Below are 283,982 nucleotides of genomic sequence, written 5' to 3'. Positions count from 1 at the left end.
TAGGGCGAGGGGCATTTCACCTCGTTATAAGTGTGGAGAAATCTGCAGTGCGCTTTAAGTGTTATCGGCAACACGCACATATCCAAAAGCCACACCCACCCGAATCACACCCTCTTCCCGCCCCCGCCACCGAAAAAATGTGACGACGTGGAGGACATTTTCATTTTATGACAACGAGAAAGTGGGAAAAAATTGTTGCCGTAACCACCGAATGCTTCTACGTGTTTGCGGCTGAGTTCAAAGATTTATCAGCATCGAGAATTCGACAAGGCGCTGTTGTCGGATTCGGGCGCTATATATATATCCATATATATATATATATACGTACCTGCTCCCATCAGCACCCCGCTCCTGAAATGTGTGCGGTTATTTGAACAGATTTAATACCCACACAAACGTGTGGGAACTTTAAGTGCTGCCCCTCGTCACAAGGAGTCATCTAATCCGAAAAGCAGGGCGGCAAAAAAGGTAAAGCGACAAAAATTTGCCAAGTTCAAAGGAATTTGACTTTCTTTATGCATACGTAGTGGGTTAGGTGCACATGTGCACGGGGGAAAAAATGTATTTTAAGCTAGGAGCGATAAGTTTTAAAATGTGTCAATGAATTAATTACAGTTTTAAAATCCCTTATAAAGGTGTCAAAAAGTATGCAGCAAGACATTCGATAATATGTTTTACAATATACTTTGGCATTCTTAATTATATTAAAAAATCGGAAAAATAGCAAAAAATCGATACTTCGACAATAGAGTTTTATAGACATATTTCGATTAAAGATTTGAAAGCAGTAAACGAGAAATATAAAAGACCATTTTTAAGGGCGCAACGATTTTCTTCTATGTGTACTCATCAAAAAAGCATCAAAAGTGGCAGAAAGTGGAATTGCCAATTTGCGTTCTTCTCGGTGCAGGAAAATCGGTTGGAGCATGCAACGGATATATGAAGTATGAAGTTGTTGGACCCCAAGCTCAACTTAAAAACTGCTGGCAAACTACCGCAAAAAAAATGCGAGTAGAAAGAAAGTTAACTAGGAAGTCCTTATGACATGCCAACCAGTTACATGTGACTCAATAAGTCAAAAGAAAGTTCACATGGGCATGAGAAAAGTGGCAGTTTGATTATGGGTTTGTGAAATACGAGTATGTCCCCTAAGACTGATAGGCATAAAAAATAATTGCACAGCGTAGAAAAACTAGGAACTAGAGAAATGTGCATTTTCCTTCAGAACACGTCTTAGTCATGAATTTCAAATGGAGAACATGTTTTCCTTCAGGTCATATCTTAGTCACGAAATTGTAATATTTTCTTATGGAGATTTAATTATTCGTTTCAAAATAAAATAGCTCACAAAATCAGCTATTATAGACTTTAGAATTACTTATTTTATCGTATTATTAAGAGTTAATTGGAAAAATTGTTATAAATAAACAAGTTTAGTAATATATGTTATGTGTATTAGTTACCTAAAAATTACGGACATTCATTTTATTAGGCGTAAATTGTTTTAAATACATAGAAAGTTAAAAATCTTTTTAGTAACAGATAAATACTTAAAAATAAATATCGATTTAGTTGAATTGAAAATTAAAATACCTAAATTGGAGACTCAATGCCATTACATTTAGCGCTTTCCACCTCATCCATCCGCTCCTCTGGAAAGTACTTTCCATAGGCCTCATTTAATCTGTTCTCCTTCCGCAAAACCGAAATCAGTTCAAAACACATTCATATCGCATCTGGGCAGACCTGCCAGCGATTTTGCCCCCTCATTTGGCGGCTGGCTTGTAGGCTGCAATTACTTTTATATCGGATTCCTGTTTGCTCTCGGTTTTCTCAAATAGCAATAGCATCCATCGATAGCCTCTCAATGTTTGCCCAACTGGCGCGCTTCCATTCGATTCGATACGATTCGAGCTGAATGCTCGTTCGGTGGCTGCTGATGCTTCTGCGGCCATTGTGCCAATTGCTTTTGGTCGAGTTCTGTTCTGGAATCGCAGTTGAAGTTGGAGTCTGAGTCTGGAGTCATCATCTAGTTCTCCAGCAAAAGCTGCTCTAGTGCTGCCACTTTGGCCTTTTTAAATCTAGCCACCTAAATATAAAAAAAATGTACAAAGCTGGGTTTGAAGTAGTCTTATTATAATTATGAAAAAGTTTCTTAATTTAAATTTATTAAAATCAATTACACTATCTTTTAAAAACACAACTTTTAAGATAACCTCTGAAAACATAATACTTTTCGGAAGTTCCAATTCTTATTATACCCGTTACTCGTAGAGTAAAAGGGTATACTAGATTCGTGCAAAAGTATGTAACAGCTAGAAGGAAGCGTTTCCGACCCCATAAAGTATATATATTCTTGATCAGGGTCACTAGCCGAGTCGATCTAGCCATGTCCGTCTGTCCGTCTGTCCGTCTGTCCGTCTGTCCGTCTGTCCGTCTGTCCGTCTGTATGAACGCTGAGATCTCAGAAACTACAAAAGCTAGAAGGTTGAGATTTCCCACACATATTCTTTGGCTTCCTACGCAGCGCAAGTTTATTTTAGCCGAGCGCCACGCCCCCTCTAACGCCCACAATCGCCCACTAACGATTTTAAAATGGGTCCTGCGCCCACATCTTTAAAGATTTCCGAGAAGTATAAATGCAATTTTGTTGTGTATATTTATACCTATCGAAATGTAGAAGACATTTTTCAAATCGGACCATTCATTAAAAAGTTATACGCTTTATAAATTGTCAACATATATCTATCTCCCTCGCACTCCCTTTATCTGAGTTACGATTATTAGTCGGGACACCAACCCGACACAGCGTTCGCACTCCCTTTAGCTGAGTGACGGGTATTAGATAGTCGGGACACCAACCCGACTATAGCGTTCTCTCTTGTTATACCCTTGCAGAGGGTATTATGATTTCAGTCAGAAGTTTGCAACGCAGTGAAGGAGACATTTCCGACCCCATAAAGTATATATATTCTTGATCAGCATCACAAGACGATTCGATCTAGCCATGTCCGTCTGTCCGTCTGTCCGTCCGTCTGTCCGTCCGTCTGTCCGTCCGTTTCTACGCAAACTAGTCTCTCAGTTTTTGAGCTATCGGGATGAAACTTTCCCAAAAGTCTTCTTTCTATTGCAGGTAGTATATATGTCGGAACCAACCGGATCGGACAACTATATCTTATAGCTCCCATAGGAAGGATAAAAAAAAAAAAACGTGAAAAAATTCTAGCTCCGGTGTTTTTTGAAATTTTACCTTCTACTCTTGGGAATATTTTTTTTTATATATTTCTGAATTTCGGTTTTTTTGTTTTTTAAATCGGATCACTATATCATATAGCTGCCATAGAAACGGTCGAAAAATTAAATGGAAATTAATGGGAAAAAAATTATATCTTTGTTGGTTTTTATTACATTCCCTTCTACTCTGGGATATGACTATTTTGAAATATTTCCGAATTTCAATTATAATTTTTAAAAGATCGAACTACTATATCATATAGCTGTGATAGAAACGATCGAAAAATTAATGTGAAATAATAAGAAATTTAAAATTTTTGCGATTTGTAAATTAATAGAATGATCTGCAAGGGTATATAAGCTTCGGCTTGCCGAAGCTACCTTCCTTTCTTGTTTTTGGATTATAAACAAGTTCTTTAAAAATACAAATTTTAGAATTATAACGATAATTTTTAGAGTCATTTAAAAATAGTTGTATCCTTTGTTTCAATGTTATTTTATTTAATCAGATTTTCAGATAAAAGGTTTGACAGCACTGGTGAACAGGAAAATCGGGAGTATACACTTATATCGATGCCCCCCGCTCACAGCCGCAATGGCAATCGCAATCATTTCATTTCCCTTTTTAATATACGCTGCACAAGCACATTAGAAAGGGGGTTCTAGGGGCTAAGGCAAAATTTTAACCAAACCACGTGCCAGACCAACCAGACAACTTTCACCCCCTAACAGGCTCCTCTTTTCTAGTCCCCAGTGCAGTTTTGGGTTTGTATAAGTAGTCATCGGAGGCGTTTCGCCTACCTACAATTACCCCCCTCTCAACAGCCGCCTCGCTCTTTTCAGTCGTCATGTATGCGAGTTTTGCTTCCGTTTCCGTTTACAGTGTTTGCAATTTTGCCTTTAGTATTAATGGCCTTAAATTGTATTGACGCCCATTCGAAAGGCCGTCTATCAGCTAGAGATGGTATTCAACAAATAAAATGGAGAAACTTAACCTAGATCAGCTCAAAGTATAACAGTTTAGTCGAGTAAGCTATTAGAGCTTTTTAATACTATGATAAACTCCCAAAAACACCTGATATATGTTATTATAAGTTAACTTTATTATAAAATTGTATTTTTTATACTAAAACTTAAACTTTTTTTAGCCCCAACATCTTTTATATTCAATTTATGACTTCTGAAAGATTTGTCACCTTGGCCCAATTAATTTATTAGTTTTCCATTCAACAATACCTCACTTAAAGCTTGAAGGCAATGTTTAACTGAAATATGTAGCTGTAACTAAATGAAGTGTCGCGCTAAACAACCAAACAATCAATCATTAAAAGCACTATTAACTGTGTAAGCTCGAATTCAATTAAAACGGACATGAATCAAATTTGAAGGAATTCTAGACCTTAAGCACCAAATTATTAATTAAAGAGAAAAATTTACAATTTGGAAAAGAGTTTTAAATGGAATGTTTGTCTGCGTCAGAAATATTGTTTAAAGCCTTGTTTAAATATACAGTATTCGGAGAGAAAATTCATTTTTCTTGATAAAAAGTTAAACCAGACCTTGAAGCTTTTTCCAGAATTTTCTTGGACAATCTTTGTCCATCTCTAAGCCGTTTTTCCTGGAAAACCCCCCTTCTTTTACCCACCACTCCCTTATGTTATTCGACACTGTTCGAGGTCGGCCAAAAAATTTTCACGCCGCACACGCGCCTAGGCTAATTTTGCATGCAACTCAGGACAGCTGAACGTCCGTTAGTCCTGCCACCGCCCCTCGAGTGCCCGCCCCCACTTCTATAGCTTTTTATTGAGACCGACCAACAACCATATCGGGGCGAAAAAGAAATAGGATGGGGGCAGTGGACACACCCCGCGGGTGGTAAACGATTTTGCACTCACATTGATTGCCTCGCGTAGTTTTATTTATGCTTTTTTCAGCTAGTGTCGGGGCTGTGCTTTCGTTTTATACGGATATACCGATATTTATATTTATTTGTAGGCCACAAAGTGCATATTAAAAGCAGGCACAAAAACTGTTAAGGGTCAGCAATGGGTTAATTATTGGTTTGGGTCGGGGTATTCGAGTAAATTATTAAAATGAAAATATACCTCTATCTAATAAAACACTTTCTTTGATTGGATGTTATCCAGCTAACAGCTGAAAAACACTAAAGTCCCTTTTAAAAAAAGAAAATACCAATTTAAATATAAAAATAATTGAGTGGAAACATTTGCAATATCATCTAAACACAATAAATAAAAAAAATACTGCGTTTTGTTAATTAAAGTTAAAGCTTTGGCCATTTTCTCAACTGCTGAAAGTTGATTTTCTTGTTATATTCTTTATATCACTTTCATTAAATCGAAATGTAGCCAATTAAAAGCGAATTGGAGCACCATAAAAACTTGTACCAATTTTCTGCTCAATTCTGGTCCCCTTCAGTTAAAGATACTCCCATTACCGCTCCTACTGTTTGCTGCACTTTGCTGATAAACAACAACACAAATTGTTAACAACACAGCAACTACCAGGGCAACATTGAAGTATAACCTATAAATAACAACTCCCAGATGATAAGGGCCAGGGAAAATAAATAAATGAAGTCAGCATCTTGGGTAGTACATAATATTTTTTTTCGATGCTCTTCACCCTCGCTTTGCGGTGGTTCCCTTTTCCCCTTCCATGACAAACAGCGTGGAAATGTAATTTTCCTTGACATTTTCCGGTTGGCAATCATATCGCGCCAATGCACAGTGGTCGGGCTTGTATGGAGCCGCGGCCATAAATACTTCTAGATGTGCTATCGCCATGAAACTTTTACCAAAAATCTAGATAAATATTATAAATTTATGTTACAAAAATTGGCCAGATCGTACCACTATATCCTATATCTTCCATAGGAACGATTTTCTCATTTATATGAGAGGGAAATCAAAAATTAAATTTTTGTAATAATAACAAGTTGGTTTGTTTACCGTACGATATTTACAAACTTAGAACTGCAATATAAAAATGTGGGAGTGATTACTGAACTCCACCAGCACCAAAAAAAATTATAAAAAAACAAAACAAACAATAATAAGATTTAATATCATTTTAAAATTTTTTGATCGAGTAGCGAAATAGTTGACTCTAAATGAGTTGACTTTTGGTTATAACTAAGTTTTTTTGTCCATTAATAAAAGGATCAGAACTTAAAAGCAATATGTTAAATAAATCTATATTTGCAGTTGAATTATTAAATATCCTTAATTTTTGATTCAGCGGCTCCTTTAAAAAGCTTTCCAATCAAAAACCAACCAAAAAGCTACAAAAGAAACAGGAAAAACAAGCTACAACAACAGCACACACATAACAAAAAAGATCTTCCTCCTAAAAAAAGGTTCTAAAATAAATGAGGTTAGGTTGCATTTTTTAATGCCACAAGTGCAGCGGCACCTTTCTGCAGCTGGACAAAACATTTTTATAATCTTTAAATATTAATAAAAAACAGGATATAAACATCATTGTAGGAAAACTGGGGAAAACCACTTAAAACTTTACCTAAAACATTGGAACGCATAACATTTACGAACTAAATAGGACGCACACTTTACCACGTATTTACGCAAAACACAGCACAAGTTATTAATTCATGTATCTGTATAAACAAAGTATATACTGTTATGAACAATGTCCATTATATTTGAATGGGGTTAAACCGTGCTTTATAATTTTTTAGAATTTTTTAAAATCACTTCGTGGCACTGCACTGTTGACAAATTGAAAATAAGTAAGCACGTTCTCGCACTTTGCATCCCAGTGTTGGAAAGTCCCGTTAGAAATTCAAAAAAAAAACTTTTGTATTATAAAGCTTGTACAATTAGCTGATCGTAGAACCGGTTTTCGCTGGAATATCTCAAAATCAATTTTTTGATTTTTGGCCTATGGCAGCGACCACTGTGCAATGCCAGGAAAACTGACCAGACAACTCCGCCAGACTCTTGGGGACATTCGGATCGCTTCGGTTTCGAGGAGAAAAATTAAGCACTGTGGAAAAATATCACGTATGTTTATATTTAATTTAATATAAATATCACATGTTAAAAAACTCACGATTGTATCGAAAATAATTAAAAATAAAAATATAAAAAAACACGGGTTTTTAATGAATATAGGTATACCAAATATTATTATGTAAAACTTCATATTTCAATCAATATTTTGTAACTAAATTAAAATAACTTCAAACTCCCCAATCGCAATAAAAACAGGACACGAGGGATCTGACAAAATATTATTTTTTCCTGGGGAATTATATTGATGTATCGGCTTACATAAAGCCGGGGTAATACTTACAGAATTTTTTTGCGGTGTAAACTTGAATCTCAAGTGTGAAATGAGCTGGCGACGAATGCGGTGGTGGCGGTATCGTTTGATTTAAAGCATCAGCAACATGGACATGGTCGTGGAGGGGAGAAAAACACACCAGTTCGGGCTGCCCTTCCACTTGCCGATGGTACTGCTCTACCCTGTTATGAAATCAGCTTAACGAGATTGGAAATCAGAACAGAGGCCAAAAGATTGAAGGTGTAGCCGGCTGGGGGGAAATGGCTTCTGATGCCGGACAATGCTTATAAGATGGTCCAGTTCAGATAGCCGGGTTCCAAGTACCCTCCATTAGGGCTGTTGCTCTTTGGGGGTTGGGTCCTCAGAGTTCGCCGGGGTCCAGGTCCATCAGCAAGCTAGTCAAACCAATTTGGGGGGATCAAATTAAAGCCACATCAAATGTTACAGGGGCTGATTGCTTTATATAGGGGTGCCGTGGTGCAAAACCCCCCGACAAAAACTTTATGCCATGTTGCATTTTTCAACATAAATCGAAAGCGTCAGCAGCAGAAGTAAAACTTTGCAATCATAGTCCCATTTTAGTTCATATAGGGGAAGTTTTTTACACGAGAAGTGGGGAATTCCAAGTAATATACTAACCAATTGTGCGTAAAATGAAATCGTACTAGTAATAAATATAGAGAATCAATAAATCAAAAGACATTAGAAGGATGTTTAATCTGGTAACGTCAGGGAACATTTTGGGATATTTTTTTCTGAAAGTTATAGATTAATGCCACTTTTATTACTTGAAAACTGTGTTCAGCCCAACCCCTTTTCAATGTTAATAATGCGATTGGTAGTTTAAGTTTATAGAAGTGTATCACACTACATTCTCGTCCGTATTTATTATTTTTATTTACATTTATTTTTCACGATTTAAATAAAGTCCTGCACTTAAAACAAAGAAGAAGTTATTTTCCTCTATTTATTTAAATGTTGGAGTTAATTAGCATTTTGGCTCTATAGAAAATTTCTTTGGGCGTTTAAGTTTTATTCCAAACGTACTCCATTTGAATAAATGTATTCTTAAATCTCATATTTAATCTCCTTAAGCAACGAACTGGCTGCACAACAGCTGATGTTTCAGTTATGCAGGTACTGAGTCTTGTTATTTTAAAAACCCCCCGTCTTAACCCATGCACTTTACACACGTTCCGGCCCCCATGTATAAAGGTTTTTATGTAACAATATACGTGTGTGCGTATATATAGGAAAGTACGCCCGACTGTGGGCATCGATATATTTCGAATGCGATACATGACGTTTCCATTGTTTCCATCAACGCTGATGCTGCTGATGCACGCCAATAATTGATGATGAACAAATAAGATGGCTTCTTTTGGTTTGAAGCGTTTCGCTATGGAATGTGGGAATTTTTCTCGCTCTCACTTTTGCATTGATACGCTGTCTCATTCGCACCTCTTAAAATCTTTACACAGAAAAAAACAATAAATTTGAGTACCAAAAATATTTTCAATATTTAAAAATTCATTTTTCGTTACAAATGTTGATATCAGATCTTTTGAAGGTGAAGGTGCGATGGTCACTAGTTTTTCACCTTGTTAAGAGGTGTTTTTATTTGATTAAACTATATCCCCTTATTTATAGAATTTATTTATTATAACTTAGAATAATAATATATCCAGAAAAATTAAAAAAATATAAAAGAAAATTTGATATTTATTTTCTCTGCAGCACTTTCAATCCCATGGGCTCGACGTTCGATAATGCAATTCCATTCAGGCATACGAGACAGCCAATCTATCCAATTCACAACCACACACATGCACACGCACCTTCATCAGTATGCAGCAGGGAAAAGCTTTCTCCAACTCCCAGCTCCCTCTCTCTTTTTCATCCCCATCTCGTTTCTTTCCTGGTCAGGAGAAATCAAACAAAAGTTATAACTTTTTACAATAACGTCGGTTGGGCTTTGGATATTTTTGGCAGGGAGTGCATTTGACTAGGCTATTATAGAATGGGAATTTTGGTTTTCAAGCCCGCACATGAAAGATCCTTTAGAACAGAAATAGAACATGAGATGTGTAAAAAACAGGGACCGCAACAGTTATGAGTTTATTTTAAAATCCTTAAAAACTAAAAAAAAACTGATAAATATTTTTTTTAAATAACAGTTTAAAGATAGCAGTCCTATATAATTTCTTTTTCGGTTAAAAAATAAATAATTTTTTAGTATCTACATTTGACTGCCTTCTACAAAAATTTTGTGTTTTTCACTTAGTAAAAATCGAATACCACGCTTATGTATACCAAAAATTTTCTTTAATTTTATTTTACCCACAGAATCGCCAAAAAATAAGATTGAGTTTTATTTTTGATCTCAATTAAAAAACTAAACAAAAAAAATTATTTTAAATAAGTAATAAATATTATTTCTCAAGCTATATTATATAACTCAACAAAAAAAGGTAATTTTTTGAGTCAAGGATTCAAAATTCCCTTTTATCATATCATACACAATCTAGAGTATCTCGCGGGCTGTACTATGAAGTCATATTTTCCCCAATTCCTTGCCATTATTTTCAATTATTATATCAAAGTGCATGCCGTCGTTCCATCTTTTTCGTTCATTGTCTGCCGGTTAATTGCCGTTTGCTGATTTTTCGCGAAGTGCGATGCACCATTACCACCGCCGATTCCATACCATCACCATAGCCCCATCATCGTGGGCATCCTCGGGCGATCCTGCCTCATCGCATCATTAGCGCCATCATTTTAAAATATTATTAATACTTAATGGTCTCCGCATGTTCGAGTGTGTGCCTCGTGCATTGAACAATTTATGGCGCGGGCCAAATGAATTTCCTGCTCAGACGCTTGGACGACGACGTCACGTGAAAGAAAAGCGGCAGCGGAAAACGGAAAATTTGCCTCACGCTGCGCTAACAAAACAAAAAAATAATAATGCAAAATGCACGGAAAGCGGAGTTAAGTGTAAAGTGTATTTCCAGACGACGTTCGTCAACGTCAAACGGCGATCGATAAAATATGCTTGCATGTGAATTATTTTAATGAGTTCCGTTTCGTTGGAAGGGAAAAATATGAACGATAAACTAAATACATCTGGATAGGGACCAGCGCAAAAAAATCAAAGAGTATATGCAGAAGCCAAAGCGGAGAACCCCGCTTTTGCACAATGGCAAAAAACGCAGAAGAGAAAGTAAAACAAAACAAAAGCGGTTCCATTCGCAGTGGAGTTGGAGTTTTCCGAGTTGAGTCCAGGATTGGAGCGAGAACACGAAGTCAGGGACCCAGGACCTACATGCACAAAGAAAATTATAACACAATAAAATTTTAATTAAAAAGTTCTTAACTTTAATTTAAGGGTTGCAGATCACAGCACAGCAAAAGCAAATTATTTTAAAATTAATTAAAATTCCGTTAAAATTTAATAAGGCTAAAAACATTTATTTTTAGGATTTTATGACATTTTTTGCAGTGCAAAACTCATTGAAGAAGAGAGGTCTGCCAGCCAGTTGGCAAATAATTATGTGAAGTCAAGCAAAAATCGCACGGGGAAGTGGCAAAGGTGCAGACGATAAGAAGAGGGCAGATTAGCCAAAGATGGAATGAAATTGAAGGTAAGAAGCTTTCAGTTTAAACATTTTTTACGGCTACTTGGCTAATTAAGAGACTAGAAATGGAATGAGGCAAGTGATTATTTTAAAGTGCATCTGCTTAAATTGTGAACAATATGTTAGTGTGATTTCAATAAAATAAAACTTAAAATATGTGCTCTTAAATTGGGATTTATTACATTAAAGGACTCTGGTATAAAAACATGTTGTATATGATAAATAAATATTAAAATTTTTAAGCACGATAAATAAACTAAGGTATTAAGTAAAAACGTTAAAAAATTATATTTAAAAAAAAACACTTACGTGGTTTCCGTTTGAAAACGAATCTTTCTTTGTTTTTAAACTTCTAAAAATCTTTAAAATTTTTTAATAGAACTTACTCTTTTTCCAAAAGCAGAAGACAAATTTACTTGTTTCCTTTGTCCCGCAGAAAAGTAAAGAAGCCATAGATAGCCGCTGACTTTATATCTCTACGCTAGACAATCTCAATTTCTTGCTGGCTGCTAATGGGCTTTATGCCTCTGGATTACCCCCTCATAGATTCACCTCGGGCATAATGGGTTAACTGAAGGGCAGGAAAATTAAGAGGAAGTTTTGCGAAGAACTTAAACCACAGGATATCGGTTAGTTGAGACCCCAGCGAAAGTTATCCCTCGCCTGCTCCCCCATTTTAAGGTTTTTCGGTTTTTATTATACCCGTTACTCGTAGAGTAAAAGGGTATACTAGATTCGTGCAAAAGTATGTAACAGGTAGAAGGAAGCGTTTCCGACCCCATAAAGTATATATATTCTTGATCAGGATCACTAGCCGAGTCGATCTAGCCATGTCCGTCTGTCCGTCTGTCCGTCTGTCTGTCTGTCCGTCTGTCCGTATGAACGCTGAGATCTCGGAAACTATAGAAGCTAGAAGATTGGCATTTTGCATGCAGATTCTAGGAATTCCTACGCAGCGCAAGTTTGTTTCAAAATGGTGCCACGCCCCCTCTAACGCCCACCATCGCTTATATACGATTTTAAAAATTTTAATATTTTGGAAAAGTAAAAATGCAGTTTTATTGTGTTTATCAATACCTATCGAAATGTAGAAGAAATTTTTCAAATCGGACCATTCGTTAAAAAGTTATGCGTGATCAACGTTTTCTATCTCTATCTCCATCTCCCTCGCACTCCCTTTACCTGAGTAACGGGTATCTGATAGTCGGGGCACCCGACTATAACGTTCCCTCTTGTTTTTTCATTCTGTTTTCCCACTTTCGGTGTCTCAATCAGATACCAAAAGGATGGCTTCGGAAAAAATAGAGAGCAGAGTTGGGGGTTAGACAACAAAAGTTGTCAATTGACGCCAGAAGTTGATGCCAAAAGCATCGCCGACAAACTGTGCAATACCGAAAATGTGAAAAATGAAAGGGGAGATGGCTAGAAAAGCGTGAAAAAGCGGAAGCAAAACAGAGGAAGGTGAGAAATGCAATAACTGTTAAGTCATTGCCCTGCAAAAGCCGTCCAAAAAAAGGTACAATGTGAGAAATGTGGAAACAAATTTAGAATGCTGCATTTTAAAAGTTGCCAATTATTTAAAATAAATTAAATGTTTAATTTATCATATTTCATAGTGTACCTACATTTTTGTAAATAAAAAGAAAATATGAAGAAAACAAATTAATCAAAATAAAATCTTTTTTAATATATACCTAATTTATTTTCATTTATTTTAAAGTTGTATTATATTTTTTTTAATATTTTTTGTTTTATAGATTAAAATAAATTAAATTATGCCCTCCTCTACTGGGTTATCTCTTTGTTTAAATTAAACGGTAAATTTAATTTGTTCTCAATGTTTCCCAAAAAAGCAGGAGCACAAACTCAAAAGAAGGTTTTGTAGACGGTTATAAATAACGTTTAATTGCAGCAGAATGCCAATTTGGGAGCTGCTTCCGAAGTGCCTGCTTCGCGAGTTAGGGAGCAAAAGAGGAGCACGCCTTCGTTATTCTGGGGGCATTATGAGTAGTTAATTTACAACAAAGTTGTTAACTGTCGGCGGCCCAGCTGGTGTGCCTCTGTTCTCCTGGGTCGCTCCAGTCATCTTCTAGTTCGCCTGGCCCAAATTGCCCAATTTTAAATTAACAAATTCCATTTCAACATTTTAATTAGGTTTTAAAATTTTCATGCGCTGCCTTATTTTCGCGGCAGTGGCAATGTTGCTGCAGTGCCTGAAATGGAAATGGCAGCAGCAGCGAAACGCTGGCGATTTCCTCTGCCGAGCAGCTTGCGTATTAATATGCGCCATTTCCGTTTCCGATTAGCATAGCAGCTGGTGTACAGAGTCCTCCGCAACAAACAGGAAATGGCGCAAAACTGTGTCTCCAGCTTGGGTCTTGGCGTTTCCCCTTGCCTTTCGGTATCCGAATCCGTATCCGCGGCTGTGTGTATTTCATTTTACTTTAATTTTCATCATCATTGCCCCAAAACTAGCACAGTGGCGAAAGCACCAACAATAGCCAGCGAAAATGTCTCACATTCAAAAATACAAAACGATAAAAATAACAGAAAGTTTCGCTAATGCAAGATAATGCGAATATGGTCTACTCTATAACTAAATATAAATTGAAAAAATAAGTAAAAAGTAAGAACACAAAATAGAATACAAAAGATGTCTTATAATAAACATAAACATATTATAATTTTGTTCAAAATGTGTGTATTATTGATACTAATTGAAATACCAATTTGTATGGTATAAATTGAAATACAAATTTTTTACTAAGTAAAAACTTATTCCTTTCATATTCCAACTTTATTTCATTTTTCAACAGTCACAAAAAGTTAGTCAAAATTTAAGGGCCCTGGGCCTTTTTTAACCAGCTGGCACATACAATACACATATCTACCTTGCAAAAACCTCTTCCGCAGGGTTATAGAGTATTTATAAAGCCTCTCGCGTTTTCTGTTTGTTGCAAAAGCTGCAGTTAATTTGGTGCTTCAAATTTTAATGCCGAGAAGGGGGGCTTACGGAAAAAGTAGAGTTTGGGGCCAAGCAAAAACAAGGCAGTAACAGTAATAGTAACAGTAAGAGGCAAACAAGGACCATGTTCAGAAATGGTGGCCCAGGCCAGGACTCTCGCCGAATCGCTGGGCGCCGTTTTATAGTCCGGCCAAGGCACCCAAGCGACGCCGATGAGTTGTCACACTGAGAATAGTTAAAAAAGTGAATGTCTAGATCCTAAAAATTATTTTCTAAATTTACTACAGAAGGTCAAAATAACTATAGAGAAAAAGATTATGTTATTTTTATTTATCAATATTTAATTTAAAATGTATTTCAATTTATTGTTAAAGAACCAAATGTTATTTACCATAATATTAAAAGTATTTTCAAGCTATTTTTAAATTAAATAGCTTTTAAATTAACTACCTACTAATAAAAGCTAACTGTTTTACCCATTTTTTCTCTCTGCACTTCCCCTCCTCCTTTTGGGGCCCAAAAACTCTCGTCTTTGCGAAAAGCGCTTTTGCATAAAATTCTCACATTACGCATACGCAGCGCTGTATTTACAGTTATACTGAGCATTTTATTTCCGGCAGCCGGGCGGCCCATTTTTGCTTTGGATTTGCATTTCGACATCGCCATCGCCTTGGCCGTTTGCTTGTTTTTCGTTCGGTTTATTGTTATAGATTTTATGGCACTCGCTTTGGTGCTGTTATTATTTAAAGCAACAAATATATTTTCAGCTTAATTAAACTTAAAAATCACCAAACACCCGGAGGCAGATTCCGGGCATCTGCTTTGCTTTGCCTCTTTAACTGCATCACCATAAATTTCTGTGCATAAAACTCAGGTTTAATGCCGCAAAGTATGCAGCGTTTTTATGGTGCGAGTACCTCCTCGTCCTGCTCGGGGATTTTCCATCTCCTTTGCCCGGTGGTCGCCCCATTTATTACTGGCGAATACATCACACAAAAGGCCGTGCCCTCAATTTATGTGCCGTAGGCAACAAAAATTTATTGTCAACTGATAAGCAGGCCAAAGCAAAGTAGCCCGAAGGCGAAAAACACTTGAAAAAGGGGGCAAGTGAAAAGGTTCTGTGTGGATCGGGGTTGCGGGGTGAATGCTCCATCGAGGGGCAAGTTACGATACCCTTTTAGAGATTTTTGGCAGCTGATTGGTCACGGCTAAGATTTCGGGTGGGCCATCAATCAGCGATTGTTGGGATCCAAGGATTTAGCATGCAAAGGCGGTTTATGGGTTGTGATTATAAAGAGCTGTATGTAAATATTTTAATGTGATATAGTATCATTAGAAAAGCATTTTATTTTTAAATTAATTTTTTATTTTAATTTTATAAAGAGTAACATTTGGGTTCAGTATCTTTAACAAGCTTCAGATTTTAATTTCACGTTTTAATGATACAAATTGAATAAAAAACATACTAATTTGATAGGAGAAAATTTAAAGAATATATTTGATAAGATGGGTTGGAAATTATTCTACTTTAAATGATATTTTCTTTGTCACCTCATATCAGAAACCAATTTTCGTTTTCACTTCAAATAGCACACACCTTAAACTTAAAATACCGTTTTCAGTAACGGCCGTCCATTTTAAAACCGTAACCGTTTCATCAGTTTATTGATTTTACGTTTGGCACATAAATTCCAACGACGGAAAAACACCGAATAAAAAAAGTTTCGTCGAGGGAGGTGATTGCGAAGGTTGCCCAACCATTCTTTTTTCGGGCTGCGCATTTTTTTATGCAAATGCATAAAAAGTGTCATGATTGCCGTGTTTGTTTGTCTGGGCGAGGCCTTCGTCCTTAAGCAGGACCTGGACCCTTTTCTGCTTTTTTGCCGCCTGCAGATGTCTGGACGTCGTTTATTTCATTTGTTTAGGCTAGGCAGGGCGTGTGTGTGTGCCGAAAAATGAAAGGACAAACAGTGCTCCATATTTGAGCATATGTTTGCCTGCATGGCGAGTTGTGTTGTGTATTTTTGTCTTGGGTTTTTGCTCCGTGGCCTGATAATTGAAATGTCTCCCCACGGGCAAGTTTGGAAAAGAAAAGCCGAACTGAAAATGTCGCCTACAAGTTATATTTATAACATTTTGTAATGCACAATTATGGAACTTTGTCGGCTGGGTGGAGGATGTATTTAAATTGGTTTATAGTCTTTTTTGGAAATACATTTCCGGCGTTCTAGGACGTGTATTTAAAATTTCCAAAGGCTGTTAATGGTTGACTCTTTTTTGTAAAAATATATTTAGAATTATCGGATTCATAAAAATTATCGAAAATCATCACTTCAAAACAGCTTTATAAATGCAAAAATATTAATGGCAAACAAACAAACGAAGGTATAGGTTTTCCCTAAAATTTCTATTCTAATCTCATATTGATAATACTTTTGGGCATATTAACATTTTTATCCCCCATCAGAAAATTATCAGCGCAAAATCATTTTTCATCTTTGTCCCTGTTTTCTTATTTTCAGTTTAGCGTGCCATAAAATATTCTCACACGCTTCCGAAACTACTCCCAAATGGCTGGAAAAGAGGGTCCGCGAGGGGAAATCAGCTCTGTGATGCCGTGCCTTGTCAACTGGTTTGAAAAATAGATTTTTACGGGCTTAGTTGCGCATCGTCAGCCACGTTGACTACAGCAACAGCAGCAGCAGCCACTATAGGATCTATGGCATCTATAGGAACACCAGCAGCATATTCTTCATGGCATCGCATGGCCACCGGCATCCGCAATTCTCCCCACTCCACTTGCCAAATCCCGCGGGGCGTTCCCTTTTGTGTCTCACTCGCGTCATTTAAAAGACATTTGCCTGTCATTTTATGCCGTGTTTGGCACAGTTTTCTCCCCCATCCCTTACAATGCACTGTGGGATAATAGTATACAGTATTAAGGTGTTAACGATTTAAAGAATACGTTTTTTAAGCTACATAAGTTTAAACATATGTCATATACCATATGCTTAATAATAAGTAAATATATTTATCAAAAATAATAATAAACTTTGCAATAATAATTTCAAAAACAAAGTGTAAAAAACACTTTAAGAATAAAATCTCTAATTTTCGGCTTTAATTTAAGTGAATTAATATAAATCCGGATCTTTTTTCAGTGTATTTTTCGCCTCTCTCATCCATCGCCAAAGTTTTTCGTTTGCCAAACAATGGAGGCGGTGGGTGGGGCAAACCATTAGTTTGACATTGGCAACACATTGCCAATACATTTGTAGCAGATGCAGTTTTGGAAAAAAGCCCTGGGAAAAAGGAAACCCCTGCTAATGATCAATTCGAAATGTAGGAGAAGAAGCCCGAGGCTCGGGTTGGTTCGGTTCTTTTGAATTAGTTTAGTTTTAATTTCAATTGCAGAATGGCGGGGCGAAAATGTATGCAAATTAGAAAGGCAGCCGCCGCTGATGCTGATGCTGCGTTAATTTACCAAATCGAATTGCATTGCATTAAGGTTTAATTAGACTGCTAACAAATCCCATAACCCCGTGGCTCCGCCATTCCACAAACGCATATGCAAATGCAGCTGCCCCTTTTGTTGTTAAACAAACGAATGAAACGCAGTGTGGTGAGGGGTGTAAAAAATAGAAAGTTAAATTTATTAAAACCCATTTGTACAATGCGGCTCTTCCAGGCATAACTTGGGCTTTGCTTTGGTCCCGGTTTTCAGAGCGAGGGGGGGTTACGTATACGTAAGCAGGGGGCTTTTGGGGCTTTTGTTGGCTGCAATGAACGCGAAATGCACGCAGCTAAAACTTCAAAAAGCGCAAACCCTTTTCCCCCTGGAATGGTAGATGGTATATGGTATATGGGTTTGGAATCCATGGCGTAACAGTAAAACTTTTCGCACAAGTTGCATTAACTTGAGTGGCCAAGCACACGGTGGCGTATACGCAATTTTTTATTATATATGTAATGGAAATTTTTCGAAAAATGGGTTTGAGTGGTTGATGCTTATGAAAGGAATGCGAAAAATGTGGCATACGGAAAAAGAAAATGTGGATTTGCTTGTACACTTGTACTTTACTTTAATTGGATTCAATAAGTTACAGTTGTGGTCGTAAAGTTTATGTCAACCAAGGAATGCTAGAGATTTATTAAAAATAATAATAACAAAATAAGCTCATTAGTATATAGGTAATCTAAAACCCCTTCTCATTCGAAAGGAATATTATAATCTCATTTCATTTAGATCCTCTGAACTCTTAACTTCCTTAACCAACTTTAGCCATGGAGGGTGGGGGCTGGAAAGTAAACTTTTCCTGGGAAATTCTTTCCGAGAAGACTCTAGGAAAAATCTCGACTTAGTTACAAAGCTGCCACATATACTTATGACCCTGCTTTGCATGCGATCTGCGAATGTGTGGCAAGTTTTCACTTACGCAACTCTGCAGCGGCCATTAAAATAAGAAAAAGGAATGTACAATGCAATTTTCATGGCATACTATGCTGCTACTGCTGCTGCCACCCCATGATTTTTTATGCATAAATATTTGTGCAAGTTTTTTTTTATTTTTTAAGTGCAAAATGTTTTTTTTTTACTGTTATGACCGTTTAAGCAAAACTTTGCAGAAGAGAACGCAAAAAACGCGGGGGAATAACGTTCGTTGGGTAAGCATAAAATTATTATCAACCCGCGTGAGGAGAATCCCTGGGAAATGGAGACCCCGACGACGAACGAAAATTGCCACGCAATGTTATAGCAAAAAAATATAAAGTTTTCCGCTCCTGTTGTTGTTTTTGTGTATATTTTTTGGTGCTGCTCTTTCGCAGACATTTTTTTTAGTTCGGACACATTTTGCATGGCGACGGCGTTTGCTAAATGAACCGAAGCGGGCAACAAAAAGAAATTATACAAAAAACAACGAAAAAACAAATATAAAAAAGGAAAGTAAAAGCTGACACGCCGGCCTCGAAAAATACTCTATTATTTGCCCCAAAGAAATATGCACATATTCAAATTTACATAATCGTTTTTAATATTTTAGAAAAGGGCAATATATAAATAAATCTGATACACTTTACAGGTTTTAAAATTTTTTCTAATTTCTTCAAGTTTAAATATTGACTTGAAAATGTAGCGTGAGCAAGTGCTGCGAGGCAGCTGTTGCAGCATTTAAATTTACCTTAATACTTTTTAACTTAATAAATAAATATTGAATTATTTAACTGCAAAATTTTAAATGTATATGTGCCAAATAAATAGTGCTTACAGCATTAAAGAAAGCTATGATAAGGATATACTGAAATGAAAATTAAAATATACTTATTCCGGCAGAAATATTAACCAAGGCACTATGGGCAAAAAATTCGAAAGTGAGGCATTTTTACATTTTTTTGTTCTTCAGTATTACATAAATGACCTTCTGTGGTTATTTACAATACTTAAAGGAACCTAAAATCCATTTTCAAAGAATTTTATTTGGCGTTTTTCGCTATTTTTTCCCTTAAGAAATTCGAAAGTTTGAAATAGGGTCACTCGTTTACAAAAAGGGACGAAAAACTTTGTAGTTTTCACACCTCGATTTCTTTGGTTATTGTAAGCCAACCAAAAAAGTTTAAATATGGATACAAAGAGTGAAGGATTGTTAAATAAATTATAAACACTGAATGTTTATTATATGTGCTTTTTGTCCATTTGTTTGATGAGTTGTCGCTTAGTTTTTAGATGACAAATAAGAAATGTATTTTTGCTTTCTGTGGAGTGTAAGATGTGAGTATAGGAGAGTATAGGCAAGGTAAAAATAGGAAGTTATAAACAAAACAATTGCTAATCGAACCCTATCAATACTTTTTGCACGTTTTTGCACGTTATACGTAAAACCTCCATGTTGTAGTTGCATTCGAGTTCTGTCACTACACATTGCTTAATGTTTGTATCGGCAACAACCGGCAACAAACCGCTGTGATGGAATTTGTTTTGCAAACTATGAACGGAATCGAATTAAGCGATAGTCAGCACACAATAGTCAAAAAAAAATTAAGCAGATTGTTGCCTTTTTTAGTCGTAATTTGCCAAAATGTCATAGAATAATAGACCGATTCAAGGAAGAACATTTCCTGCGGCTTTCGTCGAACATGAAAATTTCATTTTTGGAAAAGGGCTTGCCAAGCGACAAACCTGGTCGCAAATGCCTAACTTCTAATGAGGCAGGACCACGATTAAAGCGTAAGGTGGCATCTCAATTGGCGAAAGAAAAAGAAAATTCGATGCCATTAATTTGGCATGGTGCTTCTTTTTGGCAAAAAATATCAAACAAGAAGATACTTCAGTTTTGTTGCGAAAGGCGTTAAATATGAAATATTTATTAACAAATTCATTTTTTTTATATCCTTGCCTTTAAAAGTAAATATGCGGCGTTGGCGGTTGATGGAGACTTGGTCCAATTCAAAATTTAACAAAAACAGAAATTGTATTACAGTTACCAACACAAACAACATTTTCTTTAAATCCTTGCCTTCAAATGTATATCTGCGGCGTGGGCGTAGGATGAAGATGTGGTCCGATTCAAAAAGCAACAAAAACCGAAATTACATCTTAGCCTTAAAAGTATATAACAAAAATTTTAGATTTGTATCTTTAAAACTGGAGTTTATGCCTCAAGGACTGAATATTTGCCCATAGTGCAAGGCTTGGGAGGTCTTAAATATTTTTTCCTTATACGAAGAAAGATACAAATAATAATAATCTCATTTTAGTGGTAATTGTCTTTAAAATTCTGTGGTCTCTTTTTCTCCATAGAGTATTTTCCATTTAAAGCGCAAAGTTTGTAAAGTTTTGTGCGTTAAAAAAATATTTGAGCTCTAGCCGCACATGGTGTCACAACATCAGTGGCGAAAACAACAAAAACACGTGACCCAAGTGAAGGCACAACACTCCAGACCACAAAAATAAAAACCGTTAGCTGGTGTCCTTTTTTTCTCTTTGTATTTTTAAGTGTCGTAGTCCGTGGCGAACATTATCCTTCCCTTTTCAGCATTATTGTTGGGCAGTAATTTTCATAAATTGCGTCTCTGTCGTCGTCCTCGGCTATTAGCGTTAACATCTAAATGTCGCCGTTAAAAGCATTCAACTTCAAATTGTTGGTCAGCAGAAAGACGGCAAAAACAAAGGAACTCCTGAGTCAGTTCGGCGAAACAAAGAGTGTAAAATTCGTCCATGGTCCCCAGTAAAAAACAAATTTATTTATCATGCAAATGTTGCAGGAGTGAGTGGGTAGCGCTTTGGGTGACAGACAATCTGACAGTCAGTCAGTGATTGAAACCGCTTGGCTGTATATGAAAATATTTCGGTTGTTAACTCTCGAATCCTGCTGCAAGTGATGTGCACAGGGCAAAAAATAAACACAGATATGTATTACATTTTTAAATATTTCTAGCCTATTGATACCTGTTCAAAATTTAAAAGGTAATAAATGTTTCCGAGTCTCAATTGCATAAGTTTCATATATTCATTAAAGGCAAAAATAGTTTCAAAAATGCCTTGATTAAATGGCGTGACTAACAATTAAAAATTTTAGTACACATTTCTGAGGTGTTACCTTAAAAATAAAAACGTTAATTTAAAATTCAAAGTACCACGTTATTAAGCATCGGATGTGAATAATAATATTTAGCGACATAATTTATTTTTCCCGTGTGGATATTTCAGGCAACAGGAGACCGAGGACGATTTGTCCCGAGGCCAGCAAACACACAATTGCTGAAAAGTGGAGCAGTTCGTCGCTCCACCTCAAAACCCACTTCTCACTCCCGCTGAAAGTAAAAGCTGCATAAAAATTGCATTGCCCCCAACTAAAATGGTGGGATAGAAAATAAAACATGGGGAAAATGAGGCACACACCATCCACCTCTGAAGTTTCCCCATGGAATTGAAGTTTTTCCAGAAGTCGGGAGATTGGATGGCAGCAGTCGCTTGCCGTTTAAATTGAAACTCGGAATTCAGGAGCAAAAAATGAAATACAAAACTGGAATATTTAATGCGTTATGCAAAAATTGCGTCCGTTGTCTCGTTTTTGTTGGTAAAAAAGATAGTGAAAGAGAGAGGTTAAAGGAGAAAGGGCATGGAGAAAGCTGCCTGGGAAAGGGAGTTTTGCCGTATAAGCGGCAACGGCAGCAATACGTTTAAAATAACAGCAGTTCAGTGTAATTCTGGAGCGGAAAACAAAAAAACAGGTAAGGACTGACGTGCGATTTCAGAGAAAGGAGCGAGTGACACAGTCAAACAAACCAAGAGAGTTGTTTTACTATTTTTAACAAAAATTTAGATGTATAACTTAGATATTTTATGGCAAATATTTTAAAGTTACGCAATCCAGTTATTTTTAAACAATATTGTTGATTATAGAAATTTGCTCAACATTTTATCATTTTCGTGACGTTTTCTAGTCCGCAAGTTTTACTAAAAGCTGCCTGTGAACCTAGTTTTCTACGTGGTTTTAGTAAGGACTTTTTAAAGGTATTTATTTAACTTGAAAATGTGTACCAAATTTAATAAATATTGCAACCTTTAGTGTATATTGTTTTTCATAAACTATTATTTTTTTTAACAAAAAAAATCTATTAAGGGTCTTTATTACGAAAGGAAAAATATAAAAACAATATTTATATTATTTTTTGTACATTTTTTCTTTAAATATCCTTGTGGCCGCCCTCGCTTGTTGTGGCATAAGCTGCCATAGTTTCAGCAGTCCTATCACTCACTCCTGCGCCTTCCGTTGGCTTATCCGCTCTTTCATCCCGTCCCCCGAGAGTTTTCCGCCCCCTCCACTAACCACCCCCATCCCTTATCTGCACTGCCCCTTCTTTCCCAAAAGCTGAGTGGGAAAAATAAGAAAACAAAGATGTGTTGCTGCAGCTTCGTTGCATTTTTATCAGCTACATGCAACTGGCTCTTGCTTTCTCTTTCCCCAAACCATTGCTCTCTCTTTCTCAGCGTTGCATGCATAAATATTGCACATGCAAAATTGGAAATAACTGATGGATGCCGTCAAAAAATGCTGCTGCCACAACCGCTGACTTCCATCTCTACACGCACCCAGTCAACTTTTCACGCCCACTTTCCGCGGCGACATTGCCAAAGAGGCGGAAAAAAATATATTATATAGGCGTGGCAAGAAGTATGTTTGTAAATTCCTCTGACATTAATAAATCGATGAATGAAAAATCCCCCACCTATACACGAGCAGTTGTGGCCAAAACTAAAGTTTTTCACAATATCAGCGGAAGATATAAGAACTTATTATGATTAGCCAAAAAAAAAATATATATTAAAACCACTTTTATAGCTGTAAATTTGTATATATTTTATAGTTTATCAATTCCTATAATTATACCCGTTACTCGTAGAGTAAAAGGGTATATTGTATTCGTGCAAAAGTATGTAACAGGTAGAAGGAAGCGTTTCCGACCCCATAAAGTATATATATTCTTGATCAGGATCACTAGCCGAGTCGATCTAGCCATGTCCGTCTGTCCGTCTGTCCGTCTGTCTGTCTGTCCGTCTGTCCGTATGAACGCTGAGATCTCGGAAACTATAGAAGCTAGAAGATTGGCATTTTGCATGCAGATTCTAGGAATTCCTACGCAGCGCAAGTTTGTTTCAAAATGGTGCCACGCCCCCTCTAACGCCCACCATCGCTTATATACGATTTTAAAAATTTTAATATTTTGGAAAAGTAAAAATGCAGTTTTATTGTGTTTATCAATACCTATCGAAATGTAGAAGAAATTTTTCAAATCGGACCATTCGTTAAAAAGTTATGCGTGATCAACGTTTTCTATCTCTATCTCCATCTCCCTCGCACTCCCTTTACCTGAGTAACGGGTATCTGATAGTCGGGGCATCCGACTATAACGTTCCCTCTTGTTTTATTATTACGACTGCCACTATTGTTTTGACATCAGCTGTATACCATTCCCTGCGGCGAAAGCTGCTACCCTTTTTGCTTTGCAACAGCCTGTGGGGCACTTTAGGCCGCCCATTTGACAAAAGCACCACCCAACCACCCCTCCCCCCTGTCACACATACACACTTGCATTTTTAATTAATTTCATGCAATTTGTTCAACCAGCAACAACAAGAACAGCAGGCTGCAAAAAAACAGGTGTGTAAAAGGGGGCTGAATGGAAACAGGGGTACAAAAAAAGGAGGGGATGCACAGGTGGAAAATGGCACAAAGGGGTGATGAGGTGGGAAGGGGTGTCGCTTTGCCGCTATGCAATTTGCCGGCGTTAAGCCGATAAGTGCATTTTTAATGTGAACCCAATGAATTTTCTATTACATTTTAATTTAAAATAACAAAAACAGGATAAAAGGCAAAGCCAAGGGGGTGGCGAGCACAGACGGAAGCTCAGTGTAATTCGGTTTAACATTTAGATTAATTATATTCATCGATGGAAATTTTAATAGGGGGATAAATCTTTTCCATTTGTAAATCAATCATGACTAGAAAATAATTCTCGCACGTTGCCTTTTTTTTGTACACCCACCACTAGAGAACTATCAATTAGGTTAATGGGAAGCTTATGTCGGGGAAAAGCGGAGAATTGAAGGCCGAAGGCCGCTAATGAATGGAGATTATGGGAGAATAAATTGCATTTTGATAACCCGGACACATTTATGGTAAGGCCACTGCGGGCTTATGATGTTATTTGGCGTCATTAAAGAAGGAATGAGGATTTTTGGTTATATTTATTTAAAATTATTTAGCAATTGCAATTAAAATATATGTAAAATATTATTAGGGTGTTCAATTGCGTTGCAAACTTTGTAAAGTGTAAAAGTGTAAGGTAGTTCCAACAACAATTTCTATACAAAAAAATTTTCAAAAGTAGGCCTTTAAAACTATTTTGTATAGAAATTGTTGTTGGAATTGATATACACTTTTCCGCTTTACAAAGTTTGCAACGCAATTGAACTCCCTATATATATATAAAATATGAAATACATGATTTAATTTAAATTGGAATTTTTCAAATCTTTGACCATTAAATTAACAAATTGGTTAAACTGCCAAGTGATAAATAAAACACACAATTTTCCAAAATAACCGCTCAAAAGTGCCCACTAAAAGCCCTGAATTGGAATGACATTGATGAATCAGCGAGAAAAAAACTTTCAATTTAAATTATAAATAAATACCATGCCCCTTAGATAAGACAGTTATAGTCAATCCATAAAAAGCAAGCCCAGCTGCCGAAAAAAGAGAGATTCATCAAAAGATACGTATGCATGCCAAACTTCATTTACGGTTAAAAACAATTTTTATAACCAATTTTTATGGGGGCGAAACGAACCAAGGGCCATCGCGCATAAAAAATGATGTAAATTTTTTAAAAGTCCCAACTTGTTTACAAATAAATAGCAGCGATGTTAGCGAAGGAATGGGATAGCAAAAACTGGGGCAAAAACAAAAACAAATTTTAATCCCAGCCAAACACTTGACTCTGTAATATTCCACTCTGTCGGGCCCCCGGTAATTCCCCCTTTCCCCGGATTCGTTTTTTCGGGGGAGTACCCCCACAGATTTATCTCGCTTAATTTACCGTTATTTGGGCATCAGCTTTGCAACAATGCAAAAAGAGCGAGACAGGGAAAGATGAAAACAAAATAAAAATAAACCTTCGCATGGCCCATAAAATTTCATTAGCGTCATATTTTCAAATAATTTTCTTCTTATTTTTCCCTGCCCTCCTTTTCGTGCTGTTGCTTTTTTTTCCTTTTTTAGGGGTCCTAGAAGTCCTTTTCTCCTGTCCCCCTCTCAATCGTTGCGCCTGACTGGTCTCTGGAGAAGTTTTCCCACCTAACGAAGGTATAATCATAATTTGAAATTGCTCATTCGAATCTTAGATTGGATTAAGTGCGAATTAGAACATCAATAAGCGGAGGGGGCGTTAAATGTAACGCAACATTGACGACAAATTCCCCCTCCCCAAAGGATCCCCAAACAAAGGGATCAAAGCAGGATTTGCCAAAGGATATGGGCGGGAGTCCCAAGGAGGAGGTGAGACAGTAGGTGCAAATGTGCCAAAAGTGGTTGTCGAGGTGCTCAAGCAGGCAACTTAATGAGCATTGACAGTCGTCGACAAAACTATGGCCGCATTAAATCGTTATAGAGCCACAAAAGCTTCTGGGGTATTATGGGTTAATCAGGGAGTTTGTAATGCACGCGACTACAAGCCTAGCATAGGTAAGCCCAAAATAAATTTTGACCGACAAATAAAAAGAAAAATTTGAATCCATTTAATTTAATTTAAGAAAAGAAGTCTAACTAAAAACCATAAACTATATTCACAATTAAGTGTAGGTACACATAAACGAAAAATATGTGATTATTTTTTGCAAGAATTTGGTTAAAAAATAAGTAACTAATATAATTAAATTTTATACCATATTAAAATATTTTATAATTTCTTATACATTTTTCCATTTTTTTTTTTTAAATTTTACATATTTATTTATAGAAAATTGTATATCACCACGATTTAATAAGGCAAAGCAGGTGAAATTTTTAAATTACTTCCCTATTATTTACAAATTTGAATGCCTTTATTTCGATTATCCAACTTAATTTCTTCCGAGAGCATTCCAACTTCGTTAACCCATTGTTAACCATTCATATAATATCTATGCACAAATTGCCTGAAATCGTTCAACAATGTTACAAGCTTTCGAAGGCAAATCCTGTGTAACTTTTTTAGCTCATCAAGCTGGAAACGTTTGGACAGAAGCCGCTGGCGGTTGGGCCAGAGAAGGGCTTCTATAGGGACCATATACACTAGCCTACAAAACTTTTACTTATTCTGACTTTTAACGGTTTAAATAAAAATTGTATTGATAAATTCTATAATGGAATGATTATGATTAATTAAATTATTAAACAGACGCAAAATAACAATAAAAAAATGTAAATTAAACCTTGAAAATATACAGAAATATGTAGCATATATTTACTGTTCTTCTTTAGTCTATATAATTAATTAGCTCAAATAAAGGATTATCAATTTCTTTTCATTTCAACATTTTCTGCTCAGCTACCCGCCAAATCCCTGTGACTAGTGTTATATCAATGCACCGACTGAGCAAGACAGAGGGAAATGTCGGGCGAAAGGACACGCACATTGGCAGGACCAAGAGGACGAACTCTGGAGGAGATGAGCAAGCCTTCGGGGCTGCAACTAACAAATTATCCCCAGCCAAGTGTGAGAACTGTGCGTGTGCATCACTCAAAATGTGTCGCTACTGCTGGGGAAATGGAAATGGAAGTGGATGTGGATGTGGATGCCATCTCAAGCATGTGGTCATCACCAAGCACAAACAACAAAGCCGAGGTTCTGTTGTCTGGTAAATTAAGAACAATCCCCAGCAATTTCCGGTACGAGAAACTCGAAAAATTTTCAAACTTTCCGTTGGGTTGGGTTCACTGTTAAATAGAGGATAAAAGAGACTTAATTTCGAGTGTAGAATGAGCGGATAAAACTTTGGACTTTCTGCAATCCCCTGCAGGTATATGACATGGAACGGAAGTCGTGTCGTCAGAAAGAAAGTTGCAATATGAAGTGAAGGATAGAGGGACAGCCGGATAGATGGAAAGACACACAGAGCTCTTGGTGAAGGCCTGCCAAAAACCGACTCCAAAGCCAAGAGGAAGTCGAACAGCCCTCAAGGCGTTGTATGGGCACTTTTGTGCATTGTTTCCCAGCAGCATGAAATTCGCAAAAGTTCAATATTTCGAGTATGCCAACGGCTGACTCAAGGCAAAGTTGAGCAATGCTTTAATTGGTTTTAGATGCAAATGGTGGTTTGGGATTTTTTTATTAAAAACAGCGTCGAACGCCTAGAAAATAGAGATATTGGTTTATTATATAGTTTCAAATAATATTTTAATGTGTTTAAAAACATACAGAATTTAATTGTGATTCTGAAATATTATTAAATCGTAATATAAATTTATCAAAATTGCAGATTTAATATTCTTTTTTCTTAGCTCATTCTTAATGTCCTCATGGCCTAACTTTAAATTTCTCCTCAACCTCAATCGCTTCGATGTTTGCATATCTCCCGAAGCTTCTTGCTGATTTATTTTTCATTCAAAGTTAATTTATTAGAAAATAGCCGGACAAGTTATTATCTAACCGAACCAAAGTGTGTGAAGAGGGGGAGACGGGCGGTAGAATGCGACCCAATCTGGATTAGGGCCTAAACTGTATCTAAGGCCGAGTGGCATTTGGGGTGTATATGCTGATGTTCGACTTTAAATGAAGTAGAAATTTTCGGTATCCCCCGGAACACGTCTACGTAAAGTCCGGCCCTGTATCTTTGCCATAAAATTACGCGCATCGTTAGTTGACGATTTGCACCGGACAGAGGACAAAACAGTGTCAAAGATGGGCGGTTAAAGGCATTTCGGGGCGGGGCGTGTGGCCAATGCAAATGAATGGACATTCGGAAAATACGGTTTGGGAAATGGCCTCGATGCTGAGCAAGAAAATTAAGTAAATTTCTCTTCGCAAGTCATTTAATTTATTTAGTGGAAGAGAAGCACACTGAAAAAAATGGTCCAATCTTGTAATTTGTTATTAAATTATTTATTTTGTTTTATATAAGATATATACCCATTATTTTTAAATTATATATACATTAATTGTACATAAACCATTTATAAATAGATTCACTTTATTTGCAATATTTTTTCTCATGTCCTTGATGGGAGGCAACCTCAAGGGCGTGTCCACGAAAGAAGAAACTGGAGCAGAGTCTTAAATTACCAAAACCGCACACACAAACCCCGCTCACTCCTGTTTTCACCCAAAAAGTAATGAATTCAATGATTTTATTGACTTTTGTTTGTAATTTATTAGTGATGAAGATAGAGCAGAAGAGTGTGGGAGCAGACACGCCCCCAAAGGTTGTCGGGGACCGTTTTTCCTCCTCAGTCGTTTTCTTTCCCATTTCGGCAACATTTTTTTTCACCACTGACCTTCCCGCCCATTCCATGACCTTGTCGGCATGTTTGCAAAGGCAAAGAACATGTGTCGGGGTCGAAAGTTTTCACTTTTCTCCGCCACCCCCCGATTGCATCAATCAAAGGCTTCGCTTAGTGCTGAGCCAAAGAAAACTCAATTAAAACAAATAGAAATTAATTGAAAGTCTGCGGCAGGAATGCACATAAACACGCCGATTTAACTGTGGGTGAATCGAGTAAACAACACACTCAAACTGAAAAACGTAATTGGCTCAAGGGTTGAGGAAAACGCATTGTAAAAGGATTTTCCAAGGAAACCTAATCCCCGCGTTATGTAAACAAAACAAATGGCGATTAAATAGCTAGACAGTTGAAGGAGGTGCTCCATTAATTGATATTTATAAATAACGAAGCAGCAGGAATATTAAGAAGAAAGGGTTCAGGATTGAGTGAGCTGTCTGTGGGGAGAAGAGTAACGAAACTAATTGAAAGAACTTTATTTTATGGCGGCTTTTATCTCTAGGTTGCGCAAAGGGTTAAGGGTTGCTTATTTTTGTTCAAATAAAATAATATAATATACCTCCACCTTTTACTGAATGTAATTATTACCACACTGAGATTAAAAAAAGTTATCTGTTGAAAATAATTTTAAAAAGGCTCGTATACATTTATTTTTGAAATAATTGTTAACAAATTGTAAATAAGTGGTTGGTTAAGTATAAGATAATGAACCAATCTCTGTTAACACTTTGGTTTACAATTTGTTAAAAATATTTCAAGAGTTAACCCCGCTTTTAAAATTAAAAAAAATACACACACAAACTTTTTCCAAGAACTTCATATGAAAATAGTACCAAATAAAACCCCTAGCACTTCCTAACCACTTTTACAGTCATTTCCATCCCCAGGCAATCATTTTAAAGTCCATCCATCAATCCCTCCATCAACCTGTGAGTAGGAAACAAAGACCTCAAGCCCTATACCGCGATTTATTTAGCTACTCGAAACCCACTCAGCTTAACCGCAAAAAGTCGCCTCGCATTTTTATCCTCGAACTGCACTCATGTAAATGGATATTGATATGGGGGCCACGCCCTCGCCAAAAAGTGTATCTGGAAACCGAACAGCATTTGACGCTTTGGCACCTTGACAATTTGTATGGCAAACCCAAGGAAACATCGCTGGATAACTAAAGAAAATAGAAATAAAAAACTGAAACGCAAGTTGTAAACAACGGGAAAGAAAGATCAGCAAGTGTAAAAGGTAAATCGCTGACATGCAATGCACATTTTTCAAACAGTCCCAAGCTCGTGGCATTAATATTGGCGAATTGAGATATAGATACTCCCCATAAACCCGTAATTTGAGTGAGACGGCAACAGTCGCAGCAGAGCGAGACGAAGCAAAGCGAACGGTGTACACAAATTGCCATTTGGCGTTAACTGAGAAATGCACTTTTAAGCTATCGCAGTTCCTCCGATTCCAACCCACATCCCTTGACACCGAGTTGAGCTGCTAGTCATTGAATGCAATCTGTCAGGATATTTTGGGTGTGTTTGGAGCGATGGGAGGACACACATTATGCAAGAAGTAGCGGAATATATACACTTATAGGAAGAGAATTTTATAATAAAATACCTTATTAATTAGTTTTTTTTCAGAAGATATAAAAGATACCTTATTACATTTATTATATTAAAAAGTTTATTCACGTTAGAAATATTTATTTCACTCATTCTCTGATAAACATCACAAAATAATAGAATACAATATAAATATAAAATTAAAAAAACGTATTGCTTTGTATGCCTAAAAAAATGTTTACGGTTGTAATGTTAAATATTTTGTTTTATATCCGCACATTTTCCAAGTTAAAGCCATTTAAAAATAAAGTTAAATACTTTTACCCACGATATATACGGAAATTGTTTGAAACCATATACATAAACTAAGCGGAAACTGAAATGCCTTCAGATTAGCATATGTGGCTTGTCAAAGAATCAGAAAAGTTAAGGCACTTTTGCCCTATAGTAGGGCATTAAACACAACCCCAAGGCGAGCCCCTAGTGGCATGCAACATTTTTTTGTTGCTACGAAAGTTGGCAACTTTTGACTGAATTGCATATAGCAGGGGGATCTTTGTGTGTGTTTGACTTATTTCGTTTTTTTTTTCGTTTTTTCTTAGTTGCCTGCTCAACGTTGTGCTCCTCTATAAACAACAGTTACTTAGCATTAGCGTGTAGCGCAACTAAAAGCAAACGCCAGGGCACGTAGTAGAGGTGGAAAATCCCAAAGCACTGGCGAAATTCCATGGCTCAAAGGGGGAAAAGGCGGAAAATGTGAGGGGTAAATCCAGCCTGATGTATGTGTGCTGCCTGCATGTCTAAGTACTAAACCAATTGCAAGAGCAACAACTGGCTGGCATTTCCACCTGTTCGCTGGTTCGCTGGCTCACTGGCTCACTGCTCCATCACCTGGAGCATTCAGTTGACCTCAGCATCGACAGCTGGAGCAACAAGCAGCACTTAACAAATGGTAAAAGCATCAACAAGCTTCCGCATCTTCCGCATCCGCAACGGAACGCCATGTCGAGATCCGAGAAGCGAGATGTAAGGATGCGAGATGCCAAGCGCCGGCGAAGGCAGATAGAATGTCTTAGCTCTTGACGCTCTTGCCAGCTACCAGCTAATACACTAAGGAAAAAAATCTGTTAAGAAATTGAGTTGATATATTTCAATATAATCTCAATAAAATTTAATAAATAAATGTATCGATTATAGTCATAGAAAAGATGTATTATTATCTAAATTAAGTTTCGAATTACACGATTTACCAACTTAATTAGCCATTATAATTTGCAATACCTTTGTAAAATGATATTTTTAAAGTATTAAGTATTTTTGTTGACGGGAAGTATTTAGCTAACAACAATATTAAGATAAAGAACTAAAATCGAAAAAGAATCACTTGTTTGTTTAACAAATTAATAAAAAATAATAATTAACTTCACCTTTTTTTTTAATACTTTTAGCTTTTCTTTCCTTACAAAAAGTTGTAGTAATCGAGCTTTGAATATATACCTATTTGTCAATATCTTATGAAATTCTAATTTAATATTAAGGGTAGAAAAAATAAAATATTTTTAAAATTCGTACAAAATTCTCATTTTTAAAAGTGCTAGAAAAGTGATGTACAGCTGAAATTACTTTTTGTGCACACATTTTTCGTTGTGCAGCTTCCGGCTGTTGTTGTTACAATTGTTGTTGTGGCTGTAGCTGTTGAGCGATTATGCCAAGGAGCCCGGCGATGTCGGTGGCGTTACCTTTACCGTTTTACCTTTCCCGTTCCTTAACTTTAGCCTTTCCTCTACTTCTACCTTTAGCTTTGCCGTTGCCTTTGCCTTTGCAGGCACTTGAATGGCATGGAGCACGTGTAAAGCGTCTGAAGTGTGTCGGCATGGCATTGAATCAAGGGGAATGAGGCTTTCTTTCCCTGGAAGAGTATGTACGATAGTCAGGCGACACAAAGCTAAGTGAAAAGTGTAAAAAGTAAACATTTTTCAAAGTTAAACTTCAGTTGGCAAAGGAATTAGAGAAGAGAGATAGGTGGAAAATTTGAAATTGACATCAATAAATGTTTGGTTTTCGAATTAAGACTGGAAATGGAAAAAGCATCTGATTGCGGCTTAAATAAAAATAATAAAAAACTTGTCCTACCAGACATTTAACTTTCCTACCCCATTTCATTAACGGTGATACCATATAAAGTTCATGGATTTAAGTATTCTTTTTAATAAAAATATATTTCGAATTTGGTTTTTATTGAACTTTAATTTTGCTAGTAATTTTCAAAAGAATTTATAACACATTTCCTAATTGCTTTTAGGAAGACCATTTAGTTTTGTAAATTTCCCTTAACTAAAGACCCGCCTTTCCTGTTATGTTATATCAAACCCCTAAGACGCCTTGGAAATTGCTCTTTCCCCGAATGCAATTTTCCCGCTTTCCAACCCCTTTCAGCCATTCACAATCCTTCAGAAATTGTGCTATTGCGAAATGAACTTTTCATTTAGCATAACAAAAGGGAAAAGCGGCGCCCTGCTGCCACGCCCCCGCTTTTCGCGAAACTCTCTAAAAACTCGTCTAAGTCTTGTGCCAATTTCCCTCCTCAGAGCTTTTGTTTTGTTATGTAATGCATGTTTATGGTTTTTCATCATTAATTTGTCGATGAAACTTATGGCAATATTCCCAGGCAATGTTTGCACAAGCATTACAGCTGAGAGTGTGTGGGTGGAAAGCGGAAAAGTGGGCGGGAAATTGGGCGAACAGTTTGTGTGCGTGTGTGTGTGTGGGTAACTTTTCAGTGGAATTTGACGATTTTCTGGGTTGCGTTCTGTGTTATTGTTTGCCAAGTTTTTGCATATTATCAACGGCAGCAGCAGCAGCCGAAATGCGTTCATAAAATAATGTAATCTGTTTAAAAACAAACATGTCTTGAGCAATTTCGCGCGACTAGGGACATATTAAAATGAGAGGCGGTCCCTTTTGCCCCACCTCCGTTTTGGTCGCCCCCTTCTTACCACAAAATTCTTGCCCCACCTAAAACAACAAGCCAGAAACAAAAACAACAGTCGAAGAGGCTAAAAGTAGCGGTAGCAGCCAAGAGCCGTTTACAAGAATAAGTTGGCAAGAAAATGGTAGGCGTACGGCGAGGGAATTCCACCAACAAACAATCTACAGTAATCACATAGAAGTTTACAGCCTAAATATTTAAATTTTTTAATATTGATTTTTCTTAATATTTATCTTATATGTCATTCAAAAACAATTTGAAAATTTATTTTTATGTAAAGTTTTTTGAATACCTCTAAAAGATACTTTTACTTATAAGTGTTTCTTTTAAGTATCTTCAATTTTTAAAATATAAGATTTACATTAAAATAACGTTTTTTCTGGATCGTCGGTAATAAATGGAAAGTTTCTCCGCTTTTCTATCTTTTTATTGAATTTATATTTTATTTTAGTGTCGGTCGTGTTGTACTATTTTAGCTTTCAGTTTCTCCAGGGACCACTGTAAAACCCCAGCTCCTTTCCTCGTGCTTCTTACTTTAACTCCTCGTTGTGGAAACAAATTTTATGCCAAGATAAGTGAGACGGCGAATGCGTCGGCGACAGCGATAACAACTTTCCCGTTACCAACGTGGCTGCAATTTTAGCGAGTGAAGTTTTTGAAAATTCATGATGAAAACTAAAAGAAGACGCGAGACGACGACGTTCCAGGCAGCCATGGGTTAAGCCATAGAATAGGGGGGAAAGTTTTCCGGCATTTGGAAGCGAGAACCCCAGCGACCAACATTTTATGTATATTGACAAGTTATTAAAGTGATAACTGAGCAGCTTGAAGCTCAATGGCAGTGCCATTAAATCAAAGCAAGCGCCAACAGCGGATAAATCATCATTTCCAGGTGAGCAAACTAAGAGACAAAGATAAATTCATAAATAGCATGCTTTTGACTTTCCCTGGAGAAGTGTTCGTTTACCCGCTAGGATATTTACAAAGTATTATTTGGGCAACACCATGAATTAGAATAAATACCTTGATCATGTTTAAATAGAATTTAATTCACTTAAATAAATCCTCTGTGTATAATCTATATTAATATAATTGTAAACCTATATTTATATACAAAAATCTACTCCATTTTAGATCAACAGATAGGTAACCAAAGAATAACATTTTAGGAATATTATTTATTTTGTCACATACCGTAAACAGCGGAAGTAAGTTTCTTACTATTTTTAACCCACTACTAAAGCACTGATTCAACATTTCCCTGACTTAATTGTCAGACAAAACTATCTAATTTAAATGAAACAATAAAAATGTGTCGTAAATGTAAGTGTAAATTTGGCGTTCGTGAGATATCGATTACAGTTAATGCTCTTGCTACCGTTTACCCTTTTTGTTTTTTGAGTCATAAGAAAGGTATTTCAAATTATTGGTGGTGACACAGAAATCACTTTGCAAATTCGTGAGGAATTTTTATTGATGGACACTATAAGTTCAGCCATACTGATCGCAAAGTAATCTCTTTGTAACCCCCTAATAGGTCCATTTTGGATATAAGTCCCAATAAAATTTTTCTTTTAGGAAAAGGTCGTGAAACATATCATTATATTACCACGTTTGGACTTTTTCTTTTGTGGGAGATTCCTTTGGCTATTATAATAATCTTGACTTGTCTCAAAAAAGTATTAATTACTTATTTCTATATCAAAGTTTTATATATTGTTTTATTTATTTGCAGCGAGTAGTAAAATGCTTAATGCCCTTCGCTTATACTTGCTTTGTCATAAGCACGCTAACCAGCGCCTATATTTTCCTAAACGCTAAAGGCGTAGAAGTTTTAAACTGGGTAGACTTTCCTGATGTAGGCGGACAAAGTGACATGACGTGGGCTTTGTGTCTGTGGGGTGGGTTTTGAAAAATTCTGATAAATATTTCATATGAACTAATCGATTGCTATTTAGTTTCTGCATTAATAGCCCTCTTGGGTCAAGTTTTTTATGGTCTCTATATGAAGGAAAAAATGCAACGACATAGACCTGAATAAATTATTAAAAATGTGAAATAGAAGTAATAGGTACGTAATTCAGTACTAGGTGAAATTAAAAATAAATTGTAAAAAATATATTTAATATTTAATATCGAGTCATTTTAAAATTGATCACCAATATAAAACTTTGGAAATATGTCAATGTATGTAAATTATATATAAGCTTTCCAAGCTAAGCGAAAACCGAAATCCATTCTACGCCACCTAATTGGATTTACTTGAAAATCTGTGGATCCCTATTTTCCCCTTAAAAACTGGAAACAAAAATGCGAAACGTCAAAATTCCCACCAAAACCAACAACAAACACAAGAGAAAAGTGACGCAACGTCTGCAGAATTGTCCCGTTTGTCAAAAAGTTTTAGTTGCTAAAAAAAAATGCTGCTTGCAGTGGAATAAAAGTTGTTTAACAATAACTAAAAACCCTGCCCTCACCCCACGAATTGCGCTTTTGTGTTAAAACATTTTACAAGCGCTGGAACTGGTTGGAAAATTGTTAAAATTGTTAAAATTGCTCTACGATGCCGGCAGCGTTAGATTTTCACAAGTGACCATCCAAAACAAACTAATTGGTCCTTGTTGTTTACTGAAATATGCGCATTATGACAATATTAATAGGTTTGCACTTTTGTACACGTTTTACAGCAACATTTTCCCTAATTATGGCAATTAAATACTAGTTTTTTTTTTTAATTTTTATTACGCGGTGAAAGAAAATTAAAAACTGATTATGCTAAAAAGCAATCGATTACTGATTTTATCGGAGCTATGTTGGCTGCGCTTGCCAATCGAACTTAAATCGAAATTAAATCGAAATTTAAATTTAAATTGAAATGTGCATTAAAGCGAGCTGAACGATATGGAGTAATTTAAATTTTGCAGCCACTTTGCTAATGCAATTACACTTTAACTTGAGAGCAGCATTCCGTTCTCACTCACACACACTCGCACGCACAGCTCTTTGTTGTAAAGCGTACAGTTGCGGTCAGAGAAATAGCACTTAAAGTGGCACACTTCATTCTGATTGTGTGTAGATTAAAAAGTTGATCGAAAAATATTTTCTTAAGTGGACCATTCTTTCCTGAAGGTAATTAAAGTAGCTTAAAAATAAAAGTACAAAATCCTAAAATACCTTTAAGTGTGTTTTTGCACTTAAATAATGTGAAAGTGGTATTAGTAGTGTAACAAAAATATCATGGTTATTATAGAGTTTGATGTTCTACCATGTAAAAATATTAAGATATTTAATAACTCATTCATTTAAAAGATATATAGATTGTTTCAAGGCGTTCCTATCATTTTAAACGTATTTGTAGATCACATATATTTCGGTGTGTTTGTCACCCCTCCCCAGACTGAACTCCTTTTTGCTGTTAAGGGATCTTTGTTGAAGCGGAACAGTAAGCAAGTTTCTCCACAGCCACTACTTAAAATATGAGCACCCATTTCCTCTGGTCAAGCAATTGAAAATGATTTTCGAGTGACAACAGCAGCAAAAGCAGCAGAAAAGCAGCAGTTGCCGAGTCAAAACAGACGAAATTTGTCGAAAATCCTGTGAACAAGCGGAGGACAAAGTGCTAGGACACTGCCGGCCAAAAAGGATTACGTCGAGCATATGTATTCTATGGCTGAGTGAACTTCATCTCCGTCTTTTTCGTCTCCGGCCAAACTTATGCGTTTGACTCGGGCGCACAGATTTCAATTTGCCGATACGAATTCGCTTGTATGCCCGCTTCCTTTTCCTTCTTTTTGCCAATTGTCCTTTTGGCTAAGGGGATTGGCCCGAAATCCGTAAACCATCCCACCCAGCCTAATATGACATTTGAAGTGATTTTTATGGGAAAGTTGCTGATGCTTCCTGAAATCCGGCGTCGATATTTTTTACGACCGCTCCGAATGTCCTGTCTATATCCTGTTTGCGAAACTCATGCCATTTTGGCCAGTGAGACAAAGGACGAGCACACCAAACACACACACACTCACCGCTGGGTAGAAAAAACACCCTTGAAAATTTCTAATCTCTTAATGGATGACAATCTGCGTTTTAAATGGTTTGCACGAGTCCCCGGAAAAGTGGGGAGAACCGGGGGGCAAAGCACACAGCTCCAAATAAAAAAAATAAAACTAATTCCATCAAGCGTCGCGTCCTGCTTTTGTTTGCCTAATGAAAGAACGCTGTTTGGGCAAGTTTTTAAAGGATTTTTTATTCGGTTCTCTTTGGTTTCCGTGCTTGATTCCTTTGTTTGATTTCTGGCTAGCTGGAGAAAATGATTTGGAAAATTGACATACCATGTCAGGGCTAATCACACGGCCCACTGATTGAATGGCTGACTGACTGACAAGACGCCGTAACAAAGGCAGCAATCATAAATCATGTGTCTATAATCAGTAAATAAATCTTTTTTCTGCTGTCGCTTCAAATTTGGCAGCGACTAATCAAATTATGTAAGTTAGGTCCATCAGCTGACGTAAATAAAACACTGATAGATGTGTTCTAACTGTAACTTTTAAGCACATTGTGTTATTTATTATATTTTACTTTATTATATTTATATTTTTTGCATCTAAGAAACTATTGTATTTAAAAATACATTGCATTAAAAATATCTAGTTTACAAAACTAAATATTTTTAAAATGTATTTTAAATTAATTGTTTTGAACTTCTTTATTTAATACCGACTCAAACCTTAAACAGCTAGTTTTAATAAAAGGAACTAAAAATTTTCAAATTATATTTCTTTAAAAAAAAGGATTAGATATGATATTTTCTTTAAAACTTCTGGCTTACAATATTTGAGGTAATACTTCAAGAACCTGACTCTATACCAACTTTTTCTCTGTGAAAGTTTGTGAATCCTTCGCCATGTGGGTGCGTGGAGTAGCCAAGCGTTCTCTAGACGGAAGAGCTTAGCCATTATAGTTGCTCTTGATTTTCGATGGGTGGATGTGGATCTCCATGGGGAAGTGGATGTTCGAGTGGGGATGGTGGGCCAATCTCAGACATGCTGGCGACGCAAACATGTCATCGATGTGTATATGTCGGGGGAGTTCCACGGATTTCGTGGCAGCGAGCAACAGAGCAGCACATCGCGCGGCACTTCAATACCCGCAGGATAATCTTGAATAATAAAGGACCACCCACTATAGCACACACGTAAGCAGTGCGGCCACGAAGGGACTTTCTTATAATACACACTTATATGTGTAAAAGGAGTCTAGGTCGAACTACCTAAAATATATTAAAAACCTAAGTAAATCAAATAAAATAGCGCCGTGCCTGATTAAAAAAATCTAATCATGAACTAATCTGAATAATTGACTGAGCAGGGCCACCCTTACAGAAATCCACTTGTTGGATCGTTGATAAACAAATCGGAACAATTTGTATGCTTTACATGCTTTTGAGGCCCAAACAAGTTGCTTTAAAATGCACAGACACTAAAAGAGATAGCTCACATTCAAACTGGAACGACAAGCACACAAACACACTGCAAACAAATTTAGTAGAGTTTCAAATTAATTTAATATGTATAAAAAAAATCTACTTGATATTTCGAACTTTAATTTTTTATTCAATTTTTTCCAACGTATTTTAGAATTTAATTCAAAATTTTGGAGATCATAAGGATTAGATTACAACTTTTTTCTGTGCAGAAATGAGCCGTGTCGCTTTTACACGATTGTAATGCCATTTTGTGTGTCGACGCATCGCGGGCGCCATTTGAATATTTCACAAAGCAAAGTCCGGGGGATTCCCGTTCAGACCAGGAGTAAATCAAATCCCCGGATTGTCTAGCTTTGGATGCCATCCCCCGCCTTCCCCTCGTCCTAGTTCTATACGTGTTTTTGGTTGCTTTTTAATTATAGCTTTTAAATGCCGAACCATCTAACGTGTATTTTATTTATTTCACAGCTACGGGCTGTGCCCTCATCAGACAATCAGACAATGTGCCGGAAAAACGTGGCATGTTGTGGTGTAGGATATAGAGGGGAAGTCCCCCGGCAAACTTCCGTTCCCCACCCATTTCCCTAGGAGATCCCCACCCATTTTCATCTAGCCATCTGAGAGTCTGTGTGGAAAGCGCTAAAATTACTCGGGCGCTTTTAATTTGATATGCAAATACAGCAAAAAACGAAAGCAAAGGCGGCGCAAAAGGTTGTGATGATGGAAATGTGAAAAGTGAAAAGCAGCTGGGACCGCCAGCCCCCTTTTGGGTGGATCTGCTGTGAAACACGTTTGTCTATTTGCAGTTCAAAGTCTCAAATGAAGTGCGGTGCGAGGATATCAAACGGGAATAGTAGGGGTTAGTGTTGGGTTAAAGGCGGTATAGTTGGGGGCATGGGGATAAAATGGGGTCGGGGGTTAAAGTGGTGGTTCGGAAGGCGTGGGGCTGGCTGGGACATGGCTTTTGGTTACCAAATACACAACGGGAAATCAGTTATGATTTTGTCTATGAAAGATATCTATTTTTCAAAATGTTTAGATATTAATTTTTTAAAAACTACAAATTTTTAAGGAAATGTTAAAAATAGTATTAAATAATTTCTTTTAAATGATAAAAACAAATTAAATGGATTCTCTTACCCCGTACATTTTTATAAAACTGAAAGTTTTTTATATTGTTTTGAAAAATTCAGTCCGCTTTATAGAGACTTTCGCTCCGTATATTCTTGTTTTATGGAGTTTTTATTACAGTGTGGGCATCATAACGGAACTCCTGGTTACGACAGGGCCTGCCAGCACTTTTTATGATGTGGCTAAGTTTTGAGGATAGTTTGGATGGCCCGGATCAAAGTGGGATGCAGGGTGGTAAGCGTGGCAAAAAACCAGGAGCATCGGGAGGACCAAAAGAGCGAACAGGATAACGAGAGATTGGTATGGGATGTCATTGCCATGGCAATTAAAAGTGGCGGGCTTTAACTATCGCATAATCTGTTGATGGTCGCTTAAGACACTAGAAATTGTCACAGGGACATGAAAAATTGCTGGGGAGGTAGGAGGAAACACAGCAAGAAATCCCATAAAAGTGGAAAGCCAAAGCGAGCAAGAAAAATCCGTTTTGGGAGTCTTTTATAAATACAGAATGAATGGCAAATGAGCGTAGACGGTGGGAGCTGATAAGGATGAAAAACTATGTGCAAAAGAAGAGAGAAATCTCTCTTAGAAACATAGTTAACAGTATAATTATGCTAGCAGCATTGTTTTATATGTAAACCTATTTCTGAATTTTATTCTTAAAAAATATACACGAATAAATATAATAAATAACTTACTTATTCTTAATCAAAGCCCAATTTGGAAACCCATGAATTTTCCCGGACATTCAAAGAACCCCCGACAACTGTGCAATCTCTATTTCCCATTCATACTTGAATAAATATCTCACCCTGTCGCATTTTATTGCTTAGCACTGCATCCGTTTGATGTGATTCCTTTGAACTACCCGCAGCCAAAAAAAAAACACCTCCCAAACTGACCAAAACACCCCCAGAATGAGCATTGAATAACCATTCACGCCCGAAAAAAATGTAATTTGATACTTTTTTTATGCTGACGCAGAAGTGAGTGCCTGGCATATCTAAAACCATGCAGCAAATTAATCGGCACACGTTCGAAGACTAATCGCTTTATGAATGCCACTGATGAGGGGCCACCGAAACGCCACATCCCCTGAATTTACCAGCCTCCAAAACAGTGTTGTCATAAACTTGGAGCTTTAGAAAAAATCCGAAAGCTGAATTTCAAAATAATGAATTATAAAGAAGATTAATTATATATAAAGAGTTTATTCGTATACAGACAGAACTGCTCAAAATTAGAAATTAAATATAATATTTATATATTTTTTATTATTTAAAACGGAATTCTTCTTAGCATCTATAAGTTAAGCCATTTTAATATAATATTGGTAAGAACAACAAATTTGAAATTAAATAATAAAATTAACTGTATCATGCTTTTCAACGTACTGTAAAGTCGGAAAAATCTGGCTAGAAAATAGCTGATTCTACAACTCTGCCCCAAACAATTTTCACGTCATCATGCGACGTCATTGCATCCATCCATCGTCGCTCTCAATCGCTGTGCACTCAATCACATGCCGGAAATCAAACGAAGCGGATGTCCGTTGGGTTGCCGATTGCTCGATGGAATACAGGGGGTTATTTGGGCCCCAGAGGATATGGCGAATGTGTGCTGGGCCCATTGCAGTTAACCGCAATCTGAAATCGAAAGTCCGCTGATTAAAACTCCACTCCCCAAATTGTTCGCTAGCTGACAAGTTTCAGGAAATTTATGCAAATCAATCAGTAAACTGATTAAAATCACTAACATTTAACAATAAATAATATTTTTAAAGGTAGTATTACCCAAGCTTATCGATTTAAATAATTTTAGTAAGCTGCTAATAATAATTATTTTTTAAAATATTTATTATTTTTAAATATTTAAAACACCAAGGGCTGTTCAGGCTTGATGGCTGAGAAATAAAAGTTCTTCAATTGCTTACAAATGGCCTGACATTCGGTTTTTTCTACATTTTATTGCCATTTCGCCAGACAAAATTGCTACTAAATCCGGCGCCAGTTTTCACATAATCGCAAAGCTCAAAAAAGGATGAAGTTGAAGAACCAAAGAACCTTTATACTTAGGTTTGGTGATGCTGTGAAAGAGGAAACTTTGTACATTTTTCCATTTACTACGGAATTGATTGTTTTATGACAGTCTGAACGCATTTGGATCAAGGTTCATTATACACATTATAACGAAATATTCGAAACGAAATATTTATTAGGTAGGTATAAAGAAAAACTAAAAAGTTTCCATTAATAAAATTCAATTTTTATAATCAAGATGCTTTTAACAAACCAATAATATACAATATTTATTAAATACATTCTTCAGATGCAAACAACTTAAAAAAAGATAACCGCATTTGTCTAATAAATTATTTAATCTTACATTGTTATCTTTTTTATTCTAACCGTTTTTAGAAATCTTTTTCTATTTCTATTTAGATTTCTTTCCCCTTTTACCAGTTATCACTTCAAGATACAAGTCGAAAATAAAGGCGATAGAAATATTTTGGTGACATCAACTAGGTTTGTATTAGTTTTTTTGAGAAGGGTATGAGGATGGTTAAGGACTTCCATTGAAGGGTTGACACTCGGAGCTCTTCCGAGAGTCAGTCTGGTGTATAGTTTCCTTCTTTTCCAGTTTTTTTTATTGTTTATACGATTTCGATAACGCAGACGGAAATTGCCAAGACCCTCGGCCCTTCCACACCTTTCCCCCCTTGTTCTCTCCTATTGTATTTCCTGCCAAGGGCGAGCAACAAAGAACGAATTAAAAAACTGAAAGGCAGACACTCGGGGACTGGGAAATCGAGACAAACAAAATGCGTGAAATGCTTGTACAGACAGAGGAATACCCGCATGGCAGAGGGATCTGCACATGGGATATAGTTTACGGCTTGTGTTGGTCATTTTTAATTTGAATGCGAAAGAAGAAACATTGAATTAGTTTTTTTTATGGTCTGCGAGGGGAAGGGTTTAGCATTTGATTGAAATCGAGAGGCAAGAAAAACAATTTTGTTTCCAACTTAAAGCAATAAAATGATACAGCAGTTAAACATTGATGTCGGCTGGCATATTCGTAAAAAATATTGGCATAATGGAACACAGTCCTAAAAAAAGGCAAAAATATAAGTGTAAAATACATTTATTATTTATTAAAGAACCAAATAAGGAGAGCTTCGAGTACTACTCAAAAAGGATTAATTCGTAATAATTAGTCTCCTAATACACAATGGAATATAATTAAATCATATCCTTAATTAAATCTTACTCCGTACTTAATAATTCTTCCATGGCCAAAACCCCTTTCGTGCACTTCAATCCACCTTAATGCGCCATAGTTCGCATGCTTAGCAACACCACATTTTCTGCTAACGCCCATTAGACACGCCCCCGTATTTGTGGGAGGACCAAAAGGAAAACAGGAAAATGCCCTGCCATAACGCTAATTACGCATTTTGTAACCATTTCTAAACACGGCACACGGAGATACTGGGAGGAGATAGAGATGGATGGCAGACACATGACTCACCGCAGGAAAATCCCGCCTACCAAACCCACCCAGCTCGCAAAAAGGCTTGCGCCAAAAATGGCCAACCTACAAAAAAAGTTTTGCACAGAAAAAATATAGTGCCAGATATTACATAAACATAAATTAATATTTGGAATCAAAATTATTTATTCATACCTAAACTTGGAAATGTTATTATTTTCTATGCAAATATTGGTAGTCTATATTATAGATTCTTCAATTAATTACAAAATGTTAAGTCACTACATTACATGAAAAAATTATAATGTGGATTTTAGATTTAATGAGTTTCTAAAATAGTTATCATAGGATTGCTTTAAAATTGTAACTGTCTAAAATATTGTGAGTTCTGTAGACCTCGTAATTTATATCCAGTTCCATCCATTTTATTTAATTTTTTTCCGTGCACCTGGAGCAGAGTAAAACTCTTTACACAAAACAGACGACAGGCGACAGACAACGATGACGATGAGCATGGGAATGGGACTGGGAATGGCGATAGCGACTTTGTAACATGAAAATCGCCACGGCAACGGCGACAAACGCAACATCACGTGCCCCAAAATTGGGAGATGGCCACCCAACAACAGCACCGAACAGCACCCGAAACTGAACTCCACTGCCGCCTCTCCCCGGGCACCTGTCGCCCCTGGCTTACCTGACTTTATAGCCTGCGCAACAAATTTCCAGACTGAGAGTCTGGGAATCGGGTTCACTGGCAGGTCGCAGTTTCCACCAGGGCTGAAAAGGCTACTTGCATGGTACCTCACCTTCGATCATAGTTCTACAGATATTCTCAGCCATATCTAATTTATTTATGTATATTTAAATAATTAAATTGTTCTTAGAATCTTTTAAAAATGCTTTAACTCATTTTTTTTATTGTTTAAAATAAACATCTAAATAGTCTTCTCCCAAAAAAAAGTATTTAAGCCCTGTGTTTAAAATAAGAATTAGAAGTAGCTATCAAAATTGTTTTGTACCATATTAATAACAAATAATTAATTGGAAATCATATTGTTATTAATCTTTGTTATTAACTTCCAAATTTTCACCAATATTTTTTGCATTTCGAAAAAGAATCTAAGTCAATTTTATACCAAACTATTTTGTAAGAAATTTTTAAATATAAAATCAACCATATAATTTAACTTTTTGTTTCGATATCTTACTTCCTTCCCTGGTTCAAGTCTTCTGGATAACGTTCTAGTCCGTCTGAGCTGGTGCCACCTTTTGCCATTTTCCAAACGAATGCGAAACCAAATTCCAGTCGAGGCGGCGTGGTACAAAAAACACGCAACGCATCCTGACACGTTCACCCACCACCTCTGTGACTCCTTTCCCCCGCCATCCACCAATCGAAAGTATTTTTAAGATTTAAAAATGTCTCCCAGCTTGCACAGACATTGAGAACTAAAGGAGGACGCGAACGGGGAGGCCACTTTGTGGCACATTGGTGTTACTTTACCAGTCGGTTTTTTACACCATCCTCTAGGACACTTCCTACACCAACAAAAAATATATATTCGGTGAGGTTAACTGAAGTAAGTATTAATTAATTGAGCTTTAAATAGTATCATTGTTACAATCAAAACTAACAGATCAAGCTAATGAATCTAAGTCAATTTTATGCCAAACTATTCTTTTTATAAATCATTTAAGATTACATTTCTCTTACCTGAAATGATGAGTCCAAAAATAATGTTACAAATATTTTGTGAATACATTTTTAAATTTTTAGTGAGTTTTGTTGCTGTAATGGCTTGGGGTTTCTTTAACCACAAAACGCCAACGAATTTGTTCTCTGTAGTCACGCTCCAGAGCGGCGGCCGCACAGTTGAATGTAGTGTAATTGAAAAATTCTACCAAAGTCAAGTCCAAAGTGAGAGTGACAGGCCGAAGGGGGGAGCCTTCTCCAAAAGTTACGCTGCAGAAAATTCGCAAATATATAAAGGAATCGTAGGGAGTGCGTAGGGAGTGCGGTGTGGGAATGAAACCCAAGTTGCAGCTTTGGAGGCAAACAATTTCTATTTCATGGCACATTATTTTGTGGCTTTTGTTTCGTCTCCGAATGGAAGAAGTTGCCAAAAGCGGAAACGAATACGCATATGAGTGGTTTCTTGGATAGCTAAGTTAAGTTTGAGTCTGTATGCACTCAAAAAACATTAACTCTAATTTGTTATCTTAAGCAAGCAAACCAAAAAACAATAAAATTATATAAATTTATTAAAAATGCTCTTACTTTGTTATAGTTTATATTGCTTTTGCCTAATAACATGATATATATCAACAAACAATTCTAATCGACCTTATAGGGAGACAAATAAATTTCTTTTTTATATGAACATATCCACTTTGGAATTCTTTTGTAATTTAAATAGGTGAATAGTTTAAATAACTCAAGGTGTCTTTAAATTTTATGTAGTGTGCTTAATGTGACGCGATCTTAACACAATCTTGTATAAATACCCTCAGAAAGTTTTACAGAAGCTTGACTGCTACCGAAACCTTGAGAATCTTTGCTCTACGGTTTCGCCATTGTCTCCATTGATTGATTGTGGGTCATGTGTGCATGGTGGCCCAGGACTTTTTCGTGGTTTGCTGCATCTTTCAGGACCTTTAAATTTTGCACAGCACTACGAAGAACCATCTCGCAACTCTTCGAGCTCCTCTTGCCCCATCACCCCAAGCAATTCATTTCATTAAAGCAACACAATGGCCGCCTTTTGTAAAATGTTGCCGCAAACCACAAACTGCAAATGAGAGGGGGGAAATCCCAAAGCCAGCAAAGGAGGTAGCTGCACAGAGAAAAAAAAAATCACAGACTTACACAATATTCTTTTATTTAATTTTTCCTGATTTTAAATGTTTATAATTAGATAGCAACAACAAATAATGCAAATATTAAAAGCTAAAATGTATTTTAAGTTATCGTGTTAAATTTGTGATAAATAGAATACCATGGGTAAATAAGTTTAATATTTTTGATAAAGCAGAATAAATAATACTATTACCTAGAATTAAAACTATATAATATATTATTATTTATTTAATAAATATAAATATAAAGATCCTTAAAAACTTTCGTGTAATAGAACTTAGTTATTTTGCAATTAATGTCTTTAAGCCATCACCACATCTCATGAATTTCCTTTTATGATGTATATAAAAAACGTTATATTGACTAATTTACATTCCCATTCGCTCTGTGCATAATCTCCACCTTCAAGCCTATGAGCTCATCCTGGGTCCTTCTTTCTTTCATCGCAGAGAGGAGCTGGAGGCCTTGAAGTGCGCCAATGCTGACGGCGTGATGTGCGTGCGCTCTCTTTATTATGTTTCAAGGGGCTTCCCCGTCAGCTTTTCCCTCGCTTTCCCCCCGCCCTGCGAGCCCAGAGTTTCCCACTCATCATGTGCACTTTTCTGTGAGCTAATATACCCAAGGACCGAGTGAAGCCTGCGATGACTGCAATGCGGCCCAACTTTGTCTACGTAAATCCCTTTTGTCGCATTAACTGCTAACTTTTTCTCCCGTTTTCCAGTTTCCCTTCTCTTTTTTCTCATTTTCCCTGTTAGCGACAAACTTTGTTAACAACTCGAAAAAAGTGCAGAACTCAGGTAGGGCTTTCCAGCCATGATCTCTCTCTCCTTCCTCCACTCGGAGATGAGCTGCGTTGAGATTTCCGCGTGCTCTCAAACATGCATTTTGTCAAATCAAAAATTTTATGGTTTTATCACAATGTTGCCAAGGACGCAAAGGCCAAGAAAGAAATCCGACTGTCTCGAGTGCAGTTTTTATGGTATTAACCGAGTGGCCAGGAAGGGTGTATGAAGTCTTGGTTACAGGATTATAGGTAGACAATAGGAATGCTTAAAAGTACGAATTAATAAAGGAAATGTTAAATAAAACAACTCTGTAATAGATTGTTGGAACTCAAAGAACGTTCTACAAATTCTAATTAAAAAAAAAAACTAGTAATGTAAATTGCCAAAATAATAATTTTATTTGACCTTCATGGGTTAATATAATAAAATCTTTATCCCATCTAATTTTGTATTATATCTTATTTTGTTCGTTCCTTTTTTTCAAATAGTCTTTAATATCTTATAAATTCTTGTTTAATAAACTTTTCTCAATACTATTATTTTGCAACTGAGCGTTAAAAAATTACAGACAGGGTAGCTCAGAAGTCTGCTTAAATCAAATGTGAAAACCCCTATTTTACTCCTTCGGTTTATGGTTGCCGCCATGACAACGTTGGCTCGATGCTTTCTTAAATGGCAACTAATTTGCCAGCGCAATTTGCTTTTTATAACTAAATTCGCATTTGGGCTTTAGCATCCTTGGGATGCTTATGCTTCCTCGAAACGTCTTCGAACCAACTCGACAATGACAGAGCAATTATGCGAGAAACCCGTAAAGCTACCAGAATCCAGCTACCAAAAGTTACGACAGACTTCAAGTGCGATGGGAGTTTGGGTTTCTTCTCATTTAGCCAGCTTTTCACTGCTTATCTGGGAGCATTTATCAAAAATCGTCGTTAGTCGCTCGTCGTTCCTTGTTGTTAATTGCATGGGACAATAGTGCGGCAAATGAATTTGTACAAGGGATAATTGTTGGCTCGCAGAGTTGGCAATGCGTTTAATTTTGTGCAAATAGAGAGAAAAACACTCGCCACCCGTTTTCCTTATTTTACACCCCCTACACCCCGCCCCCTCAGCTGTCTAAACAAATGTCGTGAACTCGTCGTCGTGGAGCTCATATTTCAGAAAAAGGGGCGCATAAATTTATGCGAAATCTATTAGCAAAGAGCAACCCTTTTCAGCGCTCGCCACGGATCCGGCATTTTGGCCACGGCTCCGGGTAAAGAGTCCGGGCAAAAGTCCGGGGATCCCAGACAGCGGATGATGTTTTGCCGGCCTTTTTTGCTGTTTTCGGGCAACCGGCGTGAGAGCACAGATGGATTTCATTTCATTCTGTTTCATTTCCATTTGTAAGTGAAACTTAAATTAACTTTTCATATTTCGCATTCTGTATGAATTTAAATGAAAGACAGCGACTCCCTCTAAAATAAAGGATTCGGGCTCTGGAATCTTGATGGGTGTGTGAGATGGGGTTGAAGTTTTATTAGCTTAGGCACAGTTCTGTAAAGATATTAACAGACGAAAGAAGTTTAAAGGTTCAAAGATTGAGGGAATAGAAAATAGAAAAAACTTGATTGTGTTGAACTTAACTACATGAACTACTCGTGTATTTATAAACAAAATTTTAAAATGCCAAAAAAATCCTAAAAATTAATCCCTTAGGAATAATCAAATAATCTATTTAATTTATTTTCCTTGTAATTTTTTTTAAGCATTGATTTTCAATGCTATACGACACATTAAATTTTTAAAGTTTTCTAAAAATGTTATTACATTTTAATTGTTTAATTTTATAGCAAATAAATATGTATAATGAACGAACTAAAAATCCTTGTAATCCACAGCATATATAAATGTTGACCCATTTTTTTGGAAATTACAAATTTATGACAATTGCCGAGATAACTTGGCTCGCTAACAAAAATATTCGCAAATCATATTAGAGAATATGGCAACATAAATTTTGCGATATGTATCACCTACTCCAAAGTACTTCGTCTCTTTCTGGCTTACGATGCCCCCTGAAAAGCCATCTAATTTCGTGCAAAGGTCATGACAGCACACAGGACCCATATATTATGTCTGGTAATTGAAAAAAATCGGCCTGTGTTTTATTTTGTTTTGGTGCCAAGGTCCCCTCCACTCGTCTTAGCAATTGCCCGAAAGTTGGCAGTGATTTTCCAGTCTGGCCTCCCTTTTGGCCTTCTCGTCGCCAAAGTCCGAGGACGAGGTTGGAAAGCCCCCATCAACCCATCTAAAATACACATATCTACAGTCAGGATTAAATGAAGAGTTCAAGAAAAATTTGTTTGATTTATTTGAATTTTATTACCCCTTTATTTCAATATAAATATATTAATCTAATCCGTATTTTGAACGACCTATAGCTTACATTCTATTTAGATTTAGAACTGCAAAAAGGGATGTATCGCTATTTTCTTGACCACAGCTGTTTACTCTCATCTCATCTGATCGTTACCGCCAACGCGACGCCAAATAACATTTCAATTGTTGTATAATGATGTACACAGTACGGCCATCCAGCATGCGATAATAAAAATTGTTGTTCTTTTCAGACTCTCATTGTTGTTATGGTTGTGGGTGGGCAAACGGGTGGGGATTGGGTGGCAGAAGGCTGAGGGTCAGAGGGTTAGGGAATAGAAAGGTGGGTGGGGCTACACACAATGGCAACGGGACACTCGTAAATAAATCGTGTCAGTGGGTAACAAAAATTCATTCATTTCATATTTGGCTTTATTTTACAACATATCCCGTTGGCCGTTTCGCCTCCTTCCTACTTCACGGTGCGTTCTTATTTCTTACCAGCGAAAATGTTAGTGAGCCACATTTACTGTTATTTTTGTGAGCGTACAAAATATTTTTGGCTCGACAGGAAGCCCAAAAAGAACAACATGTTATACCAGGGAAGAGTTAACTGCCAAATAAAACGTTATTAAAACAGGAAATGCTCTGTAGCATTTTAAATTTCTAGAAATACGTTTTTAAATCTTGGTACAAGGGATAAAATAAATTTTTTATTAAAATACAAACTTGTTTAATATAAAAAAATTTTAGACCTGTAATTGTGAATGATTTTGTGGATAATAAAATGAAGCTTTTATATCCTTTTTTTTATTAAAATCTAAAATAATATATTATATATTATATTTTTTTATCTCTTAGAAAATAAGAAAAGCACCCACCAAAAAAGGGTATTTCCCAAATAGACGCGTGTGCGTGACTGTGTACTTTTTTATATGTGTAAGCGGCGAAAACATAAAAGTCAAAACTAAAGGGCACCGACAGCCAACAGCCGCTCTGCCAGAGTTGCCACAGTGGTCGTGCCAACAGTAAAGCGAGGTCCCAATTAGCATGACAACCCTGGCGCACAGAGTTGCACGCAAAAACAGACTAACCAAAGCAACGAAACTGTACCAGATACAGTCAACATTATATGAAATAAGTTACCGGCCTAAAGGACTCATTTGTTGGGATGACTCCTTCGCCTTCGCTTTGCCCACTGTGCACCATATATTTTTCGGTCGTGTCGGGGCTGGCTATATTTTTTGGATATAAATGTATATACGTGTGTGTGCCTGTTGGTTTCGTTGCTTTTTTGATAAATGGTGCGCTCTTTTATCATGTTGCTCCTGAGCTTTGGTTCGCTTTTCGCGCTCGCCTCTCGCCAGTGGAAAGATAAAATACGTTTTTCATTTCGCTGCAGCTCCTAACTTTCCACCACATTTTCCCTTCTTTCCAATTTTTGTTGGCTTGATTTTGGCGCTGGTTGTGTTGATTTTTTAGCCCGGCTGTGTTTCGCTCCCGCCTGATCTTTTTCTCATTTTCTCCAGCCAAGCGCAACTAAAACAAAAGCAGCACAATAGACTGCTGTAATCCAAAGTCCCGCCAATAAAATACCCGGTATTTAATGATACGGCATGAGTTATGAATTTAGGAATTTCGGTTTTGATACTAAACATTAAAGGGTACCTAGTAAATTTCCAGACCCTGTTTTAAAACCCATATGCATATTAAAATTACGTGGATTTATAATCTCATTTTGTTCATTTAGTCTACCATGATGTTCATCAGAAATTCAAATATTATATTGAAGTAGTTACATAATATGCACGAATACTATATACCATTAGGCCCTCAATGTACTCGGTACTAGAAGTAGAGAAAATATTATTTTCGGTATTTTGTGATTGCCTCCGACCGTTGTTCCTGTTGCTCCTGCCACCCATTCCCCTTCCATTTCGCCCCATTTTATCCTGGCAGACACAAATCCTATGTAGACATTGGACATGACAATCTTTTGCCTCAGTTGCTCCGACCCTGCGCCTCTGGCTTATGGTTTTGTTTTACTACTTAGTTAATCAGCTAATTTAAAGTTTCTTCCCATGTGTGTGTTTTTATTTGCTTTTCTTGTACTTTCCATTTTGTTTTGTGGCTTGTCAGGACTCCAACGGAATAAAGTTAAAAATTGAATAATTTTTGTTCGTCTCTTTTTTGGTTTTCTGCATTACCCACAGATTTTTTTTTTGCACAAATTGAACGGATTTCTTTTGCATTTTGGCTGGCTTTTGATTGGCATTACATACATAATTATGGATCAGATTTCCCTAACATACTCTTTCAACCCCAAATTACATATATTCGAAGTTGCTTTTCGTTGCAAAAAGTTTGCGAATATGTTTGGAGTTGGGTGGTTTACTTTTTCGTTTTCCAAGGTGATTTTATTTACTCAATTTTTGTGAGGTGGAATAAGAATAGCAATTATATTAAAAATATTAATTAGTTAATCACAAATATAAATAATTGTATTTTGGAATGTAAAATCAACATTATGATTTATTTAAGGCCTATTGTTTTGTAATTTCCTAAAGATATTCAAACATTTTTCTTAACTTAGGCTAAACATTTTATTATCTTAAATAAAAAAACGATATGAGGCCAAAAAATTATATAATTAGTTTTTAATTTGTTCACCAATTAGTAACCCCTAGACTCCCTTTACCACAAGATCTCAATCAAAAATACATTACTAAAGTAAAGTCTATCCTCAGCAGTCGGCAAAACAAAAACAGAAGCGATCCTTTTAACCCCCAACCACCTGGAGATAATTTTGAATTATGTTTATTATGTTTGCCTCAAAAGTTGCCTTTTTTCGCCAAGAAAACGACCGAGAAGAGGTGGCGAAAGAGCATTCAACATTCCCACAGTCTAGACAACTTGTTTATGGTTAAGTTGCGTGCAGATCCCGCCCACTATAGAGCCCTATATATCTCTTGAAAGCCCCCACCTCCGGTTCCATCTCATTCAAGGAACAATGCGCTTTGGCTGCGCCCTTGCAACAAATTTATAACTATACCCCTGAATTTTTTTGTATACACATTTTTATTAAAAACGTGGCTGAGGGGAAAAAAATAGAAACAGTCAACCGAATGGCTAAAAGCTAAAAGGCAAAGTAAGCCACAAAGTAGAAAAGTAAAATGCCAACTTCCTCGACTCCTTCTCTGGCAAAAAGAAGTCGTGCAGCGGAGTTTAAGTGGCGAACTGAGCCAGCAACTTACGGCCAAGAACCGAAGAAGCTATATATTTTGCATACGTATTTGCGTTGCGAAATATTTTCATTTTATATTGCTCGCTGGCTTTTCGTTGTGCAATTTATTTAGCATGAATTGTTTTCTTTCCCTGCACGGCTTGGCTCTCAGACTCCAACTCTGGCGATGACTTCTGCGTTTTGTGACAAATTAAGTTGGCAGCAAATAAGATATTTTTATAGGTGCTTGAGGATATTTCTCCAGCTTGGGTATGAAACTTTTGTTAGTGAGTTGGTAACGAACGAAGTTTCTTTAGGGATTTTACTAAGTTTTTGCTTTTTAAACAATATACTACGGTCCGAAAAGTTAATTTAAGAAATTAATTTATTTCTCTTTTCGCTACTTTGATTACATGCAGTAATAAAATAAACAAAATAAATAAATTATTAATTTAATTTAATTTTTAAACATTTCCTAAAAATTACACATTAAAGTATTTTACATTTTGCCTTGCTTATGCTAGATCTTAGAGAGTATTTAAACGACCAGCCAAAGAAAAAATCTTAAGCCCCTCACCCTTTTTCATTTTTTTTCCGTGCCAAAGTTTGCACAAATTAGAAGTAAAATTTTTTCTTTTGAGAAAAATAAAACAAGAACCTGGCGAACATTTTAATCAAATTTGGCAAAAAGTGTTTCTAAATTGGCAGACATATGCGAACAGACATAGAGTCCCCAAGGCCTCCTTCTCAAATTTTCAGCCAGCACCATCTCATATTTTTTTCGCTGCTCACATGTCGTAATTTGCACCAAGCCAATTTGCGTTTGCCTTTGAACTTGGTTCCAAAATTTGTAACCCCTCCGTAGCAGAAGATTCCCCTTCCTGCCGAGACGAGCGAATTTTGTGCTGTCTGCGAGAAAAATGATAAGATGACAGCACCATGAAGAAGGCAAGTGCGAAACGTAAAAAAATATGGCAGCTCATTTTTTAAATATATTTTTTTTGGTATACTTTTTGGGACAGACAGTTGGCAAACACAAGCTGGATAAATAGGGCGATGGAGAGCGGCACCTGTAAAATTTTTTTGCAGCCACCCAAGAGGACTAAATAAAAATTTAGACGTGCCGGCAATTGAGGGACAGTGCGGGGTCTCCGAGTTATATGTGTCTGCGACACGTAGCCTTTGACATTGGCCCCGCTAATGAGCCAGCACTTTGACAAACTGCCACCCGGCATTTGGCACTTGGCACTGAACTTGGGCCAATCGAAGGACTAGCGAAGGGGGAAAATTCCTGCGGAAGAATAATGCAATTATGAAAAGTATGGCTGTATAATCTACCCGATTGCAAACATTTTTAAAACCTTAATTTAACTTTTTTATTTTCTTTAAAATAAAGTTTTTTTACTATAATTATTAATTAAATTATAAATACTAAATAATGATGATGTGAAAAAATTAATTCTTATTTGTATAAACAACAGAAATGTTTGAATGTTTTCGTCACTACATATTTTATAAAATTTTCATTTAACTTTCCACTATGCATTGTCATTAACAACTAAATAATTATAACAAGATATATGCTTCCTATATGTCCGAAAATGGTAGCAAATTTCATCTTAATATTACTCTAGTAATTATAGTATTAATTGTACACCCTGGGATCATCACTTAATATCAGCAAACAAAAAATGGAAGTTGTCATAAGCACTTGAATTTTTTTTTTAAATGGGCGACTTTAAATTTATAAAAACAGTTGGATTTCTAGGTGAATTAAAAAAATTAAACATTGTTCTTGCACACTCAGTTTAAGTCCATGAAAAATGTATAATCACACCTTTTACAAATTTACGAACATGTGCAAAAATCCACCTTTTTGCAGTGGTCCAACCCAACCAATTATTCCTCTCATCAATTGAGCTGAATAGCTAATAAAGCCAAATTTTTTCCTATCAACCCAGAGACGCAATTAAAAAGCACGGCCCAGGCTGTCACGAAATTCCCAAATCGAAACAAAAGCAACCTATCCCAACCACATTTAACTCACTTCGCCGTCGAAATGCATAAATAATTACCGGACAGCTGTCCGCCGAATAAGAGAAATCAAACCGAAAATCGATGCGAAACTTTAGACCAATAAAGTATATAATTGAAGGATTAACGGCAGCCGGAGAGAAAAAAGCCCGAGCTTAACCCATTAGAGAGGTTTGCGGGATTTGTCGATGATGGGCAAAGTAATTCGGAGAGGACATCAAAAATTAATGCAAAAATAAATAATAAAATAATACACCGTTAAATAATCCGAAAACCAACACCATTAATAAACTGAGCGACGGGACAGCGCAGGACGAAGGACGAAGGACTCGAACGCACAGTGAAATATTGGCAAATAAAACGATTTTGACGCTGAATTTTAAAACAAGTGGCACGTAGCACAGAGTCCTGCTTTCAGGACCAGGACCACCAACCAACCACCCCACAAAAACAACGGACGCCAGGACTCAAATTCAAAATCGCATTTATTATACTTACATTCCAAGTTTTCCGCCCTGCGTACGTTTGTCAAATATTTATTCTCTGGATTGGATCGCTGGATTTACTTATTAGCATGCGCATGCCGCAGCCCCAAAAAGGTCCTTTGGTGGTCCTGTGCCGGGTCCTCCCTTCGCTAACGAATGACAACAACAACCAGGCCAGTGGCCAGAAAGGACTCGAGTTCGGATTCGGATTCGGTGCAGGAAACGGGAAATAGGCTAAAGAGCACGTGAAAAGCAGCCAGGACATACCTGAAGTGTCGCGCTGAAGTGTCCTCCAGGCGACTTGTCAATCGTCCTTTGCCGACTCGCACACCAAACCGAAATCAATTGCGGACGGACGGGCTGAAGGAGCTATAGCCGGAATATCTGAACGATGGAAAGTATTTGAGTATCTGAGGGCTGGGGCGGCCGAAGTATCTGATGGGCGGGGCAGCAGAAAGGGAGGAGAAAAATTACCAATTAGGTAAAATGGCAAAATGAGTGAGTGTCAGAGGGAAAGGGAAGGAAATTCGAGACCAGCTGAAGGTCGGGGAAAGTCCTGAAGCGGTAGGAAGACCTCGAGGAAAAGGAACAGGAACAGCCAGGGCAAAATTCCACTTAAATAAAAATCGGACATTGAAATTGTAAGAAAATTACCAAAACTAAAATAGTATAGATTAAACATTTCTTCAAAAATTATTCTTTTTTTTTAATTTTTTAAATAAAAAGATGAAAAATATTTTAAAGTTTTTTTAATTACTCTGTAATATTTCAATAGAAATCTACCCCTATTTAAATGGAAGTGTAATAATCGATTTTTTTATTTCTTTACGCATAAATTTACTAAATTCTTTTTAAACCAATAACGTCACAATAGAATTATTTTAAAAATATTTTAAATCATTTTCAGTGTTTTTTTGGATAGTAGCATGAACATTAGACCCGCAGCTGGATGACTTCAAAAATGGTGTCGGTATTGCCGCCATTTCATCTACCCCGAGGCTACCCCCCCTTCATCGAGCTACAGCCAGTCGATGCTTATTTAATTATGGAACCATCTGTGCGCGTTTGCAGGGCGCTTTGATTTTACGCTTTTTTGAACATTTTTTCTTTGTGCGACGCCTGCTTTTGCCTCCCTACCTCACGCCAATCCCTCTTAACAATCCGCTGCACGCCTTATCCTCCTATTCGACTGGCTATATCTTTGCATTTCTTTAGGGACAAAGCGAGAGAGTTTCTCATCGCGATTTTCTCATTCGTGTTTGGTTCGTTAATTTCATTGTTTTTTGCATAATGTGCGTTGGGGAAATAAAACTGCAAAAAGATAGAGGGGCAAGTTGAAAGGAAAAAATACAAGTTAGCGATAAACTCATATATTTTTATATTTTTTTATCTATTAATAATATTACTATTATTATTAAAATATATTTTTTAACCAATATCAAATATTTTGCATTTGAAAATAGTTAAAGTAGGGGAGAGTGGGGGAATTTCGTCAGCATTTTTTCAAAGCTATTTTTGTCCATTTTGTCCATAAGACCAATATACTGGGGCAATCTCGCCACACAGGGAGTAAAATCACCACACCACCGGGGCAATTTCGTCACCTGAAAAATGTAGGGAGTTTAACGCCTGTAAATATGCTACACTGATCAAGAGTACCATTTTTGTTGACGTCCTATATTTGTTGCTGCTGCTGGTAGTCTGTTCGTTAGCCAGCTCGTCAAATATAAAAATATGTATTTAAAATAGGTGCGAATTTACCCTTAGCGTAGGGTGGCGAAATTTAACCAGACAGTACTTTTTTAGAAATAATTATTTTTCTTCCGAAACTAGGCGCGAAGTTAAAAATCACTGACGCAGAAATGCACATTATAGCACTGTGTATTATATAAAAAATCGTGTATCTTATTCCTTTTGAATTGTGGCATACAGAAAAATTCGTCGAGAACTAAATGTAGCTTTTGAACTGTTAAAACACATTTAATATTATAGCTTAATTATCTTGGCCTTCTGTGCAAAACAAATGCATTGGTTGCGTCTGGCCGTCTTGAAGGATATTGCAAGTAACGAAATTGCCCCTGTGACGAAATTCCCCCACTCTCCCCTACAAGAAACGAATTTAATTTAATTCAAAAATGTAAACGAAATTACAACTCAATAAATTTTTGTGTTTTTATTTAAGGGAATTCGAAATTTTCCCGACATTTCATAAACTTTTTACCATTAACAAAATTACAAGTAAGAATTTGTAGTTTCTCAGAAATGTCGATCCTCGTGAATTTACCTAAAATTCAATATCGACAAATCTAGATCCGACTTTAATTAAAGCTGTAAGCCCGAGCTAAACTCACTTTCAGAGCCGTTCAATTACGCTTTGGCAAACACTCGGCAGACGCCATCTTCTCTTTTATTTATACGGGTATACGGGAGTGTATATAAATAGTACAAAATAACGTTAACGTAGCAACTTTTCAATTTATTTTCCAATCTGAACCCGCACCCCTCCGCGCCATCAGCCACTGTCCATGTCCCATTCATCAATGTCCCCGAAAGAAAACACAGTGAAAAAAATACAAAAACTTCGGCGATTAACGTTTTAAAATTCGCCAAACGGCGAGAAGATGAAGGGAATGAAAATTCGCCAAACGAGAGGCGACAGGCAAATTAAATTTCCCCACTGACACCTCAATTGAATTTTTTCGGGGCTGGTCTTAGGCATATTTTGATATGTGCCAAGACAAATTCGATTTCCCACAACACACCTTGATTGACACAATGGCTAAGGTAATTCTCAATCAAACGTCAATCAACGGCGCTTAAGTCGTTCGTGATTGCCCAAAGAATTCTGACATATCTGCTCTTTCGATTCCCAAAAAAAAAGAAAAAAGGAACCCAAAATTTAACTAACCAAAATTCCTGCTGTGGTAATTTGTTAAAGCGGTTTTCCAGCGGATATCACGTGCGCATCCACATCGTTTCAAGACGATTTGACACGTTGATTGATCCGCTCATTGAGGCAAAAAATGGAAAGCCAAAGCAAAGTCCCTTTGTCCCCCAAAAGCGCCCACCGGCTTTGCCACCCACTTGGCTTTTTGCATGTGAGTACCCAGGAATTCCTTAGACATTAAACAAAGTAACAACTTCATGGGGCGAAGCTGTCATTAGTAGGAAGGAAACGCCCTCCTCGAGGAGCGCCCAAATGTCTGGGGAGGAGTTTCTCGTAACACAAAAAAAATGGAAAAAAATGATTATGAAAATTTCTTCGTAAAAAAGTCGCGTCATGTGCAAAATTATTGGGTAATTAACGTGACACAGACACAACGGCAACGACAACGACACAAGGCAGACGATGACTATAAAAACATTTTCAAGTCGCGGAAGATAAGCCCCGATAAGTTGGTAACGAGGTAGGGGGTATGAGATGCATGTCCGGATAATTTATAGATAAAGAAAATGGAAACTTTGCATGGCAAGTGGCAGTCTCAGCTTGAAAACCATAAATTCTTATGGAGCAACAAAAAATGTTTCATACTTTATGGGGCTTTTGATTTAAGATTATCATATATAATGGTAATTTTACGCATTTTTTTTAAGGAATTCTATATTTTAAACCCGGTAATAAAATAATAATATTGTGGCTCTTAAAAAAGAAAGTCTTTCCCTTTAAATTACATTTTTTTTACTACTCAATAAGGCACATTAAATTAATTTCAGTCCAATTTACAACAGATAATACAGATGAAAAATTAAATCAAGCAATCAAGATGCTCATTTTAAATTCTTTGTCCGCAGCTTTCGAGACTCACACGATTAACACCTTCCTACAATAATATTCGGCGACCGTTCTGATAAATATTTGTACATCTGGCGAAACAAAAAACTATGTTTGCATACTTCGCCGAGTGGCTTTGGCGGCTCATTCAATCATTCAATTTTCGGGATACGTTTTAGGTGGCCACAGGAGAACTTGGCCCCTGCTCATTTGATATGCATGATAAAACTGGCTAAAAACACAACAATAAACGCCTGAATAAATTAATCCACCCAAAACCAGTACACAGCTGCAAAAAGTGAGCAACCTTTTGGAAATGATTTTGACTTTTTGGCGCAATTAAAACGGGCAAAGCACGGAAATTATATTGTATCGGTGTATCGGGAGGAATGGCTCACGTTGTTTGGCACATTAAAACATCGCTTTACATCGTTTGATCCGCGTGCGGTCTGCAGTTTACATTTCAATTAAAGTTACATAACCCCAACATCAAACAATGGCAACCTCTGTGGGTTTGGAATGCGGATGCGGATGCAGATTCGTTAAGGTGGATGGAGGCTCCACTTTGCTGTGATTTTGGCCTGGCACAAAAGTCAACTTCATGCATATTTCATCAAGCTGTTGGGGTCGGGGAAAGGTGTGGGATATGCGTGACACAATGTCTACCCCTCGGCACCACCCCCTCCACTAGATCAACCAAGTCTCTGTGACGGGCTCTTTTCAATATTTCATGAGTATTGGCCGCCATAATCAAGCCAAACCAGCCTCATTCGCATTTTAAACTAGGCAACAGAGTGTAAAATGAATAGAAAAAATTTAGATACTAAGAGACTCAAATTTTATAAATATATATTTAGAATAGGAAAAAAAGTTTATACCATTTGAAAATATGACGACTTAGAAGCTCTTTATAAGCATTTAATATACAATTTATGCTCAAGCAAAAACCATAAAAAATTTTTAAATTAAAGAACTATTATTTATCATATTTTGGAATATTTTAGTTAGAAACCAATTATTTTAATTTCTATATATTTTTTGGTCATTGGAAAAACATTAAATTGTCTAATTAATTTAAATGTAATGTATTAAAACATAATAAGTATAATATGTTAACCTTAAAAATTGGAAACAAAATTTGCAGCTTAGTGTACTCGATGAGCCCGACACACACACATGCAAATACACAACCACCGACGCAAAAGCAATGGCACACAGACACACGTCGAGTTGAAGTTATTTTTGCATATATGTATACATGATTCGGTTTATTAGATTCGTACAAAGGCATACAATATGTCTGTCTGTCGGTGGGTGTATGTGTGTGGAATGCGGGTTGTACTCTGCCCTTGGCCAACAAAGGTCCTCCAATCCCTTCCAATTCCGTAAACCTCCCCGGATCCCTGGATTCCACTTGCTGTGGGTAAATTCAATTATTTGCCGCTGATATCGTCGTTTGTTTTTTGTTCGCCGCTTTTGCATTCATATTTATTGTACAGCATTTTAAATTGCTATATTTACATTGCTAATTTACACACACGAGTCCACAGACAATGCAATTGTACACACAGAATTTACAAAGCACTGAAATTCGGAAAATCAAAGTGTACAAATTAAATAGCTTGTGGAGCTTTATGCCTTAAATTTTAAATTAAAGCTTTTTAATGTTCAATAATAAATTGAATCCAATTTAAAATTGCCAAACCTCTACTCAAATCAAGCTAAAGTTATCACAACTATTTTTTAAGTTTTCTCAAATAAAATATTTTCTATTAAAAATTTGCTATCAAAGTCAAAACTCTTTTATTACTATTTTCTAAAGATATTTTCCCTGAGTGTATTCGTGTTCTGGATTTTGTAAGGCAACATTTTCCAGTCGACATTCGAAAAATTGCAGAGCAATTAATTGACAAAGTTCATTTTAGGCTCCTTTTTTGGTCGAAAGAGATGCAGTTATGTACATATGGAGAGCAGAAGGGGTAGATAAATCATTTCTGGCTGCTAAACGCGGAAATTCAATACTTAAACATTGTTCCTGGCCTGTCCGACGGTTTTGTTTGGTTTTCCACTGTGGTCAGTTGAAGTTTGTCTCACCAAAATAGTTTGGATAATGCGTTCGCATGCGAGTGTGTTATGGCTTGTATGTGGCATGTGACTGTCAATTGTTATGGTTTCTGCCAATTTAAATTGCCAAAGGCCGCTGTCCAATCCCGAAAAATTTAACGCATTTGAAATCAATTTTTGGAATTGTTTTGGCTGCAGCTGTGTGCCTGCAATGTAGTTGTCTGCAATGTGTCAAATATTTCATTTGAATGGCAGCTACAATTTAATGGACATACAAATTAAAGAACATTTTTCAACAAAATTAGTTTAAATGTATTTACAGTAAATTATCAATATATTCGTAGTTAAAATGTATAATAAAAGGTAAATCCAATAGTTAAAAATGGAAAAATAAAATCATAATAATATGTATGTAATACCCAATTTTTATACCCGTTACTCGTAGAGTAAAAGGGTATATTAGATTCGTGCAAAAGTATGTAACAAGTAGAAGGAAGCGTTTCCGACCCTATAAACTATATATATTCTTGATCAGGATCACTAGCCGAGTCGATCTAGCCATGTCCGTCTGTCCGTCTGTCCGTCTGTCCGTCTGTCTGTCCGTCTGTCTGTCTGTATGAACGCTGAGATCTCGGAAACTATAAAAGCTAGAAGATTGACATTTTGCATGCAGATTCTATGAGTTCCTACGCAGCGCAAGTTTGTTTCAAAAGGGTGCCACGCCCCCTCTAACGCCCACAATCGCTTATATACGATTTTAAAAATTTCAATATTTTGGAAAAGTAAAAATGCAGTTTTATTGTATTTATCAATACCTATCGAAATGTAGAAGAAATTTTTTAAATCGGACCATTCGTTAAAAAGTTACGGCGGATCAAAGTTTTTCTCCATCTCCTTCGCACTCCCTTTTGCTGAGTAACGGGTATCTGATAGTCGGGGCATCCGACTATAGCGTTCTCTCTTGTTGTTACTTAATTTCTGGTTTAAATAAAAAAAAAGGAAACATGTATTCAGGACTTTTTGATTTTATTTAAGCTTGAAAAATAATTTATATCACTAAGATTAACCTATTAATCAAACTATTAATATTATATTATAGCTTACAATAACTTTTAAAAGTTTACGACTTTAAAAATTGCCTAAAAATTGGTAGAGCCAAAATATAAAGGAAAAAAAAAAGCAGAACACATTGTATTCATGCCCTACCTAAAAACAAATAAAAATGTATTTTCAGCACACACATTTTGGGGCAAACAAACAAATTCCATTCGTTTAACAAAGAGTATAGAAATTTTGAAATTGGTTGAAAATGGCAAACAATAACAGAAACACAGACCATTAGTAACTTTTCCAGTTAGGCCAAAGCACATAACGCATACGCAGCGTTGTCAAAAAAAGAAAAGGAGAAAGGGCTGCAACTGCAAACTGTACACGTTAAATTTACATAAGGCGAAAGAGTGAAAAGTTTTCAAGCCCATGGACAATGAGATGTTGCCTTCCGCTCGCTGTCGTTGTTGTCCCTTTGTTGTTGTCGTCGCCGCTAGATAATAAATGACCGGCCATTAAATTGCAATTAAAAGCTCATATGTGCGCATAAACTTTACGCCCGACCATGCCTCCGCTGTCTGCCAAAAAATTTGCCTATGGCCAAACGCCCATTAATGTAGCAGACAGGGCCGAAAGCAAAAGCAAAGGCAAGAGCAGCAGCAGCAGCATCAGAAGCCGTTGCATCCAAAGGAGTAAGTGCCATGGCCAGGATAATAGCCCGTATAATAGTAAATTTAACAGTTGGTTGGACATTTTGCGAAGCGTCGAGCTCCAATAGTGGTCGCCTGGTAAACAAATTACGCGACCCACTCTCTACTCTGAAAACACTGTAAGAAAATGTCTGATCCAACTAATTAGACACTAATTGCCTACTTAAAATAATAAAAATTTTTAAATCTTTATTAATACCAACAGTCTTAAAAAAAATATTTTTATCCACGGTAATCTAAGATCATCCCATAGGCTTATTAAAATTTCCTTATTAAATATTTTAAAGATAATAATTATGGAAAAAATGTTTGGAATATATTTTAAATTAAAAAAAGTTATATTTTAAAATATTTTAAATTAAATTGTTAATTTATGAAAAATATTGAATAAAATGATTATTTTCCAGTACTTATTATACACAAGCTTACATTGTTCTCAGTGCTGGCGCAGAAAATTTGCGCACGGCATCGCTCGAAGCGGTAACTTTTCTTACATAATTGACATAACGTATACGTAATATGCAGCTGCCTAGGTAAAACCCAGGCCCACATGCAAAGTGCGCATTGCTCGCTATCTGTCTGCATGGCGGTGTGTGTGTGCAGTCAATTAGAAAATGTGCATTGTACATAATTAAGATTTATATACACTCACACTGAGAAAGAGGAGCGCACTCACAGAACAACAGTCAATATCGAATGGATTTCGCACAGGGAAAGCGGAATAGTGAAGCACTCGAAACCAGTCGTGATTAAATGTTTGGTTCGATCGATCAGGAAATACGCTGCAATAAACCATTTTAAGCATTTGAAGATAAAGAAAAAATAATTCATAACTTAAAAATAAGCAATTTTAATAGATAAAAAAAATTCTGAATATGGTAATTTTAAAAAATAAAATTAAAGAATAATAAGAAAAAACGATAATAAATACATTGAAGACTATCATTGACCTACATTATTTTATTAACATTACAAAGACTTTCTTATTTTTCAAAATTGAAACATGGAAAATTAACCGAGAGGACTTTTAATGAGCAGTTGAAAGTATAATATTTTGGTCCAGCAATCGATAATGATGCAGCTCATTTCTCGACCGCTGCAACTTTAGCCAAAGTTTCATTAGAAGCAGGGGGTTTATTGGGTTGGGTGTGGAAAAAAACGCTTAGCGCGTTTTGTGGAAGCCGCCAACTGGATGCAAATTTCCATTAGCCATGCAAACGCAAAACTAGCCGCCATTTATCTGTCTAACAGAAGCGAGGGGCAGGGGAGAGCGGAGAATGGTAAGGGGATTCCCGGCCTGGCAGTAGTTAAAATTTACTGCCCAGTTACCAAACGCAACAGTAGCAGTTGCAAGTCGGCAATATGCATACGCATTTTATGCGATGCAGCAAATGACGTGGAGCGGGGGGAAAATTGGATGGGAACTAGGGGAACTAGGGGAAAGTCGGGGAAAATGGGGCACACAAGAAGCCGGAAGGGGCGGCGGGTCAATTTAATGGAAATTTTTATTGAAAGCCAACAAAGCGCTCAATGGGCCAGCTAATGGCGTTAGTTGGCCCAAATGGGCCAAGTCGCTGGGGGACTGTGAAGTAGCTTAAAAAAGTTAAATGAAAACCAGCTGCCACACTATCTATCTCGCTCCGGCTCCCTCCATGGCTCTCTGTATTTATTAATAACGCCTTTTGACTTTTCCTGCCTCCCAGCTAAAATGGAGAGCGACCCCTGCGAAAATTCTTATAAATTTATGGTAAGTGCTTTAGTTTCAAACTAGCTTATGAATAATAAATGTACCATTCGATATGCAATCAGTTAAAAGTTTTATATTCAATAGTTGCTTAAGCCCTGCAAATTGGAGGAAAGCTTGCAGAGTCGTACTTAAAACACTATCAGAAAATAACCATGAGTCAAAAACATAGGAAATTAATCACAAAAAGCAAGAGAGCAAAAGCTTGCAAATAAATTATAAACGATAAATGTAAGCACGTAGATTAGTACTTGAAATACTTAAAATAGAAATTACATTCTTAAAAATGTTCTAAGAAATAAGTCGATGTAAAATTTAAAATTTAAAATTTTAAATTTTAAATTCAAACACCTTCTATCCTAAAAAGATTTAATTTCATGTCAAAAAAGCTTTTGAAATTAATTTCTCATTATTTTGTTCGCGTATTTTTATTTATTGTTTTTCGGTTTTATAATTTCTGTTTTAATTTCTCATTATTTTAATGCACATTCTCGGCGCTCTTTTTGCCATTATTCGGCCAGCATGGCGTATACTTAATAAGCTTGCTATCGCCATCTTACTCCGAAGTCTCCACAACCCTATCCTTCTTTTTTTTATCCGCTCCAGTCTGTTTCAAATGCCGCTCATTGTTGCTGCAGTTTATTAAATATGCTTTTAGTTTCGCAACAGCCACGCCCACTTGGCTAAGTGCGGAGGCGGCGGGGACTGGGCGACCGTATGGCAAATACTGCCAAAGGCAGTTTAGTTATTAATTTTTAATGCGTCCGCATTTCGCATAATTACGCCATGGAATGGGTAGGGAAAAAGCTAAAATATTCTTGTGCCCGTTTTTGGCTGTAGCAAGTTATTTATTTGGCCTTTGGCGGCCAAAATTGTGCAAAAATTAAGCGCCAAGTTATTGGCTGCATTCCTTTTTCTGAGCGTTTTCCGAGTCCGCATCTTTTTTACCCCTCCATTATTTTTGCATAGCCAGCGGCGTGGATGCGAAAAAGGACTAAAAGCAAATTTTGTTGTTACAAAGTCAAAGGTTTTTAATAATAAAACGAGGGACAAATGGCGAGGGTATAAAAGAGGGTTAAATGCAAAATATTGCAGAGTACTAAGGGAGTAAGTATGGCCAATGTTTTGGCGGAAATTCTGAATTCACAAATCGAAGCAACTAGAAGATAAGATATACAATTAAAAAATGTCAATCTCGTATTTTCTCTTTAAATTTTACTTAAATTTTTAATGAAATGTTTTTTATAAAAAGAACAACAACATCAAACCCAAAATCTTTTTTAAAAAAACACATTAAAAATGAAACACCAAAATATTTCTAAGCCTAAGACATAAAATAGCAATAGCAAAACATGAAACAAAAATGAAACCCATTTTGCAGGCTTTCCTTATGCAGAAGATAGGCTTTACTGAAATGGCACCGAAAAAATCGTATTGCGCCCAAAAAAATTTAGAGCACAATTTCCATAAATCGAGCAGCAGCTATAACCACCCACTTTTCCCAATTTTCCCGCCAGCCCTCCTCCATTTTTCACCCACCCAAAGGCGGTAAATGCAGCTGAAGAAGAAGAGAACAGCGGAGGAGCAAAGCCAAAAGCCTCACCAATAACAAAAGGCAGGCAAACTGCTGTTAAACTGTTGTTTAAACGCATTGGCAGTGGGTGTGGGCGAAAGAAATGCGGTGGGTGGTGGGTGGCTGGGTAGTTCCATTGTGCGAACCGCAAGCTGAACCACACGTACACACAGACATACAGGGTAGCGATCTGCTGCCGCATGAATGTATTGGTATTGAAAATCCCTTTGATTTTTTGCCGCACCGTTGCAAACAGCAATTTGGCAAATCCTTTCACAATCAAAATCAACCACAGATGAAATTTTGCCCAGAAAATTCCACAGAAACAGCATTCGCTATCCATGGTCCAAAAAAAAAAACTTTTTAACTTATAGCAGAAAATTTCCCGACCGTGTGTGCATGTGTGTGGGCATGTAACTTTCGTATGCTCAAAAATCATTCGACGGTAAAACGCCAAATTAGCGTTAAGTGTACACTTGAAAAAAATACTTGCAGTTCTTTTTAACATTTTTTCTACTTGATTTAAAAATTAAAAAAAAAATAATTGTATTATTTCCTTTTAAATGACGTGTACCAAAGCGTTACTATACATATTTTGCAGAAAAGGACTTAAAAATTTTTTTGTAAGTATCTGAAGCATATTTTGAAAACAATTGTTTCTTTTTTTTTGAAAATTAGAAAAGAGTTTATTCGATATAAAGGCATACATTTTTATAAAATCCTGATTTTTTCCAGTGAGGTCCTTGCTGAAGTCCTTGTGCTGTCCCCTTTTCAGCTGCTGTTGCTGTAATTGTTGTTGCTGTTGCTGTGTGCAGGTGCTTAAGCATTTTACGAGCAACTGTATTCAATTTGACTGCCAGCCTCTCGCTTTCTCGCTCTGCCGGCACATTACGCATACGCCGTGTGTTAAATGCGCTTAAAAGTCAGGCCAATAAGTTGTTGTTGTTGTTGTTGCTGCTGCTGCTCTTGTTGCCGGTAAATTGTAGTTGCTGCCACTGCTGCTGTTTGTGTAATGAAAACTTTTACAACGCCATATGCAGGCTATTAAAAAACAGCTCGCACACACAGACGCACAAGGGAAAGTACGCGAGCGCCTTGGAATATGCAATCAAGCTCATTTATACTCATTAAGCGCTTATGTGCAGCGGTATACGTGGAGCGAGGGAGATAGAAGCGGAGCAAGTGAGACGGGTGCTGTGGGCTCAGGGGCTTAATAAGGAACCCGGCTGATGGGACGGTTTATTTTGGGCCGCCCAAATTGGCAAGGATTCCTTAGCTTGCTGCAGAATAATGCAGAGACTTAAATTAAAAACCAATCATTGATAAGTTCAAATGTGCAAAAAAAAATACTTTCAGGTTTTTAATTTAAATTATGTAGTATTAACTTGAGAATACTTTTAAAACTTTTTTAAAGTCTACACTCATAAAAATTTCATTCTAAAATATAGAGATCTTTGACATTTTTTTTTTTAGTAAACTTACTTAAAACTTACTTAAACTTAAATAAAGAAAATTTATAAAAGCAAAATTAAAAAAAAAAAATATTGTAAAATGGCCGATAAATACAAAACATTTACAGAAGAAAATGTTTTGTCGTTACCAAGGCTAGCGATTTAATGGTCAGATTTCTTAATTTTAGAAAGACATTTTTATGAGTTTAATATTTTATAATCTTTAAAATAGGATATTTAAAAAAAAAAGTTCACAAAGTTCTTCAATTTTCCCATTTTTGAAAATGACGAAAAACATCACCAATTGGGACCTCTGCATTTTTATTAGGAGAAAAACGGAGACAAAAAACGGATAAATTTTGAAACAATACAAAATAAACAGGAATTTAAAAATTATCGTCATCATTGGGTGGTAATGGACATGCGCTGGCCTCCAGTAGGTTCCTTTCCGCTTCCAAGCGCATTTCCTCGGTAAAACTCACTTCCGGAGGTTTCAAGGCGGGGGACACAGTCAATTCCAATTGGGGATCACCGACTAGCTGACGTAGCAAGTAGACAAATGGCCTCTCATAATTGTAGTTGGACTTGGCCGACATTTCAATGTAATGAAGATTATTCTTCCGGTGGAATGTAACTTGTTTAGCCTTAATCTTTCTATATCTGATGTCAGCCTTGTTACCACACAACACAATCGGAATATTTCCGCAAACTCTTAACAAGTCGCGGTACCAATTACCCACGTTCTTGTAGGTGATCTTCGAAGCCAGATCAAACATAATAATGGCACACTGGCCCTGGACGTAATATCCATCGCGAAGACCACCTAGCTTCTCCTGACCAGCGGTATCCCAAACATCGAAGCGAAACATTCCTCGGCTTGTGCTGAACAAAAGTGGGTGCACTTCCACGCCCATCGTCGCCAGATATCTCTTCTGATACTCTCCGGTCAGGTGACGCTTGACAAAGGTCGTCTTTCCAGTTCCCCCATCTCCTAGAAGTACCAGTTTGAAAGCGGCCACCACTTCGTTTTGTGAATTCATCATCGAAAAAAAATAAATGTTGAAATTTCTGTGTCTTAATTTTAGCTTCTCTAGAGTAGTAAGTGTTTAGCACTGAAAATACTAGCTATTTGAAGTGAACTTTTAATCTATGCCTACTTTGTACATGTAAAACGAAACCAAATAACGTGGTACCTTTGATCAATTTCTTTTTTAATTTTGTTTGTACATACACAAAATTAAGGTCGTTTTAGTTTTTAAATATTAAATATTCACAATAATTTAATATTATATATTTTTTTGAATTCCCTTACTATTAAAGTCTTATTATAATGATAAAATAAATAATTTAATTTTAATGAACAACAAAATTATTAATTAAAATTGAATTTATAGTTATAGTTTTATTACAATATTGTTTTTATTTTCTTCTTACTTGGAACCGCTCCTGTCTTATGGTATATATGCGTATGCCTACGATTAGTTTTTACTTTGGTCTTAGGATTCTTCTTAAGTTCAGTGCCTGCTAATATGTTTCTGATTTCTTCGGTGTGCCCTGATCCCAAAAGGGGAAATTATTCATTTTTTGGCGAGGGAAGCGAGACTAGTCGGGACCTAAATTGGAGTACCAAGGTTCAGGAGCCGACGACCCCGGTTGTATATATAGATATCTGTATGCTGCTATTCAGTGCATGAATTTATTACCCCATCCTCATTCTCCAACAAGGCAGCTAAGTAATTAACAAATTAAAATATGTGAGTGGGTTTGGGCGGTAGGAAAACGGATGGATATAACGATTCGGTGGAGTAAAAGCATTGCAAGATGCTGCAGGGGCTAGAGGTCAAACTGTAAAACAAATTTGGGGGCATTTCGAAAGACCAATAAATTATCTAAAGATATAATATTGTTTAAAGTGCTATATGCAGAACTATAAATTATTAGAAATATAAAAAATATTACAAAAACATTTAAAATATTTCAAATATCAATAAATTTTTAAATTAATTGCCTAGCCTTGATTTACCTAATATACATAAATTGTGCCATAATTCGCCTAAAATAAATTCCATTGATATCCATATGATATCTGCAAACTGATCAACTTTAAGGACTTCATTTATACTCCAAAGCAACACCCTTTGAGGACATCCGCTTGGCCTACTCTACGCACCCATATTCAACACACAGGTCGTGTTGGCCAAAAGCTGTCGCATCAAATGAGCATCATAAATAATTTCATTTTCATTTCGGTTTCAATCCAACCCCAAAAACCCCCTCGACCAATGATTTTGGGTTTTAAAAGTGACACCCACCCCTCCGCCCCGAAAAACGTAAACCTATAATTTACGAGAGGCAACTGTTACACGCACAATTTTATATATACATATGTACTTACATATATAAATATGTACAATCGCAAACAAAAGGAAATTGCATTCAACAATAGTTACAATTGCTGTGAGAGCCGAGAATGCCATAAATCATACGCCCAGTTGTACACGAAAGCATTTGCTGGGGCGTTAATTGTAAATAAATAACATATTAAAATTTCCAGTCAATAGGTTTAAGCCGTAATTAAAAGTAATAATGCGAAGGCAAGTGTTTGTCCTTCGCCGTAGCCGTAGCCGTTGCCGTTGCCATTGCCATTGCCATTTCCATCGTCTTTGCCCATTTCGTCCTGAAACGCCAACAGCAGACGGTGCAAAACTTTTGGCCCCCGAAAAGGTCAATTAAACTGCATTAAGTTTAATAACTTTCAGTGCCCGAAACAGTTGTGAAGCCCAGTCGATGGGAGTGGGTGAACGGGGGTCTCCTTGCCAGGACCAAACAGGATCAGCCTTGGCGAGCGGATTATGTAGAAAACAGACATACGAACAGAACAGATTGTGCGGCAGGCCACATGCAGCGTCAACAACAAACAACACCTGTTTATGGTTTTTCGTTAGCAGAAATTTTACAACTGCCAGGACGAAAAGGACGAAGGATGTGATAGAGCACACACACTCTCGCCTCACGGGGAAGTCACGTTTGTGTATGTGCGACGGCGAGGCCAAAAGTTTTCGTAGCCAACTAATTTTTCCTGTCAAATGCACAGACGACAACAAGGAACCCCGAATAAAAGAAGGACATAAGCGAAGTCCTATCTGCGATGGCCGACATTTTAAATATCCTTGCTGGCCCTGTGGCCCCCATAAATATTAAATAAATGCTGCTTTTTATGTATAATTTACTTGCTTATAAATGTAAATCCCATATATTGTAGGCCAAATAAATAGTTGAATTACTTTTAAGAAAATAAATGTCTCAATAAATCCTACAATGTACATATATTTATATTCTCATTAACATTTGTTCTAGAGAAAAAATGAATTTTTTTATACGTAATATTATCTTTATGTAATTGGTTTGAAGTTCATGCTATAATAAATGTTAAATTATATTATTTTTATTTTTTATTTAGTTATATTATTTCTAAAGAGTAAATATATATGTTTAAAAATACATTTCGTGGAAAAAAAGGTTTGATCCGAATTTATTCTTTTTAATTTACTTTTTTGGTTATGAAAGGCAATAAAAACTCAACGGTGATTTTAAATCTCTAGGATTTTTTTTTAGATATTAAAAATATATTTGAAACAATAAATATAAATGTAAACCTTATTGGAATTAATTCAAATGCAGATATGCGCATCTTTTCCTTAAAAATGATTCAAACAAATATTTTTTTCAGATACAAATTGATAAAAATAATTGTTTTTAAGTTTCCGGAAAATCGAATAAAACCCTGTTTCAGGGTGTGTGCCACCCAAAAGGAAAGGAACATTATAAAGCGGCGGAAGAGCAGGAAAAGGCTGGCTGGTTCGGATAGCTGGTTGGCTGGCAGGCGACGCGACGTCTTGGCGGTTCGGATTCGGTGGCTGAAGGTGAAATTAAATGTAAGCAGGATAAGGATGCGGGATAACGGGAATGGGATGCGTATTCCCCGTACGTACTATACAGTATACACATACATATATCTGCGTGCCGGGACTGAATTTTTACCAAGGATGGGATGTCTGTTCTTCACGCTTGATTATGCGTTTGCATGCACATAAAGGCAGAAGTCAAACACGGGACAAACCTCGACCTTTTTTATTATTATTTTTTTAAACACGGATATTTACATGGTTGACTTTGACGGCAGGTGTCGGCTGGCAGTTGAGGCATTTGATGGCATTTCGGGCTGCAGATCGACGAGAATAAAACTGCGTGCGTGCCATAAAAGTTATGGCTTTTCTGGGGTCAAACTAAGGGGGCGTCTGGGAGGTTGGCATTAAAAACCACAATGTGTGCGTTATTTTTGTAACATTTATGCACAGCCCGTTTTCGCTTTTAATTGCTTAGCTGACCTTGCTCGCCGAGTGGGTTAATGGGTTAGCCTTTTGTCGGGGCTATCGGTTTTAATTTATCGAATGGCCGATGTAGATAATGCATAATTGCAATTTCAATTTGCCCGTTTTAATATTCAGCTAAAGATGCGGGCGCTTTAACGGTATAATTGAATGTTGGAACCTTTTTGGTAATTAGTGCATTCAAATAAATGTAATCGGGCCTTTTAATGCTACAATTAAACGAAAATTGTGGTGAATAAATAAAAAAGTGGCTATTTTAGTTACAAGAATATGTTAATACAATTAATGTATATTAAAATCTATTTATGTTTTCAAATTGTTAAAATAATTAGAAATAATTAGAATTAATAGATAATTAGAAAATAAAATAATAATAAACAATAATAATAATTTCTTTCTTTTTTATTTCAGTTAAACTTGATCCACAGATATTTAAATTATGGATTTATAAAAATTTGCTTTTGTTTTTTTATCTTGAATAATTTTAAACCACTTTCCCAACTATAAACTATACTTTTTCTATCTTTCCCCTATGTTTCACCCGTCTTTCTCTTGGGCCCTTGAACCCCGAGACTTAAAGGTGAGCCATATCAACAGGCTCTCTATGGGTGCAATCTCTTGCCAACGGTTGCCAAGCTCTTATTTGGCTATTATTCCTTTGTTTTCGCCTCGTCTTTCTTTAATTATAAAGCTACATGAACCCGGCTCACACTCCGTTCCATACATATAAATATATATAGGTTTTTACGGCACTACAGCCAAAAAACGAGAAAAAAAACTGCAAAATAGCAAGGGAGATGTAGAGGGAAAACTCATATTCCCATTGGCATCAAATTGTCTGCACGACAAGGTAACCGAGTATTAAAAATTTCAGCACCAGCAACAGAATTTTCTGACCAGCGTTCGTCCGAGATATTTTCCCGCCCCGTTTCCCTTGCTTTCCCAGAATTTCCCTAGCAACGCAAGCCGCTTAACGCAGCCAACTGCCAAATGTAAATATACTCCAACCCCAAACCGACAAAAAAATATAAAACTTTCTTAATAATACAACGAGCAGAAAAAAAAAGGCCCAGAAGGAGGAGAAAACTCGGTCCAAGGCGACGGCAGACCCGCGAGGAAAATTCGCATTGTTTTCAGCTTTTCAGCGCCCAAACAACAACCGAAAGCGGAAAGCCGGGGCTGGGAAATAAGTGGGCGTGGCGTTGGGACTGGGGTTTTCCAGAACCGGGGGACAGGCAATGGGAACTTAAAAACTTTGGCCATATCCCGCAGCTATGAACAACAGCAATCAATTTTCACATGCCGGCGAACAAATGTGCCGCACCAGGATGTCCCCCAGCTAAAAAGGGGGCAGGGCAGGGGGAAAGGCCGGAAAAGCGGCGGGAAAAGGGGTAGCGGACTGCCCAAAAGAAGTAGTTTAAAATTATAATGCCGCTTCGCGTGGGACCATCATCAATCCGTGCAAACACAGAAGAGCTCATGGCAGCGATGGCTCCGGAAATCACGGCATTCCAAATGGAAGTCTAATACTAATTAACCCTTTCAAGTGTAAATGAAGTCTTCTTTGAAACGATTTTTATGATATAAAAGTAAACAAAAGTTTAACTTAATCAATAATATGAAAAGCTGCATCAAAATATTTGAATTCCACCCGAAAATATTATAACTTTTAAATACTTTGTATCTTTTTGGCATCATAGCTAAAGCAAAATAAATAGCAAAATTTAATTTAAAAAAATATTTATTTATTTCATTAGACCATTTATTATCATCATAATATTTGTGAGGAGACAAACAAATAATAATGGTAACTAATTTTAAAAAAGCTTGTCTGAGACTTTTGCTATTATTGTTAAAATAGTCTTTGTTTAATTAAACGAAAAAAATTAATTTGCTAGATAAAAATTAATATGGAATCTGTTGGCGAAACTGAAATAAATAAGTAAAAAAATCCTAACATTTTTACATCTTGCTTACCTTTTAATATGAACTGGAAAAGTTAAATGGTTACATAGTTTTCGCAATACTTTTATTCTAATATTAATATTTCATTTAACCATATATTTATTATTATATAATTAAATTATTCTGAGTTTATTGCCATGTGAGTCACGCTCTCATCTCCATTTCAAAGAGTAGTTACTCGACATTTTGTCCCTTTGCAATAGTTTAGCGATGATGCGCGCTGTCATATTTGCCAAGCGCTTCACATCGAATCGCAATCAGACTGGATGGATGGATGGAACACGAATATATATACCTATATCGAGTGGCGAAGGGCAGGGCGCCAAACGTTGATTAATTTCTCGTTTTTACGCCATTTTCTATTTGTCTTGTGCGGTAATTACGACAAGTCCTTGGTGGAGGATGGATACCAGATACCCAGATAGCCAGCCAACTTCCTGCCGCGTGTCCAAGACAAACACGAAAATTCCCGAGGAGCGGCGGAGTCCGGCGGTTCCCTTAAATTCCGTTCCGCTCCGCTCCGCCGGACGGACGGACGGACTGCTTCCGGTAATTGAATCAAATGAAGCAGCATTAGTATTAGCTTCTTATGGTCGGTATCGTTCGAGAGATGCTTCCTCTGGCATAACTCTGTTTATTTTTGTAAATTAATTTTTAATTTAATGTACGTGTGGTGGGCGACGCGCTAGTTTCACGCCACGATGACTGGAGCGACAGGAAGTGGGCGGGGCCGAGGACCCAACGCCCACTACCCACCACCCAGTCAAGGCAAACAGCGAAAGCAAAACAAAACAAGAGTGGAAAGCCAAACACGAATGGCCATTGGAAGTGGAAGTTTGTATTCCCTAACGAGGAAATTGTTATACGGATCGGCGATTATACTTCTATACTTTTATATGTATTTGTAGGCGATTCCTAATTCCTAAAAGGCTTAGCCAATTCTTTTATTTTAATGTGAAATTAAGAACATAAAACAAAAAAGACATTTTAGGACAAAAATAATATTACGTTAAAAATAAAATATAAATACATGAGATATTAAAATGTGGGTGTCTTTTTTTAATGAATTTATAGCTATCCAAGGTTATTAAAATTTTTAAAATCAGTGAATTCTTTGTTATATTATATATTATATTTTTTTACTTAAAAATTTACGATTTGAATTTATTTCCCAAACAAATTCTTCTTCCACTTGCATCATCATCCGCAGATACCCTTAATTTCAAACAGGACCCACAAAGCACCCAAAAAAATCTGCTCTGGACCAGTAGATGAAGTAAATAGTCCCTGGCCCCAGCTCCACACTCAAATATAAAGTAGGAAAAGCAGTTTTCAGCTGGTCAGCAGGCTGTCGAAAAATAAAAGTAAAACAAAGTGGGACCGCGTTGAAGGGGCGTGGTGGACTACGGTATAAAGCGAAAAGACGACGAAATACTTTTTCAAGATAAACGGAAACAAGCCAAGATGGAATTAATTTTCCGCTTTGAACAAACAAGCGGATGTAAATAAAAAAAAAATGAACCAGGAACCAGCAGCAACCTAGAGAATCCAGCGAAGACGTCGACGTCAAAGTCAAAGGAGTGGGGAAACGGACCTTCCGAGGGGGCCCAAAGGAAGCGGACGCAAGGGGAGTTTCGGGGTTAGACGAGGGCTCAGAGGGGCGGTTAAACAGGAGCTACGATGTCTGCCAAGTTTAGCAAGTTCAGTCTGGACACGGCTGGCCCAACGTTATGTGCTGTTAATGACTGTACAAGAAGTTTAATTGTGCTACTGCCTACACGGAAAACAAATTGAAGGCTTTCAAAGCTTAATAATATACCAGGAAAAATATTTTTCTGCACTTTAAGTTTGTAATCCTAATTATTTATACATTATAATCTGAAGAATATGTAAGATTTTTAAATGTATTTTAATTTTTCTTCGATTTATTGAAGTTTTAATGGTAAATAAAGATATAAATGTTTAATAAAAATTCCTTGATTATTTATTTAATATCATAGCATTTTATTATACAACTAATCCTACATCTTAACTCAAATTTATCCCAGTGTAAATATAAAACTGTGGGGAAAAACAAGGATGCGGAGTGGGGTGGATGGATGAGGCTCCCAGATGGGCGTGTGGTAATACTACACACACGCATATTGACAAATTGCAATTTAAATAGACAGCAATAAGTTAAACAGACGCACACACTCAACGCATTAACATTGGGCGGATATTGGGTAGTGAGGTGGTGGGCGGCAGCCAAAAACACGCCACGTCTAATTAGTTTAGCATGGTGCTCGGGGAGGTCAGGGGGCATCAATCGGCCGAGATGCTAGAGATGAGCAATAATTAGACAAAAAGTTAATGCGATGAGGGAATTACAATGCATTTAGCCATGGCTTGTCAGCAAAAACATGCGACACAAATTAGGGAGCCATGTCCAGGATAAATTATGAATTATAATAAAGAAAGAGTAATATTTGAAGAATAAATATTGGTACTAGATTAAAGTAACATCACTATGGACGGCAGTCCATGTAGTGACGAAGCGCACCAGGAGAGTGTGCGAAGGCGACTACTATATATCAAATAAAAACACCTCTTAACGAGGTAAAAAAACTAGTGACGATCGCGCCTTCAACATACAAAAGTTCTGATATCAACATTTGTGACGAAAAATTATTACACTCGTCATTAAATAGACTTTCTAATATTTTCTCATTCGGCCCGCCCTAGCAAACTATTCCAGCCTTTTTCCCTTTACAGGCATTTTCTATTGCAGCGTGCCGAATGAGAAAATATTAGAAAGTCTATTTAATGACGAGTGTAATAATTTTTCGTCACAAATGTTGATATCAGAACTTTTGTATGTTGAAGGCGCGATCGTCACTAGTTTTTTTACCTCGTTAAGAGGTGTTTTTATTTGATATCAGAAGTTTTTGTTTGTTTACATTTGCTCTCATAGGAGCTAATATATACATTTAAATTTAAATTGGTAAGCCATTGTATTTAACGAATTAAGTTAAAAAGGCGATGAAGTATATCAAAATACCTTTTAAACGAGTTATAGCACATGTCTGTACCTGTAGTAGTTTAGAACTTACAAACTAACGAAATTTAGCTATTTTTAGCTTTTTTCCCGCTAAAGTAGCGGCTTTTTCCAAAAGTCGTAGAACAAAAGATTCCTATATGGAACTCTTAAGTGCAAATTTACAGATTCCATGACCCTAAAATACAGTTCGGATACCCTCCCACAAAATTCAATACTCAGGGAGCGTTAATTGTTCGAGCTGGCAAAAGTGGCTATTTTCGTATAAAAATAACTTTTAAACGTGACTTTTTACAGTAATGTGTTATATACCAAAATTTAAGGAATCTCAAGGGCTATACAGTTTAAGGTTTTAAAGAAAATCGTTAGAGCCGTTTTTGAGAAAAATAAAAAAAAGCTAAAAAAAAAGTTTAAAAAAATTGTCCTTTGTTCATATCTTTTTAATTATTACATTTACACAAATTGCATATAGAAGGCGTTTATAGCATTTAAAAATACCTTTCAAACAAGATGCAGCACAAGTCTGTAGCTTTAGTAGTATAGAAGTTACGGTTTTCCGAATTTTAGCTATTTATAGCTGTTTTCCCGCTAAACTAGCGAGTTTTTCCAAAAGTGGTAGAACAAAAGTTTTTTATATCGATGGGATGAACGTCATATTAAATTTTCAAAACTTAAGAAACATGTTTTGGACATTATTTTTATATTTTTAAATGCTATAAACGCCTTCTATATGCAATTTGTGTAAATGTAATACTTAAAAAAATATGAACAAAAGACAATTTTTTAAAACTTTTTTTTTAGCTTTTTTTTATTTTTCTCAAAAACGGCTCTAACGATTTTCTTTAAAACCTTAAACTGTATAGCCCTTGAGATTCCTTAAATTTTGGTATATAACACATTACTGTAAAAAGTCACGTTTAAAAGTTATTTTTATTCGAAAATAGCCACTTTTGCCAGCTCGAACAATTAACGCTCCCTGAGTATTGAATTTTGTGGGAGGGTATCCGAACTGTACTTTAGGGTCATGGAATCAGTAAATTTGCACTTAAGAGTTCCATATAGGAATCTTTTGTTCTACGACTTTTGGAAAAAGCCGCTACTTTAGCGGGAAAAAGCTAAAAATAGCTAAATTTCGTTAGTTTGCAAGTTCTACACTACTAAAGGTACAGACATGTACTATACCTCGTTTAAAAGGTATTTTCAAATACTTCAACGCCTTTTTAACTTAATTTGTTAAAATACAATAGTTTAAAAATTATGATTGACCAATTTAAATTTAAATGTATATATTAGCTCCTATGAGAGCAAATGTATACAAACAAAAACTTCTGATATCAAATAAAAACACCTCTTAACGAGGTAAAAAACTAGTGACGACCGCACCTTCAACATACAAAAGTTCTGATATCAACATTTGTGACGAAAAATTATTACACTCGTCATTAAATAGACTTTCTAATCTTTTCTAATTCGTCACGCTGCAATAGAAAATGCCTGTAAAGGGAAAAAGGCTGGAATAGTTTGCTAGGGCGGGCCGAATGAGAAAAGATTAGAAAGTCTATTTAATGACGAGTGTAATAATTTTTCGTCACAAATGTTGATATCAGAACTTTTGTATGTTGAAGGTGCGGTCGTCACTAGTTTTTTACCTCGTTAAGAGGTGTTTTTATTTGATCAGCTATTATTGCAAAGTATTTATTATATTTTGCGTCAAAACAATCCATAAAAAAATAACAAAAAGCAGTGTAACCTTTTAATTAAAGATTTATGTATTTTAAATAAATTGAAATTTAATAATATTAGAACATTTTTTTAAAACCGGTATTAACAAAAATGTTTTAAAAATAATATGAAGTTTAATTGATTAAGAGCATACTTTTAGGTTTAACTTGAGAAAACTTTGGCATCCCTTAATAACTCCCATCTTTGGATCATATCTCATCCCCTCCATCATCCATTAAACCCCGCCCAAAAGCCGACAGTACCTCCACCGACTAAATACATTTTTACGGCTAGCCCACCATTTCCCTTCGTTTTTGGCACAATAGTTGCCATTTTGTCGAACTAGGATATCTGAAATATTGTGTAGCAAATATTGATGGAAACATTTACGCACACACGCACACAATTAAACACGTTTACACACGCTGATAAACACCAGGCACACACATACACTCAAATAGAGATGAATAGAGGGTAAGTAGTAATTGATGAGTTTCCGTTTATGGGAACATCAATCATACGCACTGTATGCCAACGCTTTGCAACCAGGTTAAGCAAATACATAACTCTATAGCAACCATCTAGTCGGACTTTTCACGACTGCCTTTATTTTCCAAAGCATTGTCAAAATCTATCTAAGACTATATACATGGTAATCCTCTCATGTTTCGGAATTCCTTATGGAAGATACAGTTTTTGTAGTTTCGATTGCATTTACTTTCGCGTCCACTGATAGACTTTGTCTCTTGGTCCAGCAGAGAATGTTCACCCAAATCAGACCGCAAACACCCATATAGATAACTCGGAATCGGGGCGCCACCAGGGAAAAGTTCAAGGCCTGGGCGGGCAACCAGAAAATGCAGGAGCGCACAAAAGTCGGCACAAACTTCTCGCGCAATTCCAGGAAAGTATCCTCACTGCCCTCCATCATAGACATCCCTGGAAAGATAACAATTAACTTTACTTTTACTGATTGGACTTTTTGCTATGGACTCTAAAAATATAAATATTTAATGGTTCATAAGAAAAATGTAATACTTATGCATTTGTAACAAGTTTTGTTTTAACGATATTTATTTTGAAAATGTATTTTAATTTTGAAAAGCGTAGCAAATTGTAACGATTTTAAAATACTTTTAAGTATTTATATAAATCGCTCTTTAAGATATATAAAATCAAAATCATTTATAACTCAAAAAAATGATACCCAAACTTACCTGCATAAAAAACAGTCAGTAGATAAGGCGTTAATACAAACTGATCCAGTACCAATTTTTTAACTATGACGACTTTTGTAGTGCCGGGAAAAGTACGATCTAGCCATTTATACCTTGGAAATTTATTAAATAAATTATTGTATATTATATGTTTATAAATATTTGTGTTTATACAAAAAATGCAGAAGCAGGCAGGTTGGGCAGGAATGTTTAGAGTAAATAGGGTGCTTTGGGACTTAAATATGGTGTTTTCAAATGTTCTCGTGTGTTTGTGTTAAATTTATTGTGTATATTTTTGTGCTTTAATGTTAAATATATATGTTTTCCTGGTGATTTGCTGTACATAGGTATATTCATGTGTGTTTTCGGTGTAATTGTGTTATATTTCCATGTGTTCTTCCTGTTTTCTTTTGTTTGTGCTTGAAATCGTGATCCTTTTTAGTTGACTTCCATCATTCTTCAGCATTCTAAACTTACATTGCATATTATTTGTTATGGTCGTGCAATTTCTCAGTGCTTTTCTCGATAGCTTTCCCTCACAGAGGAAAAGCTTTGTGCTCTGGTGGCGTAGGTGCTTCTAAAGAGAAAGTGTTAAGAGAAAGTGAGTGGCGAAGAGATGCTCTTGAAGTTGCGACACGTGCTCATGGAGCTTTTACGGAATCGTAAACAAATTGATAAAAGTCAAAAACAACAACAGAAGCGTACGGCGAAGCAAATTGAGGAAATAAATAGAATGGTTAAATGGTGAGCATGTAAGTGTGAGTAAATTGACTGGTCCACTGATATGTGAGTGTGCATACACAGCTGTGGTCAAGAAATTAGCTCCAATAGTGTTTCCCCTAGATCTTAAATCAATTGCCTTAACGTAACAATAGTCTTATTAACAAAGTCAAATTTTTGTACAATTTTCTTAAACGATTGTTTATTTAATTATTTGTTGTAATAAAATACGTATTACAAATAATACAAAAATATAAATAAATAATAACAAACCTAGTTTGCAAAAAAAATTACCAACATTTACTATTTCTAAAAATGCCTTAATAAACTATGAAATTATTTTAAAGTATTTTTTTCTATTTTGATAAATTTTTTTTTGCAATGGATCACTAGATCAGATTAATGGAAACAAATTCAGAGCTTTCATATTGACCACGACTGTTTTTAAATACAAATAAAAGAAAATATGTAGTTATGTACAGATTTATTATCTGGTGGGCACGAACCAAAAGTAAAGTGTTGGGGCATATACCGCGGTGCCCATCACAGCATATCTTCCTATTGTTGCATAATCGATATCCTCTCGCTCGGCCTCCGGCTACAGGGCACATAAATCTGATTAGAAATCGCCGATATATACCCCTCGGATATTTGTATGAATCCCTTCCAATGTTCCATACTATATTTAATAATAAAACTTACGGCCAGCCAGCGTTTGGATACGAATTGCTGGGAATATTCGGCGCCCACATACAGACTCCCGTAGATGGCGCTATTGGTCACGAACGGATATCGACGGAATAAAGTTCGTACTCCCGAAACTAAACGAGCCATTATCTTCCTTAAATTTGATTATATTTTTTTGTAAAAAATTTCTATAAATATTTTTTTGGAAGCGGCCAGCCGCCAACGTTGACGGAGCTTTACTGAGGAAAAATTCCAAACTAAGGCTCAGCTGTTACAAAAGACAATCAGTGAGCAACAGAGAGCCGGGCAGAGATAAAAGAGAAAAAGGTTTTTCTAAGAGAAATATAAAAGTTTACCTTTCTGGATTGCAGGCAGAATCTTTTTGTTTAAAAAAAGCTTTAAATGCAACTATCTTTTAAGCGATATCTCTAGTGGGTTTATCAACCTATTCAGATAAGACTCGCTGTAGCAATGATTACTAAGAAAAGTAAAATAGCCAATTAAATCTATTAAAAGATAAGACTAGTTTACAGTCAAAATACACTAAGAATGATGATGATAGTTCGTGGTAGAGTTACCCCCTAGATCACCAAAAATATATAAAAATATTTTTTTTAAGGATACATTTTAATTATTTTAAAAAATTTATCCGTGTTTCATGTATATCTGGAGTTGCGCTATATCAATTTAGGTGATATTTGTTTTAAATTAAAGCTATAATGTCACCCTTTAACTTTGCTGAAAAAAATTAATAGGATATACTATATAGTGAGCTAAAGGTCGGCAAGTACACAATATACACAATGTATCGTATCATACTGCATTACTTATATTTCTTTGTTGTCTGTAGCTAAGTAAATATTTCCAGGAAACTCTTCTTATTAGTTTGTTAAGAGTATCATTAATAAACAAAGGTTTTATAAAAAAGCAGTGCAGTTCCAAAGAGTATAAAACACCACAATTTACGGTGCTTTCCATCAGTAATAGTAAAATGTGGTTTTATTACACTGGACTCGGAGTGATATTGGCCATCAGTTCACTAGCTGGAGCTTATCAAGTGATACCAACTATTGGAGATGGTAATCTAATTTAAATAGATAGCTTAATAATATTTCAAATTAACTAATTTTTTTAATAGGAATACCGGATCAGCTGAACATTACTACAGGTCCATTTGTTAAAATCGGCCACGGTTATTATTACATTGAAACTCAGAAGCAAAAGAGCTGGTTTGATGCCTTCGAATCTTGTCGTCGAATAGCCTCTAACCTAATAGCTTTTGAGACTATTGAAGAATGGGATTTGATTAACCAGTATCTGTATACGAATGGGATAGATGATTTGTACTGGACATCGGGTGCGGACTTTGCGCAGAAGGTAAAGCATGATTGGTTTTCAACAGGTGAACCCATATCATTAGATATTTGGGCTCCGGGGGAACCAAATAATGGCGGTGGAGTGGAGCATTGCGACGAGTTGGGGTACAAAGCCACACCAACAAATTACAATGGTTTGAATGACAGAATTTGCGAAGTTAAAAGACGTTACATATGTGAAAGATTATATCCAAAAACAGCCTCATTTGTTATCTGGGAATAAATAATACAAAAAATTATGAACAAAAATAACAGCAGTGTATTCTTATACTCCTAAGGTATTATTAATAAGGGGCATACTTTATGTTTTTTTTATGTTTTTTTTTTTGTTATTTTATGTTGAGTACCCAATAAACCCAATAAACTCGCGATGAAAATTATTTATTTTTAAAAACTTATCGGCTTACCTATTAAAAAACATTGATATCCCTTTAACATTTACTCAAGGCATAAAATAAAACCAAGTCCAGAAACTCTTCGCTACCAGTTACAAAATTAACCTAACCAAATTTAAAATCAAGCTCCTCAGTCCGCAAGCTTCATCAAGGATACATGCAATCCTCTATGTCAGAATAAAAATAAGAAAAACTGAGGAAAAAACAACAAAACTTTAGGCCATAAAAATGCAATAAGTGTATCAAGTCTTGGAAACCCTTTTTGGCTAATGGCAATTTACGCACGACTAACAAACACCAGAGGAAACCTGGGAAAAGGGCTGGGGAAAGTCGGGAAAGCCTGCCAACCATATGCGAAGTAACGAAATCGGAGGCGGAGAAACGACAACTTTGATTGAGTGCCGGGGAAACTGAAGGCAAAGGTGTTAAAACTGAAACCAATTTAAAAAGTTGTACGAAACCATATGGAAAGTGAGCCTGGGAAGAGGCAACTTTTAGATAGCTGTGTGTGTACTCGAAAAAATCACAGAACATTTTTTGTGTTATAAAAGAAAAATTTAATGGATTTTAAATATATGAAAAGTTTTAAAAATTCAAAGTTAAAATTCTAAAAAATATATATGGTTATTATAGATGATAAATTAAAATGATTGAATTAATAATACAATTATTTTAGAAATATCTACATTTTATTTGAACACCACAGTTTTTATTTAACCTTTTCTTTTAGTGTAGACACAAGTAGGCAGTCAATTACTGACAAACAACCAACCCAAGCACACAGCGCTGCACACACCTGAATATTTTCAGTGCCAGGTGACAAGACATCGACGAAGACAGCGACACGAACTGGGAAAGGACCAAGGATGAACCTGAGTTCCATCCTGAGGAGTGTGAGCAAAGGTCTAGGCCTCGGGGTAGCCGCAAAGAAAAAGGACTCGGATCGTCCACTATCCACTTCCCATCAGGATTCCAACTCGGTCGCCACATCCTCTTCGAGTTGCCTTTCCAAGAACTCTGACTTAGATCCTGTTTCCAGTCTTCTGATTCCCTCGGAGGACGAAGAGGACCCCACTCCCGGCGAAAATCGTTTGGCTTCGGCTGCGGCAAACCTGAGTAAAAATCAGAATCCCTACCAACAGACCATTCAACAGATCCTGCAACTGGTGAACGAGCTGGAGCACACAATTTACGAGGATCGGCAGCAGGAGTTCAAGCTACGAATGGCCCTGGATCGGCAAACGGAACGGGTTCAGGAATTGGTATTCTCCCTCGATAAGGAGAAGAAGCGAAACGGGCGACTGGCCCAGCTGCTCCGGGGAATCGATACTTCCAGTGACGCGGAAAGCGATCCGGAGGAGAAGGTCATCAGCGGATCCCACAGGAATGTAAAATCTATCGGGGACTTGTACGATTCCATCAGTCCCCTGCTCATGCAACAGCGGTAAGTTTTGGGCGTAGTAGAACTTATTAATAATTGAAATATAAATAAAATATTTTGTAATGAATAATTTGGGTGAATGCAATAACGCCCGGTGAAATAACGCCCATGTTACTTTTACATTTGTTAAATAACCCAATATTTAAATTAGAGTTATGGATAAGATTTTACTTATCCTCTCTAAAAAAACGTCTGTTTGCAATCCAATCTGTTTTGCCGAAATATTTTGATATTTAAACAATAATGTAATAATGATGATGAAATTATTTTCATAAATCTTTTAATATTGTAATATTTTCGATTTTTAATACAAGTATTTTTTACTTTATTCCAACTATATCCTGCAGCTACGATGAGCTCTCGATATCCCATCGTCAGAGTCGCCGGCAGTTGGCAAAGAAGGAAAAAGCTCTTAAGGTCCTGAAATGCGAAACGGAACAGTTGCACTCCAAATACGATGAGCTATTCGATGAATATCGAGGTGAACAGCGTCGTTTTGAGGTACTGTGTGCTCGATATATCCAGATGCAGTTGAAGAGGAAGCAGCAAATCTTCAATCTGAAGAATACACTCGGTCAAGCCAGTGAGTGTATTTACCACGCCCAGGTGGCCATCGATGAGTGTTGTCAACGGGAGAAGTCGCCCATTTCGCCAGAGAATCTGCTCAACTTCCACAAAAATCTAGAGTGCTTCATGGATGCCCTTAGAAACTGCTGCTGCCTGCGAAAAGTCCACGAGCTTCAGCAACAACAGCTCGAGAAAGAAAATGGGGAAAAGAACCAAACCGATGATGTAGTGACCCCAAAGGCCAAGGAACCCTCCATCGCCAGTAGCGAAACCTACGTTCGGAATTCCCGTTCCTCCAGTCGAAACGCCACATCCGTCGTTACAGACATTCAATTCGTTAAACCTTTACTTGTAGTTACTCCTTAGCATTTGGTTAATTGTGAAATTATTTTTCCCATTGAAAATTGCTTCATTTAGCAAATGAAAAGTGTAAAAAAAGCCAAAAATATGTTATCACAAAAATAAAATCTAAATAAAACCCTTTGATTTTTTATTCAACCTGCGGGAAAACTAATTGTAATGTGTATAATTATTATGCAAATGCATTAATCTGTTGATTGATCTGTTAATGGAAAAAACATATTGAAAAATGTATTTCTTAAGGAATGTTATATTAAAAATTATTATTTAAAACTGTTGCCAATGGATCTTATGAGAGTTATTACAAAAATTCTCAGATTCTGCGGTCAAAGTAATAGTAGTTCCACCTCCCTTCACCTTTGTTGTTGCAATTTATCTTATCCAATTCGTCCAACCGTAAAAGTAAAATCAACTATTACAAACGACTTGAAATATTATTCATGTTTTTCAGACACCAGTTGCCCAGAACATTTCTGTCCAATCTGATGTTTGGATTTAGCTTTGTCTCAGTAACGTATTCCTTGGACTGGATCGATACTCTGATATTTATGTATCTTTAAAATGTCGACACAAAGGAATAGAAGCTTGTCAGCGGGTAAAGACGCGCCTCGAGTATCCGCGATCAGCGGAGATAGCCGATCCGAAGGAGCCGATAGTGAGTCCGAAGATGAACTCGAGCCTGGTAACGAAGTAAAGCCGGCGGCAGATGTTACCATCTATAACTCGTATAATATGGGACCGGCTTTTGGCAAGAAGTTCCCATTGCCGTACATTCGCTTTATGATGTCCCAAGTGGTCCGCGAGAAGCTGGGCAACAAGAACTACAATCAATCGGAAGCCTTGAAGTGGACCCGCGATGTCGCCGACGAAATAAACCTAAGGATGAAGGGCCGTGGATCCTGTCCGAGATTCAAGCACGTGGTGAACGTAATGCTATATCAGCAGACCGGAGCAGGGTGTTTCTACGGGGCCCGTGCCATTTGGGATGAGCTATCCGATGATTATGTGAGCTATACCTACGATGGTGGCAGTTTTATTTGCATTTCCGCCGTTTTCGGTTGCTATCAGTATTGAGTTAAATAACTGATCAATAAAGAAATTTTACAGTCTATTTTTATTCGCTACCATTAACAAGGGAACTAACTAAAGAGAACTGTCGTCGTATAGAAATTTAATATCGTTATAGTTACGATTTTGGCTTACTCTTTAGTCGGAAGTCAACCCAAGAGAGTTTATTCTTTTTGATACATATATGTTTAAGTACCATACAGATACTAGTTTAATTGTAGGTACTATAAAAGGGAAATAAATAAAGAGAACTATAATTCTTCCTGAATTTATTACTTTAAGAATAATAGGTAATCATTAGATAAGTGTATGCAAATATGGACTTGATTGTTTTTATCTTTACAGCGTAAAATAAACCCTTTCTTAGATAACTTTTTAAATCGTATGGGGTATAAAACGCAGCAAGTCAGTGGTGCTAAAATCAGTAATCGCAAAATGTTCGTTCATTGCACTTTACTATGGGCAATACTGGCGCTCATTTCGCTCGCAGGAGCGACACCAATTGAAGATGGTAATACTGTTTATATTAATAAAAAATAATAATGATAATAATATAAAATTCCTGCATTTATTTATTTTTTAGAAATAATAGAACCCGTGCAACTTTCATCAGTTCCATTTGTTAAAATTGGCCAAGGTTATTACTACATTGAAACCAACACGAAAAAGAATTGGTATGATGCATCCGAATCGTGTCGTCGAATAGACTCCCATCTTATATCTTTTGAGACCCTTGAGGAATGGGATTTGGTAAATCAATATCTTTATAAGAAGGGAATAGATGACGTATACTGGACCTCTGGTTCCGATTTGGGTCATCAGAGAAGGCATCATTGGTTTTCTACCGGTGAGCCCTTAGCGTTGAATATTTGGTATCCAGGAGAGCCAAATAATTATAATGGAATTGAGCATTGTGACTTGTTGGGCGATCGCAGGACTCGCACGAACTACAATGTTTTGAATGATCAGGACTGCGAGTATCAAGTCCTTTACATTTGCGAAAAACCTATTCCCCAGATTATCTGTTAAACATTAAAAACAATAATCATACAAAATATATTGATATCTATAAAAGAATATTTTAACCTCTTGTTCAATAAAAACAATTTTATTTAAACCGTTGTCTTTATTTATAGTAACTTTTAGGACTTACTTGCAGTCCCTGCTACAGTTTAAAATTTTTATAAACGCTTAAAAATAATACAATTAGTGAAGTAGTATATTTATAATCCACAAAAAATTACAAGGAGAAAATAAGTTACAACAGTAAACTTTTAATAACGAGCGGTATGATGTATGTAATGTTTTGTTGCTCTATTTATATCTTAATATTATTTTAAAATGCTTTGACAGCAAAAGTAACAAAGAATCCGTTTGCCCGTAATACCCTCCAAAAAAGTGAATATCACTGCATTTTTCCAGTTATGAGGTCCTTTTTCAACTGTTTCAGTTGGGTATTTGAAGCGAATACAATTTTATTGCTTCCTTCGAGGTAATTAAGAAATGAATTAATTTTGTACCACAGTGCTATATAAAACTCATTCCCATTTCAATGGCCATTTCTAACGGTTCTCTTTTTGCCGCATAAATTTTGAATTTCAGTGCTGCCAGAAAGTTATAAGAACAGTGTAACCACACGCAAAACGTGTAGCAATCAGCTGACGGCCGTTGGTATGGCAACGCTGCAAGTGCACATGTTGTTTATGTTCTTATTCCACGCATAATTTTTATTTTACGCCGCAAGAAAGTTCAATAAATGCTGCCAGGATGAAGGTGAAAATGATCAGTCGCAATCCGGATAACTATGTGCGGGAGACCAAGCTGCAGCAGCACAAAAGTGAGTAAACAAAAGTTCGAAGATGGCGATTTAAATGGAACTCTCTTTTCAGTGCCCCGTAACTACGATCCTTCGCTGCATCCTTTGGAGGGTCCTCGGGAATATGTGCGTGCCCTGAATGCCACCAAATTGGACCGTGTGTTTGCCAAGCCCTTTGTCTGCAATTTAAGCGGTCACCGCGACGGAGTCTCGTGCTTCGGGAAGCATCCCAAGCAGCTTTCCAGTTTGGCCACCGGCGCCTACGACGGCGAGGTGCGCATTTGGGACCTGGCCAATCGCACCAGTTCCCGGAACTTTGTGGCCCACGATGGCTATGTGAGGGGCATCGCGTACACCCAGGACGGCAGTCGCCTCTTCACCGTGGGCGATGACAAGACCATCAAGGTGTGGCGCGCCGAGGCCCCGGAAGTGGGCGAGGATGAGGAGCCCATTAACACCATTCTAAGCAAATTTGGCCTCCACGGCATCTCGCACAATCGCAAGGATAACAAGTTCGCCACCTGCGGCGAGGTGTGCGCCATTTGGGACGAGAAGCACAACGATCCGCTAAAGACTCTCAAGTGGGGCGTCGATACCCTGCACACCATTTCCTACAATCCCGTGGAGACGAGCATCCTGGCCTGCTGTGCCAGCGATCGCAGCATTATCCTCTATGACCAGAGGGAGGCGCAGCCGCTCAGGAAGGTCGTCCTCACCATGAAGAGCAACAAGTTGGCCTGGAATCCCATGGAGGCGTTCAATTTCACAGTGGCCAACGAGGATTGCAAGTGAGTAAAGGGGAGCTTTAAAGGATTTAGGGTGCATTTTAAGATATACACCTGACTGGGATTTGTATTCAGGGTTTTGCCAGTGTTGCTTTAAGCTGAAAATGAAAAGAAATAGTTTTTATTTTATAATTTATAGAGCCCTGCGTTAATCATTCAATTTCATATTTCTGAATTGTTTAATTCAATTTTATGTGAAATAAATTGAATGTTTTTCTAATTCATTTCAAATTGAATAAATCAGTGAATAATTTTTATGAATTGTTTAAATTTGCGCTTTCTTTTGAGATCAAAAAGTGGAACATTTTTACAAATCAATGTTAACTGCTTAGTAAATAAAATTCAGGCATATTTAATTGCAAAATTATGGCCCTTTCTTCTTTAAAATAAATTGTCGTTCGAATTATTCCGGAATTCATGCCATTCATTCATTCAATTCTATTAAACTCAAAATTCAAATTCATTAAATTCTATTAAACTCAAAGTTCTAATTAATCCATTCATGTAAAACAAAAAATTCAAAATAATTCATTGAATCTATAATTTTAGGGTTTTCGGTTATTTAAAGCCCCAATAAGATTATTAAATCTTTTAAAAAACAAATAAAATTAATCATAGCACTGACATCTGTATAGTATTTTATATCAATTTTTCATTGTTAATCTTATTTTACTTTGCCTTAATCCTCATTATCAATTCCAGCCTCTACACCTTCGACACCCGCAAGCTGGATACGCCCCTGAAGGTTCACTTTGACCACGTTTCCGCCGTCACCGATGTGGACTACTCGCCCACGGGCAAGGAATTCGTCTCGGCCAGCTACGACAAGACTGTCCGCATTTACAACGCCCACCATAGCCACTCGCGGGACATTTACCACACCAAGCGAATGCAGCACGTGGTCTGTGTGGCCTGGTCGCTGGATAATCGATACGTCTTCTCCGGCTCCGATGAGATGAACGTGCGCATGTGGAAGGCAAAGGCCTCCGAAAAGCTGGGCGTCATTCGTCCCCGTGAGCGGGTCAACTTCAATTACCAGGAGGCACTGAAGCAAAAGTATGCCGCTCATCCGCAGATCAAGCGAATTGCACGCCATCGCCAGGTGCCGCGTCACGTGATGAATGCACAGAAAAAGATGCGCACGGTCAAGGAGAAGGAGCAGGTCAAGGAGGCCAATGTGCGCAAGCACTCCAAGAAGGGCAAGGTGCCGTTTGTCAGCGAGAAAAAGAAGCATGTGCTGAAGGAGGAGGTCTAGAGGCGATTGTTTGCGACACTAGTTGGATAAGTTTGAATAAAATTGATTTTTGTAAGGCCATAAGATGTAAATGCATTGTTTTTCAAGGAGCAATCTGTTGAGGTGTAAAAGATGTAGAAAATGTTTGGAGGTATTCGATGAATTTTAAGAACGACTTTTCTAATATTAATATTAATATTATTGAAAATATTTTGCATTAATCTTTATTTGAGATTTTTATTTTAAAAGACCTACTGAGATTTGTACAAGTTTTAAATAACAATTTAACTAGTTTTTATGCACTTTATAGATATCAGAAAATACCAGTTCACTTGCTTTCCAGATTTGTTAAAATGGACAAGAGTAAAAAGAACGTTATTTTTGACATTTAAAACAAAATATCACAGAAGTCTTTTTAAAATAAAAATCTCAAATAACGATTATAATATTTTAAAAATAAAACATAAATCTTATTTAACAGGGCTTCTATTCTTTAAAAATATTATAATGCCTGTTAAATTAGAAATGGTTTGCATTTTAGCATTAAAATTAAAGTTTCTCCAAACATTGGTCTCACTTAACAGTGCTTCTAATTTTTAAAATTATTATTTATTAGTTATAATTTACACTGCTGATAATTTTAGAAGAGAGCAAAGGCCCTAGGCAAATTCTTTAAACATGCTTTATATGCTGACAAGCAAAGTGACCCAGCAAATAGATAGAAACCGCACTTGTTTGCCCTGCTGTAAAGTTTCACAGAAGTTCGAAATATGATTCGGATCCGATAAGCCCCCGCCAAGCGATAACGATGGGGAAAATCGGTGCGACGTGTACATTTCTAGGCGATTTTCGATTATAAAAGGTTGCCAGCCCCACAGTTGGGGCTCAGTATTTGTTCGTGTTGTTTGGCAGCCGCCAGTCGGTCGTTAGTTTTTGTTTTCGTTGTTCATTTGTTTATACTCTCGCGGCACTCGGCCCCTCCCGTCCCCACAGAACCCGTTTGAAAAGGCAAATTCGACCTATAGAAATTATGGAGGCACTGGGAGATATATTGGCGCCTTACAGCGAACTAATCGCCAAGGTAGCCGGCACAATTACTACCCTGCAATTTCTGTCCGGAGTGGCGCTGATGAACGACATCCGGAAGAAGGGTAGCAGCGATGTCTATCCCGTGGGTCCATTTCTCGGCGGAGTGGTGCTGTAAGTTCTCATTTCTCAGTGGAGATTCCGATTCCGTGATGCTCCACTGCATATGGGTGGCGGAATAAAAAAGTGAAAAAGTGAACGCATCTGTGTGGGAATTGATTAAATTTTTGAACTGTCGCCATGACACTACAGAATCGGCTCTTTTCAAGGCCGCCACTAAATCGGTTTTGCACTCGATTCAATAAGATAGCAAATAACAATGGAATCGGTTACATCACTCGATGGTGAAAAAGAAACCCACTTCGATCATCTTCGGCCGTTACAATTCGAAATATGTAGTTGGGATTTCGTTAACCTTGTCGTCACGTCAATCTTTTGGCTTTCTTATCGATGCGAGGCCTCGACAAACACGTAGTTCTTATCTGGAGTGTATTTTTTAGAGCCTCGTATTACAAATGCTGATCCGGTATGGTATTGTATAGTATATCTGTCCAAATGTGGGGGAGCCGCTAATCGTTTATGAGACAAACGAAAGATAGGCGCCTTGCCTTCTCCACGTGCTCGGAATAATGGGGGTGTCCCATTCCTCGGACGCTTCCCAGTGATGGGAAATCTAGGTAGCTGTACCTAAGTATAAACTATAATCTTCTATAATTATCATTTTACAATGTCTGAATTTTACTTAGTGTAATAACAGGCTTTGAATAATATAATTTACAAAGAAAATTTTAACTTTAACCAATTATATAGGATGTTTAATATATATATACAAAAAAATAGAAATATATATCATTAGTCAGGAACATAAATACATATCTTAGCAATAATATTAATGAGAATTTACTACTTGCCTTTGATAATATTTATTAATGATAATTTTCCACTAGTCATGAGTAATATTTATTTTTGTTTGTTCATATTTTACTTTTTCTGATCAAAATGTTAAAACATTTCACTCATGATTTACCACTGATGATTTTATTTTTAAAGTCTCAACTCATTTAGCTATTTGCAACTGCATACATATGTTTTAAAAGGAAAAATTTCCATTGCTTACTTAAAAAGCTAAGAATTACATACGTTTTAAAGGGAAAAATTTCCATTGTTTACTTAAAAAGCTAAAAATTACATACGTTTTAAGGGGTAAAATTTCCATTGTTTACTCAAAAAGCTAAAAATATAAAAATAATATTGGAAATAATAAATTTCCTTTTGTGTCCTGGCAGGCTAAATCAAATAGTACCTGTGCCATCACTGATGGGCATTTAGGGGGTGGTTTCCGGAAGGTGTTAACTTGGACTGTGTCAAGTGTAAGGACCCGCAGTCATGCAAGAGAAGCAACAGTTGTATGCTAAATGAATTCCATTCCAAACAAGGTGTAGGTCAAGGTCAATTTCGCGGGCAGTTTGCGTTTAATTTCACACAACACGAATGTATTTCACCATTGTAGTGGGCTTGTGATAAGTTGATCGATGGTATCGCTGATTATTTGTTTTCCTGCGTGCTTAACTCCTTATCAATAAGTACGTGTACCTCGATTTGCAAATCACTATTATGTTTATATATCTATATCTAGGGAGCATTACACATTGATAACGTAGTAATAAGTATAAACTGGTTTTTCCAATGACCCGGTAGAAGAAAATGTTAATTTTAATGGGGTCTGTTGCGCACTCAAAATGAAAACTTGTTCCATTTCTTTTTACAGAAACTTTCTGAAATTATTTCTTAGATGAAAAACTGGTTTCCTCCTTCAGGAATGTGAATAAATTACCCATTTTTATGGAAAAGTTCTAGTTTACAAATGCATTGGAATTTAACAGAGTAAAGTCAGTTTTGAATCAGTTTGTCAGTTTGTTAAATCTAAAGTACGCTTTAAACTCAGTGTTTAAGCCTGTTTAAAATTTAACATAATGTTGAAAACGGGCCTATATAGAAAAAAATTATTAACAAAATTTACAACTTTTAGGAAATGCACTTAAAACTAGAAAATACATTTTCAGTTCTGTGAAAATTTGCACTTGCCTGAAAGAAAGTATTTTTTACAAATTGATGACTAGACATCGGATTATATGTTTTTCTTCATTTTTGCTTCAAATACCGCCAAATTTTGGATTTAGGCACTATATTAAATTGGTATTCGAATGACGACGACATATCGCAAATATGCATTTTTTTATGCAATGGAATATGCAAAATATGTCGAGAATATGCAAAATATGTCGAGAATATGTAAAATATGTCGAGAATATGCAAAATATGTCGAATATGTTTCTGTCTCTTACAGGCACATATATTTCGAGCTTAATGGTAAAAATGTTTAAAATGTATTTCTGTAGCTGACAGAAGGGGTATACATAAAAATAGCTACAATTGCACCACCGTATCTTAAGAAAATCGGTTTCAAAAATAGTGTTAGTTTGTGAACATTTTCATCAAACTACTGCTTATTTCTATAATTTAAAAAGTTGGACCAATCAATATAATTTTTGAAAACTGTACCCGCCACATTAGCCGATCCACAGGGAAATTAAAAGTGCAAAGCCCCAATTCGGCTGGAATTGGCTTTAAACAAAAAAAAAATTGTTGAAACCACACGCAACAAATTTATATATTCGCCATTACACCAAAAAAATCAGAAAAAATACGTATTTAATATGAGTGTATTTAGTGCTTTGGGGATCACGCTAGTCAATAGTTAGGATGTCAAAGTACATTTTAGTTGTAATTTTGTTTACAATATGTGACCAAAATTTTTTCTATATTTTCAACAGTTAATTTTGTTCTTTTGTCTGTGAGTAAAAGCTTGAATGCGGAAAAGCTTCTTTCAACATCGCACGACGTCAATGGAGCATATTTATATTTATAGACTTTTTCCATGTTTAAATCGTCAATCGAATTCATTCCATCTATGCTGTTAATTGAGTCATTCAGTTTTTCAATCGTTTTAATGTCCGGGCTTTTCAATAGTACATCCTTTAATTTTTTCTTTAATATATCTCCCAAGCTTTCTGGAACGTCATTTATCATTTCTTGAGCTTTGCTCAGCAGAACCATATTTTGCTTCAGAGAATTGGACCCTTTTTCTAAATTTTCAATTATTGACGGCATGGTGCAAAAGTAATTCTGAATAGTTAGGAGTTCCCTTTTTACAGTTAAGTCCTTTAGTTGCTCCTAAACATTTTGAATAGCTTGAGCATCGTCGCTTCCTAGAGAATTTACAACCTATAAATATATTTAGTAAATAGTTACTGTCAATAAATAAGAATAACCTACACGATTGATTCCATTAAAATTTGTAGCATGAAAGCATGCAGCCTCAATCCAAGTTCCCCATCTCGTTATTATTGGCTCCGGCGGTAATTCAATATCTAGCATCAATTTGTATTGGGCGCAACGGTGGGGAGATTTCAGAAATATTTTTTTAACGTCCGATATGTATTTGTTGACTTTTGGGAAATGTCCTCGAATAGTTTCTGCGACCCGATGCAATCCGTGGGCCAAGCAAGTCACATGTATCATGTTGGGATAAAATACCTTCAAGTTTTGACCAGCCTTTATCATATAAGCAGCTGCGTCTGTAACCATGAGCAGTACATTTTCTTCATTTAGGTCTGGCCATAGAGATCTCAATCCATTGTTTACAAATCTAGAAATTGTACTGTTGTTGACTTTTTCTATTTGACGACAAGAAATCAAATATGGACGCGTTGACTTCTTCTCATCCAGTGATCCAGTTATTAAATTTGCTATATAACGTCCATTCCTGTCGGTTGTCTCGTCTACTGATATCCAAATTGAAATGATTTTTTGAATACTTAAACATTCTGACAAAAGCCTGCTTTGATAATATGTCGTAAAATATGTTGGATATGTTCTTGATATGCAAGATATGTCGAATATGCAAAAACAACATGGCCTTAATCTTATTATTTTAACGTGAAACGAATTTCAGTCCAATCGAAATTTGATTTCGACAAGCCGTTAAAAATATGATTTTGCATATAATCCGATGTCTATTGATGACAGTGAATTATTTTTAATTTAAATTTATATTTAAATAATACCTAAAATTAAATAATTTTCCTATTCCAGGACCGTGCTCAGCTTAAAGCTGGCCAACATTATGAACGATGCTGCCATGATCAACACCAATTTAATTGGCCTGGTCATCAACTTCGCCTTCCTGTTCGGATTTTACTACTACGCCTCGAGCGGCAGCAGGAGCAAGATCTGGAAGCAGGTCGGCTACTCCTCGGTCTTCCTGTTGGTCGTCACGGCGTATGCCAACTTTGAGGATCCCACCAAGATCGAGTTCCGCCTGGGAATGCTGATCACCGGCATCCTGGTTTACTTGGTGGGTTCTCCACTCCTGCATCTGCCGAAAATCATTGAGAAGAAGAGCACCGAGGGTATGCCGTTCCCAATTATCTTCGCTGGTAATCTGGTGGCCGCTTCCTGGATGTTGTACGCAATCTCCATCAAAAATACTGTGATGGTGGTAAGTTGAGAACTAATCAATTATTTAAATTCCTTATTTTCACTATTGTAATCTTGAATTTCAGCTCCAGAATCTTTTGCTGCTGGTCTTGGGTGGCATTCAGCTCTCCATGTTCGCCATTTATCCCAACAAGCCAGCTGCTAAGAAGCCGAAGGACAGCAAGAAGGACAAATAATTGAAATCGATCGCTTTACCTAGAAAAATGGACAAATAATGGGTTGTTGCAACAACATTACCAATTAACATGTAGTTAGGCTCGAGGAATAATCAAATTATTGCTTGAATTTACACTAAATCGCCACAAACAAACTAAATTTGAGCTAGACAAATTATTTTTCTATATAAGAAATATTTTCTTAGAACAAATCCAGCTAACTAAGTTGCTAGCTAACCTAGAGTTGTTATTATATTGACTATTATTGTATATAACTATTACATACTTGCAATTTTTGACAATAATTCAAATCTTCCAAAATGCATACGTATTTATAAAGTCAACATAAAGTGTAATAACAAAAAAATGTTACAAAATCGAGCGAGTTTCGGTTGTCATTGGGTTTAGATTCCCTTTTTAGGCTACTGGCACTGTGGAGTTGTAGTGGGCGCCCAGTTGGTAAATGTGTCGGTGGTAGCAGATGACCAGCGGCGATCCACCGAATTCCTCCTGTCCCAAAAGCGTAGGCGCTCCCTCCGCTTGGACAACTTCAATGGGCACCCGGAGGAGCGATGATATGGCCTTTAGTTCAATGTGGCCGCCCCAGGCGTGAGTTTTGGCTATATCCTGGCAGTACTTTTCGAACTGCTGGTCGTTGAGGAGATCCCCTGTTTCCGGGTGAACCATGTAGCAGATGAGCGAGTCCTTGTGGGCGCGCACATAGTTGGCCGTCTCCTCACGCAATTCCTGAACACTGTGGCCTGAAAGATGATAGTTAAGATTAGATATTAGAGATATTAGATAGGTGAATAATGTTTAACCTGGCAGCGAATTTACAAGGAGTTGGTGCCTGATGGACTGATACAAACAGTCGCCATCGGAGGCTATATTGTGTAGGGATAGCTGGCGTTGGGATAGCTTCGCTGTGATCTGCTGGAGTTCGATTAATTTGGGAGACGGCTGATTGGCCGCATTTTGGAGCTCCGTTTTGATCTCAGCCTCGCGGGCACGGGCCTCCTTGGCTTTCTTGTCCCGTCGTTTCTGCGCCTTGGACACGCGCTGATTGGAGGACACCTGGTCCTCCTCCTCCTCATCCTTTTCCTCGCCTTCCTCCTCTTTTGGCACTGCGTTTTCTGGCTTTTCCGCTGGCTTCTTGACTTCCGTTTCCTCTGGAGCGTCCTTGGCCTCCGCCGCCTGCAATTCCGCCTTGTGACGCTGCTCCAGTTCCCCTTCTAAGCGGGCCATCTCCTCCAGAAACTCTTTCCTCTTGTTCTTGTTGTTTTTCGGGGCGTTCTTCTTCAATGACTGCAGTTTCGCCTGCAGCTCCTTGCGCTCACGGCGATGCCGGGCGCCTATGTCCTCTAGAGTTGCGTCCTCCAGACGGGATTCCAGCTCCCCAATTCCCTCATCTTCGCTTGCCATTTCAATTTATTTAATAATTTACAAAAAAACAATGCTCAGACAAAAAATTAGCCCTATTTTCTTCTCTTTTAGTATTTAGTATTTTTAGTATATAAACATCGAAGAACGATAGGTTTGATAAATACCGATTCTTGAAATCGATTAAATTTTAAAAATACCAATGACAGTGTGGCCGCATCACGACCGTTATATATACCATCCACTTTTTAAATTTATTTTACAATTCATTAAACAAATAAAAACATTAAATCAGTCGAATTTTTCCAGCTATTTACAGAGCAAAAGCTTCGTTTTTAGTTACCCAAGCTGGTTCTTATTTTTTATTTGTAGATAATTACAAAACAGATATTGTCAATGCTTATTACTACCCATACAAACGCTTTTTTATGAATATTATTTTACAACTTAAATAGTCCATGAGTAAGATCGAAATCAAAAGCCATGACAAAATCATCTGATAATAATAAAACTATTTACAGCTAGTGCTCCCAATTAAACATAAATGATCTGCAACATGCTAAATTTTTTATTTATGCTAAACATAAAACGATCTAGAATGAGAAACTAAATACATGCAATGCCATTGGTGAGAAATCGGATCAACCAATTCCTACGTCGGATATTCCTAAGTCTTAACTAGAGTTCACAAAATAAAATCCAATTTTTTGTTTCATTATATATACAGGCAATTATTTTGAATTAATTAGCAATTACGAAAACAAAGTGAAACCAAAATAGATTGCTAAATTTCATGTCAATTTGCACCTCATCGTTTTATACAATTCACAAGAGTGTTGATTTTAAAAACTGGCAAGCAGGCCAGATAATATTTTTCTTACAACTCTATAACACATGCTTAAGTGCAAATCAGAAATCGTAGTATTTACATTGGCCAACGTCGGCGACTCTCAATTTACTTCATTTACACACTTGCGAAACAAGAAGAAACTAAGCCAAGACTTCCTAACCACTAACATCCAAAGTGATATTTACTTAGGCACTAACCGAAAACTACACAAGAGTCTCGTCGTCTCCTCTACAGATATTTGCATCTATCTAGTGTGATTCTGCCCATGTCCAGTCGAACGTACAAGTACAAAAGGAAGCACTGGCTAGCTAGGAATTTCCAAAGGACATTTTTTTCCGACCCTTCTTAGAGGCTCTTGGTGATGTTCTGGAAAAGGCGACGGCCCCACCACGACTCCAGGTCGAAGGGCTTGAAGTCCTGCAGCGCCGGACTCGCCGGCTCCACCCAAACGGTGGCTGTCGAGGATGCGGGCACCGGTGTGTTGGCCATGATGCTCTCCACGGGACTGGCGGCGCTGTTGTTATTCGCATCTGCCTGCGGTTTCTCGGCGGGCTTGGCGGATGAGCTTGAATCGTAGGGATTCTGCGCCACTAGCATGTTCCAGGCTGTTTAAATAAGAATATATAACTAAGTTAGAAACAAATAAACCAAGAATTTTTTAAATCATATTCTTCATAACTCGATAGAAAGTAAGTTTATTTAAAAATATAATTTCTTTAGTATAAAATTTCAACAAAGTGTTAATTGTGAGAAATATTTATTAATAATATATAACTCGATAGGAAGTAAATTTATTTATTTTTATATTTATTTATTTAGTCTCTTTAAGTAGTATAAAATGTCAACAAAGTGTTGATTGTAAGAAATGTTTATAATTACTCGGAAACTACAATTTTTTAGCAAACATATTAGTGTAATATTTTATTTTATATTCTTATCTTTCGAGTTAGAGATTTAAAATGATAATGCTCAGACTTACAGTCATTTATGTAACGTATAATTTCCTCATGCTGCGGCGTTATCACCTCATCCTCGATCAGTTTGGTCGGCGTTATCCGTTTGGATGCGAAGCTCTGTTGAAACACCGGTCGCGGTATGCTGTTTTCAAAATATATAAAAGGGATATCAGATTTTAGAAACAATGCCCCTGAATTTTAACGACAGCGCACTTATGCAAACCACACAGCTCTCCTCAAACATGTGGACTTTGAAAATAAATCACTTGAGGAAAGTGAGGCGGAGGTGGGGGAATCTGGGTTCGACAACTTGTTACTCAGTTCGAGGAACGTTAAATGCATTTAAATTCGAAAAAGGTGGCAGTGCATTACATTCCGTGAAAGAATTACGGAAATATATGATTTCGTCAAGGAAATAGCTAGTCAATGTAATGCAAGATAAATGTTTTTATTTGTTATACTAGTCGTAATATTTTTAATAAAAAAAAATTTTATATTTATAAAAGCTATAGATTGTAATATATTTTTAGAAATAAATGAACAACACTGTTATTGAAAGTGGAATGGCTTTGAGTACTGATAAGCTATCTAAGGGGAGATAATTAATAGTACCCATCTATTGGTTGACAACAATTTTGATGTAAAATTTTGGAAAAGTATTCGCTCATAGGGTATTTATACCCTAGCATGGCCCTAAAGATCTGCTCATCTTCAATAAAAGATGTGATGTAATTCTTGAGGAAAAATTAAGATTAAGCATATTATAAAAAGCAAAAACTACAACACTGTTTAGTAGAACAGATGACTTAAGAGCCATAAAAGTTACATTTAATATTTTTTATAAACTGCTTTTAATTAAAACAATAATGCCGGGGTAAAAAATGTATCTATAAATCTGAATACAAATAGACAACGTTTTAGTGATTGTTTTTACATAGCCCCTTTAGTTGAGAATACCCGAGAAGTTTCGTTGAAGTCGTGACGTAACGGACGTGGAAAAGTCAATGCCTCCGGGGCATTTAAATTAAAATGGAGCCGATAACCGACGCCTGACCCACGTGTTCCCCCGGTCTCCTAGGGAGAATAGGAATATTTGCTTGGGAGCAATTAGCATTACAGTGCTAGGTCGCCACGGATTCTTTTCTTGCGATAAAATGTCAGCGATAAGACGAGGGTTTCGAACCCCCATCCACTCACTTTTCCCGCTTTCCACATTTTCACCATGTGCTGTCTGTTTGCATAAGCACCCAAGATTCAAGATTCTCACTTTTTGTGCTCCTCGGGACTGTTCAGATCGAAACTGGCGTTCTTCCGGCCGCTTTCCTTGATGCTTTCGAATTTTTCAAAATTTTGTGCCAGGCCTGTGATGAAAAGAAGATGATGAAACGCTATAAAAAATGTATTTACAGTGGAAAACGCCGGCAAAACAAAAAGTTAACAGCGAAAGAGAGGGCGACGGAGAGTGGGGGCGGCGGAAGAGAGAGTGAATAAGAGTATGTTGTGACATAACAGCTGGGCGAAAAGTGCTCTCTCTTCGAAGGGTTTTGTGCCATTATTAACCATTATTATTATTATTTTGCACTCACCGCGACGCGTTTTGGCCACGATTTTGCTGGGTCCCTTGTTGATTGTGTACATGGTGGTGGAGATGGAGAATACCAGGGCAAAATATACCTTGTCCTTCCGATTTTCGTAATGTTGTTTTCGTTTCTGGCAACGAAATGTCTGGCGATGTGTGCTATGTTTTTATATTTTTTTTCCCCTCTGTGCAATCATATGATCATTGGCACACCTCCCTTCCCCGCATCACCTCCTTGCGGTCTATTGTCATCGTCTTGAAAGGTTACACAATACACTTTAGTTGGGGCAATGATTCCGAATTCCGATTCCGCGCTCTTTGATTCCCGGCAGCCGCAGCCCGTCGTATCAATTAATTTCGATTTAAATCACCGACAATTGCTCCTGGAAAGGCGAGTGTTTTATAACGTTCTGTGCGGCGGACGAAGCTCCAATGCAAGAGCTCCATTCAAATCGCATAACGAAATGTTAAGAGAAACACCCGCTAAGCGCCATATGTTAACGCGTTCATGCGGGCAAGTTCGCGAAGTTCAAAAGGTGGAGAATTAACAATGCTTAATATTGTATGCAGAACTTTTTTTTGAAAGGTATTCGTTTCTGTTACACTTTTCACATAAACATAAATATAATTCTTAACGAAATTACCAAAGATTATGCCTTTACTGATACTCAGCCATCAAACATCACGAAATCGATTTACGTATAAACTGTCCAACAGATACACGTGTATAGTCACCATCTGATTGCGACAGTGTGTACACACGCTGCAAAAGGAAAAACTATTTCCACCTGGGCGCGGAATTTCAAAGCTCTTAAAAATGATTGGAGACTACATTTAAACGATGAAGGGTTAATATGATGGATCTTTAACTTTTTTGTTTATTTGAACTGAATAATGCGATTTTTGCGTTAGACAAAATGCTGTACAAAAGTCCCTATATTACCTTCTGATGAAGTTAAAAAAAATATTAATAGGTTTTCGTTTGATTTTATTTAAAGTTATGAGTTTTAAAGGTATCTGTCTGCTTATATTGCAACCTAATATATAGAAACTTCAAAGACGTCAGAATTTTCCTGACAAATATGGAAATCATACTTCCATTTGGGGAGTTTTCACGAATCGAATCCGTGTCTATCTTACGGTCAATGTTTTAGGAGGCACTTTATGGTGGTAGACTCAGACTAAAACCCATTATCCGAAAAGTAAAAGTTTTTGCTACCTGCGCGCGTAATTTCGAACGCATTAAAAAGGGATTAGCGAGACTTTTCAGTGGAAAATTAAATTACGCGCAGGTAGAGCCATAAAAGTGACAGATGCGGAAAACGGATAAGGAGTATTTTCCGCACAGATATTTATGACAGTTCTGAAATTGCACACACATCGACTGGATATAAAGAGGGTCGGGGGGCAAAAGGAAATCAGTAGCAAGCCAGCCACGTCAAGCTTCACATTAACTTCCTGATCAACTCAGCCAGCAATCATGTCGATGATCAACGAAACCAACCAAATGTTGCAGCGCCTGAACAGCCTGAAAATTGTGGAAACCCCCAAGGAGCAACGCGAATTGGGCAGTCGGGAGTGTTACTCTCTGGACAGCAAGAAGTATGCCCTGGTACCAGCCACCCCGAGCACCGGAGGACCCGGAAAGTTCCAAACCGAACTGAAGAAACGTCGCAAAAACAAACTCAATCGAATGTACACCTACGAGGCGGACAAACACTTTATCAAGGCTCGCAAGTCTTTGAATTTCTAATCACAACACGAACCGATGTAATCACTTTAGTCATAAGCAGCATTGATTTCAAATCGTACAAGTCACATTTTTTTTCACGCTCTAATACAATAAAGATTTATAAAAAAATTTTGAATACAAAACCGTTGCGCGCCTTTTACTGGTCTACCGATATGTGGGCAACCAATTTGATTGTGGTCACACTGCTGCTGCTGCAGCTGGCAACCCTGGCGATCAGCTGTTCTTGCGGAGAGAATTTGGAGTGCGGATGCACAAAACGGCACTAAAACCCAAATAAATAGAGAATATTACACAAATTAATGTAAATACCTTTAAAATGACTGACATTACGGCAACCAGCGAGGGAAATTCGAACAGCAGCGAAGCTTTAGTGGAGCCTCAGCAGCCAACTCCAGAGTTTTTACAGCGTAAAATATATTTTTTAGTGGACCAATTGCGTACTTACCATTCCGAACTTCCTGAGTAAGTCCTCTAGCTTCTCTACTATTTAGGATTTACTGATCTTTCCTCCTTATAGAAACCTGCAGACACGTATATCCTACGATTTACTCACCGAACTCGCCAATTGCGTCCTGAATGATGGGATTTTCGTTATAGTTAAGGCACTTATGGAATTGCAACACGAAACCGAAAGGCATTTGATTAAAATGCGAATGCAGGTGGAAAATGAGTATGAAATCGAGGTGGCCGAGTGGAGGAGCAAAATCAAGGATCCCGAGGAGCTGCACCACATTTTGGGCCTGATGAAAATCAAACATACCAAAAAACTACTGGAATCGGACAAGAAGATTATTGAGATACTAGATCAGAAGGTAAAAACTCGATCTCGATATTTGTTTTACGATTGCATTCAATGGCTGAATGTTATGGTCCAATATAGATAGTAATAGATCGTAATAATATTTTATATCACGATCAAATAGCATGTTTATTGGGCTGTTCCCAAACAATAAAGTAATCCCTTTTAAATTGTATATTTCTGATAATCCGCATGTGGCAAAGCAATAATCCAAAGATAGGCTCAATTATAGTACCCATGTGTACTTTTCATATAATGTAGTGTTTATGGAACGGTGACTTTCAGTTGGCTTAGAATGGTAGGGAAATCATATACAATTTATAAGGTCATTGTGCCATAATTAGAAAGAAAATATTTACCAAAAATCCACACAATAACTTATCAACATTTCACGATATTTATACACTTATTTTTAACAAACTTCAAAAACCTGATGCCACTCAATCTTTATTACAAGTTTACTGTATATTTAAACTCTTAAATAATATCGTTTTTTGTTTACCCAGGTTAACGATCAACAATCCACACTGCAAAAGGCCGGCGTTCCCGGTTTTTATGTCACCGAGAATCCCAAGGAGATCAAAATACAAATGTTCCTGCTGGACTTCATTTTGCGTCTGAGCCGGCTGAAATACGAGCCCAACAAATAACAACTAATTATTAATCCGGAGCCCACAAAAGACTGCACTTGACTTGTTTAAATTAGAATATTTAAGGCAATTAAATTATTAACCCTGATCAAATGTCCCAGCTGTACGATCCATTGTGGGTCCAAGAAACCTGTAGCGCTGCGCAGTTTTAATCAGCGAAGAATCGTGAGAGGGAGAAAGAGACGGGGCCCCCAGAAGACGGAAGAGCGGGAGAATTGATAAAGATAGCGCTGCTCTCTCTTTTCGCGTAGAAAGCGGGAGAGGCGGCGGTATAAATTGGACCGACCTTTCTGCAGATGCATCAGTTCAGCTTTATAAATTAAAAGCGACACATTTAATAAAAAAAACTAGTGAAAACATGTCTCTGACTATTACTCCAACTGCTTCGCATCCTGAGCTCAAGGATCTGGTGAGTACATCATCTGAGGATCTGTGATCGGTGCCTCATCCTGTGACTAGTGAATTTTTTTTAATATCCTGCTGAAAAGAATTTTTTTTAGTGTTTAATAAATTATTAAATATTTCCTTCTTTAAATTTTTGAAAAAGTGTCTGCCCAAGCACATTAAAATATGTTCAACGTGCTTCCATTACTTTACTATTAAATTTTAAAAATTTTAATTCGAACTGAATTACTTGGATTCACCAAATTATTAACGCAAAACGCTTAAAGTTTCTTGAACCCTCACAAGGTCGAGTGGCCAATTTCGATGTGCTTAGTCATAAAAGCGAGTTTCCGTCATCTAATGTTCAGAATAATTAAAGCTTATGTGAGCACCTTTTTGTTGGCTAGAGGAATTTGGTTTGTTTTGGCCAGGTTCAGTTGTTCAGTTGCTTCCCAACAGTTGAGCAGTTTACACATAATGTTTTCGCGACTGTTTCGTAATTTCAAGGCAAGTTTTAACAGCATACAAAGATGTATCTGAATAATTTAAACAGTGATTTAATCCGTGGCTTTTGTCAGTTATTTGTTAGACAAATATAACCCCCCTCAGGCAACGACTTTTACTTTCCTTTAAACAGTTTTTCCCATTGACCTTGATTTTGAAATTGATTTTGCAATTGCAAAGTGTGTGGGAGAAAGAGAGTCTGTTAAGTCAGCTGTTCAACAGCTGCAATTGCAATTCGAAGAGAGCCAACCCACTGAGAGATACAGAGAGAGAGTTATAAAAAGAGCGCAATGTGCATTCATTTGCTGACGACATCAGACGCGAACAAAGCCCCAAAAAATAATTCTTTAAAAAACCAAAATTCCGTCGAATAGTAAAGTTTTTAAATATATTTTTTTAAAATAAAATGCGCTGCTTGCCGGGCTACGGTTATGGCCTCACATTCTTGTTTTTGGTGTGAATGGAAGAACATAAACCCCAAAGATATTAAAAACCAGTGAACTGTTGCTCATACTCCCCTTCTGCTTCTTCTTCTTCCAGAGCACCGTTCGCAATGAACAAAAGGAACTGAGCATTTCGCCGGTTCACGATGTTAATATTACCAAAGCCACGGCCACTTTTGGTATGGGCTGCTTCTGGGGCGCTGAATCGCTATATGGAGCCACCCGAGGGGTCCTGAGAACCACCGTGGGATATGCCGGCGGCAGCTCGGATTTGCCAACGTACCGTAAAATGTAAGATTGCCGATGAAGAGCATTAATCATTCGAATCCTTTCCTTCATGTTCCATCCCCTATTATCCTTTCGGATCCCGGTACTAACCCACGACTCTCAACAGGGGCGATCATACGGAGGTCCTGGAAATCGACTATGATCCCACGGTCGTTAGCTTCAAGGAGCTGCTGGATCTGTTCTGGAACAACCATGAGTATGGTCTGACCACGCCCATCAAGAGGCAGTATGCCTCCTTGATTTTGTTCCACGACGAGGAGCAGAGGCAGGTGGCGGAGGCCTCCAAGTTGGAGGAGCAGGAGCGCCGGGCACCGGAGATCATAACCACTGAGATCGCCTCCAAGGAGAACTTTTACCCAGCCGAGGCGTACCATCAGAAGTACCGATTGCAGGGCCACAAGGACCTCGCCTCCTCGCTGAATCTCAGCCCCAAACTGCTGCAGACCAGCTACGTGGCCACCAAACTGAATGGCTATCTGGCCGGAGTCGGCGGCATCGAGCAGTTCAAGGCCGAGGTGGAGTCCATGGGTCTGACGCCCACCCAGCGGCAGTACTGCAACTACCACGTGGAGCAAAACGAGGGCCAGGGTCTCTACTGCTGACATGGTCGAATGTGCATAGACGTTAAGCGTAGATCGTACACCTAGGGGGGTAATTTAATCAATAGTTTGCTTGTTCAAAACAGATTGTGTATTATGTAGACTTAGGAAGGTATAAAATATATTTGAAAAGCGTATATATTTTATTATAATAATAAAAAATATCTCAAAGTAATGCTTATGGACTTGTTACTGTTTGTACTGGGTATTGTCGGCAAAAAGGCAATGAACTTAATTTTGGAGGAATTTTAATTCGCATAAAGATTCTGCAAATACAGAAGTGCGTCTACCTGCTAATACCTACGAGTATTACTCAACTTGATCCTCGTCATGTGCGAAAACAACAGCTGTGATAACTGGCTAAATAATCTGGGGTGATAAACAGCTTGCAAGTCATATTAAGTTCCTGTCCAGGATCCTGCCTTATCTGCCGTAAACACCCCGATAACGAATTCGCTGGCTCATCTGTTTATTCAACTTTAATGAGTTTGCATTGCTGTCAAGATCTGATCGAAGTTCTGGTGAAATTTGGATTCGTGTCTATTATAGAGTTCCAATGAATTTTTATATAATTAAAAAAGGGTCTGTTTATAATTAAAAATGTAGAAATATTAAGAAACCTTCGGGTTATTAACAGATTAAGAGAGCGAAAAATGTTTCCTCTTTTAATAAATGGCAAAACACTAAATATCTTTTATTCAAGGACATTAATGTGACTGACCTCAAGACATTCGCAATACAAATAAAGCATACGAATTTAGAATTTCATAAGTATCTGAATGAACCGTTCGAGTCCATAAATTGTTAGAACTATCAGTAGCTTAGTCTTATCTTAAACGGTGGGTAGTTTACACTTAATTTGAGGGTCTATAAATTAATGGCGGAGTGACTAGCACTAATCGATTGAAAATAGAAAGAAATGCACCTAGTCATAGGCGAAGATCTGATTAGGGGAAATGCCTCAAGAGGTTTATATATTTAGTTCATTTTATTAGATCAGCAAAGGGTAGTGCAATTTATATGCCATATAAGAACTATTTTAATTTTGAAGTTTTGAAAAATAAATTATTATGGTGAATAAATTTGATTGACTCATAGTAAGGCAAGAAACTTATTGATATTGAAAAAAAAATGATGAAAAATATAAGAACATTGAAAACACTATTTAGCTTTAAATGAATAGTTAAATAAAAAGAATGCGGGTATTTCCTTTCTTTTTTAAGCAAAGTAACTAAACTCAAAATTGGGAAGTGTTTGATATTATACCATCAGACCTTCAACCCGAATTTCGGTTTAAACGCTTTATATCACTTCTTATTAGACGAGCGCACGCATCCACTATAGATATAATAGTTCAAAGATAGAATAGAAGATACATATGGGCGGTTCTTTTACAAACCGAACACCTTTTATTGGCTCACATTTTTGATTTGCCTGAAACTTTTTTTACACGTACTATTCGGAAAATAAGTAAACACGTGTATCAGGATTTGACCGAAAAAAAATTATTTTCCTAGTTAGAATTTTTTTAAGTGTGCCAAAAATTGTCAAATTTGAAAAAGTACCCTCTCATTGAAAATCTGTATCTCCGGTTATATGAATCCAATTGACTTCATGTCTTTTGCATTAATTCCTCTGAAACCTCTCCTTTCAAAATAAAATTACTTAAAAAAAATTTTTTTTTAATTTCTTAAAAATAAAAACAAAATAAGATTTAAAAAAATTTTTTAACTATTGCCCCCACAAAAAAAAAAAATTTTTTTTATTTTAATACTTGCGTCATATTGTTAGTTACAATCGGTTTTTGTAAAAAGTTGGAGCCACTTTTAGTTTTTAAAATATCGAATTTGTTTTAGCAAGGCCTCGGCTTTTTTCTATGAAAAAACGTCGCAGCAAGTAGATCTACTCTCTCACTCTTATCGGATCCTAATGGAATTTATGTTTTCTCATTGTTTACTAGTCCTTTAACAATTGTTAATGATTAAAAGTTAAGTTTTAAGTTTTTTGACAATTTCTGAATGACAAAAAGTAAAAAGTCATTTTTTAATCAATTAAAAACTTACAACTATTTATTTAACCGTCTATTTAATAAACAATAATTTTAAATTTATTTTATTTATTATTTTTTTATATTATGTAATTTATTAAACATTTTTAAATATTTATTTTTAAATTTAAAAAAAAAATTAATTAAATTTTATAATTTTTTATTTTTATTAAATAAATTTTTTTAAAAACTTAAAAAAAAATATTTAAAAATGTTTAATAAATTACATAATATAAAAAAATAATAAATAAAATAAATTTAAAATTATTGTTTATTAAATAGACGGTTAAATAAATAGTTGTAAGTTTTTAATTGATTAAAAAATTACTTTTTACTTTTTGTCATTCAGAAATTGTCAAAAAACTTAAAACTTAACTTTTAATCATTAACAATTGTTAAAGGACTAGTAAACAATGAGAAAACATAAATTCCATTAGGATCCGATAAGAGTGAGAGAGTAGAACTACTTGCTGCGACGTTTTTTCATAGAAAAAAGCCGAGGCCTTGCTAAAACAAATTCGATATTTTAAAAACTAAAAGTGGCTCCAACTTTTTACAAAAACCGATTGTAACTAACAATATGACGCAAGTATTAAAATAAAAAAAATTTTTTTTTTTTGTGGGGGCAATAGTTAAAAAATTTTTTTAAATCTTATTTTGTTTTTATTTTTAAGAAATTAAAAAAAAATTTTTTTTAAGTAATTTTATTTTGAAAGGAGAGGTTTCAGAGGAATTAATGCAAAAGACATGAAGTCAATTGGATTCATATAACCGGAGATACAGATTTTCAATGAGAGGGTACTTTTTCAAATTTGACAATTTTTGGCACACTTAAAAAAATTCTAACTAGGAAAATAATTTTTTTTCGGTCAAATCCTGATACACGTGTTTACTTATTTTCCGAATAGTACGTGTAAAAAAAGTTTCAGGCAAATCAAAAATGTGAAATTTTTTTTTTAGCCAAATCTGTTCGGTTTGTAAAAGAACGGCCCATATATCTTTAACAGATAGCACAACTCTCACCATTATAAAACAAGAAAGGAAGCTAGCTTCGGCCAGCCGAAGCTTAAATACCCTTGCAGATCATTCCTATTAATTAACAAATCGCAAAAATGTTCAATTAATTTCATTAATCTCAGTAATTTTCCGATCGTTCCTATGGCAGCTATATGATATAGTCGTCCGATTTTGATCAAATTAAAATTGAAATTCGGAAATATTTAAAAAGAGTCATATCCTAGAGTAGAAGATAATACAATAAAAACCAAGGAAGCTAAAATTTATTTCCTATTACTTTTCCATTAATTTTCCGATCGTTCCTATGGCAGCTACATGACATATTAGTCCGATTTTTTAAATATTTAATTCGAAATTCAGAAATATTTAAAAAATAACATCCCCAAAAGTAGAAGGTAATATTTCAAAAAACACAAAAGCTAGAATTTTTTTAACGTTTTCTTTTCCGATCCTTCCTATGGGAGCTATAAGATATAGTTGTCCGATCCGGTCGGTTCCGACATATATACTACCTGCAATAGAAAGAAGACTTTTGGGAAAGTTTTATCCCGATAGCTCAAAAACTGAGAGACTAGTTTGCGTAGAAACAGACAGACGGACAGACGGACATGGCTAAATCGACTCGTCTAGTGATGCTGATCAAGAATATATATACTTTATGGGGTCGGAAATGTCTCCTTCACTGCGTTGCAAACTTCTGACTGAAATCATAATACCCTCTGCAAGGGTATAAATATCTGGAAGTTTTCACCCTTCTTGGATACACTATTTTGGTGATATCCCCATAGGAAAAGTGTAAGATATATCCAGGCCTTCAACCCAAATTTCGACAGATTTGACCGCTCTTTGTTGTTTTCGATTAGAGGAGAGAGCACATGTTGTCCCCAATCTCTCTTTCCCTCTCTTCCCCCACTTCCTCTTTCCCTAAAAGCAAAAACAACTATCACACAAATGGAGCTCTCTTGCCATAATCTCTCTCGCTCTCGTTGGCCCCCCTTGAGCCCCACTCGCCCCTTCTCTTACCCTCCAATGCAAGCCGGTTCACCGCGTGTTTGGCGATAAGTCAAATTAAACGGGCAAATATAGCGAAGCACTTTTTGTTTACAGCGAATGAAAGATTTAAATTGTTTTTTGTTAAATCTTTTCTATATGAAAGAGTGTATCAAATGGGGCTAAATTAGGACAGTCGGTAGCCCTCGAACTGAAGTATCTGATTCTTCAAAAATCATAAAAATCGAAGCATTTCCTGGGGAGTGACAAAAATGGTCGGTTTAAGGGTCTCCTAAAAGGGGAATTAGGATAATTTTCGGTATGCATGTAGCTTAGACCCATCCCCATCAACTGTAAAAATTTGAAGTGAAATTCTTCAATACTTTGGCTATGGCCAATTTTACAAGATTTAACGTTATACGCTCGCCTCGTGAAGAAGAAGAGCTGCCTTCAGTAGACGCGCTATAGACGTAACAACAACAAATACACAACTACAAATCATCCAAAGTTGTTGACGGCGACGATCTAGCTTTCTTTGTATTGGTCGCACGAGTTGATAATAGTTTATTTTATTGGATGGGTGAAAAGGGAAACGGGAGGTGTACCAATCGATCAATGAGTCGAAAAAAAATAGTTGCACAAGATTTTGCGATCCCACGGGAAACGGGAAAGGTCATTGGGGCTTCCTTTGAATGTAATCGTTGTGATTTGCAAAATTCAGAGCGTATAAAAGGAAACCAGCATATTTGCAAATCATTTTGTTTAGAATACTAAATTCGTTCTTTATAAATTAATTTAAAACTGTGATTAGGAAGATTTCACAAATTGAAAGTCATGGTTTCAGATAACGTTCAATTTTTAAGGTATATTTCAAAAAAGACTCTTTATGAAGGAAGAAATATTCAAAGGTCAGTTACAAGATAGTACTATGCTAAGGCCATTGGAAGTAATTTCATTAGACCAACGGAAATTTTTCATTTTGTTGCTTTAAATTTGAGTGCATAGTAACTCCCATCGATCGATGAATTAGTGGTGAAAATCCTTGCTGGCTTCCAATGGTGAAAAAGGCATGCACCCTGTGTGTGTTCGCATAACTGAAGTGCTTATAAGTTGTCCTTACATAATAATGAATACTCATTTTAAGGGCATGAGGTAATCCTTTTCCGGATTATACGCAAAACTCAAGTGGCTTGCGGTTAATTATTAATTTTAATCGTTGCCAACCGACTTAAGCCTGCCAAGGGTAAAACAGTATAGATAGGGTTGAAGGCTAAACTCACTTAATCTTTAAGTTGAAAAAAGTCGTTAAAGAAAGCCATAGATTTGTAATTTTTTAAGATCATTAACCTGCTTAAAATGAAAAAAAAAGTTTAAAGAAGTTTGTTTTTTTAAGGTAATTTAACTTTTTGACCCCAACTTTTTCCCACCGTTGTGAATTTCTTTAATAGTTTCTTCATTTGGTATTAGTTTAATAAGATTTGTACGAAAAAAATTATGCGAAGATGCTTTTAAGCAACGTAAACTTGTATTTAAACATAAAAATACATTTTCTACTTCTTTAAATTCAATTCTAATTTTACAATTTAATTTTGAAATTTCATACATGCTTTTTTTTAAATTTGTTTTTATTAGTTATTTTACACAAACTTTACACGAAATTAAAATATTTTACGTGAGTTTACAAACACATTTTCTACAAGTCAGTTTGTGCATTAGCTAAAGAGTAAGATAATTAATTTTTTTACTTTTGACATTTTCTACAGCATTTGTAATGTACGATCGTTTACAGCTAAACATGTGTTTTTATTTTACTTAGAAATAATTTACAAATTTTTATTCGAATTGGAATTCCGTTGGATCTATTACCCACATCAATACAATTTACACCAGATAGTCAACCCGATTTCCAGTGCACCGGCAGGCCATAGACACTATTATTATTTTGTCATTCTTTTGTCAATATTTCCGTTAAAAAAAAACTTTAAATTATTTGGCACCAAATAATCGACTAACTTTGCGATTTGCAATTTCGATTCAAGACTTGGTCATACATTTGCCACTCTGTGGATCAACAGTTTTGAATATTGAGGAGGAATTTCACATTTTAGATAAATTTCTCATGAGATTAATTGAGCAGTATTGCACCAATTTGCAAAGCATCAGTATTGGGATAAACGAAGCAACTGCTACAGAGTCGATAACTTTTTAGCCAACCTAAAATCCTTGAGGTCAGTAAGATTATGGATAGAGTGTGCTGCTAAAATTTTCAAGGTGTTAAAGAAAATAAAATATTTGAAAGGGTTGGAATTTCCTCGCTACGTTGGACGTGAAGGTAAGTTTAAAAAAGTCGCGATTACAAAAAAGTTGATATGTTTTACAATGTTCCAGAAAGGCAAATTTCCAACTTCGCTCACCTAGAAAGCTTATCCATTGCTATCAATCCAATTAAGACAAAAGTCGATGTTTTGGTTTGGTGCCCTGCACTAAAAAAACTACGATGTTTGAAACTTGTTGGCTTCAACGTTTGGCAATCGATTTATGGACCCGACGAAAATATCGAATTGGAGGAGCTTGTAATAAATGATTGTTGTGTCACTTCACAATGGCCAATTTTTCATCAGAAGGCTTCCTTATCGGATTGGATACGTTCACACCATCAATTTGTTTTAAAGCATGCAAAGACCCTGAAGAACCAACGTTGAGCTTCGTATTATCCGGAAATGAGTTCTTTGAAATATTAATTTGCTGCAAGAATCTGCGCTACCTCGAAATAAAAATTCTCAAAAAGCAAATTGATAAAGAAAATCTAGTCACAATGCTAAACATTTTGAAAAAGAATGGTATTACCCGGCAAAAACCTTTTGAAATAGAACTTGACCCAATTACGAATTATCTTAAAAATTTGGTGAGTTCTTTTAGCATAATCAAATTTAAGTCGCATGGATTTTCATGTAATGTTCTTTATCTTACAGCTTGTGGATATTCCCGGTTCAGAAATTATTCGTTTTAATAGTAATAAAGGACAAAGATACTAAATAGGGTTTTTGAAAATATTGATAAGCTTATTTTTCTTATGGGAATTTTACGTTAAATGAGAACGAAACGTAAATACTCTTGGAAATAGTAAAAATATTTAAAACCAGAAAAAATTTCTTTAAAATGTTTAAATTAACGCAAATTTTTATAAGAAAATAATATTTGGAAAATTGTTGTTCTCTTAGATCACCTAAAATTGTCCGAACGTACAACATTGGTTTTATAAATAATATATAATAGTATAATACTAATCCTAAAATAATTGCATAAAATTAAATCTTTAAAGATATTCCAGTCACATTATAAGATATTACAATTTCCCTAGATAGCTTAGTCCTTATATTACCGAGAATTTTGATTATGTTATGTATGTAGGGAATGAATAAGATGAAAGATTAAAGTAGAACAGATTCATTATATGAACAAAATAATAACATGATTCATTGCTTAGAATTCGACTAATATATTATTTAATTTTTATTATTGAGAGTATAGTAAACAGTTCTGAAGTACTCTCCGTACCAAACAGTTCGAACTGGGGAATTTTAAAAACTTTTGAATATATAAAAAAAAGATTTTAATATATTCGAATAAAAGTCATCTAATCTTTGGTATGTATAATACTAAAAATGTAATTTTTTTTTATTTTCCATTTTACATACCACATTTTTTTCAAAATTTTTCCCTTTCAATATACGTTGCAGCATTGCTTTTCAAAATGGAACCACACAGAAAACTAGTGGATTTACCAATGAATATTTTAATACAAATATTGGACAGTCTTGAAGAATTGGATCGGTGTCGACTAGCCCAAGCTCATTTCGTTCTTAAAAAGGCATTTATTTGTCATTCTGAAAATAAGTACGAAAAAATGTATCTCTCTAATTCTTTCTTACCCTACTTGTCAGAGATTTTACCAGTTTGTGGAGGATTAGTACAATGTATTGATAATTTAGATAACAATTTGGATGATATGATAATGTCATTAGTTGAACAACATTGCACAAACTTAAAAAGCATTTGTCTCCGAGTAAACGAAAACAATTGCGATAAGGCTAACATTTTCATCGAAAACCTAAAATCACTTAATTCAGTGGAAATCTTGATAACTTGTGTCGCCATTGAAAAAATCCTTAGTATGCTAAAAAATATAGAAAATCTTAAAAGTTTGGATTTTCTTCACTATGTTGGGCACGAAGGCAAGTATGCAAAAACATGTTTTTAAAATTATAAAGATACATTTTTTGTTTGTTCTAGGACGAGAAATTTGCAAATTGGTTCATCTGGAAAATCTGACGCTTATTGCACAAACCAAGACCACAAGAGTTGATGTTTTTGAATTGTGTTCTCCTTTGAAAAAACTTCGATCTTTGTCACTGGTTGGTTTTCGAGATTGTCAACCGAATGAAGGACCCCAAAACATCTCTTTGGAGGAGCTTAATATAGGTAGTGGTTGTTCTGTTGATGCAAAATGGACGCGTTTTCCTCGTGTGAAAAAGATAATAGCAAGGTTTTCTGGCTATACGCTGACTCCCGGTCGCGAGGAATGGATTTTAAAGCATTCAGAATCTTTAGAAAAACTGGTCCTAAGTTCCGGGATAACTAGAAAACAGTTTGCTAAAATATTAAGTTCCTGCAAAAATCTAAGCTATTTTGAAATAGAATTGTTTGGAATGATAATAGACATAACCTTTGTGATTGAAGTTCTTAACATTTTAAAAGAAAACGGATTCTCACAAACCAAACCTTTTAAAATGTACCTATACGACCAAACGAATCAGTTTAAAGATTTGGTGAGTTTCCTTAACACATGTCAATATAAAAAAAAAAAAAATTGTGAAATTTTTATTACAGTTGGTGGATATTCCAGACTCCAAAATTATCAGCTTTCCAAGTTCTAAAGAAATATGTTTCTTTTCGTCTTAAAAATTTGGAAAAAAATCTTGTGAATTTTGTAAAGCAATTTTTATTAATGGCACACAGAAAATGAAACTGTAAATTACAAAACCGTATTTGTCAACGGTCTGCAAGTATAGCATACTTTCAATAACTTAAAAATAAATCTTAAACTAAAGCATACAACAGGGAAGCACTTCGATTGGACAACAAAGTAAAAGGGTCGATCGGTTAAGTTAAATCCTCAAGGTGAGACGTCTCTGAGGCTTCAGGCGCTCTTTTTCCGCTCGATCCTTGCGCATCCGCAGGACCTCCTCACCACGAAGCTCCCGTAGCCTACCGGGCGATATATTCACTTTCAGATTGAGTTTAGATTCAATCCTCGGGGATCGGCGACTTATTACAAAACTACTGGTGTCATTCGCGAACAACTTTTGCTGTCGTAATCGCACACAGCGCTTCGGAGTTTCAGATGCCCCTTCGTTCTCAGGAACCTCGTCCTCGCCGTCTATTGTTAACACTTCCTTGAACATATCCTCGACGGCGGTGAAGTATAGCGTGGAATCGGAGGAGGTCATTGTGAACCTGATGCTGGCGAGCAACTGAGCCTAAAATTGATTGAAGCCAGTCAGGGGACGAGTTTGAAATGCATTTGCACGGACCACCAGACTTTGGGCACTTTTCAACCCTCGACGAGGTTCCTGGCTACCTGATCCTAAACAATGGTATACACAAAACTAGGAAAACAGCTGGAGAGTCGACAAATTTTAGACTGAAGTAATGAGGGGTTTCCCTGCTGGTAAACCCTCATCTTACAACCATCCAGGGTTCTTTGAACTGCCCTAACTCAAAGGTTCATTAGGGAATTTTTTAAACTTTAATGAATAGATTTTCCAGTTTCTACAATAAATTTGCAAAATAATTTTTAAGTCCAAAGTTTGGACTCCAAACAAAGCGTGTTTAAGTTGTTTTAAAAATGTAAAATACTTTTCAAGGGGAATATATATATTTATTGTTTAATTTAAAAAGAAATTGTTAAACAATACTCAAGGCTTAAACTTTACAATAAAAAATGTTTTGCATTTTTATGGTTCGAGTTTAATGAACAGTACAATGAGTTCTTTGTCACACCGGAAAAAGTAAGCTAAAAGCGTACAGTGAATCACATTTTACGCCACAATAATATTATCAACCGGCAAATACCCAACCTTTTTAAAAACTCGCAAATTGCTCATTGAGTTGAGACCCAAACTATCTATAGATAAGAAAAAAAATCCCATTACGAGCATCCGACTCGATTAGATTAAATAACGATTGGACACTTTTGGTTTTTGGTTCGTTTCGATTTAACGGAGTTATTATTAACATAGCCTAAAGTATAAATTCATGTGCTCAGATCAGTATTCCTTGTTAAAGTAGTCGCGTATGCTGCGCTTTACAATTGGCGCCATTTTAGCGACCTGATTCCGCACCTCGTCAGTGGCCTTATCCTTGTGATAGTAGACGGTGAAGTAGACAATCAATCCGATGACCACGACCATAAGAAGCGCAGAAAACACGATGCTCAAAAGCATCTTGCAGGCGCAGGAGCAGCAGCTGTAAGGATATGGAATTTGGATTAGAAAAGTTTTAACTTGGTGTAATCGAAAATATCCTAATCCTAGGAGGCCTAATTAAATTAGATTGTTTAGAAGCCAATTTCATATCAAAAAGACATTATGCATGATATTATCACAGGTGTTCTTCCGGTCAATGAATCCCATAAAAGGTTTATATCCACAATTCTGGCAATCAATGAGTCAGGAACCAACGGAAACTCACCAGCAAACCACTTTGCCGGGGCATTTGAGGCATTCACAGAGAGCGTTGCACATGGTGATGACAGTCGTGGGTTATTATATGATAAGTCGTTAGAGGTATTTTCCAGGTTCTCGATGCGTTGTTGACCAACACAAATTATCAACTGAAGGGGTATAACAGCCATCGACCGCATTTTGGGTCGTCGTCAGGTATTGAAAGCTTTAATCATATCGGGCGAGAAAAAACAATAAACTGATAACGAGTCGGCTATAATTAACACGACGCCAGTGGCAAAAGTGTGAGAGAGATATTGGAAAATAGAGCTTACACTCTGTCGCCGCCAACTAGAAGTCATTATCCATCACTGGGATCTGGTTATTTTCCCATCCTGACGTCTCAGGACGAAATTAAGAATAACGATCAACTTCACAACCAATATCAAAACACAAAAAAGTATAGCTTTACGAAAACCAAGGCACATCTTTCCGAGCAATTTGGAAATCGATTATATTACACGTCTCCGGTGAAAGTATGATTTACGGAAATACGTAGAATATATATGAAATACTATAAAACTTATTATATCTATAACTATAATTATCCATCGAAGCACATAATTTTCTACATTTTATTTTATTTTATTTACGACTATTTTCTCAAAAACAAAGAATTTGATTAAGGTGGCTAAGGTACATGAATCATAATAAACTGAAAAAATGGGACAGACAGTCTGTGACAAAGACAAATGATTTTGGCCGGGAACTGATACGGGGCATACGTTCCAGATTGATTAAAGACAAAAATCAACATTGTAGCTATAAGGGGTAGGGGTTTTTCCCACCCTTTAACTTTCTATTTTTAAATTATTACTGAGCAGGAAGTAATATAACTGTTATCATTGAAACACCATGGCAGAAACTCTTTTGGATTGCTCCTCAACTCGAAAACTAAAGATATGCTTTGAGGATTTAGTAATCTCTACCGAAAAGACCTATTAGCTGATAATAGAAAGCTGTCAACTAAGCTCCAAATTCCTAGAAGAGCGATTAAAATACTTGGAAACTAGGGCTATTGGGGAATTTTTTTTTCAATCTCATCTATATCATGGAACCCTAACATTTGACAAAATAATAACGATAAAAAAAAATTTATAAAGTTACATTAGAAGATTCTATTCTGTTTTTACTTATACTTTACAAAGAAAGAAATCGATCTCTGTTTTACTATTTCAGGCCTCGTTCTACTAAATCCTTCAGATAATTATTTATCCGGTAAATCCTTCAGCTATGGAATGGACAACTTACCAGCAAATTACTTTGCCAGGACATTTCAGGCATTCACAAAGAGCGTTGCACATGATGATCGCAGTCGTGGGTTAAACTTCTTCCGGATTTCGACGTATTCTAGCCCAACTCAGATGGATAACTGGCACATTCAGTGCCATTTTCCACATTCTGGGGCGAAAAGCTTTCATCATATTGATGGAAAAAGAGAGAAACTGATATAGATTCGGTCACAATTAACACAATCAGAAGATAAGTATTGGAAAATAAAGCTTATATTTTTTTATCAGGGGTGTTAGAGGATCGATGTTTATGGGGACGGTTGTTTTGGAAAGATAGATTTCCCTTAGAGTTTTGGAGAAAAATTGGACATTTTTCTCTAGACCAAATTATAGATTATTTTCATTTCTTATTAAAATGACTCTAAAAAATTATCTTTATAGATTTTTAAAGATTTTTTTATAATGATCTTCCGATCTTATCCCAACAATAAAATAAAACCCCCTTGTAAATTTTAATTTTTGCAAAAGATTAAAACGGTAACCGTCATAATAGATTAAACCAATTGCACCTAAAATCAAAAGCTAATCAATGATTGAACTGAAATTCATCGGGGGTTTACACTTCCATATTGGCTATTAGCAATCGTCATACGTACCAGCCAGAAAGCTGCAAAGCTCCGATACAATTTTATTGTTTTTTCAGGTAAGGAAAAACTTGGCATTTTAAATAAACACTTAAGGTAGGTTCAGTTCGCAAGAACCTTATCGATATTATTAAAGTATAGCATACGTCTAAAAATTTAATATGATTTAAAGAAAACTTAAACAGACAAAATATTTGTAAAATTTAAAATAATATTGTATTGACTTATTTTAAGCTCTAGATAAACCAAAGTTTTTATTAAACTAAACTAAACTAAAATGAGTCATGGAACATTTTCTGTTTGAATTTGGCATCAATGGCAAGCTTTTTTCGCTGGGGCCGTAGGTAAATAGAGGAAAACTCACAGCGTTGGTCCCCATTAATGCAGGTCGCCGATATTCGGGTTTTTTAACGACACCCGATGCCAACTGCTGATGTAGACAATTTGATGGACTTCTTGGAGCAGCTACAACGTAAGCAGACCTCTGGCTCTAAGCTCAGTGACAGTTCTCGTTTAAAGATGGTCATACAAGTCGGGTTGGGTTTTCTCCTGGTTGGTTTGGCTTTGCCCACAGAAGCCTGGCTGTTGTCCCAATCCGGCCTAAACGAATCCAGTTACCACGTCCGTCACTTGTCGATGCACTTCTCGCGAGTTTTTCTTAGCGTTAATGTGGAAAATAGTGATTCCCCCACTCTGATCGAAGCCCAATGGCCAGTTTCGTATTTTCCAATGCCCACTGTGGTCTTTCCTCACATCGATGTTCATGCAAAGGGAAACCACGACGATTGCTCCTTGCTGCAGCAGGCCCACTGGTCCCAGGTGGATGCACTGAGTCGACTGTGGGTCATGGACATTGGACTCCCGGGCGGCGGCAGGTGCTCGCCCCGATTGTTTGTCTTCGATCTGCTGCGTAACAATGCGGAGCTACTGAGAATCGATTGCGGACATCATATAAAGGCCAACGACACCGAATCTCTGGTGGTGCAAATGGGACCCAAGGGTCCGGGTTGCGAGCACGAACGGCACATCTACTTCATCCTGGGCAAAGTAGCGGAAATCATAGCCTACGACATCCTGGAGCAGACGTGGTCCATTCGATCCCTCGAGAGTCACAAGTACGAGAACATGAACCAGTCGTTTCCCATCAAGCCAGTGGACTTTACTTTCGGCATCCAAGGCGAACTCATCCTCGCCGATCAGGATGGAGATCTATACAGCTCGGTGGATAGACTGGAAAAGAACGAATTAGCCACCAATTCAATTAGCAACTCCATTAAACTCACCCATTTGGGCAGCCTCCTGGGCAGCAGTCGCAGCATGATCATCGATAATTTCGGCACCTTGTACTATGTAATCCCCAAATTTGGAGCTGTAGTGCGTTGTGCTAAGCTGGCCAACATTACAGCAGAGGGCAATGAAATCATCTATCTCACATCGAAGAACATCCAGCAGATATTTTTCACCTCCAACGATGCTTTATGGGTGCTAAGTGATCGGGTCTTGAATGCCAAGGACATGTGCTTCCCTAGCTTATGATATAATTTATTAAATTAACTTAAACATAATTCTTGTGTATATGTTTCGTTTATTATTCGTTTCGTCTGGCGTGGTGATGTAGTTCGTTTGGTTTGATAATAATGCTATGAATAGTTAATGGACCAAAAACAATTAGATTAATGGCTAACAGTTTGCTTATTCAGATAACCCATTAAGGCCTGCAGCCGCTTCTTGATGTTCTTCTGATCATCCAGAGTGCAGCCGAGCAGAACGCTCTCGAACTTCTTGTCGATGGGGCCCACGTCGGCCTCGGGCAGTGTGTCCATGTGTCCGGACGGATCCATCGAGCTGCTGCAGCAGGCATTTAAGTACAGCTGGCAACGTTGACGCGCTATCACGGGATCACCCATCTTGATCATGGTGTCGATCAGCGCGTTTATCTGGCTGAGCGAATCCTCCTGCGAGTTGTCGCGCACAGTGCGCACATTTAGCTCCACGGTGCCCAAGCGGGAGCTCACTCGCTGTATGTACAACATGATCTCTTCTCGTTCGGCTGTAAAAGAAAATTGATATACGGTTAGATTAGGGAACATGAAATAGGTTACTGGGTAAATTACAGTATCACATTTAATATATAATATGTTTAATATCAATTTATCTTAAAATACATTTAATTATCTTTGTAAAATGTATGTTGCCTTTTCTTTAATTCATATAATATTAATTTATCTAAAAATACTTTGCATCATCTTTATTATTGTTTATTTCAGTAATATTTTAAACGATTATCGACTGATATAAATGAAAAATGTATTTTTCCTTTTCTTTAATTCGTAAAATATGGCAATCCAAAAATCTTAAAGAATCTCGTTTGATTTTACGTGCACTTCATTAATTTTTTAGGTTTAGAATAGGACAATAACGTATTTTAAAAAGATGATGAAAAGAATCCAACATTTATTGAACAAGTATTCTAATTTGTCCAGCTATAAGACGAACTTTCCCCTACACTCAAATTTGCTTCACTAGCGATGTTTTTTCTTTAAAATACAAAACTTTTCTACTGGTAAAGAAAACTTTCTTCAAATTAATCAAAATTTATAAAATATAAGAAACTTTCTTGAAATATAGAAAAAAATCGCCAGTGAAGCAAATTTACTAAAATTCAAGGGGGAATACTTTTTTGAATGTATTATCGCCTGTATTTTATATCATTTTGAGCTATAAAGGGCTACTAACAATATGCCATTCTCACCCTCGCTCATGTTCTGCATCATTTCGTTGCTCTTGATCAGATCCATGGACATCAGTAGGTAGTCTTTCTTCTCCTGCAGGTTGAGTGCATCCTTGCGCAGCTTCTCCACACGGGCATCCAGCTGGTCCAGTATGTTGACGAATCTGCAAGTCAGCAGAGGATTAGTCTTTGGCTCATTCAAGAGATCAACTAAAGATTTACCTCTCGCTGGTGTTATATGGTCTGTCACATGTTTTATAAGTGTGGTTTGCGGTTCGGTGGTTAGGTCATGAAAAGAGACAAGCAACGTTAGACGGTTAGATCGACCGACCACTTATGGAGCTATGAAATTGTAACCAGAATAGGTCTACAAAAGAGGCGCTCGCACACACATAGCTCTTTTTGGAGTTGTGTGGGCGGCGTTCGCGGCAGATACTTTAAGCTATCACCATTATTGTTTTAGAACAAAAGAATCGAATGAAGCTGCTAGCTGGTAGTGCGAAGAAATGATAGATAAGAAACTCATAAGTTTTGTTTCGCTACGAGGTTGTGTTTTTGTTTTGGTTTCGTGTCTGATTTGGTTTTAGTTAGGATGGAATAACAACCTGTCCAGGGCTCTACTGTCGTCGACGAGTCCGTAGGAGCTGTTCCCGCCACTGCCACCACCTCCTGCGGATCCTGCCGTGGATGAGGAGGCCCTCAAATCTTGCAAGTAATCGAAATTCATGGATGACTCCGAGTGGGGATACAGATGATGATGCTGGTAGTGAATTTGGTTCTGGAGATGATTGTCGCTGGTTTGCTGCGCTGCTGGCGCATCAACTTCCATATCCTGCGGCTGATCCAGATTTGATTTGAACCTGCCGCCCTTCCGAAAATCCGGTCAAGTGTTTATAACCCAAAATGGCCAAGCTGCCTACTGTTTTTCTTTTGTTTCTTTTTTTGGAATGTCTTAAGCTTTTTGCGAGTGGGTGTCGAAGTGTTTGATGCTGTTGCTTATTTAGCTTAATTTTATTCGTTTTCTGAGGCTGCAAACAGAGAGAAAGAGGAAGCGTGAATGCGAAGAATTCAATTACCTATCTGATTGAGGACTGTGAAAAGAAGCCTCCGACCAGGAGACCTCATAGCCATCACTGTACTCGGGGGAGTCGACGTCTATATCCTCCGGATATCGGGGTATTATCTCCGGCAACTTGCTGACCGGGGGCGTGGCTGCCGGCGGGGGCGTGTCTGTCTCGCAGCGACGTCGTTTCCGAAAAATACCGCGCAAGTTCTCCAACATCTTCACACGAATTCTCTAGAAGATTCCCCTCGATTCTCGGCTGCTTTCTAGAAGAATCTCTGGTTTCTGTTTTGGATTTGCATAGATTACCTGCCGCCCGGGCTTCAAGTTCCGACTTTAGTGCGCCTCTTGCCCGATACAAATATATATATTTGATTTTCTGAGTATGGGAGTTCGAGTTCGATGACGGCAAAATTCGTGTTTTGTGAGGTTTTTCCCAGGCTCCGTTTGTTCATATCCTCAGTTTCATTTTAGAGCACCTTCGTTGTTTACTTCTAGGGCCAATCAAACATTTCGCTTTGCTTATATTTAGATAAGTATAAAAATGATTAATTTAACAATATATAGTGGGATTTGTAAGACCGTTAGAGGGTAGCCGAAAAATAACAGACGCAAAATCGATACGCGATATCGATAGCGCTGTCGATAGCGATACTCCAAGGCCAGTGTGTACACACGGGATGTGATTTCATTTTGTTATCGGCGGGTAATTTGAAAAAAGGCAGCGCAAAATACAAATCGTATATATTAATTTATTTTCTAGTATTAATAGTCTTAAATTCGGTCGAAAAAATATATTTATGAAATCATATCGCCAAAAACCAGTGTGCAAAAATAAGCAAAACAATTTTTTTTGTGTTTTTAAAGTTTTTTAAAATTTAAATCAATTGACGTTTAGTGAAACGGTTCAATTTATCAAGTAAAACCAATCATTCCAAAATACCTTAGCTACAAAGAAGTATGTACAACTTTTCAAAACAAAGTTTTCACTTTATTTGTGGCGCCAGATTCAAATCGCGCACACAGAGAGCCGTTCGTGACCACTGGCAACTTTTGGTGGAAATATCAAAGAAATAATAGAAAGGACACTGCTGAAGGCTGGCGTGTCCTTTGACACAATAGATGAAGAATTCGCAGCGCTCCATGTGGGGATACAAATGCTGTCCGTAGGCCGGACAGTGAATGAGATCACTGGAAATGGATCCACCCGGCTGAAAATTGGAATTGCCATTCGCTGGCGCCTCCGCCTGGCCACCCAGGGTGCACTGAGCTCTCTCCGGAATATCGCACTTGCCCGTCATGGCATTCCAATGCAATTGGGAACTGCACTCCTGCAATATCGCCTGTCCATAGTAGCAAATGTAAAAATGACTGCAGCTGCTGGAACTTCCGACATAGACAATTCTTTCGCTGGACTGCTGTGTCACTATGGTGGCACAATATGTGGCGGCATCCGTCACCATGTTGTTGGGATCATCATTATCATCACCGTCGAAAGGCGGAATTTCCATGGCATCTGTGCCATTTCTGCATTTCACATTTCCCGCCGCATCGCAAAGTCGGCTCTCCGAATTGAAGAGCATGGTTGGTGGACAGGAGGCCAGGACAGCGTCGCCATTCTCCACGCAGAGGTAGAACATGTGGCAATCCTCTGCATGCTCCACAAACTCACCAACCAAGTGATTGCTACAAAAGCTTCCGCCACTCTGTCGAATGGTCACCGAATTCGTAGGCTTCGATGGCCTCCAAGTTATCTGCGCCGAAGCAAGCAAACAGCTCATCATCACATAGATCCCTAAAACCATAGAATTTATTAATATTTATTTATTTTTACCAATCAATCTTACTAACCCGTATTAAGCATCATCTCTTATTCCTTCGTCAGACTCCAGTAAAGCGCAGTTTTATTCTAATTTCGTAATGCCCGGAGAACTTGACATATATGCCATGGAAACGGCGCCTCAGCCTCAGTATCAGAAAATTAACATTTTCAATTGCTTGTAGAAGGAGTTGATAACGCGGCTGGAGCAACCAAACTTTAGTATTTTGTTTTGCCAAAATATGTGATATGATATCGCCGTTTGGCACCGAGATACATCTTTAATGCTAGCTGGATTTTTTAATTTCAAAACCCGGTGAAAAGGGAGCCCAGATTAGCTCAGTTAGATTGCAGGTGACAGTTCCAAGGAAATTGCTTAGTTGATATCGCAACACATGTTGTCCTTGTAAAGAAAATTGTATCATATCGGTCAATGAGAAACATTTCCCATCGAACTGGAAGGTTGGCCTATTTCTGTCAACAATTTGAGCAAAAGTTCTGACTCAAGGTTTACATTTCGCAAAGATATGAAATTGTAGTCACGAATCACTGGAAAGTAGATAAATTTTGGGAACTATTCAAGGTCGACTACTTTTATGACAGATGGTATAGAAGTTTTAAATTAATTAAAAATAAATATAGTTCACATAAACTTAAAAATAAATAATAAAAATTAAGAAATTTGTATTCAATATATTTTTAATCCAACCCCATGTTTTTTTTAATCACTCATAAGTAAATTTAAAAAAACCTAGTTAGGTTCTATCAGCTTTTATCATATTTTCATTTGCATTTGAATTTTGTTATAGCATATATTTTTAATCCAACCCCATGTTTTTTTTGCAATATCCCATTAGAAAATTTTCGGATTTAAATTTCTTCCTCAGCAAATTTAATTATTTTCTTCAATCATCAAGGTCGAAATAAAATTATGGTAAGAAATATTATATTTCTTTTAAGTTGGGAATTAAAATTAATACATTTTTGGGACTTCTGGGATCAGATTTTTTATATTTTTAATCCAATCCTATATTTGTTTGTAATCTCCCAGAAGTAAATTTCTAAAACGTAGTTAAGTTCTATCGGTTTTTATTATATTTTCATTTGCATTTGAATTTTGTTATAGCATTTTGCCTGACTTAGAGCCACGCAGGATCGCTTCTCGTAATCCCATCCGTAGAAGAACGGGCACTGTTGCACCATCAAGTAACCAGAACGACATTGGTAAAAGTAGTTGCAATTGTCGGAATGCGGATAAACATCGATTACATGTCGTTTGCACTGCTCTCGAGGATTGTACGTCATTGCCTGTAGGGAATATTTCAATTATGAGGGGTTTTAACAGCAACTATGATTAACCCACCAAACATCTGACATTTTCCGGATGATCACATTTTCCTGTCCGCGAATTGAAATGCAAACTGGCGGCACAGCTGAGGGGCAGAGCTTCGCCACGATAGCAAATGTAATAATCCGAGCAGGAGTTTTGATTTGGCAGCAAGGCGATGCGGCTTTGATTATCCATTTGTGGGCACACGTTGGTCACAATAACCTCTATGCCGGGAGATATGGGAGTAGGATTGGTACTCCCGTTTTGATTGACTGACGGGCGGAGGGTAACAATCACCGATGGACGCGCTGTGGTATTCACTGCAATCGTTGTGGGCTCCTCAACCTCAGATGGTTCCGAACTACTAATCTCCGTTGAGCTATCCGTCTGAACCGCCAATCCCGTGCGGCAATCAATATCGCCCATGGGCTCACACATTTCCATATCGGGACTGAAGTATTCGCCCTCCTCGCATTCACCATCGTATGACTCATCGCCGTTGCAGAAAATATAGTGTGCGCAACTCTTGGGTGAGTTAACAAACGACAAGCTATTGCCGTCATTACACTCAGCGAAAACATCCGCCAGGCAGGGTCCCAGCAAAAGTAGCGATACCAAGATGGTTGCAAAGACTCGATACATCTTCTCTGCTTGATTTCGAAAAGTAAACTGATCAAACTCTCGCATTTTCCCCAGCCACCTCAACTCTAAGATCCTCTATCAGAAACTAATTTGCCTAAGAACACGGTTTTGATAATAGCTTTATTACACAGACTCACAGATGAATCTTACGAATGTAAAACCGATGAACGATTGGGTTTTGTGTAGATACACTGTCCTTGCGCAGCGTCGAAATGAAAATTCTGTGGGCATTGCTGGAGGAGAAGATAACCGGAGATACACTGATAGTAGTAATTGCTATTCGCCGGATAGGGATAGACTCCATTTCTTCCACTCGTCTTGCAGATCACGCGGATATCGTTGCTTGGAATCGGAGTGGTACTAGAAGTTGGTGCAATCGATGGGGTTTTAGTTGTAGAGGTTGAGTTTTCCGGTGGAGGGGGTTCTTCTTCGGTAGTTGTAAATGCGGGTCTAGGGGTGGTAATTGGTGGTGCAGGTGCCTTGGTGGTCACTTCTTGGTTATAACACTCGACGGCCTCGCGACAATCGCCATTGCAGTAATACGAATCATCACCATCGCAGTGGACAAACTCGCTGCACTCCTGATTTTCGTTAGTCACCTTGTTGATAATCACACCTTTGCATTCCTCAAGGAAAACCGACTGGTGGCCAGGCAAAAGGCAGGCCAAGACTATCAAAAATTGCCACATATCTGGAAATAATAGGCCTTCAACTAACTCATCGCGCAGATCAGAGCCTTCTTTATAGGTGGGAAATACGGTTCGTTTAGCTTGTTCAGAGATAAGACGGTAAATTCATTTTATTTTCTAGCTATAATGATTTTATTTTTGACACGACAAGAGGCTTAATTAATTTTACTTCAGCGTACAATCGTTGGAGTTTCTTATGCGACCACCGCAAGCTCCAGTTTGAGAATCGAAGGCATAGCCGATAGGACATTGCTCCACCAGCAGAAAGCCATCGACGCAGTAGTAGAAATAGTTGCAGTTCTGTGGGTAACTAAATCTTTTGGTTACCCCCTGACGACACTGACGTCGAATGTCGGAGGGTGAGACGGTTGACGAGGGTGCTGTTGTTGTAACAACTGGAGTTGTTCTGATGGGCGAGGCAGTGGAATTATTCACTGGTAAATCCATATCGGCACAGGTGAAGTTGGCACTACAGGTCCTGTTGTCCGTGCAAAACATCGAATCCTGGGCGGAGCAATTGATGAAGGAGTAGCTGCAATTGACTCGCGTGTTGTTAATGAAGCCATTCTGACCACTGCACTCGGGAATGTTTAGACCGTTAATTCCCCAGACAACGAGAATAATGCCGTAGGCGATCAATAGAAGTTCTTGGCGCAAAGATTGCTGCATTCTCGATCTCTTTGTGGAGTTCGCAGCGATGTGCTAAGCTTTTTATAGCCGCTCAGCCCGAGGCAATCGAAATCAAGGTCTTTCTTTCCTAATAAGTTATATTTAATTAAACGTCTCATGTTGCCACAATCTTGTAACTTGTCAATAAATAGAGCTCTTATCGGCTAAGGGTAGGTAGACAACTCCACCCAGATATAATGAGTGATTTTCGGGAGGTGGGAGTTTCCTACACTCGTCGGGAGTTTCCGTAGCATTTCGCCACACTTATCTGCACACAACTCCGGCGCTCGATGTCCCAGCCGTAATAGAAGGGGCACTGCTGGAGCGTGAGGAAGCCCTTGATGCAGTAGTAGAAGTAGTTGCAGTTTTCCGGATGTGGAAAGAACTCGGTCATGTGAGGCAGGCATTTGTGCGATCGCGGATCTTCCAGCTGAAAAAGTATTTAGAGTTTAGAGCTTTGAAATCTTCGATTCGATTGAAACCAGGGTTCGGAAAATAACACACACTGTAAAAAACATGTGTTATTAACATGTTAAATGTCACAGTTTTAAGTTCAAAAAAGTTATTGACTTGTGTGTTAAAAATTGTAGCCTACATATGTTAGAAACATAAATAACACACACAGTTCATTTGTGTTATTTACACGACTTGTTTTTTACACAACGTGTTTTTCACACAGTGAGTTTTTGACACAATGAGTTTTTGACACAATGAGTTTTTCAATTACCCTTCGACTCGTTAATGTTATTAAAATGTAATTTTCATTTGTGCTCAAAACACAGTGGGTAAAAAACACTTCGTGTTAATAACACATTGTGTAAAAAACACATGTTAAAAATTTTGCTTACACTGTAAAATACAATTTTTCATGTTCCTAACATGTGTGTCAATAACCGAACCCTGGTTAAAAACCTACCGAACACTGGACCTTATCCGGGTAATCGCACTGTCCGGTGAGCGAATTGAAGTACAGCTCATTGGTGCAGTGCATTTCCATGGCATGTCCATGATAGCACAGATAGTAATTCGTGCACGATTCATTGCTGGCCATTAAGATAACCTGACTGGGATCATCGCTAATCGGGCATTTGGGCAGCACCACGGGAGCAATATTTAGGATATCCACTTCGGTTGGCGGAGGATCGGTTGGCCTCGGTGTGGCTGGTATTACCTCCTCCTCTTCCTCGACTTCCGGTTCCGGTTCCGCAGGTTCGGCAGGTTCATCGACTTCGTCCAGAAAGCATTGTACATTGGCCGCCACATCGCATGCTCCCGTCTCGGAATCGAAGTATTCACCCTCATCGCACTCGCCCTTCAGGGAATCCTCACCCTGGCAATACACATAGGATCGACAGCTCTCCCAACTTTGGACAAACGACTCGTCATCGGCCCCCTCGCATTCGTCGAAGTGATCGGCGTTTATTTGGCAACTCCAGAACAGCAGCAGCCCCAGGCACAGGTATACCGAAAATCTGGACATTCTATTGGCTTCGTCTTTGGTTCTTCTGAATCTACTGAAAGAAGTCGACGGCTTCCCCATTATATTTATGGACCTGTTGCGATGAGTTTCCCCCCCCCCCCCCCCCCCCCAGAAATACCTGCCGACACGCATTTCTTTTTAGTCTAATTGAATATCATTTTATCGAGAAGGCCTTCGAGATAACTCTAGACGAGGTTCATTGTATTACAAAATATTCTGGTCTCCGTGAATCACCGCAGCATACAGCTTCCAACTACCTTTCATTATGTCATCACCTGCTTGCAGAATCGACATTACAGCGGTCGATGGTTCCACTTATTTCGCTGAATATGTTTACACAAGCCGAAAAACTTAAAAATTAATATTCAATATGCTCGCACATACCTTTGTACATACCTACCGACATACCGACGAAAAAAGCGTCAAAAGCGTGAAAGAGACAACGCAACAGAAATCATTGACCTCAACAAACGCCGCATTGGCCGTATTTTGTTTATGGATAGCTAAAAACCAAGACGTCAAGCTGAAAAATACTTTGGATAAACGAACGCGACTGGAAGTTACCCTGTCGCCAAAAACGTTTCATTAGCGTTCATTTGAAATTCAGAACATTCTGGCTTTATCGGCCAAAATGCAGATACGAAATTATCTCTAAGCATGCTCCAGTTCGCTTTAAGTACCCCGACTTTATACAGAACAGGGTTCCTGGTAAACTATCTTAAAATTGCAGTTTTCTCGCATAAATATATCGTATGTTCCTTTAGGCATAAAAGACACGTACTTTATTTTCCACTTTATTTTAAAAACTGTAAAAAATAAATTGAACTTCCATAAATCGAAAAACTAACTGTTATTAATATAAATACATTAATTAGAATTGTGGAGCCTTAACTGTACTTAAACTGTATTTATCCTCCCTATTGCCTTTAAAATTTGTTAAAACTAAACAATAAATATTATTAAAAATATAATGATAACAGTTTTTAGTTTTAACTGCATCTGAGCTTTACTCTATAGATTAAACCGTCATTAAAATATTTTAATTTTTCCGTTAGCCTTAATAGTATTAAAATTTACATCTATAGGCCTTCCTCGATAGTACAATGATTTGTATTTAGTGGCTGAAGAGTACCCAATCTTCGAACTCGCATTTCTCTCCGCCCCTCCACCCTTTGTTATGATATAAATCACACGAACCTGCGATTTGCCTCAGGTATATTTCTTCTTCGGTATTCCTTTCCATTATTTGCACCATCATGGCGGACGGACACCATCGAGTGGATCGATCGGACGGTAGAATTTGCACAAAATCTAATTTATTGTCAAGCATTTCCAATGACGATAAGACAGAAATAAGCGCTGCCGGTCGTCTATGCTGGCCAACTTTATCGTGCACCTGTAAGAGGGGAAAAATTAAAAATATAAATATAAATAAAATCAACAGGGGCAGGTAGTGAGCTGAAGTTCTTTATGAAATTGTTTAAACAAGTGCAGACGCAACCAATCTTTTGTTGTTGTACTCGTACTTTATTATAGCCCATTTCTTATGGGCGATATTTGCTTTAAATGCAATTGACAGATGGACAGAACGGATGACGGGAAACATCGATCGAGCTGGAACAAAAGAGCGCTCAATGCGCTGACGATATGTGGATTCAGTTGTAAAGACAACGACGGCAAAATGTCTGCTGCGTTGCCTATGTTTACACGACAAAATATACATTATACACCCCCCGATCGTCTCCGATCGCCGAGTTGTGTATTTAATTTACAATCCACATGTACATTTATTTACAATCGTGTGTTAATATCATTCGCCACCGTTTAAAGATACTTTTTCATGGGGCCAGAACAAGTGGCTGGAAATATGACGACGACGATGACACGATCGTTCCCAAAATGTCCTGAGGGAATGATCAACAATGAGATCATTTATTATTTTTAGACAAAATGAAATGCGTATCGCATCTCTAAAAGGCAGGTACGATATAGGCAACTGCGTGCGATCTCAACTCTGTTTTTTTGACAAAGTGATAATGATGAAACTAGGTCAGAATGTATTGTTCGGCTTATTTTGCTGTCGCTTTCAGCCAGAATATTTCCTCAATAGCACAAAGCAAACTGGAAGCTGACTAAGTGAGGAATGTCTAAGGCAATTAACAACTCCTGAAAGAGATCAATGTCCTGCTAAACACTTTGCTTTGTACCCACCGTTTATTGAGATACCCAAACACGAGCACATATTTTTAGATGGCATGGCATATGTTTTTATGCATTTTCTTAGTACTTTTCCGAGGAACACACAAAAGCCACAGGCACAGCTGCTTTTTCATGTATGTCGCTAATAATAGCATATCATTAAACAAGAGAATTTTGTTTAATGTGCAGAATAAACGAAACTTATCAACTTGAACGCGAAATAAAATTCAAAGTTTATGTTTTTCTGATTGTGTCGGGGATTTGGCATGGCTGCATAAATATCTTTTTCAGCATTGGTTCCAAGAATCCAAACCAGAATTTATGCTGAAAATAATTAGCGATAAGAAAACATTGTGACCCGCTGGGAATGGAAAGAGACCCTAATAGCTGATAGGGAGTGACTCATATTACCAACGTGATAAGCAGTCCTTTGTGTCCTGCAAGGGAAATCCTTATCTGCAGAGTATCCACAGAAAAACTTATCTCTAAAAAGAAACTAGAATTCTAGGTTGAGAAACATAGTGCGTTCAACTTTAAGCATAAATCATTTAAAACTTTGTAATTTCAAAAACTCGGTAGAAAATATTTATTGTGTTTGTGTTCGTTGTGGGCGAATCTAAAATGATAACAGGTATCCGCAATAACAAAAATTCATTCATACGGGGAAGTTATTAAATTATCAAGCCCAAAGGCATGACAGCGGAGGAATCTAATCAGAAGCTTCTGGCATAACGCTAAATTATATTCTAAAAGAAATCTCAAGTGCAGATTAAAATATTACTGCAGATAAACAGGAAGGGGTAAAGCTGACTAACAGACACCTACATCGTACATACAACGTCCGTCTTTCATCTCCCAACAGCAACTGAATTTGTATCTTTATTTTTCCAGTGAACACTCCGCCTAACTCACACCCATATATCCACAACCTTCTTTTTTTTTTATGTGATGTGATTGTGATTCACAAATCAAATAAAATACATATAATATTAAAAGAGAAAAAGGAAAATATACGAATAAGCGTCGTCGGTGGCGAAAAATATTTGTGCCAGCCATAAGATACAATATATCTCTTTCTCTATATATACTATATAACTGTAAAAACCACTTGAAGCGTCGCCAGCAGAGTGCGATCGGATTTGTCAAGAGAAGCCAGAAGAGAGGCGTAGCCCCGTAGATCTCGGGCTAAGAGAATCCGGCGGGTATTGTATTTTCTGCCTCGCAAATTAGGGGCGGTGTTGGGGTACGAAAAATATTGGGAATGGCCCGGCTCGGCTCGGCTTTGCCCGCCAGAGAAGCAGACTGCGGCAGCGAGCTATGCGGGTTCAAATGCGGCCAGCATGACGAATTATTACACACAGTCTCGCGACTGGCAAATGAAATTTAATGTGCACCGCAAGAAAAAGAGTCTGCATGTGTGAAAGTTGCGAATAATTAGTGGAACAATAAAAACGGAAGTAACAGCCACTATTAGTTTGATAACTAGATTTTTAATATTACTTTGACATTTTAAATCGAGTTCAATTCTAAATTTATTTGCATACAAGGCTAGAGCGAGGTAAGTGTGATAGAAAACGACCGGTTTCAAATTGATTTAACTGATTAAAATATTTAACAAATTTTTTTAATCATCCTATTTATGTTCTGGTAATAAATAAAAGCATAAATTTATTTATAAATATATAAAAAATAAAAAATACAATTTTAAACACATTTATTACAAGATTATTTAAAGATTAGCAACAAGTAGCACACTACCTACAAAAGTCCGAGTTCAAATACCTCCCGTAAAAAAATAATTTTTTAATTGTTAATGCCAATTTTAAATGCCTTTCTTTATTAGAAAATGTTTTTTTTCAATGTAAAATACAAAGCACTCACACATTTAGTCGATTCATGTGGCTGTTTATACACTCACAATGCACATTGATGATGTTGTTGATGGGATTGTGATTCAAGTGTGCACGAGTATATACATAAAATATTGAAACAAGAAGGGAAAGGCTACCCTTGCAAATTTACCATAAAGCGCTTAAATTGACACCGACAGTCAATTGATGTGGAGCCATGAAATCGATCAAGCTGTAGGTACAAGATCATCTTAACCTTTTCCCAATTAGAAAGTGTAACGAAATTTTTGGGAATGCGAACAAGCCGATCTTCGAACAAATTTCTATTTTCCATAATTCGGAGAAATTCTCAATGACCAAAATGTTTGGAAAAATCAATGTACCCCAAAGCCTAAAAATAAAGGGCACCCAATAATCCGATCCCTCTCAGTGGCGTCTCAGCTATCGGAGCTCATTGATCTGGGAGTCTCAGTGGCGGGAGCTTGTCTATGGGGATTTTCAATGCGATAATCAAGCGAACGGGGCGAACTATGTAAGCCATTGGGGATATTGGGGATTTTCAAATTTTTAAATACAATACAATAAAATCACGGCAACAAATAAGAAATTAGTGGCCGAGAGCCGAGTGCCGTGTGTGTATATTTTCTGTGGGATACATGACATGCACGGAGCTATGCCTCTCCATATGTATTACACAAGCGTTTTTGTGAAAACATCGCCGTTGTCATCGTCGTCTGCGCTGTATCTGTATCTGTTGCCCGGGCAGCTTTAAACCGGATCTTTGGTTTGAAAGTACATTCACTTTGCGCCGTCGACGCTGACGCAGCGTTGCAGCAGCAGCAGCCCCAGCAACCCCAGCAGCCAAAGTGGCAGAAGTCCAGGCCGGGCCCCAAAGATCCATATCCATATCCATGCCCCAAGACCATAGACCATAGACTCCAAGCCAAACTCCTAACTACGGCAAACAGCCTTCAAATGACTGAGCAAAACGACTTGGCTTGGCTCTCCTCTCGGTTTGGTCTGCACATGTGCATAGTTCAAATAACTTGGTCAAGTTGACAAGATCAACGGAGCGAGTGTTACCAAGCGGCAGCGGCAGCTAAGTCGGGTCTGGTTGCAGAGCGGGGAACCCCTCTGCAGTCGCAGTTCCCCCCTCCTTTTTTCCAAATCAAATACTCGTACCAACAAAAAATCTATAATAAAAAACAGGTTAACAAATGTTGCCGCAACGCTGACGTCGACGCAGCTCGGAGCGTCGGAAGAAACTTGTTTTCCTTTCCTATGCGGCTCCGGGTCTCGAATCTCAAATCTCAGGCCTCTCGGGTCCCCGGTCTCCGGACTCAAAGACGTCGTCAAAGCCGGCTTACGACAATCAACTTACATTCACTTCTCAAAGCCCCGAAGAGCGTGAAAGTTTCACTAAGAGCACGGTTTTCGGGAGAGAGTCGGACCCCATGGAAGTCGAAGCCGGCTACCCGCATGTTACACAGTATCAGGGGTAGATCTGTGGTAGCAAGAACTGTGGGAATACTTAAAAAGTAAGGAGTAGATACAACAACCCCAAAACATGTTTAGTAATATCGGGAACGAATGACTTCAATTAATAAACTATGTGATTAGATGGCCTTGGGTGTGTGGTAATGAGACCCTAATAACTTCAAATAAGAGATGGGCTATAACATTAGGTATATGATTAAATGACCGAGTTCAACAACTTAAAATATTTTAACTACACATGCTTCACTGCACTACACATGCTAACGGACTAAAAATATAATAATCCTACGGAATTCATTATTGCTGATTAAACCAAGTAATAATAATTCCAAAGCTTATTCTACAAAAAATGTTTTTTATGAAGGTGCAATTGTAAAACCTTTTGCTAGTATCTAGTGGATTCTATCTATTTAACCCTATTTGAAAAAAAAAAAAAAAAAAAAAAAAAAAAATAAAAAAAAAAAAATAAAATAAAAAATAATAAATAAAAAAATAAATAAAAAATACATTTTGTTATAAAAATGTTTCCATTTAGTCATCTTCAAGATACATTTCCAATCCAGAGGAAGTATCACCTGTTCGAGCTTTACCATCTGGAATTCTGAGTTGCCGGCAATTTAAACGCGAGAGGAGAGAGTAACAGAGATAGGCAGAAAGGGAGGGCTATAGGCGAACGAAAGAGATGGAGAGTCGCAGAGAGAAAGAGAGAGACGGCGGGCAGCGACGTCGGCAGAGGGCTGACGTTTCGATTCGTTCGTTCGCATTCACAAGAATTTCACCGACATTTAGTTTAGTACCGTTTTTGGCTGCAGTCGCACTACGGACAGTTTATTCTAATTGTGTGCTACCATCCCATATACATCCAAACATACAAATATTATTGCTAAAGTTAACGATATTAACTACACATATTAAATGCTATTATACACGGGCCGAGCAAAGCCATTTTAAAAGCGGTTTACTGCCCCATCCACACACAAAACACATCAAAATTTCAATTATATCAATTGAAATCGTAATCAAGTCCAAAACACACAGCGAAAAAAATCAAATAAACTAAATTATATGGTTATCATCGTTGAAATCTAAATATATAATAACTATTTTCTATGAAAATCGAGTGTTTCGTTTCCGAATCGGGAAAAAGTTAATAATTCAATTAATGTTAACGCCAAATATAATCCGACAAGAAAAAGCGCATGCAACAAGTTAAATCCAGCCGACAGTTGTAAACCAAGTTAGATCCGTACACAGATACGCCCCAAATACCACTACCAACACGAATGAATGCCCGGTAAACGCATACAATCGCAAAAATCACACACACACACGCAGACTATAACAATGTCAAGTGAAAACATTCTCTGGAAGCAACAGGTTTCCCCCTAATAAGTGTTATAAAGAAGCAACCAACAGTCATCACCCAGAACTGTTCGTTTTGAAAAATAAAAAAAAAAGAGAAAGAGAGGTAGAAAGAGAGCACGAGGAATAAAGAAGATAGAGTATAAAGAAAGAGAAAGAGCGGAGAAAGAGCCACCTTTTCAGTCAGTAAAATTGTATGAAAATAATAGAATAAACTAAAAGAAGACAGTTTTTAAGTGGGTTAAAATAGAAAAAAAATCAACAACAAATTAGTGTGACTGCAACCAAGTGGAACCGAATCTAACCAAAACCAAATCAAAACCATCCCCGAACCGCAAGATCAACTAAAAGAGTTCTTAGAGCGCATCTGAAAGCGCTAACCTCAAAGAACCATGGAATTCTACGATGGCGACCTCAAAGATATATGGGACTCCGACTTAGATCCGGTAAGTGTTCAAATTACCGCTCGAAAGCAAAAAGGCGAATAGCAACTTGTACTTTATATCAGGCAGAACCATTGATACTTGAGAGCTTTTATTACAGCAGGTATGCTTGATATGGGCTATATGTGAAAGTTAAAGCCGACAACTTGAACGAAACGATAAGAAAATGTTCGAGATATAGGTAGCTCTTATAGGTTATAAGTTATAACACACCGAAAATATATGTAGCTATTTCCCAACTAAGGCTAGGCCATTCGACTAAACTTGGTGAACTCCTCGAACTCCTTGAACTCCGATCTCTGGCCAGAGACATCTTCAACACACGATTATTAAGTCATTTCGGTATACATTTTACACATGTAAGAGTCGTACTTCCACGAAACGAAATTGCATTTAAAAATCCAAAGAAAAACATTTTAATGACCCACATTAAGCTTATCAGTTGGTTGGAAAAACGTGAACTTATTCATGAGCTGAATTCTAAGTATGATGATCGATTTGAAGGGGAAAAAAGAAACAAATTAAGGGTAAAGGGTCCCACGGAATTTAGCTAGTTTTCTTTTCTTTCTCTGCATATTAAGTGGTTCGCATTTATATGTATGCGATCACCTGAGAGAACGCCGATCACCACCAAAACTGGCCTACGATCAAACCTGTCCCAAGCAACCTCATAAAAATGTCCGCTCACCAAATCACCAAAAACTCCAAAAAAGAAAAAAAAAACCGTATAGTGAAAAAGAAACCAAAATCTAATCGAATTGCCCGGACATCAGACACCCGTAATATACAACACACCCAGAATCACAGTTTTGCTTTCATGTTTGTGGAGGACGTTCTCGGAGTGCCGAGCCCAAAGGCATTACCCAACCGAAAAAAACTTTGCCAAATAGATATGATACGGCTGAAACGAACAAACCCTATCCTATGGTGCCGAAAAGAAAAGGCAGTTCGGTTCTCAAGGCCTTTATCTTGGCAGCTACGTTCCCGCTGTGAGAGAAAATACAATTTTTAGTGACTTTTTGTGTTCGAATATATCAATTTACATGGTTTTTGATAAGAGACAGCGACTATATCACGCTGCCAGGAAACATTTCTGTTCATAACTTAGAAGTTTCGCTGTCCTACAAAGTTATTTTGTGTTTAGCGATAATGATAATTGGAGTTTTCCAAGAAATTAAAAGAAATTTATCATTAGCGAACGATTTCTGTTTTGTTTTGGTTGTTTTTTGTACTCCAAGTTATTTTTCTCTATCACACCCCACCAACTCGAGCAATCGTGAAATGTTTCAATATAATGAAATGAGTGTGTGCCGGGCTGAGCTTCATTTGCGGAGTACTCATAGATGTAGATGCCGTCGTCTACTGCTTATCGCTGCGGAAACAGTAATGAATACATGTCGTCCGCCCGTCCATCCAGCTCCAGTCCGTCCGTTTCACTTGTTCTTGCTGCTTTACACAGAGAAAAAGCAGATCTAAATAGAATCAAAAAGGTATCTTAGTTATTAAGTTTGTAGGAAGGGTCCGAGTTCGATCCCCTTTTGATATGTGAATAATTTATAATCCAGATGCATTCAAGATTTGATAAGGAATGCTATTTTGATGGCCTAGAGTATGCGTCTCCGAAAACAAAGGTCCGGGTTCAAGTCCTATGAATTTTGATGTTTTTTTCTTGCCGTGTAGAGGAAGCTCTGCTGGGCGAGCACAAAAGAAAAGAATCTATTACGGAGGAGGACACATGTGGAGTTGATAAGAGGCCCGCTATCAGCTGGTCTAAATGCAAAGTAATGACTTTTTTTTTCGCCTGCCGCTGCTTCTGCTGTTGCTGCACTTTGCAGCTAGTCAAATAGAGTATGGCTCGTCAGTGTCATTACTATTAGGAGATAATAATGCGCGCCGGCGACTACTCGACTTGTAGACAATGTAGACGGAGGGACAGAGGGACAGCCCAATGCCCGGGAAAATGCGCGTGCAGTTTTTATAGGTTTTGTTGTGTTGCGTTTTTTCCCGCCGTAAGCGGTACAATGTACCCGTACCCGGGGCGTGCGCTCAATTACCTCATAAGTATCTCAAATGCCCATGTGTGCCCATAACAAGAAATTATCGGTTTCTGCGGCAAGTCGCCCTGCTAATACCCTCCGACGATCAAGATCAGGTCAAGATATCATCCAGGGCTAGATAACGAAATTCCCTTGAAAGATCTTAGCCTTTTGTTTTGTTAGCTCAACCCTATCAGTTTCCTATTTTGGCATTATTTTAATAATATAAACTATCATTCTAAAGTCTCTTCGGGCATATCAACAATCTTATCTCAAAGTATTTTGTAACCAAAAAATAAAGCAAAAAAAAAACTTGCGCCCAGATAAGGCCTGAAATGCCCAATTTTGATTAGCTTAGCGCACCATTTTCCACTTAAATGGGTGACAAAAATAAAAAATAAATAATAATTATGATGCCATGGGATTTTTTTGTTTGAACCAAAACAAAAAACTAAAAATAATGACTTGACTTGGCGTGCCGATAATCAATTTTTATTAAATTGGGAAGGCGCTTTCATAAGGGTATGAAGTTGGAAAGTCCCAATAGGGGTTAGCAGGTCTTCAGAGAGCTGCGATAATGTCACGTGCTCCGCATTGCCGAGATTCCGATCATCGCTATCAAGAAATCCCCTGCCTTTTCATTCAGAGATCTCGGAGTGGTTCCCCGCTCTATCAGTTGAGAGCAACGAAGAGTTGACACAGCAAAATCTTTAATAAATAAATATAAAGTAAACTTACGTGTACATTGGCGATCGGGGGAATTCTGTGAAAATCCATAGCCGGGGAAAAACAAACAAACAACAATATTGATCAGTAATCATCGGGTCATATATTTTACCAAGAATACACTTTGTGAAGAAAACAATTTCCAGTGCAAATATAAATATGAAAGTTTAAACTTAACGACTTTCGATTCTGGTCCAGCCTTGATAAGAAAATACATAATAAAATTGTTTCTGTTGAAAGCTAAAATTACTGCTGAAATTTTCACATTTCGTTGATAAGGAGCACATGGAAACAGAATGCCTAATTAAGCGGATTTAGAACTGAGCTTATCTTCTGAATAGCTAAGTAGATTTCGAATGCTTATATAGTGAAATATATAAAAGGGTTGGGTGTGGAAAGAAAGCGAAATCCGGGGCTACGACCAAACTTCAAAACAAAGCTAGGCTTTCAGCCAAATGTCACCAAGATCGTCGTTTCGATCTTACCTCGGAGAAGAAACTCTTTAGTCGAAATATACCAGTGAACTGCCGGAAGAGATTACCTTGGGCCAAGGAAAAAACCAAAAAAAAACAAACTGCATTTGCCTTCACAGAAGAATGCTGACCAAAGTCAAAACCCCGGCGACTTTCCTAAATTATTTTATTGGCCAGAACGGCGAGAGGTTGAGAGTTAAAGACCAAAGAAGGGGAAAACTGCAGCATTAACAAGAAGTCAAAAAGTCAGCAACTTTTCTTCGCTTCCATTGAGATACAAGCAAAGAAAAGAAAAAATTTGTATATTTCTGACATTTATAGAGCTCTTTGTTCTTTTGTGGGTTAACTTTCGCTTATATAAGCAGAATATGGAGACGGGCCAAACGGAGGGGGGCGTGCATAATGGTATTAGCAATTTCTTTTCGGCCAATTCGATACCCTCTATGGTCCATACAGCCCGTTTGCCTCGATGAATGCAAATGTGCATTTCGTTGAGGTTAGGCCGAGATTTTCTAACGGCCAAATGCAAGGCCCGCTACTTGAAATGCACACGAGAATACAACTTACTATCCCAACAAGAAGCGGAAAACAGAAAAACGTGCTTGACAACAGACTTCGATTCGACTTGCGAGACTTGGAGCTAAAAGTCTTGACTCGAAACTCTCGAGAGTCTCGAGAGCATATTTGAATAACTAGTTCGAGCTGTGCACGATACTTTCAATATGGTCTATCAACGTCTATATATCTATTATACCCGTACGATTTCGGTATTGGTGTATCGTGTGTATTGCTTAACTTTGACATTTCCAATGAGCCAAGTCAAAGCGTTGCAATCTGCAAAACAGGTTAAAGCACAAAGCGAATGCAAAGAAACCCAGCGACTATTGCAAATTTAGCTCGCTCCAGCGACACAATTTCTATGCCAAAAGTCCAAACATATGGCGAGGTAGCAGCAAAAGCAAAGAAAAAGGCAAAAAAGCGCGCATAATTAAATTTGTGCCCCCACATAGTATTGGTTTACATGTGCGCCAGTCTCGCTGGCTCCTCTCTCTCTATATATATATTTTCCCATTCATGTCGGCCATTCATGCGGATTTACACGCGCTGCGCGTTGCAGGATGCGCAGCTATATAGTGTCCACGCGGAAAACCCTCTCTCTTTTGGCTTACTCTTTTTTGGCCCGATTGCTAGTAGCTCTCTTAGCCAAAAGAGTGGGCGGCCTTTGGGCCATTTGGCCAGCTGTTCGCGTTTTGTTTTTGACGTCAATGTCAGGACGTCGGAGGAGTTGTTGTGGCCAGAGCCCCGAAGAGTGTGAATTATTCATGGAACCGCTCGGAATCTACAATATGTTACAGCCTCCTTTTCATCCACAAGGGGGGAGGTTTTGGGCGTGGGCGTAGCAACATATTGCCAGTGCTAATGAAGTGTTATACGATAAGTGTAACAGCAGGCAACAAGCAAAAGTAGGAAGCAACAGTTGGAGGCTTTTCCGGAGGCGGAGAAACAACGCGAAAGGAAGTGGCCTTTTAGTCAAAGGGATGGGGTTTCGAAAGGACCACCCACTGATAAAACACGTTATTGGTCATATACGATCTGATAAACCCTTTCAGACCTCAAGGATTAAAAGCAATGGGAAGGGGTTTGATTTGATGACTTTCGACTTTCGACCCTAAGTCTTTAATATTTAATATCTCCGAATTTATTTCTATATCATTTATAGATTTAAAGAACATTGTGTTACTTCCTCTTCTTATAATCTGCATTCCTTTTTGAGGATGTTAATAGAGAGTTTTTGAAAAAACCACCCCTTACTATGTAATACCATAATTTTGAAGGCCATATGGAGCTTCGAGTAACTTTGTAAAAGTTAAGGGAGTGTTAGGACCTCCTTTTTTCAAGAAGATATATATTATAAGCAATGAGAAATAGTTAATCATTTTTAGAATTTATTATTATTTTATTCTCTTGTAGTTTTTTTTATAATTTTTCAAAAGTAAAATAAAATAAAGATAACCCCGAAAATATCCTCTAATCAGATTCCTCGGAAGCCCAAATCTTCGATCAATACATCAAAATCCATTAGAGAGTCATAAGTTAAGGCCTAGAATTCCGTAATTACCCGCTGACAGCGAATTTTTCAAGCATTATCTTTCCGAGAAACCTTGAAAGTGAATTCATTATGGGTTCTCCAATAAGGTCGCCCAGCTCTCTGACTCATCCGCGCATTGCCAAATTGGTTATGTCTGCTTTGCATATATGCAGATGTGCGTTTTTCGCTTTTCGGCCGCTCTTCAGCGATTTTGTGAAAGGCATTAGACGGTCTGCGTCAAAACTTGAGACCTCACGGATCTCAGTTGAGCACCCACTGCTACTATCTCAACACCCAGGCCGAACCGCAAAAAGATACGATCTCTGGCGGATTAGGATAACTGAAGACTGAAGATTGTGGGGGCTTTACGATGGGGGAGTCTTTCTCTCCCTGGGCACCACCTTTTCGCATTTTTCCTTGATTATTTTCATTTTTATTTTCTGGTTACTTTCACAATGATTTCCGTTTGGCAAATCGCTGGTGAGTGTACGTCAGACGTGCTGCTTACGTACTTTCCTCGCACAAAAAGGCGCACAAACATATGTTGGCGATAAGCTAAGCCCGCATTTGACTTCCACCCACCCGTTCTCGTCTTTCTCCAGCTATTTTTATACATATTAGGTTATATTTATACCGAACGTACTACGGCCAATACGTCATGGAATTCTCAGAGAATTTGCATTGGCGGCTGCAACATGTCGTATGCGTAATATTTCAGCTAATTTCACGTTCTGATTGAGATTTTGCTGGAATCTCTGGCCAATTCGCACTTTCTTTTCAAGGCAAAAGGCATTTGACGATGGCCATTTACATCGTAGCCCCATTACCATTTACCACGCTCACGAAAAACGAAACCGTAGCAATTTTTCAAGTTAAAAGGCAGTTCAGTTTCTGTGTTTTTTTTTTGTGTTTTATTTTTTGTATTTTTGGTTTCTGCTCTTTTTGAATTGTGGGAGCACCTTTCACTTTACCAACACACCAGCGGCGAATGATGCAGCCTGGGCATAAAAATTGGAAAGAAATAAAGACTCGGCTAAAAAATGCTGTGCACAACACAAAGAAAACGATACATACATAATGATCCGCACGCACACGGCTGCAGTTTTATAAATGTGAAAGGTTTTCGCTTGCTGCAACATTATTTAATCAATCCAAATTGTGGAGCAAGCGAAAAAAAAGCAAAATCGAAAAAATGTATAGACAAAACAGCCAAAAAAAAAGAGCCCAAAGGAGATACAGAGGTATAAAAGAAAGAAGAAAGAGGAGAAACCAAACCGAACGAAAAAAAACTATAACCAGTTTAATTATTTTTTATGAAATTGTATGTTTGTGGCTCTTTTTTACCCTTTCTTGTTTCGTTTTGTTTTTTATATTTCGGGAAGAGAGACCTGAAGACTGGAAATTTGAATAAAATTGTATAATGGGTAAACCGGGGGACCCGGCAACACCAACACCCATATGTGTATGTTAATTTAATGCCGTAAGATAAAGAAAACCCCTCTGGCGGCTATTTTGATTTTTGTTTTTTTTTTATTTTCAATTCCACCTTTATCGGCTCCAAAGTAGCTGCTTGATTGGGTTCCCAAGTGACGAGTGCGAGGCACCGGGAAGAAAAGGCAGAACAATTCTCTGCACGTGACATTCAAACGGAGCAACAGGTTTTTGTGAATCGGCAACGTGAAATGAGGTCAAACGATTGCATTTCACAGGCTCCGTCTCCGATGGTTAGGCAATCGATCGCCAAGCCAAGTCAAGTCGGGCTTAGCCGCGTTCAAGCGGTTTTTGTGGCCCAAGAGGCACTCCATCTCCATCTCAATCTCCTTCTCCAGTTCCAAGTCGAGCACCGCACCGCACTGCTTTCCACTTGAGAAGGCGCCCTTAGCCATTTCACCGGTGCCGCGCTTTCATTGGAACACACAAATCGGAGAAGTGGCAGCGGAGAGGCAAGTTGAGGCAAAACCCACCTGAAACGTGCAACAAACGGTGCTACAGGTGCACCCGGAAAAATATTTACAATATCACAAATGGTCATCTATTCGATGGGATTGCATAATAATAATTCATAATATCACGTGAAGAATCGAATCCAAGTCCGGTTGTTACGTTTAAAATTCCAAAAAAGCTGCATGAATATTTCATTAGATTTAAAATAGTTAATGCCCTAGTACGTCATTTAGAGTTTGACGTCTAGAATAATTTGCAACTATGCTAAACTTTATTTTTACATTTTCTATGGAAATTTTAAGTATAAAGTTAGAAATCTATAAAATTCACTATTTGATCTTTGCGTTTAATATAAAAATGTAATATAACTTAATGGATTGTCCCTAAGTTTTTAGCACTGTAATCCAAACAATGGGCTATTAACATATTCGATTATTATTATAGATTATCATCCAATTACTTATTTTAACATACTTTAATGGAGTTAGCAAACTAATACAACTAATGTCAATATTTATGTTATGACTTACACTATTTTTCAACAAGGTCGCTTTCGTACTTAATATGATTTTCGAGTACGTTCTCTGTCAAGAATTTCAGTTTGAAATTGATAAGATTTGCGATCCAATAAATATAAATAGAATTGAAAATAAACAATAGTTATCTTAGCACTACGATATTGGGGTTTGTTTGTTATTATAAGATATGATTTGGGATTAAATAAGTACAGCGAAATCTGAGATAAGATATGAGGACTGAGAATTGCAATTGGGAAGTGGTGTGCGGATTTTCGCTCTGTGTATTGCCCCACCTCCCGAACACGATGCCCCCACCTGATCCGCAGCAGCTAACAAAAGAGGTAGCAAATGCCTGCGAGCATTTTTGCCGTCTTTTTTTGTTGTATTTTTTCTCCTGGCTTTCTTCTTTCTTTCATCATCGGCAGGCAGCATACATATTTGTATACAGACCCCGATGGGTATATATTTGTACGACTGCCTGGGTATCTGTATCTGTGTCTGTGTATCCGTATCCGAGTGTGTGTATCTGTGTTGCCCGTTTTGGTAGCATTTTTCAAGAATTGCTAATTCTCAACAATTCCCGAGGTTCGTTGAACTCATCATAAACACACACCACACACTGGGCACGCACACTCACATTTTATTTACGCTTCTCGGTGCTTATAAGTAGTATGCCGTATACTGTATACTGTGTAGTATACTGCTTGCTGATTCTTGGCCCGATGTATGGCGACGGCTAAAATGCGGAGAAAGCACTTGTGTATTTGTGTTTTAATGCACTGTCCATCGAAACGAAAAAATGCGAGGGCCGGCCCACGAGTATTAGCATAATGGGCGGATCATTAATTCTCGGTTATTCCATACTTTCGTTGGCTTTCAGAATTTATGAATTACTGTAAACATCGAATGGCAGTAGTCGGTTTGGTCAGGAGAAACTGCCAATGCCGCCTATTATCGCACTTTCTTTGGCCATTTGCCATTTTTTTTTAATTACAGTAAAAGTCATTAACACTTCACCATATATTTTTGAAGAAACTCCATCCTAGGCTATAAAAAAAATAAATAAGTAAATGGTATTACAAGCTTTAACTAATTAATGGTTTTAAAGTAATTAAGTTTAAATACTTCCACTAATCAGTTATTATCTGTTTTACATTTATTTTTAAAGGCTACCACAATTACTCCCGATTTTATTCATGATCATATTTAGATTTAGCCTAGTCACCCATAATAATAAAACACAAGCTATTGTTATTGTTTATTAGTTAATAGGTATACTAAAATTCTATGTGAGCGCAGAAAAACAGTTAAAACGAATTTAGTACGAGTTTTATGTAACGTTTTGACTTACTAAAATGGAAACTTTGCAAAGTAAAAACTCGTTTTAGTTTTAAAAAATATAAAGCTTTCAAGTTTATTTGTGGTTACACCTTGGTTCATCTTTTCTTTTATTTATACGATTTAATATGGCAACTCAACAATTTGTAAATTTAATATGATTAGAGAGTTTTTGATTTGTGGAAATTAATAAATTTAAAAAGTAGGCCGACTATATTAGAAATCGAAGTAGTGTAATATTTAATATCAGGAGTTAGGTGATCTCGACATTCTTCAGAGATTAAACCTTTTAAGCCACCTTCGTTTGGGACTGCCAGTACCGCATAAACATATAACACGCGTGCAAACGGTAATCAATGTTTAGGCTTACGGGTATGGTAAGTACCTTGCTGGACGGATTGCGTGGAGGAACCCGAAGAATCCGAGGAACCACAGACCCACAAAGAATCGGGAAGAATCGTACCTGCTTACATATCTACATACCGTCGTCGTCGACGTTCCCTTTTTTTTATGGCCAAAACTGGATTCCATTTGGTTTGGCTTAGAATGTGAACTTTGAAGAGGTGGGGCTCGGCTGGGTTTTTACATACAAATGTGTTTTTAAAGCGTAATTACATGCACTTCTTTATCGCAGACAGACAGACAGAAAGACAGACAGTCACTCACTCGAATATATAGTTATATCCAAGTGCATATTTGCCACAGAATGCCGCCTTTAAATGGGTCAGCAATTTATTGCCGTAGATTGCCAGGGGACAATTAAGCGAATCCAGTCCAAAAATCTGGCACATTTGGGATTACATCATCGGCGGGGCTTTAGCGTTAAAATAAATATATTCTGGAGCTGTTTGTTTTCACCATTCCATTCGGCTCTTCGGTTTTTAGGCGGCAAATAATAGAATAGAACACGTTTGAGTTATTTGTGCTGCACTCCGATTGTGATTGTGAGTGATTTCCAAGGTTGGTTTTTGCGCTCATCTCGAAAGCATCGAAACACTTAACACTGGGCCAGTTCATTATAATTAATTACACTCTTGCACACTCCGCTCCATACGACTTTTAATTTGCCAACAACTTGCGTTAAAACTCGGTAAACAACTTTAATGGAACCAGAGGCAATGACCGATAAATGATTTTAATAGATCCTTCAGGATATTCCTAAAGAATCATTAAACTTTATTATTTAAGATAAAATTTTATTTTTAAAACTTCATATTTTCCATCCATTTTTGCAATCTAAACTTCTGAAACTAAATTACCATCACCTTTAATAATCGAAAAATACCTTTTGCCCCAACCCAATAAAATTCGAGTACCAATTACCCAACCTACATGGAAGCATTTCCTGGCCCACCTAGGCTAGAAAAATTCCCACCACTGATTTGCTGGTCCCCAAAAATAATGACTTAACGAACGATTGATAACTTCAAAATGGTTCTCTCTGCTGATTGCCCGGCTAAAATAACAACAATTTTTTCAAGGGTACGTCCGAATCGCCGAGCGTGGTCGATGGTAAAAAAATGTCTTCTGATAAGATTGACAACAGAAATATATTGCATAGCCACCATATGCATGGGGCAGTCGGGATCTGCGCCATATATGTACTGTACTTCTAAAATCAAATCAAATCAGTTTTCTATATATACCTTATAATTTTATTTTATTTTTTTTGAGCTATCTGCATGGCCCGTGTTGCGTTTTGGGTGTGCGATTCTCGTGTGATTTTGCCATAGGTCGTATATATGTATATAGAGGTACGGGCAATTGTACTTTTGTTTTTCGCATTCAGTTTTTGTGTTTAATTATATAACCGTGCTATCGCTGTGCAACACGACTATGAATGACTTTTGTACATTTACTAATTGCAAACCATTTGTTTGTTTCCATTTCTGTGCCCTGTTACAGGAATCCTTGAAAATCAGCCCCGATCACGATATGCACGACTGGCTGTTCGATCGCGACGTCAAAGATCCCACCGTCATACTCAACGACAAGCTCATCTCGGATGCCCTGCTCAATGGCACACAGCCGATCAAGACGGAGCACTCCTACAGCCTCAGCAGCGACGTTGACTCCCTGCCCGATTCACCAAAAAGCCTGCAGGCCAAGATCGAGGGTAAGTGTGGAAATTACAAAAAAATCCATACCTATATCATATTTATCAAAATTTTATTATCGATACTATGAAGTTTTTCGTCCTATTTCTTCAAACAAATTCATTGAAATCCAGTGGAAAAACTATTAATTTAAAATTATATTAATTAATTAATAATATGATATTATTTTTAATATGAATCATGAATCAAAACATGAATTTGTTGAGATATGTAAATATCTGGATTTCGAGTTCTTTAAATTATTCGTTTAATATTCTAAATTCAAGCCTAATAATATAGTAAAAGTAGTAAAATATTATCTATATAAGAAGGGGTAAACCACGTAATTGCATTCAGACGTAGACCCACTTTTTTGGGGGGCTGTCTGTAAACCCCAAAAAGCAATCCAAACACAGTTGGCAGTTGGTTAATTTAGGCCATGTACATAGTGAAAACAACGCCGACAAGAATAACAGTTGAAAAACAGTTTCAGATCCGCTCTGTTCTTTTTCTAGTGTCGCGGTAGCATTTAGCAATTTAACGCAGTACTCGTGCATGAAGTTTTGTACTTTGACGCGATATCAGTTGTTCGTATGTACGGCAGCAAACTGTGTATAATTACCCTGGCCGAGCTCTGGGCTTCTCTTTTTTTCATTTTTTCATTTTTTCGAGCTGTTATTATTTGTAATTTTATGGAAACTGTACGACAACTGTGTAAATAAAATTAAAACGAAATATTTCGTAGTTGTGGGGGTGGCGACGTGGGGGCAAAGTTTTGCCAGAAAAATATAAAAACTGAAACAACAGAATATCAAATGCAAACACAAGTGCAACTCGGGGAATTGACGCGTGCTCTGGCAAAGGAAAGTGATCCGGTGTTTGCTCAGTTACAGACTAGAACTCCAATTCTTGCATAATAAATGTGGGTTAGTCGCAATAATATTTGGCCAGCATATTTGCGCACATATTGCTCTATTTGATTCTGGTGCTTGTCTACCAAAAAAAAATGAAATAAAGGGGCGAGAGCAAATACGACTGTGAGCTAATTATTTTTGGGGAAAAATAACAATTAACTAAGACCAACTGGAACCGATTTTAACTGACGCAAACCAAAGCAAGCAATTAAAGGCAATCATAAAGGAAGTGATCTGATTAAATCGGGTGTAGGCTTTAGTTTATAAATTTATAAAAACGTATTATTAAATTAAATCAAATAGTCCTCGTAAAATCTCTGAATTTATTTAAAAGTTCAAAAAACTTTTAATAAATTAATAAAAAGTGTTTAAGGGTTCATAGCTTACAAATAAAAATTATATTTACAATCTGTTGGCAGTTTATTCGGATGACGTGTCGCTTTTAAGCTTTCAAGTCTTTTAAAAGTAGGTACAGTACTTATAGCTGATATTTAAAAATTAAAACATTAATATGGTAAATACAAATTGACGTTCGACTAAGATATCTAATTGTTATCTCACTTTCTCCTCCCAGACATGGATGACGAGTGCTTTCCCGCCATTTCACCGAAGACGGCGACCAGTGGGCGTGTGACCATCGACCCGAAGTGCCTGACCTTCCACACCCCGCCCACGCATGCCACGCCCATCAGCCGGCTGAGCAGCAATCCCGCCCTAAACACCTCCGTCGCGGATCTGACACGATCCTCCGGCCTGCAGGGTCTGCAGGCGCACCAGCCACACCACGGATCCGGGTCCAACCACGTGGTCAATGTGGTCAACCTGGAGCACTTTCAACTACCTCAGCACCTGTACGACAACGACTGCAGCTCCTCGGTGTCGTCGTTGCGCAGCATGTCGCCGGACATATGCTCCGACATCGAGATCGACGAGTCGGCCATCAAGGATGAGCCCATGTCGCCGGACTCCAGCTGCCCCGCCAGTCCCACATCGCAAGCGAGCAGCTCGCAGCACCAGCTCAGCCTAAGTCTGGCCCACCTGCAGTCGGAGTTGCTATTCGAGCCGAAGGTAAGGGCACTCCGCATTCCACATTCGAACTAGCTTCTGAAGAATTCGCTAAAAATACTAAAAATAACGAAGATACTAAACATTTATTATTCATTATTTTGAAATTATTTGAGTTTCTAATTGTAAATTATTTATTTTCCCAATATATAATATAAAACTATAAATAACTCCGCATTTCGTATTCGAACTAGCTCCTGAAGAATTCGCTAAAAAGACTAAATATACCAAAAATACTAAACCTTTAGTATTTATATTATTCATTATTGTGAAATTATTTGAGTTTCTTATTGAAAATTATTTAATTCCCAATAAATAATATATAACTATAAATAACTGCGCATTCCACATTCGAACTAGCCCCTGAAGAATTCGCTAAAAATACTAAATATACCGAAAAGACTAAACATTTAGTATTTATATTATTTATTATTGTGAAATTATTTGTTATTATATGAAATAACTCTTACTTTTCAAATTATTCATAATGCTATTATTAGTTATTCAGATTTATCCCAACTTTACTGACTGTTTTTTATTTTCTTCTTTCTTCCTCAGCACGGTGGCCTCCTGCTAGCCACCAGCAGCAACAGCAACAACAGCCTCATCAAGTCCCAGCAGCGCCAACAGCAAATCCTTGGCCAGGACAATCTGCTGATGGCCAAAATGGAGATCAAGAGCGAGAAACAGAACGCCGGCAATAGTGGGGGCAAAACGCACGCCCATGGCTATGGAATCCCGCTAACGCCACCATCCTCCCTGCCCAGCGACGATTCCGAAGGTAACTTAACACCGGAACACTTGTTTTCGCCCCTGTCGCCCAACGCTTCCGTTTCTATCTCCGTGGCCAATCCAGCCGGCGGCGAGTCAACCGTACGGGTCAGCCGCACCGCTTCCGGTATCACGCGCTCGTCCTCCGGATCCACTTCCGGTTCCAGTTCCAGCACAACGGCCACCACGACACGGCAGCCGATCCACACGCCGCTAATTAGCTCGCAGCCGGTAAGTTTAAACTAAAATAAAATTATTTAAAAATTAAAAAATAAAATGAGTTGTTGGCTTTTCTATGAAATTTATTTTAAAAAATCCCTAAGATTAATTACCATATTTTAATAGAATATTTTCCCATAAACTTTTATTTAATAGATTTGTTTATGAACGGTATAAAAATAAAAAATGTATTATGTTTTTTTAATCGTAACTAAACTTCTGATTACTCATAGGAAGTGAAAAATGTATGTTTAAGTTTTGGGAATTCTAAATGAATCATTTAGGCAATTTCGCAAGACATTCGTCACTCTGTTGTTAACAAATCTTTGCTCATTGCGTAATTTCTATAATTTTGCAGAAGGGCTCCACTGGGACTCTGTTGCTGACGGAGGAGGAGAAACGCACTTTGCTGGCCGAAGGCTATCCGATACCGCAGAAGCTTCCCCTAACCAAAGCCGAGGAGAAATCGCTCAAGAAGATTCGACGCAAAATCAAGAATAAAGTAAGTTATAGGAAAACGTTGGTTAAAAAAAAGCAAGAGTCTAATTTTCATTTGATTACTTTACAGATCTCTGCTCAGGAAAGCCGCCGCAAGAAGAAGGAGTACATGGACCAGCTGGAGAGGCGCGTCGAGATCCTGGTCACCGAGAACCACGACTACAAGAAGCGCCTCGAGGGGCTGGAGGAGACCAATGCCAATCTACTTAGTCAGCTGCACAAACTGCAGGCCCTAGTTAGCAAGCACAATGTGAAAAAGTCCTAAAGCCCCGGTTTGAAGAGCTCTGAAATCCAGGGATTTCTAAAACCGAAACCGTTTCTTGTTTGCCCGCCTTCCCGAGTTATATTGTAGATCTTTATATGTGTAATGTCTTCAGCTAATTTGTTTCGATTTAATCAGTCTGGGAGTTTTTCAAGAATTTATGCGACGAGGAAATTTTGATGAATTTTTTGTTCGGCTTTTGGTTAGCACAAAGCGGTAAACATTCCCCTCCCTCCTGCTCCACCGCACCCACAATATATATTCCACAAGGCCCAGATGCCTAGATGCCCATAACTAATACCGTATAATTAATGTGTATGTAATCCTAGCTACTTGTAGGACCTATATTATATAGCTATGTATATTAGTCATGCATTCCTGTTATATAAACTTGATCTAGAGCTTAGGCAAATGACCAGCTGCAACAACAACCACAATTACAATTACAATTACAATAACAATCGAGAAGCTCAAAAGCAGAAGCCAATCCAGAAAGCGTCTAAAGAGAAGCTAAATAATAATATTGTAATTAAACGAAATCAACAGACCAAAAACAAAAACATAAAAAAACAGCAAAGTAATGAAAAGGTTTAAAAACAACAAAAAAACGAAGAAGAAGAAACGAATATAGCTGATCGCAAAATGAGCTCTAAATAAATAAGAGCAGCGACATGTACATTATGTTTTAATAATGATTGAATGAATGAACGAAAGACTCCCGGAGCCCAATCTCTGTGCTGTCTTTGGCATGACTCTTGTTCCTTTAAACGATATTTCTCAAAAAAACAAAAAACGAAAGCTGAGACGAGCTGAGACGAAATAAATACCTAAACAATTCCATAATGTAGCTAAGTAGAAGGATTATATAACGAACTATGTCTATATGCAGCATTTAAGTTTCTCTTCATCATCTGTTTGCCAGCAGCCGTCAAGTTGGAGTTACAATAGATGGAATATATACGAATTTATAATGGGTACCCCCGTGTATCCATATCCATATCCGTATCCGTATCCCCGATTCGGTTCCGTTCTCCACCTGCCGCGTTGCCTGGTCGATTTAAACAATTTCCGAGCCAATTATGAAAATGAATTATTGTTTGTTAAGTTTTATATTATAAGACGGCGGCTGCACTGACCGAAGGGATAGAGAGCAAAACCCAATTCAATCAAATTTCGCAGCAATTATTTTGTTTTTTATGTTTACAATTTGAGTTTTACGTTTTTAGTGCAATTTTTTGGCATAAATATTTATACCGATATTTTTGTATTCTTTCCGCAGCGTTCTGAATGAGTCATTCTAGTTTAAATTAGTTGAATTTATATAAACAAAATTACTTAAAGAAAATTTTAAGCGTAACCCGATGATTTCTTATCAAATCGATAATATCTATACAAAATAATTTAGCTATTTTAATGTATGTCTGTGCATGTGTGTATAAATCAAGCGGACGAAGTTGTGCAATTGTTAGTAAAATTTTTAAAGAAGAATTTTTAGTAAAAATACAAAAATTGAAAATCGAAGTTGAAAAACAAAACGATCGTGCAATGACAAAAATTTTTATTAAAACGCGTTAAACAAGCAAATTGAAACAACATGAAAAATACATTATGATATATTTATATATATACAACTATGAAAAAAAATAATGTACGACTATATACTATTTTTCGGCTATAGCATTTTAAACGCATATATTGTATGTTTAACGTTGAAAAGGAAAAAACAAAACAGAAAATACATCCAAAAAAATTGTAAAACTTTTATGATTGGTTGCTGTAATTTGGCAAAAGTAAAAGTGCAATTCCAAATAAAATTCATACAACCATAACAACAGCAGCAATGTTCGAGTTTTATTTACACCTTTTATTCACAACAATTTGTTATCCTTTTTCAGGAGCTGAAATATATTTTTGGTCCCATACTTTTTCCCTGTGCTGGAATCAGTTCGTTTATATTTTTATTTATTTAAAGTTTTAAATGAATCTGAAAAAAATAACTTTTTTAGTGGTCTAAGAGAAGACCTAGGACCAAATATTTGGTTCTGTTTAAAATAACTAAAAAATAAATATACATGAATTTTAGAACGGGACACTTAGCACACTTAGGTTCGTTTAAAAGCAGTAAAGAAAGCCTTCCATCACTATGAATTTGAGTTTTAAATTTAAAACACTCAGTAACCATTGGAAATATATTCAATCAGAATCCCAAAATTTTAATATTTAAAATTGGTTCATGACGACTGAACTCCAGAAGGGCTAAAATATTATTTAAAGGCAACGTTAAATAAGTAAAGTGGTTTTACTATTGGTATACGCCTTCAAAAGGCTTTCCCCAGTGACTCCTGATATTACATCAAAATCAAGTTTTTGATGAAGTGAAAATATAAACTGAAGCTTAAGAATTAATCGACGTATGTAATTAGATAGTAAAACTTATAGTAAATAAATATTTCGCGCCTATTCGATAGCTAAAATTCGATAAGCGACTAGAAAAAGATAACATTTCCATAACAGCTGTCCGGCTCGATAAGTAATCGCTCAGCCTCCGGAGTCCGGGTCTCCCATCACTAAGTGAGACCTTAAACAAAGTGCAACACGCAAAAAGATTCGGAGATTTTCTGAAGGAAAATTAATCAAATTTCTTAAAAGTTCAAGATGGGGAAGAAGAATAGTGAGTTTCCCGACATGTACCCTTTGTATATATTAAATTTAAATGACTAATTACCACCCCAGAGTACAAGCAAGAAGAGGAAAAGGCGCCTGCAGCTCCTGCACCAGCGCAACAACAACAGCAGCAACCACAAAGTAAGTTTATTTACTGCAATTTGTCAGCGTTGGCAAAAAATGTTCTCGATTTCTATATATGTATATAGATGTACATTTACTGTGCAGTCGGGGGAAAAAATAATCTAGTTTTAGGGGTGATCAGATATAATGCTCCAGAAGTTTTCTATTTTACGGGGAATCACCACATTCAATGCACCCATGATGAAATAAGGTGAGCGTGCCTGTATTGGTGGAAATCGGTTTCCTGATTATAGCATTTACAGTGCCCTCTCGATAGTTAGAACTAACAGTCAGCAAAAGATTGCTATTTAATTTTTTTTCTATATTTTAAAAAATTTATATTTTATATTTTAATTATTAAGAATTGTTGAATAGTTAAATTCTTAACTTTTTATCAGCTGTTAAACAAGTTAAAATTTAATTTGAAGAAATTTAAGCAATTCAGCTGTCAAAAAGGAATTGAAAAAAAAAATAAATTTGAATTTCTGGCAAAGAATTTACTGTTTTTCGACTTAACCTTTAACATTTAATTCTTAGAATAAGTCAAAATGAAAATATTTTAAAATTCTAACTTCAAGCAGTAGCTTTTAAAATGCTCAATATTTGACAAACAATTTGAAAAATAATTGGTTAATTACTTTTTGAATGTCCACGTACTTTCATTAAAAACGTGAAAAGCCCAGAAGAACATAATTTTCAAACTGGTTTCTCGTTATGTATAGACAACTCTACATTTAAATTTTTTTCATGGAATCCTTTGGAAAAGCAAACCTTTGCGGCCGTTTCGCAAGGCCAAAAACTCAAACCAAACAAATATAGTGTTAAAATTATTTTTTTTGCAAACCAACATGTGAATAAGATTTGATTTTTTGGACCCCCAAATGTACGTAATGCAGGCTTTCTATTGGTTGTATGTAATAATGACCAATAGAATAACTATAGACTATAGCAAACATGTAAATACCAAAGTTCTAGAATTTTTAAAATTGTTGTTTAAAATATCATCAAAGACACATACTTAAAATATTTGATTTAAAATATTTGTATTACAGCTGCGGTACGTCAGGCGGCCCCCCAGGCATCCACCAGTTCCGGAGCATCTGGCTCTGGTGGGCAGCAGAGCGGCGGAGGATGGCAGAAGCAGGGCGGCGGCGGACAGGCAGGCCAAGGATGGGGCGGACAGCAAAAACAATCGCAGGGACAGCAGGGCCGTGCGCCTTTTCAGCAACCCAGAGCTTCACAGCAGGATCAGGGACATCAAGGTGGCTACCAGCAGCGCCAGCAGGGGCAGGGGGGATACCAAGCCCAGGGCCAGCAGGCGAGAGCTCCGCAGCAGGATCAGGGACCACAAGGTGGCTACCAGCAGCGCCAGCCAGGACAACAGGCTCAGGGCAGATACCCGCAGCACCAGCAGGGCCAGGGGGGATACCAGGGCCAGCAAGGGAGAGCTCCACAGCAGGATCAACAAGGTGGCTACCAGCAGCGCCAGCAGGGACAACAGGCTCAGGGCAGATACCCGCAGCACCAGCAGGGCCAGGGGGGATACCAGGCCCAGGGCCAGCAACCCAGAGCTCCACAGCAGGATCAGGGCCAACAAGGTGGCTACCAGCAGCGCCAGCAGGGACAACAATACCAATCCCGTGGACCGCCACAGAGAGGAGCGCAAGCAGCCCCAATGCTACCGCAGCCGGCGGGCAGCATCAAGCGAGGAACGATCGGCAAACCCGGCCAGGTGGCCGTTAACTATCTGGACATTGACATGTCGAAAATGCCACCCATGGCCTATCACTACGATGTGAAGATCATGCCTGAGCGCCCGAAGAAGTTCTACAGGCAGGCCTTCGAACAGTTTCGCATCAATCAATTGGGCGGTGCTGTCGCCGCCTATGATGGCAGAGCCTCCTGCTACTCGGTCGATAAGCTGCCGGTGAAGACCCAAAACTCGGAAGTCACTGTAAGTTGTGCTTGTCTTTTGTATGCAAATGTGTAATAATAACCGGGTTCGGAAATTGACACACATGTTAAAAACATGCAAAATCGTATTTTACAGTGTGAACAAAAATGTTGACATGTGTGTCAAATACAAAGGTGTTAAAATGTGAAAATAATTGTTAACACACACACAGCTTACTTGTGTTTTTTACACAATGTGTTTTTAACACGACGTGTTTTTTAACACAAATAAAAATTACTGACATTAACAAGTCGAAGGGAAAATCATGATATCTTATAAGTTACTTTAAACCATTTCAAAGCATATATGAATTCTTATACTATAGAAAGCCGTGTATTTTTCAGTTCAACATACAATTCTGACACTTTAATGTCAAAAACTCATTGTGTCAATAACACGTCGTGTAAATTACACAAATGCCATGTGTGTGTTATTTATGTTTCTAACATATGTAGTATACAATTTTTTACACACAAGTCAATAACTTTTTTGAACTTAACACTTTGAAATTTAACATGTTAATAACACAAGTTTTGTATAGTGTTTGTTATTTTCCGAACCCTGAATAATAACTTTACTTTCTCTCTGCAATGGCCAGGTGACAGATAGTAATGGTCGCACTCTACGCTACACGGTGGAAATAAAGGAGACCGGTGATTCGGAGATCGATTTGAAGTCGCTAAACAAGTAAAAAGCATAGAGTTTTGAAGATATAACATTTTTAACACGCCTGCTTGCAGCTACATGACTGAGAGGATCTTCGACAAGCCAATGCGAGCCATGCAGTGCATGGAGGTGGTGATGGCTGCACCCTGCCACAACAAGGCAATTCGAGCCGGTCGCTCCTTCTTCAAGATGTCCGATCCCGGTAAACGTTGGGAACTGGACGATGGATACGAGGCCCTGGTCGGTCTATATCAAGCCGTCATACTGGGCGATAAGCCATTCCTAAACGTAGACATTTCGCATAAATCCTTTCCCATTGCCATGCCGGTTATCGAATATCTGGAGCGATACGGTCTAAAGACGAGAATTAACAACACTACTGATCTGGGTTATTCGCGACGCCACATCGAGCCGTTCCTAAGAGGCATCAATGTGGTGTACACACCACCTAAGTCGTTTGCCACCGCTCCAAGGGTCTACAAAGTAAATGGGTTATCTCAAAGCCCGGCAAGCAGTCAGACCTTCGAGCAGGATGGCAAGAAAATCACAATTGCGGACTACTTCAAGAGTCGCAACTACAAACTGCAGTATCCCCATCTTCATTGCTTGCACGTTGGGCCGGCGGTGAAAAATATTTTACTGCCCATCGAACTCTGCACCATCGAGGCAGGTCAGGCGTTAAATGTGAGTATACCAATTGGAGTTTTTATACCCTTGCGGAGAATATTATGATTTCAGTCAGAATTTTGCAACGCAGTAAAGGAGACGTTCCCGACCACATAAAGTATATATATTCTTGATCAGCATCACTAGAATCGATTTAGCCATGTCCGTCCGTCTGTCCGTCCGTCCGTCCGTTTCTACGCAAACTAGTCTCTCAATTTTTAAGCTATCGGGATGAAATTTTCCCAGAAGTCTTATTTCTATTGCAGGTAGTATATAAGCCGTAACCGGCTAAATCGGACAAATATATCTTATAGCTCCCATAGGAAGAATCGGAAAAAAACGTAAAAAAAAATCTAGCTTCTGTGGTTTTTAAAATATTACCTTCTACTTTTGGGAACATTATTATTTAAATATTTTTAAATTTCAAATTATAATTAATTTTTTAAAATATAGGATCATTATATCGTTTAGCTGCCTTGGGAACGGTCAGAAAATTAAATGGAAATTAATGGAACAAAATTATATTTTTGTTTTCCTTAACATTTTCAAATTTCAAATTAAATTTAACAAAATTTGGACGGCTGTATTATATAGCTGCCATCGGAAGGATCAAAAATTTAATGCCAAAATTATACGAAAGCAGCTAAAATTTAGATTGTTGTAACATATACGCAAGTATATCTATATTTTATGTTTTTTTTAAGTTAATAGTAAAATAATAATGTTCTGCAATGGTAAATTCCTTTCTTGTTATAAATATTTTATATCAATTCCGTTGGTTAACCCTTTTGAAATATTCCTAAATATGTATTTATTTTGCAGCGCAAGGATGGAGCCACTCAGGTGGCCAACATGATAAAGTTTGCTGCCACATCGACGAACGTGCGAAAGGGCAAGATTATGGATTTGCTGAAATTCTTCCAGCACAACGCTGATCCGACCATCAGTCGCTTCGGGATTCGCATTGCCAATGATTTTATTGTGGTCAGCACCCGGACCCTCAACCCACCGCAGGTTGAGTATCAAGGAAACAAGTGGTGTCCAGTGAGGAACGGATCGTGGCGCATGGACAGCATGCGGTTCCTGGAGCCCAAGCCCAAGGCCCACAAGTGGGCCATAGTTTACTTCGATCCGCCGCAAGGTCGTAAGATGCACTTCAACCAGGTGGGCGACTTCGAGCGCCAAGTGCTTAACCAAAGCAAGTCGGTAAGCATGAGCCTGGCCGCAAAGGCGGAGTTTAGGACGTTCAAGGACGAGCGCAGCCTGGACGAGGTCTTCGGGGATCTTAAGCGCAACCAGTTCGATCTGGCCTTCGTAATTATTCCCCAGTTCGGGGCATCGTATGACACCATCAAGCAAAAGGCCGAGCTGCAGCATGGCATTTTGACGCAGTGCATCAAGCAGTTTACGGTCGAGCGAAAACTTAATCCCCAGACCATCGGAAATATCCTACTCAAGGTGAACTCCAAGTTAAATGGCATAAACCACAAGCTCAAGGATGATCCCCGAATGCCGATGCTTAAGAACGCCATGTTCCTGGGCGCCGATGTGACCCATCCCTCGCCCGATCAGCGCGAGATTCCCAGCGTGGTGGGCGTGGCAGCCTCGCACGATCCCTACGGAGCCGCCTACAATATGCAATATCGTCTACAGCGTTCGGCTCTGGAGGAGATCGAGGACATGCAGTCGATCACGTTGGAGCACTTGCGCGTATATCAGCAGTACCGCAAATCCTATCCGGAGCATATTCTATACTATCGAGATGGTGTGAGCGACGGCCAGTTCCCTAAGATCAAGAACGAGGAGCTTAGGGGCATTAATGCAGCCTGTGCCAAGGTGAGTCTAGTTTTATACAGGGTTCGGAAAATAACACACACTGTAAATAACTTGTGTTATTAACAGGTTAAATGTCACAGTGTTAGGTTCAAAAAAAAGTTATTGACATGTGTGTTAATTAATGTAGCCTACATATGTTAAAAACATAAATAACACACACATGTCATTTGTGTTATTTACACAACGTGTTTTTTACACAGCGTGTTTTTTACACAGCGCAATGAGTTTTTGACATTTAAGTGACAGCTCACAATATATGTAAATAAATTGATTCTGCCTACCGTTACTAATATAATGTGTCTATTTTATAAAAAATTTATATGTTTTTGGTTATGGAAAATTTTTTCCAAATATTTATCGAATTAAAAAATTGTTTTTCACATTTTAAACTTTTGTATTTGACACACATGACAACAACTTTGCTCACATTGTAAAATAAAATTTTTCATGTTTTTAACATGTGTGTCAAATTCCGATCCCTGGTTTTATAAACTATCTAAGATTGTTATTTGTATTTGTATTTTATTATTACGTGTCATCCTAACGCTACAAGTTTGGAACTTATAAATTAATAATAATAATAATAATTAATAATTAATATAAATTAATTACTTGCCAACATCCAGGTGGGAATCAAGCCCAAGATTTGCTGCGTGATCGTGGTGAAGCGTCATCACACTCGCTTTTTCCCCAACGGGGAACCATCGCAGTACAACAAGTTTAACAACGTGGACCCCGGAACCGTGGTCGATCGCACCATCGTGCATCCCAACGAGATGCAGTTCTTCATGGTCAGCCACCAGTCCATCCAGGGAACGGCCAAGCCTACGCGCTACAATGTGATTGAGAACACGGGCAATTTGGACATCGACCTGTTGCAGCAGTTGACCTACAATCTGTGCCACATGTTTCCCCGCTGCAATCGCTCGGTTTCGTACCCGGCTCCGGCCTACTTGGCCCATTTGGTGGCGGCACGCGGTCGTGTTTACCTCACTGGGTAAGTCAATGTTTTCTCCTTCAGCTTTCCTTCAATCACCTCTAATCGCAATTTTATTTTACAGAGCCACTAGGTTCCTGGATTTGAAGAAGGAATACGAGAAGCGCAAGATTGTGCCCGAATTTATGAAGACTAACCCCATGTACTTCGTTTAAGAAACGAGTATTACGTGTTAATTGTAATCTTTTTATATTTATCACATTTCTTAAACCATATACATATATATCAGATGAAAGGGACTCACTCTGTTGATTGCATTATGAGCTTGTTTTTGAAGTGATGTCTTGATTGATTTACATTTTTATTCTTACAATTTGCGGCAATCCAAGGCGTCAATGAGATGGAAAAGCTCATAATGAAATCCACAGGTGCGGTCCTTAATTTGGGCATATTGATAAACGTTAAATAATCATACAATAATAAACTCAACTGACTTTTGGTTGAAACAAAACGGGTTACTTAGTTTACATCGCATCGAAATGGAATCTGTGGGACTCCTGCAGGCGCTCCTGTTTGTCCTCGCGCTTCTCTTTGATGTACAGCACCAGGATGATAAAGACGATAACCAGGCAGGTGCCGCCCAGCGCAACGACGCTCATCAGGATGAGTTTGCTGGGCGTGACGAATAGCTGGGCCTTCCAGTGGGACGGATCGTTCAGCGGTTTGGGCACCACAATAATTTGTGAATTGGGTATGAGCTGCGTCCAATTGCGCAGCTTGCTGCCCAGTCCCACGGTCAGTTGATCCACGAAATTCGGCGTTCGGCCCAGGCCAAAGCAAGTGTACGGGAGTTGTAGAGCGAAGTACGAGGCCTGCGGCAGTTGAACGCTGCTGCCGAATTGCTGATCCCCATCCTGGGTGGTGGTGGTGTAGGTGATGCGGGGTCCTGGCAAATTGGTGCCATACGTGCGCTTTTTCCTGCCCAAGGGAGTGCGACGCTCCGGATTCTGCTTGTTATCCAAACCGGTGAGCACAATCACCTTAACAAAATTCGCATCGTAGTCGAGGGTGTTGCGGAAGGCGAGGGGCTGGTATTTACCCTTTGCGTCCTTTCTGATCAAGATCACATCGAGCACGCCGTCCTGGTAGAAGTCGTAGAACGCCCCGGCCACCGTATTGTTGCCCATCGGGGAGAGGGCATTCCAGCGAACCTCGAAAGTGCGCTTCAACGGCTTATTGCACGTCGTGCAGGCCACATTCTCCAGCAGGAAAGTCTGCATCACCGAATTGCCCACATTCAGGGGCTGCAGCGTGACCAGAAGATCCGGATAGCCATCCAAATTGAAGTCACCGCTTCGCGCCGTAATGGTCCGCAGGTAAACATCATCCGACTCGGGCGGCACAAAGGCCCACGTGATGCCCTGCGGATCGCGGAAGTTGACATGGAGATTCCGGAAGTCCGAGCCATCGTACACCATGATCGAGGAGTTGCGGCAGTTCGCATGGATGCAGAAGGGCACCACAATATTCTGCACGCCCTTCAGCTCGAAATCCATGAACACCGCCTGCCCGATGTGGTAGTCATGGCCTCCGATCGGCTGGAACTTGATCTCGTACTGGTAGCTGAAGTCCTCCTTCTTGTCCCGCTCGTCGATGCCGTGCCACACCTCGTAGGAGTTCTCCGTCTGCAGGAACAGATCAGCCAGAAAGTCCCCGTCAATATCGACATAGGCATTTGCATTCGGTATGCTCAGCAAGTTGCCCTTGACCTCTGTGGGCTCTGCCTGATGGAAATGCTCCGGAGGCAGCCGACTGCTGTTGAATATCCAGAAGGTGCGCACTCCCATGGCATCCAGTCCGTACAAATCGATAATCATGTCGCGATTAAAGTCCAAAGCCATCACCTCTCCCTTGCTGGTGAAGAGCGCCTCCTTGGAGCACTTCAGTTCGGTGGTGTTGCCCCAGTTCACATGCACTTCGTAGATGTCCTTGTCCCCCGTCTTCAGGTTAACCATGACGTCCATCAGAGCGTCGCCATCGAAATCCCCGGGAATGACGCTCACAATGGTCTTATCTCCGTACTGGCAGTAGGGCCCCAGTTTCAGCAGGGGCTCCGTGTAGTGGCCTGTGTGCAAATGGAGGGGAAATTAATAAGGGGCACTTTTCTGGATACCATTACATACCATAGAGAATCTGCAATGTCTTCTGGTCGTCGCGGATCACAAAGACATCCGTGAGTTCGTCTGAATCAAAGTCCCCGAAGGCAGCAACAATGCCCTCTTTAATGTCCGCAAACACCTTGTCCGTGATATCGCTGGCATGGATCAGGCTTCCCAGGGCCAGGAGGAGCCCCAGTACCAAGGTTTTTCGGATCATTTCCGTTTTTGAATTTCCACAGATTGCGTTATTTTGTCTTTTGTTATTTTACTCCAGAAAATCAATAGTGAATCAGATGTGGGCCGAGTGATGAGCGTTTCCACTGTCGCGTCACACATTTATCGATAACTCTGAAGTGTGTTTCCACTGCGTCCGAAAACATCAAACCCATTTAGCAGATTTTATGAAAATAATTTCCAGAAATGTAGATATTTTTAAACACAACATATTAAGTATTTGAAAAAACAAAAGTAATAGAGTTACCGATAGAGTTGCAAAACTTATAACAAAAAATATTAAAATAAAAATAAAAAAATATATTTGAAATTAAGGAATATTTCAAAAATTATTAATTTCCAAACATCTTTTTTAATTATCCTCAACTACTTTGTAATTTTTTTATACCGTTGCAGAGGAAATCATTTTCCGAGTTCCGTGCCGTGGCCAAGGTCGTTGGTTGCACACATTTCTACTCGTAATAATATAACTTAATAACTTGATTTGTAAAAAAGTTTTAGCAATTTGTAGCAATTTTTTTATTAAATCTAGCCACTTTTTTATTCAAGTCTACCCACTTTTTGCTTCGGAAATTCTGCCAGCAGTGCACCGTTGGTCCACTACTAGAATTCCCATTCATTAACAATTTGCTAATAACAATAAACAAATCATGGATCGAGCATCGATGGTTTCTGGGGGGGTCGAGTTGCACAACATATGCTGGGTATTGTTGAATTTCAGTCAGCTGTTCCATACAAAGTTAACCTTCAGAAATTTCAGCAATTCAACAGCCTGTGTTTGCAATGCCAAAGTAAGTATATTGTGAAAAATATATATAAATATTTGAAAAAATGTAATTACTTATTATAACAATAATAATTAATATTGCTTTAAAAGCATAACTAAAAGACAGCTTAGGAAGCTTATTTTGTTATATAATTTTTTTTTTATACCCGTTACTCGTAGAGTAAAAGGGTATATTGTATTCGTGCAAAAGTATGTAACAGCTAGAAGGAAGCGTTTCCGACCCCATAAAGTATATATATTCTTGATCAGGGTCACTAGCCACGTCGATATAGCCATGTCCGTCTGTCTGTCCGTCCGTATGAACGCTGAGATCTCGGAAACTATAAAAGCTAGAGGATTGACATTTTGCATGCAGATTCTAGGAGTTCCTACGCAGCGCAAGTTTGTTTCAAAACACGACCCCTCTAACGCCCACAATCGCTTATATACGATTTTAAAAATTTCAATATTTCGGAAAAGTAAAAATGCAGTTTTATTGTGTTTATCAATACCTATCGAAATGTAGAAAAAAATTTTTAAATCGGACCATTCGTTAAAAAGTTACGGCAGATCAAAGTTTTTATCTCGGGTATCTGATAGTCGGGGCACCCGACTATAGCGTTCTCTCTTGTTATTGTTTTTGATTCTGGAGCATTTTGCGATTGGCATTTTGTTAAGCAACTAAAATGAGCATGTAACGGAATGAGCAAGTAAAATGAAGATGTAACAAAATAAGCAAGTAAAATGATCATGTAACAAAATGAGCAAGTAAAATGAGCGAATAATGAGCATGTAACAAAATGCATTTTTCAATTGGAGCATTTTGCGACTGGAGCATTCCGTGACTGGAGCATTTTGCGATTGGAGCAATTAGTGACTGGAGCATTCTGCGACTGGAGTATTCTGCGACTGGAGCATTCTGTGACTGGAGCATTCTGTGACTGGAGCATTCCGTGACTGGAGCATTCTGTGACTGGAGCATTCTGCGACTGGAGCCTTTTGCGACTGGAGCATTCTGCAACAATTATACTCATGCATAATACACTTGCATTATTATTAATAGTATTATAAGAAAAAAATCGCGGTAAATTTTTTTAATTTCCGGTTCTTATTATTAAAATAAAATTGGCTAAGCTCTTTGAGACTAGAGGATCCTCCTCTTAAGAACTCGTGGTTGATTTATTTCTAATCATTGAGTTGAGTTACTTCATATGTCTAGAAGTACTCCAATTCTTAGTCAAAGATATGAATTCACGGATTTTTTTTTTTTTTTTAATAACCAAATTCTTATATAACATAATTGACCAAACTTTTGTTCCATACCATTTTTTGCCACCAAAGAAGAACAAATTCCTCCTCTTCTGAAGAATTTGATTTTTTTTTCGATCCTTCGCCCAAATTGCTCAAACGTTTGTTGTTGGTACTAAAAGAACGAAAGTTCCTCCTTGTCCCAAGAAATTTCGTTTCTTTTATTTTCCATTTTATGCCACAACCTATGTTAATTTTCCTATACTCTAATTGATACCATTTCATCAAGAAGAAAAAATTCCTCCTCTTCTGAAGAATTCGCGATCGTTTTTTTTATCCTTGAGTCCAAATCGCTTAAACGATCTTTGAAAAGCGACAAATTCTTATCCAAGGCTATGAATTCGCGGTTTCTTGAGGTTATTTCCCTTTCCCCAAGAATTCGCGGTTCTTTTATTTTCCATTTTATGTCATAACCTATGGTTTTTTTCCGCCTTCTTTTAAGTATTTCATACCATTCGTGGTACCAAAGATGAATAATACACCATGAACTCGCGGTTCTTTTATGGTACTTTGTCCCTACTTTAAGTGATTTTGTGTTTATTTTGGTCCTCAAAATTAAAGAGGCAATTCTGTTTGTTTCTCTCTAGTAAAACATCAGAAAAACATAGATGTATCAGAAAAACATCGATGTTTGAAAAATATCTATAATATCGATACTGTGTGGGTGTTTTGGGGTGGCCGCTGACGTTAATTCGACGTAAATGCGATTCTCTATGTGAACACGATTCCGCTGAAAATTGCAACAGCGACGCTGACCCTGCCCAGCACTGGTGCGTTTCGCGAATTTCATACATACATATATATACATACATAACTTATTTTTAACATTTTTTCGACCGTGATGTGCATTTTCTCTCATAGTTTTGTGCTTAACCATGTAAAATATAATTAGCCCGTAGTGTATAAACAATAAGAACTAGTGCAAGTAAAGGTAATGGAGCAAGGAGAGAGTGTGGAAGTCAGCGAAAAACCGAAATGGACGATAAATTGTCCAGCAAAGTTGCAGCTGGACCGCTGATTTCCGAATGTAGCGCTGGAAAAGTGCAACGCTGTCGGCTGCTGAGCACGCAAAACGATTAACGAACCGCAGAAATAACTGACTAATCAGATAAAAGTGCAATGCGGTCATTTGCATGTATTGTGCTCATATAAGTTGCCGTTTTCATATGGCAAAATCATCGTGCAGTTTTGGACCAGTGTTGTAAGTGGGCGTTCGGTACTGGAAAAGGCCCGCAGCCGATACTCGTGTTTTGTTTTGTGGCACTTCGTTGGCAATGTATAAGTAAATAAAATATCTAAATAACAATATTATAATCCTGTAAAAACTGTGATGAATATTTTGACAAAAAACGCAGAAATAAAATTCGAGCCCTCATTAATTGCCACATGCGATACTCGGCAGAAAGTGGCTAGGGATGTCAAAAATTTTTAAAATATCGTATCGCTAATATATTTTTCTTGAGAAAAAATCGGTATATTAGATACTTTTGATATTTTTTTTTCAGTTGAATTTCCAAATTTAAGCCGCGTAAATAAGCTAATGTAAAAGCACTAGAAGAGTATAAACAATATAATACGTTTTATTAAATTTCTTATATTATTAGTTCCACACATAAAATTGTTTGTTTTTCAAGTGGGATAACATATTTGATGTATTCCCACTTGTTTTAATAGTTTTCAAACAAAGTTGCACTTTGTTTTTATTAATTTCACCGAAATAAATTTTAACACGCTTCATTTTTTTGTGCACAGATGAGAGAAAGATATGCAAATATCAAATAATATGGAAAAATAAAATATCGATGTTGTGATATTTGGCTAAATAAATATCACGATATAAATATATTTTTTTGCAAAAAATATCGATATATTGATATTTTGATATATTTTTGACATCCCTAGTCTGCTGTTTTCAGCACGTAAAAAGAAAAATGGTAAAATAAATCCTCCTCAGTTCTCGGAAAATGTAAAAATTAACCAATAAATACGCGCAACCAATGGCCAACAGTATAAACCATGGAATAACCAAGGAAAAACCAAGAAATGTGTTTTTATTGAGCCTGCAAACAGCTGAAAAGGCAACGCCAGGCCAAGAAAATCCGACCATGTATATAAAAAAGCGAAGAAAAGACAACATTAACTAATAGTACGGTTTAATTCAACGCATTTGCAGTTGCTAACAATCTGCATTCGCCATTTATTGTAAATAATACCCATTTATTGCCGCATATAAATAAAAACCGCACAACAAAACACACACATACACGCAACAAAAAAAAGTAGCAGGCAAAAAAGAGAGCAAGCACCTCCAAATAAAAAAAAATGGAAATAAGAAAAAGAAGCAACTCGAAAATTACTTTTTATTATGCTTGCAAATTCGCGTTCTCTGCAAGTGTTTTCCCCATTTCCCCCCTGGTTTTCCCGCCCCCTCTGAATTTTCCGCCCCCCTTTGTGCCGGTGCGAGTGTGAAAATTGCTCTTATGAAATTTTGCGTAACCGAATTAGAATGAAAATTGTGTAAATCGAAAAATAAAGACGGCCAAAGGAGCACTTTGGATTTGGATTGTTTATCACACTCGTAGTCGCAGGCGGGCTCTATAAATCCGTCTGTATATACTATACACCCAATTGTTTGGGATGCGATAAGAGCCGAGCAGAAGCTATTGCCCAGATATAAACAATTTCTGTTTTGGTCCAAACAACTCGGCTTCGTCACACAATTGGAATTGCATTTGACCGAAAATATGGGTTTACTATTTATTGCTTGACTATTTTTAATAAAAAAAAATATATTAAATGTAAAAGGATATCAAAATGTTTATTTCATAAAATATACAATTTTGTCTAAAATGTGAGGAAAGAAATTCCTTAGTTCGAATAGCATATTACTAATTTTTTTTTATTAAAAATAGCATTTATAAAAATATTTGCGTAAAATTAAACAGACAAAACCAATATTAAAAACAAAACTTTTGTTCATAACTCGTTAAATTAAACAATATTAAAATATAGATAAACGAATTAAATTCGTTAACAAATAATAATAATTTACTGTCATAAAAAATAAATAAAAAACTTAAACACGATATAAAATTATACATCAAAATATAGAAAACAAACACGCCGTATAAAAATAAAATAAACATTGGATTAAAAAAAATCCAAATCTCTGGTATACAAATACAAAATAGGTATTTCAATATAATTTTCACATCTAAAATCACAAATTTCTTTATTTGCAGTAAACATAATGCCCGCAAAGTATCTAAACCATTAATGTAAAAACGATAATCGATTTCTTAATATTAACCACCCAAAACTGTTAAATTATGTGAGTATTACTTCCCAAACAGTAAACCCTAATTGATTATTAAATTCCATTCTAAACAGAATCACCATAGAAATTAGACGAGCGATCAAGACACGGACCTGTAGAAGCCACACATGCATGAGTGACCACAAACCGTAGGAGACCCCCAAAAAAACCAACCAGCAAACGATGGCCGCCGAGAAGGAGATGCAGGCCCACGACATGGTTCGCCGTCGCAGTTGGGCCCGTGCCGTGGCTCTGTACGACCAGCTGATTGCCCCCAATCCCGGCCAGGGTGGTGGAGGATCGAGGGCCCAGAAGGACCAGCAGATCGCCTGCCTCCTGGGCCGCTGCGAGTGCCTCCTAGAGCTGGGAAAGTTCGAGGGCTGCCTGGCGGATGCCTACAAGGTGCTCACGCTGCTCTCCGAGCAAACCGAGTGCCTGGCCAGCGTTTCCAGGGCACGCCGATGGCTCGTCCACGCCCTCTTCAAGATGCACAAGTACGGGGTGAGTAAAAACGGGGATTTAACCCTTTATGTAATGAATTTACAATAGAGCCCTGCGTGAATCATTCAATTTTTGTTTTATCATAGTATGCCGTGAAATGTCTAATTTGTTTAATTTAATTCTATGTGAAATAAATTGAATGTTTTTTTAAATTTATTTCGAATTGAATGAATGAATGAATAAATAATTTTTATGAATTTACCAGATTTTATTTGTGCTTTCTTTTGAGAACAAAAAGTGGAAACTTTTTAACAAATCATTAAGTTAACTGCTTAGTAAATAAAATTCTGGCAGAATTAATCACAAAATTATGGCCCTTTCTTCTTCAAAAGAAATTGTCGTTAGAATTATTTCGGAATTCATGCCATTCATTAATTCAATTCTATTAAATTCAAAATTCTAATTAATTCATTCATATAAAACAAAAAACATTCAAAATAATTCATTGAATCCATTCAGCAGGGCTCTAATTTTCAAGCTACATTTTAATAAACCTAATCCTCAATTTTCTAATAATTTCTATAACTAATTTAGGATGCTGAGATCTTTCTGAGCAAGTGGATCAACGAGCTGAGCGGCCAGCAGATATACTCGGACATATCCAAGACCCTCGAGCGTTACAAGTCCATCATCCAGATGATAATGAATGGGCAACACAAGGCGCAGGCTTTGAAGATCCCGCATGCCCGACTCGAGGACGAGATGGCCATACTGGACACCAAGTTGGATCATTGGGCCACAAACAACCTGCCGCTGGACAAGTACAGCAAGCTGCTCAGCAACAAGGGCTTGAAGAAGCGCGAGCAGCAACAGCAACAGCAGCAGCAGCAACAACAGCAACAGCAGCAGCAGCAACAGAATGGCAATGGAATCGGCAGCTATGCAAGCAGCAGCAGTAGCTCCTCCACCGGCAGCAGCAGCACGATGTCCAGCTCAAGCACAAGTCTCCACAAGACCAACGATCTGCTGGCGGCCATGAAGCTCACAGCCGGCAAGCACCAGACGGGATCAGCGGACGGTTCAGGCTCGGATCAAGGCGATCAGACGGCCCCGTCGACAACCTGTAGCTACTGCACCATCACCTTCCAGACGCGGAACGAGCTGCGACAGCACTGCCAGACGGAGGCCCACCAGAAGGTGATCATGAGCGATGAGGGTGAGTTTCGTGGAAAGGAGATAATGCGGGAATATCGAGTGGTCACTTGGAATTTTGGATTGCTAAATTTACCGTAAATGAAACAATAGAGTACAGACTTTTCTGAATGTTTGTTGTATGATCTTTAAGCAATTTCTATGTTTATAGACTGTTTTTCATTAACCTGCGTCTGAAAGTTTATTTCAGTTTCTAAATACCATAGCTCGCAAATAACTGTTGACCGATTCGTGCGGTCCCCAAATAACTGTTTTTCTCTGAGACTTTGAGCAAACAATCAGAGAGCAACCGATTGAATTGTTCGTACAGAAATTTTGCTCGCACTCAGCCGACGAGCAGTTTTTTCGGCTTTCTTTTGCTCGGCTCGCTTACAGACTGATTGCTCCTGAACGACGTTTCAAAAAGTCTTTTGCGCATGTGTTAACGTTAACGTGCTTGGGCGATATTGCTCTCCCTTTCACTCGCAAGTACTTTCAAAGGGAATACATTGTATAGTTGTATTAGTGAAAAGACTTTTTGCGATGACTTTTTCAGTCAATCGGTCTTTTAATAAGTCTCCCTGTGCGAGCGACATTCGTAACTCTCATTGAACGAGGTTCGTAACAGAGCGTCTCACGAACAGCTCAACGTAAAAGGCTCAACCGAAAACCAAAACGAAAGGAAACGAAGTGTGCTGCGCAGAGAGAGAACGAGGGGCATGCTATTTTTCGGTTGTTCTCGGGAGTAGAGCGTAAGGAAAAAAACTGTTAACAGTTATTTGCATGCTTTGCTAAATACTATATTTAAAAATCGGATCTTTCTAGTTATTGTCAGAATTATGATGCATTGGGTGTTCTATAATTAGATGGCCTATTGTAAAGGTTTATTTTTTGTTTTATAAAAATTTTTGAAAAGTCTGAAGTCTTGTTTATAGGACAATCTTCATTTAAAGTGCACTTTTAATTGAGAATATATTGGAAAGCCGTTGGATAAATTAGATAAAACTAAATAATCATATTTCGAAAATAAGATATTGTTTTTCCTTTTAGAATTTATGTAGTACATTTGTCATAATCTCCTCATGGGGTATCTACGCATAAATACACAGGGGATAAATCATTTTCTTAAGATTTGCAAATTAACATAAAGAAAACAATAGAATACAGACTCTTCTGAACGTTTGTTATAGAATCTTGAAGCAAATTCTGTTAATAGACTATTTTTAATTAACTTTCAGTCGTTAAGTTTATTCCAGTTTCTTAATACTATATGTTAAAATCAGATCTTTCTAGTTATTGTCAGAATTATGATGCATTGGGTGTTCTATAATTAGATGGCCTATTGTAAATGTTTATTTTTTGTTTTATGAAATTTTTTGAACAGATTGAAGTCATGTTTATAGGCCAATCTTGCACAAATCTTCATATAAAGTGCACTTTTAATTGTAAACGTATTGGAATATAATCATTATTGTATTCAACATTATAAATTGTTCTTTCTGTTAGAAAATATGTAATATATTTGTCATCATCAGGAGATTAATTATAAAGAGTAAATAACAAATGAAAAATAGCTTTCTTAACAACATAAATAAAATGATTCCACACGATAGACTTTTCAAAAAGCACTCAAAAACATGAACTTCCAGTCATTCGAGATAAATAATGTTTTTACTTTCCGTTTAGGCCGCGACTGGAAGTGGCGTCCGCCGCCCAGGGGCTACACGCTGGACACCTACTCCCTGTGCGAGACGTTCAGCGAGGCGCACACCTGCCACTACGGCGCCCAGTGCGTGGAGGCCCATGGCCAGGATGAGCTGAACGAGTGGAAGGAGCGCTTCGAGTACCGGCGGATGCGGATGCAGAAGGCCTGCGAGAAGGAGCTCTACGGCAAGTCGTACACGGAGCAAGTGCTGGAGCGATGGATCCAGGCCACGGCACCCGAGCGAATCATGTGCGAACGGGTGCCGGAGATGGAGGCGCGTTGCGAGCAGCAGTTGGTCACCAGCATCGCCTCGAAGACCTCCAAGCGGGAGTGGCTCTTTCAGCTGGAGACGAAAAGGCCCTTGAAAGCAGTGGCCCTTCTTCAGGATGCCCATCGCAATCACTTTGCACTCAAGTCTATAAAGATGTGCAAGCCAACGGAGTCCGGGATGGAGCTCAAATCGGATCAGGAGTGGGTAGCAGCTCAAACGGAGAGCACCGGCGAGGAAGCGGCCACCTGGAACCACGAAATCACAGTAGAGTTTCACACCGAAATCTATGGAACCTTTCGCCAAGCCATCTGCTTCGATGTGGGCCAGGAACCTTTGCTCGTGCGGCATCTCTGCGTAGATGTGTTGCCCGTGAACGATGCGGAGAAGATCGAGGAGATCAAAAGGGACATAATCAACAGTTCTGCCACCCGATGGGATGTGGCCAATACGCAGCTGACACGTTTTGAAACCACAATAGGCACCCATCTGAAGACGGAGGCGTATCTCAGCGATCTGGAGCACGAGCGGGAGCTGCTGGAGAGGTATCCATGCCCCAGGGCGGCCACCTTTACGCTGACCCAGTCGACGATTGTGGAGAAGCGGCTGACGCAGAACAACTACCGATCGCGCATCCATGAGCTGCTGTCCGTGGAGGAGATTGCCCGCTACGAGCAGATAGCCAGGTATAATGTGAGAACTCGGCTCACAGTGGCATCGAATTATATTCTCACCCCAGCGGGAATGGCCACCAGTACGGCGAAATATTCCCTGGCCGGTGAACTGTTTGCTCTAATGCGTTTGGGCAAGGATATCTCGGAGGACACATCCCCAGGACGTTTGATACTCTCCAACTGCAGCAGTGTGTATATCTCGAAGCCAGAGGAACCGGATGCCAAAGCGGATCCATCGAATCGCGCCGTTTACGAGGCGCTGATCGAGGACAAGGGCAAAAATGTGATTTACTTGAAGCTATCAGCGAAATGCGTGGAGGCAATGGCTCTGCAGGCGGACACCGAACTGGAGGTGGATATACAATTCCAGCTGAATCGAATGCCCTACTGCGAGTGGCACAATGCAGTGGATAAGATCACCGATTTCCGGCTCATCTTTCCGGCCACCGAACTGGAACCGAGTATTCCCTGGACACCCAAGAAGCAGTGGGCCGATGCCTGTGAGCCCAAGTTGAATGCCAAGCAAAGGGAGGCGGTGAATGCCATCACCACGGCGCTAAGCATTAAGTTGCCGCCCATTCTGCTGATTGGACCCTTTGGCACGGGAAAGACCTACACACTGGCGCAGGCCATCAAGCAACTGTTGGCGCAACCGGAGGCCAAGATCCTGATCTGCACGCACTCGAATTCGGCCGCCGATCTGTACATCAAGGAGTACCTGCATCCGTGGATCGAGGAGGGCCTGGAGGAGGCCACACCGCTGCGTGTTTACTACCACAAAAGGTGGTCGGCCACCGTGAATAGTGTGGTGCAAAAGTACTGCATCACCGATGGCGTGGGCAACTTCAAGCGGCCCACGGTGGAGGACATCATGCGGCATAGAATAGTCGTCGTTACCCTGAGCATCAGCATGGAATTGGCCACTTTGGGCCTGCCCAAGGGTTTATTTACCCACATCTTCCTGGACGAGGCGGCTCAGGCCATGGAATGCGAGGCCATTATGCCGCTCGCGCTGGCAAATGATTCTACAAGGATCGTTTTGGCCGGAGATCACATGCAGATGAGTCCGGAGCTCTTCTCCGCCTTTGCCAAGGAACGCAAGCTGCATATTTCGCTTCTGGAACGGCTGTACGATCACTATCCCTCCAACTTTCCCTGCAAGATTCTGCTGTGCGAGAATTATCGAGCACACGAGGCCATCATCCGTTTCACCTCGGAGCTTTTCTACGAACAAAAGCTGGTGGCTTCTGGGAAACAACCAAGGCACGAGCGGTTTTATCCTCTGACCTTCTTTACCACGCGAGGAGAGGATGTTCAGGATAAAAACTCAACTGCTTTTTACAATAATGCCGAGGTTTACGAGGTGGTGGAAAGGGTTTCCGAGCTGCGGAAGCGCTGGCCAAGTGCCTGGGGTAAACTGAACGATACGAGCATCGGGATAATGACTCCCTACGCGGATCAGGTGTTTCGCATACGTTCGGAGCTGAGGAAACGCCGCATGGGCGGAATATCGGTGGAGCGAGTGCTCAATGTGCAGGGCAAACAGTTTCGAGCGGTGTTCCTTTCGACGGTGCGAACTAGGCGCACCTGCATGCCCCAAGGAAGCGCGCCGGGAGCAGCCTCCTCGGCCAGCATTGGCGATGCCGATACGGACTATGGGTTCCTGAGCAACTCGAAGCTCCTCAACACTGCAATTACGAGAGCTCAATCGCTGGTCGCTGTGGTGGGTGATCCCGTGGCCCTGTGCTCCATTGGCCGCTGCCGAAAGGTGTGGGAGCGCTTCATCGAGATCTGCGACGAGCACAAGTCTCTGTTTGGCCTGACCTGGTCCAATCTGCGCTCGCAATTGGATGGCGTGGAGCTGAAGCGTGGCTATGTGCTGAATCCCCTGGCGCCGGAATTTGTGCCACGTTCCCTGCAACCGGAGGCGTATCTGCGGGAGCAGGCTGCTTTGTATCTAAATGGACCACAGCATGGTGGCCATGGTGGTCATGGGCCACCTGGTCCTCCTCCCCATTTCGCCACTGCAGCTGGGATGCTGGGTCCCGGACCGGCGGCGGCCACTGCCCACCAGATGAATCAAATGGCCGCCGCCATGGCCAATCAGCAGATCATCAATAGCTCCATCAACATGTACTCCACCCAATGGGCGGCGATGATGGCCGCTGCAGCAGCCGTGGGTGGCAAGTCTGGAAATGGTCCTGGACCAGGAAGTGGAGGAGGAGGAGGACCCGGTCCTGGGCCAGGACCACCTCCACACTTTGGAGGCGGCGGCGGTAATGGACACATGGGAATGCGAGGACCACCGGCGCCGCATTTGCGGGGAATGCCACCCGGTGGACCGCCGCCACCCGCACAGCCGCCAGGCGGAGGAGGAGGAGGAGGAGGTGGTCCACCACCACCCTATGGACAATATCCAGCCATGCAGCACTGGCGGCCGCCGCAGCAGGGACAAAATCAACAGCAGCAACAGAATCCGAATGCCAGTCTGTGGGGCCCGCCGCCGCAAACGAATCCCTGGAGTGTGCTGCCGCCCAGCAAGCAGCCACAGCCGCCGCAGCCGCCGCCGGTGAGTGCACCTGGACGCGGACCAGGTCCCTTGCCACCGCCGCCACTCAATGCCAATCCTTCGCTGCCCCTGAGAGGTGGCAGTGTGCCGCCACCGCCGCCAAACGGTGGAGCCGCCGCGCAGCTACTGAGGAATCCCAGCGAACTGGGCTATCTGGCCAAGAAGACTTTGTACAACCATGGCCAGGCGCCGCCGCATCATCAGCTCTATGGGCCAGGACCACCGCCGCCGCCATCGCAGCAGCAGCAGCAGCAACCACAACCACCGATGGGAATGCAGCGGGGCAGCAGTGTGCCGAATGGACCCATGTCGCCCATGGAGAACGGACCACCGCCGCCTCCTTATCTGCGGCACAATGGAAGTGGCTACAATCCTGGAGCACCGCCACCGCCGCCGCAGCAGCAGCAGCAACAGCAGCAGCCACCGCCACCCAATCCTTTTATGTATGCCGGCAAGCAACCCTCGCCGAGTTCCATGCGTTTTGGTCCACTGACCCACGAGCTGCTGCCGCCCAATGTGAGCATCTATGAAATGGCTTTCAATCCCAAGGAAGAGCAGTACAAGTGGTACCTTAAGCTACTCGAAACTGTGGGTCAGGAGGGAGCCAACAAGTTTGCGGACATGCTGCGCCAGGTGATGGCCACGCTGCAGCAACAGCAGCAGCACAAGCCGCCGCAGCAGCAGATGGTCAACAATCCGATGCTCAACAATCCGCATGTGCAACGACCGCAGTATCCCATGATGTATCCACAGAATCAACAGCAGCAGCAGCAGCAGCCGCCGCAGCAATCAGTGGACGCCTCACCGCCGCTAGAAAACTTCAATCAGCAGATCGACTTGGTCTTCAACTCGATTATGAACGGAGCCAATGACATAGCACAGCCCATACTGCGAGATGTTCTGGGAATGGTGGCTGGCACGGGAAATCCTGCTGGTCCACCACTTAGCAATGGTTTGAACGGAGCGGATCTACAGCAGCAACAGCAACAGCAGAGCCGTCTGTTTGCCATGATGCAGCAGCAGCAACAGCAGCAGCAGCAACAACAGCAGCAACAACAGCAGGCGAAGCCTCCTCCAGGTCCCGGGCCACTGTATCCCAATCATTTGGGACCTGGTCTGCATCAGGCGCCGCCCAATGGCGGTGGGAATAACCTAGGCGGCATTGGAAACACCAACTTTATGGGAAATGGTAAGAGGAGATTTGCAATACCTTTTGAGAGAATTTAATGATAAGATTCCTTCAACCAACATTTTATTTATTATACCCGTTACTCGCAAAGTAAAAGGGTATATTGTATTCGTGTCCGTCTGTCTGTCTGTCCGTCCGTCCGTCCGTCCGTATGAACGCTGAGATATCGAAAACTACAAAAGCTAGAAGGTTGAGATTTTCTACACATATTCTTGGGCTTCATACGCAGTGCAAGTTTATTTCAGCCGAGCGCCCGAGCGCCCACTCACGATTTTAAAATGTGTCTGGCGCCCACATCTTTAAAGATTTTCGAAAAGTATAAATGCAATTTTGTTGTGTATATTTATACATATCGAAATGTAGAAAACATTTTTCAAATCGGACCATTCATTAAAAAGTTATGCGCAATAAAAAAATGTTATATATCCATCTCCCTCGCACTCCCTTTACCCGAGTGACGGGTATTAGATAGTCGGGACACCAACCCGACTATAGCGTTTTCTCTTGTTTCCTATTCTAATTAAATTATTTTCATACAGCTGGCAATGCTCTGCTGAATGACAAGCCCTACAACAACCTGAACATGCACAACAACGTGGGCGTGAACAACGCAGGCATCGGCGGTCACAACAACAATAACAACAACAACAATGGAATGCTGAGCAATGGCAACAACTCGGTGCCGCTGTATAGAAGACAAGCGCTCGCAGGGAATGGAATTGGAGGCGGAAACGGCGGCTACAACAACATGCATGGAATGGACGCTGGGGCCAATTTGATAGAGGCACTCTTTCAGGCCAACAACTCGGTGGTGGATCACTCGGTCAAGTCATCGGATCACATGCACGGCCTGCTGTACAACAATTTTAATACGCTGAAGGGCGGCGGCCACGACGTGGATCTGTTTCAGGCCATGGCGCCCAGTGTGCCGCACTCGGAGGCGGCCAATCATCACCAGCAGTCCTCCGGCTCGTCGGCGGCAACCACATATGCGGCTGTGCTGAGCCAGGGACCCCAGGCGGTGGTTGGCGGAGGAGGCGGACCTCCCTCGGGACAGTCGCAGGCGCAGGTGGGCGTGGCAGGAGCGGGGGCGGGCGGAGGAGGAAAAGGCGCGCAAGCCGGAAGCGATCTCCTCGAGAAGGATCCGTTTGCGGCCATCCGGGAATTGGGACAGGCCACGACCGGATTCTACAACTACTTTCAGTGAGATGCACATCTCCTGCTGTGGCATCAAAGGGTCTTAATCTAAAAACGAAAAGCAAAAAAACAAAAAAAACAACAAACAAAAAAAAAAACAGAAAATTAACAACAAAAAAAAAATTGCAAAATTCTTAGCTGAACAAAAAAAAACGTAAAAAATGCCCCAGACAATGGGAAAAACGGAAGAGAAAAACGAAAAAGAACTGCTTCTTAATTATAGTTGCCCCTATCCTTATTTTTGCTTTCATTTAAATTGCAAATTATTTAATTACGGTAGCCTTAAGTTGAACGTGTGAATTATTATAATTAATTAATAATATACATACATACCTATTTAGTTAATGTTTAGTGGTTACTAAAGCTCGCCCAAATGCCGCAGCAGGAACTGGTTGAAGTTCACCCCCCTGACCTCCCGCCCCGCCCCTTTGTTACGCCCCTCAAAAGCCCAAGGACGTCTCAGGCGCCTCCATCGGTTCGCAGCATCCAACGGGTTGCTCTGAGCAGCCCCGAAAAAATAAATATAAACGCCTACACAAGAAAACCTTATCGATAGACTCTTGAAACATACAAAAAAAAAAAGTAAGAAAAAAGTTAAAAAAAAAACAAACAAACACATTTAAAACCCACAAAAAAATGAAATTATTATGTAATAACTATAAACTGCAAAATGCATAGTTAGCTTTAGATGTAAGATTATTCAAAAAAAAAAACAAAAAATTGTATTGTACATTTTTTCTATTTTTAGTGCGTAGCCTATATGCTACGTAAACCCTCGGTTCGTTTCTACCTTTAATTTCTCAGTTATAAATTTCGATTTTGTACAGGAGTTGACTATTTAAAACAAAACAAAAAAAAAACAACAAATATTAACAAAACCCATTAAAACTGAAAATTTGTCACGCACTCAAATACATAAATTATTATCCTTATTAACTGTAACTTCAGATTATATACCTATTATATATATTTAATGGCTATAAGGGATATGAACATTTTTGTGTGCGAATTAAACATACTTACCTACATACGAACATATATATAATATGCATATAAATATTTAAATTTGTGCACGAGTTATTTGTTCCTTTGCCCATCAAAAATTGTCGATGCGTGTGTAAATTATATTACTATTGTTGGCCGCCCCCGAATTTGCAGCAATCGCCCCGAAATCCCCGAATCCCCAAAAAATCCCCACCCCCCACTCATCGTTTAGTCCGTTCTGACGACTGGTAAATGTAAAACATACAAAAGAGAAATGCAAACAAAAAATATAAGAATTTTTCGATAAGAGTATTTAACCGATCTTTGAGTTTTATCGTAGTATTTTGGCTAGCGACTTGGATAGCATAAACATATTAACTTTATATAACTGTAATTATTTAACCAATGTATCGCGTAACAAACTAAAAAGCGGAAAGAAAAAAGAACGAAAATTACATTTAATAAACAAGAAATTGTACTTTTAATAACCCCCCTCCACTCATGTCATTTGTTAAACGATCTTCTAGGAAATACATTGCATACCTACACGAACACATTTAGTGTTAAATTATATGTAAATTTAGACACCACACATACAGCAACTAACTAACAACAATAATAGCAGACACCACACATCGAGCACCAGAAGAACAGAAACCAGAAGCCTAACGAAATTCCTCCATTTCAACTGTATTGTATATGTAAAACAATTTATATGAAACCAGCTATGCTGAAAATACTTATAAAAAAAATTACAAAAAAAAAAGAGAAAACAAAAAAGATCCCCAAGGGACGGCAAAAAAAACTTGCAATTTTGGTTTCCTTTACCGGCAGCAAACTGAGTTTTTTCATCTTAACTGGGTTCGAAATTAATGAAAATCTAAATTATTAATTTTCGTATTAACAAAGCTAATTTTTCAGTTTAAAGTATGTTTTCAATAACCTTATTAACATTTTTTAGCTTGCTAAATAGAATTGCTAGAAAATTATTTTTTTCAATTCAAAATAATTAGAGAAACTTATTTTGAAAATATATTTTTATAGCTGGTCATAGCGCGAAAAAAAGGGTTTAATTTATATAATTAAGTTTTTAAACTTTGCTTCTCCAGACCTTACAGTTTTTTTTGAATTAAATGCATTGAAATTGAAAACAATTTTTGCGAGCCTTTCTTCCAGTAGAATATTTTGGAATGAATATACAATTTAAGAAGTAGGTTATAATTATTATGAGTTAAGAAACATTTTTCGGTAAGAGTTTCTGTATTAAATTTCTTTTGTTGAACCTTATTGCCAGTATATGTAACTTACCTTAAGCTACATTTCCTTGAAATGAAACTTCAAAAATGAATTTAGGAATTTAGTACTTTTTAAACTAGATCTTTCCGGACTTCTACACAGTACCATCATAAAAAATAGTAAATCCAATACATTCTTGGTGCCAAAAAATCGGCATTTCCTGGCGTTTATTAGGATTTTTTTTAACTTAACTAGGTACTTAATTAGCAGGCGAAACTAATCCTACAGGTAATTCAATCCTAGACAGGAATATTCAGTCCGGAGAGCTCCTCCTTGACCTCATCGTACAGATCCTTGTACTCCTCGTTCTGGCGGATCAAGAGGGCGACTGTACCGCGCTTCACGCCCATGGCAGCTCCCAGATCCGCCCGACTCGGGGTGTAGGTGTACGGGATGCCCTTCTCCTCGCAAACGGCGGGCAAGTGGCACATGATGTCCACAGGAGTCACATCGCCAGCAAAGATGCAAATTCTGGGGGATATGTTGTATTAGTTTCCGGTTTCGTGGGGGGTGAACTAACCATTACTCACCCAGTTTCTCCTTTACGCAGTCGAGTCTGCACATCCTTTAATCCATTTCGCAGGAAGGTCTTGTGCTTCATTGCCTTCTTCACCAGTTTGTAGCACTTTTTGGCCAGTTTTTTACCTGCCATCGGCTTGGCAATGGCGTTCACGAAGATCATCTTGTCGTCGTAGGACTCCTCCTCCTTGATGGTAACATCGCCGCTGGCCACCACGGAGGCATCGGCATCCTCGGAGCGTTCTACTTTCACTTTAACCATTGTTTTTCTCTTAAAAACGTGGATATTTTCGGTATAAACTGCGGTTCTTCTGTTTCAAACACGTGTTCAGTGTGACTGCGGCTGGGATTTTGAAATATACCAGGTGGCTCTAAAAAATATACTAAACTAAATACCGTATAGAGACAAGCCTTTGCTAATTAGTAAAGTTATTCACCATGGTTGGTGACTATAATATTGCTCTTATTAGAATCTATACACTGAACAAAATTTTGGGTTAAAAATTTTAATAAACATAATAAATTTTGTACAGAAATCATTTGGTTTATTTTTTCTCTAAATTTAAGTTAGAAGTTATTATATTTAAGATATTTTTTTCTTAATTTTTCAGAGATTTCTTAAATATATTTCTCACTCTCCATTTAAATTCCTTTTCCTAAGACCACATTAAACATTTATTAAAATCTCACATACATATTAAAAAATTTCACATGACATAAAACATTAAAAAATTATAGTAACTTCAGGGGAGATACACAAATCAAAATAATTGCTTGGCCATTTGGATGATGTTCATGGCCAATCTTATCTCCCGAGCGCCACGGACGCCCAGCGCCACCAAATCCTCCAGGGTCATTTGGATCAGCACCTCGATGTCAATCTCCTGGCGGGTGAAAAGCTCAGTAAGATGATCATTCCCAGTGCCATTGAGTAGGGACTTAACACGGGGACTCAATGTGGGGTGCTCCACCGGGGAGCTGGGTCTATAGCGTGGGTGAATGATACTCGGTGTGGGACTCCTGGAGTCTTCCATTTTAATCTTGGAGCTCTCCCTTTTCAACTTGGATGCCTCCAGCTTCAGCCGCGTTTCCTGCTGCAGTCGGATATCCGGTTTCGGCCTAGTCGCGCTCGATAGAGTGGTTCCTCCATTTAGCAGGGTACTTTGACTAGTTGGCGAAAACACAGATCGTGTGCGCATGAATTTTTGGGAATAACGCCGAGGCGGCAAACTAGCCTCTGATGAGCGTTGCGAGGCTGAGGATGGTCGACATGATGGGACCGTAAGATTATTGGCCTTCGGGATCCCGAACAGTCCACATTTGGCCTGACCCTTCCTACCGCCGCCGCAGTTGGTGGGCGTGACGTGGTCAAATGTAAAAGCTTCGGTGGTAAGGGGAGTTAAAGGCGCCAGTGGGGATGCGGGATCTGTTTAAAAATTACGATGATTTTATAGGTCTTTCTTGTTTTTAATAAGTTTGGGTCATTACCTCTATAGACGCGATTGTAGCGTTCCATTATGTTATTTAAAAAACAATTTTTCACGAGCACAAAGAGACGACAAAGAACGTGCAGAAAGTATGGCGAAAAACAAGTAACTGTAAGTTACAGCTTTGATAATGCGACCGCATGAAGAGCGCCAAGAATTACCAAATATGTGACGATCAGGCAATTCCTAATTAATAGCTAGAAAAAATATATCGGATAGATAAGAAGTGATTTAAAATATTTATTTTATTTTAATAAATATGTTACTATAGTTTCATACTCAACCAAATATGATTCACTCTTTTTACAAAAAAATAAATATAAATAAAAATAAACATCAACAACCTTTCATTTTTAATTAATTAATTTCTTTTTAACTGACACATTAGAATATTCATAAGCAAAACCTAATCTATTATTGAATCTCTGATGTTATCCACGTGATTTGGTTGAAATAAATAAATTAGAACGAAAGTTCAAAGAACTTGCTACGCATTAATATTTACCATCTGACATGTCTAAGTACCAAATTTCGTTTTTATACCGTCTACATAATATTATTTTGCTTCTAATTAAATCGAGTTTGGCCAGTTTTTGTTGTCGTTACTTTTGGGATGCGATTCAATTTGAATTGATTCGATTTTTGCGACGAAGTTTTTGCGACGAACTTTTTTGGGAATTAGCAATCAACAGATGAACCGATAAAAGGTAAACAATTGTTGCACAAAACGACACACAGCGTGCAAGTAAAGCGAATCAAAATAATCAATTAAATTAATTTAATGACGCCAGAAAATTCACAATTTTTGTGTGCAATAATGGGTAATATTCATAAAGCTGGATAAAACACATGGAGAAAAAAATTGTTACTTTAGATGAAATATGTGTGCAAAAATGTTAGCGACACAAAAAAGAATAACAAAAGGAAATTATTTTAAACTTATGTTATTAAACTATAGAACTGCTGTTTACCCATTACTTTATATGCCCAAATTTTGTAATATTTTCAATATCATTAAAATTTACCACAGTTTTAAGTTAGGTAAATAATATTCTTACTATTTCCAATTTTTGAAATTTTGAAATCCAATGCCTCCTTATTAGATTAAAATATTTATATTTATATTTAATATTTGTAGATAAACATTTTTTTCAACGGGACAAAAATTAAATATCAACCGAGAAAATCAAAAAAAGGTTTAAGTTATCCGATGCAATATTTTATACTAAAATTTAGAAAAATTGAAAATTGTTTTGCCTGCTGCAAAATCATGACATTGCCACCTGTTAAAGCCCCATAGGTATTATTGATGTTGCTGCTGTTTGTGTTTCGAGCGCTTACCTTGCTTTATTTGGTTTTTCGTGGGCAAGAACAACATGGAATTGTTGTCTTTGCGCAGTCGGCATTGCCGAAGCTTTAACCCTCCCTCTCTCCGGATGAAATGCCCCCCTTTAGCTCGGCCACATGTGGGGCTTGTTGTTGCCGGCTTTTGGCCAAAAAACAGCTGAGCTCAGACCAGCTGCTTTGTGTTTATATTTTTTCCAAGAGCTGCGTAGCGCCTGCGCACAAGCTACTTGGCCCCCCTGGTCCCCAATTAAGTCGACCGAAAAGCCGAAGCGGAAAGCCGAGCTTTTTACGACTCGAGAACAGACGTATAAAATTGCGATGCCTGGCCAGCAAGAGATTCAGTCGTCTAACGGAGTTCAAACCAAGCTGAGCTGGAAAGGTTCTGGTGCTAAGATCGTGGAAAATCCATCGAAGAGTCTGTCGTAAAAATTTAGAAAAAAAAGGAAAAATCCCAAGTCATATTGTTTGTGCGTTCGAATAAAAAAAAGAGATAATTTACGAGTGCCGTGCTGTGAGCGCATAATTGTATGCAAGTGCATAAAATAGCCAACAGAATATATCGCAATCAATTGGGGTGAGCCGAATAAATACACCCATCGATTGTTTAACCACTTGGGCAGTGTTCTTGAGACATGCAAAAGTAGCCAGTGGAGTGTTAAATAAAACAAAAAGTACGAAAAAAAAGTCACTACAACAACTACAACTAAAAACGACAACTTGCGAAACGTATTTTTTCGAGTGTTTTTCTGTTTGTTTGCCGCCGACGACGACGAAGCCGCCTCAACAAAAGAACTTTGGTAGGTTTTTCGGTTTTCCACTGGAGCTTTGCCTTTGTTTGCCTTGCTGTGGATTTCATGCAAATTAAATTAAGCAATTAAACGAAACACACAAAAATTGTATTTGCCAAGCTCAGTTCTTTAGATTTTTTGTTTTGTTTTGGCGATTGGATTACCTCATATAAGAGCTCCCTAGGTGATTGCAAAAGTTTCGTTATTAATCTTTTTTTTCTTGCTTTTCTGGGTATTGGCAATAATTACAAAATTTACCCAATCGGTCAGTTATTATCGCTTTGTCGGGTTGTGCTTGTTTTTTCGCTGCACTAGTTTTCGCTAGGAGTATGAATACAATTTTCATCTGTTTTATTTTATTTTTCACTTTTACCCGGTGCTCCTCTCATGGAAATTCAAATAAAAACTCAAAAAACTTTTTTAATAACAACAAACGGAGAGAGAGGGGCTAGGGGGTTTGGGGATGCACTGGAATATATTTAATTGAACAACAAAAAGAAAGCCAAACAATCGTAGGCAGCGCAGAAAAGTGGATTGTTGTTGCTCTTTTGCCGCTCAAACGATACACAATGGACAACGTACAGCTGCCACCTAGAACAAGTGGCATAATAAATATTTAAAAAAGAAATAATGACAGAAAAACCTAGAATGAAATTAAATATTTAAAAGTCTTCTTAATATATTGGGGCTAAAGCGTGTCGCTCAAAAAATAAATTCAAATGGGAAAACATTTGGTCATGCAAAGTTGGCAAAATAACAAAGGATTAAAGTGTATAAACACACAGGAAAAACTATTAAAAAAAATTCAAAAATTTATTTGAGCAAAATAAAATATTCAAATAAATAAGAGCAGAATCCTAGAACGAAAAAACATATTGAAAAGCTTTATTTAAATCTTTGCGTTAGGAATGATCATAATTGAAAACAGTTAACTAGGTAAATATAGGAACATTTTTAATAATTTTATTTGCTGAAACACAGGAAAAAATGGAACCTTGATCTTTCATCTAAAACAAATAAAATCTGGGTACAAATTTATTATAAAGCCTAGAGCTTATGAACCCCATTTAAAATATATATGTATTAAGCACCCTCATTCTATCAAAAAAAAGTACAAAGGCATAAAAGCAAATTTGGAAATGTGCAAACAAAAAATTCGCTTTGGCAAACAGATTTGAAAATAGACCAAAACAAACCGAAAGCAATAAAAGAGCACGGGAAAGTACGAGGCAAATTGTTGAAAAATGTAACAAGTCAAAGGAATTTTTTCTACGTCAAATTCGGTTTCCCCCATTTCCCCATTCATTCTCTATAGCGTGCCCACATTTTTGCGATAATTTAAATAGAACAAGAGAGAACGCTATAGTCGGGTGCCCCGACTATCAGATACCCGTTACTCAGCTAAAGGGAGTGCGAAGGATTATACATGGAGATAAAAACTTTGATCCACCGTAACTTTTTAACGAATGGTCCGATTTAAAAAATTTCTTCTACATTTCGATAGGTATTGATAAACACAATAAAACTGCATTTTTACTTTTCCAAAATATTGAAATTTTCAATATCGTATATATGCGATTGTGGGCGTTAGAGGGGCCGTGGCACCCTTTTGAAACAAACTTGCGCTGCGTAGAAACTCCTAGAATCTACATGCAAAATGTCAGTCTTCTAGCTTTTATAGTTTCCGAGATCTCAGCGTTCATACGGACAGACAGACAGACAGACAGACAGACGGACAGACAGACGGACAGACGGACATGGCTAGATCGACTCGGCTAGTGACCCTGATCAATAATATATATACTTTATGGGGTCGGAAACGCTTCCTTCTATCTGTTACATACTTTTGCACGAATACAATATACCCTTTTACTCTACGAGTAACGGGTATAAAAAGTTAAAAAATGAAAATCAAATGTTGTTTGCTCTGGCTGAAAACGTAAATAGAACGTGAATATTTGGAAAAAGAGTTTGGCTGCGATATAGTGGAGTGCATTTTGTGAATCTCTCTAAATTCAAATTTAATGGAATTTTTAAGAAGCATCTAGGAGAGAGAAATATTTTAAGGAGCTTAAAACATACTTTGACTTGATCGATAATAAGAATTTTAAAATAAAGTCAAATCATATATTCCGTTTAAGTTCAACCAAAAACCCCACTCCAGAGCCACTTTCTTCTCAAAGTTCACAGACTCGAAAAGATTAAAACAAATGCCAAGGAACTTTCTGGCTTTTTGATTTGGCTGATTTTCAACTTTTCTTTTAATGCCCCCCCCCGCTCACTTTACCCAGTCAAATATGCAAATGGAATGCGTTCAAGTATTTGTTGAAAATTAAACGGAAATAATTGAATTATGCTTAAATCGAATGAGAAGCATTCAATTCAATTCCAACGAAAGGCAACAATCGCGTTGAATAAATAAATATTTGTCCGCAGCGGAAACTAACCTATGGCGAGGAAAATAATGTAAATATTTGCGTAATCCAACATCATTTGCATAAAGCACCAAGGAAAAACCATTTGAAATGAAAAACTCAACTCTCTCTCTTGGAATCCTACATTTTTTTTGTTGTACTTTGGTTTTATCTGCAAGGATGTTTGACAGGCTGCCGGAAGTCTGCCAATTAGAGCAGGATTTCCAGGCCAGGACTTAGTCACACACACACCCAAACACATAACTGAAAATCTTTTAAATAAATTAAAAACTATTCTGTGTGCAACTCGAGTTGAGCAAATAAAGGCCTAAGCATTTTAAAAGTTTTCGAAAAATAAAATCCATAATTAATGGCCAGCATAAAAACAACTAAATCGAAAGAAAAGCTGCAGAAATGTGTGAAATTTTAAATTAAAGGATAAACTCACTTTCATGTGTTAGACGACTTTATTCTCGTCTAATGCCCAAAGGATCTGTTTCCACCCTAAGAACCAGAATGAATATGAATGTGCATCGTATGTTTCGGTAGCTTGAGTCGCCTGCATTGGGGATTTACCAGACCTACAAAAAAATGAAACAAAATTGTCCAACCAAAATTTATTCTGTTGTCGCTTTAGAATAGAGCAGCCACCAAGGACCAGCCGAATAAAAAAACTGAGAATAAAACACATAAAAGTACAGATACAATTTGCCAGTAAAAAATGTTTGTTCAAGAACTGCAGTCACTGTGGGCAGAGTGCTAGAAATGGTCCTTAAAATGGTGATATATTAAATGGTATAGGCAATACAAGATATAAATAGTACTGAAAAAAAATTTTTTATATGAATTAGAGTAATTTCTACCGTAGCCGATCAATGTCATATTTATAATTCAAACATATCAACTTGATATTTTATCATTTAATAAAAGTTATAAAAATACTGTTTTAAAATACATAATTCAGCATTTTTTTGAACAAAAATTTAAAAATAAGATAAACATAATCTTTATTCATATCAAAATGATATGAATAACTTGTCCTTTAAAAAATTTTAAATTAGCCTGCACAAATCAATCTGATCTTTTTTGATTTTCGTTGTATAAAATAAAATTATTAGATATAATTCGTTAGAAAATTAGTGGAAAATATAAAAATATTCCCACAACTTAGCTCATTCAATGAGCCCAATAAATTGGGCTTGCCCCTTTGAAAACCTATTAAATGATATGAAAAAGACCTTCGTTTTGACAGTTTCCAGCTCGTTGTGTGCCCATTGTATTGGGCGAGTGGAGACGAGCGTCGAGTGACGGAGCCAAAGTCACATGAGTGCAATTTTAAAACAGTGAAAGATATATAAAGCGAAAGCAAACAACTGATCAAATCTCGGCGCTATTGCAATGGGCGTCGTTTTCCAAAATGACGGCTTAGATGTACGCCCATAAAAAAAATATAGACGATAGAACCTGAAAGTTGAGAAAGAGCTGGTGGGGCCAGGCACCGAGATGGCAAACAACTGAGGTTGCAATAAATCCCCGGCAAGACAAGCAAAAGGAGCTGCAATTGAACCGCCTGCTCCTTGGTCCTTCGTCCTCCATCCACTACTACCATCTACTGGTCGTCCTGGGTTCGAATAGCGCAACAGAATGTCAATTACTTGAATGTGAGGTTAGGTCAAAGCCATCTAGCCGAGCTTGATTTTCATTTGAAAATTCCCTGCCCGGCAAAATGGGAAAAACTATTGGGAGCCCTGCTGATTGCCTCTCAGTTACTTTGACTAATTTCGGTAAATCGCCTTGCGGAAAGCAATAAATTTTTGTTCAAAATCAGGAAATTTAATGGATTAGGGGATGCGAGAAATTTACCCTTGATTTGAGGTTTGAATTTTCATATTCCGGTTGCATTTATTACCTTTCGACCGCATTGCATTTGTGCACTAGCACTCAGCGAAAAAATGCAAGCTAACAGTTAATATTAGATAAAAATATTATTTTTAATTTAGGTTTAAAACTAAAAAAATTCCCATTGTTTTTATTTTGGTCCTGTGATTTTGAAAAATGATTTTAAATGAAAATTGCCCAATTTTCTTCAAGTGCTGCATCGAAAAGTGAGCAGAGTCAGAGTCTTGGCCCAAGTCGAAGCGTTTTTTGTGGGTTTCATTTATCGATGGCCAGCTTGCATGTTTGTCTGTCAATTGGATTTCGTCCTGGAAGTGAGCTTTGAGTTCTGGGTTTCCGTTTGCAATCCAGATCCAGAATCACAGGCACTTGGCCGCCTTTGAGCTGTGAGCATGCAAGGGGCTGGCTGGTCAAATGTTCAAATGCCTGGGCTCGTTTGCAGGTTTCCTTTGTGCCTCTGGGCTTGGAATTCCTGCTCAGAGTTGAAGTTCGAAGATTGTCCGCATGCCTTCAATCGCTTACTCCGTTGAATAGCTGAAATATAATCATTGGGAAAAAACCCTAAAACAATTGAATGCAAGCTGGCAAATAAGTCGTATTTAATCTGTAATTTAAATCAGCAAAGGGCCACGATTAGTATGAGCATGTTAATAAGTTAACAAAGGGTGAATGTGACAGGCTCGTTAATTGCTGTTAATGGCTGGTGATCGGTTATCACCATTTTCTGTAGAAATTTTCCTACACTCGTTCATAAATATTTATGCTTGATCGATTTGAATGAGATATAGGGATCAGATTTATAAACAGCTTCACAGCTTATTAAATTAATTATTTTAACGGAAGGAAAATATTAAAATTCTCATCAAATATTTGAAGCTACACTTCCTTACTTTGTAATTTACCGTCCGAAAACAGTTAAAAAAGTTTCTGCTTTGGTAAATCTGTGCTCAAGTTGATAAACAACATCAAAGAGACATAAACACAAAAAGAGCAAAACTGAGACCCAGACTATGACTATTGCGGGATATACTCCGCGAAAGTCCTCTATAGTTACACTTAAGTAAATATTTATTTGAATATTTAAGTGAATATAAATAATTTTAAATAACTAATAATTGAGATATATTGATTTCATTTTATTGCTTGGTCGAAATATAAAAACAAAAATATTTTATATCTATCTATATCTATTATAAAAGTCTAAGCTTTTAATAGTTCTTTACCATTACTTGAGTCACGTTATTAAAAAACCGTTTTATGAATATTAAAACATTTATTTTAATTTATATAAAATAATCTGATTTAATGACTTAGCAATTTAATCGTTCGTCGAGAATGAGGGCGTTACGTTACTTTCTCAAGTTAACGCTCCTTTTAAAACATTTTCAAATATCATTTTTCAAAAACTTTTTCTAAGTGCCAAGTGTACGCGAGATAAAGCGAGTGACGAATACGTTGACGTCTCCTGGCTGTGATGGAAGTAGTCGCAGGGCCGTCGCATCAAAATAAATGGATATAGTTTAAGTGTAGGAAAAACATGGCCGAAACGGAAGAACTAATGGATGGATGTATGGCTGGCTGGTTGGCTAAAAGATGGGCTGTGACAGGAGGCCGAGATGTAACCAGAACTGTCAGATCTGATGCCGTTGTTGCTGTTTTATTCTATGAACTCAGAACGCGTCGCGTCATTCGCAATTTTTCTATTGTTTGCGCAGTTTTTTTTTCTCCCCGCTTTTTCTACTATGTTTTGTTGCCGTCTTTTTTTGCACGTTACGTCTGTTTGTCTGACAGCTGAGCACTGTTTATATGCCAGACATATAGCTACCCCCGGATATATACGTATACGTATCTGAATCTGTATCTGTATCTGTGTGTGCCCAGACGACTGCCTGTCGACGGAGTTCGCTCGTATTACCCTGTCAATCTTTACTTTCATGTGCTCGTTTGTAACGTTTTCGCACTGCAAGTGAGAGGGAAATTGCGGAGGTGTTTTCGGCCATTCCGATATGGAGTGGCGTTCTGGGGAATGGCTATAGCATGGAGCATTGATTTGGGCTCGTATCGGGAAATACGCATTGATCTATTTTTGGTCTTTTGGAGGCGGAAGTTCTCCTTTGTCGTCCTTATTTTGGTAAATATTTATTAAAGAATTGTTATGTCTGGAAAATTTCTTCGTTTTATATATTACTGCTACTTAACTTAATTTAATATTGATTTGCGTCTCAATAACTAATTTTTTCTTTGTTAAAAAATATATTGAAAAATCTTAAGGGCACGACAAATTTCCTAAGAAGTTCTTAATTTTTCTTTAAAATATATAAAAAACCCAACAAAAATGGAAATGTTATTCAATTCTTAAAAATTAATACATTGCAAAATTATAAACTGTACAAGAGATAAATACGTATATCTTTAACGTGTTCTGTAGTTCTCAAAAATATACTTATTTTTTTAGGACAAAATCCCTCAGTACCAAAATATCCTTTTTCATCAAATAGAGTTTGCCAAAGAAGTCTGCAGGATCTGTAACATAGTAACGCAGTGCAAAACTGAATGCAACCCCTTAATAGTTTTCATCCATATGAACGTATTAAAATCTTAAAAAAAAACAGCCCGCCAAAAAAGAGAGTAAACTGCGGTGGCAGGGGAGAAAATGCGATGAAGGCTTTGTCCGTGTTCGCTGCTAGAGAAATGAGCAAAAATTCCACCAAAATGGCAAAAGCAGCGGGAGAAAGGGGGTGTGGAGCCGAAACACAGAGTGCCTTGTGTGACACAAGTGACACTATTTTCTGGCGCTGCCAGTGCCACAAGTAGAAATTCGCTAATGCCCGCTGTTGCAGGCGGCGGCAACAGCAAGAGCAACAACAGGCGCACTGGGGATGCAGCGCCATGTTGCAATTATTAATTCCGGCTGGAAGCGAAAAATAAAGTTGGATATGCAATGAGCAGGAAGCAGCACACGCCAAAAGCACAGGCGTGGCGTGCAAAAAAATGAGGCCTCACTCCAGCCAAATAACACTCATCCGCCGCGTTGCCCAACCTCAGATCCTATTCGAGATGCGAGCGTGAAATTATAAGAAATTAAAAGAAGACGGACATTTTAACCCAAATTGCAGATATAATATCAGCTTCATGACAAGACATTTTAAAATAAGATAAAATTAAATTTTCTTTCGTCATAAAATTCATCTAAAATTATACCTTTGATGCCTGTTATAAAAATAATAAAAATTATTTATGAGTTTAATAACTAAATATATTTATTATTTGTCAACAATGTCTTATTTTTTTATAAAGTTATATAACCACTTATATTAAATTATTAATAATTCGGTATTTATTTCGATGTCTTAGTGTACGAGCCCAATATATTAATCATTTTTTTATGCACGAACCTTGGGTTTTTTGTTTGCCCTAGATATATCTTTATCGCGAGCCTTCACTGTCTTTTATTCTCAGCCCGCTAAATTCCAGCCCATCATCAGGGGCAGCGAAAAAAATAACCGTGGATAGCAGAGCCTGCGACGCCGTTTCCTCTTTTGTTTGTGTGCAGCGCATAATTTGCGAGACAAACATGCAAAAATGCCCCAGAAGTGAAAAAAATATCCCAACCTACATCCAGATCCATGCATATACATGCAAACATATATGCAACGGTACATACGGAGCCGAAAAGGGAGAACAATTCCCCAGCAAGTTGAAGTGCAAAATGGCGGGAGCAAAGGACCCCAAAAGAGGGGGCCTAAAAGGGGGCTTACGAAGGGGTTGTAAAAAGGGGCTCTAAAAGGGGGGGCTTAGGGCAGGGACCGTGCGGTTGCGGGTTGAAGATTTTGAAGTTTTTGCGGTGGCCGCTGTTCGTTTCGTTTCGCTTCAAGACGCAAAGTTTATCTTGCGCTTAGGCGCAACGGCCGCGAGTTGCAACCAACGGCTTCATCTCAAAGGCTCTCTACTTCTTTATGTTTGTAAGTGTAGTGCACTTGAAAAATAGTCTATTTAATATTTTAAACAATTGCTAGTCGACAGTTAATACCTTATAAATGAATGGGAAGATTTAACTTGCTCTAGGTATTTAATTACCTTTCTTAGCAAAAGTTTTATAATAATTGTTTTAAAAAATAAATAAATTGAAAAAATAAATTAAATATTTTTTTTTTGCATTTTAAGCTAAAGTAAATTTTTATTAAAATTTATTTATTTATATTAAAGTTAACGAATACCTGCTTCCAGCTTTTCTCAGTGTTTTTGGTGTGGCAGCTTTTGTGGGCCTTTTTGACTTGTTTATGGCCATAAGTTGATTTCCGAAATGGAATTCTCAAAAAGGGATTTGGCTGCCGGCTCGGCCCGAAACCTCATTATTGGACTTCAAAGCGAATGGCAAATCCCGCGGCCAAAAACCCGGTCAAAAATGGCCTCCGTTTATTTAAAGGAAATGTACCGACAGATGCAGGACCACTATCCGAACCACCCACCATTATCTCCACACACACAAACACACTTCCAAATATACAACCAAAAAAATGAATCAATTTTTTTATGTACGCCCCACTTCATTGTCTCGAATCCAAAATGGAGGAAGGATATTATTGACTAATGGCTGCAGCCGAGGGAAATTTATGGTGCTCGAAGGATGTGGCTCTGTATGTGTGTGCATGAGTTAATGAACATTTTTGATGGTAATTGAATGCGACGCTGGGGTTTGCCACTGTAGTTATGTCTGATGTATTGCCCGTCCCCGGGGGAAAAATATATAATTTATACACACGATTGATAAGCGAAATGAATTTGTCATGTCTCAGACTTTGATTCTCAGCTGCTGATTGCCAGTTGAGCCAAGCAAATAAATACTAGTAGGAAAATAAATAATTATTAATAATTTTTTCTCGGCGAGCGTTTGGTGCCAGTCACTGAAAAATTGTAAAACTTTGCATTTGCCTGGCCGACAAATAAATGCGAGTCCGCACTGAGGTTCTGGAAAAGCACAAACGAAATGGAATCGTAAAAATGGAAACAAGTTGCAAATAAACAAAAAGCCAAATCCCTTGTAGCCATAACAAAAAAAAGGGAGTGTAAGGGGAGGGAAAAGGGTAAAAGCAACTGAAGGAAAACAAAAGGAAAACATTTGTTTAGCACTTGAAAAATGTGCTCCACTGCACAGGGCAACAGCGAAAATTCTGCGGCCCCTGATCATGTGGTTCTCCGCTTTTCCGAAAACCCCCTCCCCTGCCTCTTTATACTTGTCAACCTTTATATGAAAATGTTTGAGCTCGTTTTTTTCTCCTAGTTAGACTTTGTGAACCCGAAAGGGCCTGCGTGTGCCTGCACTTGTCGCTTTTCTATATGGTTCGAACAGTGGGCTGGAATAAATTTAGTTTATACTATAGTATATGAAAATAGCTTAACAAATAATTTAAATCCTGTTACTGATATTAATAATAATTTTACCTAATGGTTTAAATCAATATAATCCTAGTCTATAACAAAACAAAATAGATTTTTTTTATAAGAGGAAGATGAAAAGGTAAAATGGAAATTAAAGTTTTAAATTGCCGCACGCATTATTACGATTTAAGAAAATCTTCTGTGTTAATAAAGTTAAGTAAAGATTCTTAAAAAAAATATTAAGCTTTGAAACTAGCCAAAAACTCTGCTCTTAATTTATATTTTCCAGAATTGCTTATGTAGATTTTAAATTGATATGATAACTCTGAATAACCACTGTATCTGTAATTTTTTTTCGTTTTGTTTTTGTCACTGTGGTCACGCCGCTGTCATCAAGCCAGATGCTCCTCCGTCTCAAAATTTCTCCCCCTCTTCATTCATCGGGCAAACACTGTGGCAAAATAAGGGGGCAACAGAGTGGGAAACTGGGAAAAACTTTGGGGAAAACCGAGGAATACAACATAATTGCAATTTGCGTAATTGTGCCCCTAAAGCTGAATGAGAAATGAGCGGCAACGAGTCGTGCTCTGAGTAACTGAGAAGAGAGTTGGGCTTATGCTTAGCGGGCGCGGATGACAACGCGGACGGACGGACAGACTGGCGGACAATACGGACAACGGATTGTGGACGGACTGGAGCACGGCTAAAATATGAATATCCGAATGTACTTAATAAACAAAAACACAAAAGAAAAGCAGCCAGAGTAAACAGCATGTAGTATGCATGGAGAAAGCGCACAATGCCAGCCCTTCCTCCCTTAAAAATCCACACACCCCCTCCCCTCCCCTTGTTATTCGCCAAGGGGTTTTCCGGCAGTTTTGGGAAGTTTGGGGCTTCCGTGTGACACCCATGGAAAACTGCACTGAAGTTTATTTTGTTTTATTTTTTTGTTAGGGGTTTGTCGGTTGGGAATATTTTTAATTTTAATATGCATGCTGGACGTTGCCGGCGGGCGGTTTCTGTGGCAGGGGGCGTGGTTTTTGGTTTGGGGTACATCAGCTGGAATTTTCATGGCTTTTGTATCTGCTGATAGAATGTGTTTTATTTTCAGTTTGCATTGTTGTACATAAAAATACGAATTTTGCGAAAGGATTGTATTTGGATTGAACTTTCAATTGAAAAATATTCTATCAGGTTGCCATAGATAAAGTGAATTAGAAAATCATGTTAAATGGAATTTGTTCAATTTTCCTTATGCCACGTAGCGGGGATTATAAATGTAAATTTCGGAATTATTTCAACGGGAGGAAGGATTATTGGGTTTTAAAATACAAAATATTAAACCATTATAGAATTATTATTGGACTTTACAGCGACAGCTTTATAATATTTCCCCTAACGTTTATTTATTATCTTCAAATATTTTAACTTAATAAAACATGAAATTATTTTTTGACATACATATAAATCGGATGACGCATTTTTCAATACAATAATTATACGCGACATAAGTCAAGCAAAAACATAGCTCAAAAGTTAATTACTAAACATGAGCTTTTCCACATTTTTCACATTTAATGTGACAGTTCATAACTTGGCCGCTAACAATGTTTGGACCGATTACACCTGCCGCATGAATCAGCCTTGATTTGGGGCCCTCTTAGCCGCCAATTTGCCCTCGTCTTTTTTTTTGTTGCAGCCATGTGTTTATTTGTCGGCCAGCACTTTGTGAGCCACTTCGCGGCAAATAGCAACTTGAGACTAGCGGGAAAAAAAGTTGGCAACAAAAAAAATATAAAATTACTCAACGCCCCCGCAACAGCTGGCCAAAAACTCGTTGGCAAGCTTATTGTCAACTATTTAAATGCTGCAATTTCGGTCTTTTGTGCAGCCGGAATGTGTGAGGCCCGAGCAGCCATTACACTTGTGGCCATTGTTTGCCTTTATAGCCTTTTGTTGCATAAATCGTTTACTACAATAAAAAAGGAGAAAAAGTTACTGCCGCTATCGCCACTCGTACTTCTTCTTGTTCTTGTTCTGCTGGTTGCCGTGTGTAATTTGTCATTCACACCACGTGCTCGGCTGAGAATTCAGCGGGCGAAGGCAGGAAGAGCCACTGCAGTCTGCAGTTCTTCACCCTCACTCTCTGTCCCCCATTTCCCAGCACTTTTCCAAGACCCCTTTTTTTCGCAACCCACTTTTCCGCAATCCAGCCCCCAACATCCAGCATTTTTAATGGCAGCGAATACACGCGTAAGACGCGACCATTTCCATAATGCAGCACAAGAGCCACCAGCATCTTCAGCTCGGATTGGTTGCACGTTGCGGCGCACAGTGGTTTGGGTATGCACATATCTTTGAAGTACTCAGAAAAACATTCATCCGACAAACATTCTGCAAATATTAATTTGGACAAGGATTGCTAAAAATTGGATAATCCTAAAAAATTAATATAAAATCGAGTTTTTAAGAAACGAAAAACTTGCGTATTTTTTTCTATTATATATTTTATATTTGTAACTTTTTATTTTATAATTTTAATTTATTTTGAAGTCATAACATTTATTATTATCCATTGGAATGCTTTAATTATTTTTAATTTTTAAATATTTTCTTTTTCCGAACACATTCCAAATAAACTTAACCCACTGTGCTCCGTACCAAAGCGCAAAACTGTATGCACTCGAGCTGTATTTAAATGGTGTGTGAGCATTCGGAACCCTTCTCCTCTTGTCGCAGCATCTTAGTGCTCTTTCTCTCAACTTGGCGCACTTTTGTTCTTAAAATTCTGCGTACGTGATCGAAATGTTTGGCAATGTAATACATTCAGTACTTTCAGTGCTTATATCCCCTGCATCGCTTGAATATAAATTTAGCTTAATTTTTTGTTTTATTTTTTTTTTGTTGGAATATGTTTGGCGATTTATGTGAATTCATGTAAATTATTCAGTGCATTTGGTAAATTTGATGGGGTGGAAATGGTAGCTCGGGGATACTTTGCGAGTATTGGATTAAATTTCAATATTTTCCATTTATTCAATTTTACTGTGGAAAGTGTTTTTAGGGGTAAAAATGTCAATAAATATTCAAAGTCATCGGTTGGCAAAATATTCAAAATAAATTTTATTATTTTCAATCAATTATAAAAACATCACTCACTTTTCTGCCTTGTTTGGAGCTCTAAGCAAAAACTCGTACCAAATATCACGTATACGACACGGTGGTGTACCTAATGCTGTTTATTTAAATGTTCATGTTTAGCCCGTGTTAAAGATGATTAATATGCTTAATGGGTATTATTTGGGCATGGGGGTCTGAATGGGCACCAGGTGGATGGCCCTCCATCCCCATCGAAAGACGGTGGGCTCTCGGCGACCTTTTGTCTTAATTACACACACATAGACCCGAAGCCCAGACGACCCATTTCAAGGCAAAATGCCACCGAAAGCGTCTCCCATGCAAAGAAATATTAATGAGCTGCTGCCGACTTGGAGTGTTGTCTAAACAAAACAACAACGGCTAGGGCAAACAACATTTTGTCTGCTCATAGATTTTTGATTCAAATTTAATTACTTAAAGGAAATTATACTTAAATTGGCTTTCAGCTTTGGCGCACGCAACTGGAAAATATTTTCATCTTCATCAAGATATTTTTGTGTATGCTTGAGTGGGGATAAAGTGGAGTGAAGTTGCTTTTTTGGATGGAGGGACGATTGTTTGGGGGTGCCCTTTTTGTGTGTTTAATGCTATTAGAAAGGCTTTCAACGGAATATTTTTGGGTTATTTTAGAATCAATTAATCTATTAAATTGTATATATTTAATTGCACAAAATGGTTGTGGCTCTCTAGCTGGCCGTTTTGGGTTTCTTTAAAGCAATTTTGGGGTTTTCTCGAGGCAAATTGAAATGGATTCTATAATGATGAATGAAATTGGTTGCTTCAATGCACCGAAATAAAATATTATAAGCAGGCTCGTTTAATTTTGAATAGAACAGATGGACAGTAAATTAATTTTTGCTAAGCTCTTTGGTAATAATGTAAACTGTAAACATATTAAATTATGCTAGACAGCAATATAAAAATTCTCATTAAAATTTAAATTATTAAAAACCAAACTTTTTATGTATTTGTAATAAGCGCATATCAGCTGCAAGTAATATTTTCCCGATTGTATCGCAACCATTTATTGAAATATTGACATGGATATTGTGGTAAACCGAGGCAATCGAAAAGCCAATTTAGCAAACCGAAATCAAACAGAAGATTTCAATCAGAAGAAAAGTGTCAACCGAACAGAAAATTTGCCAAATTATAATTGTGCCAAGAAATAGCAAACACAAAGAAGCCAACACGATATATATTCCATATGTTTGTGTGCAAAGTAAATCATAGTTCAAGGCTGGATTTAATGCATTTGCAGCCGGAGATGGCTTAGTACAAGGGCGAAAACCACTTGCGCCTGCCAGAACTGGAATAAAAATGCAATGTTTTATATACCCACATATACATAAGTGCATCCACAAACAAATGTATATAAAATGCGCATATATAACACACAGAGGACCGCAGCCAGCATTTAATACAAAAATAAATAAAACGGAACTGGGTTGCCCCCAGCTTAGTGAAAAAAGGCGGCGAGGGGGCTGCAAAGTGTTACATCAGTGGAAAAGAGCTTTGCCTGACCTTGACTTATAAACACTTTTATAACAATTATATTTTGCATTTTTCTCGCCGCTGCTTATTATTATTTCCACTCGCAAACATAGAACAGAAATCATTAAAAATAAGAAAAAACTTTATAATAAAGAAGCAAAACCCACTCGACTTGATGCAAATAAGCAAAGCAGCAGCAGAGTGATGCCTACGAAGCTAAGCCAACTGAGTGGGTCAGTCGAGCCAGGAACATGCAATCACAGTGAGCACTGTCTAAACGGAACTTAATATTCATAAAATCAAAAAAAATGTGTGAATATTTGGTAATGAAAGACTTAACTGAGTTGTAAACATTTAATATGTTTAATATGTTCTTAACTTACTTATTTTTAAAATTTTTCTTGTATTTACTTCTTTCTCTTTGAGGTATATTTCAAAATTATTTTGTATTCCAAACTTTTTGGAGAATTCGGTTACTTTAAATGACATCTTTATAATTATAATGATAGCTAGTCCGGGAGAAAATATTTTCTTTATTTTTCATCCTCTAAAAAACTTATGTACATTTATTCAATAAAACATTTTTCCATAACAATGAGTACCTTCTGTTGTAGACCCCTTATAATTGCACACAATCAGGTGACTCTCAGCTAGTTAAAGATTTGCCCATGTGGGTAGGGCCCCCCACCCCAAACACCCCATTCCCTTCCCCCTGACCTACAGCACCACCCATCTAGTTGAATTCCACAATAACAATAACTATGCATGAGCTGTACGAAAGTCAAATAATAATGATTGGAACGAACCACAAAAACCGACTGCGCCACAAAATCAATAATTAAAATCGCTGCAAGGTGCTTCTCTTGATTACACGAAAAGATACGAAAATCATTTTTAACTTGAATCGAGAAAAAGTAAATGTTAACTCAAAAGGCAGCAACAGAAATCAGCAATTTAAGAGACAAAAAACGAAACTGAAGACAGATAGGCAAAAACAACAGCAGCAAAGCGATGAGCAGTAAGCGATAGACAGAAAATAAGAGAATAGCGATATAGCACCATAGTTAGAACGAAAAAAAAACAAAGCTTAAACCGCAAAAAATAGCATCGTTAGATGCCCCTCAAGGTCAGGCGAGCATTTTTATCGTATTGAATTCACGGCGTTGAAAATGAGATAAAGAAAAATATAAAAACTAATCAAAATAATAACTCAGAGCAATTAAAGTCGCTTAGAAACAAAGTAGATGGGACTTGGCACTTTTGAATACCCTATTAATCAAGGAATGAATAGCTCGACAAATTATTCTATAGGGTAATAAATAAAATGTGATATTTTTCCAGTAACGCAACAAATCTGTTAAAATAATGAATAATTTATTTTTTATTTTTAATAATTAATCAATTACAATTCAACAGTTAAAGAGTAAGTTAAAACTAGAAATAATAAATTCAATAGTAAATGTTGAGCCTTTGGGGATGTTTTCAAGTCTGAAAGAAATAAAATCTTATTGCTTTAACTCGTGCTAATTGCTTTAATTTAAACTAATATGCAGCTTTCGGCATTGCATGTTTTAATGTCTTTAAAGTGCATGTGACCTAGTAATAAAATGAAATGGTAATTATAAAGCTGTCATTTAAAGTAAAAATATCTCTGCTACAAATAGAGATGTTTAGTTGTATTCACAAAAATTTAGAATAAGTTTTTAAAAACTAATTTATATATCAAAAATCTACTGATTGTAATTATAAGGACATACATATTCAAAATATCTTATATAGTTCGAGCTTTGGACTCAAAAGATTGATAATTGCTTTGTTTTTATAGGTTCGACATGTGTAAGCCAAAGGGCTTACAAGCTCGTCGGTTGATTTCGACTCAAGCTTTGTGTTCTCACATCTTGCCCAAGAAGTTATAACCCCTTAATCTGTTGTTGTTTTGCTCTGCTCTCGGTGGGTTTATCTGCCAACTTTGACAAACATCAGAAATGGATGCCATGCGAGGGGTGACAAAAAGTGTGACAGCATTCTCAAAACTATTTTGCTGGGCCGAACCCCAGAGGCGTTCTCGAATCTGTCAGAGTGCCAAGTGAAGAAGATATTGCAACATTTTTCGCACTCCAAGCGAACGGAGCACAAACGTTATTGACACAAGCTGGATAAGCTGACAAAGGTGCTAAAAAATGTGAGAAGATTGAACGCTTCACTGACTCACCTGCCCAACTGACTGGCTGAATGACTGACTTACTGGTTGACTGACAGACAGTTTATCAAATGATGGACGGGCGTGTATGTATCTCTCGACTCCCAGTCACTTGTGTAGCTAAGCTGCTAAGTAACTGAATCTGGAATTAACTGAAGCCATATTTAGTGACAATTAGTGAGACAACAACAGCAGCAGCAGCCGTCGAGCTAAACAATTTTGAATCTGAAAATGTGTAATGCGACACAGTTTGTGAAATGCGAAACTCAGCGAAAAAGTTGACAACTTTGGCTGGGGGAACGTGTCGTGACACTTGGCACTCAGTAATGCAAATTTCTATGTTGACTCCCTCGAACTGATGGGCTAAAACATCAAGCTAAATCCAACTGTTTGAACCATGTAAATATGATTTAGGAGCATACCTCCCATTGAAATATTAAATAACAATTTTTAAAATAACTGAAGGGTGGCTAAAAGCCATTAAATTAGCTTGGTTGGTTTTTGGTTTAGCTTAACCCATAAAAACGAACCCATAAAATTAGAGTAACATAAAATACGCTTGTGATTTAATGCTTACGTTCACTCGATTGACTGATTGAATACATCTGTTGAGTTCAATCAAGTTTACAAAATTTAAAATCAATATTTAGGGCACATATCGAATGTAGGACTTACAAAATATAGTAGATCTATGATTTAAAAATGAAAAAATAAACCTCACTATTTTTACAAAAAACAGTGATCGTAGCTACAGTAGAATTATGATCGATAAGATAATATTTTTTGTTTTTATACAAAATATATTTTTTTCTTATTTAACATTAAACATTTATTTTAGGTCTCCTAAACACTGGTTGAGTTCTTATCCGAAGAAGTTGATCCGCTAGCCGTAATTCGTACAGCATTTGTATTAATACTGATGACACTCCTCGCTTGATTCAGGGTCATTCTAAGAAAAAATTCATTATAAAATATATTCCCGAGAAATTCATAGTATGACAATTAAATTACGCTAGTAAACACTTCGATTAATAAGAGGTTCCTTTATAGGGATATTTAAGTAACATTTCGAACACCCCCTTATGGTAATCCGAAAAAACTATAGACCTACTTACTGATTCCTGATAAGTTTGAACGTGCTCGGCTTCAGAATAAACAGCACAAATAAATTGATACCCTGGGACCAATTTAGGTAATCAGCCATTAGAAAAAAGTCAGACCAGAATTCTGTGAATTGCACCAAGTAGAAAATTATCTCGAAGCTCCAGGATATTCCCATGATAATTACGAGCCTCAGAAAGAAAATGTAACTGTAACGTAATTAAAGGTTGAAGTAAAAATACATTAACCTACATATTTAAATTATAATTGACTTACGTTTGATTATCCGAGTTGCTCCTTTGCGTTATGTTCCTTAACTCCCTCTTCACCATCATTACTCGGTAAGCAGTAAGGATGAACATGGTTATTTATGTTGAAGGCAATAAGAATTATCATCGGCCCATAGAAGTAGAAAACGGCAGACCATAAGCTGTGGGTGAAATAAGAAGGTACATGAGGTTAGAAAAATTGGAATAAATTCGTATTTTATAACTCAATCGCTCGCTCGATAAGTCCCACAAGTCGAGTACTAGGAAAGGTAGGCTATGAAAAGGCATACTATGTAGCAGATGAAGCACTTGCCGTGCAAGTTCCTCAGTTTCTTAACCATGAGGTACACGCTGATCGTAAGAATCATGCATATCAGTGATATTAACATTACTACGAGAAAATACCATTTTATGTTAGGAAGCACGTAAAATTTTAGTTAATATTAGCTTACCAACAGTCTGCCATATTTTTGATGGTTTAGTAGAATTTGGATCCTCAGAGATCTAAAAATGCTGCTCGCACTATTCCAGTTTATTAATTGAAAAGTTAACCAAGAGCAAGACAAGTATTTAAGAAAATCGTTAAACAGCCATAACTGAACTTTTCCAGTTAAACCGCCCAGCTGGCCTAATGATTTATTAGCCAAGCACTTAGTATTCTGGTGTTGACAGGGCCGCAGACCAGAAAAAATCTGTACCACGTCCATCTCTAATGACAACTGACAACTTATAAGCGAGTGGCATTGAAACATTTAACGCGTTTATATTTAAAATGTATGACTACGCATATGGTGTCTGGCTAAGTACATAAATGTATGGCTATGGCTAAATGTGTATGCATATGTTGTTGGTCTTGAAATCGTGGCTGCTTCTGCTTTTGGCCAACATAGCGCACACACTCGCAGTGCATACATAATTAATTTATAAATTGTTAAGACAACGAACGATACAACACTTGGCCGTACATTTCTTTTGATGCTTTATCAACTGACTGGAATTTTCGGGGTGGGGCGTTTGGGGGTTGGGTCTGGGGCTGTACGGTGGGTGGTTTTTTTGGGGTGGGGCTGGGTGGCAGGCTGTCAGCCAACGAAACGCTTCGTTTGGTTTTGCCTTGACAGCTGCCTACTGGTGCGGGCCTTTGGGGTGGGGATCCGTTCGGGTTGGGCCGTACAGTCAGCCTGTCTCAATTAAGCGCAAATTGAATTAAATACTTTCACATGCGAAAACAAAGCTGGCCAAACACGCACTCCAGGGGCAGGAGACTGAAGACGTGTTTTTCCTATTAAAAAGAAAAATGTGAACACAGAGAGGACTTGAAAGGCAGGCTCCAAAGGGAAACGGCCATGAATCTGTGGGAGATGAAACAATAGCATGGAAAAGCCCGGGATTCAATGATAACAAATTGAACGTATGCTGGGAGAATATATAGAGCTTATGATCCATCACTCCGAAAGGTCTGCCATATCATAGCCTTTCGTTGGTCAAACTTAAATTGAATTTTTTTAATCCTGATTTTTCATTACTGATAAATTACAGGATGGCAACGAGAAGACAATTTAAAAATACTTTTTACCAACGAAAGTCGCTCTTATTTTATAAATATAAAATTTTTTTTGGGATTATTTAAATAGTTTTGTAAAATAATTTATTTTAATTTGTATTTTTCTTTGTAGGAGCAATTTAGCTGTTTTCAGTTTTAATTAAAGCTTATTACCCCTGAAGTAATTAAATACAAAACTTGCGTTTTCCATTTCCAAACATCTAAAAGTATTATAAGGTGGTCTTAAAATATTTGTAAATTAAAAAAAGTTTTCAAGGAACCCTGTTTAAAGTGTCAGGTTTGCCCACTGTTACTCAAATTGCTTTATTTAAACCTAATTGATATTTCATAAGAACAATCTGCAAAGTTAAGGTTCTTTAAATTTTAAAACATTCCCAGGGCGTTCAAGTTAGAAAGAGGCTTTAAGAGGCTTATAATATCAACTGCGACTGGGTCGTTAGGAGCTGGGACATACCTTTATTCCCCACTCGAACCCAAATTGGTTTAATTATATGGATGCCTAAGACCTCTGTGCTCGCTCTGGGCCCACTGTGCTAAGCCCTCTGACTGCTGCCGTAAATCCGCAGAGCCGCCGAGACTATTACGTGGTTAAACGCACCATGTCCACATAGGTCTCAGATGGCCGATCTGCCCGGCCAGTTATTCGCTCAGGCACACACAATCAGTTGACCCAGTCGTGGGAATGGGCAATGGCTGGTGGCCAGATACATGGACATAGATACAAATTCAATCTTTTACTGCCTGTGTTTTTTTTCAATGGCATCGCTTCACTTTTGTTCCTACAATTTTGCACTTGCTTTTCCAGCACCATGATGTCCTTTTCCTAAGTTTTTTTTCACTTGTTTGCTTGGCTTTGCTTTGCTTTCGGTTTTGTTTTCGGTGTGGCACACGTTTTGCTTCAATCTTCTGGCTCTCAGTTCTACTTGTGAATTTTCCACGTAGAAAAAATATTTAATACTCTTAATATTTCAAGCTCTGATCTGAAATATCATAATAAAATTAAAAATAATTTAGTTAAATTCTCCTTTTAAACTTAAATAAATTTGTATTATTAAAACTTTAATGGTTATAAAATCGAGAAAAGTGTGTGATACTTTTATGTTTTAGATATTTTTTCCAGTGCACAACACCTACATATCGTTCGCCGAGCAGATTTTTCTGCGTTGATTTGTCTTGGATTTCTCCGTCCGTGTGTGTTGGTTCAGCCTTTAATTCATTAGACCACAATCGTATTAAGTCTGTAGTTGGGGATGTGTGCCTGCAATTTCATTTCATTTCGGCTCGGCTCAGTCCGGTTCAGATTTTTTTTCTCTCCTTTCGCTCGTGACACTTTTTTCCCAGGGCATCGCTTACAATATCCCCATACACACACTCAAACACACGGATTGCTGCGGGACATGACAGCTTTTGGCTGTCATGTTTAGTCCGCGCGTTGTGTTGTGATTTCCGTTTCCGCTGGCAATCCGGCAAATGCATGCGGTTGTCTCTTTCACGCTTTTTACGCACCGCACGCTACGTGTCGCCGCCAATAAAAAGTACAAACAAAAAACAGACAGCTGGAAAAAAATAAACGGAATTACAAGTTATCCCCCACTTCGAACACACAACTTCATCCTACATATATGCACGCACTGGAGCTATAGCGAAGCTATAAAAGTCAATAACGTCGTTAGCAAAAAATAAAAAAAGTCAAATTGAAAATATAGTAAGACAGCGGAAAAGAATGCGAAAATAAAATAAAAACTTCAGGCATCGCCTCGCTAATAAATTCGTCAGCTGAATAATTTGGGGGGAAAACAATGAAGAAGAACGAAAAGACTTTCGACATCGGAATACTTACTTATTTCAGTGTCCTCTTTTTGTTTGTAAAGTAGGTTAGTTTTAATGTGCTTAAATAAGGCAAATTCTTTATACTTGTGTTATATAACTTTTTTTATAAGTTTAGTTGTTAGTTGAAAGATCCGGGCAGAAGTCTTACTTAACGGGGTCGTGCTTAAGCTCATACTATAAGTTTAATTAAATACTTGAAAGTTATTGGGTGTGCCCCTTTTAAAATTATACATTTCTTGGCTACGAATATAAAACTACCTATATTTCTAAAAATATAATACAAACAATAAATCAATATAACATTGTGAAATATCCATATTAATTTTTATATTTTTTTATCAAACTTTAGTTTATTTTACATCCAATGCTAGCAACTTATCGGAACTAATAACTATCTGTTTTTATTGGCTCGTCTCTATTAATTGTTATCTCAGTGGTGTGCAATTCATTTACAAGATCTTCAAGTGCTCCCTTGAGTATCATCGCAGGCTCTCCAAGTTCTCGATTTTCCTTGTAACATTCCCCTCGTAAAAGCTGTGCATACCCCTTCGGATAACGTATTGGTTATTGGGTATTAAAAATGTAGAGACTCTAAGCGGATTTCAACATGCTTCATCCGCCCACGCTCATTGCGATTGATATTGGTATTTCTATTGCGCCTTGCATGTTGGCCGTAGTGTGTGTGAATGTGTCGTGTGTGTGTGTGCGTGTGAGTATCTGTGTGAGAGAGGCGACGACTTTGTCGACGCCATTGCTGCCTGTTACAGGAAATCAAAGCTTATCAGCGACTACAAGGACGACTGTCGTTGCGCTGATTTCGTTTGCGCCGAGTCCTCAGCCAACAGAACCCCCCTTAAACCGTCACCCCCCGAAAATCCCCATCCTTAGGCCTCGTAGAGCTATTTCAATGCCACTCGAACTGCCACCCAGAATTGGTGGATTCCCTCCCATTAAATTACATGACGATGGCATTTCGAGCATTTGGCTTTTTTTATTTTCTTTTTTTTTTTGGAGGAGATGCACACACACTCACTTGTGCGGTAATCGCAGAGTGTGTGGAAATTGATGTCAACAGGTTAATAAGATCTATATTTATGGCGCATTTATATATGTGTTTTCCAAGTGCTTCCCCGTCTCTTTCCGCCCGCCTGTCGCCGTCTCTTTCGCGTGTGTACCGAGCAGATAAAAGATTATAGAGCTCCGCTCGAAGGGAGTTGAATGTATAATATAATGCCCCGCATGAGGTATGTGGGTGGTTAATTAAGGAATGTTTTTAAATACGTGAGCTGGAATTCTTTTGAAATATAAATTTGGTACCTACATTTCATTTTGTGTGATGATCTGTTGGGGGTGTCGCCTTTCCTTGAATCGGTGGGTGGGACATATTTTGTGGCTTATGGCGTGTGTTAAATGGCTTAAAGAGAATTACATAAATTATTTCAAAAATGCAGATGGTTTCCAATTACGGTGTTTTATTTCTGCCTGTTGTCTTTATTTCACTTAAACGTTTAATTAATTAATTTATTTAATCATTCATGTTTAATATTTTTTTAATATATTATATTTCTTTCACTCGTTTAACTTAATTAATGACAATTAAATTTAATATTTTCTTCAAACATTTCCTTACTTGCCCTACCCTTTAAGGTGTTTTAATATTATTAAAATAAATAAATAGAAAAATCGTTAATCGTTCAAATACTTTGTGATAAAGGCTACAAAAGTGAAAAGCTCAATTAAAAATAATTTGATTTTCCGCACACTGCGTATTCGTATCATTTTGCATTTTACCAGAATATGATTTCAGACAGCATTTCTGCCTGAATTTACAATAATCCCCTCTTTTAAATGCACTCAACAAATGCATGATTTAATCATGTTTATATCATTCAACAAAAATAAAATCAACCATTTAAAGTTGTCGACTGGATTACAGTGTTTTACATAGTAAGCCTTAAAGAAGATTTTGATGCGCATTACAGCAAGCCACATCATAAAAAACATTTTTAATTACATCCCCAATCGACTTTTCCCGCTTCCTTTGGCAGCCTTTATTACTAGCGCTCATCGGGAAACTTTAATATTAATACTTTGTTGAAAAGGAGCTGGCAGAAAATAAGGGAGAGACCGGATAATATTGAGCAAGAATTTTTCACAGTCCATTTAATTTAATTAATTTTCATTCGTAATAAATTTTGTTTTTCTGCTGTGGCGGGCATTCTTTCAGAAAAAAAACCAGTGGCAAAGACGTCGACAAAGAAGACTGTTAAATTTAAATGTATATATATAGAGCAGAGACTACTTCGATATGACTGCATACACACGCAGCTATGATTGACTTTTCCACTTAGCAGGAGGCGGTGGTGAAAATCTGGTTGCCGGGCATAGAAACCCGGCTATCTATAATCAATTTACACAATTTCCTCGTCATTTCCGCGATGCCGGCTCAGAGAGCCTGGGCCAAAGCGGGCTTTTAGAGAAGTAACTTGAATTAGTCTCTACTGATTGCTTTCAGCTTTTAGTCCCTCTCCCTTCCCCGATCTATCTCTGTCATTTGGTCCCTTTGAGCCAGCTAAACAATGTTCCCTGTCAGCAGAACTCGTAGTAGTGACGCTACTACCATATAGCAGACCCAACGACAGGCAGCAGTTTTTGTTAGCAGCCGCTCGAAATAGATTAACATCTTCACGCAGCGGCAATTAAACATGTAGCAGACACATAGATTTTCCTCAGCACAAATGCTCAGTTCCACTCGGCTAAAAAATTTCCTTCAAAGCGGGCCAAGCCGAACAAATGTTACACTTGCTTTTAAATTTTTAGAATAAAATGGTTATTAAACAAATATTCTGAACCAAACTTTTTTTATTTAGCCCATTTTATTGTTTGATTTTTTCCAACATTTATTGTTGACCTTTAAGAAAATGTAGATGTTAGCTATATTTTATTTTTCAGGTTTCGTGGTTATTATGATAAATGGACTATTTTTCCAAAAAGGACCCGGCTTGATCTCCTTTCAAAAGGAGTTCGTCATCAGCAGGACTTCCTTCGGACTGAAACCATTTCCGGTATTGCAGCTACCCCCAGTGAGGGTATACCAAAATACTGACCCCGCATATTGATACACAGACGACGACGACGTAAAGTCGACTTAAAGGACAAGAACTCCGCCCCGTGCGGAAGTTACAGGAAGCGGAGGAAGAAAAAGGCATAAGATGGCAACTTTTCCCCAGTTCTTGTAGTGGTTGGTCTTCCTTTATTTCCGCTTTTTTCATGCTGTACGTTCGGTTTAGTTGTGTTTTGTGGGCGGCGCACATGACTGGAAATTATTTAAGCAGCTGTCAGCTTTGCACCGTCGCGCTTTGGCAGGACCAAAATGAGGAATCGGAGGATATATATGGACATATATATGGATGCTGCGGCTGGGAGCCGAGGGTTAGGTTAGCAAAAGACAGTCACAAATTGGCAGGCTGCCTTGGTAGTTTGCTCCGTTGACTTTTTAAGCGCCAAGTGCGCACCCTGAACGCATGAAGATAAAAAGTACGGAAATAATCTCTCCCCTCCAGAGTGCGAGTATCTGAGGGCGACTTAACTACCCGTATGTCTGCATAAAAGTGAAGTTTAAGAATACGAAACGGGAGGCCAAGACGACTTTTTGCCAAGTTCAAGTTGCGCAACTAACGGAAGAGCCAAAAAAGTATGGGTTCGGAATTCAATCAGCCAAGAGTTCGAAGGGTTAATTGAAACTTGGTTGCTTCGCCAGTGCTTACATACTTTAATTGAAATTCGGAGTACTTAAGAAGCTCACGAAACTTTAGTTCTCTGCGTTTTAACTGGTCTTATCATCTCTTCAAAAATTGTTTTTTATTGGAAAATGTTTTTAAACCATAAATTCGAATTAAGACGCATGCACAATTTCTTAATAAAGATGGTTTGCCTCTTGTTTTATAAATAATTACTATAAATTGAAATGGTTTATTTTAAAGTACATATTTTAATTAAATCCATTTTTCATAACCTTTATCGTCAGTATCTATTGCTGGCGACGGCAGTATATTAAATTACGAATTCATCTATTAAAAACTGAATTTATTTTATATTTTTAAATATTACTGGATGAGCTTATATCGCATTGAATTTTTTTCCATTTTTCGGGTTCAATTTGCCGAATAGAAAACTCCATTTCCATAAAAAAGACACATGGTTTATTGATATCCCTTCATCACCTGTTCAATTCCATTACCCCACATTGGTAATTGAAACCTTGTATCTCACCAAGATAAACGCCGAAAAACTATTTTGCCCGGTTTTAAGGTAAAGAACATTTAATCAAATAAAAGCTTCCCCCGGAAAAACTTCGTCTTAGGGACTTACCATATGCATATTGCTAACACGCCACATTGTGGATGGGCGAAAAAGGGCGGAAAAAAATGTCAACCCAAAGGAGCCGGGAAAAAAATAGATGGGATAACTTGGTGCAGTGTGGTTAAAGTCAAAGTTGGTATCCAGTTTCCACTGTTGCTGCCACCGGTTTTGCCACTGTTTGTTTTGGGGTGTTTGCGAATTTATTTATTGGCGCAGACTGGCGTCGTTTTTACCTTTTACCTTCCTGCCGAGAGCTTCGGTTGGCTTTGGCTGCAGCCATTGGGCAACATTTTAGTGCCGGCTTTATTTACCTGCAAGCAGCCGGAGTAATGGGTTAAATAAAAAGCTAACTGCTACCTGCTAACTGCTGTGCAGGTGGCACGAGACACTCACCGAGACATTGTTTTTAGCCCTGGCCTTAAATGCTTAATTGTAAAATAGTTTGGCCGCCGAGCGAGAAGTCTGGGCCCCACGACTAGCCCTCGGTTGTTTATTTCGGTCCCTGGGTCGCTTTTCTATAGCCGGGCTAATAGGGTTTTAATGTAATTTGTGGACTTTGCAGGACGAACGATGACTCAGGGATATTGCTTTTTATCGATTCACTCTTCGATTCCTGCGCGATCTCTTTGTTCACATAAATTAATGTGCAGGCACGGATTTCTAAGAACAAATTAGCATCAGTTTGGATTTATTTATTTATTTTTAAATATTTTATGCACCTTGACTGTAATAATGAGTTATTTTGGAGCATTTTCCAATTAAGTTTATAAAAATTTATATTTTTTATTGAGTTTTTAATTATTATTTCTGCTAAGAAAACGAGTTTCAAAATAAAAATGCTAGTGTCTCATAACTAAATTTAAGCATAATTTAAATTAAACAACATTAGCTATTGACCAGAATATTGATCATAATTGCACATTATATTATTAAAGTATTAAAGCCTACGCACAGACGGTTTTCCGGGAAATTCTGGAACCACAAAGGTAGCAACCTCTGTCTATTTTTCCGCCGTCCTATATTGTGGGTATTTTTTGTCGCTCCCACCAGCAACAGACTGAGAGCTTGGTAATTAAAGCGAAATAAAGTGTGGATGGGTGGCGGCATTCTGCTGGCAATCCTTTAAATGTTTGTCTAGCTGTTTGGAAGTCATCCTTATCCTTGGTATCCCGCTTTGCCCCCACTTTCCCGAAAAACCCCGCCCCCTCGGCTGAGGCCCATTCTCATGTAGATGTTGGAGTTATGGGCGTGCCCTGCATAGTTCTTGTTGTTGTTTGCTATTCATCGTCCTCGCTGGGAGGTTCTGCTGTGCACTGAGAAAATTGTATTTAAATTAATGGGAGATTTCTCAAAAATTTTATTATATAATTATTAATATCATATAAATAATGGTGCATATGAAAACATTTGAATTAATTTATTTTCTTCCATTAAAACCAAATATTAAAAAATATTTTAGACAAATTTTTTTAAAATATTCGAGTATCTTAAACACTTACTTATTAAGTTGGTAATTTTTTTCTCTCAGTGTTGTCACAAACGCAGTTACTTTCGTTGTTCCTGTTACTGTTGCCATAGTTGTTGTTGTTCGTACAACGTAAAATTAATTTGCACAGCCGTTTTTCATTTCGTTTGTCGCTTCAATGTTTAATGTCTGAGTGTGTGTGAGTGGGTGTGTCTGTGTGTGAGCGTTCCTTGCATATTTTAGCAAGATTGCATTCATTCCAAATTCATCGCTCTTAAACCCATCCATCCACCTTCCCACCCACTTTTCGCCGCCCAGCCGACACACCTTTCGCTTCGCCACCTCCATTTAGCTCGAAAAGGAGCTACAATCACTTACTACTTTACCTGGCCCGAAGGAACAGGACGAGTTGAAGCCGTTTCGATGGGGTCTAAGGGTAGATTTATATGTGCTTAGTTGCCTTTGGAACGTTTACCAGCGAATTTATACCATTTTTAATGCAAATTGGGACATGAAAAGAGTTAATTTCCTTTATGAACAAAGGCAGTCAACATTTCGAGCTGGAGGACTCTTCAGCCATGGTGGATAGGTATATCCTTGGCTTTCTTTAGTCGAATTTAATAGCATTTAGTAGGTAATGGGAATTGGCCTATTAAATAATTTTCTTTGCATTTTCAATTTGTAGCCTAATAAGCAATACCTATGATAATAATAAATTATAAATTTATCAGTATTTAAATATTCTATCAGGGAATTTTAAAAGTTTTTAAATATATGATATATATTACTGATGTTTCAATTAAAAGCTAATAATTATTTCGAATCTATTATATTTTGCAGATTTCCCACGATTGTAACGAATGATTTGTATGAATTTGAAGGCAACCTTGGAGCTGAAAGGATTAAGCAGTCGCATACTTTACGAGCCCAGTAAGTGCTGCAAACTCATTAACATCGAATCCCCATCGAGATATAGAACAGTCGATATATCATTTTACGGGGCCGCCATCAAAATAAACAACTTGACCAAAATTATACCCTTAAGCGGGCTGCAATAGCTGGCAATTTACCTCCTTTTTTTGGGGGGCGAGGACCGTAAATTCCGGACAGACTGGGTGGAAGCGCAAAAAATTTATAGACAAACTTGTGCTATTGCAGTGGGTCGGGTTTTTGGATGGCAGAACTTTTGCTTGAATATAATATTCATAAATTTAATCCGAGCAAACACTTTTCGCGTATTTCGTGCGCTTTATTTTTGGTTTTTCTCTTTGGGCCCGTTTTTGTTTTTTATTTGGCCGCCCACGTTTATCACTGAGACGACGTCAAGTATTCCACTTTTGCAACATTTTCCGGGTTCGGTTTGCTTTTGCACCACACCCCCCCTTTGCCTAACTCTCTGTATCTGTGTTTTCGTGGCAAAGAAGAAATAAACAAAATAAATAATTCATAATGCAAATAGGCCAAAACACACAGAGACAAGCCGAATGCCAAGGCAACGGGAAAATAAGAGCCCGAGGCAGAATTGCAGCCCGGCCAGGACTCAGATCCTGACTCCGACTAGGACTCCTCCACTTTGGGCCTCTCATCTCCGATCCTTGGACGACTCTCAGGCAATCTGGCCTGTGTACATAAGCACTTTTTGGGCGAAAGGATTATCAAACGAATCAGGTATTCTGGCCATTGTTGGCATTGCCCAAATGAGGGATCTGCCGGGCACATAAAACAGTGAAACAATCACCGAAAAATGTCAATTGTTGTTGGGTCACTGGGCACTGCAGTACATTTTGAGGAGCTATTAGTCATCCTTTTGTTAACAACGTGATCATTTTAAAGAAAGAGTTTAAGCAAATTTGTTTTAAAACATATTTTATTTCTAAATTAATTGGCTTATGTTCCGGAATTGTATTGAAATCACAGTTAAAAGTAAAATAAATTTAAAAAATATTTTCTATATCTCAAAATATTTTTTAAACTTTCAAAATTTTAAGAAATTCTGTAATTAATTGAACTAATTAAAATTACTGGTTATATTTTAAATTTTAGAAAGCTTGATTCAGGCTTAAAGGCACTTCCCTCTGAACCCACCCTTTGTTATCTGAAGCTCTTTGCTCTGCACCTCTACTTACCTATTCACCCCCTACCGAAAACAATGTCAAGTTCGATGAACCGTTTCTCTCTGTGCACTCTCATTCCGGGTGAACTTATGGCCCGTGTAGCTAAGCCACGGTTAAGGGTTTTACGGCTTTAAATAGTCAACCAAGGCTAAGCAGGGGCCGCAACATCAACAACAACGGGGAGGTGAGTCCGGAGGGGAAAAGGGCAACACACCGCATATATTAAATAAAAAATGCAAAATCGTTAGGGCCGTCTCTGGGTGATGAGGGTGACTCTCGGCCAAAGTGTGTGCAACTGAAATAATCAAAAAATCCAAAAAAAAAAGCAGACGAAAAAGGGGAAAAGTAGGTGGAAAAGCCAGAAGAAGAAGCAGAAGAAGCGGTACCAGTAGCACAGAATAAGGAGAAGCGGCAAGCGTAATCGCCAGCAACACACATACACACTCAACATGGTAAAAAATGCAACAAAATCGGATTAAAAAGTGCTCACGGGTTGAGCAGCCGAGCAAAAGACCAAAGCCAAAGCCAAAAGCGGCTGCCAGAGCCCCAGAAACAGAAGTAAAAACAAAAACTACAAGAAACAGCAATAAAGTCAAGTCTTACAACTAGGAGATACTTGGTTATTAAAGTCCTGTTGTGTATTAAAAAAATAATTATTTTAATTTTCAAATTTCTGTAAGGACCAACAACTTTTTAAAACTGCGGTACATAAGATGGAACAAAATTGTGGTTGAATATGTTTTGAATGCTAACCAATAAGCTTGTTAAAAATGTTATACAAAGTTTATTTTAATTGGGAGATCCTAAGAATTCGTCTAAATATTATTATATTTCTGTAGGTCTTGCGGGTGAAACTTTTAAGCACACTGAGATCAAATCGTCCTTAAAAAGCCTTCAATCTCTCGAACATAAATTTCTGCATCTGCAATATGCCCGTTTAATCTACTAGTAGCGGGTATTATAAACCCCCACCAAAACCGTTTTTGCCACCCAACCGGCAAAAGAGATACAAATTGCAGTAAGACGGTTTTTTATAGTTCAACGATGGATTTACGATGTTGGACGACTTTGAACTACATTTGTGGGGGCCTGGGGCTGCATCGCCACCAAATCCCCGCGGACTGCTTAAGTTTGTTTGGTGGGGAGGAGTGGGTTGCGTGGTGGGTTCATCCAGGACGGGTGCTGAATAAAACTATCTTTCCATCTATCCGGCTAGTTTGTTAACAGCTAACCAGTCGGGTGTGTTGTTCCACCGGGTGTAACTGTACTTGCCGGCCCGTTCGACCGTTACGGCTCGTAAAAGTTGCAACTTTTTCTCCAGCAAAGATCCCCAACCCCACTATTTTTTATCCCCATCCAAACACTCGATGAACTACAAGTAGATGCAAAAAGGCTGAGGCCATGCAGCAAGGAGCACATAATATGGCCGTAAACTGGGAAATGCTACGTCCGTTGCAAGTTGCAACAAAATTGCAGCCATGTTCTAAGCCGGTTTACGGTCGCACCCACTGGGTAAATATTGTGAAAAGGGGAGAGGGTTTCGCGGCATGAGGGTTCAGGGGTTCCGGAGGTTCTGGGGGTTGGTGCACGCCTCCCAAGGAAATTACGGATTCAAATTAGCGGCACTCAATCTCAATCTGGGGAGAGTTCAGCCCGCCCACTCAACCGCCAGCTAATGCGTTTTATGATCCCCACTTTATAGAGCCAGCTCAACCAGTGCCGGCACTTAAGAAAATCATTTTACAAGTGCTGAAATTTTTTCAGTAATGAAATTATCTGTGAATTGATTTTATAATATAATATGTTTTCAATTATTACATCATTAAATTATTCCAACAAGTAATCGAAATTTTTTAAGTGTTCCTTAAATTTACAGGTAGGATTCCAAATCCGTTGAATTGGTTTTTTCAACAGTGTAGCTTCTCCATATCCCACCCAGGCTTCGATCCATTTGGCCCACTTTTATGCAATTTAATCAACTTATCGCGTAAAATGCACAAAACGTTTTTCTTTTAGTTCGCCAAGTGCAGCGCCCAACTCCCACCAAAAAAAAAAAAGAAAACCCCCGCACCAAAGTAATCAATGATTTTTCAGTTTGTGCATTAAAATGCAAAGCCCTGAAACCCCAAAGCCACCCAGTAGGAACCCAACCCATTTCAGCCACATTTTACTCATTGGCTCTGTTGCTTTTTTAGGGCTAATTAAGTTTCATTTAATGGCTGCCATTGGGAGTCGCCCGATGGAGAGGTCCCGAGGTCAGAGGGTGGCAGCCGGTACTTTACAGTTTAGCAGTTAGTTGTTGTTGTTGATGGCTGGCTATACATACAAAAAAAAAAAAAAACTGAAAACAAAAAGAAAATAGAAAATTTCCGCGTGCCGCTTTTTAACTTTTCCCAGAGTTGGCAATTGAAAGTTTCTTGCGGCTGTGGAAAGGGTATTTTGGATTGTGAAAAGGGGGGCTGGGCATTGGAATCTATCCCCCTTATGCAATTTAGGGATTTAAACCGAACTATGGATAACTTTTGTTTGAATGATCCTACTTTTATTTAGACAAAGTTTTGTTTTCATCTCTGGCTGAGTTTTTTATCGTTCGAGCTGGTTATCGTTTTGAGCTTTGATATGGTGATTAGTAATATTTTTAATTAAAGTTTACTTAAGGGATTTTCCACTTTAGAAATAGTTTGTAAAATCTGACATTTTAATTACGTTTTCAATGTAAAGTAAAATTATATTCTTATGGGCCATAAAATAAATAATCATATTTAATTATTCCTGAACAGCCGTGTAAATCTAATAAATCCAACCGCAGTGAATACAAATCAAAGCAAATAAAAGAACAAAGTAAAACATTTGCTAATTAAATAAATTAGCTAGCCACAAGCCAACCTTGTTGTTTCCTCTTTGGAAGTCATTAGTTTGCGGCTGTGATTCCATAGAACGAGATTAACAGAAATAGCTGGCAATTTTCGATGGGCCTTTAATGCCTGTCTTCAGTACATGCCTAATGATGACCTTGTAGGGTCAGATCGGACCAGTCTGTTTCAGCAATTATGGGTTTCTAATAATGGATATAAACCTGAGAGAATCTATAAAGTGCTATGGAGATGATTCTGGGTCCCAGGTCTCGAGCGTTTTCCCTTCGTGATTTGAATCATTCATAGTTGCATACAAATACAATCAGCGATGATCTGCCGTATAACTGGGCGAGTTTAATGATTTATAATTGACAGAAAACACTTTGTTCTGTTCGTCTCTGATTGAACTGAGACCGAATCGAGCCACTTGTAACGCCAACAAGCTGCCTCAATCCAGCCAGCCAGCCAGTCGGGTGGTCATTATTCATAGCCAGTCGGCTAATATATAGATTTGTGTATGAGGCAGGTAAACCGGTTCGTGTAAGGCATTTCTTTCAAGTGCACATACTGTAGGTTCTCACTCACCCTTTACTGCGTGAAACCAAATCAAATCCACACTCGTACGAAACAAGTTTTCAAACAAACTGGCTCGGCCGGCCATTTGAATATTTATGAATTCTAGTGCAAAAAGTAATACAACAAGTGAAAAGAAATCATTAATTTGATAAAAACGAAGTTTTTAATACTCTTAAACGTAAATATAAATGTGAACATGGTCTTGAAACAATAATTTCTAAAAATATTTAGGATGGTCCTAAATGGCCTGAAATATATATTAATATCCTTGATAAGACTTAGCTTTTTTCTTTTATTCCAATATTAATTAAATACGTATTTTCTATAATAAAAAATCGACTAACAATACTTTTATTACAAAGAAGGTTCTCATTCCTTTAGTGGCATAGATTTCTAAACTGATAGACTAGTTTTGCACATATATCGACTGTTTTGATGAGCGGATCAATAAACATATAGACTTTATAGGTTTTCCGAATATTTAAATACCCAATGCAAGTGTATAAAAAAACCCATGTTTGTGGCAGACCAAACCCAAGTCAACAGATGTAAGTCGTGTACATCTTTATTGGTTTTTTAGTGGCTTTTGTTTGACTTCTTCATTCACACCTTCGATGGGGAACGAAACCATAAGTAATGGAGGTACTTAAAAATGTTCACCATAAATGCCTGGCAAATACCGCGAGACAATTAACCGAGACAAAGTACTTCTAAAACAGTTACAAGGTCAAGGCGACCCCGAAGCCAGTCACCCACCAAACCACTCGGCGAATTCAACAACAATTCAAATCCAACAATTCGAATGCTAAATGCTGAAACAGCTGTTTCATCCATTTGACGCGGGACGCCTGCGCACAAAATATGCAAATTTCGTGAATAAAAACTGTGCGAAATTGCAGAAACGTGAACAAAAGACAAACTGCCACAGCTGACTACTAAGAATTTATGTTTGAGGCAAACTTCTATAATTTTTATGCAAATTTCTGCGATAATGGCAGAAATTATTTGAAGGGCTGCAGATAAAGTTTTTAAGATTTTGTTGGATGAAATTATAGTCATTTTAAGTTTCTAATGATCTTTCATTGATTAAATTGCGTACTGTAGTTGCAATAGCCTTATTTTGCATGCAATATTGTACAAAAATCTAATTTGCTAATATCTCAGCAGCAATCTTCTGTCGAAAATAAATCGCAATAGCTGGTTTCAGAAATTTTCCATCACATTCTTGATGCAAACTAATTATAAAATCCCTCAACAAAATGATAGAAATTCTCGATAAATATAATTCAATTAGCAAATGTCTACAATCTGTGCTAAATCAAACACCGACTGACATATCAAAATGTATTCAATGACAAACTAATTGAATCTTTGTGTCCCAGACAAAGTGAAACATTTTGGCAACATTGTGGGCAAGGTGAAAACCTTGTTATTTTACACTTGAATTACAAATGCTCGTAGTAACATGTGTATCTGTCCAAGTGCAGGCAAAGACAACAGTGCGTATTAGTAATTTATATGCTTTACTTCACCCAAAGTCTGTGCTTGCTCACATATATATAGATATATATACAAGCAAGGGTCCATTGGACCTACTGAAATATTGGAACTCATGCGGGAATTATTTAAATTGTTCATCTTTAATGCTGTTAATAGTCTGCAATCAAGCGGTTATTTGTTGTTCTTCTTGCTGATGTACTGAAATGATTTACCTGCAAAGCCCAAACCCTGCCTGCATATTAATGCAATTTATGAGGGGGGACTGACAAAAGCGTTGCTTCATTTCCCTAAGCCAAGGATTCCTGGGATACCGACGTCTTCGTTGTCCTGGGAGCTGATGTTCTTTGGTCTCGTTCTGGGTGTACCTTGATAACTCTGCATTTATAATGCTGTCAAATGCATTCAGTGTTGTTTTTGGCTTTCGCATAATTTAGTTAGCAGACAGAGAAAGCGGTCAGGTGAATGGCCGATAAGTGACAGGATTTGTGGGCCAACGACAGCTGTGTGAATTTGTTTTGAACGTTGTCTTTGCAATTGAAAAGTGATTAAGGGATAAAGTTTACTAAATTTAAGATGTTTCAAATATATTATTTTAAATATTACAAATATCTTTGTGCTTAGTATATGCTTTTAAAACAGAAAGGAATAAAACATTTATTTTTCATTACTAAATAGTTAGATTTGTGTCTCCCAATAAAAACACTTATATGAAACGGTAAGTTGCCTACCACAAGTTAGTGCTAAAATTACTAAACAATTTGCTATTTTCCTATCGAATTTCTGCATAGCTATTTAGGCTGTAATTTCGTGCAGAATCATTTGTTAGACACTCGGACAAATTTAATTGCATTTTCGTTACTTTAGATCTGTAATTTCCTTGCTTTGTATTCAGGCGACTGTTGGCTTGTATTGGACAGAATAAATAAGATAAACGAAACCGGTTTTAAATACGTTTTCGACCAAACAATATACACTTGTCAAGCTGTCTATTTGGACGGGCTTACACATATATAGCAAATGTTATCCGTACTTATTTATTTGTCTGCTAATTAGAAAAAAAAAAATTAGTCTCGCCTTATAGATGTGAGACTTATAAAAGCTTATTTTTATTACTCATCAATTATGGTGGCTATGGCCAATTCGATTTGATTCGTTGTTATTGAATCTAACGTCTTACTGCAAACCCTTTTGGCAATACCATAAATTCCTGGAGATATCTGCAGTAACCATGTCCCGGGCTCAAAAGGGGTTAACAAAATGTCTGTGTGTAATAAACATTTATGGCTGCTAATATTGAGTACGTTGAACCGGCGGAATGAGATAGTGGCTCCTAAAGGGGCAAGTTCAAGACACATAAATTACGTTTGATTATCAAAAACAGTTACCAAAACTACTTACAGCCATTCTCATACTTTCTGGCATAACTTTGAGCCCAGCCCACAACAAAGGGAAAAAAAAGTTGAATAGATGAGAATACAAAAGACGCCCACAAAACTATGTCAGTCAGTATCTTGGCTTTTCCCGCCCGCCTGGCCCGCCTCTAATTTTCCACCCCCCTCGCCAGTTCGATGTCAAGTTGCCTTGTCAACGGCAAAGTTTTCCCCACATGTCGGGGTGGCTGGCGATTTTCTTGGGGTTTTCAGTCGGGTTAGTGAAGTGTGGCGTCTGCATAATACGTATTTAGGTTTCAGGCGGACGGGTATAAATTTCACTTTGTATTTTGCTGGGCCCATATTTATTTCGCCACCCCGTACCCCTCCTCTCGTGATTTTGCGGATTTGTGTGTGCGAGTATTTTCAATTATATACACACATTTGTACACATATCCACGCATGCATATACAAAGTAACAACAAAGTCGACAGGTTGAAACAGAGCGCAAAAAGCCAAATCGGAGGGAGAAAGGCTGCCTGGCAGACAAAAGTTAACAAAACACAAAACCAATTTAACTTCTTGATTTTTGGTTCATTTTCATAAATAAGTGAAAAAGCGGCAACAGCAGACGGAGCACGAGTCCCCGGCATACGGATATATCCCTCGAACAGGACCCATCCCAGCTAACCTTAATGCTTTTGCATGCTCTTACGCCTTGACACAGGAAAATCCCCGATACCTCCCATCCCCCAAAATCCCTATCCGAAATCCTCAGTCCACCGTCCTTGGTCTGCACAAAGAAAAAAAATGATTAAATTGTTGATCCATAAAAAATTTGTATGCCGGTTAAAGACATACACAAAATACGGCACAATAATATCTAAAATAATTATTAGGAATCATTGGTATTATTTTAAATAATATTTTTACTATTTCACAGGAGTTTACTAAAATTGTATTTAAATAAAACTATATATTTTGTATTTAATATTTGTGATTTCATATTTCCAAACTAGTGTCCATCAATATTGTATTTAAGCTATGTAAGAATAGATCTCCGACCTAAAAAATTTAGGTACTTTTAAGTTTTGAATATTTCTTTAATTTGTAGGTAGTAAGCAATATAATGTGAAAATTAATACGGTACATTTTTGTTCTCAGTGTGTCTTTTCCAAGCATCATCAGCTGCTTTTTGTGTGCTCATTACGGCAACTTGACATTAATAGGCAGCAAACAGCAACACAAACAGCCAGCCATACAGATAGAAGTATATATATATTACATGTGTGTTTTTGCACACACCCACAAATACAGTGAACAAATAAGCCCTGCTGGGCTTTCCTTTCCATTGAAAATAATTAAATTTTCAATTATAATCAGGGGTAAATGCGGGAATTTCTTTATTTTTTGTGGCCTTTTTATACCCGTTACTCGTAGAGTAAAAGGGTATACTAGATTCGTGCAAAAGTATGTAACAGCCAGAAGGAAGCGTTTCCGACCCCATAAAGTATATATATTCTTGATCAGGGTCACTAGCCGAGTCGATCTAGCCATGTCCGTCTGTCTGTCTGTCCGTCTGTCCGTCTGTCCGTCTGTCTGTCTGTCCGTCTGTCCGTCTGTATGAACGCTGAGATCTCAGAAACTACAAAAGCTAGAAGGTTGAGATTTCCCACACATATTCTTTGGCTTCCTACGCAGCGCAAGTTTATTTTAGCCGAGCGCCACGCCCCCTCTAACGCCCACAATCGCCCACTAACGATTTTAAAATGGGTCCTGCGGCCACATCTTTAACGATTTCCGAGAAGTATAAATGCAATTTTGTTGTGTATATTTATACCTATCGAAATGTAGAAGACATTTTTCAAATCGGACCATTCATTAAAAAGTTATACGCAATCAAAAATTATATATCTATCTCCCTCGCACTCCCTTTAGCTGAGTGACGGGTATTAGATAGTCGGGACAACAACCCGACTATAGCGTTCTCTCTTGTTCTGTGTGTGTTCGTGCTGGGATTGGAATGAATGGTGTTACATCTACATATATGATACGTTCGTGTGGTATATTAACGATGTTGATGTGCTGGAACAACATTAAGTTTAATTATCCTTTTAATAATATGAACCATTAAGTTTTAGTAAAAGGGAGTTTAAAGAGTGATATTCAAGCAGAAAATATTTTTTTCCCATATTTAAATCAAATACCATACATAATGATAATAAAAGGTTTTTAAAAGAAAAATATTTATTTTTGAATATAACAAATTTCCGATTATCTTGACTTTGGTTAGGGTAATACTTGCAAAAATGTAACTTAGCATTAATATTATTTTTTAAATTTGCAGAATAATTGTCTACTCTTTTATTTCGTTTCTGATTGTACAATGTTTATGACATTCAATTTAAAACGAAAACTTTTATTTAAACTGAATAAACTGTAAGTTTAGCTAAAAAAATTACCATAATTTCGGAACATATTTGTTCTGTAGGTATATTTGGACTATCATTTCTGTTTGCTAATTTTTTGTATCCACATGTGAAACACACAAATAGGGAAAGCGAAGAAAAAATATAATTTCCATTTGTGTTTCGATTCAGCTGGCATAATGTTGAAACTTTTTGCTAAACCGATTTCCATTTGTAAACAAAAACCTTCGCTCCTGTCTATGCCCTGAAATATTATTTGCATTTTGTGCAGACGAAAGTTTCTGCCGATTCAGCATATTGCCCCCATAGAGAGGAAAATTTAATTTTCTATTAATTATTATTCGCACTTTTATGTGTGTGTGGGCAGCCTGGATTGTGTCCTTTGCTCCGGTCGGCTAAAGTGGTCAAAGTTTTATTGGCTTCTCTTCGGTTTTTGTTTAATTGCAAAATACCAGGATGCTGTGGACCAACTTTAACTGCAGACCAGTGACCAACGTCATCTGCTTGGTTTGGCTTGGCTTGGCTGCTGGTTCAAGACAAGGAAAGTTGTTTATGGCGCAGGTTGAGTGAGGCAAAAGTTTTCTTATTTACCTGTTGGAGCAGACAATACTTTATGGCCTGATGATGATTATAAACCAGCTCCCCGACCTCGGATTTATGAGTTCTCTTTGAGACCCGGTGAGAGGGAGTTGATCCAGATTGGAAGCGTGGCTAGTTGATTGCGGCAGGTGCTCCTGCTAAATATCCTTCTTTATGGCGGTGGAGGAAATTGGCTTAGTTCTTATTTCTCTGTTAGTTTGATGCGGTCTGAAGAATATGTTTGCGGTGAGGGTGGATATTCTATATACCGACTTTAATAGACAGGTGAAGAAAGCACGATATCTTTGGATTTAAATAAGGAGTAATTAAAATTTCTTTATAGATCTTAGGAATGAAAATATATTTCCATCGTTGAAATAGAGAATAAACTAAACTAAACATATTTCCTACTATATCTATTTAAAATTAAATCAATAATTTTCATTTATTTAATTTGGTTTTTTTCTAATATCATTGATTTGAAATGCTTGTTGTTGAAGTATTTTTCCCCACATAAACTTCCGCTGATCGGACTCTCTAAATTATTATTTTCCCTCGACGAGCCATTAATCGTGGAGCGAAAAGCTTAATGCGCCCCAAGTAAATACTGTCTATCTGCACAAGAATGATTTCCCATCGATTATGCCTAAGCCCCAAGATGTCCGAATGGCTTATCAGTAAATATTCCGCACAAACAGCAGAACGGGAAGATGAACAAGGGCACAAAACAATCGAAAACCATTTCGTCAACGTTCATTTGCGATAAGTACTTGTTCTAAGGATAAGTTTTGGGCCATGTCCGAAACTATCAATATCGCAATATCATTTAGCGCTAATCCCCGATACAATTTGGCCATGTTAATGCCCCGACAGCTGACCCGAAAGACTATTTCAACACTTTCAATCAAGCGGGGCCAAAAAGGTTTCCCATTCATTTTCATTTTAAGATGCCAGACATCAGCTGCTGCTCCCTTCGGAACTTTTACTCTGGCTTCATCTCTTGCCAAATTGTTCGTTGTTCGTTGGTTTTGTTGGCTTAAAGCTGCTTTTCAAGTGGCTTTCTGGTGGCCAGGGGGTGACTTTCACCCCCACTTTTGGCCTTCGGTTTCGGTTTTGGCTGGCCGTTTTGAAGATATTCGCTTATAAGTTGGAAAATTACAAAAATTTTTGCGTATTTGCCTCGGTTGTTGCTGTCGGTTGCTGGTTGCTGGCTTCTGGCTGCTTTGACTCGGTGTCTGCGGTACACATGCTCTTGTCTCTGGATCTGTGTTGGTGCAACAAAAGCCAGCGGGAAAATCAAATAAGCAACAGCCAAAACATCTTTTCAGCAGACTGCGAAAGAATAAAACTTGGTGCAGAAGAAGGCTAAAGAAGCATGCAGCCCAGCCATCAAAAGCCGGAAACTAAAATTTTGTGGCAGAAGTTAAGCCAACGCGCACAACTTGTCGATTGTGCGTTGTGTTGGTTGCTCACCGCTTTTTCAGCATAGCGAATAAATTTTAAGACTATTTAGATACTTAATGGTTCAAACATTTTTTTAATTTACTATATTTTTAAAACATTTATAACAAAATAATAAAGAGATTAATACAAAGCTTATTTTATTTTGAGTAAGTTCTTAACATTAAATATCAATTGATTTTAAATAATTACAATTACGAATAATATTAATAAATTATTATTTTTTAAATCTATAATATTTTGAGAAAATTTATTTTATGGTCAAACTTCTGTTTTGGTATTAATATTTTTCGTCTAGTGCTTTTTCCTACCACTCGGCTTTCTTGGTGGCGGCATCACCGAAACTTTGTTTTTGCCTTTTTATAGAGTTTTTCTTTTGGCTTTTTTCGATTTATTTTTGCTTGCGAAAATCGTGCCAACAACTGATTTGACTGAGGACTTTTACCGCACCCGCTGAGGCGGTGAGTGGAAATTGGGGATCCGAAAGTGGGTGGGTGTCTGTTCTGATTTGGTGGGTGTTGTGGACGGCAATATGGAAGTGGGTGGTGTGGGGAGTTAGGTTGGCTGGTTCTTATTTAGTTCTTTGCAGCTATTTTGGCACTGAGCGAAAGAGCTGTATCGGAATTTGAGTGAAGCAATTGTGATGGATCCGTGCCAATTCTGCAGTTCGGTGCTTAAACTTTTGACAGTTGTTTTGGAGTTTTAATGGAGTTGCACATTTTACTGAGCGTGACGTGAGCTATAACTAAAAGTCGATTCAAATAAACCAACTTTTTTTATATTCAACAGCAAGTTAACTATCGTAATATTTCTAAAACTCTTTTCGTCAAAATCTGAATATAATTGATATATTTATAATTTATTAGGAAATATTTTAAAACAACTAAGGCTAATATTTAAATATTTAAATGTTTACAAATTCTTTATATTGATTAATTAGAAATTATTTTAAAAATATAAAGATAATAAGAAAGGAATTCAATATTGCCCAAAATCATTGTCTGCATTTCTTATATTTTTTTGCAGTAAATACATTGAAATGCTGAAACTAACATTTCTCACAGTGATCTCTCTACTCCATTTTCTGTGCATATTGGAGTCATCTATCCAGACACCAACTCCATGGCGTCGAGAATGGATGAGGGGAATGCTTGGCACTCGACTCAACTACTTTATTTGTGCTTTTGTATCTGGTCGCGTTATTATTTAACTTGTGAATGCTCCCCAATGATGTGTTTTTCTCTGCGTATTTTATGCTGATTTTGCCTCAATTCTCGGGGCCATCTATTGTGTGTTTGGATTTGCACATTTTCACAAGGCGAACACACAGGAACACCAGGCACCAAACACCACAATATCGAGGGTAGCACGCGCCAAAAGACGGCATCTGGTCGAATGGCTTGGCGTACTTTTAACTTTCGTTGGCCATTTGGCGAGCATGTTTTTCTTTTCCATTTGTTGACGGTCCGAACAGAACTTTGTGCCGCAAAAGTTTGTTTATAAATCAACTTTTTGTTGCCCCGCAACGGCGGCGGGGGAACTTTTCTTTGACTCCGGCTCCTTGGCTGCTTGGGTCCCTGCCTTCCCATCCATTCATCCATCCATCTCCCAGTTGGATAGTTTGCATACAACGCTGCGTATGCGCAACGTCAGCAACGTCCGGCAGAATGCACTCGGCGTTTGGGGAATTTCTGTGCAAAATGTACATTCATTTTGGCGCAAATTATTGAGTAAACAGATTGCACCTCAGCACCTAAGTGGGTGAGAACTCGTTTTGGAAATTTTCGCGCATTTACTGCGACTAAGCAGCAACATCCTTCGTCCTTCCCCATTTCCGCCTTGCTCTCCGTAAGCAACAGTTTTATGTAGTTGTAGTCTGTAGACTGTAGTCTGCCGCATTGTTTTCCGTTTTTAGTTTTCAGTTTCCCGTTTTCAGTTTTGTGCAAAAGTTCTTGTTCAAGGCGATTATGATCTTTGCTTAATGTAGTGGAGTCTCCAAAGTGGTTTATCCTCTTAAAATGTCCTTGCGCCATGAATGAATGAATGGCCCGACCGCATTCAGCATTTGGCAAAATTTTCTTTCGGAATTAAAATCTAATTTAATCCCTCAATCCTGTCTGTATAAATAAACCATTAGTTTGCCACTTTGACTGATGGCCTGTCCCTCCGGTTTCGTGATTAAACCCCACAGCAACAACAAGAAAAAAAGAAAAAATGAAACAAAATAAAACCCTTTTCTCATTAAAAATCGACGAGCAACGAAATGTTTTGGCAAACAGAAACAGTAAAACGTGTTAAAACCAAATGCTATTGGCTTTGCCCGTCCGACGAGTCTGACAACGCTGACAACTGACTGAAGATTGCCCGGAGCGGAATGGGTTCCCAGTTCGGTTCAGAAACGGAATAGTATATCTACTTCCTGCATTTCCAACTGACGTATCATGATTAATTATTTGCAGAGTTGAAGTGTTTTTGAATCAACAATTTCGATAGGCTGACATTTGAATATACTTCACAGGGCTATAAATTGGGTATAAATGTGATACGATACGGTTGTCAAGACCAGAAGTATTTACTTGTAGATAAGATTAAATAAATAAATTATGAATGACTACAATGAAGAAATAGAACAGGTGTTTGCGAATACATATTCATCTCAATTCGATTTATTAGGAATTTAATTTATTCTTCCCAACAAGCTAGGAACATTCCTTACTTACACAAAATAATTATTAGTTAATATTTTCTTTAATTTTGCTTATTTTAATTGTCACACCATTACAAATTTTATCTCATTAAAAAAATATTAAAACAATTTCTTAAAAATAGTTTTTAATTCAAGATAAAATTTATTGAAAATCCTATCAGCATTCAACATTACTAAAATTGATTTTAATTTTTCTTCCCTGGTTGCTTATTCTTAATTGGAATATGCATCATAATTCCTCAAACCCTTTCTACACTTTTATTTTTAGACTTTCAGAACTTACCGTGTCTTATTAACTCCGAAAACTTATTTTCATAGACTCTATGAAGTCTGCAAACTTTATGCCAATTGTTTGCTAGCGCATACAGACGTCACCGTCTGCCTTTCGTTTTAATTAAAAACATTTTTTTTATAGCCCAAAACAAACTTAATGCTCAACAACTTGTATTTACATTTTTCATTCTGTTGTCCACCGTTTGTATTTTCGCTGTTGCTCTTGATGTTGTTGTCTCGCTCACTCATGTATTTATTTGTTAATTTTCTGAAATGGCTTTTTGCAACTGATTTCAGGCAAGATGCCTCATTTTGTTTTATGTCCATTTTTTGCCCTCGCCTGTTAAATTGTAGGCACAATTGTTGCTGACAGAAAATTAATTGCATTTAATCAGTACTAGCCAAGTTCAGGGTGGACCAGCGACCGAGCCAGTAGCTCGAAAATCGTTAATGGGTTTTTGATTAATTGTGCAGACGGTTGGACAATGGACTTTGATTTGCATTTTACAAATTTAATTAATAACCCAAGAATAGGCCTATGGGTTGGGGTCTAAATGTAAAAAATATATTTATGCTTTTACAGGCAAAAACTATAATTGAGAATCGGATGTAATCTAGTAAAAGTGAAATGTATTTGTTTATCCAAGAGCATTACACAGTCGACCTTGTGTTTCGTTTTTTAGTGTCCGAATTATCGCATAAGCTATTAAAATGATTTTAATTAATTTGATTAAGGATGTAAAGAAATATAAAATAATTTTTTCACCACTCCGTTTGGTATTTGTTTATTGAACAATTATGTTTTTCGTGTCAGCAGTGGGAAAATGCAAACAGTGGCGGGGATTACAATATTAAAGCGCATATATAATTTTAAAAACAAAGTGGCCTGAGTAAACACCAATGGACGGCAAAATGAACAAAGTGATGTGCGCCATTGGATTGACAATAAATTAAATGATTTCTCAGGCCTTTTTAATTGCCTGGGCAAATGGAACCTATCAAATATGAATAAGTTTTGCATACACATAAAAAATTAATGAATAACTTTATACAATGGAAATAGTTAAAAGGGCAAACTTGAGTCCAAAGAGATGTCAACTTGGCTTTCCCTTGTTACTTATGATAGCATTCAAAGCGGGATAAACGGATAATCCAGCCTGTCTGAGACTTCAGCACCATCAAAGCGCATAAAAGTCGATCAACGAATTTTCCGCTGTTATCGGCGAAATCATGGCCAAAACGTGGAAAACTTTTCCATTTTCCGTGTTTTAATTGACGCGCATCATGTCAACGGAACAAAAACCTGAGAACACAACACGGAATCGGGTGGGTGGTGGATATGAAAGTGGGTGGCTTCCCATCCGATGACAGGGTGCCCTGCCATAGTTTCACAGTTAGCGAAATCATCGATAGATGACGCGTTGCTGGATGCTTGGACTTGATAGATTGGCAACAGGAAAAGCTTAAAAAAAATCCCAACAAAATGGGATGGCAGGGGACAAGTAGATGGAGCGAAGCCCGTTATTTCACAGTTGCCAGCACAAAATGCAGTTGACAGCCACCCCGCCGACGTGAAAATGACGACAGCGCAATCGAAAAAAAAATAATAATAAAATCTACACAAAGGTTTCGACTATATAACACCCACTGCATTTATTTGCGTTTTAAGACCATCTTCTCACTTTAATTGCGTCGTGAACCTGGCTACAGACTACCAAATGATTTCAATGAGGGGCTTAGCCAATTAGAACGATGATGAAATACATGATTAATGTATGTTACGGAAAAGTTGGTTTAATCTTCCGTGAGAAGTTGTCTATAGATATCAAAGCAAAACAATGATCTTAGGAATAATTATAAGCAATTAAAACGGTAATGCCATGGAACTATTTTCATATTATTAATGATTAACAAAATAATCAGAACTAAAATATATAAAAGCTTTATGTTGGTAGTCTTAATTTTATTTTGTCGATGACTCTATCTAAGGGTCCCCCAAAGCTTTAGCATAGATATAACATCCATCCTCCCCAAGGCAATATACCTTTGAAAGCCGCAAGTGTGGGGTCCAATAAGAAGAAAAACATTGAGCGGATGCTCGTTGGCTGAGGAAATGAGAAACTCATTCATTTGGCAGCGGCGGAGGTGGCAATCCACCTAAGCACACCTCCGAAAATCGTTGACATGTGAAATTTTAATTAAAACAAAAATGAAAATAATGCACGGAAAGGAAACAAAAAGAACTCTGTAGCAACAACTCTTGTATAAAGTGCAGTAACAATAACGAGAATGCCAAACGAAAATGTCAAAAATATCAACAGCATAAACACACGTCACCAAACAGTGGGCAGGGTCATAGGGGGAGTTGAGTTGTAGTACACAAAAAAATAAACATTGCAATGTTTTGCAATATTAAGAAAAAAGTTTAAACTTTTCAAGTCTTCATTGAACTGTATTCTTTGGAATATACAAATTTTTAAATTGTTAAAATAAAAAAATATTTTTTTGATATATTTCTCCTACCTAAGGGCTAGTACTAAACCTAACAACGCGACGATTTTTTGTTAGGTTGTTAAAAAAAGAGAATGGCTTTAAAAATTACTATACATCGATTGCTTTTGCTTATTATAATAATTATCATTATATTTATTATTATAATTATCAATAGTATCGCTAAGCTTAATAATTTAATTTTACTTGCGATTTTGGGTATATTTTAAAACAAATTCAAGTAATTCTAAATTTGTTGATCGATGGTTCCACTACAGATTTTTTCACAACCGCTGTATCAAGTATAAATTAAGATTTAATTTTTAAGTAAATAATATTTTTTTTTTTATTATAATCTTATTTTCAAAATAGAGTCCACTCTCTTTCCAGTGTAAGTGTGTGTGGCACAAAGCTTTTAAGTGCTGTCAGCGCGGGAAAGAGCCAAAGTTGGTAACAGCAAAATGGCTGCCTGCTAACATCTTCAGTGACTGCAAACTGCAGCTCATTAGCACCTCGTGGCGCTCACACGGATAGACACCATCACTGAGACACAAGAACTTGGCACTTTTGGTCGCGGTTGACTTTCCTCGATGGCTGCAGGCAGTGCAGGCCTCACTTTTATACTCATCCCAGGCTTCAGTTTCGGATACCGCCGCCTTCACTTTGGCATTACTGCCGCAAAACTCTTTGCACATTGGTGCGGAAATTTTGTTGCAATGAAGTTTAGCGCTGAGTGCATGTTGCTCTTGAGCAAAATTAATGTAATTGCTCTTTGAAATCAGGCTCGTGCTTTTTTCTTTGCCTCTATCGTCCTCGGGCACGTGCTAAAATTACCGCGTTGGCTCGTAATTAGATTTTCCATCTGCCAGCATCTCAGATTATTACTAATTTATTTATGTAAGTTTTTACGAAAGAAAAAAAGAGGGATAGGTAAAAATATGATTTAAAAGTAAGAATCAGCTCTATAAATTCATTAAAATCAAATATTTGAACCGAAATTTATTTACTTAAATTTTCTTTGAAAATGTATGACCTAAAAAATACTGACTTGGAATTTCTAGTATCTAGGTCGTTTATTTTATTTATTTTATTTGATTGCACACTGACGTTTTGCTCATCTTTATAATCCCAGTAAACTTTTCCGCACATGACGAAGAAAATAGTTTATCTATTTTGGAGTATAAATCCTTAATATCTCAGTTGATTTTCAATGGCGGAATTAGGCCATAAAAGTTTTGAGAAAACTAACACCGCATTGCGACCGTAGCTGACCAGTCCAATTGAACCACTTAGAAGTTGCTGTCCTGTCACAAATGTCCGTAATAAAAGTTTTCGTTTCGTTCAACTTTTTTTCTCCCCACTGCTTCTTGTTCTGCTGATGACCATAAACTTGTAACACTTTAGTAACAGCCACACTCAGCTGGTCTCTGATATTTCCAAGTGATTAAGTCGTTCACAAACACAGATATGATGGGGAAAAGGAGCAATATTTTTTATTGATATCCACAGTGGCAGTGTGTTTGTGCAACCAATTTGGTGCCGAGAACAACAAAAGTGTTGAAAGTGCCCTGGAAACTGGAAAAGCCAAAAAGTCAACATTCCCATGGGTAAATTTAATAGTACAACGGGGTATACGAGCTCTAAAGTGCCCCAAGCATTTGTTTTACTTCGTATCTTTTTTATGATTTTTTGTTTTCTTTTTTTGGTTTTTAGTGAAAAAGTTGCCTTGGTTTAGATGAAGTTTTTGGTACTTTACAGACGGGGTGGCAGGGTTTCAGGCTTTTGGGGTTTGTCGGGAAACTAGTAAATCTAATTTCTAACCATACACACACACACACACTCACGCAGTCAGCAGCCATGTAACTGCAACCGAGGTCCTTCGAGGATGCCTGAGCAAGTTCGTCAGCGTTCGTCAACTGCAGGAGTTCCTCGGAGCGGCGCTTGTTGGCATTTTTCGAGCTTACCGACTTAGCCAACTTGTAGCTGTTGGCCGGGTAAGCACTTCAGTTATCCGAAACACCCGTCGCCCACATATGTTTGTGGCTCGTTTGCTGCCGAGTTATACTGTGTTTTATTTGTTGCCAACTACTAGAAACAACTGCCAAAGCCAAACGAAAAGGCAAAGGCAAGTGCAACTGCATTTGCCACTGCAGGTTGCTCTGCCATGCTCTTTATAACTTGCTTCGAGTTGTTTCGACGCTTTTTGGCTCTGTGGCAGCAACATGTTGGAAGTCTGAAGTGGCCACATCTTTGCCATCGGGAATGAACGTAGACGCGTAATATGTATGCATATGGAAATGTATACATTTGACCTGCTCGCAGGTAAAGGAAATGGTTTGAAAATACCAGAAAAAGTGCGAAAGCCCTTTGGCATTATTTATGGTGTGATTTCGATTGACAGTTGAGTGAAAACCTTTTGGCAATCACAACGTTTCCTTGAGTTGGTCAGATGAACAGATACGTGGCAATAAAAAAGGGGTGATTTCAAAAGGTTTGATAGAGAGGATTCTAAGGAAATGCAATATTTAATCCTATTTATCATAATTTTTGTTATACGGAAGATAATTAATACGTTCTTGCTTATTATCATGGAATTTATACATTATCTGCCCACTTATGGAACCTTTGGAATTTTTTTTAAAGAAAATCATCAACCAAATCCAAGTTTTAATGAGATTTGTACAAGAAATCTATCATGAATATGATATATTTTTGATCCCATTAGAAAGCTTCCTTTCATTTATAATCAATACCGGTATTCAATGGGCTTTTCCAAAAGGTATTTCACTTAAAAGTTTAATTACCTTTAATGCCCCAGCCAGGAATCTCCGTACCATGGTCCCTTTTTTTGAAAGTGCTGCTAGAACCAATTATGCTCGGAATGAGCCACTTTTAAGGGCTTTGCGTTTATTTAACTCCCTACCAGCCAGCATCCGGTTATGTTGGGGATCCAAGAAGGATATGCTTAGGCAATCACTTAGGGAATATTTTTTATGTAGTTCGTAGTCTTAGTTTTAAGTTTATACTTACTAGCCAGATAAGGATTTAATCCATTGGCGGAATAAATAAATAAATAAATAAATAAATAAAACAAAAAAGTCCCATTGAGGTAGTCCCATTGATTTAACTTATTTGATTTATTTATTTACCATTCATTATTAAAATAATCGAAATACCGTAAGGTAGCGTAAAAAGTAATCGAAACTTGTTTGATAAATATAATTATGTATTTTTTCTTAAGGATAAACCCATGTACTTGCTGGCCGCCTGTATAAATCCCTAGTTTGCTTGGCATATATGCGGCGGTCTTTAGTTGCACATCCCTTTCTGCTTTTGAAGTGCATCTGTCGCACATTTGTTCTGCTGCCTGCAATCACAATCCGAATGCACCCACACCAGCATAGGTTTGTTGTGCGTCCTTTGCGTGTGTGTGCTAGGATATGCTAGCATGTGTGGTGGCAAAACAAAAATGCTGTGATGCCAAGTGCAATGTGTGCTTGTGTGCATGTAGTGGTAGTGGAAATGGCGGCAGCGGAAGTTAGCAGGCAAAGCGGCGGAAATGTAAAATCAATGTTGTTGCTGTCGCCGTAGAACTGAAGCTAGCAGTTCTTCGGTTCGCTGGGATCTGGCTGAATATATAGTTGACTACGGTCGGGGTTTTCGGTTCGGGCTCTGTTTTCTGGCATTGTTGAGGCATTGTTGTCACTGCTGAGACTCAGACACAGATTCAGATTCGGATCCTGATGCCACTGCTGTGCATTTCGTTGTGATTGTTATGGCTGTTTGTGCCGCTATTGTTGTTCTTATTATTATTATTATTATTATTGTGCATTTGCGCTTGAAGCGAATTATGTGTATGAAAAATGCATAAAAAGTTTTTGCTCCTTTGCCCAGCGAAATGTGCAAACAAAATAAACAATCCGAAAAACAAACTCATGCACACACACACATGCACATGCAATTATGTCAGATTTACAAATACTCACATGCTTGCTTAGACACAAAATACAAACCTCCCTCCCCTCTGCCCATGTTTTCTCTCTTGGCATTTGCATATGTAAATATATTTTAAAGTAAATCTTGCTTGTACCCCTTCCCTTCGGCTTTTGCTGAAATATTTTTTATCATCGCTTGGGTTTTTGTTTTGTTGCAGAATATTTGTTTAATGTGCCGCTTCTGTTATTGTTATGCTTGTGCATTTATTTTTGCTCCTTTTTTACCAATCTTATTGAGGGGTATTTACCGAGGAGTTGGGTATGTTTAAAGTTCGATCAAATAAGATGCTAAATACGAAGAGTTTTCCTGTAAGCCTGTTAACTTTTATATTATAAATAAATAGAAGCAAACTAAGATACATTTAATTGTATCGTATTTAGTATTAAATTCTTCACTTTTTCTATCGTTTTATGAGTACCTTTTTTTTAGAATAATAAAATTAATTTTTCCTTAAACTAATTTTTAATTTTTAAAATTTTAAATTGTTAGTTTTAGCTTGGTCAAAGGCAACAGACATTTTGTTTCGAGTAATAGGACAACATATTTGCTTTGTCTTATTAATTGCTTATTATCTTCAATTGTTCCAACTTGACGTGAAAATTACATCAAATACATATGCTCAAAGTTAAACTTATGTTAAGCTCATTTTGGTTGCCCGGCAACGAATGTATTAGTCCAGATTATTCCTAAATAAACTACAATAAGCACTGGGAATTTCTCTGTCGAGCAACTAATACCAACCGTACTCTGGCATTTCCCGACTCTCATTGTTATTGTTCATTATGTTTTGGTCCTTTGTTGTAACATGTTTTGCTTATTCGCCGCTCTCAAACTCGGGTATTTCCAGCATCTGTGCGTCCCCATCTTTTTTATGCCTCTTTGGGGAGATTTTTACATTGAGGTGTGTTGATTTTGTTTTAATGCTAAAACAAATTTCGCTTTTTTCCCCTTTTTCCGGCTTAATGCCACAAGCCGATTTCCGCGGTTGTTTCTGGCATTTGTTGGGGTTTTTCTTGCTCTTCTGCGTATTAATTTTAATTACAAACTTCGACTGAGGCTGGCTGAATAATTTAACACTTTCTTGCACATTTTTCGCCAAAATTCCTGAGCTCCCGAAATCGGGGTATTAACTCTTTAATCAAGGTGTGTTGTCGCTATAAACCAACATTTTCATTTCCGCTCTAGCTGGACCCTAAACAAAAACAAACAAACAAAAGTTTCGCCTTGTTGTTTTTAGTTCTTGGCTTTTGTCGCCTTATCGCCCGGCCTAAAAGTTTTGCACAACTTGCACGACCAACCCGGCGTATGAGTAATTTTTTTGTTTGATTATCATATTTCTCACTCAGAGGGAAGCAGGAAAAGCCAAACAAAAGGCCTAAACACACTTTTACCTTCCCTTCGCCAGCAAATAAATGGAAAAAGGTTGACACTGTTCTTCTTCTGTTTATTTTTTGCACTCAAGTTCAAGTTTTCCGGGCAAGAGCAAGAACAGAAATATGCACAGCTATGAACATTAGTTTCAATTTGGAAAAAAGTGTGTGTGTGCTTTGTAGGTCTCTCTGGCTTACCTTGCAGCCCCTGCCCCTAACCTTTCACCTTGTCTGTGTGTGTGTGTTTGTAAGAGCTTGTCGCCCCTGGTAAGTATGCAACACTTTTACTTTTTTCCAACGTACTCCGGGGCGTGCGAAAACAAGAAACGAACAAAAGCTGCTTAAAAACACCAAACCATAACAATGTAAAGTGTTGTAGGAGCTGTCGAAAATATTTTACACCTTTTGCTCTGCGACTCGCAATCTATGGGTTGTTTTGAGGGATGCGGACCTTATCTGGGGCTACCCGAAAAATATACACCGAAAGCTGAAGCACAAGCAACAAGGTAAACATTTTGCGGTAATTAAGAAAAATTACCTCTGCCCAGCAGAGGAAAAAAAAACCGAAAAACCAAAAAAGGAAAACAAGAAAAGCACAACAACAAAGCCCATAAAGTAGCCCTGGCCAAAAGCCGAACACACACACACAGACACTCACACAGAGACAGACAAAGTTGGCCAGAACGAAAAGACAGTTGAAGCGTCAGCTGTGGGAAACCCTCGTTCAGTTTTCCCAAACCCCCGCATTTTCACCCCTGTTCTTGGCTCTTTCACCATTTTCTAGTGGCTGCGACTTTTTGGTGTTAACTTTAAATTAGCAGCAAAGTGGAAAGTGTTGTCGGTTGGCTTTTAAAATGTTTTGCGGTGTATTTTATTTATCATGAAGTAGATCTGGTGTGGCAATTGCCAGGCCCGCCCACCTTTTCGCTGCCCACCTTGTCTCGGCTGTCATTTGTCTGTCTTGGCCATGTTATAAAATAATGTGTAAATGTCCTCTTGCTTCTTTTTCATTTATTCCACCACTCTTCTTCTTTGTTTCTCTACTGTTTTTTTTTGTTTAATTTACTTAATGTCCTGCCTGGGTCCTTTTATGATGCCTTCTTGGGGACTATTTTTTCGCTTTTTTGTCCTCTGCTGTTCATCTTATTTTTTGTTGCTGTTGTTGTTTTGGGCTCATTTACCTTGAGAGTTGGCCCCAGCTTTATCATTAATGTGTGTGCTCAGTTCCTTAATTAGTGACGAGGAAGGTCCAAAAATATCGAGTAATAAAAAACAAAAGTTTCGAAACGAAGAAACAAAAGGTGGGAAGATATGCTAATTTATGCACTTGATAAATATTTTATGGAATTGCAAGACACATTTCCTCAGGAGAAAATTTGGTGGAAAACGAAAATTAATACTAAGATTAGAAAGTTTTTATTAGACCACTTAATGGGGGCCAAGTCAATTAAGATAATATGGTTTTTAGTGATGTTTTAATGATTTTTGAAAACTAACTAACACAATTTGCAATGCCTCAGGTGAGGTGCTAACTCATTTTCTAGTGAAAATTAAATAACAGTTCAGATCATCATCTCCACGTCACCACTAAATGACAATTATCCTAAATTGCTGGCAAATTGAATTAATTAGGATTTTACACATTCCGCTTGAGAGTTAAGTTTTTAACTTGAATTTGAATCCTTATTTCGGTTTCGCTCTTTGCCACATTGTCTCCCAAGGAAATTTAATTAAGGCAAGCGCAACTAAGCGCACCACTTTACCGCTCGAGTCAAAAACGTATACGTAATTTCATTAACAATTATGACCCAAGCGTTAGGGTTGCGCATCTTACATCATATAACCCAAGGTTCGAGGGCAGGAGGACCGAAAGATTGGATTGATGTGTGCCACTTGACATGCCAAGAAGTTGAAGGAGCAACACATATAACTTGGATGGAAAGACATCGTAAAAAAAGATTCGAGACGCTTACCGCTCATTTTTGGGGTGGCATCCCAGCTAACTGTCTGTGGCAGCTCCTTCGCTGTTGTGCTAATAAAATCAAAACTGATTACCACATCATCTTCAACGAGCTGAGCGGAACAGAGGACCCCAGCACGGAGCAGAGCACAGCGTAACGCTTGGAATCGAAGCATGCATATCATATTACTCATACGCCACGTTATACAATTTACTTACAACGTCAACGAGCAGAACGTTGACAGCGAACCAAGACGAGACGAGACGAGATGAGATGGGATGAGAAGCGGGAAGCTTTGGTAGTTGTGGCCCAGATGAAGACAAATAGATGGCAACATCGTGGAGGACATATCCTTGCCTACACTAAAGCGAAATATCACCAGAGTTTCTTGTACATAAATACATATCATTTTAACAAATAATTTTTAAAATCAGATCAGATATATTTTAGAATAATATAATAAAAAAAGCCATAAAGTTTAAAGGGAGATATATTTAAGTATCATTTGAAGTAAATGTTATTAATCCAAATATTAAAATGATTTTTATTGAATAAATATTTAAAATATCCTTTTTTTTAGAATGATATTTCTCTAAATTTTTTTTTGTTTTTCCAGTAATATATGACAAAGTTACTTAAATAAAAATATATTATTTGGGGACCGCGAAGTAATATTTTCCGTGTAACCCGACATATGTGTAAGTGTGTGTGTCTGCGTGCAGGATGTGCGTGCCTGGATGAGTGCGCAAAAATGGCAACGGCAAAGTGCAAAAGCCAAGAGCCAAGAGCAAAAACAATTAATTGAGTGGGCGGCAAGCGACACCAGAGTGCAGCGAAAGATAAATCGTTTTGCAATAGCGCTATAATTTAATCAAATTTGTCACTTTTGCAATTGAGCAAGTCGCGAGGCGAAAGGAGACTGAAACTCCAGTTGCCGCTCTGTTGGAATTTATGAATGGCATTTCAGGGAGCGCATCTAGACAAAAGGTGAGCTCTGGTGAGCACTTGCACCTCCACCTGAACCTGAACCTGTACCTTTCCACCTCCGTGGGTAACTCAATCTTCGCTTCATGGGTGGCAAGTGCGTGCTCGGGCATCGCGTTCGCACTTTGTAAATTCAATTTGAAATGCGCTTGATGCGCACAAAGGCAGGTACAAGCCCACCTAGTGCACCTTATGCTCACATAGGTAGAACCCCCTACCCCCTCCTCTTACCCACTCACCTGCGATACCCTACAAGTGCCACCCACATGGACGAGTGGGGTGTGTTTTTCACTGTCGCTGATGGCCAAACAAATGCCAGCTAGCTAAGCGGTTTGTCAGCGCAATGGGGGTCAGCAAAAAGGGGGGGCGCACGATAAACGTCATTGATGACGACCCAGCAAGCAGGTGACCCCTAACCCCCTAACCCCTGAAAAACCCCATACATACATACAAACTCGGCGATTAGGTGAATCGATTAACCGTTCTCGTAATTGAATACAAGCGCACCAGCCGCACGCACTTATTTTGCTGCAGTGTACGCAATTTGTTGTTGCCATTACCCGTGGAATGGTCGCTAAAACTGCCAACAAATTCTCAGTTACGCTCTCACGTACATGCCACTCACACAGCTGCAAGTGCAAACACACACACACATACAGATACAATCAGCTCGAGCACCTTTCACAGAATGCTCGAACCAATTTCAACAAATCTAAACCCCCCCTTGCACTGAGAAAAATACGAAAAGTCCGGAGTCCCAATGCTAAGAACTATTTTTTCAAGTTTTTAAAATCCTTATAATTGACTGTATCATAAAAGGTCATAATTCTTGCCGTTAAAATGTATAATATTCATTATTTTTGTTTGTTAATAATAAAATGTTTAATAAATAATTTTTAAGATAAATATCTTTATGTAAGTTACATCTTTAAAAAAATTTGTACCATACATATTGGTTGGAAATATTTTTACTTTTTTTGCTTCGTGTACCCCACCACTGCAATGTTAAACATTTTATCAACGCAGAAAAAAAGAAGGTAGAGCAAAAAACTCGTTCGAATTTTTAAACAAAAATCCAAAAACGTTGGCCATAAACGAACAGGTAACCAAACCAGGCATCCAGCCTGCGGGAAAACGGCGGGGGAAAGTGAGAAGTGTGGGAGGGGGTCGTTCGAGGGGTTGTGGATGTTATTTTTCAAACATCAAATGTTCTGGCAACGTTGACGTCAACACGGGGTCCAAGGCAAAAGTGACGCTACTTTCAGCTGTTTGTGCTGGCTTCCTTCCTCTCCGTCCAACGGTTCCCAATTGGCTGCATTTCCCAGGTCAGCCATCTGCCACGCCCCCCCTTTCCACGCCCCTCCTTTAACGCCCGACCCCATCATAGTTGCCACTGGCGTTTCGCCTGACCCGGCCATTTATTGCAATATCAAAATGTTTCCTTTCCGGCGTTGAAAATGATTGAAAAATATTCGCTGTTCCACAGTTCCGCTCTTTAAAGTTTACAAAACAATTTTGTTTGATTTCTGCATTACAGGTGATCCGGTAATTTTTACTAAACGCTTTTCTTTGTTTTCCCCTTTTGCAGGTTATCCTACAAGGAATAATGCTCAGGCTTTTGCTGGTTCATATAATAACGATATGTGTGCTAATAACTTATGTTAAGTCTGGTGTGCCAATTGGTAAGTTGCTTAAAAGTTGTTTAATTTTATTTTTTAGTTTATATAATTTTTCCAACTTTAAGGAACCGGCGGACCTTCAATTATATTGGAGAGCAAAGATGCTCTATTAACCTGCGTAGTCTCAGATAATTCCTCGAACAACACAGTAATATGGAAGAAGGGTGACGAGATCCTGACCGCCGGCACAGTGCGGGTAACCAAGGATCATCGGGTGCGAATCCTGCACGATGAGAGTGAGCTTAACAAATCCTTTAATGTCCTCTCAAGTCGCTTAACTAAATGTTTGGTTTGCCATTAGATCCCAAGGGAAAGAACCTGGAGACGGGGGGAGAGGTTTGGGTGCTTTTGATTAAGAGCCTCAAGCCCAGCGATTCGGGGGCGTACATATGCGAACTCAACTCGGATCCCGTGCTTCGCAGCATTCACATACTAACGGGTAAGTTCCGAAACCCAAATAATTACCCAAGGGAAAAGATTAAACAAAGGGGTTTATTTGTCCTTTGAATAATATCTTCATATTTTAAGCAACCGGATGCAAAAGACTAAACATTTTTTTTATTTCATTATAAATTAAACTACATTTTTGATACATATTGAATTAACTTTTTTATATAAATACGATTCAAATAATAACAATATACTGTACAAAATAATCTAAATATGTAGGAGAATTTCTTAAGAAATATACAAAAATCTTAATCGGTCTTAACATGGTTGTTTAGTTATCTATGTTGCTCAAAAAATATCGTATTTATTTAAAAAATACCTAAACATACAAAAAATGTCGTAATTATTTTTAAAATACCTAAACTAATAAAAATTATTCCCCCTGATTTTCTATAAAAAAATAAAAACATTGTTCGCTTAAAAAACACATTTGTGTTTGAGTAAATACAACTTTCTAAATGAACGATTTTTTTTTTTAAATATAAACAACCATTGAATTAAATTTATAAAATTCGAGATAAAAATTTGTTTAAGTAAACATTTTTATTTGTAGCAATAATTTGTTTATTTTTGCGAATTCAATCTTTAACTGACCCTTATTGTTCCTGTGCCTTTACCAACTTAATTTCACGCCTTAACCCCTGACAGTCAAGGAGCTGCATTCGTCGACGGGTGGCCCGGGAAATTCCACGGACACGTCGACCGCGGAGTCGAGTGATGTGTTCCTGCTGCCGCCGCCGCTGGATGCGCAGGATAATCGCAGCTTTTGGAGGCCCAGCCAAGTGCCACCGCTGGTCACCCACGACTTCACCGAGTGTTGCGAGCGGGCCAATGTCTCCACCCAGTGCATGGGATTCTGCAATGTGCACAACATCCTCGACGGCACCACGGGCATCGATCCGGAGGCCTGCGAACGGGACTTCCCCGGCATTGTGCGCTGCATGGCCGATGGCCGCAACCATGTGCCCTGCTGCGTGGACAAGCAGATTCCGGACCTCTGTCAGGACATGTGCCGCGGCGAGTACACTCCCTTCACGGACAAGCTGAAGACCCGCGTTTCCTGCGTTCAGCACACGCTGAGTGGGCTGCAGTGCATCTTGAAGGGTGTGCAGTTGATACCCAGCTCGCCCACCTTCGTGACGATCGAGAATGTCAGCGAGACGAGTGTTAGTGTGGGCTGGACTGCTCCCGACAAGCTGGCGGACCGGGTGACCGGTTACACCATCAACCTGACTACTCTGCACAGCTTCGATGAGGATGAGTTGAGTGGCGAGATTGTTCACCGAACGGCGGCCGATGTCCCGGAATCTATTAGTCTTTACACAGTGCCCGCGAATCAAACTCAATTGGTACTCAACAACCTCAGCCCCCTGACCATGTACGCCGTAATTGTTACGGCTACCAATGAATTCGGATCGAGTTTGCCCACCGAGCGGCTGAGATTCTTCACCCACACGAGCGCTTCGGCGGCGGAATCTCAGGCGGGAACGACGGACAAGCAGGCGATGCCCCAACTTCCGGACACCCGACAATGTTGCGAGGACAACGGCATGACCCATCGCATGTGTCTGGACAAGATGTGCGATCCGCAGAAGACCGATCAGGCCAACTTGCCCGATTTTATGGTCTGCGCCCCCTGGTCGAATATCACCTTCAACTGTCTGGCCAACAATATCGACCATACGCCCTGTTGTCGCGCCAGGGGAATTCCCGCGGCTTGCTTTCCCCTCTGTGCTGGCAAGCTGACCTCACTGGACTTTAGTTTGTTCAAGTAAGTTGGAAAGGGTGTAGGAAAATTTTATTAGTTTGTATAAAAACAATATAAAAACTTAGTAGACCCATTTATGTTTATGTTTAAATCCACGCTTTTAACATTTAAAAATATTGCTTACAGTTGATAGCACTATTACCAACTAACTTTATTCTTGGTTATTTACTATAAAAAGTCATTAAGTAAATAATATTTTACAAAAGTAATATTTCAAGAATGAAAATAATTTAAGAATGAATAATAAGAATGAATTCTTCGAATTAAATAACCAAAAATAAAGTTAGTAGTAAAGTAAAATATTAAAAAAAAAAATCAAAATTCAGTCTCGAAATTGAATGTTATAGTATTACAGTAACTTAGTAACCATGTAGCTTTCCCAGTAATTCGTAGTCCCTTTTTTCAATTGTTTCATATTTCATCCATTGTATTGCTACTTCTCGTAAGGACTCTCAAATTTGAATCGATAATCATCAATGAGCTGCTCATTCCACTGTTAATAGCTTACCGAGCCCATCCTTCGCCATCCTCCTTGTCTGGCCAACCCATAGGCCGTTAAGCTCTAATATCAATCCCATGCCCATTTCTATGCCCATTCCCATACTCATATTCCCATTCCCACAATTCCGCACCCTTAGCCAGCGCCCAAGCACAATGCTACTTGCTAATGACTCCGCAGGATGAGTTTTTATGCCGAATGCCAATTACGGAGCTCTGTCCTCCTCTCCCCGCTCTCCGGTTATTTGCAGATGCCTGCGCTTCATGTCCGAGTACAACAGCTGTCTGTTCCAGGGCTACGGCGTGCTGGCCGATCCGCCGTCAAAGCTCCGGACGGTGGCCAAGACGGACAGCTTCGTGATTTTGGACTGGAACAAGCCGAAGCGCCTGGCCGACACCGTCAGCACATATCACGTCAAGTTCCGACGGCTGGGAGTGGGTGATGACTATCTGACCGTGGAGAAGGTATTACACTGAGAACTATGACGAGAAACACGTTCTAAAATCAAGCAGCTAGAATAAAAAAATTAAATGGTTTTCATAACATTTAGGTTCAGGTTTTTAAAGTATTTTACAAAATAATAACCAATAGTTACGAACCAAAATATATTAAAATTTGTGTAACCTGAAATAATGATCCTAATTCCCAAATAATGTAAAAATATTTTTTTGTCGATTTACATACTGTGTTTTTTAAAAAATAAGCTTACATATTTTCAAAAATTGTAAGTCTGAATTAAACAAAAAAAATTCCTAAATTAGAAGCTCTTAATGATGTTAGAACGGGATTTTTCTCCAAGTGCAGTAATCTGCTGCCCCCTCTGCCCACTTCCCCGAATTGTTTGGCTAATTCATTAAGCTTTGCAGCGCCAGCCGCCGCTGATTCTCGAGGGTCTGGAGTCGGACATCTACTACGAGTTCTATGTGGTCTCGATAAACGCGTACGGCAAGAGCGAGGCCTCCCCGCGCCTGATCACCCGGACATTGGCGGCGGAGCCGGTCCAGCAGACGACCGCCAGATACAACATGACGACCTGCTGCCAGGCCTCGGGACTATTGCCCCAGTGCGCCCCCCTGTGCTCCTACAACATCCGACTGTCCGATATCGAGCGACTGGGTCCGGCTTGCCGAGCGCAAATGCGTAAGTAACATCTGGATTTTCAGTGTGCTTCTCTTTTTTTCGGGGGCTTTTGGCTGGTTTCCCGGACCAAACGATATCTCCCTTGGAAAACACTAATTAGCGGCAGGATAGAGAAGCCATTGTGTCCCGTGGACTTTTGTTAATTTAATGAGCTCATTTTGCATTTTTCGTTTCGTCTGCCTGCGATGCAATTTCGAATATTAAGTGACGCTCCCTGTCCATTCGGGCATAATGAATTTTGTACTTATGCAAATCAATTTTTAGTTAATTAGACGCACACAATCCCCGGAAAACGGTCGAGAGGGATGTTTGATGTTGCTAAATGCATGGGAATTTGGCAAAATGGTTATTCCATCGGGTTCTGTTGGCAGGAGATTGCCAGTGTTTGCCTGGGCTTATGTAATTTTAGAGGAGTTGCTGTGTTTGGCTTTGCTTCGGTCAGTGTAAACAAAGCTTTTCATAACAGATACTGGAGCTCTGTTTATTTCCCATAAAATTTAATAGTTAATGCTGATAACTGTATTTTCTTGGCTACTCGAATGTCTTTCAGGCCTTGTAGGTATTTATTTAAACCTTTAAGAAAGTAATTCCAAGTCGTGCTACTTAAACATGTATCTATACTTAAAAGCGTATTTAACAACAATTAACAGTTCCGAAAATATCACGTTAAATGTTTAAATGGAGAAAATAACCATAATAGCCATAATTAGTCGAATAAATCTTATCTTTTAAAGAAAATATTTTATACATTTTTATTACAAAAGAAAACCATTATTGATTTTTGTGCAATCAGAGATCTAAGGAGCTAAATGTATGATTTCCTGGAATTTTACATCGTGCGCCTTTTATATTCCGCCGAAAAACACTCAAAACCAAAAATTCCCGAGTCATTCTCAATCAAAAAATGAAATCTTATTCAATGCCCGCAGTGAGTAGGCAGAATTTCACCCCAATTTAGCCGTCACCTAGTCAATGATAGGAAATCTTTCGGTTAATTTCCTGTAAATTGCTGCCAAGTTGCCGACTCACGACAGAGATCCTTTAAATTACCATCTCAACTGGAGTGGCAAGCGGGGCGTGAGAATTGATGAGTTCATGTCACAAATTGTGCCATAACAGAGCACAATGAGCCGTATCTCGGGCCGGGGAAGTTTATGCAAATTCTGCCACAATATTAACCCATCTTGTGCTCTAATCCTCAGCCATCCTGGCCCGTTGTGCAGCCGGAGGACGAGATCACAGTCCGTGCTGCAGTCGCCGCGGAGTCATTAACGCCTGCATGCCCCTCTGCCGCGGCGTCATGCCGCTCGCACTGACCACCAAATCGGCATCAGCCTCGGCGGCAGCAGCGGCAACATCATCATCATCCGCAGCAGCAACATCTGCAGCTGCCACCAGCAACAGCAATGCGGCAGCAGCAACATCATCATCGTCGTCCTCATCGGGAACGTCAAGCAATGTGCCCGATTGTTTATCATATGCCGGCAACATTCTGCAGTGTTTCGAGGAAGGTGAGTAGTTACCAAGTCCCTGCCTTCCGTCCACATCCCGGACTTTGTCCATTCGAGTTCCCAGTGTTGAGATTGCATGGCGAGCTGTGACTGCCAGTGAATGGAATCGGCTCATTTGAATGTATCCACTCTTAATTAAGCCTGTTGCATGAAAATTGGATTCACCAGTGATTCAAAGACCAGAAAATCCCAGATCGATAGAGGATTTTGTACTTTAACTATTAAATTAGCTAAAAGTCAATCTGCCAAAAATGGTCTGACCATTAAATGAAATCTAAAATCATGCCAATATTTAACTTTTAAAATTTAGTAAATTAATTAAATAAAATATGTAGGTTGTTCATTTTTTTAGGAGATTTCAATCAGAAATTAAGATTGAAAACCACAAAGGAAAATAATTTTTTTTTAAATTTATTTTCATTTGAGTGAAATGAAAGTGATATGAAAGTTAGAAGCAATATTTGTCTTATTTTTAATCCCTGTTGCTTAGTATATATTTAATGCAATATAGAAATGCCCATTACAAAAGTTAGAGAAAGTTTTAGGGCCATACTAGATTATTTGCAATTTTCCAAATGATAATAATTCGTAATTATACCGTCTAACAAGTTCCCCCGAATCACTGGAAGTCACAGTTATGTAACTATGTAGCCAGCATCCCACAGCCCAGGCAAACTGCAAAACTGGTCACACCCTGTGGTGTATCCATCTGTGGGTCTTTGTCGATGGGTTGCCGCTGGCCTCGCCGGGCTTGTGTTTGCAGCTAATTCTGTTTGTTTAATGGCGTGTCTGTGCACGTCGAGTATACGCACTGTTGCACGCCATTGTCAGCTAAATTATTTGGTCAATGCTTTGGGGCAACCAACCGCAGGCCGGCAGACAAAACCAATATTGGCCAATTAAAGTTGCATTATAAAACAAAACAAAGCCGTTTGCTCACTCGCTTTCGCCCCAATATCAAACGCAGGCACACAGAATATACCAGGACCGCCGGAAGATGTGCATGCGACATTCGTGAACCAGAGCAGCGTCAGTTTGGCCTGGACGCAGCCTGATGTGGATAGTGGCAACAGTAGTAGCGGTGGCAACGCATCGCCAGGTGACTTGATAACCGGCGATGAACTGGCATCTGGTGCCGTGGATCCTGCTGCTGGAAAGGATGTGGCAAATGGCGGCGGCGATGCCACAAGTGGGACAACTGGAACGGAGGATATTGAATTCATCGTGCAATATGGCAAAGTCAATAACATGACCATGTACGAGACAGTTGCCAAATTGGAAAATGTGAGTATATATCGGTTTTGGACAATGGAGCGTCTCTGTCTGCACAAACTTTTCCAGCGCAGAACTATTCCCCCCGCCTTTCCTGCACCTGTGTGAGTTTGGCTAGCAAAAGTTTTTTCTGCCTTTCTTTTTTTTCCGGGGCAGGCCGAGAGACTCAGAGACTCAGAGTCAGAATCAGAATCACACACACACAATGGGACACTTCATTTGCATTGGGGCCTGCGGGCGGTCGCCTTATTACGATTTGCCTTTTGGGCCAAAATGCTGACATTATATATATTCGAGTGCCAATGGAATTGAAAAGAGCTTACAAATTGCCTTGTCTGAGCGCTGGGGCCAGGACAATAACCGTTTCAACAACTTTCCGACCGGGGAGAACTTAAATTGCCAGCAAAGTTAATGAAGAAGTTCGGGGACAGGAAATTGCTTCCATAACAAGCAGTCATATTAGCAGATATTGTGGTCGTTTCGGCACACATGGCGTATGAGCAACGTGAGAGGATAATTGTACAATTAAGCCATCAAGTAGAAGCTGTCTATCTTGATACTAGAATCGTAATGGAAGCATGGGAAATTCGAAGTGTGCGGAGCTTTAGCCACATTTTCTATAAATTAAATGAGATTGGTAAAACATTCCTACATTTAAATTGACAAAATTTTGTGAGTGAAGACTACCGTTCGGCAGAATAAATGTAATGCACATAAATCATTTTTAAAAAATTAAAAAATAAATATGATATTGAATCGGTGACCTGCAGATATGCAATACTGTTTTACTAAGGCTTAATGCAAATTTAAATAAATGCATAACCAGATTTTCTTTTGCTGGATATAGTAAAAAAAATGTATTATTTTATTCAATTTGTTATAAAAAATACGAAATCCCGCCCCAAGGTTATTGTAAACTGAACCTTTTTTCTGCATTAATTTCGCTGAAAATGTCCAAGTGATTTTGCAGTTAAGCCAATTATTCAATTATTTATTTAAATCTTTGGCCATCGGCTAAATCTGACTAAATGGATATATCGATGGCCATTGTTTATCCACCGAATTGAAATCAACTGGATTTTCCCCAAAACTCCCAGAGAATTTCAAGTGCAGCTCTCTGTAACCAAAATGTTCTATGTAAATATATATATTTTAAAATATATATACACCCAGGCCGATAGTTTTGGTTGGCCAACGCTAATCCAATTCAGTGTAATAATCTTTGAACTCTGTCCAAAACATCGATTGAAGGGGGGTTTTTGGCCAGGCTTAGATATGTGTAGAGCTATGGGTAAAGTTTTTGACGCCTTTTCAACTGAAGGGGGCGGGGTCTGGGGGACTTATGGCCGCCATATGCATTGCCAACGTGCAAAACGTGACTATAAACTGGTAAAAATTGCAGCCGATCCGCAACGAAAAAAAAAAGTAGATGATGAAAAAATGAAAAAGAGTAACCAAAACCAAACAACGGACCAAAGTTGGCTCTGGCTTTGCCATTGGCATTGTTGTAATTGTTGGTGTTGCAATTTTGTTGTTCTTGTTGCAATGTTTTGTTGTTGTGTTTGCTATTTTGTTGCATTTGTTGTTGTAGTTATTGGCCGTTGTTGTCACACATCAACGCGCTTTGCTGGCAGCTGGGCCTGGTTGATTTTGCTGTTGTTGGTGTTGCTGCTGCTGTTGTTGCTTCGACTGCAGCATCAGCCATGGCCATCAACAGAGTTATTGGCCTCGAAAAACTTGCAAATGCTAAAAAATACAGCAATACGGCAACAACAAAGGCCCGGCAAGAGTTTGTCGCGTGTTGATGCGCACAGAAATGTATTTAAAGTGGGGTCGGTGTTGCTGATGTTGCTGTTGGCATTGCTGTTGCCGGTGGTGCTGTTGTTGCTGCTGCTGCTGCTGGGGCCATTGCAACCTGTCGTCGCCGACCTGCCAATGATGCTCCAGCAGCAGCAGCGACTCGATGGGAGCTGATCCCGTGATTTTAATTATTTAAAAATTAAATTAAATATTCACAAGTTGATTTGAATGGTTGATTTGTTCTTAAATATTTTTTTTATTTATGCCATGCAACAAATGCTTTTAATGTTAAGGGCTGCTTATAAAAAAAAACTTTAAAATTCCAAATCATCATTTTACTCTTGTGAAAACCAAAAACCTTGTATTCGGTTACTTTCTATTTATTTGATTCATCGCTATTCGTTCGATTAAATATGAATGATTGATCATGAGGTGGGAATCACAGTTTCTATTGACAGCTGGTCAAAAAAAAAACCCCCGCAGCCATCGTGACAGAATCTTTCGTCACGTGAGCAACTCTACAGCTGAAAACCAATCGATATGGAAGATACTGTGCGGCGTCAGCTTTGGTTCGAATTTTTTTCTTATATTCTGAGCTGTTTTTTGTTGATTGTGTTGTGGAAAATTCATTCGCCCTGTTGGTTGCTTATTTTTTCGCTACCCCATCCTTTTTTTTACTTCATGTTTTTGTTTTATTTTCACTTGCTTTGGTCAGCAGGGCACGCAGCTGTTGCGGTGATGCTGTTGCTGTTGCTTTTGCTGTTGGCTTAACTTGGGGCTGGCTTCGGCTTGGCTTAAATGCTTTTCAGTTTTGCCGTTTTTGCGGTGCCACCATCACCATCGCCCGTTGGTGTCAAACGGTTTAAACGCGCCCCGCGACCCCAGCTGAATGGGTTATTGTATCGCACATAGCACATCGCACATAGCACATCGCACTTCGCACTTCGCTCGAATATATATCTATAAGTTCGTGGCTATCGGCGCAGTTCCCCAGCATCCAACAGCCAGCAGCCTGCAATGCGTTGACTCAGTGTGACACTTTTATGGACAAACTTAATTGCTTTTGGACGTGTCAGAAATATATGCAGAGGAAGGGGTTGCTACAACATCATTGGGCAACAAACCGCTGGGCCAAGACTAATGGCTTAAACTAGCAATCGCCGTTCCACCCGATATTTAAAGGTAATTCCGCCGGCAGCCCGCTGTGTTTTTCTGCAACCCTTCCTGATTGAATCAGTGCCAATAATTTGGCAATTTCTATTCGTCGCCAATGCACGGCCGGCATTGTGTCACCAGCAGCATCAGCAACAAACAGCCCCACAAAAACATTATTCGAATCTACAGGATATTACATACCATCAGGAGGGAGGACGAGGGACGGGGGCCTTCGGGAAAAGCGGAAATAAAAGGTTTTCCTTTCCACAGTCGCTGCTTTCGAATGATTCTCCTCTGTTGACTCTGGCCGAAAACGAACGTAACTTTTGTGATGATTTTTAGTGCCGCCGCTCTGCGTTAGTTGGCGTTGGACTTTTATTCCTATTTGTGTTTGTGTTTGCCAAACACACGGCCATAAAAAACTTTTTAATATAGCCAGCAACACTGAGGAGTAAAAAATAGGCGAAATAAGGGAAGGGACTGACCACGATGCCAGAAATTAGACACATTAAATATTCTGATACAGCTGTGAAGAAGCCAAAGGGGTTTGGGCCACGGCGATTATGTGCTTTGTCACTGCAGTCGACTTCGGGCCAAGACAACTGGTAAATGAGCGACCAGGGACCTAGTTTTATGGCCGGAATGTGACTCCCGTTAAGGGGAAGGACTTCAGATACACCAGATATACACTGGAAACACAGAACGCTTTAGGAATATGAGATAAGCTAATAATTAAATTTTAAAAAGCGTACATAGGCATACACAAAAATTACAGAATTCTTGTTACTTTTAAATTTAAATTCGCAAAAGTAATGTACGCCTACAAAACTAACTCAGAAATTTTAAAATATTATTAAATACATATAATTAAATATTTAATTAAAACAGTAAAGGCGAAAATTTGAAAATTTTGTATATAATTTTGCACATTATTTATTTAAATTCCTCACAGTATTTTATAAATTTAAAATAAATACATCTCTGTTTTAGTTTCATCTTAAATTTCTGTTAGTGCAATAGCTAAGTAGCCAAGGACATCGCGCTATGCATTTTGAGCAGCTATTCGCTCAAGTAGTTGCTAGGGACTCACCTCGATTTCTGGGAGGTAACCCCATTAATTATTCAGTTAGGACCAGCTCGTCATGCCAATTGTGGCACATTTAAGTTGCGGTTAATGTAATTACGAAGGGGGACTCCGAACTGAAAGAGCAAAGCAAAAAGCGACTCACACAGGACACACGCCCAACTAAAAGTCCTTTGGCTGCTATTAGTGTTGCCCTTTTTTTTGGGTTTTTTTCTGTAGGGGCTGTCGAGAGCATAATAAATCGTTTTTCCCTCTTTGCCTTGACAATCTTTTCGGGCTTTGAATTTAATGCGTTTTAGATAAGTTTCTAATGGAAGGAAATTAGTATTGAGCCGGGCAATTTATTCTCTCGGGCTGTGGTCACTAAATTCTAGTTAGTTTATCGGAGACTACCTGTGTCAAATGGAAGTCTCTATCTCTGACTTTAACCCCCATCTCACCGTCTCTGTTTCGGACGGGTTCTGGGGTTAAAATGGGTCCGTTGCTCATGGCATCTCATATTTGACACAAGTTGTCACAGGCAGGGCGAGGCGAACCCCCCGCAAATTGAGATTTACGACTTGACCCGGGCTTGGCCAAAAAATAAAACATCTAACCATAAGCGAGATGAACCTCCGTACATATTTAGTGATGTTGGCCAAACTGGCTCCACGAACAGATGTCCAACATCGCTCTGACATTGACTTACATACTCAAAATGACTCGTTTCGCCGGATAAGCTCGTCGAGTGTCGCCGGGGGGCGGCGTTTGGAGGGGGGCGTGGCACTCAAATCAAATAATTTTAGCGCATTGCCAGCACTAAGTAGCTGAAATAACAAACTCCGCTCCCCGATGATGGCGATGATGTTGATGATGATGATGCTGCTGCTGCCAGGCTGCTGATAAAAACAAGTTAATGCTGCCCCCCAGAACTGACTTTGCTTTAAAAACGAACAACGCGCGACCATAAAACGAAATAAATTACTTAACGCGCCGCATTTTTTCGCACTGGCACTGGCCAAAAATGCAATTAAAGGCCAAAAACCGCACCGCGACTGCGACATCTGCAAGAGATTAAAAAACGAAAGAGAGCGAAACAACAGAGCAGCAACATCAGCACAGCAGCAACATCATCACGGCAGCAACATCAACGCAGCGGCAACATCAGGCAGCCAAGCGATTCAGTGTGTAAATGATTGAGTTGGTTTTGAGATAGTAGGAATTCCGAATTCCAGAATATTTTGTAGTTAAAGACTTCATCAAGGATTTTTTTTTTTTAATTTTCAAAAGTTTTAGAACCTACATTTAGTGTTGATGTCATTAAAAATTGTACTTCACTTTATAGGAAAGTTAAAATTCTTATAAGAACTTTGAAGTGTAATGTTTTCCATTTATTAAAATACAAATAATTTGTTTAACTATTAAAATGTAAAAGAAAAATGTAGATAGAATAAATTTAAAAAGATTTCTTTATTCATTGAGAAGTTAATGTTATTGTAATTCTCTCTGCAGATATTGTACATTTTAAATTCGAACCCTTTTGCCGCACAATTCACACAGGGCATCTATCTGTCCCCGAAGCTGTAACTCCAACAGATTACGCTAACGGGTTTTAATGTGGATTTGCACCAAGTGGGCTTTGGAGTGGAGTCACATGGGGTGTTTTTGGGGTTGTTTGTCCTCTGACCCCGGGAAAGCTTCATGCATAGACCAGCGTCCGAGATATAGCCGTCAATTTCGAGGATGGCTTTTGAAACAAAATAACGCCAGTGCGGACAGCGGGGACATGGAACTGGACCCGAATCGCAGATAGCGATAGGGACCAGCAGAGAAGTCCGATGAGTTGAACGACTGCCACAATGGCATTCTGCGAATGACTCTGATGATGATGCAGCTGGTTGGACGATGGAGAACACAGGGTGTGGTGTCATTTGACGGGCTAAATACCACAAATTGCGCTGCGTGGCAGCAATTACAAAAAGTACTAATCATGGCGACATGTCTTTCAGCGAAATCAAGCCAAACCACAGCCAAGAGCAGACGACAGCAAAAAAGACTGAAACATTTTTTTTTAGTCGTTTAATGGGCACTCGAGAAGTCTCAATAAAGGGAGGAATAATTAAGGGGTTAATTGGGAAATTGAATATTGAATATTTAGTACCGAATTTTTTAGTTTTCTTTTATTTTTTAATTAAAATATATTTTTAACCAACCAAAAATCTGAAATATTATTTTTAAGAAACTGAAATATTGTTGACTTTTATCAAGAAGTTAAATATTTTAAAATTATTATATCTCTCTCCGAACTTGGGTACTTCCAAAGTCGAACCTTTTTTGCACCATATGCTTTGATTTCACTTCATTCATAGCTATTTTCCCACATTTTTTTCTCGTTCTCGTTAACGTCTGCTATTCGCATGCAATTATACACTTAGGAATTGACCACCAATGAGACGAGTATCGATTTGACCAATTTGGATGCGAATGCCTTGTACCGCATTACGGTTGTGACGCGCGGCAAATTTGGCACATCGCTGCCGGCATCCATGCTCTTGCTGAATACAACGGACCAACAACGGGCCAGCGAAGGTGAGTTGGCCAACTCGACTCCAAAATGAGTTGATTTAATTGTTGTGCGGTCCGTCTGTTTTGCTAAGTGTGTGCTTTTGCTATGTGCTTTGCAGCGCGGGGGGAGGGCGTGGCCTGGGGCGCCCCCTCACCGCCCCACTCGCTGACGGTGGTGGCCCACAGTGCCACCTGGATGCAGCTCACCTGGCAGCCGCCCGAGTACGCCCATCCGCATGAGAGGATTACGTACAGGTGAGCAAGGGGATCAAGACTGAAGAGCAGGAATTAAAAAAAATGAAGCTGGGATTTGAACAAATATTGAGCTCTATATTTAACAATCATTTTTAAAGATCTTAATTTTTAAGAAATAAAATAAGAGCGATTTGTTAATAATTTAGTTTTGTAATCGAATATTTGTTTTAATTTTTCCAAAAGTCTGATTTTTTTTAGTCCATCATTGATTTACTTCAGATTGTTTTAAATAATTTTTTTTTGAAGATGTTTTCTCCAGTCTAAATTGTAAAATATTTCTAAGATCTTAACTTTTTTACAATATTAAAATTTAAATTTTTTAAGATTTTTCGTTTTTTGTTTTTTTTTACTAAATTTTGTTACGAAACCTTTTTAGATTTATCCTAAAAATTAAATTCAAATTATAAATATTTAATCAATTATTTGATTATAAAAAACTTTTAATACCTTTATTAAAATTCTTAAATGGTATTATATCCGATCTTAAGTAGCTTTATAGATATTCTTTAAGGAAGCAATTTGTAGCGCTCTGTTTGGCTCGGTATCTTAACCATTACTTCTCCCCCGCAGAGTCTACCACAAGGCCATGAGGGCCGAGCAATTCATAAAGATTGAAACGAAGCTCGCCTGGCTGCGGATGAACAACCTGAAGCCGAGCTCCCAGCATGTGCTCTACGTGGAGGCTGTGGGCGAACGGGGCGACTCGCTGCCCTCCGAGACATTAGTGGCCTGGACGGATCCCGCCCTGCCCGCCTTCGTGGATGTGAGTGCTCCACCTCAGACTCGACTACATGTCTATTTTCGGGGTAACTGAGGTGTACTCTACTCTTGCAGCCCCCCACTGTGCATCCGGCGGACAACATCCCGGAGGGCGGTTCCATGACTATCCTCTGTCTGGCCCTGGGCAACCCGGCGCCCACCATCTCGCTCTACGTGGGAGGACATCTGGTGCGGCAGGACACCTCGCGGCACATGGTCACGGTCATTCACAATGTGTCGGCCGACATGGAGCACGTCTCGTGCTATGCGGACAACGGATACGGAGTGCCCATGCAGGCCACCAGGAGGGTTAACATATGCTGTAAGTAATGCAATTCGGGTTAATTCGCTTAGCTGCCTTATAGTGTCAAGAGCTCTTCTTCAAAATAAGCTGAAAACTTTAAGAAAATATTCAAAATTCTGGAGAATTAAAATAATTTAATTGTATTTAAAGACATTAATATTATTTCAAGAAAATTGAAACCTAAATTAACACTTCTTTAAATTTCTTTAAAAATAGATCAATGAAATATTCCTAAAATTTACACTTAAAATAATTAATAAGTTTAATTTCTTGATTTTCGCATGCTTTTGAGGAGGTTTTTAAAAATACAGCAAGGAGATTGGGTTATTATTAAGTACATATATGCAGCTAGGCTAAAATCGCACTTCGTATCATATTAGTTAATAAATTCTCATTTTTATCCCATCAGATCCTCCGAAAATCCAAGCAGCTGGCATTACCGTGGCCAGCATTGGCGATGAGATCGAACTGCGTTGTACTGTCGACTCCAAGCCGGCGCCCAAGACAATTTTCTGGAGGGAAAAGGATGGCAGGGTGCCAGTCATAAATGGCGGCAACTACTTTATATCCGTTAAGGCCAATGAATCCCGGCCCTCGATATATACGATGTCGTTAAGGATCAGCAAGCTGCAGGCCAACGATGTCGGTGATTATTTCTGCCATGCGGATAATCCCTTTGGGGCCACCACCGTGCCGGTATCGGTGCGTATACGCAATACGCCGGCGCTCAATCACAACGTTTCCCAGTGCTGTGCCGAGCAAAATGTGACGATGGCCTGTCGCAGTGCCTGCAGCTATTATGTGGACTTTGATGCCATCGCGGATCGACCCGAGTGCATTGTGGACTTTGACAAGCTGATGAGATGTGCCGCCGATGGCTCAGATCATCGGTCCTGCTGTGCGGATGAGCATGTGCCCAGAAAGTGTCTGAATTGGTGTCGCGGGGAATCGGTGCGATCCAAGGAGATCTGCAGCTTGCAGTACGCTCGCACCATCGTGGGTTGCTTTGAGAAGAATCGCGATCGATTGCCGGGACCACCGGAGAACATTGTGGTCAGTGTGGTATCGGGCAGCGAAGTGAATATAAGGTGAGTTTGATATTTAAAATAATTATTTATATCAGTGACCTGTAGAAAATAATTTTGATAAATTAGTAAATTTGCTAAGTGTCCAGAAAAATTAAAAAAAAAACTTTGCCATGCTTTAATTTATTTTCAAAGTTTGTTAAGAGTTTTATTTTTTTCCTATTTACATCTCAAATTATTAATAAACTTAGTCTAAAAATTTTTTTTTTTCTGTGTTTTCTCTTTTATTTAAAATACTTCTTAATTTTATCACAATTTGAACAGTTTTTTATTTTATTATTAGTAAAACCAAAATCACTTAGAGTAACAATTTCGTCATCTCTCAAACTTAATAAAATCTATTTTTGTCGAGTGTCCTACCTAAACAAAGTTTAACCGAGCAGAAGCCATTTGGCTTTAAGCCCCCAAACTATGTGGGACACGTTTCAACCCCTCGGCTAAGCTCTTAAACACTTTTGTCCGAAGCGGAAGTAGACTCATCCATTTAGCGCTCCAAACCCAATACATTCCTTATCCTTCTCTGCGCCACACATCCTCTCGTGTGGCTGTGTGTGTGTGTTTGCGAGGGTGAGTGTGTGGGGCTGGGCCACTAATAGACCGCAAATCCATTAAAGCTGAGATTTTTTATCTCACTTTAATACACTCGGTCAACGTCAAAGGTTGATGAGGGCTGCGGACCCCTGAAACTGATGCCGCATTAAATTTATTAAAATTCCAAACAAGTTGTGCGCCTGCAACAATATTACTACCGAGCACTCATAATGCGGCGCCGTCGTCGTCGTCGTAGTCTCTATCTCTTTCCCCATGAAAACTAAACTATTTCATTACAGATGGGATGCGCCGACAAAGAATCCAAATGCCGTTGACGGCTATAGAATATTTTACCACGAGGCCGCCGCTATGCCGCCAACATCGAGTTCGAGTTCGGGTTCCGGCTCCTCGGATCCCAGTTCAGCGATGGAGAACCACGGCATGGATACCCTGGCCGCCATGAATAATGCAACAAGTATGGGCGGCGGCAGCAACAACGCGATGGCAGCCCTCGAGATACGACGCATCGACGTAAAGGACACAACAATAAGCATTAATGGCCTCAAGAAGGATGTGCTCTACGAGTTGGTGGTGAAGGCTGGCAATAGCTACGGTAAGATTACTCGCAAGGCGAAGGAGTCCTGGCCGGATTTTAATTTGCCGGCTTGTCTTGCAGGTGCCAGCGTGCTCACAGATCCGATTAGGTTCACGCTCGGCGACCACAATGATGTGGTGGCCGCCGGAGGCTACTCGAGAGTCGTGGGCACCATCAGCGGCATTGTGGCAAGCATTTTGGCCATTCTGCTGGCGGCGGCGGCCATTGTGTTCTATCGCCGGCAGCGCTCCAGCTACGGAAAGTCCGCCAACGGCAATGTGGCGTTCGAGAATCCCACCTACACCAGGGGCCTCGAACAGGTGCAGGTGTGTACAACGATCGATTGCCTTTTTTTTATATCATCCTTTTCCCTTTTTCGGAGAGGGTATCTGGAGGGCCTAAGGGTATATAAGATGTGAAATATTAGTATCGACTAGTAAAGGGCTATCAAATGGCCATTAGTCAACAGCTTCAGGGGAAAAATAATAATTTTATAACGTACTTCTTAAATTAAAAAACTTTTTAAACAAAACAAAATTTTTAGTAAAATTGTAATATACTTTTTTTAGTTCAAAAAAAAAAATTGGGAATTTTTATGAAAATTGGGTTTACGAAATACTTAAATTTGTAGATATGATACCTAAAATGTTAAGATCTTTATTTTAACTAATTCAAACCCATTGTTTATTTTTTCATTAATTATAAAATAAATAGTTTGAAAAAGGTCTATAACAGTAAACCTATCTAAGTCCCTAAAGTGTACAAAGCTTTTAATTTCCTTCAACCAAATTTAGTAATGGGTATTATATGGCCGGCTCTCCGCCGACTATTGTCACCCCACCCGTATTGCTATTTTCGTGGCGGAAAAAGTTTATTTAGTGATATGATAGTTGTATGCTTTTGTAGGCGTGTATTTACTTGTTTTTTTTTGGTGTTATGTATGTTATAACTGTCAATGTCTTTTTCTACCCCCCCTCTAACCGACACATCGACACCCGGACATGTACATTTATGAACGGCCATAGCTACCCACTGTCACGTCAGCCATCACGACGCAAAATGGCAACCACCATGGGATGAGCAGCAGCAACAACAACGGCGGCAGTCACAGTCATGGTCGTAATGGCATTGCCGCCACAATGACGACATCCACAACGACAACGGCCCCGACGGCAGCGGCATCGGCCACCTCGGCAGGTGTCACACTCGCGGGGAACAAGCAGCAGCAGCAGCAGCACCACCAGCAGCAGCAACATCAACAGCAGCAACATCAGCAGCAGCAGCAGCAACACAAGAGTGCGGCAGATGCGGCGCATCACTTTCATAGCCCGCTCAGCAATACGCAGTGCAATGAAGTAAATCCCACAATTTATGAAGAGCTCAAACTTGGCCAAGAAGGTGCTGGATTTAAGAAACTTGTGCCATAAACGTAGCACAATAATAATAACAACCACAGAGACAGACAAAAACAACAGCAACACATGAACACATGACAACAAAAACATGAACGAAAACAAACCAAGTATAGCTAGCGAACTTATATATATATATATAAACTATATATATATAGAAATATATACGCTAAATGTAGACATAGGCCGTGTAAACAGCGCGAAGCGCAACCTCAAACAACACACACACTCACACAAACAAAAACAAAAACACAGACACTGACAAATACAAGCACACACTCACGCACACGTAGACAGTGTGTACTGTGACATCTTTACAGAATGCATTGCGAGAAAAAAAGTTGGGTAACATAAATTTTTGCTTGCAAAAATCTTTTGGGTAGCGTGTAATAAGTAATAAATTTTTAGTATGTAACTGTGATTCAACCAGAAAAAAAACAAAACAAAAACGATGTAAAATAATTAACTAATTGGTAATGAAAGTAAGCAAAACTGAAAACTGATTGAGAAAAAATACCAATGATTAGTAAAAATCTATATATGCTAAATTTGTTTTCATCTTGGCTTCAGTTGGGGCTAGAACGCTTGAAATGGTCTGAAAGTTGTGGTAAAATATTGCTTTTTATTTCTTAATTAGTCTTTGCTCTAGTTTCTGTTTGAAGTATAAATTTTGAGTCATAATGTAAAAAATTCAGAATGTTTCGAAAGAAAAGAAAATTATTTATCGTATATTATGAATTTGTTTTTTTGTTTTAAAACAAATCTTAAAAGATATTTTAATATTTCGGCTGTTATTATATTCAGAATTTTTTAATTTTTAATTTTCTTCAGCTAGTGCCTTTTCCTTTTTTTTCCCCTAGTGTATGTAAACAACGGTAGAGTACAATATTAAAAGATGCCTGTGTACGTCCGGGCCTTCCTGAGCCTCAACCTTCGTCGCTCCCCCTCCCTCACCTCATCCTCATGTTTACGCCTTCCTCGGTGCTTCTCATTTTGATGAGGGCGAAGATGGAAGCTCCGTTCGCCTCATGCCGTCAGATGTTTGCTCGTGTAATGTTGCATACGTTATGGCGACTAGCACACATACACGCTTGTACCTCTTCAAACACACGCACACACTGGCATTATTAGCAAAAGGACGCATCCGCATCCGATGGAGGAGAAAACAGCCAGCGATATGCGCACAAAGTTTAACTTTCATATGTAAATTCCCTTTTATTACGAGTACAATATCCGAAAGAGATAGAGAGGCGCCTGATGGAGGAGTTTTGCTGCCGCTCGACATGATACACTCATAATCCGTTATGATCTGATACTGATACGGATGATGCCATCATAGTGACAGCCTGTGCCACCAGAGATTATTATAATTTAGTTACTAGCTTCAGCGGCCCCTGCGACGACACTTGTGCGCCATTCTTTATGAAAAATAAGCAAAAGCGAAGGCGGAAAGTGAAATCTGGCAGATTTTTCGTATGATTGGAGCAAAGCGTGTAAACAGCGATAGAGTAAACTTCATAAATGTCAAACAACGGAAGGCTTAAAATGCCTGAGCATTATTACATATAAGCGGCATCCCATCCATTCAATTTTAACACATAGAAAAAAAATTCTAAGTATATTGCTCTCATTATAATCCTTACTACGTAAAGTCAAACTAAAGATAATCTAATTCTGATGCTGGTCAGAAACGACTGACTAAAATTGAAACAGACTATTTAAAATATTTTATTAATTTATAGACATTTCTTAACATTACTTATCTATTTATTAGCAGTCTGTTTTACAAGTTATTATTTTTTTTCCTAAAATTTAGAGACATTTAGAGGCATTTTAAATTAAAGTTGTGTAGTCCTATATTATTTAAAAAACCTTTTTAACCTAAAATAATATTAAAATAGTTTTTGAAATCGAGTATGAAAATATTGAAGTTTTTTTAACTTTATTTCAATGTTTATCTCATACTAATATTTCAGGAGACTTTGACGATATTTTCCCACTGCATGGGCATCCTTCTCCTTTCAAATTCCACTTTAATAAGTAAGCAGGAGCCGAGAGTTCAGTCGAGCTCATCAAAATGTTGCAGCAGCTCTTGAGCAACTTCCGTTTTTTGATCTGCTGATGGTTTGCTGAAAACGCTGGCAGAGTGCAATGGCTCTGAATAAACGCCGCCTGAATTATGCAACACGTTTGTGCCCCAAACACACACACACGTGCACCGAAACCCCTGAATCTTTTGTGCATTTTTGTTTACTCAACAGCAGAAGGTTCTTGGTTGGAAGGCTGCAGCTGTAGATGCTGATAAAACTGTTGACAGTCGCCAGATAAAACCGAAAATTTACAAGTAAATGATATTGTCTGGTAACCAGCTGCCCACTTTGTGGCTGATTGCACTTTGCCTCGGTCGTGGAGTGTCCTTGTCTAAGGGGAACACCTGTTTACCTTCGTCCTGCGATGGCTATAATGAGTTTTTCGCTGCAACTTTCTTGTTATGCATAAATAATAGAAATCTATTGATGAATATAGTTGCCGGAGGGAAAGTTGCAAAGTGTCGTCAAAGGAAAATTAAGATATTCAAATGAGGGTGTACATAATAGAGGAAGTAAGAAAACATTGTAGTCAAAGTTTCATAAAAAGCTTACAAAATTATAAATATTTATATGGAAAATGTAATATTTTACCACTAAACAACATTTAAAATTTATTGATATTGATATTGATTTTAATTAACCCCACATTATAAATCATATACCAAGAATAAACAAGAAAAAATCATTATAAAAGTTATCCAAAAAAACCTCTTAAAATATATTTCATCATATATATTTTTACCAGAGCTTCAAAACAAAACGGAGTCCATTTAATTTTCATATACGCTCGTATATCGCATACATTGTCTATTCCCAGTTACTTCACATGCTCTCAAATATTGGTTGTCAGGCAATAACTTCAAACAGATATGACATAATAGATTTAGATAGAAAAGCTATTTTAAAATTTAGATCCATCCGAGAATCACAAATGAAATGAAAGCAATACCGATGGATGGGGACATAAAAGCCAATTTCACAGTATGCCAAGTGATTTATTGAGACAGAGAGCTCACCTCCTCTTTGGTCCCCGGCCCTTCGCTGTGCTATGTAGAGCGGCAGCTTTTATTTATCGCTAAACTAATAAATCTTGGCATAAAAATGGAAAATATTGTATACGCCATGTTGTGCCGAGTCCTGAATCGACGGCTAGGAAAAAATAGAGGCCATAGTCAAGGCAAAAACTCATAAGTGGCAGCGGTTAAAGCCGTGGCCACAAAAAACTTATCCACATATAAATTTCATATTAAATAATGGTTTAATGATTTTATTTGTTTATTTGTTTCCGGCCTCCAAACAATTAACTCTAACGAACTGCAAACTACACAAAATAAAAACGCCTTCCGAAAACGCAAACGAAAATAATAATGATCGTAAAAAATTCACAGACACGCTGCGTGTCAAAGTACAATGGGTGAGTGCCGGCAATATTAATTTTTTAACGTTCTTGTCCTACAAAATTTTATTGGGGATTGCTTCCCTTTTCGACTTTATTCCTTGCTCGTTTGCTTTATGATTATTACTTGATGTTTGCCTGGGTGGAATTATATTTTATGAATTTTTACAGCTTCCGAGGCGATCACAAATCAGTTTTCTTACACTTATATTTTTTGCATATTCCCGGTGCCTTCTTTTTGGGGTCGTGCGTTGCGAAGGCCTTCGAGTTTTAATTGCCAAAGCGTGGACAGGCAGGTTGTCGCCTTCGTCCTGCCACAGGACCTGTGTGGAAATCAGCCACAGGAGCAGCACAAAATTTGGGTTTAATGGCATTGCGTGAGTTTAGCGCATTGGGGAAGAAATGCAGAACAGAAAAGAGCAGATCGCACACGTAAGTACTGCTCTAAAATAATACTTATATTTATATTTATGTCTGCCTGTTTGTTCGGCACTTTTTTACACAACACAAACACTATGGTACTTGTAATAACAATTAACAATTAACTTTTTATGGGGTCATGCATGTTGTTGGACATATAATAAATGTTTGTTAATGCCACCTATCGATTCTGTTATTTTTTATCCCACTCCCCGCGTGCTAATTATATAATTCACCGACGCATATGGCTGCCGTTAATATTATTGTTGTAAATATGAGGCATTAATGTAAATAAATGGGGCAGTTGGGTGGGTGGGCGTTGACTTAAATCAGTCGTAAGGCATAAGCTCACATCCGTATTAACGTATAAATCGATGGTTCTGCGAGTGCGGTAAGTATGCTTCAACATACAATACATTCTTGTTGATTTTATTGCCAGTGCTCCAGTAATTCCCGCTCATGTGTGTGGACTGCGGGCTCAAGGGATGCTTCACTTGGCCGGCGTTATGTTAATTGAGCCTGATTGACCCTTGTGCTCATCTGATGGAATCGTTAATCCGAAATGTTCTGTAATAAAAGCGACAGAATTTCCCGGAATTTACCCATATATTTTTTGGGATAAAAATCATAGATATCATATAAATAGTGAAATGAAAATATTTTTAATTTATAAATAAGAATAAAATAATAAAATTTATAACTAAAATACATTTTTGGGAGATGCCATTTAGTAAATAGATTTCTTTTTATTTAATTTCTCAAATATTAAAAATATGTTATTTACAAAAGTAGACACACTGCATTATGGTTTAGCACATCCTTTTGTTGTTATTTGCTTAAGCATTTCATAATTAAACCAAATTGCAGAAAATTTCGAGAAAATTCCGTTAGCAATTAGGGGCTGCCAAAGAAATTCCTTAATTTAATGAAGACATTCTGGCACACCATCAGAAGGAAAACAGATGGCCAGACCAGGAGACCATTTAAGCTCAACCACCTAATGAACGACATCTGGCTGGTGACCACAAATGGCCTGGCCCAAGATGCATTAACCAAAGATGTGCCGAGGCATTTCCAAGTGAACGCCACGCGGCGTATGCGTAATGTTACACTCAACAGTCGGCAGAGAACATCTGCCTTTTACCCTTTTGGCAGTGCGATGTGTCAAAAGACAGAACGAGAACCGCAGGTGCGGTGTTCCCTGCTCTCTGGTTTTTGTGTGTATGTTTTTGTGGAGGGGGAGGCGGAGGCCCAAGAGGAGGGAGGGCGGCTCAAGCGTTTTTGCATACTGTAACTGTACGAGTAACAACATGCACACGGGGGCAAACATTTTTGTAAACACAGTTTACAGTGCGGTTAACAAATATTCATGGCGCACACGGCGTATGAGTGTTGCCCTCGTGGCACTTGATAAAACGCGAACACTTTGGTCCACGGGGAGGCGGCTCGTGGTGGAAAACAGCAAAAAGCCAACAGAGAGTAGGACGGTCGCTGGTTGGGGGAGGTGACCGGGTGATGAGACAAACAAAATATAAAGGAAAGCCCGAAACACTTCATTATACTTTCTAATTTTGCCTTTATCGCTGCTGGTTTCTGCTGGCATCTTTCTGTCACATTAATGTACATTGCTGGGCGATGGAGCTAGAAAATGCTTTACCGGACCCGTTCGTTAATTATAGCAGAAGGATGGAAAAATTATTTAAAATATCGTAAAGGTACTTTAATGAAATATCAGATTTATATTTAAATAAATAAAAAACGCTTTTAAATTAGTTGGTAGATGGTTTGCAAAATTTATTAATTTTAATAAAATTATTTATAGAAGGTTAATTTTATTATAGACATATCTTAAATTTTGAAGCTATTTCTTGCTTTAGTTTTCTTCAAAAGAAAGGGGGCCATGGGCCCTGCAGGCGTTAATGCACAAGGTACACAAGGTGCACAAATATTTAAAAATAATTTAATATTTAGGTAAACAATAAAAAATATAAAGTGTGGGTGTAGAAATTAAATTAATAAATTTGAACATTTTGTGGCTGGTACATAAATAAAACAAATATTTAGTTATTTATTATTGTTAATAAGAAGACTCACTCAAATTAATGAAATAAAAATACCAATCTACTTACCTTGACCGAAAATCCTTGACCAGTATCTCTGAAGCCAGGCTACATTCAGAGTCAACCGAAATTAATTGCACAAGCGTAAATGTTGTGAAATTACGGCGAATTGTTAAACTTGCTTAAGCCGGGTAATGAGATATCATTCCGATGTCATGAGCAGGACTCTTTCTGGCCGGATTAAATACGAAAAGGACAGGGTTGAAATGCTTAAGCACGAGTGGAGCTTAACGCATTTTTACAACATACACTCACACACACACAGCGAACGGCAGGACATTCAGGCAGACAGTGAAAAATATGACACCCTATTTCCGTTTCCCGTACGCTGACAATAATGGCAGACAATATGGCGCAGCTTACGCTCAAAAGTGATTGCCACACCAGCCGACAGCTAACCAAAGTTTCGTTGAATGTAAAAACAAAAAAGCCGCTCTCGCACACACAGACAACGGCACACATACACATACAGGGGCAGAAAAGCTGGCAAAAGATTATATGTCTGGGATTTTTGGGGTAATTTAAGCGGCTTTTTGCCAGGAACCAAAAAGAAAATCCCGAAAAAATTATGTGTATGTATATGTAGAGGAGCGGCCTAACCCTGTGCAAGTTTTAAATTAATTTTCATTAAATGTGGCGCACACGAAATTGTTTTAAAGTGATTATGGCCGTGGAAAATTATGCTCCTAATAGAGGAGCAAGAGGGTAGGAAACTGGGGATTGGCAAGAGGATGGAGGCGCCTAAAAGCAGGCCACGGCTGTTGACAATGATGGCGCATTTAACGGTATTAGACAGGATGTCGCTGTGTGCGTGAGTGTGCGGCGGGAAAACTCGGGAAAACGAGAGAGGGTGAGCGAATATAGAGTGCCTCTGGTTTTCCCAATCAATATGCATTGCATTATTGTCATCCCTTTTTTAATAAATATCTTTTTAATTATGCATAAATTATAATTAACTACCGCCAGATCGCCAGCAGTCGAATCGCAGTCACTGCATAATAAATGCCCGGCGCACATAATTAGTGTTAATTATTGAATTAATGCACTCGCCATTGTAATTTCATATCCACGAGATGCACTCGGCCATCCCTTTATCTCTGTTTTGTCGGCCTGTTTCAGTTTACTTTTTAAATTGCCCGTTATTAAATATAACACACACTTTTTACACGAGAATATGTTTTAATTATGCCTTTAAGTGATTTACATTGATATTTTGCGCCCAAGTGGGACACGTGAGTGTGCGTAAAAAATATCAAAGACTAATGAGCACCACTTCAGGCTGAATGGGAATGCGCTAAATGAATTGATTATTCACGTAAGTGCTTCAGTTGCGATAATTATTGTGTGGAAGAGCATGTGAACATATAGGTGAACATTTAATTGTGGGCCCAAATAAATAAAGAGACAACTTTCTCTTTAGCTTCAACTTTGAATTTGGGCTAAGCATATCGTTTACCATCTGACATAAGGATGTTTGTTATATATAGTGTATGTTATCATTAAAATATCAAGAATATTTTATAGAGGTGGTGCCTTCAATTTCATTTGAATGAAAAATAAACCCAGCTTTGATTTACGTTTCTATTCTGGAGTTATAAGGTGAGCAAATATAATTATAATTTTGTTTGCTTCGTATGTTCTTATTCTATGACCTCTGTGTTTCATTAATGCAGGATTTGGAGAATTTCAAACAAATAATTTTCGGCAACTAAAAGATAATAGTGAATACTAAAACAAAGTCCTTGTTGACTTAAATAGGAAACCTATTTCTTGGAAAATATATTCTTAGGTAAAAGGGGAATAGAATTAAGGACCATTTGTTTATTTACTATTTAGAAGTTACTTGTATTAACATAAAATTTCCAATGAATGATCCTTCAAAGTGATTTCCAATCTGATGAAATATCGATTTAAAAATCAACAATGCCCATACGGAGCTGTACAATTTCCACGATTATCCAGCCAGAATGCCAATTCCAATTTTATTCCTTTCGAAATTACCTGCAGAAGAAATATAATAACCCCAACCATTAGAAGACAAACAAGTTCCCGAGCACCGCAATTGCCGGCGAGTGTCTGTCTCTGTCTGGGCTTGTTTGTGTTGGCTGCTGTCGCCCTCACACGACCAGGCAACCTTTCAACTTTATTTATTAAAAGTGCTTATTACTTTAACACTTGAGCGCGATTTAACACGATTTGCTCAAGTATTTTCGTACGACAACGAGGACACATTCCGGCGTTCTCGTTCGCCAAAGAGCAAGCGAGTGTCAAGGTATGTCTCTGTCTGGGCCAACTGTCTGTCTGTGTGACTGTCTGTCCTGCTCGAGTGTCCTGTGCCGGGTCCTCGTCCTCCCTGCTGGATCCTTGAGTATTTAGCTTACCTACCGAACCCCAAAAGCAGTTTCATCTTTTTCATGTGCAGCGAGCAGCTCTGCCAAGGAAGCAGCTTCATAATTTTTACTCTTTTTCCACTCGCACACTGAGAAAAACTAAAAGATTGCTCAGAAACAATATGAAGATGATACCAAATAATAATTTTATAATAGAAATATAATTTATAATAATTAAAAATGGCAGTACAAAGTGCAGAATTGGAAATTAAATTTGATAATAAAATAACTAACTCACAAGTTACAATAACGCTGTAAATAGTTGACATTTAATTCAGATAAAATAATTTTTAATTTATAGGGCATTATCTGTAAACGCATTTAAAGCAACCAAATAAATAGATACTTAGTTGGTAAATTATTTTTGTAAGTAGCTGTTATTATAGATTAATTAAAAATGTATATAACTAAAAGAGAAATATGTAAAATTGTGTGCTTTTAATGTTTAAAAATTTTTGTAGCTAAGAGTGATGTTTAAAAATTAAGGTTATATTAAACCGAAGATTGTGTGACCAATTGGTATAATATTTTTCTCTGCGTACCGACAGTCGTCCTTGGCTGCTGGCTCGGTGTGTGTGAGGTGGGTCCTTGCTTGCTCTTCAACGCCTGACTGTTGGCTGTAGATCGACTTGACTGCCTTTAGCTTCAGCTTCAGTCCCTGTCCCTGCCCCTTTAACGCTGCCACGCCCCCTTCTTGGGCTGCTATCATTGCCAGCATTTTGCTGGGGTTTGCCAGGGGTTTTTCTGGGGTTCTGGGGCCTGCCCCTAATATTGCCCTTGACTGTTGTCAACATGTTCAGCGTATTTGTTGTTCAAGTTCTTCGTTGCCGTTGTCGTTGCTTCTGTCGTTGTTGCTGTTGGTGTTGACTTTAAGTGTGTTGATTTCATACAATTAACTTTTTGTCTGTTTGTTTTGTGCGACTTCTGCTGGCGTTCGCTCTAATTTCCTGCTCCGCTTTCTGGGGGAATGTCGGCAAAGTCACTGACATCGTTTGACAGCCACGTGAGCTTTAACAAGCTGGGGCAAAAACGGCAGATCCGAATCCGACCGCAACGTGGCGTATACGCAACGTGGATTGTTTTTTTTTGTGGTGCTGCAGCCACAGCAAGCTGGAAAATTTAATATTTATTTTTATGTTTTTGATTTAATTTTCCTCTTTTTCAACTTTACGGGAATGTGTGAGTGTGTTGGCTTGGCCACAGTCATGAGGTTTGCGCTGTTGCTGCTTTGGGGATTTATGAAAAATTTAGTTTTTCTTGTTATTTTTACGGCGCGGAGGTGATTTTTATTTTTATTCTCATCGCGGGACGCGCGTTAAGTTCTCTTTTTATTTTTATACCCGTTACTCGTAGAGTAAAAGGGTATACTAGATTCGTGCAAAAGTATGTAACAGCTAGAAGGAAGCGTTTCCGACCCCATAAAGTATATATATTCTTGATCAGGGTCACTAGCCGAGTCGATCTAGCCATGTCCGTCTGTCCGTCTGTCCGTCTGTCCGTCTGTCTGTCTGTCCGTCTGTCCGTCTGTCCGTCTGTCCGTCTGTATGAACGCTGAGATCTCAGAAACTACAAAAGCTAGAAGGTTGAGATTTCCCACACATATTCTTTGGCTTCCTACGCAGCGCAAGTTTATTTTAGCCGAGCGCCACGCCCCCTCTAACGCCCACAATCGCCCACTAACGATTTTAAAATGGGTCCTGCGCCCACATCTTAAAAGATTTCCGAGAAGTATAAATGCAATTTTGTTGTGTATATTTATACCTATCGAAATGTAGAAGACATTTTTCAAATCGGACCATTCATTAAAAAGTTATACGCAATCAAAAATTATATATCTATCTCCCTCGCACTCCCTTTAGCTGAGTTACGATTATTAGTCGGGACACCAACCCGACACAGCGTTCGCACTCCCTTTAGCTGAGTGACGGGTATTAGATAGTCGGGACAACAACCCGACTATAGCGTTCTCTCTTGTTTTATTATTTCTCTTTCCCGTTTTACGATTGTGAGTGCGCGAGTGACTGTGCGAAATGTCATTTGTTTTAATTTGCCAGACGTACGTGAAGCGGATTATTTTAATTTATTTTTCACCCATACACGTACTCACCTTTCATCCATCCTTCGAACGCATGAAAGTGCTGACGTTTGAAAATCTCGGCCCCAAGGTTATATTAAAATTAGCATTTTGACCAGGCCCACAAATCTTTGCTAATTTATGACACTTCCTTTATATATTTTGGGCCATAAAAAGCAGATATATAAACTTGCTGCTCGGTGATTAATGCGTCATAATTAGAATCTCTAGCTGGCTACATGCATAATTCCACGTGGCAACCCTATAAATCATGCCCCGGTGAGTGTGTGCCCGTAATCTAGCCACCAAATTCGGTGTCTGTCTGTCAGAGACACTTAACTTTCGTGTTGGCAGGTTCATCGCCGAAGTGTCAGCGCACAGATATCTACCCACACTCACACCCAAAACCAAAACCCCATGCCCAACCCTCTTAGCCAAAATAAATGCGTTATGCGTGCGCTTAAGTGCTCATTAATTTGGAATGTCAAACTATGTTGACTAACGCAAACGTTCCACGTTTAATCGCTTTGAAGAGGACCTCGTTGCGGTCTTGATGAGTCCTGGCATGCTCTATTCCGCATCCCTGTCAAATTGATTTAGAAGAGCCTCATAAAAGCAGCCCGGTCAACATTTAGGCCCACGGACACACAACCACACCCGAAAATAGAGGCAGACATCAGGTGGAGGATTTCACGTAGCAAGGCATTTTCAATTGAGATATTTGCAAATGTTGCTGCTGCTTTTAGGGGCAGAGAAAGAAAAGTGTTGGCATTTTAAAAATATTTGTCATTTTTTTAATGGAAAAAAATAGTTGCAAACCTATGTTTTATGTATCTTAATCATAATTATTGTATAATTTAACAGTGGGTGTTTTAAAACCCTGCAATTACTTATAGTACCTACCGCTAAGGCTAGGATAAATTTATTTAATAATTATTTTTAAAGCATGGTAAATTATTTAATAATTTAATTCTCAGAGCCACAAGTTAAATTCACTTTGAATATTTTTTCCAAGTGTTTCGGATTCCGGCAACTCCGACCATTGTTTCCCCGTGATCTTCTGACTGGAGTCGGAAAAAATCCGGCCGGCCTAAAGAGATGCGGGCTGACTGGCCAAACTGCAACTGGAGGCTGCCGACGTGCCTTCCTTGCGGTCAGTTGTTGCACGTTGCAGGGTCAGAAGTCATTCAGCCTCTATTAGGCTGCTAATTGAAATACCAGTACGAGGATTGGGGCATCCAGGCCAGGGGTTAACTGCTGCCGGAGTACTCGAGTTTCGATTGGCAAAGCAAAGCGAAAGATACGGAAAGTATAAACTAATTAAGAGTTGCAAGCTCGGCAAAGGTGATTGAAAGTTAATTAATTAAATAGTGCTGTGATTTGAGACTGCCATGTTTGATTTTTTTTTAAATTTGCTTGACAGAGTTGATTGGTCGTGAACGGATTTTTAAATGTATACGTATAGTGAGAAATATTAAATGGTTAAATTAAAGTAACATTTATTTCCAGGTAAATTTTGCATATAACTTAAAAAGTGAGTTCAGCAAGTTAAAAGACAAAAAAAGTTAAACTCCTTTCCATACCCCATTTGAATTACATCTTGCCATCAGCATAATTATCTCACGTTTATGAGCCAAACCTTTGGCTTCGCTGTTTTATTTTTACGCTTCTGTTTACGTGCTATGCAGTTGGGATTCCATCATTAGGAATTAAGCAAAAGTCAGTGGCGGAAGCCAAGTACTTGTCAAGTGATGATGATGCCGGAGTTCTTTGCAAGGCCAAAAGTTTTTAGAGTATGCGGGTTATTTCGCAACTCCCCGACCCCGGTGACTCCATTCAACTTCGCCTCTCTTTTTTTTTATATTCATTCTTCCTGCCGGTGCTGTTGCTACTACTGCTGCTACTGCCGCTGCATCCTTAAATATTTTCCCTTTAATTAAAATTTCAACAAGCCAGACTCCCGGGCGAAAGAGACAGGGATTGTGGGGCCGAAAGAGAGAGGGCACAGCGCAGACATGCCCGCATAAATTAACTTTTGCGTAGGTGACTGTGCACGGTTTGTATGGAGTATGGAGTACGGAGACCCCGGTCTTTGGAATACGAAATACGGAGCGTGGTAAGCTGGGCGTAAGTGCCTTATCTTAATGCCCCGCCATATCTGGGGCCTAATGCATATAATAGGCCAGGCCTGCTATTTAAAGTCTAACAACCCTTTTTATATGCAAATTGTTGCGCCACACGTACACGCCCCAACGCCTACATTCCACCCACCCTCTCCTCTTCCAACTCCCCTTTTTTTTGAGTCCCTCCCGGTTGACTTTCCCATCCATCCATCCACCCGGCAACTTGACATTTTTTTAGATACTCCACGGCGAGCACTCCTGCACCCCCATTTTAATTTCCCTCATTTAAACATTTTGTGAAAAGTCATATATACACTCGCACGGTTGGGTGTATGAGTTCTTCTTTTGGTGGGCGGTATGCGTGAATTACGTTTCAACTTTTTACACGACTTCGGGTCTCCTGGATAGCTTGTGTGGGTGTGTGAAAAACGTTAAAATAATTTGCAATTTAAATAGTTTTAATTAACTTTCACTAATTTGCTGTCGCTCAACTTGCACAAGTTGGCAAACTAATTTTAAAGTGATTTATTATTTAAACAGCTTGATGATTGGCAGTGCCCCCTGAAAAAAAGAGCCAAACTGCCAACGGCCTAATTAGCTAAAGGTGAAGGGTTACCCCTTTCTCATCCATGTGGTCGGCTCTTTGACAATGTAAAATGGATGCCAGTCACCTTTTGCCCTCGATCCAAAAAAATAGTTTTGTGTTTTGTCAACACTTTATTGGCCACAATTAATTGAAAAAGAATGGGGAACATATAAAAATAAAATGGTTTGGACTTAGGTCAATATAATGCATTCTTCGTAGGTCCAAAAAATAGTCGACATACAGCCACCTGATCCGTAGACAAATGTGTGGTTATAGTTTCTGACCAGTTTAAGTCCCAACAGAAGCATCAGCAGGATCATCAGCAGCAAGACGACGGAGGCCACCTCCTGGCAACTATAACTTTTGCAGAACCTATTAAATGTAATTTGGATTTAAAAGTAAGATTTTGTAGAATGGAAAAACAAAAATTATAACATAATTATAGCTTGCAGTATTTTATTTCTTTCACACTTATATTCCCATTTACTCACCGATATCCTTTTGTTATGGTTGGCGAACTCGGTTTTCTGACAATATCAACGCGTTGACGACTTCTGGCCCGCTGTACCGCCTGACGGGCCTCATCGCCCACTTTCCGACGGTACTTAGTAAAGATCTCCGATACACTTTCGCGGGTTCGTTCCACAATCACCTGAACAGGCGTGGGTTTCTCGGAGCTCAAGATGGCGCTAGATAAGGGAGCCATATCTTTTCATTAGACAATGTAGATAATTGTACAAGTAAAAAATATATTTATTTATTGACATATTTTTGACAACTAATTCAATACATTTTCAAAAACCAAACTAGGATTCTCATAGAAAAATTAATTTGTTAAAGTAATTTGATTGTTGGTTACCCATTTTTTAAAAATATATTTTACCTACTTAAGTGATTGGATGTCAAATATAAAATAGAAAATAACCAATTATTGTGGCAAATATACGAACATATAAACATTTTTTAAGATTAAATACAAGCTTTTTATGAAACCTGCAAAGAGTGCATGCATAAGTAAATGATGATTATCTTTTCAGGCCGCAGCCTGGGCAACTTAAGCCATTGCAGGTCTGAGCCGAATTAATAACATTATGCAAATTTTAAAACATCCCATAAATCAACGCATTGAATTCGCCATGAAATAAATGTGCGCCCAAAAGGCAAATAATGGCAGAGTCATTAGATAAATTTATTTCGAATTTCACACAAACAGCGGCAAATTGAAAAAAAGACAACGAGGCCAACAACACGGGCAAAAAAAGGAGATAAGGGGGAAATCGATAACAACAAGCAAATTGAAACCGAAAATTTACAGTAATCAGCATAATATAGAAAACCGCCATTAAAATCATTATGTACCGAGTTTAATGCCTATTTATGGCTGATTTCAATTTAAGTAGCAATCCCGCCGCCCCCCGATTCCTCTCCCCCCTCTTCCACCCGGCAAACAAATAGGAATACACACAGAAATACCGAAAACCTGCTGGCGTTAATTTCCAATAAAAAGCCGCTCTGCAAAAAGTAATTAACAACAAATTACGAAACCGTAGCAAACAACAACGGGCTGAACAACCGCCGAAACCAACACACTTAAAGCTAATTAAATTTTACGCTGATTCCCCCCGCCAAAAACCCCCTCCCCACATACCCCGCGATCCATAACTGATTGTTGGCAATAACGACGACCGCAGAGAATCGAGAGCCACAACATCTGGCGCGAGTAGAGCCAAAAATAATATATATAAGGTATAAAATAAAAATGATCAAAAAGTTTTGGCATTCATTTAAAAGAAAGCTCGCCGGTCGGTCAATGAAATCAAATAAATTAAGCGCTGACCAGCAGCCAAACACAATTTGAAGCCACCTAATTGATTTGCCAATAAAGTTAAAAAAGGAAGGACTCGCCGCATGAAAGGCGAGGCTCCGTACTCCATAGCCTGTAATTTGTAACCGGCCAACTGCAAGAGCCAAAGTAATTGACGCCACACACACACACATCAGGCGAACCCATACATATGTACATTAATTACCACAAAGTAAAGGAAACCGAAAGGTGGAAGGACTCTCTGGTCCAATGCCAACGGGGCTATGACGACTCCGACGGCTGGCCGAAAACCATTTGGGCCCGGCCAAGCGAAACTAATGTCCAGCCGCCAGTAGAAATGTCATTCGTGTGCAATTGTCGCCGTCGCTGTAATTTTCTTTTGCAATTCTTCCCTATTAAAGGCAACGCATCTCACTGAAATGGGGAAAAACTCTCAAGTTAAATGTACAATCAAAATCTTAATTTTATAATTACTTTTGATGACTTTTCTCAAAAACTTGCAGCTCAAATCAATTTAATCTATTTAAAAGGAAACAAATAATAAGAAAATATAAAATCATGAAATAGACCAAATAAAAATATCTTTAAACTTTTAAAAATATATTAATTTAAAAAAGATTTTTTATTGTAAAAATATTTTATATCGATATTTATATTCAATTTATTTCTTGTCAATCACTAATCGCCTATCTTTTGCTTCTAAGCTTTGGAAAAAAGAATGAAAAGGGACTTTCATAAAATTTTTTCGAAAAGATCATTGAATTGTACGCTTAATAGGACATCAAAGGGGCTGCAAAAAAGGATGTACCGCGATGAGGCAACCGCCAATGGTGCAATGCCGCGAAGTTGACCATCCAGCCATGTGAACGCGGTGGCGCCCCGCAGCGCGAATTGCAATCATATTAAAAGCAGAGCCCCAGTGCAAAACATTTGATGCCAGTGCAAAACAGCGCGAACATGTGGCCTGTAGAATGCGGCATGCGGCAAGCGGCATGCGGCGCGAACGGACGGAATGGCTATGGCTGCGATCCTCCGACCTAAACTAATCATGGCTACCCATCAACTGCGCGGTGGCCAAAGCGAGAAAAAAAACGGCCCCAGAAACCGTAACACTTTGGCCCGCCATTTGCATTTCCCCAGGAAAATGGCGGAGCATTGTGGGCAGTCTGGCTCAAAGAAAATGCTGCCAAATGCTAATTTCCTGGCTGAAAACTTTTTGGTCATTTGCTTTATTAACGGCAAAAGATGTAGAAGGAGGCAAGCCGTGCCTTAACCCATTTAAGGTAAGAAAGTTAAATTAAATTGGAAACATACGATTTTAGATTTAAATAAGCATTTTACTTAAAATTTATTTACATTAAAAAATAAATTGTTATTAAGCATTATAAGTGCATTTGAAAGTGCTCATCCCGTGCATTAAAATATCCCTAATTAATAAGAAACATCTTCAATCATATGATGTTTAATTTAGATAACATCATAAGGTAATAAGTGAGGTTTTCTTTTAAATATTTACCCATAATTCTAAAATACTTAAGTTAAATTATTATATAAGATACACTAATGTTGATGTTGTCTTACCAATTTTTAAAATATCCTTTAGAGGGTTAATCGAAGTGTCCGGGTTTGAATGAAATTTCTAAGATTCCGGATGTGGCGCTAAGTGCACACCCGCATCCATTCGAGCTTTGCATAACTCATTAATGGCGAAAGTTTCTGGTGCTGACACTATCTGAGATGGAGATAAAGCCTCCGGCTGGCCACAAAAGACAGGCTCCCAAATTCCGAATCCGAACGGAAAGAGTTGGAGAGGGTCAAGTGGGGCATTTATCAGGCCAGGGATTGCACAATATGGACGCATAAGGCATGGCCATCATCATCAGCATCTGCATCATCATTATCCTTACGATCACATGCTGCATGTACGCCACAAAAATTAATTGTGCCCACATGCAACAGGAAACGAGACCGAAACGGATCCAAACCCTTGCCGCAAATGAGAAACTTGGACAATCGCATTCGCACATTCTCGGCCAGAGACAATTGAAACTTTTTGTTCGAGGACGAGAATGAGAATGCGAACGAGAATGAGGACGAGAACGACAATTCTGGTCGCATTCACATTTGAGGACATGAGCTTTTCTTCTTGGCCGACCAGCTTGACATGCGTTGGCAGGACCTCCGTTCCCACTTTTCAACTTCTCCATTCTCATGTGCCAAAGCATGTGTTTGAGCACTGGAAAAATGTGAACAGCTTGGGCATTGTAATTAGTTTCTGGCCAAAAGTAAGGTAAGCTAGGCTTTAACAGACTTGTATTGTTCTCAGAAATATAATTGATTACAATAGGGATTACAAATTTGTTGCTTATAAAATCAAATTTTAATTTTAAATATTTTTTTAGATAAATTGCTTTATTTTTATTTATTTTACTTCATTTAAAGGTTGTTAATTTAATTTCTCATAGCCCAATCAAATCCCTCGACTGGCTTAGCATTTTTTCCGAGTGCGTGTGCGTTCACATAAGTTGGCCAAGCTGTTGGCCTGCTTGTGGTCGGTTTGCCTTCCAGCCATATACCCATTCATTCATTCAGTTTGACATGGCAGCTGCCTGGTCAGCCACCCGACTCCCTTCTATATTGCACCTCCCCCAGCTCGATTCCTTTACCCTCCATTCAAAGAACTCTTGTTATGCTCGCCCTGCTTGCGGTTTTGTCCATGGCCAAATGCAACAGCGTCTGTGGGAGCGCGGCGGTGGGTGGTTGTGACGCTGACTGGCAAGACAAAGCTCGAGCCGCAGTCTACACAGTGAGAAAAAGTCAGCAAAATGGTTGGTAAATGAATCCTAAACCTTCGATACTTTTTATACCCTTGCAGAGGGTATTATAATTTCAGTCAGATCTTTGCAACGCAGTGAAGGACGTTTTCGACCACATAAAGTATATATTCTTGATCAATATGTCCGTCTGTCCGGTTCTATGCGAACTAGTCTCTCAGTTTTAAAGCTATCGCGATGAAGCTTTCCCGAAAGTCTTCTATCTATTGCAGGTAGTACATATGTCGGAGCGAGCCGGATCGGACCACTATATCTTAAGGCTCCCATAGGAATATTCAAAAAAATATAAGAAAATTCATTGTAACTTTGTAGGAAGTAGGCGTTTTGATTATTGACAACTTAAAAACAAAATTTAAATAATAGGCACGCTGAATCTGGAATCCCTGAAACTGCGCCGAGTGAGCATTAAACTATAGTTGTTTGCTTTATCTTCAAGGGTATATAAGCTTGGCTGGCCGAAGCTAGCTTCCTTTCCTGTTTAAAATATTTATTTCATTGAGATTTATATATATAAACTATAGTTTCCGAAATAACTACTTTGTCTATAATTCAAAATAAAAGTTAAAATTTTAAATTTATGTAATTATACCCGTTACTCGTAGAGTAAAAGGGTATATTGTATTCGTGCAAAAGTATGTAACAGGGAGAAGGAAGCGTTTCCGACCCCATAAAGTATATATATTCTTGATCAGGATCACTAGCCGAGTCGATCTAGCCATGTCCGTCTGTCCGTCTGTCCGTCTGTCTGTCCGTCTGTCCGTCTGTCCGTCTGTCTGTCTGTATGAACGCTGAGATCTCGGAAACTATAAAGGCTAGAAAATTGGCATTTTGCATGCAGATTTTAGGAGTTCCTACGCAGCGCAAGTTTGTTTCAAAATGGTGCCACGCCCCCTCTAACGCCCACAATCGCTTATATACGATTTTAAAAACTTTAATATTTTGGAAAAGTAAAAATGCAGTTTTAATGTGTTTATCAATACCTATCGAAATGTAGAAGAAATTTTTCAAATCGGACCATTCGTTAAAAAGTTATGCGTGATCAAAGCTTTCAATCTATATCTCCATCTCCCTCGCACTCCCTTTACCTGAGTAACGGGTATCTGATAGTCGGGGCACCCGACTATAACGTTCTCTCTTGTTAATATTTTATTTTCAAAGAAATATATTCCAACTTTAAATTTTGTTATTTTATTTATTTTAACCTCATAGCTTCTGTTGTATCATGCTGAAATATTTAAAATATCTAGTTGCAATCGAATTTTATTTCCATCAATATCATACATTTTTTAGGCTATCGGAACATGCCAAAATATTAAAATATCTGTTCGCAATCTAATTGATATAATAGTTTTATTAGGTTTTTTTGACTGCATAGTCATTGACGGAGACTTCTGGTCGGAGTAGTTGCCGGAGTCGCAATCGGAGTCAGTTGAGTGCCTTTGTTGCGGTTCATTCAGTTGTATATATGGCTCACCCGAATGTCCTTAACGTGGCTCTTTACTTGGCTTATAGCTCTTGGCCTGGTCTGCAGCACTGTTCTGTCGCCTCGACGGGGCTGTCGCATTCTTCAATGTCTCCTTTTAGTAGCGTCATGGGCTTCATACTTTGTATTGAAAAGTTTTCGCGCGCGACTGACAGCAGCTGAATGGGAGGACTGTCTTTTCTTTCCGCACACATATACATATACATTCACCGTCTTGGGAAAGTTCGGTTGGTTGCGGATAGCCCAAAGACCCAGTTGATTGCATTTCAAGTATCGTAGATTGTCAATTAAATTAGTATTTTAAAATATCTCATGTCGTATTTATTTAAACAAAATTAAAAGGCTACATTTTCTTAGAATAATACTTAAAGCACTTTTTCGTAAAAAATACCTTACAAAAATCGCCAAATCAAAATATAGAAAAAGTGTTTGTTTCATAAAATGTTTCTGCAGTTTTAAAACTAATAGTTTTCCCCTTTTTTTTTTAAACCCACTTTTTCTTTCTTTTTCAAATATTGCTTGTTGGGTAAACTTTTTGTTTTCGCCGTCCACGGCAGTCAGTGTGTTTCTTTCCCGCTCTTTGGCCTGAATGTGTGTGTGTGTGTATTGTCCTCGTTGCCATTGTTTAATGGTCACATTAAAAATGCCTCATTGTTGGCTCTGTTGTCGTTGTCAACTTTTGACCGCGCCCTTTGCACAATATTTTCCACTGCATTTTCTCCAGCCCACCGCCCCCCTTCCACCTCACCTTTTCCCCATTTCCCATTCCCCGGCCATTTTCTTTTTCTTTTGGCCACGGCGCAGAAAAGTATGCAATACAAAATGCATGCCGGCGGCATTGGACTTTTTAGTGGCTTGCATTGCACTTTCTGTTTACTCGTACTCAGCATCGGTGTGTGTGTGTGTGTATCCATGTGCATGAGTGCGGGTGTTTGCACGTGAGTACATTAGCTGGAAATTTAAGGTGGGCACGTGGGTGTGCATGCTGCTCTGCACAGTGGGCATTTACAGCAAACAAAACATCCTTTGTGGCCATCGACTTTTCGTGGATTCTGGCGCAGCTGCCGCAGCAGCAGAGTCCTTCATGTGAGCACAATGCCGAATGGCAACAAGGTGCTGCAGCCTGCACTTTTGCACCCGCTCTCTGGGGCATTGAAAGGGCTTATTATGGTCGATGCCGTACTACCCAGTGATGCTAGTAAACTAATCCGAAAACAGGACAAGATGTCTGGGGGAAAAATGAATAAAAAGTCTTCTGATCCTTAAACATTCAGTGAATAAAGCACAATTGCATTAAACATTAAAAAAAAGTTTAAAATAATCTTTATTCTTATTGCTAAAATGTAGTGCCAAATTACCAAAAAAAAAAAACGAGTCTATATATAGACAATTTAATATTAATTCGTAGACTCAATTTATTCCAAAAACATTAGAAAAATTAATTTTAAATAATTCAAAATAAATTTAAAATAAATTAAAAATAAATTAGTCATTGAAAGGGCTTATTATGGTCGATGCCGCACTACCCAGTGATGCTAGTAAACTAATCCGAAAACAGGACAAGATGTCTGGGGGAAAGATGAATAAAAAGTCTTCTGATCCTTAAACATTCAGTGAATAAAGCACAATTGCATTAAACATTAAAAAAAATTTAAAAATAATTTTTATTCTTATTGCTAAAATGTAGTGCCAAATTACCAAAAAAAAAAACGAGTCTATATATAGACAATTTAATATTAATTCGTAGACTCAATTTATTCCAAAAACATTAGAAAAATTAATTTTAAATAATTCAAAATAAATTGAAAATAAATTAAAAATAAATTAGTCCAAGTAACAATTCTTTTTTAAAAATAATTTTTTTGGTTCCTTTGAAATTGAATTGGAAAATTTATATTCCATCTTCATATCTACTAAAAATTTTAGTATATTACAACAAAGATTTATCCCAAAACTGTCCGAGTTGCCAGCACAGTTCTTAAGTACTCTGGTGTTGTTACGTTCTTTGATTGGTGGCCGAAAGGGGGCGGCAAAGTGGAGTCGTATTGGCAACAGAAAGGAAGCTTATTTGAGTTGTTAACTGGTGTGGGCGTGGCTCTGTTGGCTCCACTAATAGTTTGTTGTTTGCCAGTTTCTTTGTGTGTGTGAGCTTGGCTCTCTTGGGAAAAATTAGATAATTGAAAATGAAACTAGATATAATGGTGCTCCTGATCGGAGCTAAGTAAGCTTAAAAGCTTACCTCTGCGGGCCGGGGAAAAATTACTTCGAAATTGCCAATGAGAAAAATTTCGATTTATCGAAGCAGAGATAATCCGCAGCGATTTTGCGCTGATGATTCAATTGTGGGGCAATTCCCAAAGTTGCTGAAATAATTAAACAAAAATATGGATGAAAATCCACAAATCACGCAGCCAACCGGAAATGGCATTAAAATAATACATTAACTTCACCAAACGTTGCGTCGCCCCCACAAAAATGTGATTAATTTAAAGGAATGCGAGGGCGTTGTGGGTGGGAAACTCACAAAGTTATTAACGGAGAGTCCCCCGCCTAATAGAATTTACGAGTAATAGCATTGTAATAAAAACAAATTTCCACAAACGTTTGGCCTAATTGTACGATGGAAAAAAAATAGGAAAGAATTACCCCGACCAACCCCCTAAAAGAATTTCTCCTGCGGTTCGTGGGAGCGGACTATTGGCGGGGACTGTTGCTCGCGCGACCAGCGTGACACAGAAAATTTCACAGCACTGCCAAAAGCAGCGAAAATCCCCCACAAATTGTTTTGGCCAAGTAGTTGCATGTGAGTGGCGCATAAGCAGCCCCCCGAGCACCCTGTTCCCACTTCGATAAGACCGTCTCTATAAGGTGCTGCTGGATCGTGAGGTTGACGTTGACGTTGCTGACTAAGGCGACGACAAAACACACGAACATAAACCCCAAGCACACACAGCTTCGACAATATAAACACGATAAGCAAAAAACTGCGATTTCCCCTCAGGGAACGGGCCCCCAGTAAGAATTTGAAAGCGAAGTGCTGGGGTTAATAACGGCGGAGGGGGGCGGTGGAGTGCGGCACTGTGGTGCAGTGTTTCGAAATTTAGAAAATATAACTATGAAGTTTAAATTACGTACCATAAATCCAGCTGCCAAGAGCAGTCAAACGATTATAAAAGTTATTCGTTTCAGGAAGCTAGGGGCATAGCCATAAAATACAAATAAGTATTCGAACGTCAACATTGTTTGGATGCCAATGAAGTTCTAATATTTAAAGTTTAAATATTGGGTTTAGGGTACTTTTTAATAACAGTAGATTAGTTTTTTTTGCAAAAATCTCCACAAAAAAAAACCTCATGATCAAATTTATATGTGTCATGTTTAATTATTTAGTATTATTTCACAGAACAGAGCGAGCACCTAAAATTCATTACTAAATGCGAGACAGCAAATATTTTATAAGATATGTAAAACATCTAAAAGTGATACTCCCCATATTAAGATAGGTTTTAATAGGTTTAAGGCAATAAACTGAATCATAGAATAAAACGTACTTTTTAAAATACCAAATGAATATCAAAATTTGTTCAATTCAACTTAAAGAAAAACACCTTAAGGACCGAATGTTATTTAATATTTATAAACATAAAGGTAAACACCTGAAAGCATAGTTTAAAAAATTATAAATATTTTTATTATTTGACAATCTTAAATATATTATAAGACATTCATAGAACAAATTCATAATTTTGGTATCCCTTTACCGTATTTTACTTGAAATATTTTTGTGGTTTCAAAAGTATCCCTCTAGATTGTAAAAGCCAGTAACGCCTGACCACAGTGCCATGAAGTCATGAAACCACTCGGCAGCAGGGGGTAAAACTTCCTGTAGCCTTCCCTCCTGCGATGTCGTAGTAAACACTTCCCTAGCCAGCGGCTCTCACTTGGAAATCAGTTTAAAGGTCTGAGCTCCGCCGCGGGCCAAGACAAAAGCCCACAATCAATCGGTCAAAGGCAGGAATCGGAATCTGCTGGAATCCTTGATCCTGGATCCCATGCGAACATAATAATTAGAGAGGATAAGGATTCCCATGGCTACGCCACTGGTCGACAGGTAATAGTGCAATGAGAAAGGTGAAAAAGCCGAACGGTTAAGAGAACCCAGCAAATGGCCCCCTGGATTTTCCCCTGCGTCGGTGTGTGTGTGCTTGCGGTTTTCCTAAGCAGGGCACAATTAGCGGTGGAGAAAGGGTCGGTGGTCGACGGGCAGTTAGCCCCATAAGTCAGTCACTCACACAGGCGAACGTGTAATTCGATTCGCGCTGAAAGCGGGAGAAAGAGAAAGGCACTCTCTAAGAAAATTGGCTGCGTCGCCGAGGAAATTTAGAGTGGACAAAAGGCAGCAGTGGCAGCAGAAGCGGCAGCAGCAAAAGGAAAAGCAGCGGGAAAGCCAGCAGGCAGCGCAGCCCGAACACACAATTCAAAAACACTTTGACCGGCAAAGTTGCCACACGGAATTTCTTCTTGTGCATCGGTAAACGGCAGAAAGTAAGCAAAAGTTTCGCACTTTTGTTTTGGCCAACTTTGCAGCCAGCGAGAGATGTTTTAATAAACTCGCCATCGAGTTCATTAAATTTGATTCAAGTAACTGTGTTTGTGCCCTGCTCCTCCCGCCCCCCTCGATAAGTGAGTGTTTTCCCCGTTTCCCGTTTTCCGGCAAGCACAAGTGGAGACAATTGCGGCTGATTGATAGGCAATTAGTGGAAGTGGATGCTGCTGATGTTGCAAGCGAAGAGCAACAACTGTTTGTGCATAAATAACCCAAAGCAACAACCGCCGGCCCAAGTGTCATTAACCTAATTGCCGCAAAAGAAGCCACCGCACCACTTTTGCCCAGCCGAAAAAATCCACGGCCATAAATACGTGGGCCAAAGGAAGCAACGTGCAACGTGTTGCAATAAAAACAAATTTGCATAAAACAGGTAAAACCCAAGCCAGCCACCCCAAAGTATAAAAGGTGAAACCATAAAAAAATAAGGGAAAAGGAAAAAGGGCCCACCAGTGAAAATTCTCGCTTGGCCAACAAATATTTATTTTTTGTTGCAATTGTAAAATACACGAAATTCCAATGCAGTGAAAAGGACTTGGATCCCGGATTGTGTGCGCTGGTGTGTGTGTGAATGGTTGTAAGTGAGCTGTGTGTGTGCCAGTGTGAGTGCAGAGTGGTCAAAGACACAAGAGACCGATGCCACTTAAGCCAGGAGTCGTCGGCTTGTTCCCTGCCGTCTGCAATTTTTCGGTGCTTACCACTCGATGCACTGGGGGAAAAGCCAAATCAGAAAAATAAAAAATGGAATCACAAAAAATATTACGCAAACAGGGAATTTTTTTTGCTTAGGGTCAATCTCAGTAACAGTCCCCTCTACTCAAATAATGTGTAAGATCTGTGATGTGGGGGGAATTTTAAAACTAATTTTTTGTTGCACACTTTATAAATAACCAAATTTCGTTTATTTACATTTTGAATACATGTCTTTAACATTATGGAGTTACTGTCCCCTCTAGTCATGAGCTTTTGAGTTTTTGAAAAAAACCAAATTGAAACCCACCAATATTTCGATTTGCAATTCTTATTTATAAAGTTCCCAGACATAAATTTATTTGTACATGTATAATTTTTTAAACATTCTCTTGCAAAATAATTAATTTACTTATTTATTTATAAACTTTTTGCTTATGGTAATAATTTAAATAACTTTTGATTTTTTTTTATTTATAGATTGGTTTCCTTTAGTAAATATGATTCTTGATTTTAAATTTTTCTGACTTCTGGTTCTGTATCGTAGAGTGTATTTTTGTTTCGAATGTGTGAGGTAGCCAAATGCAAGGCAAGGCAGGGCAAATAATACGCGATATTTTCGGCCTCTCGAGCGGACGAGGAGGCCAGATTGAACTGTGAACCCTGAACTCGGTTCCTCCGCCCGCAGAAGTGTGAATGTTTGTAGTGCCCACGCCGAATGGTTGAGTGGGGCTCTTTGGTCTGTTTACTGGGACAAAGGCAGTGGCAAGTGCTCGCCGGACAGCCCATTGAATCCTTTGGAGTCCTGTGCACCGGGGGGGAAGAGGGGGCGGACTTCTGAAGAGTCCTGGGCAATGGGAGGGCATTGGACACATTGCATCGAGAGCCCGTGGCATATCGATTGCACAGAGGGTGAGGACATGGTTAACAGTTGATATTTCTAAGTGCAGTGCTTGAGTGGAACAAGGACCTGAACATATGTATGCTGTGTTGCAGGATTATGAATGAAGACATTGGGTAACAAGTGTGTACACACACAGGGGGATATCAGGAAAATAATCCATTCGGTAATTAAAACTAATTGGCATGTTAAATGATATGGAAACTGTCAATTCGATTTGTATTGTATTCTAATTTCCATTGATCTTTAGAGGTTTAATACTCATATACCTATTATATAAACGAACAATGCGATTACATCAATACATTTATTTTCTAAGGAATTAATTTGTTTGTTTATTTT

At 38.2% G+C, this 283,982-nt stretch overlaps 30 protein-coding genes and 3 long non-coding RNA genes across 45 annotated transcripts; 16 read left to right on the top strand and 17 right to left on the bottom strand.

The window, feature by feature from the left end:
• The first annotated feature begins 35,046 nt into the window (after positions 1–35,046).
• LOC138912880 (uncharacterized) lies at positions 35,047–35,846 on the top strand. Its single transcript, XR_011418430.1, has 4 exons — positions 35,047–35,168; positions 35,334–35,434; positions 35,491–35,656; positions 35,714–35,846. It is a non-coding gene; the product is annotated as an uncharacterized lncRNA (long non-coding RNA).
• Positions 35,847–68,279: 32,433 nt separating this feature from the next.
• Positions 68,280–69,109, bottom strand: Ran-like. Its single transcript, XM_017139603.3, has one exon. It carries the CDS (start codon positions 69,016–69,018, stop codon positions 68,362–68,364), a length of 657 nt encoding a protein of 218 aa, XP_016995092.1. The 5' UTR covers positions 69,019–69,109; the 3' UTR covers positions 68,280–68,361.
• A 10,548-nt stretch (positions 69,110–79,657) lies between these two features.
• Positions 79,658–81,938, bottom strand: LOC108056001 (mpv17-like protein). Of its 2 annotated transcripts, none has more exons than XM_017139605.3 (4): positions 81,730–81,938; positions 81,534–81,625; positions 80,308–80,420; positions 79,658–80,029 (listed from the first exon to the last, which is right to left on the bottom strand). In XM_017139605.3, the coding sequence occupies exons 1-4, from the start codon at positions 81,859–81,861 to the stop codon at positions 79,752–79,754; spliced, it is 615 nt and encodes a 204-aa protein (XP_016995094.2). In that variant the 5' UTR covers positions 81,862–81,938; the 3' UTR covers positions 79,658–79,751. The 2 variants fall into 2 exon arrangements, with proteins under 2 accessions (XP_016995094.2, XP_016995095.2); XM_017139606.3 differs by lacking the exon at positions 81,730–81,938 and adding an exon at positions 80,785–80,884.
• Positions 81,939–82,701: 763 nt separating this feature from the next.
• On the top strand, positions 82,702–83,338 carry LOC123002979 (uncharacterized). The gene is made up of 2 exons (XR_011418835.1): positions 82,702–82,793; positions 82,853–83,338. It is a non-coding gene; the product is annotated as an uncharacterized lncRNA (long non-coding RNA).
• An 891-nt stretch (positions 83,339–84,229) lies between these two features.
• LOC108056004 (uncharacterized) lies at positions 84,230–85,953 on the top strand. The gene is given in 3 exon segments (XM_017139608.3): positions 84,230–84,929; positions 85,274–85,787; positions 85,790–85,953. Coding segments are annotated over 3 exon segments (1,137 nt in total). The 5' UTR covers positions 84,230–84,351; the 3' UTR covers positions 85,835–85,953.
• Positions 85,954–86,321: 368 nt separating this feature from the next.
• LOC108056008 (dynein light chain Tctex-type) lies at positions 86,322–86,964 on the top strand. Its single transcript, XM_017139614.3, has one exon. The coding sequence runs from the start codon at positions 86,415–86,417 to the stop codon at positions 86,925–86,927; it is 513 nt and encodes a 170-aa protein (XP_016995103.1). The 5' UTR covers positions 86,322–86,414; the 3' UTR covers positions 86,928–86,964.
• A 372-nt stretch (positions 86,965–87,336) lies between these two features.
• Positions 87,337–88,038, top strand: LOC108056006 (uncharacterized). The gene is made up of 2 exons (XR_006412344.2): positions 87,337–87,432; positions 87,505–88,038. It is a non-coding gene; the product is annotated as an uncharacterized lncRNA (long non-coding RNA).
• A 563-nt stretch (positions 88,039–88,601) lies between these two features.
• On the top strand, positions 88,602–90,840 carry LOC108056000 (DDB1- and CUL4-associated factor 13). The gene is made up of 3 exons (XM_017139604.3): positions 88,602–88,758; positions 88,811–89,525; positions 90,225–90,840. Exons 1-3 carry the CDS (start codon positions 88,689–88,691, stop codon positions 90,775–90,777), a joined length of 1,338 nt encoding a protein of 445 aa, XP_016995093.2. The 5' UTR covers positions 88,602–88,688; the 3' UTR covers positions 90,778–90,840.
• Positions 90,841–91,642: 802 nt separating this feature from the next.
• Positions 91,643–96,934, top strand: LOC108066331 (sugar transporter SWEET1). The gene is made up of 3 exons (XM_017154819.3): positions 91,643–91,956; positions 95,998–96,403; positions 96,468–96,934. Exons 1-3 carry the CDS (start codon positions 91,787–91,789, stop codon positions 96,576–96,578), a joined length of 687 nt encoding a protein of 228 aa, XP_017010308.1. The 5' UTR covers positions 91,643–91,786; the 3' UTR covers positions 96,579–96,934.
• On the bottom strand, positions 96,780–98,071 carry LOC108066330 (deubiquitinase OTUD6B). Its single transcript, XM_017154818.3, has 2 exons — positions 97,379–98,071; positions 96,780–97,318 (listed from the first exon to the last, which is right to left on the bottom strand). Exons 1-2 carry the CDS (start codon positions 97,977–97,979, stop codon positions 96,975–96,977), a joined length of 945 nt encoding a protein of 314 aa, XP_017010307.2. The 5' UTR covers positions 97,980–98,071; the 3' UTR covers positions 96,780–96,974.
• Positions 98,072–98,482: 411 nt separating this feature from the next.
• LOC108066346 (MAPK regulated corepressor interacting protein 2) lies at positions 98,483–101,737 on the bottom strand. The gene is made up of 4 exons (XM_017154836.3): positions 101,330–101,737; positions 101,011–101,104; positions 99,767–99,885; positions 98,483–99,392 (listed from the first exon to the last, which is right to left on the bottom strand). Exons 1-4 carry the CDS (start codon positions 101,379–101,381, stop codon positions 99,133–99,135), a joined length of 525 nt encoding a protein of 174 aa, XP_017010325.1. The 5' UTR covers positions 101,382–101,737; the 3' UTR covers positions 98,483–99,132.
• Positions 101,738–102,436: 699 nt separating this feature from the next.
• Z600 lies at positions 102,437–103,197 on the top strand. The gene has a single exon (XM_017154816.3). It carries the CDS (start codon positions 102,803–102,805, stop codon positions 103,073–103,075), a length of 273 nt encoding a protein of 90 aa, XP_017010305.1. The 5' UTR covers positions 102,437–102,802; the 3' UTR covers positions 103,076–103,197.
• On the top strand, positions 103,095–103,341 carry gdl-ORF39. The gene has a single exon (XM_017154817.3). It carries the CDS (start codon positions 103,228–103,230, stop codon positions 103,339–103,341), a length of 114 nt encoding a protein of 37 aa, XP_017010306.2. The 5' UTR covers positions 103,095–103,227.
• Positions 103,342–103,391: 50 nt separating this feature from the next.
• On the top strand, positions 103,392–104,617 carry gdl (gonadal protein gdl). Its single transcript, XM_017154814.2, has 3 exons — positions 103,392–103,537; positions 103,593–103,887; positions 104,381–104,617. The coding sequence occupies exons 1-3, from the start codon at positions 103,392–103,394 to the stop codon at positions 104,522–104,524; spliced, it is 585 nt and encodes a 194-aa protein (XP_017010303.1). The 3' UTR covers positions 104,525–104,617.
• Positions 104,618–104,770: 153 nt separating this feature from the next.
• On the top strand, positions 104,771–106,917 carry MsrA (methionine sulphoxide reductase A). 4 transcript variants are annotated; one of them, XM_017154811.3, is made up of 3 exons: positions 104,771–104,933; positions 105,953–106,134; positions 106,250–106,917. In XM_017154811.3, the coding sequence occupies exons 1-3, from the start codon at positions 104,883–104,885 to the stop codon at positions 106,743–106,745; spliced, it is 729 nt and encodes a 242-aa protein (XP_017010300.2). In that variant the 5' UTR covers positions 104,771–104,882; the 3' UTR covers positions 106,746–106,917. The 4 variants fall into 4 exon arrangements, with proteins under 4 accessions (XP_017010300.2, XP_017010298.2, XP_017010301.2 ...); XM_017154809.3 differs by having other exon boundaries at positions 105,953–106,146; XM_017154812.2 differs by lacking the exon at positions 104,771–104,933 and adding an exon at positions 105,368–105,415 and having other exon boundaries at positions 105,953–106,146.
• An 8,938-nt stretch (positions 106,918–115,855) lies between these two features.
• LOC108066351 (uncharacterized) lies at positions 115,856–116,349 on the bottom strand. Its single transcript, XM_017154842.3, has one exon. It carries the CDS (start codon positions 116,304–116,306, stop codon positions 115,965–115,967), a length of 342 nt encoding a protein of 113 aa, XP_017010331.2. The 5' UTR covers positions 116,307–116,349; the 3' UTR covers positions 115,856–115,964.
• A 701-nt stretch (positions 116,350–117,050) lies between these two features.
• On the bottom strand, positions 117,051–117,704 carry mex1 (midgut expression 1). Its single transcript, XM_017154843.3, has 2 exons — positions 117,550–117,704; positions 117,051–117,324 (listed from the first exon to the last, which is right to left on the bottom strand). The coding sequence occupies exons 1-2, from the start codon at positions 117,600–117,602 to the stop codon at positions 117,126–117,128; spliced, it is 252 nt and encodes an 83-aa protein (XP_017010332.2). The 5' UTR covers positions 117,603–117,704; the 3' UTR covers positions 117,051–117,125.
• Positions 117,705–119,688: 1,984 nt separating this feature from the next.
• yellow-k (L-dopachrome tautomerase yellow-k) lies at positions 119,689–120,993 on the top strand. The gene has a single exon (XM_017154805.3). The coding sequence runs from the start codon at positions 119,878–119,880 to the stop codon at positions 120,991–120,993; it is 1,116 nt and encodes a 371-aa protein (XP_017010294.2). The 5' UTR covers positions 119,689–119,877.
• A 29-nt stretch (positions 120,994–121,022) lies between these two features.
• On the bottom strand, positions 121,023–123,856 carry LOC108066325 (BAG family molecular chaperone regulator 2). Of its 3 annotated transcripts, XM_017154807.3 has the most exons (5): positions 123,561–123,853; positions 122,794–123,216; positions 122,411–122,431; positions 122,210–122,352; positions 121,023–121,507 (listed from the first exon to the last, which is right to left on the bottom strand). In XM_017154807.3, exons 2-5 carry the CDS (start codon positions 123,015–123,017, stop codon positions 121,131–121,133), a joined length of 765 nt encoding a protein of 254 aa, XP_017010296.2. In that variant the 5' UTR covers positions 123,018–123,216; positions 123,561–123,853; the 3' UTR covers positions 121,023–121,130. The 3 variants fall into 3 exon arrangements, with proteins under 3 accessions (XP_017010296.2, XP_017010297.2, XP_070070944.1); XM_017154808.3 differs by lacking the exon at positions 122,794–123,216 and having other exon boundaries at positions 123,265–123,856; XM_070214843.1 differs by lacking the exon at positions 122,411–122,431 and having other exon boundaries at positions 123,561–123,855.
• A 367-nt stretch (positions 123,857–124,223) lies between these two features.
• Positions 124,224–125,511, bottom strand: LOC108066229 (probable chitinase 10). Its single transcript, XM_017154645.3, has 2 exons — positions 125,103–125,511; positions 124,224–125,046 (listed from the first exon to the last, which is right to left on the bottom strand). Exons 1-2 carry the CDS (start codon positions 125,116–125,118, stop codon positions 124,238–124,240), a joined length of 825 nt encoding a protein of 274 aa, XP_017010134.2. The 5' UTR covers positions 125,119–125,511; the 3' UTR covers positions 124,224–124,237.
• A 651-nt stretch (positions 125,512–126,162) lies between these two features.
• On the bottom strand, positions 126,163–127,042 carry LOC108066228 (probable chitinase 10). The gene is made up of 2 exons (XM_017154644.2): positions 126,434–127,042; positions 126,163–126,378 (listed from the first exon to the last, which is right to left on the bottom strand). Exons 1-2 carry the CDS (start codon positions 127,040–127,042, stop codon positions 126,163–126,165), a joined length of 825 nt encoding a protein of 274 aa, XP_017010133.2.
• Positions 127,043–127,188: 146 nt separating this feature from the next.
• LOC108066203 (chitotriosidase-1) lies at positions 127,189–127,731 on the bottom strand. The gene has a single exon (XM_017154603.2). It carries the CDS (start codon positions 127,729–127,731, stop codon positions 127,189–127,191), a length of 543 nt encoding a protein of 180 aa, XP_017010092.2.
• A 75-nt stretch (positions 127,732–127,806) lies between these two features.
• Positions 127,807–128,400, bottom strand: LOC138913134 (uncharacterized). The gene has a single exon (XM_070215638.1). It carries the CDS (start codon positions 128,398–128,400, stop codon positions 127,897–127,899), a length of 504 nt encoding a protein of 167 aa, XP_070071739.1. The 3' UTR covers positions 127,807–127,896.
• An 80-nt stretch (positions 128,401–128,480) lies between these two features.
• On the bottom strand, positions 128,481–131,541 carry obst-H (obstructor-H). Its single transcript, XM_044393818.2, has 4 exons — positions 131,407–131,541; positions 131,078–131,276; positions 129,317–129,911; positions 128,481–128,830 (listed from the first exon to the last, which is right to left on the bottom strand). Exons 2-4 carry the CDS (start codon positions 131,152–131,154, stop codon positions 128,627–128,629), a joined length of 876 nt encoding a protein of 291 aa, XP_044249753.2. The 5' UTR covers positions 131,155–131,276; positions 131,407–131,541; the 3' UTR covers positions 128,481–128,626.
• Positions 131,542–136,212: 4,671 nt separating this feature from the next.
• Positions 136,213–154,017, top strand: CrebA (Cyclic-AMP response element binding protein A). 3 transcript variants are annotated; one of them, XM_017154777.3, is made up of 7 exons: positions 136,213–137,234; positions 148,261–148,471; positions 149,940–150,433; positions 150,989–151,211; positions 151,287–151,432; positions 151,779–151,922; positions 151,989–154,017. In XM_017154777.3, the coding sequence occupies exons 1-7, from the start codon at positions 137,181–137,183 to the stop codon at positions 152,181–152,183; spliced, it is 1,467 nt and encodes a 488-aa protein (XP_017010266.2). In that variant the 5' UTR covers positions 136,213–137,180; the 3' UTR covers positions 152,184–154,017. The 3 variants fall into 3 exon arrangements, with proteins under 3 accessions (XP_017010266.2, XP_017010265.2, XP_070070323.1); XM_017154776.3 differs by having other exon boundaries at positions 150,989–151,432; XM_070214222.1 differs by lacking the exons at positions 136,213–137,234; positions 148,261–148,471 and adding an exon at positions 149,272–149,377 and having other exon boundaries at positions 150,989–151,432.
• A 631-nt stretch (positions 154,018–154,648) lies between these two features.
• LOC108066294 (protein argonaute-2) lies at positions 154,649–161,540 on the top strand. Its single transcript, XM_017154750.3, has 8 exons — positions 154,649–154,851; positions 154,914–154,985; positions 156,020–156,921; positions 157,520–157,608; positions 157,662–158,271; positions 159,076–160,089; positions 160,716–161,086; positions 161,151–161,540. Exons 1-8 carry the CDS (start codon positions 154,836–154,838, stop codon positions 161,239–161,241), a joined length of 3,165 nt encoding a protein of 1,054 aa, XP_017010239.3. The 5' UTR covers positions 154,649–154,835; the 3' UTR covers positions 161,242–161,540.
• On the bottom strand, positions 161,252–163,515 carry LOC108066295 (T-cell immunomodulatory protein). The gene is made up of 2 exons (XM_017154751.3): positions 163,210–163,515; positions 161,252–163,151 (listed from the first exon to the last, which is right to left on the bottom strand). Exons 1-2 carry the CDS (start codon positions 163,400–163,402, stop codon positions 161,551–161,553), a joined length of 1,794 nt encoding a protein of 597 aa, XP_017010240.2. The 5' UTR covers positions 163,403–163,515; the 3' UTR covers positions 161,252–161,550.
• Positions 163,516–166,271: 2,756 nt separating this feature from the next.
• Helz (Helicase with zinc finger) lies at positions 166,272–179,515 on the top strand. 3 transcript variants are annotated; one of them, XM_017154655.3, is made up of 6 exons: positions 166,272–166,424; positions 168,736–168,824; positions 168,884–169,310; positions 169,845–170,466; positions 172,128–176,846; positions 177,386–179,515. In XM_017154655.3, exons 3-6 carry the CDS (start codon positions 168,993–168,995, stop codon positions 178,051–178,053), a joined length of 6,327 nt encoding a protein of 2,108 aa, XP_017010144.3. In that variant the 5' UTR covers positions 166,272–166,424; positions 168,736–168,824; positions 168,884–168,992; the 3' UTR covers positions 178,054–179,515. The 3 variants fall into 3 exon arrangements, with proteins under 3 accessions (XP_017010144.3, XP_070071852.1, XP_070071851.1); XM_070215751.1 differs by lacking the exon at positions 166,272–166,424 and adding an exon at positions 167,377–167,427; XM_070215750.1 differs by lacking the exon at positions 166,272–166,424 and adding an exon at positions 167,436–167,639.
• A 937-nt stretch (positions 179,516–180,452) lies between these two features.
• On the bottom strand, positions 180,453–181,203 carry NHP2 (NHP2 ribonucleoprotein). The gene is made up of 2 exons (XM_017154663.3): positions 180,854–181,203; positions 180,453–180,794 (listed from the first exon to the last, which is right to left on the bottom strand). The coding sequence occupies exons 1-2, from the start codon at positions 181,102–181,104 to the stop codon at positions 180,563–180,565; spliced, it is 483 nt and encodes a 160-aa protein (XP_017010152.1). The 5' UTR covers positions 181,105–181,203; the 3' UTR covers positions 180,453–180,562.
• Positions 181,204–181,493: 290 nt separating this feature from the next.
• gnu (giant nuclei) lies at positions 181,494–182,461 on the bottom strand. Its single transcript, XM_017154662.3, has 2 exons — positions 182,331–182,461; positions 181,494–182,268 (listed from the first exon to the last, which is right to left on the bottom strand). The coding sequence occupies exons 1-2, from the start codon at positions 182,356–182,358 to the stop codon at positions 181,604–181,606; spliced, it is 693 nt and encodes a 230-aa protein (XP_017010151.2). The 5' UTR covers positions 182,359–182,461; the 3' UTR covers positions 181,494–181,603.
• A 1,546-nt stretch (positions 182,462–184,007) lies between these two features.
• Positions 184,008–258,639, top strand: LOC108055781 (Ig-like and fibronectin type-III domain-containing protein 2). Of its 2 annotated transcripts, XM_070214535.1 has the most exons (18): positions 184,009–184,473; positions 212,435–212,524; positions 239,848–239,941; positions 240,004–240,174; positions 240,240–240,377; positions 241,037–242,159; positions 242,906–243,119; positions 243,522–243,795; positions 244,998–245,306; positions 246,274–246,590; positions 253,032–253,185; positions 253,281–253,416; positions 253,987–254,179; positions 254,251–254,497; positions 254,889–255,567; positions 256,395–256,708; positions 256,772–257,016; positions 257,716–258,639. In XM_070214535.1, the coding sequence occupies exons 3-18, from the start codon at positions 239,866–239,868 to the stop codon at positions 258,115–258,117; spliced, it is 4,992 nt and encodes a 1,663-aa protein (XP_070070636.1). In that variant the 5' UTR covers positions 184,009–184,473; positions 212,435–212,524; positions 239,848–239,865; the 3' UTR covers positions 258,118–258,639. The 2 variants fall into 2 exon arrangements, with proteins under 2 accessions (XP_070070637.1, XP_070070636.1); XM_070214536.1 differs by lacking the exons at positions 253,032–253,185; positions 253,281–253,416; positions 253,987–254,179; ... (3 more) ...; positions 256,772–257,016; positions 257,716–258,639 and adding an exon at positions 246,735–247,144 and having other exon boundaries at positions 184,008–184,473.
• LOC138913030 (probable G-protein coupled receptor Mth-like 3) lies at positions 201,817–205,307 on the bottom strand. Of its 2 annotated transcripts, XR_011418602.1 has the most exons (6): positions 205,072–205,306; positions 204,392–204,917; positions 202,384–202,537; positions 202,295–202,316; positions 202,122–202,233; positions 201,817–201,955 (listed from the first exon to the last, which is right to left on the bottom strand). XR_011418602.1 is itself a non-coding variant. In XM_070215232.1 (5 exons), the coding sequence occupies exons 3-5, from the start codon at positions 202,467–202,469 to the stop codon at positions 201,850–201,852; spliced, it is 387 nt and encodes a 128-aa protein (XP_070071333.1). In that variant the 5' UTR covers positions 202,470–202,537; positions 204,392–204,917; positions 205,072–205,307; the 3' UTR covers positions 201,817–201,849. The 2 variants fall into 2 exon arrangements, 1 of the variants encoding a protein (XP_070071333.1); XM_070215232.1 differs by having other exon boundaries at positions 202,122–202,316; positions 205,072–205,307.
• A 12,774-nt stretch (positions 258,640–271,413) lies between the features above and the next one.
• LOC108055776 (uncharacterized) lies at positions 271,414–272,083 on the bottom strand. The gene is made up of 2 exons (XM_017139270.3): positions 271,793–272,083; positions 271,414–271,673 (listed from the first exon to the last, which is right to left on the bottom strand). Exons 1-2 carry the CDS (start codon positions 272,005–272,007, stop codon positions 271,493–271,495), a joined length of 396 nt encoding a protein of 131 aa, XP_016994759.2. The 5' UTR covers positions 272,008–272,083; the 3' UTR covers positions 271,414–271,492.
• Positions 272,084–283,982: the final 11,899 nt, after the last annotated feature.

This window comes from Drosophila takahashii, chromosome 3L, assembly GCF_030179915.1.
Source record: "Drosophila takahashii strain IR98-3 E-12201 chromosome 3L, DtakHiC1v2, whole genome shotgun sequence".
Taxonomy (NCBI): domain Eukaryota; kingdom Metazoa; phylum Arthropoda; class Insecta; order Diptera; family Drosophilidae; genus Drosophila; species Drosophila takahashii.
The sequence above is the reverse complement of the archived record's forward strand: the minus strand, read 5'-3'. Positions and strand labels throughout refer to the sequence as shown.

Bases quoted from the DNA above. Each gene is read 5' to 3' on its own strand.
- LOC108056008 (XM_017139614.3), top strand. From the start codon at position 86,415: ATGTCGACACAAAGGAATAGAAGCTTGTCAGCGGGTAAAGACGCGCCT.
- Helz (XM_017154655.3), top strand. From the start codon at position 168,993: ATGGCCGCCGAGAAGGAGATGCAGGCCCACGACATGGTTCGCCGTCGC. The intron at 170,467-172,127 runs GTGAGTTTCGTG...CTTTCCGTTTAG, and splicing joins GGTGATCATGAGCGATGAGG to GCCGCGACTGGAAGTGGCGT. The intron at 176,847-177,385 runs GTAAGAGGAGAT...ATTTTCATACAG, and splicing joins CACCAACTTTATGGGAAATG to CTGGCAATGCTCTGCTGAAT.
- LOC108066294 (XM_017154750.3), top strand. The intron at 154,986-156,019 runs GTAAGTTTATTT...TTTGTATTACAG, and splicing joins ACAACAGCAGCAACCACAAA to CTGCGGTACGTCAGGCGGCC. The intron at 158,272-159,075 runs GTGAGTATACCA...TTTATTTTGCAG, and splicing joins AGGCAGGTCAGGCGTTAAAT to CGCAAGGATGGAGCCACTCA.
- obst-H (XM_044393818.2), bottom strand. From the start codon at position 131,154: ATGGTGTCCGTCCGCCATGATGGTGCAAATAATGGAAAGGAATACCGA. The intron at 129,912-131,077 runs GTTCGTGTGATT...TTCTTTCAGTAG, and splicing joins ATACCTGAGGCAAATCGCAG to ATTCAGAAGAACCAAAGACG. The intron at 128,831-129,316 runs GTAGGTTTTTAA...ATACTTTTTCAG, and splicing joins CGGATAAGGTCCAGTGTTCG to CTGGAAGATCCGCGATCGCA.
- mex1 (XM_017154843.3), bottom strand. From the start codon at position 117,602: ATGTGCAACGCTCTCTGTGAATGCCTCAAATGCCCCGGCAAAGTGGTT. The intron at 117,325-117,549 runs GTGAGTTTCCGT...ATATCCTTACAG, and splicing joins CCCGGCAAAGTGGTTTGCTG to CTGCTGCTCCTGCGCCTGCA.
- CrebA (XM_017154776.3), top strand. From the start codon at position 137,181: ATGGAATTCTACGATGGCGACCTCAAAGATATATGGGACTCCGACTTA. The intron at 148,472-149,939 runs GTAAGTGTGGAA...TTCTCCTCCCAG, and splicing joins CCTGCAGGCCAAGATCGAGG to ACATGGATGACGAGTGCTTT. The intron at 151,433-151,778 runs GTAAGTTTAAAC...ATAATTTTGCAG, and splicing joins CGCTAATTAGCTCGCAGCCG to AAGGGCTCCACTGGGACTCT.
- LOC108055776 (XM_017139270.3), bottom strand. From the start codon at position 272,007: ATGGCTCCCTTATCTAGCGCCATCTTGAGCTCCGAGAAACCCACGCCT. The intron at 271,674-271,792 runs GTGAGTAAATGG...TACATTTAATAG, and splicing joins ACCATAACAAAAGGATATCG to GTTCTGCAAAAGTTATAGTT.
- gdl-ORF39 (XM_017154817.3), top strand. From the start codon at position 103,228: ATGTGGGCAACCAATTTGATTGTGGTCACACTGCTGCTGCTGCAGCTG.
- LOC138913134 (XM_070215638.1), bottom strand. From the start codon at position 128,400: ATGCAGCAATCTTTGCGCCAAGAACTTCTATTGATCGCCTACGGCATT.
- LOC108055781 (XM_070214535.1), top strand. From the start codon at position 239,866: ATGCTCAGGCTTTTGCTGGTTCATATAATAACGATATGTGTGCTAATA. The intron at 242,160-242,905 runs GTAAGTTGGAAA...GGTTATTTGCAG, and splicing joins CTGGACTTTAGTTTGTTCAA to ATGCCTGCGCTTCATGTCCG. The intron at 256,709-256,771 runs GTAAGATTACTC...CTTGTCTTGCAG, and splicing joins GAAGGCTGGCAATAGCTACG to GTGCCAGCGTGCTCACAGAT.
- Ran-like (XM_017139603.3), bottom strand. From the start codon at position 69,018: ATGATGAATTCACAAAACGAAGTGGTGGCCGCTTTCAAACTGGTACTT.
- LOC108066228 (XM_017154644.2), bottom strand. From the start codon at position 127,042: ATGTATCGAGTCTTTGCAACCATCTTGGTATCGCTACTTTTGCTGGGA. The intron at 126,379-126,433 runs GTGGGTTAATCA...TATTCCCTACAG, and splicing joins CGGAAAATGTCAGATGTTTG to GCAATGACGTACAATCCTCG.
- LOC108066331 (XM_017154819.3), top strand. From the start codon at position 91,787: ATGGAGGCACTGGGAGATATATTGGCGCCTTACAGCGAACTAATCGCC. The intron at 91,957-95,997 runs GTAAGTTCTCAT...TTCCTATTCCAG, and splicing joins TTTCTCGGCGGAGTGGTGCT to GACCGTGCTCAGCTTAAAGC. The intron at 96,404-96,467 runs GTAAGTTGAGAA...CTTGAATTTCAG, and splicing joins TCAAAAATACTGTGATGGTG to CTCCAGAATCTTTTGCTGCT.
- NHP2 (XM_017154663.3), bottom strand. From the start codon at position 181,104: ATGGTTAAAGTGAAAGTAGAACGCTCCGAGGATGCCGATGCCTCCGTG. The intron at 180,795-180,853 runs GTGAGTAATGGT...CATATCCCCCAG, and splicing joins CTGCGTAAAGGAGAAACTGG to AATTTGCATCTTTGCTGGCG.
- LOC108066295 (XM_017154751.3), bottom strand. From the start codon at position 163,402: ATGATCCGAAAAACCTTGGTACTGGGGCTCCTCCTGGCCCTGGGAAGC. The intron at 163,152-163,209 runs GTATGTAATGGT...ATTTGCACACAG, and splicing joins GACATTGCAGATTCTCTATG to GCCACTACACGGAGCCCCTG.
- LOC108056001 (XM_017139605.3), bottom strand. From the start codon at position 81,861: ATGGCTCGTTTAGTTTCGGGAGTACGAACTTTATTCCGTCGATATCCG. The intron at 81,626-81,729 runs GTAAGTTTTATT...TGTGCCCTGTAG, and splicing joins TATCCAAACGCTGGCTGGCC to CCGGAGGCCGAGCGAGAGGA. The intron at 80,421-81,533 runs GTTCGTGCCCAC...TAAATTTCCAAG, and splicing joins GCCCCAACACTTTACTTTTG to GTATAAATGGCTAGATCGTA.
- gdl (XM_017154814.2), top strand. From the start codon at position 103,392: ATGACTGACATTACGGCAACCAGCGAGGGAAATTCGAACAGCAGCGAA. The intron at 103,538-103,592 runs GTAAGTCCTCTA...TCCTCCTTATAG, and splicing joins TACCATTCCGAACTTCCTGA to AAACCTGCAGACACGTATAT. The intron at 103,888-104,380 runs GTAAAAACTCGA...TTGTTTACCCAG, and splicing joins TTGAGATACTAGATCAGAAG to GTTAACGATCAACAATCCAC.
- Z600 (XM_017154816.3), top strand. From the start codon at position 102,803: ATGTCGATGATCAACGAAACCAACCAAATGTTGCAGCGCCTGAACAGC.
- LOC108066330 (XM_017154818.3), bottom strand. From the start codon at position 97,979: ATGGCAAGCGAAGATGAGGGAATTGGGGAGCTGGAATCCCGTCTGGAG. The intron at 97,319-97,378 runs GTTAAACATTAT...ATCATCTTTCAG, and splicing joins CCTTGTAAATTCGCTGCCAG to GCCACAGTGTTCAGGAATTG.
- MsrA (XM_017154809.3), top strand. From the start codon at position 104,883: ATGTCTCTGACTATTACTCCAACTGCTTCGCATCCTGAGCTCAAGGAT. The intron at 104,934-105,952 runs GTGAGTACATCA...TTCTTCTTCCAG, and splicing joins ATCCTGAGCTCAAGGATCTG to AGCACCGTTCGCAATGAACA. The intron at 106,147-106,249 runs GTAAGATTGCCG...GACTCTCAACAG, and splicing joins TTGCCAACGTACCGTAAAAT to GGGCGATCATACGGAGGTCC.
- LOC108066351 (XM_017154842.3), bottom strand. From the start codon at position 116,306: ATGACCTCCTCCGATTCCACGCTATACTTCACCGCCGTCGAGGATATG.
- LOC108066325 (XM_017154807.3), bottom strand. From the start codon at position 123,017: ATGGAAGTTGATGCGCCAGCAGCGCAGCAAACCAGCGACAATCATCTC. The intron at 122,353-122,410 runs GTAAATCTTTAG...GCTGACTTGCAG, and splicing joins CCATATAACACCAGCGAGAG to ATTCGTCAACATACTGGACC. The intron at 121,508-122,209 runs GTGAGAATGGCA...TTTCTTTTACAG, and splicing joins GATGCAGAACATGAGCGAGG to CCGAACGAGAAGAGATCATG.
- yellow-k (XM_017154805.3), top strand. From the start codon at position 119,878: ATGCCAACTGCTGATGTAGACAATTTGATGGACTTCTTGGAGCAGCTA.
- LOC108066346 (XM_017154836.3), bottom strand. From the start codon at position 101,381: ATGTACACAATCAACAAGGGACCCAGCAAAATCGTGGCCAAAACGCGT. The intron at 101,105-101,329 runs GTGAGTGCAAAA...TTTTCATCACAG, and splicing joins CGTGGCCAAAACGCGTCGCG to GCCTGGCACAAAATTTTGAA. The intron at 99,393-99,766 runs GTAAGTCTGAGC...TTATTTAAACAG, and splicing joins TATACGTTACATAAATGACT to CCTGGAACATGCTAGTGGCG.
- LOC138913030 (XM_070215232.1), bottom strand. From the start codon at position 202,469: ATGTTCATCCTTACTGCTTACCGAGTAATGATGGTGAAGAGGGAGTTA. The intron at 202,317-202,383 runs GTAAGTCAATTA...ATTACGTTACAG, and splicing joins AGCAACTCGGATAATCAAAC to TTACATTTTCTTTCTGAGGC. The intron at 201,956-202,121 runs GTAAGTAGGTCT...ATTTTTTCTTAG, and splicing joins TTCAAACTTATCAGGAATCA to AATGACCCTGAATCAAGCGA.
- LOC108066203 (XM_017154603.2), bottom strand. From the start codon at position 127,731: ATGTGGCAATTTTTGATAGTCTTGGCCTGCCTTTTGCCTGGCCACCAG.
- LOC108056000 (XM_017139604.3), top strand. From the start codon at position 88,689: ATGAAGGTGAAAATGATCAGTCGCAATCCGGATAACTATGTGCGGGAG. The intron at 88,759-88,810 runs GTGAGTAAACAA...CTCTCTTTTCAG, and splicing joins CAAGCTGCAGCAGCACAAAA to TGCCCCGTAACTACGATCCT. The intron at 89,526-90,224 runs GTGAGTAAAGGG...TATCAATTCCAG, and splicing joins GTGGCCAACGAGGATTGCAA to CCTCTACACCTTCGACACCC.
- gnu (XM_017154662.3), bottom strand. From the start codon at position 182,358: ATGGAACGCTACAATCGCGTCTATAGAG. The intron at 182,269-182,330 runs GTAATGACCCAA...ATTTTTAAACAG, and splicing joins CTACAATCGCGTCTATAGAG to ATCCCGCATCCCCACTGGCG.